Here is a 288,358-nt window from a genome sequence, read left to right on the forward strand (position 1 = left end):
CGTGCGGGAGGCAACTAGTCAGTGTTTCTCTCTCACATCAATGTTTCTCTCTCTTTCTCTCCCTCCCACTCTGTCTGCAGATAAATGGAAAAATGCCCTCAGATGAGGATTTAAAAAAATAAAATAAAATGAGGGTGCTTGACCCATTGTTTCTTTCTTTTTTTCCTCCTTTTTCTTTACTGATTTTTGAGAGAGAGAAAGGGAGAAGGAGAGAGATAAAAACATCGATGAGAGAGAACATCGATTGGCCGCCTCCTGCATGCCCCCACTGGTTTCCAGCCCACAGCCTGGGCATGTGTCCTGACCAGAATTGAACCAGCAACCTCTTGGTGCATGGGTCAGTGCTCAACCACTGAGCAACACTGGCTGGGTGACCCATTGTTTCTTAACAGGGATGAATTTTGAGGCACCTGGGAAGATCCCCAAAGGTAGAATTTTATTTTATTTATTTATTTATTTTTATCCTCACCCGAGGACATTTTTGCATTTATGTTCAGATAGAGCGGGAGGGAGAGAGAGAGGAAGAGAGAGAGAAAGAGAAATATCAATGTCAGAGAGACACATCGAGTTGTTGCCACCCATACGACCCCAACCAGGGCCAGGGACAAGCTGCAACTGAGGTACGTGCCCTTAGCAGGAACCTAACCCAGGCTCCCTGGTCCGTGGGCTGACGCTCTAACTGCTGAACCAGACCGGCCAGGGCTTATTTTGTTTCTTGCTGTGTTTCCAAAACATAGACAAGCACTTGACACAGGATAGATACTCATGTATTTTTAACAAATGAATAAAACATTTTGCAAATTCACAGGCCTGTATTCACTTCAGAATCTTCATGTAATAGGGGGTAGAACATGTATATGTTTTGTCTAGCACCCCTGGCTAAGAACCACTACCCTCAAGAAACCTCAACTTTCCTTCCACATAGAGTGGCCAGATTTAGCAACTAAAAATACAAGACATTTGAATTTCATATAATGTATATTTTTAATATAAATATGTACCATGCAATATTTAGTTGTTGCAACTTATATAAAAATAATTAGGGCCCAGCTGGTGTGGCTCAGTGCTTGAGTGTCAACCCATGCACCAAGAGGTTGCCAGTTCGATTCCCAGTCAGGGCACATGCCCAGGTTGTGGCCCCAACCCCCAGTCTCTATCTCTCTTCTGCTCCCTTCCTCTCTCTCTAAAATCAATAAGGAAAAATTATTAAATTATCTTACTTTAAAAAAAATTAAAAAACAAAAAACATCACACAACAAAGTAAAATTTTTTTTTTTAAAGATAGTTAGGTAAGGCTACTGATTAGGCTGATGGTTCGGGCCAGAGAGTGGCACCTTGAAACTGGCCCAGATTTGGGAATCAGACAGACAATCTTGGTTTGGGTCTCTGCCCTGACTGTGTTCTTAACAAACTGCTTAGCTTCACTGGGCTTCATAACTACAGTATCTGTCCTGTACAACCACTAAAAGCATTAGAGATAATATAGGGATGGCGGCTAGCACTTCCCTAATAAGGTTTAGCTGTTATTACCATAGTTGAAATATTTAGTTGGTCTAAAAAAACAAACTCAGTATCAATGAGACCTCTATTGAATACACTGTCAACTAGTAAAGTGGCTTCTGAAATGACCAAGCTGAGAGTTCATCGTTGCAGGTGGACCTGGGACAGTTAGCCTGAATGCTGACCTTCCATCAGACGATACCTCTATGTCTGGGGAAACAAAACCTACTCAAAAGTAATGGGTTATGTAGAATAAACAAAGGAAGGAAGTTCTTTTATTTCATTCCTTATGAAATGTCATTGTGGACCTGCCTTTTTCTAATGTCAAAGGTAAATATTTGTTCAGGTTTTATACGGTCACTTTACAAAGGGATAGCCTATTACTTGGGCACTGGAAATACCTCAAACCTGACCTAGCTTATTTCTCTTCCAGGATAAAAGCATCTTTTGTCTCTACAGTTTTTGTGGTTTCTGGACATTTCTAATACATCTTCTCTGGTTAAAAAAAGAAACACACATGGCAACAAGACTGTTAATTAAAAGGAAACTATTCTCTTTAGAAACATGTATTTGGATGAAATCTCTAGATAATTTCATTATCAGATTTAAAGAGGTATGACTGGAGCCCTGGCCGGTTTTGCTCAGTGGTTAGAGCGTCGGCCTGCGGTCCGGAGAGACCCGTGTTCGGTTCCCGCTAAGGGCGCATACCTCGGTTGCAGTGGCAGCCACTCGATGTGTTCCTTTCACATCGATGTTTCTCTCTCTCTCTCTGTTCCTCTCTCTCCCTCCCACTCTACCTGAACAAAAAATGGAAAAATGTCCTCGCGTGAGGATAAAAAAAAAAAAAGAGGTATGACTGGAAAATAAATTGACCATTCCAATTTCAACTGAGCTAATGACTGAAATCAACAACATGCTTTAAGCCTCCTTTTGTTATCTCATTGTTTATCCCACACACCATATTCATCTGGAGCCTATATTATGTAGCAGACTGTTGTAAGTGCTAGGGATCCTCGGTGAACGAAACAGACCCAAATCCTTGCCTTTGCAGAGCTTGTCTTCTGGGACAGGGAGAGAAACGAAAGCCTGCCAAGTAAGTGCATCGTGTAGGATACGGGTGGTGGGTGCTATGGGAGAAAACGGGAAGGAACACAGGACGAGGTGACAGTGTGGAGTGACCATTTTAAACAGCACGGTCAATAGCGGGCATCTCTGGGAAGGTGACAGCTGGGGAGAAGAGGTGATGGGAGGAGCCACGCTCATGCCGCAGGAAGAGAAGAGGAATGTTGAGCATACAAGACCCCAGGCAGGAGCATGTCTGCAGGGTTCCAAGACTGGCAAGGAGGCCTGTCACTGGGGTGGGCAGAGAGAAAAGGGGAGTAGGAGGAGAGAAGACCTCTTCTCAAGACAGGTGATGATCATCGTCTCAATCGTGATAAAAGACCTCATGCACCCAACCTCCAATGTTTAGTCTTTAGTTATTTTACTCTGTGGCTGCAAGGAAATCCAGAGCCACTCACCTTGAATGATGGTTGAAGGCATGGGTAAGTTAGGGATTTCTTTTACAAACTATGACTAGAGGGAATCTGTCCGGCTTAGCGATGCTGTGTTTGCTCTCACTGAACTGAGTTCATATTCTGATGTCCTCACTGTGCCTTTGAGCAAGTTCCTTAGCCTCTCTGGGCTCCAGGTTCCATCTCTGTGAAACGAGCCCGGCCACTAAAAGTGCCTCCTTTGGAACTGGCACATAGAAAGTACTAAATACATATGGTAATTATTTTTTGAAAAGTATAATTAGGAGGATTTGGTATTTTTGAAATAATTCTATTTCAGTGTATATCTGAAATGTATATTTAACAGCCAAAACATGCTTTTGAGTAAAACAGTCATATTATTGTTATTAATAATTGTGGTAGCCAGCCTCCAAAGTGATCCCCAGTGATCCCTATCTCTGGGTATTCGCCCCTGTCCCTTGTTCAGTTTCCTCCCACATTGTCCCAGTGTCGGTCTATGTGACCATAAAACATGGCAGAAGTGATGGTAGGTCATTTTTTTTTTTTTTATCCTCACCCGAGGAAATTTTTCCATTTTTCGTTCAGATAGAGTGGGAGGAAGAGAGAGACAGAGAAACATCGATGTGAAAGGGACACATCGAGTGGTTGCCACCCGCACGACCAACCAGGGCCGGGGACAAACCTCAACAGAGTTACGTGCCCTTAGCGTGGACTGAACCCGGGTTTCTCTGGACCACAGGCTGACGCTCTAACCACTGAGCAAACTGGCCAGGGCGATGGTAGGTCACTTTTAAGATAAGGTTATAAAGGCTATCATCTTGGCTGTTCTCTCTCTCTCTCTCTCTCTCTCTCTCTCTCTTCTCTCATCACTTGCTTTTGGGGAAGCTAGCTAGCTGCCTTGTCATGAGCAGCCCCGTGGAGAGGCCCTCTATGGAGAAGAGAGGTTCACATGATAAGGAACTGAAGCCTTCTGCCAATAACCATATAAGTCAGAACCTTCTTGGAAGTGGACCCACAGCCCTGGACAAGCCTTCAGATGACAGCAGCCTCACTGACACTTTGACTGCGACTTCATGCGAGACCCTGAGCCCAGCAGTCCAGCTAAGCAGTGCTCAGATTCCTGACCCTCAGAAACTGTGGGAGATGACAGAGGTTCATTGTCTCAGCTTCTAAGTCTTGGGTGATTAGTTTATACAGCAACATATAATACAATTATATATATGTTTTCATTAATTTTTGAATATAAAGAATTTATTGGATCGTAACCTATTTCAATCACTCTTTGTTGTTGTTGTTTGTTAATTCTCACTTGAGGATATTTTTTCATTGATTTTCGGAGAGAGTGGAAGGGAAGGAGGGAGGGAGAGAGAGAAACATCGATGTGAAAGAGACACATGGATTGGCTGCCTCCCACAGGGCCCTGTCGGATCAAACCTGCAACCCAGGTACATGCCCTTGATCGGGAATCAAACCAGAGACCCTTCAGTTTTCGGGCACTTAAACTGCTGAGCCAAACCCACCAGGTCTCAATCACTTTTGATCTTTAAAGATCACTGCTAATCCTCGGTAATTCACAAGCACTTATTTTTTTACATAATTGATATCAGTGTATACATTCTACTTTGTATTCTATTTCCCCCTTAGAATTATTTCATAAGCACCAACAAATTTAATATTCTTAGCATTTTTCTGGCTGACACTCTTCCCTAAAGCTATGCCACACCATCTCAAACAGTTCCTAACGCAGGCTATTTGCATTCCTTTCAGATTTCAAAATATAACAAAATAATAACTGACACAATAAAAATAGCTCCAGTTCTCTGGGCAATGAAGTGAGAGTTAACTAGCCTAGGTCCCTGCTCTCAGATCCATGAAAGATGGACAACACAGACCTAGAACGGTGCCGAGCACATGCACTGGTTAGTTGGGTGAACTGCCCATTAGGCCGACTTAGGATGGTGAAAGTAAAGGAGCTGGTGGACTAATTTTTTAAAATAATAATAATAAACTTGGCTGGTTTGGCTCAGCAGTAGAGCATCATCGGCCCACAGACCAATGAGTCCCGGGTTCGATTCCGGCCAAGGGCACATACCTTGGTTATGGTTCGTCCCTGGCCCTGGAGGCAACCAGTCGATGTGTCCCTCCCACGTCGATGTTTCTCTCTCTCTCCCTTTTGCTCCCTCTCTCTCCCCCCCACTCTGTCTGAAGATAAATAGAAAAAAATCCTCAGGTGACGATTGTAAACAAACAACAGAATAGCTCTTAGCCCTGGCTGGGTAGGCCAGATGGTTAGAGTGTTGTCCCAACAAACCAAGTTTGTGGGTTCCATCCCCTGTCAGGACACACACAAGAATCAATCAATGCCCTGGCCGGTTTGGCTCAGCGGTTAGAGCGTCGGCCTGCGGTCCTCAGGGACCCGGGTTCGGATCCCGCAAAGGGCACGTACCTCGGTTGCAGTTTGTCCCCGGCCCTGGTCGGTCGTGCGGGTGGCAGCCACTCGATGTGTTTCTTTCACAGCGATGTTTCTCTCTCTCTCTCTCTGTTCCTCTCTCTCTCTCTCCCACTCTACCTGAACAAAAAATGGAAAAATGTCCTTGGTTGAGGATTAAAAAATAATAATAATAAAAAAAATCAATGCATAAATAAGTGGAACAACAAATCAATTTCTCTCTCCCTCCCTCTCTAAAATCAATCAATCAAAAAATAATAATAACAGCTTTCTAGAATTCTGTGTACTTCCTGTCATTCCTAGGAATGACAGTAGACAATGAAACCTTGAGAAAATCCTGTAACTGCCTTGGCTCCGAGTCTGAAAGCTGAATTTCAGAGAGGGTACTGCCCCTGGACTAAAGCCACTGTCCCCAGACCCTGCGCCTGCCTCCTCTCCTTTCAGCGTTCTCCTCCCCTCCTTGGCTGTGCTTTGTCAGGCTGTACAACTGTGCCCGGAAGAGAAAAGTTGACTAAGCTCTTCTGTGTTGAAATTCAACACTATGTTCCATGTACCAGGTCTCCTTTGAATACAGCGTTCAGTGAAGAGCCTCCGAGCAGGGAGCCACCATTTCTCCACCTTGGTCGGTCCTGGTGCTCAGCCTTTCTCTTCACCTACCTTCCTGACAAAGTTTTGAGGACCACCAGGTAAGCAAGCCACCTTCAACATTAATTAATTAATTTTCTTTATTGATTTTAGAGAGAGAGGAAGGAAGAGGGAGAGAGAGATAGAAACATCGATGAGAGAGAACATTGATTGGCCGCCTCCTGCATGCCCCCCACTGGGGATCAGGCTCACAACCTGGGCATGTGCCCTGACCAGGAATCGAACCGGCGACTTTGTGGTGCATGGGTCGACGTTCAACCACTGAGCCACACTGGCCGGGCCACCTTCAACATTTAAAAATAATTCATGGTTAGCCCTGGCCGGTGTGGATCAGCAATTGGAGCGTCGGCCTGTGGACCAGAGAGTCCCGGGTTTGGTTCCTGCTAGGGGCACGTACCAAAACAATAAAAATAATTCATGATTAAAGAAAGCTACACTTAACTATATCAAGGAACACTAAACATGACTAATTCTAAAACCTCATCAGGCTCATGCCCATCAATCTACTGGACTAGATGCAGCCCCGCCAGTGGGGAGAAACGTCAACACCTCTTTAGTGACAAGACTGAGGTTGTACTGACACCATTGTTCCTCACTTGGTTTCAGCTGTGCTGATTGTTAGTTGAATGTGGGGCAGCCTGCTTCCTTCCCCTCAGTACCCCACCATCCTGGAAGACTCCCTACCCCTTAGATTCACTCAGAGAACCTTTATATTATTATTATTAAATTTTTTATTTTGTTAATCCTCGCCCAAGGATATTTTATCCATTGATTTTTTTAGAGAGGGTAGAAAGGTGGGGGGAGAAAAGAGGGGGAGAGAGAGAGAAACATCAATGTGAGAGAGACACATGGATTGGTTGCCTCCCACTATATATATAGAGAGAAGGGAGAATGAGAGAGAGAGAGAGACATCAGTTGCCTTCTGTACCTGCTGTGACTGGGGATCAAACTTGCAACCCATGTCTGTGACCTGACCAGGAATTGAACCCACCACTTTTTGGTGTACAGGATGACACTCTAACAGACTGAGCCACCCGATCAGGGCAGAGCATTCGTTTTTGTTTGTTTGTTTGTTTTTTATCCTCACCCAAGGATATCTTTCCATTTTTTGTGCAGATAGAGTGGGGGGAGAGAGAGAGAGAAACATCGACGCGAAAGGGACACATCAAGTGGCTGCCACCCGCACGACCCAACCAGGGCCGGGGACAAACTGCAACCGAGGTACATGCCCTTAGTGGGAACTGAACCCGGGTCTCTCTGGACCGCAGGCCAACGCTCTAACCACTGAGCCAAACAGGCCAGGGCAGAGCATTCGTTTTTGTATTCCATTAAATGTTTCTTTGAGTCAAAGACTGTGAGGCTCAGAAGACAGCGCAGCTATTTGAAAACTGCTGGTTTAGAGAACGGTGCTCTGTGACCCAGGTCCAAAGCTCACCAGGTCAAGGTTTCCCTGCCATGGAGGGACAAGCTTCAGTGACAATGACTAAGTGCAAGTTATCTCTAACATGTTTTTTAAATGTTATGGGTATGCAGTCTTAGCTGGAAGTGATCAGTGCTGAGTTCTGGCTCTGCACTCTGCCAACCTGGGTTCGAATCCTGCTTCCACCACTTCACACAGTGGCTTCCTGCAGATACTCCAGCCTCTCTAAACCTCCAGGTTTATTCTGACAAATTGTGGATGATAATCATACCTACCTTACAGAAGAAGTAAGTTGTCAATTTTTAAAATTGTATTGTTTAAATTATAACACTTTACAGCTCTCTCAAGCCAAAGTCTATTATAATTATAGTTAATTTTGTACATGTATCAACTCCCCTAAAAGGTAGGTAGTTTCTTGGGATTTTTGTGGCCTTTATAAAGCTGAATCCAGTGCTTTGGGCACAGTAGGCCCTCAATGAATATTTGTTAAATAAATAAATGTTCTAAATATAGTGGTTCTTCAGACACAGGGTTGTACACATAATCCCTCCACTTAGCATCCTAGGAGAATGTCATATACCTTTTTAATCCTCTATAAATATTTTATAATAGTAACAATGATATAATGAAGATTATAGTTATGAATAAAAATTACTCTTAGCTCAAATTTCCTGAACTAGGGTTGTGTCCTTTAGCAACATATAAAATGTATTCAAACAGGGCTTCAGCTTAATGCAAACTGAACACTAACTTACTTGTAAAATAACTAAAGCAAGTGCATCAACGAGTGCTTTACCTTTCCAATAATTATTTCCAGGAACCACAAGTGTGAGGCTATCATGTTATAGGTTGAAATAAATTATGTCCTCTCTTCTTTCTAGATTTAAATAACTATCTTACATGTTTTCTGACACAGGAAGCAACTAGCTTTGACATTCGTTTCCTAAGCTTCATAATGCTTATAACTAAGTGGCAAACCAACCAGTGAAATGTGAGGTGTGAGCTTTGGGGTATGGAAGGGAGCAGAGCCTGCCATGGTTCATCCCCTCTGCGTCTCCATTTCAGCCTTCTCCAACGAAGCAGGCTGACGCACGGTTTTGGAAGAGGAAACCAAGGGCCACTGGCAGTAGGTAAGTCTTCCAGGTTGTGAGGGACAGACTAGCATTTTGTAATATTAGTATATGTTCCTTAGCAAGAAGACTCCTTAGCGGCAGTAAGACTTTGGCAAGAGCGAGGGAACACAAAGCTTTCCTTGGTAAAATCCAGAACCCCCAACCTTGGCGTCGGAAAAGGACCTGCAGCCCTGGCCAGTTTGGCTCAGTGGTTGGAGCATCAGCCTGCAGACCAGAGAGTCCTGGGTTTGGTTCCCGCTAGGGGCATGTACCAAAAAAAAAAAAAAAGGAAAAGGACCCACAGGTGGTAAATCCAGCTGTTGGAACCACACAATCCCCATTGGTCTGCTCCCCAGTTTGCTTTTCCTTTAAGACTCACTGGTGACCCAGGTTCGTGTGGCCACGAATGTGTGTACACACAACACACACACACTCACATTCTTGCCACCACAGTTTCTCTTTAATACTCTGGCATGAAGCCAGTTGAAACCCCTATTCGCACATCTCTAAAATATTTGAGAACGACAAAAACTTTTTAAAAAATGTCAATGATAACTGTGGTATCCATTGTAAAAAGAAGAAGAAGGAGAAGGAGAAGGAGAAGGAGAAGGAGAAGAAAAGAAAAGAAAAGTGAAATGAAGTACAATATAAGGAAGGAAGTTACTTCCAGGGCCTACCCCAAAGGTCTGCTAGGGCATTGGTGACTTCTTGCCTCACTCTCTCCTGACTTACCTCCTTGCTGTGATGTACCTTAGGGGCCTGGTATACAGGACACTCGGGAATCGAGATTCTTATCTGCAGCATCCTCAAAGCCCATTCCAGTCTGACTTACTCTGCGAGGTTTGATCCTTACTGCAACTTGGCTAAGTAGGCACTGTGGTATTGTTCCTATTTTATAGACAAGGAGCTGATTGCTGCTATTTGCACACTATTCCTGGTATATGGCACATACCTAATTGCATTTCGTGAAGGTCCACCATACAAATAGCCTGATAGGGTAGATCTAAGAACCAGGGCAGGTGCTCTTTACTGCAAATCTTGTATAACTTGTGGTCACATTTATTACTAATGTACTAGATTAGCTTATCTGAATCCACAGGGAATGGGCACAGGACAAATTCGTTCTGATAGGAAAGGAGGGAGAGGAGAAGGTTCTGAACATGGGGTTGCTGCCAGGAAGACAGTCCTCACTATGACCCCAAGTATAGACAGCAGGGCCACATATTGTCATTGGAGGTGATATCAAATAGATAAATCATGTGTTAAAATAGGACCTGTGGACCTGGCCTGTGTGGCTCAGTGGTTGAGCATCAACTCACGCCCCAAGAGGTCCAATTTTCAGTCAGGGCACCTGCTCAGGTTGTGGGCCAAATCCCCAGTGGGGGACATGTGGGAGGCGGCCAATCGAAATTCTCTCTCATCGTTGTTTCTCTCACTCTCTCCCTCTCCCTTCCTCCCTCTGTAAAATCAATAAACAAAAAAAATTAAAAAAACAAAACTTTAGCCTTGGCCAGTTTTACTCAGTGGTTAGAGCGTCGGACTGCGGTCCAGAGAGACCCGGGTTCAGTTCCCGCTAAGGGCATGTACCTCGGTTGCAGTTTGTCCCCGGCCCTGGTTGGGTTGTGTGGGAGGCAGCTACTCAACATATCCCTTTCACGTCAATGTTTCTCTCTCTCTCTCTTCCTCCCACTCTATCTGAACAAAAAATGGAAAAATGTCCTCGAGTAAGGATAAAAAAAAAAAACTTTAAAAAATATATTAAAAAAATAGGGCCTGTGGCCAGAGGGAAGTGGGGACATGGGCTGGATGTAGGTGGGTAAAGGGGGTGGGGGATATCTATAGTAGTGGCAACAATAAAAATAAAATTTTAGTACTTACCTGGCAGGGAGATGCCATGATCACGAAGGTGGTTTCCCAGGGCAAGGCTTATCCATTGCACTCCGGACGTGCTGACCCCTGCAATTTCCCCAAATGTGGGAAACTCAACTGAAAAAAAATAAAATTAAATAAATAAATAAATAAATAAAGTTTTAAAAAACAGGAGGCCTGAAGGAAATTTGCTCTAATCTTAACGGTGGTTATATCTAGGTGATGGAGCCAGAAGTGATTTTTTTTTTTCTTTATCCATTTTTATATCTTTCCAAAGTTTTTTTCTTATAATGGGCATGTATTACTTTTATAGTCTGAAAAACTATTAAGTCTTAGCTTATAAGTATTAACTTATACTGTAAATGACTATCAAATTAAAAATGTATATGTTTCAAAAGACACTATTAAACACTCCTGGTGGGAATGCAGACTGGTGCAGCCGCTATGGAAAACAATATGGTGCTCCCTCAAAAAATTAAAAACTGAACTTTCATTTGACCCAGTGATCCCACTGCTGGGAATATACCCTAAGAAGCCTGAAACACCAATCAGGAAGAATATATGTACCCCCATGTTCATAGCAGCACTATTTACAATAGCTAAGATCTGGAAACAGCCCAAGTGTCCACCAGTAGACGAATGGATAAAAAAGCTGTGGTACATATACACAATGGAGTACTATGCAGCGGTAAGAAAGAAAGATCTCTTATCCTTTGAGACGACATGGAGGAACCTGGAAAGTATTATCCTAAGTGAAAGAAGCCAAGCAGAAAAAGACAAATACCACATGATCTCACTTATATATATACGGAATATAATGAACATAACAGTCTGAGGAATACAGTAGACCCAGAAACATGGAAGTAGGGCACAGACTGACATCCCTCAGAAGAGGGGGTGGGGGGGGGATAAACCACAGAACTTATATGCATGTATGCATGACCAATGGACATGGACAACTAAGCCGGGGACGGGGCGGAGGTGGGGTGTGGTGGGGGGTGCCAATGGGGTAAAAAGGTAAAATATCTGTAACAAAAAAATAAATAAAAAATTCATAAAAAAAATAAAATAATACCCACCATAAAAAAAAAATTTTTGTATGTTTGAAGATTTACACAATAAAATGGCCAAAGATTATTCTCCTTAAAAAAAAAAAAAAAAGACACTATTAAGAAAGTGAAAAGATAATCCACAGAATGAGAAAAAAATTTACTAATCATATATTAGAAAAAGGACTAGTATTACTTATCAGATATATGTAAAGACCTCTTATAACTCAACAATAAAAATTTTAAAATGGTTAAAGGATTGAATAGACATTTCTCCAAATACCTGCAAAGGCCAATAAGGTTATGTAGAGATGCACAACATCTTTAGTCATTAGGGAAATGCAAATTAAAACCAGAAGATACCACTTCATACTTATTAGGATATAAATAATCAAAATAATGACAGTAATAAGTGTTGTCAAGGATTTGGAGTAATTAGAACCCTCATAATGAGAATGTAAAATAGTATAGCCACTTTGAAAAATGTTTACTTCCTCAAAAAGTTAATTATAGCCCTGGCCGGTTTGGCTCAGTGGTTGGAGCGTTGACCTGTGGACCAGAGTCTCGGGTTCGGTTTCCGCTAGGGGCATGTAACAAACAAACAAAAAAATTAATTATAGGGTTACCATTTAGCAAAGAAATTCTACTCCTGGATATACACTCAAGAGAAATGAAAACAAATGCTTATACAAAACTTGTGCATGAATGTTCATAACAGCATTATTCATAAGAGCCAAAAAGTAAGAATGATCTAAAATGTCCATCAGTGCATGAATGGATAAATAATGATATTATCCATACAACAGAACATTATTCAGCTATAAAAAGGAATGAAGTACCAATACATGCTACAGCATGGATGAACCTAGCAAATATTATGTTATATTTAAGAAGCCAGACCCAAAAGCTACATATCTGGAACAGGCAAATCCATAGAGTCATTAGTGGTTGTATGGAACTAAGGGTGGGGGTGGGGGACTGGAGAATGATTATAATGGATTTTTTTATTGGAACGATGAAAATGTTCTGGAGTTAGATAGTAATGATAGTTGCATAACTGAATAATTCAAAATAATCTAATTATACGCTTTTTTATTAAATCCTCATCCGAAGATATTTTTCTATTTATCTTCACATAGAGTGGGAGGGAGAGAGAGGGCGAGAAAGAGAGAGAGAACCATGTATGTGAGAGAGAGACATCGACTGGTTGCCTCCTGCACAACCCTGACCCTGAACCTAAACAGGGCTGGAGATGAACTGCAACGGAGGTACATGCCCTTGACCGGAATCGAACCTGTGACTCATTGGTTTGCTGGCCGATGCTCTACTGCTGAGCCAAACTGGCCAGGGCTCGAATTATATCCTTTAAGAGTAAATTTATGGTATGTGAATTGTATCTCAATAGAGAAGTGACACAAAATGAAGATTTTCAAATATAAATCCACTAAAAATTCAGGATCTGCCATACTTTTTTTTTTCATCCTCACTGGAGGATATTTTTTGCATTTATCTTCTGATAGAGCGGGAGGAAGAGAGGGAAAGAGAGAGAAACATCGTTGTGGGAGAGACACATCCAGTGGTTGCCATCCACACAACCCCAACCAGGAGGGGAACAAACTGCAACTGTGCCCTTAGCGGGAACCAAACAGGCCTCTCTGGTCCGAGGGCCCACTAACCGCTGAGCAAAACCCAGGATCTGCCATACTTTTGATTAGATTTGCCAACATTTGAAGGCCTATGAAATAAATGCTTACTGACTGTAAGAAGGGAGAAATAAAGGGTGCAGGGCACTTTGTGTATTCAGGAGCCCACACTTCCTCCCCCGAATTTTCCCCTCCCCACTCATCACCTTGGGAAGAAGTTTTTTGTTTTTCATAGAATCATAGACGTTGGGGGGGAGGGGGCAGATATTTTAGAGAGGACCTACTGAATCCACAGATGAAGAAGCTGAGGCCCAGAAGGAGGAGTTTATTTACTGTTACCGGTGAGCTGGCAAAGGGGCTAAGACTGAAAATAAGATTTCCTGTCGCCAGTATCTCTGAGCTGCCAAACCTGTCCTCTTAGCAGGCAGGGGCCATCAATTTCAGGAATTTGCAGGTGTGCTTTGCCACGAACAAGTAGAGAAGCATTGATTTTTGCCAGCCTCTTCTCCCCAGAGACCAGCATTTCAACTTGTGAGATTTGATTACTCTTCACTTTAACCTACTTAAAAATATTGTGAGGTGTGTAAGGCCCCACTGGGTGTGCACTGAGCAGGAGAGCTCTGGAGAGCCCCACTCTGCACACCCCTGTCCCCCTCCCAAGAAAAACCGTGATTAGAGAGCAGGCATTAATGTTTTTTGTCTTCGTAATATTTGCTTTTTATGTCGGTGCTCCAGTGCTGTTTATTCAATTTGAAAGACTCAAATCAACCCCTACTCATTTCTCTTGCACCCACTGAGATTGCTCTGAAGTCAGTCAGTTCCCGGCCGGCCGGCACTGCATCTTTTTTGGAGTTCCCCCAAACACCCGCACCCTTCTGGACACGCACCCTCTCCTCTCCAGGGAGGATTCTATCCCGAGGCCGAGCAGGAGCGAACGCAGAGAAGACACAAGGCCCACCCTGGCAAAGGCAGGAGGTTGCCCCAGAGGCTGTCCCGCTCAGGCACCTGCGCAAAGGAGCCGCCTGCACGCTCCATAATCCCTTTCTCACCCCGGGCCAGAAAATAACCCCACAGCCGCAGAGCAAATTCCTATCGAAGTGGAAGGAGGCGGCAGTAAAAAGGCGGTAGGCAAGCCAGGCTGGTGTGGCTCAGTGGTTGCAATAAAAAGGCCCTGGAGGAGCTCCGCTAGTGTGGCTCAGTGGTCCCGCATGGTCCCATGCACAGAGGTCGCAGGTTGATTCCTGGTCAGGGCACATGCCCAGGTTGTGGGCCTGATCCCCAGTGGGGGCATGCAGGAGGCGACCAATTGATGTTCTTTCTCATAGATGTTTCTATTTCCTTCTCCTTTCCTCTCTCCAAAAAATCAATAAAGAAAAAAAAATTTTTTTTTTTTAAGGCACTAGACGAGAGGGTTAACACGCCACCCCTGCGGCATCCAAGGACGCCTCCGGGTCATAGATAATAGATCTGAATTGAGGCAAGTTTTACTGGGGGATGTGCTATTTCCCTCCCTTGGAGGGGGGTGGGCGGCGAAAGTAAACACACGTGGGCAGAAGGAACGTGCCAGAACAGTCTGGTTCAGGCGGTGCAGAAGGCGGCGGGCCGGGTGCGGCGGAGGAGGTGAGCGAAGGTGCCTCGTGGGCACGAGGAGGTTGGGGCCGCGCGCAGGCGCACTGGGACCCGCCGGCTGGCCGGTCCGGGGTACAAAGAAGTGCCGCGGAGCGGTGGGGTTCTTGGAGGTTTCAGAAGCCGCCTGGGGCTCCCTCCCGCCGCGCTCCGGGGCGCAGCCGTAGTCATTTCTCGCCCGGCGCCTGAGGTTCACCAGTCTGCCCTGACTTCTTCGCCTTTGCCGTGGTTGCTGGGCCCGGGTGGCTACCGTGCATTTCGGGGTTTAATTCTGGCGCTGGCCAGCCGGAGCCGGCTCCGCCCCCTCCGCCCCGCCCTCCTCCGAGGTCCCGGAGCCCGGCCGAGCCTGCGAGCCGCCCGCCCGCGGCAGGTTGGGAGGAGCGCTTGGAGGTGAGTGGAGCTGGGGGCTAGCTGAGCCTTTTCCCCGCAGCGTGGGCGCGGGGAGCCCGGGCTCCGACTTCAGCCTCGGGCCGGCCTCCGCCCAGCCGGGCAAACTTGGCGCGCGCCGGGGGCGGAGGGCAGCCCGGCAGACTCCCTCTCGCCGGTCCCCTCGGCGGCCTGAGAGCTGGCCTGGGGACGGGGTCGGCCGGGTTTGGCGCGCGCTGCGGCGGCGGGGCTCGGCCGTGTGGAAGGGGAGCGCGGCGCGCCAGGCTCGGGGCAGCGGGAAAGTCCGGCTCCGGGCGGGGGCGCACGGCCCTTTGATGCCAGGGCCCTTTAATCATCTCGGGATGGGGTGGGGGATCCACTCCCCGTGAAGTTCTCGGCGCCGCAGGAGGGTTTGGCGGTCAGCCCTTTTATTCCTCCGTCCCAGAGCGGCAGGTGGCCTGGAGTCGCCCTTAGCCGACTTGGAGATGACTCGGGCCGGGAAGTGGGGGAGGGTTGTGGTAACTGGGTCTCCGGGCCCGCGGAACTCGGTCCAAACCGCGTGGGCTTCTGGAGGATCCGCAGCGTCAGGTCGAGGGAGGGAGGGTGCGAGTGCCCTTAAGCGGACCCGGTGCCTGAACGCCCCCCTCTCACAGGGCACTTAGGCAAACACGCAGGGAATGCTGCGCTCCTGGTAGCTGCCTCCTCCCCTTGACCGTTCATCCGCTCCACCTGGTTCCCCGTGGCACTTGCGGAGGCAACTCTTCGCGGAGTCCTGCAGGTCAGCAAGAGCTCTGCTGCACCGGGGTGTCTTGCTGAGGGCTTTGGCGGAGTGAACGTGAGAAACAATCTATGGCGTCCCCCAGCGCTCGCTCCGTACATCGCCTCCACGGAGTTTCGTCTTGTATTAATGAAACACTGTATTAGGACTAGAGCGCTAGACTAACAAGGAAGGTTAATCCTCCAGATCTGTAATTGTGCGGTTTCTTGCCTGACCTTCTTCCACTCCCCCACCCCTGCCCCCCACCTCAGAACTGGATTGAAATCAGAGCCGATTTTCTCATTTTTAATTCATGAGTTTGTTTAACTTGATTTTTAGGTGGTACTTAGCATTTTACCTGTTAGTTGTTCCTTTCATCTGACTTTTTCTAGAAACGTTGGCCACTCCACCGTTAATTTATTTTAAAGAATGAGATATAATAAACATGCCATTAATTTGCCCTTTTGAAGTGTACATACAATTCAGGGGTTTTTAGTATATTCACAACGTTATGCAGCCATCGTTAGTACCTAATTCCAGACATTTTCCAAAAGGAAACCCCATACCCATTAGCAGTTATTCGTTATCAGTCACTCTCCACTTCCCCCACCCCCAGACTAGGACTCCCTCATTGTAAGGTCAAGTTTTCCCAAGACAGATTGAGAAAACTGAGAAATTAACAACTTCAGTCCTTTTCCATTTAATAGATTTGGGGAAAGATGCTGCTGCTGAAGCTGTGGAAGAAAAATTAAGTATGGGCTGTCCTGTGTCAAGATTAAAATGTTTAAGGATGGAGGAGAATTCCCAGTGGAGGAATAGTGGCCACTTTTAAGGATACTCAAATTATCCCTGACCCATGTGGCTCCATTGGTTGGAGAATCTTTCTATTCTGGTTAGGGCACAAACCCAGGTTGTGGGTTTGATTCCCCAGTCCTGGCGAGTACTGGAGGCAACCAATCTCACATTGATGTTTCTCTCCCCTCTCCTTTTCTCTCTCTCAAATCATTATTATATATATACATGCACACACATTAGGAATGCGATTTATTCTTGTAGGGCACAGGGTTGCTTTGGGGCACTCTTTCTGCACTCTAGATTTGCCAAGTCCAGGAATCACTCTAGTTGAGGTTCTCCCTCAGAGTTCTGGGTGTGTGTGTATGTGTATTTGTATTTGTGTTGTGGGGGAGGGAGATGTTAGAGGGGAAAAAGGACTGCAGATTTAAAAATGGTTTTGTTTTAAATCATCCAAAATGACCCCAAAGAAAGAAATCACAGGCATGTGACCATCAATATCTGCTCCCAGATGGTCACATAACTAAACTGCTCACTCATAAATCCCCTAGTCCAGGGAGGAGGAGGATGGGAAAGGGTCTAAGCTGAAGGAAGTTCAACAAATTGGGGAAGGGATAGGAACCAGCTGAAAGAGGAGTGTTGTGGGAGCTGAGACCTGTTAAAATGGGGTAACTGTAGAATGAGCAGATTCAGATGTAGCAAAAGGGATATCAGTGGAAAATTAACGGATATTTTACTTAGGCATTTGTTGGATTATTTGTGCGTGTTTTAAAAATTACATTTTAGTGAGCACAGTTGAAGCTAGGTAAATTACGCAACCACCACGCTTCTTTCTTCCGCTCTCCAGTCAAATAAAGAAGCCAACTTGGTTTCAAATGTTACAGGAAATTGTATGCCTCTTGTGTGGGTGGCTTGGCTTATGCCACCTTTTTTTCTTTTTTTTTTTCAGTGTAATTAAAAAAATTGAACTATAACATAAAAATGTGACAAATTTTTACAAAATGAGCATAAACTTATAACTAGCACCAAGATCAAGAAACAAAACAGTGTGTTCTGCCTTATTGTGTTCTTTTCTGATCACTCTCTCTCCCCAAGGGATAGTCTAACCATAGATTAGTTTTGCCTTTTTTCATGCTCTGTATACCTGGAATCAATGGAATGAGAGAGAGACAGAGAGACAGAGACATAATATATCTTATTTCTTTTTCTTAACATTGCATATGGCTATAGTTCAGTCATTATTATTGTGTAATTATACCCCACTTTATTTTTCTATTTATCCATTCTAGGGTTGATAGACATTTGCGTCATTTCTAAATTTTGTTAGTGGTGAATTGTGTGACTGAACATTCTAGTACATGTCCTGATATACATGTACACATATGTATTGGGTATGTACTCGGGAGTAGAATTGCTGAGTTCTAGTGTTCAGTTTAGAAGATATTGCTAAATAGATTGCAAAGTAGTTGTATAGTTTATACTTCTGCCAGCAGTATATGAGAGCTCTGTCCTGTCTTTTTTTTTAAGATTTTTAAAAAATTGATTTATAGAGAGAGAGGAAGGGGGGGGGGAGAGAAAGAAACATTGATCGGCTGCCTCCTACACACCTGATATCAGGGATTGAGCCTGCACCCCAGGCATGTGTCCTGATCTGAATCGAACCAGCAACCTTTCAGTGCATGGGAGGACACCCAACCAGCTGAGCCATTCCAGCCAGGGCTGTCCTATCCTTTTTTAAGTTGCAAAAGCAACCTGCAGAGATTTTGGCAAATGGACAAAAGCTAACACATACTAATCCATCTCAGTAGACTGATTATTTTTGTTGTAATCGATTCCAGTCCTTTTCCATGTCCATATTTTTATGGGGTCATAATCCTAATGTTCAATTTTATGTATATCTTTTGTTGCTCCCAATCTTCATGACTTTCTAATTCCTGTGCAGGTCCACAATCTCAGGGTTATGTTTTCATTTAATAATCTACCTGACATTGGAAATGTGTGTTAAATTTTGTAGTTTTACTGGTATATAGGGCGGGGCAAAAGTAGGTTTACAGTTGTGCGTACGTGAAAACAGATTATTCTTGTATTATTATTAATTGCTGTGTTTTCCTTCTTTCTTTTTTAAATCCTCACTCGAGGATATGTTTTATTGATTTGAGAGAGAGAGGAAGAGAGAGGGAGAGAGAAACATTGATGTGGGAGAGCTACGCCTGCCATACGAGCCCTGAACTGGGGATCACACCTGCAACCCCTTTGCATATGGGATGATGCTGCTGCAACCAACTGAGCACCCAGCCAGGGCTTTATTATTGTATTTTCTGTACAAACAACTGTAAACCTACTTTGTCCTACCCTGTGCATTGCTTCAGGAATCATCTTTGTACATATAGTTTTTTGCAGTTCATTTGGATTATTTCATAAACTACAGACTATTCTTTTGACCTTCCTGGATCCTTATTGTTCAACTGCTCCCCGCAGAATCAAGTTGTCCATGAATCTAGTATAGAATTCATTAAAGAAGTCTTTAAATTGCTAACATGTTACTTGTAAAAAAGAAGTGTCTCATTGTTTAAATTGAAATTTTCACAGTAGTGGTGAGGTTGGCCCTGATATCTTCTTTTTTTAAAATCCCCACCTGAGGCCATTTTTACATTAATCCTCAGCTAGAGCTGGGGAGGGGCGGAGAGAGAAACATCAATGTGGGAGAGACACATCGATTGGTTGCCACCCACACAACCCGAAACCGAGGTACGTGCCATTGGCTGGAATCGAACCCGGGACTCTTTTGGTCCACAGGCAACGCTCTTATCACTGAGCCATACCGCCAGGGCATACCCTGATATCTTCTTGATAGTAGCGAAGAGATAATTTTTGTTGTCATCGTTTTTTAAAATTCCTCACCCATGATACTTTTCTATTTATCATCAGACAGAGTGGGAGGGAGGGAGAAAGAGAGAGACAGAGAGGAACATAGAAACATCAATGTGATAGAGCCACATCAACTGGTTGCCTCCAGTACAACCTGACCAGAGCCGGGGACGAACCGCAACCGAGGTACATGCTCTTGACCAGAATTGTGACTCAGTGGTCCACGGGCCGATGCTCTAACCACTGGACAAAACCTGCCAGGGCTTTTGTAATCTTATTTAGCAATCACATACTTTTTGCAAAGGTATTGAGCTAGGAGCTTAAGGGGATGTAAGAAGGATCATGCCACTAAGCAGTTTATTGTTCAGAAATTCTGTATAAAAATTAGCAATGCCACCTACGCAGAATTTTTTTTTTTTAAATCCTCACCTGAGGATATTATTCTATTTATCTTCAGATAGAGTGGGAGGGAGAGAAAGTAAGAGAGAGAAACATTGAAGTGAGAGGGACACATCAACTGGTTGCCTCCTGCAGGGCCGGGGATGAATCGCAACCGAGATATGTGCCCTTGGCCGGAATCACCCGGCAACTCATTGGTCCGAGGGTCGATGCTCCACCGCTGAGCCAAACCAGCCAGGGCTAGGCAGAATTCTTATATGTGACGAAGGAGTGTTTAGTTCACTTAGCAGATACTGAATTCTTATATGGGTTCTGAGTCAAAAGAGGTCTTTCCAGGGTTGGTTAGGATTGGTTTCCACAAACAGTAAGACTTGAGCTGAGTTTTAAGAGGTCTTTAGAAAGTGGCTAGGGGAGCAGGTATCTCTGAAGAAAACCATGAGCCATCTCAAGGGGAGAGATTAATGATTCACAGATCTCTCTGAATAGTGGGGATGATGCTGTTTTCTTACCATTCTTAGTCTGGAAGATACTGAAAATAAACAAACTAATATAAAGGCAGAAAAAATGCTTAGAGCAAAGATCCTCACAGAGTTCGTAGCAAGTTGGGAGATATAAAGGTACAGATTTGTAGTAGGGGTCAGAAGAATGGAACTACCTGGTACAAATGGCTCATTCTGGAAATGTAGGGGGTGGAGAAATGAATGCTGAGTAGAGAGGTTTCAGTGCTACTTCGGGTCATTGGGTCTTGAGAACTGCAGGTGGAGACTAAAGGGCAGTGCAGTTTAGGTAGTAGCTTTTGAAGAACAAGGCAGTCTAGCAGTGCTGTGGTCAGTCACATGCTTAGGGACCCAGGTGAATGGCAATTTGAAATTGTGCCTTGCTCCAGCAGCTGCAACTGCTGAATGAGCCTGGCGATCTTTGTAGCTCTGGACCCAAACCGAATCTGGACTGGTCTGAATCTAGTTTCTACCACTTGATGTGTGCTCTCGGTACAGTTACTGTACCTCTTTGTGCCTCGATTTCCCATCTCTAAAATGGGTATAATAAAATAGCCCCCTCGTAGAATTATTGTGAGGATGAAATGAGTTAAAACACATAGAGTAGTTAGAAGACGGCCTGATACACAGTATGTGCTAAACATGTTTGCTGCTGTTTCTTTAATATTTAAAATCTCTTTTTCTCCCACCCTGGCTGGTGTGGCCCAGTGATTAAAGCATCGTCCCATACACCAGAGGGTTGCAAGTTCAGTTCCAGTCAAGGGCATATACCTTGGTTGCGGGTTTGATCCCCAGCCCTGGTCAGGGTCATGCAGGAGGCAGTCAGTGGATGTTTCTCTCACATCAGTGTTTCTCTCTCTCTCCCCCCTCCCCCCTCTCCTCAGCCCCTCCCTTCCACTCTCTCTAAAAGTCAATGGAAAAATATCCTTCCGTGAGGATTAACAACAAAATTTCTTTTTCCTCAGCTTTATTGAAGTATAATTGACAAGTAAAATTGTAAGATATTTGGAGTGTACATCACAATGATTTGCTATATGTATACATTGTGAAAAAATTCCTCCCACCTAGTTAATTAATACATCATCACTATATATATTTTGTGTGTGTCAGAGCACGTAAGTTCTACCGTCTTAGCAAATTTCAGTTATACAGTACTGTGCTATTAAAATTCTGAAGTCATATTTGCACATCGTAAGAATGCAAAAAACAAAGGGTTTAAAATGAAAACTAAAACCCATAATACCTGTCTGATCCTAGTTTGGAGTATAGTCTCTTTTTTGTTTGTTTGTTTGTTTGTTTTTATCCTCACCCGAGGATATTTTTCCATTTTTTTTTGTACAGATAGAGTGGGAGGGAGAGAGAGGAAGGGAGAGAGAGACAGAAACATCGACGTGAAGGGACACATCGAGTGGCTGCCACCCGCACGACCAACCAGGGCCAGGGACAAACTGCAACCAAAGTACATGCCCTCAGCGGGAACCGAACCCGGGTCTCTCCGGACCGCAGGCCGACGCTCTAACCGCTGAGCCAAACCGGCCAGGGCGAGTATAGTCTCTTTTTAGGTATCTTAACAGTTGACTGTGTTTTTAGTTATTCTGGTGGTTATCAGTGAACAAACTACCTTGAAATTTAGTGGCTTTAACAGTTGTTTCATGGTATTATGGATTCCGGCAGGGCTTGGCTGGGTGCTTCTGCTCCGTGTGATGTTGACTGAGGTTTCTGTGGCACATTGGTGGTGAATGGGCCAGTCTGGAGGGTCCAAGAAGACTTTGCTTCCCTATTGTATGCCTGGCAAGGGACAGCTGGAAGACTGGGCTCAGAGCATGTACATATGATACTTAAGCATGGTGGCCCTAGATAGAGTACTTACAAGGCTACCAGATCCCTCCATGTCTAGTCACACTCCAGGTACCGTAAGGGTGGGGCTACAGTCTGCGGTGATTTCTGGTGCGAACACCACGGAGTGTACTTACGCAAACCTAGGCGATAGCCTACCTGCTGCACACCGAGGCTGTATGGCTGTCGCTCCTACACTGCAGACATCAAGCAGCATGTTACAGCACAGAACACGAGGGTGAATCACGCACAAGAGAACGTGATGAAGTCAAGAGACCAAGTAAACCCCAAGTGTATGAGGCTGCTGCCAGCATAACACATCATAGGTTTACACCAAATTTCAGTTTTAATCCTCACTCAGCGATATATATATTGTAAAATATATTTTTATTGATTTTTCTTTTTTTTTTTTTAGAGAAAGGAAGGGAGAGAGAGAGAGAAACATCAGTGTGAGAGAGAAACATCCATCAGCTGCCTCCTGCACACCCCCTACTGGGGATGGAGCCCGAAACCTGGGCATGTGCCCTCACCGGGAATTGAACTAGGACCTCTCAGTCCATGGGATGACGCTCAATCCACTGAGCCACACCGGCCAGGCAAGCATATGTTTTTGTTTTTGTTTTCTTTTTTAAATCAACTTCAGAGAGAGAGGAAGGGGGTAGGGGGACAGACATCGAAAGGCTGCCTCCCCTGTGCACCTGGATCAGGGATCAAACCTGCATCCTGGCTATGTACCCTGACTGGGAATCGAACCCACAACCATTTGGTGCATGAGACAATGCTCCAACCAACTGAGCCATACCAGCCAGGGCTACAGCAAACTTTTTTAATAAGTAGAAAAAATACATTCTAAAATAATAATAAAAAATATAGTATAGTAAATATATAAACCAGGAACATAGTCATTTATTATCATTATCAAGTATTATGTACTGTACAAAATTAAATGTGCTATACTTGCATGTGATTGGGAGCACATAGGTTTATTTACACCAGCATCACCATAAGCACATGAATAATGCATTGTGCTATAACTTGACTATGATTATGATATTACTAGGTGATAAGACATTTTCGGCTCCATTATAATCTTATGGGACCACCATTGTACATGTGATCTGACATTGACTGAAACATTATTATGTGGTGAATGACTGTATTTATCAGGGTTCTTTAGAGAGACAGAGCCACAGGGTGTGCATATGTCTATAGAAACAGACTTATGATAAGGAATTGGCTTGCATGATTATAGAGGCTGACAAGTCCAAAATCTGCTATGTGGGCTCACAGATTGGAGTCTCAAGACGGCCAGTGGTGCAGGTGGAGACCAAAGGCAGTCTGCTGGAGATGGCCTCTTGCTTGGGAGGCCATTTTTGTGTCCTGTTCAGGCTTCATCTGATTGGATAAGGCCACACAAATAATAGAGCAGTCTGTTTTACCCAGAGTTCACTGATTAAAATGTTAATCTCGTCCCACAACACCCTTCATGTTGACACATACAATTAACTAGAGCTCTGAGCGCCTCACCTGAACTACCTGGAAGCTTCATGGCCTTTTATGACCTAGCCTCAGAAGTTACATAACTTCCCTTTGACTAAGCTCTATTGCTTGGAGCAGTCAAAAGTCTGCTAGGACTCAGCGGGAGGGGACATAGACCTACCACTTCATGGGAAGAGTGTCAAAGAATTTGCATCCTTCATTTTAAACTGTCGCAGTCTATACTGCTTGATTTTGCACATCTCACCGTTGCTGTTAACTCCCTGTTAAGGAAGAAGGGGGGTTTGTGTTACCTCCCATCTCTCTTCTCTTCCCTCTGCCTTCCAATAGAGTATTTATTGGATATCCTCTTATTTTTATCTTATTATACTTAGTTTACTTTTTCTTAGTTACCTTTATAATTTTAAATAGAGCAGTTTATACTTGACAAGGCTAAGGAGAGGTGGAAAACTCAGGTTTGTTAGAGAGAGAGAGAAAGCGAGCGTGCGTGCGTGTGTGTGTGTGTGTGTGTGTCTGGCAATGAAGGAGGAGAACGACAGACTGTCTGGAATGGGGGAAGCCTGACAATGAGGCTCTTATTAAAACACTGCAGTCACTGCACATGAGAATTGCCTGTGAGTACGCACTCTGCGTGAGCATAGCAGGTGACTTAATCTATGCCTTTTTCATTACAGAAGCAATCAGTTAATTGGGAACTGTTACATATTTCAAAGTGTCAGGAAGCCTGTAGCTCTGTTGGCCTTTTTTTTTTTTTTTAATTCATTTAGTTAATGGAATTGAGCAATGGGGCTTAGTTTAACTCTCAGAAGACATACTAATCTCTTTTTATAATTATCTGATGCCCTGAGAAGCACACAAGAACCTCACTGTTCTTGTTGGTTTACTTTTTTTTTTTTTTTAAGAGACTAATGGTTTATTTGGTAACAAGGAGTAGAAAAGGAATTCTTAATTCCTTTTCTCTCTTCTGGTGACTGAATTGTGAGAGTCAAATGGCCAACAACATGCGCAGATGTCCTTGTAGCCCCCTGGTCTTTGGCAGAAGTGCAAAGATGCCTGAGTTACGTGACTTGTCATTATTATTTTCTAGACAGAAGTGCCAGCTGTTGTGCTTTTCAGTGTATCAGCAGTTGCTACATTTTCCTTCTTGTTTTCGGGTTCCATGGCAGGAAACAAGTACTGCTTTGGTTTTATTGATGTCTGTGAGAAACATGGTGACTTCGTGGACGCTCATGCCCCAGCCAGCTCTGGGGCAGCCCTAACCCCTGAGAACGTGGCCTGTTCTTCAAAAGGTTGCTGCTGCCCCATGGGACACTCAGCTCCTGTGGGCAGTGCTTATTTCCTTCTTCATGGCAAACCGCTAGAGGCTCAGAGAGGTGCCATTTATTTGGCCAAAGAGCTCATTATCTGGGGGTGATCACAGATGAATATAGGATTGATGTATGTCACTTCCAAGCTTATCTAGGAGCCTGGCTGTGGTCCCAGGTAGAGGGCACTCAGAAGGTTTTGCCACACAGATATTATCAAGAGTCTTGCTAGTTTCTTCAGTTTCAAAGAGGTTCGATTCTGGCAGCTTCACCCCCAGGACTTTCTCAAGCTCTTCTGTCATGCCAGTTCTTCGGAGTAGTAGGGTCAAGTCAGTCTCCTAGGCTTGGCCTTCTGGGCCATCTGGATGGTAGGTGACCTTGTAACTGCCTGTAATGTGCTTCACCATTCCTGAAATCATCGTCTCCGTGATTTCTGTGAGATCACGGTAGTCTACGTAGACCACATAGAACTCACAGGAGAATGCAGGGTTGTGAATTGGATCAGTTCTTTCATTCTGGAAATGCAGTCAATGCCAGACAATGCCAGCAACCACCAGCATCACAAGGTAGAGTTCTGGAGCAATTATCTCATAAATTCAGGTCCAGCTGATTGTGGTAGGTGATAAAAGGCTTGGCCATAGCTTCTCCTGAGATGATGTTCATCGTGGGAGTTTCAGTCTCTAGGAATCCCAACCTGACCAAGAAGCTCCTTATATATATATATATATATGTGATGATCTTAGAGTAGATGATACATTTTTGCCTCACAAACTCATTCAGGATGAAGTCTTAAGTGTCTCTGGTGATGCGTGTTTACATTATTGTGTATTGTAGATAAAAGTTCTTTTGATATTTTATATAATTTTTGGTTTGATTAGAGGCAAGGAATGTACATTTTTTATATCTGCATTACATTTTTGGTTAGATTCGTTCAGATTTCTGTCAGTAATTCTGACCGTTTACCCTTTTGTATCCACTGTGAGTGGCTCTGTCAGTTTGTTCAGTTTCCCTGTTCCACTTGTCCTGTTTTACTGGCCTGTCTCAATCTGACCTTGGGTGTGGTTGGCAAACGGCACTAATTGGATTTGTTATCTGTCTCCCTGAGTAGGGTGATTTAAGCTATTTGCCCCCTGGTTGGGGAGGAGAAGCATAAACCATTTACTCTTAAGTGTTCTTGGTTAGGGAAGATAGGATTTACTAGTTGGCTGTAAATTGCTTGACCATTTAACTATCTGTCTCAGTTTCCCTATTCCTCATGTCCTGGTTTACTAGCCTGTCTCACTTTGGCCTTGGGGAAAACATGAAAAAATTAGAGCAGAAGTAGAAATCAAGTTTGGATTCATTCATTCTCAACCCCCCACCCCCATTCTTCTCAACAGAGCTGCTTGTTCCTATTTTGTTTTATTTATTTATTTTTAATATTTTTTCTTTATTGATTTTAGAGGGAGAGGAAGGGAGAGGGAGATAGAAACATCGATGTGCGAGAGAAACATCGGTCATCAATCGGCCGCCTCCTGCACTCCCCGCACTGGGGATCGAGCCTGCAACCCGGGCATGTGTCCTGACCGGAATGGAAGCAGGACCTCTCAGTCCATGGGAGGATGCGCAGTCCACTGAGCCACACCGGCTGGGCTTTATGACAGTTTTTACATTGGTCTAGCTTTTCTGTTTATGCTCTAGTACTCATTTTCCTTAATTTTTTTTTCCTTTTAATTTGGTGGGAGATGTATCTCAAGAGATTTACTAATAGAAGCTTATGAATAAACTCTACTGGTTCTAAGAATTGGTAGTCAGTATATTTGAAGACTGAAACTCTGCTCATGCTGTCTTAGTCTTTTAACTCTTCTAATTTGTTAAATCAGTCTATTGATTTTTGCCATTCTCTGTTATATTTTTAGATGGGAATTGGTCTGAGTCATGCTCTGTGGCTGACCAGGAATTAAATTTCCACATGAAAATGTAAAAGAAGCCCAGCTGGTGTGGCCCAGTGGATTGAGTGTGGTCCCGTGGACTGAGAGGTCCAGGTTCCATTCCTGGTCAGGGCACTTAGCTGGGTTGCAGGCTCGATCCCCAGTAGGGGGCGTGCAGGAGGCAGCCGATTGATGTTTCTCTCACACATTAATGTTTCTCTCTCACATTGATGTTTCCACCTCTCTCTCTAAAAAATCAATAAAAACATTAAAAAGAAAATGTAAAAGGAAATTCTGATTTTGGTGCATAATTTTTTAAAATTTAACTTTTGCCCTGGCCAGTTTGGCTCAGCAGTTAGAATGTCGGCCCACGGACCAATGAGTCGCAGGTTCACTTCCAGTCAAGGGCATGAACCTCAGTTGCGGTTTGTCTCTGGCCCTAAACGGGTTTTGCGAGAGGCAACCAATCAATGTGGCTCTATGGCGTAGATGTTTCTCTGTCTCTCTTCCTCTTTCTCTCCCTCTCACCCACTCTCTCTGATAATAAGTGGAAAAATATCCTGGGTGAGGAATTAAAAATAAAATTTAATTTATTATTATTATTGTTGTATTTTTTAACCCTCACCCGAAGATGTATTTTTTTCTGTTTATCTTAAGATAGAGTGGGAGGGAGAGAGAGAGTGAGAAAGAGAGAGAGAGAAACATCGACATGAGAGGGACACATGGACTGGTTGCCTCCCACGCAACCCCAACCAGGGCTAGGGATGAACCTCAACTGAAGTTCGTGCCCTTGACTGGAATTGAACCCAAGACTCATTGGTCCATAGGTGGGTACTCCACTGCTGAGCCAAAATGGGCAATTTTATTATTTTTTAATCCTTACTAGAGGACATGCTTAGAGAGAGGGAGGGAGAGGGAGAGAAAGGGAGGTGTGGGGGAGGGGAGAAAGAGGGGAAGGGAAGGGAAGGGAGGGGGAGGGAAGGGGAAGGGGAAGAGAAACATTCATATGAGAGAAACATAGATAGGTTGCCTCCCATACATGCCCTGATGGGATCGATCCCTGAACCTTTTGGTGTATGTGACTACACTCTTACCAACTGAGCCACCCGGCCAGGGTTTAGTGCATCATTTTTAAAAGGGAAAAAGAACGGGGGTTGTCAACACAGAGAAAATGGACCTTGTGAGGCTTCAGTCAGGTGCTAGGAGTTTTGGCTATTTCTGAAATGAGTTTTTATGAACCTTGACATGATTTGGTGTGCTTGAGTTTGTTTTGGTGTATATCCTGCTGTCCTTTTGAAATTTTATCCTTTAGTTTTTATTTAGTGCACTTATTTTATGTTTTCAGTTGTTTCCTTTTAAGGATTGTATACTTCTTTAAGAATGCGCTGGCTCAGCGGTTAGAGCGTTGACCTGCGGTCCAGAGAGACCCGGGTTCAGTTCCTGCTAAGGGCATGTACTGCGGTTGCAGTTTGTCCCCGGCCCTGGTTGGGTCGTGCGCGAGGCAGCCACTCGATGTGTCCCTTTCACGTTGATGTTTCTCTCTCTTTCTCTCTATCCCTCCTACTCTATCTGAACAAAAAATAGAAAAATGTCCTCTGGTGAGGATATTAAAAAAAAAAAAAAAAAGAATGCAATGTAGTTTTGTACTTATTCAGGGCACAGTGTCCATCTTCCCTTAAATATTTTTAGGAGTATTGCTGATCAAGGGACAGACATTGTTGGCTTTAAATACCTTTAGATATTTGTGGGTACTGTGTGGCCTCTCTGTGGCAAGAATAAATCCTGGTGGCCATACCTAACGTGTCTTTGGAGAATCCAGGCTTCTGACCTTGAGGACTGAATAAGATTTCTCTGCCTCCCAAGACACCGCACTTTGATCTCCTTTCAGAATTATAATTCAGGGGTAGAAGGGGAGTTTGCCGAATCCCTATCAAGGAGAGGAGTTTACTTACTAAGTTTTTAGCCCTGGCAGGGTTTCAGTAACAAGTGGGAGAAGCGATTCAAATAGTTACTGATATAAAAATTTTGTATATTTAAAACATTTTTTTAAAAGTAGGCGGAATGTATGGTTGTTCCTCTGATGAAGTCATATGCACTTACTTGTGTTCTAATAAGTTTTTATGGGGGCGGGAGGAAAGGGAGCCGCTGTGGGTCTAGCGTGGGATCTGAGAGTTGTTCATAGTGCTGGGAATGACCGTGGGGGGGGGGGGAGGCGCCGTGCAGAGACTTGAGGACTAGCGGGCACTCTCTGTGGACTGGCCGGGCGCTGGCTATTGAATGAGTAAGTGTTATTTCATCGGGAGCATGCTGAGGCTGCCGCTTCTGTGAGAAGGTCCTGATTCATCAGCTGTCATAGTGGTTTAGGTGCCCACCACATGGTCACCTGTCCCGTCGGTGATCAGGAATTCCATGCTTCTGTCAGCTAAAGTAAAACATTGTCGTCATAAAGAGATTTGTCCTAACAAGATTTGACCCTGCCTGCCAGGTACATGTCCGAGTCTGGTGTTGGCGCCACCCCAGTCATGCCGTTTTGTGTGTGTGAACTTGGACCACGAGGGTCCTGTAAGTTATCCTCCCCAAATTCAGTGGACTATTTTTTCAGGAGAGTTTTAATCCATTTTTAGGCTAATAGAGAAAGAGAACTGTTTCTTTTTGGGAGTGAGGTGGGGCGGAGTTCTTTCAGCCTCAAGAAAGAAAAGGCTACTACTGTGTGGATGCTCATGGAAACCAGGAAAACCTAAGGCCTTCGTTTTCCTTTCGTGGACTCCTGTGTGCTTTCTCACACCTCCCAGGGACCCACAGCATCTCTCACGCAGACACCGAGGGCCTCCGTGTCGGCTCAGGTCTGCTGTTGGGAGGGGTGTGCCAGCGGTCCACCTCTTGAAGTCAAGAATGAGTAAGAAGACCATGAGGACTCTTAGCCCATAATTCACTCACGTATTTGCTTTAGTACAATGGAAAAAACTCACTCTTTCCTGCTGTCAACTTTCCTCGAGAAGGGAGGAAATACTTCGGAAGGGGCTTGAAGTTTATATAGTTTATAGTTTGAGACATTTTCTTTAAAAGAAAAAGTGTTTAACCAAATAACTGCTCATCTGTTTATCTGATCTGAGTCCTGACTTACAGCTGGGACTCACTTGACATCTGTATTTTAAGCCTGGGTCCCAGGCTGGGTTGGGGGTATAGAGTCCATGGCAGCTGCCTCATCCTAAGCATCTCCTTTTCTCTCCTTGACCCTCAGTGACTCAGAAGAGCTCTTCTTTCCCATTTCTTCCCCATTTTTACCTTTATTTTTAGTCTGGTCATATTGAAGGGAAGGAGGCTCAACGTAGGGCAGTGGGTAGACTCCTGAGCTCTAGAATCTTAATTCTGCATCCTGCCAGGTGTGTGGGGGAGGAGAAAGGAATGGGAGCGCAGGGACGGAAGATAAAGGAATGAACACCCAGGATATAGTATTTCCTGACTACAAAACTCCCTGGGGGAAAAAAATCTTAAAAGAGCTGTCTTGTTTGCTAATGGCTAGAGGAGCAGAGAATGGGCTGTGATCTCAGGTAGCCCACAGTGGATGGAAGAAGAACCCTGGGAACTAGTAAAAGGGCAAAGGCAGGCTTGGGGACCTGGTCCAACTCCACTAAAGGCCACCATTCTTCTCTTCAAGCTCCCCCACAGTACTAGCCGAGCAAAGTCATCTTTCTCTGCCTGTAACCTGGGCACAAGGAGAGGGAGTGCACAGAGGAGATGAGCAGACCGATGGGAAGCTTGCTGCTGCTCCTGCTGCCTCAGGCCAAGGAATTTCACTGGTTTAGAATAATGGGATCCTGGTCATTGCTGGGAAGTTGTTGAGGTGTTGGGTACTTGACTCTGGGAACTCTCTTCTGGGAAATACTCTACAGGACTGCAGGTTATGCTGAGTTGTGCTGGAAGCATGCTATGGGACTTTCAGGGGCTGGTGTTGGTGTTGCAAACCATTCACTGTTTATAACAATGTTTCCAGGGTATAATGCATAAATACACTTGATAAACGGGTGGGTGGGCACACTACAGGTTGTTAAAGTGGTGAGTCCTTGTATTTGAAGCTTTGGGGAAGTGAGGATAGTAACATTGTAGTCATAGTCCAAGGTTATACAAAGGCTGGGTCCCATATAGTAGTTAACTTTCCTTAAATCAGTGGCTGTATAGACCAAGAAGACTGGGTCTGTTTCTCCCAGCAACATGTGCTATTTTGCCTATTCTTGCATTCATTGCAATGAAGAACTTTGATTCAGCAGTACAAATTAAGAGTGAAAAGGCAAATCACCAAGTAGAATATATTTGTCATCCATATATCTAATAAGCACTTGCACAGAATCTGTAAAGAATAGCTACCAATCAATTAAAAAAAACCACAAAACTAAATTTAAAAAGAGAAAAAAATCATTAGGAAGATGCAAATTAAACCACTCTAAAATAACCAAACATTAATGGAGATACAGAGAAGTTCAAATTCTCATGCACTGCCGGTGGAAGTGTACATTGATTTAACCCCTTTGGAAAGCTGTTTGGACTAATCTGTGAAGCTGAACAAATGCACATGCCATGTCTCAGTACTTATACTCCTAGGTGTATGTGGCCAGCAGGAATGAGTGCATCTGTGCACCAGAGCTTTTACAAGTGTTCATAACGGAATGATGGAAACAATCCAAATATCCATGGATGGGTAAAGAAACTGTGGTATTGTTGTGTGAAGAAATACTAAATGGCAATAACAAAGAACAAATTACTGCTACACAGAACATGATGCATCTCATAGATACTCTATTGAGTAAAAGAAGTAAGAAACAAATGTACATGTTGTATGATTTCATTCATATGAAGCACAAAAAGCAAAAAATAAGCAATGGTGACAGAAGTCAGAATAGGGCAGGGGATGGTGCAAGGGATGTAGTGACTGGGAAGGGCCCTGACAAATCAGCATCAACAATAAGGAATTTGTTGGAAGGAACCCAGTGAAACCCAATAGCATCCTTGCCCCACCAGTCCTGGGAATTGGGGAGTTAGGGCCTGAGGTTATGATTTCTTTGGGGCATTCACACTGTTGTGTCTCCAACATTTGTGCCATTCCTTTGCTTTGTCTAGAGACCATCTTTCTCTGCTTCATCTCACATGTGGTAGAAAATGCAGCCGAGCCCTTGTTTATCGTGACCTCCCATTTCAAGCCTAACTCCTTTATATACCTTTAGTTCCCTGTCTCCAGCCCTCTCTCCCTCCCTGTTGATTGGCTTAGCCTAGGCTTCCTTTCCCCTGTGGTCCAGTCAGCTGTGGCCAGGGAGGCTGGGATTCTGTAGGAAACAAAGCAGCCAGGGTTAAGGTCAAGTGCATTTTTTTAGAAAGGGAAACGTGTGTGAAGAAAAAAAGTGGTTGTCATCTTACCACGTGTTCTGCTGAATGTCTGCTCCTCCCATTTTTTTCAGCTAGTATTTGGGGCAAGGTTCTTTGTTCCCTCCCAACCAAATCAGACTCTCATGTCTACTTCCGAACAGCAGCCACAGTAGCTCGACCCTGACTTCTTGCTGAGTCTCCCTGAGCTCTTACCAAGATCCGTCACAAACTAGTTTTGCAGAGGGACCTATTGTTACTTTGTACCATTTTGGGATTATGGAATAATTCCCCAAACACAGATGAGTCACATCTTCTGGGTATAACTTTGTATCAAATTATAGGAATATTGTTCCTAACTTGATTGAAACAGCAGTGCAAATAACTTTTCTGATATCTACTGTGGATTTGCTAAGGCTGGTAGAGAGAAGTATGGGCCTCAGATTCAGGACTTTTCAAGGAGGAGTGTAGCATTATTTCCCTCCCAGTCTCTTGGGGTAAACTATAGATTTACAGTTCTCAGGGTCTGTAAACCTTAACTTGGTTTATGCCTGTATGGGATTTCTTAGCATTTCCATTTACGTTTCACTAGGCACCTCACTGTGACTTCTTTTGATTTTTTTTTTTTAATCCTCACTCGACATTTTTGCATTTGTCTTCAGATAGAGCAGGAAGGAGAGAGGGGGGAGAGAGAGAGAAACATCGATGTGAGAGGGACACATCGACTGGTTGCCACCCAAACGACCCCAACCAAGGTGGGAACAAACTGCAACTGAGGTACGTGCCCTTAGTGGGAACTGAACCTGGGACTCTGGTTTACAGGCCGACGCTCCAACCGCTGAGCCAAACCGGCCAGGGCTATTTCTGCCCAATTAAAACAGACTCACCCCACAGCCTCTGGATATGACAACCTTTCAACTTAGTCCTAATAAGTTTCTGAGTTTCTTTGGTTGTCCACCTTGCCAAGACCTCATCACAAATTTGCAAGAGGTGGTGGTGAATGTTTTCCCCTCAGAAGTTAAGTTTTCAATGAATTTATGTTATTCATCAGAGTAGCTATGAGACTTGGCATTGTTGTTGTTTTTAGGGGAAAATGGAGAGTTCTAGTAATTTCATCAAGTTCCGTTGTTTTAAAAATATGTTTTATTGCCCTGCTGGTGTGGCTCAGTGGTTGAGCATCGACCTATGCACCAAGAGGTGGCCAGTTTGATTCCCAGTCAGGGCACATGCCCAGGTTGTGGGCCTGATCCCCAGTGGGAGACATGCAGGAGGCAGCCAATGAATGTTCTCTCTCATCAGTGTTTCTCTCTTCCTCTCCCTAAAATCAATAAAGAAAAAATATTTAAAAATATATGTTTTATTGATGTTTTTTAGAGAAAGGAAGGGGGAGAGAGATAGAAACATCATTGATGTGAGAGAGAAACATGGATCAGCCACATGCGCTGCCCCCATCCATCCCCCACCTCACCCCCAGGGATCAAGCCTGCAACCCCGGCATGTGCCCTGGCTGGAAATTGAACTGGGACCTTTTAGTCCATGGGACAACACTCAGTCCACTGAGCTACACTGGCTGGGCTCAAGTTCTGTTTTAATCGATCATTTGAAAAACTATTTGTATCAGATCTTACTGGTAAATTTTCCAGTCAGAGACTAATGCTAAAAAGCTAAAATGAACCTAGACTATTTTGGGGAATGATTTCTACATCCCATAAAATCACAGGCTATTACCTTTCCTTGTTTTGCTGGGAGACTGGTAGGCAGGTTAAGTTTATAACCTTGATTCTTGTTTTAGTCCCCTATCAGTTAGAGATTAATTACAGGACTGGGGAAGGGTGAGCTGTTGAACTTTATCTTCTTTGAACCTCCCATTGTTCTCAAGAAGGTCTTCCAAAGGTCAGTAACTTAAGTTTCCCCCTTCCCCCTAAAGCACATATTTATAAGGCAAAAATTTTAATTAGAAAAAGGCAGATGTTATTTTTAGTTTATTGTATTTGTTATGCAGATGGCTGGCCTGAAAATTCACTGGCAGTAAGACCTACATGTCCATCTACCTTCATTAGGCTGCTCTTAGTATTAATTACTTTATTGAGCATTAAAACATTAAAAAAAATAATAGTGTTGGTTTCATTTCTCAGCTTAGATGCTCAGTAGCCTAAAACAACCTGTTTTAATTTCTTGTTCACATTACATGATAGTTATGGCTCTGCTCTAAGGGTCATCTTCTAGATGCAGGCTGAATGGGCCACCTCAGTCTGGGACATATTCACATGGGAGTAAGAAAGGAAATGACCAATCTCTGAAGCAAGTCATGTGGCTAAGCCTGCCAGCAAGCAGTGAGGTAGGGAAGTAGAACTCCTCCATCTGGATACTCTATGGGAGGTGTAATACTCTTATGGGAGGGCAGCAAAGAATGGAAACATCAACACAATCTACCACAACTGCGAACTATATTTAATTCAGAGCTTTAATGGCTGTATGCTGATGCAGAAACAGTTTTAGAATCGATTAAATCTGTATTTCAGAGTTTATTTTGGAAAGGTTATGCTTCAGAAATCTGCCTAGATATGGAAAACAAGGTCTAATTTTTGTATAGAGGAATGATTAATCTTTTATGAGCTGGAAAGCTGCACCCACAACTTGGAGACTTTCCACTCATTGTTTCTCAAAGGTCTGGATCTGTGCTTTAATCAAGAAATTACTCTTGTTACCTTGATTTTCAGTTCTTAATTTTTTCATATATTACTGCTATCTCACTGGTCATTGTTTTTTGCTTAAATTCCTTGAAGTAATAGGGCCCAATGAAAGGCAGATGGTTCTTTCAAGAGAAGGTAGTGAAATGGGGGCTTTTGGTTAATGAAAGTTTGTTAGGGCCTAGTAAATACGCCCTGGTATTTTTCTTTCAAAAATGAAATTGCTGAGCTATTGCAAATATCCTTACTGGGAAGTGTCTGTCTTACCATTTAAAATGTACAAAATTGGAATCTTTTAAAGAAATAGAGCAAATTATAATTATACTTACTGTGAGATACAGAACTTCAGTGCCTTGATTGTCATTCACCATTTGCATGCCGGGAAGATTCAGAAGTCTTTGTGCGGGAGGGATCTTAGCCATTTCTGCAGGTTCACCCTCGCACCTTTTCATATGAATTGGGGGTCATCTGTTTAGTCAAGAGTGTTGGATAGGCTCTGTAATTTTTATGTGAATGTTGACATCTCTGCTTGGCTGCCTTTTACAGCAAGTGGACCGACCCTCAGTTGGTGATGTTGAATGCGCTCTGGGTTCTTCCTGCACACTTGATCTGCTCCAACTATTCATGAAAATTTGTTTTGGAGAAATAGTGTTCATTCATGAAATTCTAAAGGATTTTACACACTAGTCCCATCGAAATATTGGGTCCTTGAAATGCCATACTTCCTTTTCGCTCTCTAATTTCTTCTGTTGAGGTGGTATGTATGGATGGATGGATGTCCTCAGCTTACATTATTGAGAGATGGGAAATAGTTTAAGAAACAGCCACAGAAAACTCTCATACTTCATGATCCCTTTTGTGTCTCTCAGCAGCCCTTTTTGGCCCCATGCTCTTCCTCAGTCCTGCCTGTGTGTCGTCCCCCCCCCCCCCCCCCCCCCCGGCCTTTGCATGGGTACCTCTGCCTGAAGCAGCCTTCTCATCTCCCTGCTTACTCAGCTTCGTCCTCGCTGGGATGTCATCGTCCCAATACCTTGAGATTCAGAATGGTAATCTGCCTTTTGCTGCTACACCTGATCTCCCTTATCCAGCCTTTCCTTTTCCTTTGTCCCATAGCATAATGTAATTTACCTATTATCTGTATCGTCCATCTACACCAGTAGACTAGAGGCTTCCCCAGGGCAGAGACCTTTATTTGGTTTGTTGGTGACACTTACCAAGTTCCTAGGGCACAGCCTGGAAAGATAGAAGGCACTTAATAGATTTTGGTTGTTGAATGAACTGCTAAGGATTCACTGTGCCTTCAGAATCCCTCATGTGAGGAAGAGTATGTTTCAGTTCACTGTGAGGAAAACATTGATATCGCTGATAAACAGGCACGTGTTATTTTTTCCCCCAGTTATGAAAGTTGTATTAAGTCATATTTTGTTTTCTGCTTTGGCTGCCAGAATGCCAAAAACTGTTTTGTGCTCAGTTGTGGTAGGGACTCCTTGCTTCAATATAAAGGTAAATGGATACAACCCTTTCTCTCTTTTTCCCTTTCCTCAGCCTTCACTTGATGAAAACTTGTTCTGTAATTTTTTTTTTTTTACAATAACAGTGCCTTTTATTGTTAGACCCTTTAATTAACCGTTGGAAGTGAATGGTATATAAGAATACAAAGCCACTCTCCATAAAGGAATAGTTTATTAAAGAGATTTGTTTACTCCCTGACCAGTTTGGTTCAGCAGTTAGAGAGTCTGCCCGCAGACCAATGAGTTGTGGGTTTGATTCCAGTCATGGGCACGTACCTAGGTTATGGTTCGTCCCTGACCCTGGTCGGGGTCCTGCAGGAGGCAACCAGTCGATGTGTCCCTCTCACTTCAATATTTCTCTCTCTCCCTCCCTTCCTCCCACTCTATCTGAAGAAAAATAGAAAAATATCTTCAAGTGAAGATTAAATATAAATAAATAAATAAATAAAATAATTTGTTTGTCTTACCTTGTAGTTGGTTTTCTTTTGAATTGCAGCCAGATTAGCACTATCGTTTCAGGTAGTATGCAATTTACTAGTTTGATCATTGTTCTGAAACAGTAATTTTGGGTGTTCTGTTTCTCTGTAGGTTTTTATTAGATTGAATTACACTTAGACAAGTATTGATATACTTGTAAAAACTGTGATCGTCAATCCCACACTCTTGCTTCTTAAACCCAAGGACCCTAATTTCTGACAATATCCTTTGAAAGAATTTCTTGACACAGCGGTTCAATAAAAGGAATTGTTGGCTAAAACCCAAAAGGATTGAATTAATGGCAGGGTGTTCAATCTGAACACATAAGAATTGATAGCCTAGTGCATGCTTTTCAGATGGGAGTAATTTTAGGGGGTATTCAAAGCCATAGGTTTAAGCATCTTCCTGGAACTTCAATTTTGCTTGACATTTTTGGAGCACTCTCGAATTTGAACAGTCTTGAGTTCTGTCACACAGATTACAAAAATCTGCAGAATCTCCTATTTCTGAGTTGGCCAGTTTTGAGTTAATGCGCCCAGTAAATGTTGGACCTGTGTGCACACAGGGCTGTGGTGATACGGCATCGAGATCTAGGAGAGGAAGCAACAGAGTAGCCCGTTGCCCCTCTGCCCTGGCTGCTGCTTAGCCACGAGAACTGGAATTGGGGAGTTCACCGTGACTCCTTAGAAACAGCACAACTCGTTTATTAACAAATTGAATTCGTCCTCGGAAGGATGACAGATTTGTTTAAGTATGATTGCCTGAAGCCATGGGTTTTTACAAATTACTTCAGTTTCCTATTCACATAGCCTTAAGTTCTGCACACCAACCCACACACGGTGTTAACTCCACCTCCTACGAGGTAAGGTGTTAGAAGACACAAACGTGCTGATTTAATTGAATTCACAGCTGAGACGTGTCTGTTGAGTATTTTCTTCCGCACGTAACTACGTATAAATTTTATTTTGTGATCTTCGTTATTTTAACATGATAAAAATGACCAAGTTCCTTAGGAAAATCTGAAAAATCTTGCACTGTTGGAGGAGTGTGACCATCCTGGTATGGGTCTGAGGCATTTCTCCCAAATGGGTTAGTGCCGTGAGCAGGGGAGCATCCCGGAAAGGGGTCAGTCACTCACACACGTGTGTCTTTCCATCATGCCAGGTTTGTTGGGGGAGACCTCCCCCGTATGCCAGTAGAGTCACAGGCAGGTTACACACTGAGGGAGGAGCTTATGTGATAGAAACTAGCAGAGCGAGCATCCTGTGTGAAGTCCCGGTCGCTGGTGACATTGCAGGATGCAGTCAGTGGGAGGAGGGGGGGTTCTGGCAGGGCTCCGAGCGTGGCCCACAGTACAGCTAAGCTCAAGTGTGGAGTGGTCGGGCTCTGAGTTCTTATAGCCCACAGTGGGTGGTGGTCTCAGTTATATTCAGCGTCCCCATGGAATGCTTATTGAATGCTTAATTGGAATTCTTATCTAAGTGTCCAGACTTGTGGTTTTGGGTGTTCCCAGCCCTTCCCAAGGGCATTCCTGTTACACCCCATTAGCTGAGTCTTGACAGAGCATTTGATGTAAACGTCAGTGACTCCATAGTGGATTGTCAAAAGTGTTCAAAAAGTCCACTCTTTTCTTGCTCTGTACAATTAGCCAGGTGATGCCTGAGTTCCCAGCCCACAAGTGGTGGTAGTCGGTGGTCAGTACCAGCAGCAGTAGGCTAAAAGCCACAGACTTCTTAGATGCTGTCTGAGATATGGCTTTTATTATCGGGCTGTGCAAATTAGCCCATGATTGATTCTCAAGTGTGAAAAACCTTGAACATCAACTCTGAAAAATTTAAACAGTGTTTTGTATGTGTGTTTGTATACTTTAAAAATCAAGTTTTTCTACAACAATTGTAAATGAAAACAGTAGCTTCTGCCACACCTCTACCAGTCTGATTTCTTATAGTTTATTGCTCGTCTCATGTTGGTGAACTGTAAGAAAATACTGACATTTGACTGGTTTTGACCTGTGAAAATGGCAATATTTTGAGAAAACATGCTTATAACGGTCATTTCTTGATTTTTATTTTATTTTTTTCAATTTCTTTTTAAATTGATTTTAGGGAGAGGAAGAGAGAGGGAGAGAGAGACAGAAACATTGATTGGCTGCCTCCTGCATGCCCCCCACTGGGGATCTGGCCCATAACCTGGGCATGTGCCCCGACTGGGAATCGAACTGGTGACCTCTTGGTGCATGGGTCGATGCTCAACCACTGAGTCACACTGGCTGGGCTCATTTCTTGATTTTTAAAAATCCAAATTTGATTTACCGTTTTCATACTTTGGAAGATGAGAATATAACTCATAACTTCTCCCAACACTCTTCTCAAATTCTTCTAATATAAATACAGTTTTTTTATTTGCTTAAAATAGAATGTTTATATTACTGTGACATGAAAGTAATTCACAGCTGAGACATGTAATTTGAGTATTTTCTTCCTCATGGGCTTGCTCTCACCCAGAGTTAGTAATTTTGTTTGTTAGGCTTATGTACTCTTCAGTGATTCACCCCCAAATTGAAGCCTAACCCTAAAACCTCAGGGTAGTCGTCTGTTTGATCAGTTCCTGAAGGTGTCCCTTTTGGTGTCTTCATCAGCCCAGAGATACTCTTCTTTTCTCTTTCCTGGATCCCATGGTGTCCTTTCCTTGTGGTCTCTCTTGGTCTCTTACCGTGGTAGGTAGAGGGCACTGACCAGCAGCTTCTGAGAGGTTACGTGGGATTCACATTTTTTTAGATTTGGCATCTCTAAAATGTTTTCCTCCCTCCTCCCCAATAGTTCAGCTACGTATACACTTCTAGGTTTGAAATCCTTTTCCCTCAGAACTTCGAAAAGGTTGCTCCCTAAAATTTTCTCTTTAAAAACTTTTAGGATCTTTCCTTTGGCCCAAGTATTCTGATTGATCTGTTTTCATTGGTTTTTCTGGGTACAGAGTGACCTTCCTAATCTAGAAATTTGTGTTTTAGTTATTGAAAAATTTTTTGAATTATCTTTGATAACTTTCTATTCTCTTGATTGAATTTTGTTTTTAAATATTGGTCTTTCTGAAGAAATCCTGATTTTTCTTACCTGTTTTTTTTCTGTTTTCTAGGTCATGGTCTTTTTATTCCATTTTCTGGTGAATTTCTTAAGCTTTATTTATAGTTTCTGTCGAAATAAAAATAATCTTTAAATGGATAATACATGGCTTGAATTTAAAAGCTTTTAAAAGGTAAAATAAAAAGCCTCTCAATTCCTGCTACAAACTACCATATTCCTTCCTCAGAGGCAACCAGTGCCCTCCTTCCAGAGGTATCTTATTCTTTTTTTTTAAGTTTGTTTGTTTATTTATTTATTTATTCATTCATTCATTCATTTATTATTATTATTTTTAATCCTCATCCGAGGACATTTTTCCAGTTTTTGTTCAGATAGAGTAGGAGGGATAGAGAGGAAGAGAGAGAGAGAGAGAAACATTGACATCAAGTGGTTGCCTCCCGCATGGCCCAGACCCAACCAGGGCCGGGGACAAACTGCAACCGAGGTACGTGCCCTTAGCAGGGACCGAACCCAGGTCTCTCTGGACCGCAGGCCGACACTCTAACCGCTGAGCCAAACCGGCCAGGGCGGTGCCCTATTCTTATATAAAAAAGTGTACGTGTGTATATTATTATCTCCTCCCTTTCTTTTAAAATCACAAATAATAATGTCCTTTACACACTGTTATTCACCTTGTTTGTTTTTTCATATAACAATACTTCTTGAGATTCCTTCTACTGATACAGATTTTCCTATATTTTTATCATTTTAAACACAGCAGCATAGTCTTTCTTTTTACAGATACTCCATATTTTGTTGAATCAGCTTCTTATTGATTTTGCTATTTGCAGCAGTGCTGCAAAGTGTAACTTTGTACGTACATTAATTTGCTCACATAGGATAACGTCCTGAGTCTGGAATTACCGGTGAAAGGCTCTGTGCATTTGTACTTGAAATAGGTATCACCCCAAATGTCTCCCATAGAAGCTGTGCTAATATATATACTCTCACCAGCAAGGTGCACAAGTACCTCTCTATCCTTGCCAGCATGGGATGCTAGCAAACTTCTTAATCTTTGCCAATCTGATAAGTGAAAAATGGTATCTCGTGGTTTTAATTTACATTTCTCATAGGAGGTTAAGCATCTTTTTATGAATGTTGTGACAGCCTCTCTGTGACCTGATCTATTCTTTGCTATTGCGCTGTTAGTGATCAAGTTCTGTCACTTTATGTGTAAGGAAATACGTGCCCTTATCTATGATAAGAATTGGAGTTGTTCCCAACTTACTGCTCATCTTTTGACTTGGGTTATGTTGCATTTCTCCATTTAGATGAATTTATCAGCTGCTTATTGTAAGGCCTTTGAATTTAAGGCCATAAAGAGGAAGAGACCTTCCTTACTCTAAAACTATTTTTTTAATCATCCAGTGTTTCTTCTGACACGTCTTTGGTTTCAGTTTTTATATTTAAATTATTAATCCATCTTAAATTAATTTTAGTAAGTAGAGATCCCAGTTCACTTTTTAAAAGATGACCACTGGTTCTCTCAACCACTTATTTAATAATTCATTTATCCCTTTTGATTGGAAAGACCACCTTTGTCATAGACCAAATCCCACAGTTTGTGTTTCCATTTCCTGACTTTGCTGTTCTGTTGATCTGCCTGTCTATTCATGTTTGATTATAATACTATTACTGGAGAATTCCATCGGTCCAATTCCCCCAACACTAGTGGGAGTGAGGTTCTTGGGGCGCTGCTGGAATAAGCATCTCCAGAGGCCCCCATGGAGAAGGAGATGGAATTACATTTCTTAGGTTCTAAAGTCCCAGTTCCCTTAATCCAGTCCTAACAAAGGGGGAGCTGTGGATTTAACCAAGCTAGAAGCAAGGCCAGTGTCCAGAGTTTCCGTTCCATGGTGAAGTTGAGTCCTGTGTGGTGTCAGGCATCAGGCTAGATTCAGTCCGTCAGTCCATTGTGTGGAGTCCACATGGCCATGGGCCACAAAGGCGGATGCAGAGTGTGAGAGCCCCTCAAGCCAGGAGTCAGACCTTCCTTTGTTTAGGAGTTTTGGTATTCAGATTTTTCACCCTTGTAGTGGCCACTCCATTTCTGGCCACTGACTTGTTCCCAGTTGTGACAGACAGGTAAGCACCTTCCCATGTCATCCACACTTTACTGGGCATGTGTCTAAACCGCCTTTGTCTAGTCTCTTCCCCCATTAACTTTCGGGGAACAGACCTGGAGAGTGTTAACTTGCAGCTTCCTGGCAAAGCTGTATACGTGGCATGCCTATTTCATCCAGTCTTCACTCCTTTCCTGTTAAGTAATAGCCAGATTATTATAACAGTATCAATTATTTTAATTGATAAGGGTTTTCTAACATGATTTTGTTTTTGTGAGGGTCAGGTTTTTATTTTACTGTTGATATTGATATTAACCCCCCCCCCCCCAAATGGCAGTGACATTTAAAAATGAATTATTCAGGATTTTAAGAAAACCAATCAGAGCTTTATGTGATTCAAAAGAAGCACACTGTTGGTATAGGTCAGAGTTTTCTGACTCAAGGTTTACTATTTATTTTTCCAATGGGGGAAACAAGATGCCAAAACAGGGGTATGAAGTCCTTAATTATTCACTTTGGGGATCAAAATTAGCTTACAAATCTGAACATTTAACCTTGAGGAAGGGGGAAAAAATGATTAAATAGGTCAGTGACTGCAAAGCAAAACTCTTGAAGCTTGAGGTTGGATGAGAAGATGTGACTGTGGGGACTGAGGCATTTGAGATGCGTCTCGTGGTTCATTCCCAGGTGATGAAAGTAGAGTGTCCATCAGTAGTCAGCTGGAGTGCAGCAGACTGGGGATTTTCTTTCAGTGAAAAGCCTTTATTTGTCTGAGATGAAAAAGGAGACTGCAGTGCACCACAGACTGTTTCATTCTGAACCATGACAGCCTTTTGGCATCTCTCCTCAGTGTATCCCTCTGAAATAGCCCATAAAGTGGAAAAAACAGTTGTCACTTCTGTCTGTGTATGGGTGTCGATGTGAGCCAGACTGTTGCCATATTATATTGTGACACCAAGAGAGAGAAGAGAACCTGTCTAAATGGCCACCTGAACTGTGGTGCCCAAAAGGTGAGTCAAGAGTGAATCATTTGGAAACTCTTCTTTCTCTCCTGAAGGTAAAGAATTCAAACTGTTACCTCCCAGAGGCCATACCTGCAGGTACCGTTACATTGGGGGTTAAGGTTTTAACATATGAATTTGGAGGGGGCACAGACATTCAGTCTGTAACAAGATCAAGATCTTAAAATAGTGGGTGGGCTGCCTCCAGGAGGACTTTGGCTCCCCTTAGGCTTAAAGACTTCCCAGTAGTGCCTAGAATGGGTCCAAGGCCTTTCAGTGATTTTATTTTAAAAGGTGCTGTGTTCTCATTTCTCTTTGCAAGTGAGAGGTTTCAAGAAAGAAGCATCCGCCCTGATCTGTGTGGCCAGGTTGGGCATTTTCCCTGGACACAGAAATGTTGCCACCTTAATTCCCCGTCACGGCATATATCTGGGTTGTGGCTCAAAACTCTGTAGGGGCCGTGCAGGAGGCAGCTGATTGATGTTTCTCCCTCCCCCGCTCTCTAAAAATCAATTTAAAAAAATATTTTGAGCCCTGGCCTATTTGGCTCAGCGGTTGGAGCGTCGGCCTGCCGACCGGAGAGTCCCAGGTTTTTGTTGTTGTTGTTCCCTCTTTAAATGTTTAAAGTGTGCAATTCAGTGGTATTAAGTACGTTTACATTGCTGTACAACCATCACTACCATCTATCTCCAGAAATTTTGCATCTTCCCAAACAGAAACTTAGCACCCTGTCAAAACTATCCCCATTTCCCCTCCCCCAGCTCCTGGCAACCACCGTTCTACTTTGTCTAATTGTTTTACATTTAGATATATCATTGAGATTCAGAAGCTACACCTTGCTCATTTGAACCTTGCTTTTCGCCAGCTACTTGGCTTGGGCATACAGTTTGCTAGTAAAATGCAGTCTTCATCGCTAATATTGGAACATCTTGGAAGAGGGTAAAACTGCCTGAGTTTACAGTGAAGAAATGTACTTTCCGGTTTCTGGAGTAGATCAGAGACTTCCTTACCAACACGGCATCTCAATCAACTCTGTTTTTCTTATCTCTTGGCCAGAATACAAAACTGGCGGTTGTAGTGTAATAAGCCTTGTGTACACAGCTGCAGGAGGGGGCTGGGAGGTGGCTGTGTTCTGAGGCCCCATGACTTGCAGAAGATAATGGGGCATCTGGCACCATGCGGTCACTGGTCACGACAGTTTGGGAATTGGATTTTGTCCTGCAGTGATGGCAACTCTTTGAAAAGAAAGGCACTTTTGAATATTCGCACTGCTTTGAAACCAGTGCCAGGAAGATATTGGGACTTAGAGTCAGAGGCAAAGCTGAGTGTGAGGGGCTTTCATTCATATACAGGAACAAAGGTTGTTGAAAAAAGCAGGTAATCATTAATTTTGTTGGTGCAATTTGTTAAACTTCCAGGGCACTTGGAGGAGTCATAGCTGTTTTTAAAATCTGTTGTGAATCATTGTACATCCTTAAAGTTAATCCCTGGTTAAGTGCATGAGTTTGGATTCAGAGTTTAGGTGTACTGATGTGTAACTTGTTGTTTAACCTTTCTAAGCTTCAGTTTCCTCATCCGAAGAATGAACACTAGGCAGTTTGTTCCTGGGTTTTTTGTAAGGAATAGATCAAGTCATGCATGATGCATTTAAAGTGTCTGGCACAGTCTAAGTACTTGATATGCCCTGGAAACCTCTTATGCCCCTGGACGAGGCCTATAAAATGGAAAGATTAATACATATCATATATATTTTTATCCTTCTAGTCCTGAATTACTTGACTTACTTGAATCCCAAATAGTGTTCATTGGCTCACATTCAGAGGTCTGGACCATCCTGCCTGAAGGAGAGGGCTGCCTGCTGAGGGGTCAGGATGACAGAGGCTGGTTCTTCCAGCCCAGTCAATCAGAACGGGGCCTTTCCAGTTCCTGACAGCCTGGGTGAGGCAGACAGATGCAAGGTCCCGCGAGCTTCGGCAGTTCCTACCCATTATGCTGTTTCCTCTTCAGAAAGTAGGCTGGAATTTGTTTTCAGTAGCTAAGTTCATTATCTGACTGTCTCCAAGCCGTACCTCCCCCTTTCCCATGTTTATGAAAAGCAAAACAAAATTACTGGGTGCTCACATCATCCTTTTAGGAGGATCTGGAGATTCACTGGCTGGCACTCCCAGACTACAGATTTGGGTTGAGATAAGGAGAGTAACCGTCACCTCAGTACCTTTTACCACTGTGCTTTTTTATTCACGGGTCAGCACCGGTGTGCCGTGTGGAGGGCAGGGGAAGGGGTGGGCACAGGTGAGACCCAGTTCTGTTGTCCTATTGCCCACCTGATGCATCTGCGCTGATAACTGTCCATCAGGGTTCACTTGGAAAGGGCATTGAGTAACAACTAGTGGGAGTGTGAAGAATGAGCCTTTAGACCCACCCAACTTGTGGAAATTCAGAAAATGTAGTGCAGAGATGTACGTTTTTCCAGCTTGTGAAGCCAAAACAATAGGCTTGTTGGAAGAACATTTGAGATTTGTTCTTTTTTGAAAGCATCGTGTTCAGTGGGTACATGTGCTTTGCTCATAAAAATCTGTGCTGTAATCACATTGCTGGGAGGGAGGGAGCTGTGGATTTGACTACCAACAGAAAGTGATGTTAGATGTGATGTCTCCTTATTAGACACTAAGATTTTTTTCTTTTTTTTTAAAGAAAGGGGAGAAAATACAGCTTAAGAGCAGAAAATGCTGACTACGTTGGCAGCAGACACGTATGTTTTATAAAATACTAGCCGAGAATGCTTGACTTCTTTACCACTTGATTTTATCTTAGTCTTTCCTAAGGTGATTTGTCCCCTTTTAATTTTGCTGGCTGACATTTAACTATTGACTTCATCCCGGGGAACAAACCACTGTGATTTATGGTCAAGGGTAGAGATGTGAAGAGACAGAAAAGATATTCAGATGCTTTGGGTGCCTTTTTCCATCCCTGTGTCTTCTCCCAGAAACCTTACGAAAGCACCGAAACAAAAAAACTTTTACAACGGGGAAAAAAACCTCTCATTCTTCTTAAGTAGAAAATTCTCGGAGTTTCTGTAAAATTTTGCTTTGCCTCGCCCGTGTAAGAACAATAGTGGTCTTTTCATTTTCGATGTGTATTCTAATTCCACCGATGGAGACGGGTGGAGGCGGGGGGGGGGGGGGGAAGGCTGAGGTGGGACCCCAGGCCGGAGAATTGGTGTCTTTCTTTGAGGATGCCCCCGCCGCCCCCTCCCGCTGGCTTCTGGGCCGTGGGACCCAGCCACATCACTTCCTGTCCAAGTTGGCACTGACAGTGGCACAGTATCTCTCTGCCCAGTGTTCTCAAAATGCAGCTGGCAAGCTTCCAGCAATAGAGTCATCCAGAGAAACAACTCACCCTCCTTTTTTCTTTCTCTGAAGCCTTGGGCCGCTTCCCCAGGCCTCAGTCCATCTGTCCCTAGCGTTTGGGAATAGCCCCATCGAGTCCCCAAATCTTTCCTTAGATTATATAGCAGTGGCTTTCTGAACACCCCCCCCCCCCCAAGCTTACTTGTTTCCTTCTTTTATGCCTAGGCCCTACATCTTCCCGAGGGAAGACTCAAAATGCTCTCCTGTGGGAGAAAGGAAGGCTATATTCCTCTCCAGTCATTTTTCCCTCTAGGCTAGGTCAGAAAAGTAGCTCACATTTGTGAGTGCCTACTGTGGACTAGGTGCTCCAGGCCTTCCACGCATGGCCTCGTTCATGCCCGTAACAGCCTGAGAAACAGGTGCTGGGATCGTTCCCAAGTGCGCGTTCTGGAGAACAACTTTGCTCACGGTGGAGGGAGAGACCGACAGTAAGGCTGGTGGCAGAGTTGTCCCCCTGAGGTGTCCGGGCTCTTCCCCCACTTTGGGGTCTCACAGCCTTGGCGTGCAGCAGTGTGATAGAATAGACGTGTTTGTGATATCCTCTGCTTTCTTCACCATGCCCTTCACTTCCGTTTGCGTCCCCCCTGGCAGTCCTCTGTGTCCCTGTGTCTATTACCAGGCCTATTCCAAGCAGCCGAGACTTTTCTTTCATTCTCCTCCAGTCCGCAGGCACCGCCCACTGCCCACCCCAGAGCCGCTCCCCCTGTTCTTGGTATGTGTTAGAGCAGCACCCCACTGCCGGGTTCCACCATCTGGATGCCTTTTCTCCCTTCCGTAGCAAAGCCGACAAGTTTAATGCTTGACATGACACAGATGTATTACCTCACAGTTCTGTAGGTCAGAAGGTCAACACAGAACTCACTGGAATCAAACCCAGGGGTGGGCAGGGCCGGTTCTCAGAGACTCCCTTTCCTCCTCGCTCCCCGCTTCTCGAGGCCGCCTGCCTTCCACGGATCCTGACTCCCGCCCTCTTCAAAGCCAAGTTGAACCCTTTCATGCTTCCAACTTCTCCTGCTCTGTCATCCATCCCTCTCTCTCTAACAGCCAGAAAAGGCTCTCTGCTTGCAGAGACTCAGAATTACATCGGACCCATGTGGATAACCCAGGCGAACGGGCTCATCTGAAAGGTCCTTACCCTTCATCACATCTTCAGAGTCCTTTTCGCCAGGTACTGTAACAGACCCGTAGGTTTGGAAATTAGGCCTGGGACCTCTGGGTGTGTGCATGTGTGTGTCCGTCTGCCTGCCTACGTGTGTTATTCTGCCTGCCACACAAGGGAAGGTATAACGACACAGCAAAACTAATCTCTGACCTTCGCTGGCAACCAGCATTCCTCTAGGCCAGGCATCTGGTTTGTAATACAAGGAGCAGTTATTCAGGGCTCATCTGTCCCGTCCGGCAGGCAGCACACACCTTGCAGGACAGGTGCGAGGTGAGCAAGAGCTGTGGGAAGACTGAACACTTCTTCCTTCCCTCTTTTAGCGAAAACAAGCCACAGACGGGAGGAGACTACTTGGGTTATGACTTTCCTCCTTATTGTGAAATTAAATAAAACCGAAACAACAAAAACCTTTCATAACAGAAATACTAGTGCTGGGATGTAAAATTGCCCCAATTCCTTAAAATAGGCTCTTTCTCCTTTGAACACAAAGCTAAGCTGCATTGTAGTTTGAACTGTTTTTCATGGGAAAATTGGACCCCGGGGTGGCATTTGGTGTGTTACTGAGTAGGGTCGCTTTGGGGAGGACGGGAAGCCCCTTCTCCGCTCACCACCTGGAATGCGATGCGGGTTCCGCACCGACAGCTGGCTAGCCTGTAGGGCCCTTACAAGTTGAATCTTGTCTCAGGAAACAATTTGCTAGAAGATCAAAGCATGGATGGGGTAAATTAATTTTTCAACAAACCATAGGTCTGGGAGAATGTAAACATTGTCTCCTAAGTGCTGCTCGTGTCCTTGATGAACGAGTAATTTGGGGGCTCTTTTCGTCTAGGATTATAATTCTGTATTTGACTGATTCATGTCTTAAGATGTTGAAAAAGAACTCTGAAAAATTGTGCCTAAAATACGGCCCTGAGATAACCAGTAATATAGGTATTTCAGCACCTCTCTCATTTAGAATGGTGGGTCTCAAGGGGCTTTGTAGGGGAGAGGGCGACATTGCCCCCGGGGGCATTTGGCAGTGTCGGAGACATTTTTGGTTGTCATGATTCAGGGGAGGGGTGCTGCTGGCATGTACAGATTCATGGCAAGGGATGCTGCTGAACACCCCACGACAAAGTTATCTAGCCCGAAATCTAGTCCACGGTGCTGAGGCCAAGAAACCGTTAAGGGACTGTTTTCTGTTTTTCACTTATTTAGATATCTTTCACACTGCATGCAGATTTAATTACTCTGAGGGATTGTTTCTTTTCTTTTCTCACTCATCACAGCATCTCCCTCTTCTTTAACTCAAACATTTATTGATCGGGTTGATTTTTTTTTTCCCCCTCCCACCTTTGTTAAGGTATTCACCCCCCCGTTTTGTCTCAGAGCACAGTTCTTGGGTCAGCGTTGACAAGCCGACTGTGACAGTCCACATGGTATGGAGAGTGGGCACCTCTGTCATTCTCTACTTTCTTATCTGTAAAGTAGAAGTAATAAAGCACCCAGTGGAGGATGATTGTATTTAAGAGAGATGCTTTACAAAGTGTCTGGCGTGTAATAAGTGCTCAGTAAATGCCTTCTTTGCCCAGGCAACTTATTAGGAGACCATATACAAAATCCAAGGGGCCTAGGGACCCCTTCTCCCCACCCTCTTTTTGGTAAAAAGTTGCATATAAAGGAGAGGCAGAAATCTCCAACATTCAGGGATTGTTCTCACCTCTCCAGGAAGGAGAAGAATTGAACAGTTTTTCAGTAAAGGTTACTGAGAGTTAAGATCTCCGAATCACCTGAAGTACCTAAGAGGTACGGCTTGCCTCAGGCCAGAGCTGTTTTTAAGACTAAATTGACAGCTACTAGTTCAAGTTGGAACATTCCAGACTTAAGTATAGATACCTGCTAAAGTCCCTTCAAACAGGTGGGTTTCCACAGTTGGCAAAGGCTGTTTCTTGGCCAGTTACTTGTTTGAGAGTCATCTTGGAACTTAGGGTTGGTTAGGAGTCAGTTGGACAGAGAATTCTGTCTGCGCGGATCAGAGCTTCAATTGTCCCATCTGTAAAGTGGACATCATACCTCCCCTCAGAGGATGGCTCCGAAAATAAAAACGAAGGCCTGTTTGTGAGACACCTGGCACAGTAAGCATACTTCATAAATGAAACTTGTAAAGGCTGTTGTTTGAGATTTTCCCAGTTGTTAAATGTCGTGGACAAAAGTGCAGTAAGAGGTAACAAGTTAACTTTTCACCCATCCTGTTTGTTAGTGTTTTTACCTCGTTGTATCTGTATTGAGAACATGGATGTTTGAAACACCCGAGCCTTGAACTTGCCCTCAGAGCGACTGTTCCACACCATCTGTCAGTGCCACGGAAAACTAGCAGGAGACAGTTTACAAGGTTTTCACTTGAAAAAACATGGCAAATCCAGTGGATTACAAAAGTAGTTCATCGTTGCAAACTTTGACATTTTTCTCATTAATTTCTGTGCCTGTCAGTTTGTCTCTCACCACCTTCAAAATCTGAGTCCAACTCCTTCTCTAGAAGGAGGCTCCAGATTGCCTATACTTCATCCTGATAGCGTCTCAACTTTGTATCTCCGAAGAATGTGTTTTCTCGGGCTGCCTTTACTTGTTTGCATTTGTAGACATACTGGTTACTAAGTATAACATCTCATGCTATTTTCTCACCTTGATATTTTCCTTGAAAACTAGTTTCATGTCATGTTTATGTTTTGAAATCCCTGCAGTACCTGATGCAGAGGGGCATTCTGAGGCCTTGGTACTTATCTTTGCTATTGATGATGAGCTATAAGAGATTTTGATATAAGCAATTTAGAGGATCCAGCTAACACTGTACAGGGGATTAAGTAAGGTTGAGGCTGAGGGCTGGAGAGGAGGCAGATCAGCAGAGTCAGTGCTCTGAAGAGGAAGTACGGCCTGTTAGGGGCACATAATACTGAGGACGTTGGTGGGAGGCGGGGGTCGCAGACACTTAAGCTGAAACCTGTCAGGTGAGGTGGAGTTAGCCAGGTAAAGTGGCAGATTTGGGCAAGAGGCTGAGAGGGGCGAGCACCCTAAGCTTAGAACCGAAGAGAGTTTAGTGTATGACTTCAAATTGGAGAGTGGAGTTGGGTGTGGGTAGGTGTGTTAGGGGGGTAAGATCATAAAGGGCCTAGTGAACCATGTTAATACATTTTATTTATAAATATTGATTTTTTTTTTTTTTTTTTTTTAGAGAGAGAGAAACATCAGTTTGTTCCACTTATTTATACATTCATTGGTTGTTTCTTATATGTACCCTGACCAGGAATCGAACCTGCAACCTTGGCGTATCGGGACGATGCTCTAACCAGCTGAGCATCCCTGCCAGGGCCATGTTAATACAGTTTAAATGTTATCTCAAAGGTGGTGGGAAATTCTTGGAGAGTTTGAAGCTGGTGAGGGGTATAGTTAGGAGTGCAGGCTTGGGGATGTGAGGATGGACGGGGTGCCTGCAGCAGTGCCCAGGTGAGAGGATTCATAGCCTAGGCTCGAGCAGGGGCCTGGTGCTAGAGAAGGTGGACAGAGGGGAGTTGAGGATAGGGTCTCCAGCTGAGTGACCGGGGTGAGGGAAGCGTCGAGTGCAGTGCCCAGGTGTTCGCGCGGCCCAGCTGCTGCTCAGTGAGAGGAAGCCTGGAGGTTTGTGGGAGGATGATGAGCTCAGTTTCGTACAGGTTGAGTTCTAGGGTCTGTGGGATGTCAAAAGGGAAATGTGTATTTGAAGTTTAGAAAAGAGAGAAAGGGCAAAGTGAGTCGGGTTCTGCAAGTCTTCTGCACCTCGGTGATCATTGCAGCTGTGAGGTAGTAAGACCACCGAGTTGGGGGTGGGGAGGGGGGTATAGAGTGGGAAACGAAAGCTAGGGCCCTACCCTGGAGAGCCGCCCACAGAGGAGACAGGAGGGCCAGCCAGAGAGGTGGGAGGAAACCTGCAAGCGTGCATTTCAAAGAGGGGACAGTTACCAGTGTTGTCTGGCCTGTGGAGCCACGAGAATGGAGTCAGATCTGTGGATTTGGCAGCAAGAGCAGTTCCAGAGGCTTCCTGGCTGCTGGGCCCAGAGCAGGGGGATGGGTGGGATGTGAGGAAGGTGCTCCTGCTGGCCTGTGTGGCCCTTGAGGACATTAGATGAAGGTGTGCCCCCTCTGGGTGGATGAGATTTCAGCTCCCACATGCCACCTTAGTCGCTGCCCTTGTTTAGTAGGCAAACTGCACTCCCGATGCATGGTGGCTTAGGGTAGATCAGTGATTCTCAATCCAGGACACCTCCCCCCCCCCCACACACACACACACGGGGACATTTGGCCATGTCTGGAGACAATTTGGTGGTTACAGCTGAAGTGGGGTGGGGGCTGTTACTATTGTTTAGTGGGCAGACGTGAGAGATGCAGCTGAACACCCTACAATGCACAGTGTAGCCCACATCAAAGAATTATCCAGCCCCAAATGTCAATTGGGCAAAGGTTGAGAAACCTTGGTGCAGGTGAACCTTTCAAGATCTTGGTTTGTGCAGAGGAGCTTATGGGAGGGTGGTAGCTAGAGGTGGACCTCAGAACCATGTTCCTAGATACTTTGCTACAGTCTCATTTGGGCCAGTTTTCATCTTGCCTCCTCACCTCTCTGCCGTATAATTCTTATTCACCAGGTTGTAGTTCAACTGTTTACTCTTTGGAAGCCATTTTTACCAGCTGCCCCCTCTCTACTCCCAATAAACACTGAAATGCAAGGTAACCTTGTGTCCTAATTTCTGTTTCTAGGCCCTTGGAATGACATCTGCATTTTATTACCATTGGCCAGGAAATTATGTTTCAGCAACCAAGAAATGGACATAACTTTGGCTAATCTAAAGTAGCCCATAATTCAGTGTCAGCTTGATAAGGCTGTAATGCATGGTCAGTCAACCCTTGACTGGCAGGCTTGGAAAAAAGACAGGAAGTCTTCCTTGTGTTTGGAAGCAAGCTTTGCTTCTGGCTTTGGGAAGCAAGGAGTACAGATGGTTCTCACCAGATAGGGGTGCAGCAGCTCTCCCAGCTTTTTGGGAACAAATCAAGTGATTATCTCAACAATGTCAAAACTGTGTTCCCAGATCGCTTGTTGTTTGAAACATTTGAGGTGGCTGATGAGGAGGAGAAGAATTAATTAGCAGCTCCTCCCGGTGTCCTTTTTCAGCTTTCTCAAATTGCAGCATGAGAGTCCCTCAGACATGCTGGCTGCTCACTCGGTGATCTGTGTTTCACACGGTACAAAAGATTGCTGGCTAAATTTTGTGAGCCCTCTCACGTGGGGCAGACAGTGTCCTGGGTCCAATGAACAAGAAAATTTACTGTAACGTTTTGTCAATGGGGAAGCACTTGAATTCACAGAATAGCCTTGGACAGTCCTGGGTAAGTTTGAAGGGCAAAGCTGCCTTTTCTGTTTTCAGAAATATTTTTACCCTGCAACATTGGGTAAATCTAAACCCTTTGGGCAAATGAAAATAAGCTTAGTATTAAGTTTTGGCAAAGAGTGTTCAGGACAATGAGAATGTGTGGGTTAAGAACAGGAAGTGTCTTAGTTTTAAAATGATGGTAGCGGAGATGGATTAAAATGAGCTGCTGGCCATATTGAATGTGGGATATGCCTTGGTTGTGGGCATGTTCTTCCTGAATAAATCACTGTATATAGTGATGTACTTTAGACTTTTTTCTATTAAATTGCCTCTCGTCTAGTTTAAAAAGATAGGACAGGTGACAAGAATTCTGCGTGGTGAGTACCATTATACAAATGGTACAGGCGTGCCTTTTGTGTGTGTATATGTACATAACAGCTTAACTATTCTGTCTACAAGCCCAGAAAATAGTAAAACACACTGTAGCTTTTACATTTCTGTAGTAGAATAACCCATTTTATGAAAGAGGAAATGGTGGTGGGCAGGAAACGGGAAGTTTGGGGCTAAAGAATGTTTATGTGAAATTTTATTTCCGATTTTGGCAAAGTCTTTGATCATAATAGTTAAGAGCAAGCTTGAGATCATCTTACATTTTCAGATTTTTCACTAATCAGGACCGTGGGATATATTGATAAACATTGATCTTGTTTTTAAAGTACTCCATACTATGAAATTAAATCTTTCCTTATAACTACAATACCATATGGTTATCTGTGGTTAAGGAAACTATTTCTCATTTGTCTTTTGGTTTGGCCAAACCCTTGTATTATGTGTACTAAATTTGTTGATATTGTTAATCCTCACCTGAGGACATTTTCCATGGATTTTTTTAGATAGAGTGGAAGGGAGAGAGAGAGAGAAAGAGAGAAAGATCAATGTGAGAGAGACACATCGATTGGTTGCTTCCACACGACCCCAACCGGGCCAGGGATCAAACCCTACATCCTTCATTCCAAGGGCCAGTGCTCTACTGGCTGGGCCAAACCAGCCAGGGCAGGTACCTGATTTTGTGATTGCTGCAGGTGAACTTGGTACTTCCCATATTGTTAAACCCTCAGCAGCACATACAGATGCTCTTGTTTGTGACCTAGACTATTTTAGCAATATATAGCAGAGATCATTGCCAAGAATCTTTAGAAAGAGAATGCAGACAGATTTATATTTATTTGAACAAACGTATTCACAACACAGGTGAAAAAATTGCAATGTGTATAATAGGAGGAATTTTTATAAACCAACATTTCCCTCACTCGCCATGTATTTATTTATGTCTATTTTTGCATAGAAAAAAAAAATGAAATATATGAAATTGTTAACAGTGGTCAAGTTTCTTTGGGAATTATATTAATTTAATTTTAAAATTTCTGATCAGGATTTTAAAACATTTTATAATATCATGTTATATTTAGGCAATAAAAATAAAGGAGGAAAGTAAGTGTAAATATATAAATGGCAGGAATTTTATAATCTGGCTATAGACTATATACATTACATGAAATCATAGATGAGATCATATAAAATTAATATTTTTGTTTTAATTCCACCAATAAGTCCAAAGAAGTTTCTTTTTTTTCTCTTATTCCATAGTAAGACAGAAGGGAAAATTCACCTGTGCGAATTTTAAACTTTTTTTCTCTCCACTTTTATTTCTTCCCCTCTTATTTGGCAGTTCTCCCAGGCCTCTTGTTCCGAAGCCTTCTGAGGGAGGGGAGATGCCCCATCAAAACCCTTATGTAAGAGCCATACCCAGACTTCCTACCGTAGGTGTGACGGCAGACCGCTTGCCACCCTAACATCCCCCTCAGCCCTTTGGGAAAAGAGCGCTTCACTCAGTAAACAGTGATCCTGCCTCTTTCCGGGGTTGGCTTAGATTAGTTTAAGGTTCTTCAGTTTATCAGTGAAGAGGATGCCAAGGACTTGTTCATGGCAGCATCGAACTCAACAGAGAGGAAAGCTCCATGGTGTTTCACGTTAGGCCTGTTTCATGTTTAGCAGTTTTGGTTCCTTTAGATGAAAGGCTAGGCAGTCCTTAGCAAGGACTGTTCTTCTTTCCTTTTCTGTTCCAGCTCAGACAGCTGTCTCAGCACAGAGCTTGAGATGGGGAGGCGTCCAGGCTTCCGCAAGCACCGTGCTGCATTGTGGGGGTGTGAGAATGGAGCCACCCCACGCTCTGCCCCGGCCACCTGGCTCTTTGTTTCTTTCTCTTCTTGTTCTCGGGGTACAAGCAGCAGTGACTCTGTGACTCTAAGACATAGGAACTCGGAAGCTGGTGACTAAATCCCCAAGCAGGTGGCTGCCTATTGTTGGTCTGGAGGAAGTGAGCAGGGGCTGCTTTCATCTTCTCATAGCTTCTGGAGGGCAAAATGACCCTTAATTGGGGCTGGGGGGTTGCACACGTGCGCAAACACAATCCTGGAGTCCGAACATTCCCTCGGGAAAACCTGTGGGTTTGGTCTTTCCTTAGCTCCGAGGCCTCTGGAGCCAGGCCTTGCTTTCTGAGGTGAGCATGTCCGGCAGGCCCGCAGTCTTAACACTGGGTTGGATGTAGGTATTCAGAATAATGAGTCCCTGTTTGAAAAACAAACCACATTGCAGGTGTGGTAGATTCCCTTGGAGGTCGTAATTTTTAGTATCTTTTTAGATATTGGTAATTCTAAAGAGAAGTTCCAATCTTTAACTGGCTTTTATGATAGCCATTAGGGCGTTTATTACCCCAAAACACTCATAATTTAATAACATGGTGCTAGCCACCTATTCCTCCCACATCTGTACATAAGGTTGACTACAGATCTTTAACAGTATATTTTTTCACGCTGAGCAGCAAGAACAGACAGGCCATCTTCTCAAAACACCATTATCAGAAAGTAGCCGGACGTCCTCGAGCGGGAGGCGGTGGCTGTAGCCCGGGAAAGTGTATGGGAGCTCCCGCGAGAAGTAGGGGCCCGGGTGTCAGAAAAGGTGCAGCAGCCAACCAGTCCATCTCATCCCGTTTCTTTTCCCATTCTTCTCTGAACTGTCTTATCTTTGCACTCTTTTTTAACCCTTCTTCCCAACTTTAGGATAATTTCCTGCCATATGTTTAGATCTCTAAGAGACTGTAGCTCCAGGAGTCTTGTTTAAACCCAGCCCCCATCCCATTTTGCCATGTCACTGTGTCTCACATCTTGAGACAAACTTAGTGGGAAAGCTGGAAAAGAGATTAGGGAGCAGGGAAGAAAGGAAAAGTGGAAATCAAAGGAAATGGAGGAGGAACATGACATGAAGGAGAATGGTAATTCATAGTTAATACCACATGTGTGGATCCATGTAATAAGATTGCAATAAGATTGCGATAAGAGACTATGAAGCTCTCCTCCCCCCCCCCCCCCAGGGCTTTTCCAAGGTTATAATAAAGGTGGAACTATAAGGTAACAATGAAAGCAAGTTGGGGTTGGAGAAAGGGGAGAAGGAAAACTGACATTTGCTTATTTCCCTCTTTTATCCAGATGATTCAGTATACCAGCTTACTTGGTTTTATAAGTGCAAGTCCCAGAATTTTGAATCTGAAGTTAGCTGTCTGTTTAAACTCAGAAGGTCCAAAGTTGTTGCTCAGTTTTTACCAGATTTAATTTTGGAAACCAGAAAGATGTTGAAAGAACTTACTTTCTCACCTGACAATATTGCACGTTTGAAAACCTAAATGATCTAAAAATATGTTTACCTGAAGGACTCATAGAATTGACTGGATAAAGATTGAGAGTAGATGCTCAGAGTAGGAGAACAGTAATGGAACAGCATGTGCCAAGGCCCTGAGGTAGAAAGGGGGCTTTAGTCTGAGGACCAGACGAGGATCCTGTGACTGCTGCAGGATAATGGGCAGGAGGACAAAAGTCAAAGTAGGAAGATTAACTAGGAAGCTCGAGGACTTGCCCACCGTCATTTCACTGGTGAATGGCCAAGCCAGGACTCAAACCCAGGTCTGTAGAAAGCTAAGGCATCGTCTCAGCATTTGTTAAACACTATTTGGTAATGTTCATGTTAACCCAGAACGTATTTAAAAGATTCTAAACTGACAGGTTTCTTTCGAAAGACTTATTGATCTTTTAATTATAATATGAAATGTGTGTCAAATTACCAACTGCAAAAAGGAAGGGAAGTGCTCATTTGAACCAGCAGAAACGTGAAATTCTACCTGCCTCCGTCAGCCTCGCCAGAATGTAATTTCTTTAATTCATCCAGTCACCTTCTTGACTAATTGCACAAGTCTGTACTGTGCTTTGGCTCCCCCCTCCCACTCCCCCCAAACAGCTTAGGGATCTTTAAAGTAAATATTTTGAAATGTTTCCTCTGGATCAGGGTGTTTGTGGTAAGATATTGTGAACACTGCTTTTATTGTAGAATGAGTTGTTTTTTTCAATCATAGGATCCTTTGTTAGGAGTGAATGCAGTTGTAATTTTGTCACCTTTATTTAAGAAATCATTTATCAGTGTTTTTTCTGTAGAAAGTGCTTTAGATGTGTAGAGCCTTTACTTTCTAGAGACTTAAGTAGGTTCAGAAGTATTTAAAATGGTATAGTTTAGTTAGCTGATCATAAAATTACTATTGTGGATTGAGGGCTGCTAGGCAGTATACTTTTTAAAAAATTATTTATTGCCCTGGCCGGTTTGGCTCAGCAGTTAGAGCGTCAGCCTGCGGTCCACAGAGACCCGGGTTCGGTTCCCGCTAAGGGCATGTACCTTGGCTGCAGTTTGTCCCCGGCCCTGGTTGGGTCGTGTGGGTGGCGGCCACTCGATGTGTCCCTTTCACATCGATGTTTCTCTCTCTCCTTCCCACTCTATCTGAGTAAAAAATGGAAAAATGTCCTCGGGTGAGGACAAAAAATAAATAAATAAATAAAAACTAAAAAATTATTTATTGATTACAGTTGACATATGGAATTATATGTTTCCAGTGTACAGTATAGTGATTAGACATTTATACATACCTTACAAAGTGAATACCCCAGTTAAGTCTAGTACCCACCTGACACCATATATAGTTATTACAACATTATTGACTACATTCCCTATCCTGTACTTTGCATCTCTGTCCCTGTTTTATAACACCAGTTTGTGTTTCTTAAGCCTTGCACTTTTTTTTACCCATCCCTCAAACCCCTCCCATCTGGTGACCATTAATTTGTTCTCTGTATCTATGAGTTTGTTTCTGTTTCATTTATTTTATTTATTGATTTTAGAGAGAGAGGAAGGGGGGGAGAGAGAGAGAGGAGGGGGGGGAGAGAGAGAGAGAGAGAGAAACATCAATGAGAGCCGGTGTGGCTCAGTGGTGGAGCATCGACCCAGGCACCAAGAGGTCGCCAGTTCAGTTCTTTGTCAGGGCACATGTCCAGGTTGTGGGCCTGATTCCCAGTGGGGGGCATGCAGGAGGCGGCCAATTGATATTCCCTCTCATCTGTGCTTCTTTTTTAAAAATAGTTTTTCTTTGTTGATTTTAGAGAGGGAGGAAAGGAGAGGGAGATAGAAACATAGATGAGAGAGAGCATCGATTGGCCGCCTCCTGCATGCTCCCCGCTGGGAATCAGGCCCACAACCTGGACATGTGCCCTGACAAAGAACTGAACTGGCGACCTCTTGGTGCCTGGGTCGATGCTCCACCACTGAGCCACACCGGCCGGCCTATTTCATTTTTTCAGATTTCACATATAAGTGAAATTGTATGGTGTTTGTCTTTGTATGACATTTATCTTATCATAATATCCTCTATATCCATCCATGTTGTCATAAATGGTAAGATTTCATTATTTTTTATGGTCAAGTAACATTCCATTGTATATATGTGCCAGCACTTTTCTTATTCATTCATATGTTAATGAACACTTAGATTGCTTTTATATCTTGGCTATTGTAAATAAGGCTGCAGTGAATATAGGGGTACAAATATCATCTTGAATTAGTGTTGTGGATTTCTTCAGTGAAATACCCAGATGTAGAATCACTGGGCCATACAGTATGTTTTTTTTTTTTTTTTATCCTCACCCGAGGATATTTTTCCATTTTTTGTACAGATAGAGTGGGAGCGAGAGAGAGGAAGGGAGAGAGAGAGAGAAACATAGACGTGAAGGGACACATTGAGTGGCTGCCACCCGCACGACCAACCAGGGCCGGGGACAAACTGCAACCAAAGTACGTGCCCTTAGCGGGAACTGAACCCGGGTCTCTCCGGACCGCAGGCCGACGCTCTAACCGCTGAGCCAAACTGGCCAGGGTCAGTATGTTTTAAACATCTCATTTTCACCACCATCCTACACTGAGGGTCGAACTGTAGTCGCTCTTGTTTGTTTTTGCTTTTGTTGCCTTTGCTTTTGGTGCTGGATCCAAACAGTCATCGCCAAGACCGATGTCAAGCTCACACCTGTTTTCTTCCAGGAATTGACTGTACTGTGATTTTCAGTTTACATTTGGGAACATGGGGGCTCCAAGCAGACGAGTGAGTTTTTAAGGTAGGAAGTGACAGAACGGACACTTGAACTTGGGCCTTCTTCGGGCCCCTACTCTCACACCCCATCCAGTTCCGCTTTCAGGATCGAGTTTCTTTTAGGCAGTTACTGGTAGTCACCTCAAATGCTGAGAACTGGAGTGACGGGAGATTGAATAAATGTGAGCATTATAATGAGACATTTTCTTATATACTATTGTAAGGGTTTTGTTCTAGAGACCATGGAAGAGAAAAATAGAAGCTGACTGCCACCTTTCACATCAGTCACTCTCTTACCCTGAACTTTTGATAAATTCAGAATATCTCTCTATGTGAATTTACTTTCATGGGAATATTGGAAGATCAATGAACTAGCCTTAATGAGTTTAATGTAAATTAAATCCAGATAGAATGGCCATTTTAACAATGATCACTTTATTATTTCTCATTTTTATTTTTTAATACTCTTCCAAGAATATGTTTTTATTAATTTGAGTGACAGAGAGAGAAACATCAATTGGTTGCCTCCCATATGTGCCCTGACCAGGGATTGAACCTGCAACCTAGGCACATATCCTGACCAGGATGTGATTCTTTGTTGTGTGGGATGACAAGCCAACCATTCGAGCCACCTTGCCAGGCAATGAATGATCACTTTATTTTTTTTATCCTCACCTGAGGACATTTTTCCATTTTTTTGTTCAGGTAGAGTGGGAGAGAGAGGAACAGAGAGAGAGAGAAACATCAACGTGAAAGGAACACATTGAGTGGCTGCCACCCACACAACCGACCACGGCTGGGAACAAACTGCAACCGAGGTACATGCCCTTAGCGGGAACCGAACCCGGGTCTCTCTGGACCACAGGCCGAAGCTCTAACCGCTCAGCCAAACCGGCCAGGGCTGAATGATCACTTTAAAAGAGGCCCTGGCCGCCCTGGCCGGTTTGGTTCAGCGGTTGGAGGGTCGGCCTGTGGTCCAGAGAGACCCGGGTTCGGTTCCCGCTAAGGTCATACACCTCGGTTGCAGTTTGTCCTCGGCCCTGGTTGGGTCATGCGGGTGGCAGCCACTCGATGTGTCCCTTTCACGTCGATGTTTCTCTCTCTCTCCCTCCCACTCTATCTGAACAAAACAAAACAAAACAAAAGTGGCCCTGGCCGATTTGGCTCAGCAGTTAGAGTGTCGGCCTGCAGTCCAGAGAGGCCCGGGTTTGGTTTCTGCTAAGGGCATACACCTCGGTTGCAGTTTGTCCTCGGCCCTGGTTGGTCGTGTGGGTGACAGCCACTCAATATGTCCCTTTCACGTCGATGTTTCTCTCTCTCTCCCTCCCACTCTATCTGAACAAAACAAAACAAAACAAAAGTGGCCCTGGCCGATTTGGCTCAGCAGTTAGAGCGTCGGCCTGCGGTCCAGAGAGGCCCGGGTTTGGTTTCTGCTAAGGGCATACACCTCGGTTGCAGTTTGTCCTCGGCCCTGGTTGGTCGTGTGGGTGACAGCCACTCAATATGTCTCTTTCACGTCAAAGTTTCTCTCTCTCTTCCTCTCTCTCCCTCTCTATCTGAACAAAAAATGGAAAAATGTCCTCGGGTGAGGATAAAAAAAAGAGTATAATTTATAACTATGGTTCTTAAATTGTAATAATGTTCATCCAAATCCTGAGGGCTATATTAAAACAGATTGCTGGGCACCTACCCCCAGACTTCCTGATTCAAGAAGTCTGAGAATTTACATTTCTGACAAGTTCCCAGGTAATGCTGCTGGTCTGGGAACCACACTTTGAGAATCATTAATATGGGGACAGTAATAGGTGCAAATAAAATTGGATGGGCCAAGAGCTAACCCCTCAGAAAGCCATTTCCCAGTCTCAGACCACACCCACCACTCAAAGCAGAATGGTGTCCTGATGTCCAGCAGGGTGAAGGGTAGGACAGTGACTCCATGTAGCCATTCCCACTATTGAGAATAACAGGAGGATCCCCTCCCCTCCCCCACCTCTACCACTATGATGGCACATGACTTATACATGCCAGATGTACACATTGTTAACCCTGCAGTGAATAAACTCTTCCACTTGGCTCAGTGTGTGGCAGTTGCCCACACTGCCGAATTAAATGAGTAAACATAAATCAGGATTCGGTAACTAATTCTAGTGAGTATATTACGGAGATTGTCCTTCCTTTGGGACCTTGCAGTGCCAGAGCTTTGATGGGTTTGCCTTTCTCTCCTCGCTGTGACTGTTAGCTGCAATAGTCTAAACGTTTAAGATTCCTCTTTGGCTGGAAATTAAATCACATAGGGTGACTTAGTAAGCCTTAAGAAATTCTTTCAGATTTGATGTGCCCAGACTTGTACTGGAATATGAAATATTTGACTTAACAAGATCTGTAGGTTCTCAGTGCATAAATGTTTTTGAAAATATGCTTCTCAAAATACAATTAGGAAAAAATTCCTTTGAAATGCTAAAATTACCCTTTAGTGATGATAAAGATGCTGCCAAACCTTTCTATTTGAAGAAAAACACCAAAAACACAATTTTTAACCTTCATCATTAACTTGTTTGTAGACAGACATCGCTGACCATATTTAAAGTAGTCATTAAACTTTTTCAGAGCTATCCTTACAACTACTAATTAAAATATTATTGCAGAATTGATGGGGGTTAAGTTGCAGTTCTTATTCTTTCTTGAGAGTCTGCTTTGGTTTAGTTTGGGGGGAAGAAACATGACATTGTGACTGAGCATTTAAAAAGTCTTGTTTTAAGGAAAAAGGAAAGTTTGGGAGCCACTTCTAAATAATGAACCTCAAAACAAATTGAGATATATTAGTATTTGTTATTGAGCTTATGTTGTTCAATTTTTTCTTATGTTTTCATGAATGAGCATGAATTACTTCTGTAAAAATCTCCCCTGATGGTATGTATGTATCTGCTGCAGACAGGGAAGTCCAGTGTGCTCCGTGATTCCCAGTGAAGCACTTGAGAACCCTGCTTTCTTTTTTTCTTTTTTTTTTTTTTCCACATCTTTATTGTTGGATGTAAAATGTATTACAGATGTTCCACATTTTTCCCCCATTGACCCCCTCCTCCCCACTCCTGCCCCCCTCCCACCTTTTCCCAAACTATTGTCCGTGTCCATTGGTTATGCATATAAGTTCTTTGGTTTATTTCTTCCCACCCCCCCAACCCCTTTCCCTTTGAGGTTTGTCAGTCTAGCAATGAATTTGTGCTTCTTAATCCCTTCACCTTTTTCATCCATTCCCCCAACCCCTTTCCCAACTGGCAACCAACAAAATGGAGAACCCTGCTTTCTTAATCTTGCCTTCCTTTGGTTGATTAAGGGTGCGTTGACTCTCAGGCTCCAGAATCAGCCGGGCCAATTTAGATTCCCAGTGCTTCCAGTGACTGGATGTGTCCCTAACAATATCAACTGAACCATGAAGTCTCAGTTTCCACATCTGTAAAATGGGCATTAAAAATAGGTGTTATTATGTACTTGTAGAGTGCCTGGCCTCGTAAGTAATCTGAATGTTAGCTGTCATCTCGATAAATTGCATGGCCATCTTCTTTCTTTTTTGCAAGAAAAATCAAGATTCCAAGTATATTGAGCGATCTGGATAAGAATCAAGGAGATAGCCCTGGCCAGTTGGCTCAGCGGTTCCTGCCGAGGGCACGTACCTCAGCTGTGATTCCTCCGCCGCCCTGGTTGTATCATGTGGGAGGCAGCCAGTCACTGTGACTCTATCACATCGATGTTTCTCTCTCTCTCTTCCTCCCTTCCACTCTGTCTAAAGATAAATGGGAAAATATCTTTGAGTGAGGATTAAAAAAAAATAAAGAAAGAATCCAGGAGATAGAGTTGGTTGCCCCAGTGTCTTCTATTTTATACGATATTTTAGGCTTATTTCATTTTGATCTGTTTGATGAAATAAAATGTAAACTTATACCCTCGATCATTTTAAATTTACAGTATAATTATGAAGGTGCCGCAATATAAAAAGGTGCTCGTGAAACCAAGGTTTGAGAAATTAAATTTGATAGAGTGACTGTCAGGTCCCTTCACCCTGTTTTTTTGTTTGTTTGTTCTTTACTGTTCACAATATTTCTTAATTGTTTATTTATCAAGAGAAAGATTCCTTATTTATGTTTCATAGTTCAGGAACTCAGGTCAGTGACAAATTTCCATGGAACTCAACCCAGAGAAATTCTTTACATCCTAAGATCACTTTGCACTCGGAAAGACCCAGCCTTCCTCATCTCCTCAAAGTCTTTCATGGAACCATAATTTCTGTAGAAATCTTCATATGCCATCTTTCTTGGTTCAGCCACAGCAAACTTGTAGAAAGCAGCAAACCCCAGCAAAGATCACCCCTACATGTAAAATCACAGACCTTGCCCAGAAGGCCCCCCCTCTGAGGTTTTGTCAGAGCACTGGAAGACATGGTAGTTACATCCTCCTCAGCACAGACATCCCTCCTGGTGGAGAAGTGGACCAGGGGTTCCTTTTTAATAGCTGTTTTTTCATTATTACATTGATCCAAAGTGGGATTTTAACATCTAATCTCTTACCCTTGCCAATTTGACCCTAGAAGGGTCTCCGATTTCATTCTGGTCAAGGGCACATACCTGGGTTGCAGGTTCGATCCACACCCCCGGTTGGGCTCATGCAGGAGGCAGCCAATCAATGTGTGTCTCTCGAATCGATTTTTTTTCTCTCTCTCCCTCTCCCTCCTTCCCTCCTCCCCTTCCTTCCACTGTCTAAAACTCAGTGGAAAAATATACTCGGGTGAGGGAAATCAATCAATCAATCAATCAATCAATCAATCTAACGGCTTGTTCCATTAAGATAATCCAGCCATTCATCCAATTACTCTGCTTACTCAAACGCAGTTCTTAGCTCCTTTGGTTCTTAGTTTTCTCTCTAGCTAGTGCCCTGTTTCTTGGCTTTCCTTCACAGTTTTAGTTTTATTTACTTTTTTCCACTTTCACGCGTTAGGCTTCCAATTTAATTCTTTTAGTTGAATGAACTCCTCTTCTCTTGGTCCAAACTCGGCTGTAGCTTCAAATGTGGTCTCAGCTAATGAGATGCAGTGTGGGGACCTTGTCTGCATTCTTACTGGAACCAACCATCTGCAAAAAGATACTTTTGAGACAGTTACAAAAATTTCCATATGGACTGAGTTCTCAATGATGAAAATAAATTACTGTTAATTTTGGTAGGGTTTGGTGATGGCATGTGGTTATGTTAAAAAACAATGTCCTCATCTGTTATAAATGCACACTGGAGTTTTTATGGGTGAAAAGAGGTAGTCTTGGTTTTGTTTTAAAGTATTTCATCAGCTCGGCCGGTGTGGCTCAGTGAAGTGAGCGTCGTCCCGTGGACTGAGAGGTCCTGGTTTGATTCCCGATCAGGGCACATGCCCAGGTTTTGGGCTCAATTCCCAGTAAGGATTCATGCAGGAGGCAGCCGATCAATGTTTGTTTCTCTGATCAGTGTTTCTTCTCTCTCTCCCTTCCTCTCTGTCTACAAAAAAAAAAAAAAATCAATAAAACCATATTAAAAAAATAATAATAAAGTATTCCAGCAACAGCCCTGGCCAGTTTGGCTCAGCGGTTAGAGCGTCGGCCTGCGGTCCGGAGAGACCCGGGTTCGGTTCCCGCTAAGGGCATGTACCTCGGTTGCAGTTTGTCCCCGGCCCTGGTTGGTCGTGTGGGTGGCAGCCACTCGATGTGTCCCTTCACGTCGATGTTTCTCTCTCTCTCCCTCCCACTCTATCTGTACAAAAAAAAAAAAATGGAAAAATGTCCTCGGGTGAGGATAAAAAACAAAAAAAAGTATTCCAGCAACAGTAAAACAAAATAAGAAAGGAAAGAGGGAATAAATGAAAAATATTGGCAAAATGTTGATAACTGTTGAAGCTCAATGATGGGTACATTGGATTTATTATAGTATTCTCTCCACTTTTGCATATATTCGAAGTTTTTCATAATGTTTTAAAAAAATTGAAAGGGAAAATGAATATATAGTTTTAAAATACTACCAGGCGTTTCTAAAGGCACCGTGAATGTCAGTGGGGGAAAATGTCCATGTCTTCCTAGAGTTTCAGGCAAGGAATTTTGGGCAGGTGGCTACTAAAATGACTTTCAAACAATTAGGCAAAAATGTAGGTGCGATCCGATGTCCGCAGACTCTAACGCATAAGAAAGTGCTGTAGTTCTTGGGTGAAGAAGAACGGGAAGGAAGCCAGGAAGCCACCCAGGCACCCAGCGCCGCCGGAGGAGCTCTGTTTCGTAAACGAGCCTGTGCAGAAGGTGGGAGGAACATCAGGGAACCAAAGTGCACATCAGTTAGGTGCTGTGGGAGGGGTGGGGAAGGCCAGGGAGGAGCCAGCACTGTTGAAAGGCTAGAAGAAGCCTTTAAAAGGCCCTCAAGGTGGAGAATAGCAAGACAGGATGGATCTACGACCTGGAGTTGTTCTGTAATATATAATAGGAGACCCAGAGGTAGCAGAACTGCTCATTGCAGGAAATACAGGGGATATAGAAAAATTGAGAGGAACCCCCCACCCCCCACGTTGTTAACACAGTCGATTCATATTATTTGTGGTAGTTTATGTTCGGTAAAGTGACGGGAGCACTGAATTAGTGAATGCGGAACCATTGCGACTGGGGGGGAGGGGAACAAGCTTAGGGTCCTGTGAACTTCTGGTCATAACATTTTGCCAACTTGTCAAATACAGAGCCTTGTTTTGTGTGTGTTTCTGTTTAAAGACACCTTGTTTAGAACATATTGTTGATTCATTAACACTGAACGCAGAGCCTGCAGCACTATAATTCAGCCTGAAGGAAGCTTACTCGTTTTCCCTGTGGGGCACTTCCTAGCTTTTTGCACTTAGGAACACTAGACAGCATTTCCGCACTACCTTTGGGGGCTACTTTAAGCAACAAAATTACCAACAAAAAGCACACAAATGCAAACTGTGTAAAGTATACTTGTCCGTTGTATGAGAGCTAAACCGAGAACTCGGCTGGGAACCTGTGAGTAGAGTGACTAATATTTCCGCGCTCTGCACGTGAGCATGAGTATTGATTTTGGAGTTACAAATGCATTTTAGTGAGGAGTCCAGTTTGCAAAGACAGAATACGTGGGTAATGAAGATCTACTGTATTTTTAACCAGCCTCTTTTGAGTAACTTACCCATAACCGTTGAATGTTTTTTCCAAAGATTTGTCAGCTTCTTGTAAATTATCTAGTCTGTTCTTATGGCCTTTCAGATTTATTCTAAACTCTCCAAAAATCAAGGGTAGAGGTCATTTAGAATTTCTTGCAAATATTTTTGCAGTGGTTATTCATTAAAATTTGTATGCACTGCAGACAGCACAGAAACTCAAGGATGATAATTTTTAATTAGAAAGGGCAAAATAGCTGTAGGAAAAAGTGGATGGATGCCTTGGCAGAGGGAGGTGACTGAGTGTGTAGGTATTTGAATTGAATTTGAGTGTCCAGGCCCAGTTTAATCATATCTTCGGATACTTAAAAGTCTTGCCAGAGGTATTCTATTTGAAAATGCTTTGTGAACTTAAAAATACTGTCAAAAGAATAAGGGCATAATATTTTCTGATTTGTAGGCTTCTGTTGGCAATCTTGGAGGACAGAAGAAGGGCCAACAAGACTGAAACTTCAAGCAGATGTTCTTCAGAAATTGAAAACATTTTAATTTTCTGAAATAGAAAGTGATAGATTTTTCTAAGACTAGCCCAGAAAGCTTTAAGGTGATTCCCTAGCAAAACTGGAGACTTCTTTGCTTAGGTATGTTTGTGACTGTCTACCATGTACCCTATTTTTTATCTTTATTACTGCCCTTCACACACATTGTGGTCCAGCCTCCCTGTTCGTGGAACTTCCTTTTTAAAAAAAATTTTTTTTTTCTTTATTGATTTTAGAGATAGAGGGAGGGAGAGGGAGGGAGAAATAGAAACATTGATGAGAGAGAACATCGATTGGCCACCTCCTGCATGCCCCTACTGGGGATTTGGCCCACAACCTGGGCATATGCCTTGACCAGGAATCGAACCGGCAACCTCTTGGGGTGCGTGAGTTGATGCTCAACCAGTAAGCGTGGCCAGGCAGTCCGCGGAACTTTTTTTTTTTTTAAATCCTCACCTGAGGGTATTTTTACATTTATTTTCAGACAGAATGGGGAGGCGGGCAGAGAGAGACAGACAGACAGACAGAAACATTGATGTGAGAGAGACACATCGACTGGTTGCCACCCGCATGACCCCGGGGACAAACTGCAACTGAGGTTCGTGCCCTTGGCTGAAATCGAACCCGGGACTTTTTGCTCCGCAGGCCGACGCTCTAACTGCTGAGCCAAACCGGCCAGGGCCCATGGAATTTCTTACAGTGGTTTTACCTTGTGTTGTAGTTATGCAAGTGTGTGTCATCTCTCTCCTTCTGGAAGATAAGCTGCTTCATCTCTCATAGACCTAGTTCACTGTCTTCTAAAAAGTAAGTGTGAGATCGTCTTGGGATGGAATAGAGGGAAGAAGGGATGGTTTGTGATTACGTAGGAAAGAGGCAATGGTTGTAGGAAGTCAGCAGCATGAGTCTCCCAAGGTCAAGCCTCTCTTAAACTCACCTTGTTTCTTTTTAAATCTATTTATTAAAAAGAGAGGGTTTGAGTAATGTCATTTTGGGAGATATCAGAATAAAACCAGAAGTTTGACTAAGTTTTTTAGGATTCTTTTACAGATAAATTGAAAAAATATGGACTTGATTATAATGAGACATATAGATGTGTCTTGGCTGGTGTGACTCAGTGGTTAGAACGTTGGCCCACACACCAAAGGGTCTCGGGTTTGATTCCCAATCAAGGGTATGTACCTGGGTTGCAGGTTTGATCCCTGATCCGGTTAGGGCGCAGGCAGTAGGCAACCAACTGATATGTCTCTCTAACATTGATGTTTCTCTCTCTCTCTCTCTCTCTCTCTCCCCCTCCCCCCCCTCCTCCCCTTCTCCCCCTCTCCCTCCCGCCCTCCCTCCCCCCTTCCACTCTCTCAAAATCATTGGAAAAAATAACCTCCAGTGAGGATTAACAACTACAAATAAAAGATACATAGATGTATTGCGGGTTAACAACTATTTGATGCTGTGTAATTTACTACCTTGCCAGTGCTATTCTCATTTTTCCATTAAAGAAGAGGAAAGTTTATACTTTTATTCAGTGTGGGGGGGTAGAAGGTGCAGGGGTAGATTTTGGGGGCGGGGCTCAGGAAGCATAACCAGGATTAAAGTCTCATGTTTTTGCACAAAGATGAATCTACCTCATATTTTATTTTTAATATACCCATATTTATTTTAGCATAAAAGTATTTAAAATGACCATAAGATAAAATGGTTTGAGTGGCCCTTCTAAAATGACTGGTTTGAGAAAATGGGCTTTGATAAAAAAAGGGTGGATCAGACTTGTGTCTGTTTCTGTGCTGGGAAGGGGAGGGAAGCTACCCCAAAGACATCAGAAATCAGGATACAAAGAAAGGCCTCAGAACTTGAAGGGGATCAGCATGAACAAATATACTAGTAAGCTCTACTGACTACAACCTCCCTATTCCTAGGATAGAAAAAAGTTGTGCGTTTGTGGACTGGGGAGACCTGGGTCAAGAGCAGCTCACGTTAGAAAGATTTAAGGTTTCAGCCAACCATTTGACATGGTCGGCACCTCCGGCAGCATTAATGCCGCAGTATTTAGAACAAGGAGATAATCATCCCGTTGTTTCTGCCTGGGTCAGGCTGCCTCTGAGGCTGCTTTCAGTTCTGAGCCCTACATTTTAAGAGGGCAAACCAGGGAAACTATGTTCTACCAGGAATAGTGGAAAGGCCTTTGGGTGGAAAGGAAAGCAAATGTTTTTCAGCTTCAGGGGGCAGAATTAGAACCTTCAGATAGAAAAACATTTTTTTTCTGTGTCAATTAATTCAAGATTTTTTTTCTGTGGATACATACATAAAAGTGGGAGCTTATATACTATTCGGTCATTGTTTTTTTTTCACCAAAAGTATCATTTTATGTTAAATTTATGGATTTGTATTTTCATTTCTAATGGCTGCATAACCTTTTATTTTATTAATACACACTTGTTTTGTTAAAACCATCTCTTACTGGTAGTCATTTTGGTTGTTTCCAGTTTCTTTTTTTTTTTTGTAATCCTCACCTGAGAATATTTTTCCATGAATTTTAGATAGAGTAGAAGGGAGGGAGGGGGGGAGAGAGAGAGAGGGACATCGATGTGAGAGAGACACATGGATTGGTTGCCTCCCACATCACCCCGACCAGGGCCAGGGGGATAGAATCTGCAACCCAGGTATGTGTCCTTGACTGGGAATCGAACCTGAGGCCCTTCAGTCGGTGTTTCCAGTTTCTTTCTTTCTTTTTTTTTAATCCTCACTGGAGGACATTTTTGCATTTATCTTCAGATAGAGTGGGAGGGAGTGGGGGAAGAGAGAGAGAGAAACATTGATGTGAGAACGACACATTGACTGGTTGCCTCCCACACCACCCCAATTGGGGCCGGGGACAAACTGCAACTGAGGTGTAGGTGCTTTTAGCGGGAACCGAACCTGGGACTCTCTGGTCCGCAGGCCAACTCTCTAACCGCTGAGCCAAACTGGCCAGGGCTCCAGTTTCTTTTTATCCTCACTCGAGGACATTTTTGCATTCGTCTTCAGACAGCTGGAGGGAGAGGGAGGAAGAGAGAGAGAGAGAAACATCCATGCGAGAGAGACACATTGAGTGGTTGCCACCCAGACGACCCCAAATGGGGCAGGGGACAAACTGCAGCCGAGGTACGTGCCCTTAGCGGAAACAGAACCCAAGACTGTCTGGTCCGCAGGCCAACGCTCTAAGCGCTGAGCCAAACCAGCCAGGGCTCCAGTTTCTTAATAACACCAACAGTACTACAGTGAACATTTCTGAAATACCTTTATCATTGTGTACTTGTCAAGTTATTTCTTGAGGACAAATTCTCAGAAATGGAATGGCTAGGTCAAAGTTAGTCCTTTAAAATTTTTTTAAGGCTTTTGATGTTTATTGCCAAACTGACTTAACAGTAGAACTGGATGTATTAAAGAAGTTGCCTTACCCCAAGGCAGACATGCTGTGGAAGGGGTCTTGGCATTGGAGTGTATATTGGACAGTGATCTAAGATCCCTTTAAGAATGTCACAAATGGCCTGGCTGGTGTGGCTCCATGGTTGAGCGACGACCTGTGCACCAAGAGGTCGCTGTTTGATTTTTGGTCAGGGCACATGCCCAGGTTGTGGGCCCGATCCCCGGTGGGGGGCATGCAGGAGGCAGCCAATCGATGTTCTTGCTCATCAATGTTTCTATCTCTCTCTCCCTTCCCCCCCTCTCCCTCCTGCTCTCCCTGAAGATAAATGCAAAAATGTCCTCCAGTGAGGATTTAAAAAAAAAGAAAAGAAACTGGAAGCACGGACCAAAGGGCCTCAGGTTCAATTCCTAGTCAAGGGCACATATCTGGGTTGCAGGTTCTATCCCTGGCCCTGGTCGGGGTCGTGTGGAAAGCAACCAGTCGATGTTTCTCTCACATCAATGTTTCTCTCTCTCTCCCCCCTCCCTCCCTTCTACTCTATCTAAAAATCAATGTAAAAATATTCTCAGGTGAAGATATTAAAATTAATAAAGAAAAATAGAAGGCACAGACGTTTTTACATAGGACCTGGTGATTATTTTATCTAGAGATGTCATGTTTCAGCCATAGCATATCAGTCATACCATTGCAGCAAACTAATTGTTAAGAGTCTGTGAGGAAAATAATGTAGAAGATTTCTGTAATCAAAGGGCACCATAGGGAGATCAGACTGATGGTTGCCAGAGGGGAAGGGGGTTGGGGGGCTTGGGTGAAAAAGGTGAAGAGATTGAGAAGTGCATGTTGGTAGTGGCAAAATAGTCACAGGGAGGTAAAGTACAGCATAGGGAATATAGTCAATAATATTGTAATAACTATAGCGCCAGGTAGGTACTAGACTTATCATGGGGATAACTTTGTAAGTTATATAAATGTCTAACCACTGTGCTGTACACCTGAAACTAATACAGAATAATATTGAATGTTAACTGTAATTGAAAAATAAATATTTTTAAATGGTTTTAAAAGTAACTATTTAAAAAAAAGTAAGAAAGCACTTACATAAATCAACCCGCAAAGAAAGCCATATCTCAGGCTGCAACTCATTGCTGTTAGATTGCATGTGTGATAGAAATAGCAAAGATCCCATGGAAGGTAACAGTTGGAAAATTACCCATTGTATAACTCATATAAGTTGAGCTTCTCCAGTCTAAGTAAATTACATTTCCTCCCACTACCAGATCTGAGTAACTTTTGTTTCTGGGGAAGATAAGAACAGGCAAAATGCTGCTCTAGATCATGTTCCTAACAGAACTCAAAGTGATTGAGCCCATGTTTTAGCCCCATGACCCAAAGCCCAGCTCCAGTTAGATGAACTGGTGTACGGATGCCATCGGGACAGTGGATTCCAGCTTCACTGCTGGGGTAAGCCACAGGATCTCTTAAACCTTAGTTTCCTAACCTGTAAAGCGAGATAAATCATTATCGATGGTCAGTACTTCTCAAAGAGTTATTGTGAGGATCACATGGCTTGATATGTAGGATAGTACTTTATCATCTGTAGAATGCTACACAAATACTAGCTGTCACTTTCACCTAAGAACTTTCAATCTTAAATCTTTCTAATGCATGAAGGAGAGAGTAAACTTTATCAAGGAAGAAATTGGGGTCTGATTTCTCTTGATTTTTGTGGTCTTAATGTTTGGTGCATAGTTGCAACTCACTATTTGTTCAACGAATGCAGGAAAATATTTGTGTAATGTAGGCTGTTCTGGCATAGAACAACTTTTTTCCCCTTGAAAACGTGTGCTTCTCGTCTTTGTGGAATAAGTACTGTTATTTATATTTTACAAATGAGGAAACTGAGATCCATCAATCCTCAAATCACTCTGATAGCCAGATCCTGCATTTTCAGGTGATTTCTAATCAGATGCTTTCTTTGATTGTTTGAGACAAGATGAAACAGCCTATGTACTATAGCTCTGCTAGGTAAAACCATTGAAAGCAAACTGATGAAATATTTTATCAGACTTTATTACTTACTGACCATAAATAGAAAATAATTTTGTTTTATTTCTGCTCTCACCAAGAATCTCTGTTACCGAAAGCTAATTCTGTTACCCAAGTCCCTAATATGGCAACTTTGTCTCTATTTCTGTTCTTTGTGCATTGTGTTTAGTCTTGAACTGTGAATATACTATTAACTGAGAGCTTTGAATAGCCATTGTGTAACTGGAGTGATACTCTGTCTGTCCGTTCCGTGCATTGTATTTGAGAATAAACATGCTGTTTATTTCTGATGGGACTTCTCTCATTGCCACTAATAATATGATATTGAAAAGATAAGCCTATGAATAAACCTCATAAGTGCGTTCATTGTGGAAACAAGCAGTCTTTCATTTTAAGATTACATGATTATATATATGTTTCTGTATTTTCAAATAGAAGGTAGAGCCATCAGAGTCTTATCCTTAGGGTTTTAGGTTAGAACTGTCAGTGAAATTAAATCCAGGGTTATGTGTATGTATGTGTGTTTTGCTAGAGAGAAGTTTCATATTTTTATCAGAATCTCAGACTAGTCGGTGGTCCAGAAATGTTTAGGAGCCACCGACCCAGGAAATTCAGTGCAGCCTGGGTAGCTTGTTTAATGTATAGTGACCATGTCACTAGAAGGGGATGTAAAATACCTAGACTAGTACAGGGTACTTATAAGTGTTAAATAAATATTTGTTGGGGACCTGATAAAAATCACAGACTCTCTTCTCTCCTTATCTATAACACGTTATGATCGGTGAGCTCCTAGAAAACAGGTCTATGCAGGTCTGTGTTTTGCTCATTCCTTAGCATCCTGACTTCTCACCTCTGTCTCCCAGTATAATGCACCGTGTACTTTCTGTGTCAAAGTAGAAGTCTTCAAACTCTTGATGAGACATCTCCATTCATGCAAAATGGTTTAAGCATGTGTCCTCAAGATAGATATGTTTATAAATTATATACATATACATGACTATGTTGAGGATACGTGCTCAGATTGTTTTATACTGATAATATAAACCACATAATAGCAATGTTAAAATAAGAAAGATGAAAAGCAGTTTTTAAATGTATTGGTAATCATGATGGCTTTATATTAATGTTAGCTAACATTTTATAAAGCACAATCTAGACTTATTTCTACTCATTCCTACTTTTGTCTTCCTCATTCCTGGGCTGGCACCAGTTCTGGTTTTCCATGGCTCCCCTCCCACCTCCTGACACCCTTTTTGCAGATGCCCTCACTGTTAAGCATTTTCTGTGCTTAATTCAAATTTTCAACACTCGGGATCTCATTGATCGGGTTCACCTTATGCCAAGTCAACTCATGTGAGTCTCTTTGATAAATAGTGTTGTTTTTGGCTTCATCACTTGGCACAAACATAGCTGCTCAGGTCGCAAAGAGTGTGGGTGGGATAACTTGATGGAGAAAGGGGCCTGGTGAGGCTGGGATGGTGACTGGCCTCACCTTATGCAAATATGTCTGTGGGTGTAGAAGAGACACCAAAGTCTGACTTTCTCTGTTTGTCTTTTGCAAATTCATGCCTATATCCTTTTAAAGACCACCAGGCATATTAAGCAAAGTTTTTGTAATTTAAATAAACCAGAGAGCTGGAGACCATTGATCCCTGTGAAGATCTTCCCTACCCGCTGATCTACTTTTCCTATCTCTTTACTTACTAGAGAGAAAATAGTAGCAGCAGCATCTTTAAGACTTGACCCACAGTTCTTGAAACAGGAAAGAATAGTTTCATATTTGCTCCCAATCAGCTTTGGGTAGACGGGTTTAAAGATTTCATGTGCCAAATACAACTTGTTTAAGTCCCTCCTGCATTGGAGCCAACAAGGAAGGTTTCTGCAGCCTTTCCCACTTTGGAAGTGCCATGTCAATGGAGCACATGTTTGGGAATGCAGAACCTGTGCATCCATGGGAACGTTTTCTTTTGAAAAGCGTTTGCTGGCCCATTTAAAAACCTGTTGGGCACCTGGAGCAATGCATGAGCTGGTCAGAGCTGGACCTTCTCATTTGAGTGTGTTCCTATAGTTCTATAACTTGACGTGGCCATGTGTATTGAATTTAGAGTTAACTTTTAAAATTGGTGCAAGATTATCCAGCATGGACAAAATTTATAGTGTTCTAAAGAGAGAAAGAGAGAACTAACCCTCAGCACTTGGCATTTTTTGTTTTATTAATCTTTGTGCCTCTGTGAGGTCACTGTGATAATTCCCACTTTACAGAGAGGAAAACCAAAGCTCAGAAGTTGTGATTTCGCTCAAGTCCCAGACTCGTCAGTCAGGTGTGAGGTAGAAGGTGATCCTGTGTGATGATAGCTTACATTTCTCTGAGTGAACTATATGCCAGGTGTAGTGGTAAGCTTTTTAACACACATGACCTTATTCATTCTCACCACATTTAAGCTTCAGAAGTTTTAAAAATCAGTCTCCTAAGACTGCTTTTAGACCAACAACGAACACTTAAAATGTTTCTATGGTCTTGGCCAGTTTGGCTCAGCAGTTAGAGCATTGGCCCAAGGTCCGAAGGGTCTTGGGTTCAGTTCCGGTCAAGGGCACATACCTGGGTTGCAGGTTGGATTCCTGGCCCTGGTTGGGTCGTGTGGGAGGCAACCAGTTGATTTGTCTCTCATACATTGATGCCCCCCCCCCCCTCCACTGATCTAAAAAGCAATGAAAAAATATCCTCGGGTGAGGACTTAAAAAAAAAAAAAAGGTGATGTGTAGTTCCTTTCAGTCATTTACATATTTTTATATCAACTCTTCAAACTAGATACCCAGTTTTCACTTATTTTATAAACTATTTTCTCATCTTAAACTTTATAAATGTTTAATGTCTGCATATTAGTTTAATGACAATTTAAGTTTCTGGCTTTTTCTGACTTTTTAATAGTTGTGTCTAAATCTATGGGTTTTATTTTTAAACATTATTTTCTTAGTGTGTATTATTGGAAATAAAATTATAGGGTCAGAAGTTATTTATTTTTAAAACTGTAACCACTTTAAAGGCTCTTGATGCATTTTGCCAATTTAAAAAAAAGTTTTTATTGATTTTTTTTTTTTTTTAGAGAGAGGAAAGGGGGGGGAACATGGATGTGAGAGAAAAACATCAATCGGCTGCCTCCTGCACACCCCCTAGCAGAAATGGAGCCCACAACCCAGGTAGAGAATCAAACCAGTGACCTCTTGGTGCATGGGACATTGCCCAACCACTGAGCCACACCAGCTGGGCATTTTTTAATTTAATTTAATTTTTTTGCATTTTTCCCATTTGATTTCTTTTTAAAAAATGGGACCAGCGTCCACCCCCACGAGTGGTATGTGAGTGCCTATCTCCCTGTAGACCAGTGGGTGGGGCTGCGGGTGGGGGTGATGGATAATGGTTCTGGTGCTCCTACACCCGGCTGCAGGGCTCCATCCTAGACCCGCTCCTCTGTGGGGTGTTTGTGTGACAAGGTGGTGTCATGTGTCTTCTCCACAAGAAAAGGCATTGTTACCAAGGCAAACAGTGATACTTGATACAGCTGTGTACACGCTGGAGCCAGAGAAAACCTTCACCAGGGGGATTGTTGACAATTGCTAGAGGTTGTGGCGGTGCAGAAGTTACATAGTGTTCCTTTGGCAACACATGCTAATGGATTTGTTCTAATGTGGGAGTCCCTCTTAAATGAAAATTCTGAACACCCACACTGGAAAAATATGTATAATGATAAAATAAAAGCCTTAGGAATGCATTATTTGTTAAGATTTAGTAAAAGAGATCAGATGTTGTTGAACAAGGCAGATTGCTTTTTTCTTTTAAATCAGTAAGGAAATAGCCATGCTTCACTTTAAAAAACAAAACAAAAAACATATATATATATATATATATATGTTTTTATTAATTTTTTTTTCTTTTTAAAGAAATAGGAAGAGAGAGAGAGAGATAGAAATATCAATGTGAGAGATACATTGATCGGTTGCCTCCTGCAAGCCCCCCTCTGGGGATCAAGCCCACAACCCAGGCCTGTGCCCTGATCTGGAATCGAACCAGAATCTCTGAGTCCATGGGACATTGCTCAATCCACTGAGCCACACCAGCTGGGCAGCCATGCTTCACCTTTAAATTAAAAAAAAAAAATTTTTTTTTAAAGAGACAATACATTTCTGATAAGGAAACAGTTACCAAGAGATACACTCTGGTCACCAGGCACTTATTATAATCCCATGTAAATTATAGTTATAAACTTATGCAGTTCCTTTTTTGAATGAATGCTGAAATGAGCTTAGAACATAGAATCTCAGCTGAGAATTTTAGACACCTAAAGTGAGATTCTTCTTTATTTATTAGAAAAATTAAAGTCAATTTTGTTTAAAAGGCAGCACACAGATTATTCAGAGAAGAAATATGGGTTTATAGGAAAGTATTTAATAAGTATTTGGTAAGGATGCAGATTTTTGTCTTTAGCTTCTTGGCTCATAAAGTCCTAAATTCACCACGGGAGGTTCTCCCCAGTTTGCCTGTGGGTATAGGTGCAGCACAGCTTGGGAGCATGTGCGTTTGCCTTTTCACCCAAGAGGTTGCTGGGAGGGCATGTCCGTTTTTCTTTTGTCAAGTATTTCAGTTTAAAACAAGTTGGAACTGGAAAGTCAATGTTTTTCCTCCACTTATACTTCTCTACCTTGTATTTGCAATAAATAGTGATTGCATGTCTGGCCTGTGTGGCTCAGTGTTTGAATGTTGACCCATGCTCTAAGAGGTCTCTGGTTCGATTTCTGGTCAGGACACATGCCCAGGTTGTGGGCCAGATCCCCAGTGGGGGGCATGCAGGAGGCGGCCAGTCGATGTTCTCTTTCATCGATGTTTCTATCTCTGTCTCTCCTTCTCACGTCCTCTTTCTCTAAAATCAATAAAGAAAAAAAAAATAGTGATTACAGATATATACGTGTATAATTCTAAAGGACATCTATGTCAAGCAGGAATTTTTGGTATGGCCGTGCATTCTTGGCATCGGTATGTTTTGTTTTTAATATGTTTTTATTGATTTTTTTAGAGAGAGAGAAGGGAGAGATAGAAACATCTATGTGAGAAACATCGATCAGCTGCCTCCTGCATGCCCCCTACTGGGGATTGAGCCTGCAACCCAGGCATGTGCCCTGACCAGGAATCGAAATGGGACCGCTCAGTCCATGGGACGATGCTCCATTCACTGAGCCACACTGGCTGGGTGGGACTTTTTTTTTTTAAGGACAGAAGTAATGTGAGTCAGTGCCAAGGAGAAAGGAATGTGGTAAGGGTAGCAGGGATTACAGAAGTCAGAGGCATTGTTTTGTTCTTATTTTAAAGAAAATATAAAAATAGTTGACAGTGTTTTCTAACTCATTTCTCTCCTCTGAGATTAATTGGTGTTTTGTTTTAAAATTTTTGAATGCAAAGATAGGAGTAACTTCCTTTTAGGAATGATTGATGGGGAAAGGTCAGACTTTCTCCATTACAAGGTAATGGAGATGCACACACACTTTGAGAAAGCTTACTATCAGCCTGGGTTAACAATAAATGTACTTCTTGTTTTTGTAATTGAAGCTAGCTTCAATGAGAGACTCAGAGGAGAAGGCTAAGGGGCTGCTTGGAGGGTCAGGCAGGAGGATCAGGGGGGCTGTGCCCATCCACCTGTGCTCTGTGCTTCCAGGGTGTTTGCCATGTAACCTGGGCTTGTCTCTATAGTGAAAGGAGTCCTCTTGTCCGACAGAAGTAGCAGTCATTGGTGCATCCCTAGCATCTTGCCTTGGCCCTTGGGCTATGATTATTTGCATGGCTCACCTCAGCCCCACTCCGGCTGGGGAAAGGTGACAGAAGTTCTGTGCCTGTAACATTCCATAGAGGCTCAGGCAGAGTAGGATGGCGACTGGGCAGGGCGCCAGCTGCCTGCTGAAATACCAGAGCCTGGGCTCTGATAAATAATGAGGCTTGAGAGAACATTTCCTTGGCATACTTTACAGCTTGACCCAGTTGACTGGGGCACTCTGGGGAAACCGGCCTCAGTTTCTTCTCTTTCTTCCCTAGAATGAAACGAGCCGTTTATATGATGTTAATATTGAAACGAACGCCTGTGCCGTCCCATTCCCAACAGGGAAGAAGTCTTTGTTTTATAATTCTTTGTTGAAAATACTACTACTCTTACTCTTTTTTAAATGTATGTATATTTTAAATTGAAACATGTATGTATTTTATTGTTTTTATAGAACTTCAAAGAATTTGCAGTCGTTTTTTCTTTTTCAACAGGAAGAATCAAAAGCATCTTTTCAGATTATTCATAATTTCGAAATGCCTAACATTTGCTAGCCTTTATCTTGTTTTTGAAATACAAAGTTTTCTCCCATGTTGCCTGGTAAATGAGAAGTCACTGATACTTGTCTTAAATGCTACAAATTATTTTGATTAAAGCAGTCAACAACTCTAAATGACAAAGCTGCAGCTGATACATAGTAATAACCTTTAATCAGATTTACAATATTATGGAGGCTGGTCTTAGTGTACGTATGGAAAAATTAAAGCACAGAGAAAGCTAGTACAGTATTTGCCTGAGGGAAGTCACATGGTTGATAACAAAAGCCACATTCTTAGTCCTTATGTAATACATTAATTAGAGAAGATAGTATTCTAGATAATAGTAAAGGATAAGCTTAACAATGGATCTCCAACTGTGGTGCCTGGACCAGTATCATCCATCATCTGAAAGCTTGTTAGAAATTTAAATTTTTAGGACTTAACCCAGACCTACTGAATTAAACTTGGGAGTACAACAATTTATGTTTTTTAAAAGCCTTCCACATACTTGTGATGCATTCTAAAGTTTGAGAATCACTGGCTGGTACAGTCTTCCCACAATTGTTCATGGAGATGAAACGCTCCCGGGTGCTGAGCTGATACACCTCAGGTCGGAAGCAGTGGGGCTGCCCTTGGAGGCCCCCAGAACCTGACTTTTCAAGATGCAGAGAGCAGATAGGTAAGGGAGCAGGAGGGGGGGACTATTGGAGTTGCCTCTGCTGTGCCAGGCACTGTGCCTGGCTCTCCTCAGAGCTCCTCAGTCTTCGCCCCAAGTCTGTGTGTGCCATTAGTATGCTCCCTGTGCCTCATGAGTAATTTCTCATTTTCCACTTGCAGTCTCATCCCCAACAGCAATCTGTGCTGTTCGTTTGGGTTCTTGGACTGATCATCACTGATAGTTGATAATCCACTTCACTTTGGGAGTCATGCGTTGGCCCCTGCAGCATATGGTTTTTGTCTCAGAGACAGGAAGCTTCCTGCTCAGTGTGGTGCTTCTTCCTGCAACAGGAATTGTGTTGCAGGCCTGTGGAAGAGTGGGAGAGGGGCCTTGTCTTTCCTGTAGAGTATTGCATTCTCTGCACCTAAGGTGAGGTGCTTGGAAAACGAGAGCTGAGTGAATATTCACACTAACACAAAGATTGTATCTTCTCCTAAATAACTCATGCCCACCCCACAGACTCAGCATCTGTTTGAATAGGGCAGTGGTTCTCAAAATGAGGGCCCCTGATCCACCAGCACCAGCAACTGGGAACTTGTTAGAAACCACATTTTCGGCCCCACTCCAGACCCACTGAACCAGAAACCCAGAGACCAGCAGTCTGTGCTAAATCAGCCCAAGGTGATTGCAATTTATGCTAACAAGCATATTTTTCCATTGATGTTTAAATAGAATGAAAGTGAGGGAGGGAGAGAGAGATTGATGTGAAAGAGACACATCGCTTGGTTGCCTCCTGCACGTCCCCGACTGGGGCTGGTGCTCAAACCTGCAACCCAGGTACATGCCCTTGATCGAGAATCAAACCCGAGACCCATTGGTCCAAGGGCCAATACTCCAACCACTGAGCCAAACCAGCCAGTATGGTAACATTTTAGAACCACTGGTTTTAGGCATGTTGAGTAGGGGTGTGTGTGTATGTATGTATTTAATCCTCACCCAAGGATATGTTTTTATTGATTTTAGAGACAGAGGAAGGGGAGAGAAAGAGAGAGAAGCATCAATGTGAGAGAGAACATTGTTTGGTTGCTTCCTGTACATGCCCTGACCAGAGATCGAACCTGCAACCTTTTGGTGTATGGGACGATGCTCCAACCAACTGAGCCACCTGGCCAGGGCTGTGTATGTGTTTTAATGGTACCTTTTGTAAATAACTCTCTGGAAAAGTAAAGATAGTTCTCATTTGAACTTTGGGGTTACAAGCACACTGAAGCTTATTACGGCATCTTCCAGAGCACCTGACAGAGCGCAACTGCTGGTCGTCCAGCTAAAACGTCATTCCCTCACTCAGACCACAGCGAGGGGCTCCTGCCTCCTCATTCCAGGCCAGCCCAGGTGTGGTCGCTTCCTCCACAGAGAACAGATTGAGGAGAGACACTGGAGAATACAGAACTTCCCGTCCTGGAGCTTATGGGCTAAAGGGTAGAACTCAGCCAAATGGCAGCCCCATCAGAGAGCAAATCTCTTTCTGACCTGATCCTAGGAGAAAAGCATCGACCTTGTTTTCTTTTCTTTAGTGGGATATTCTTCCTACTTTACATATCTGGCTATCAAGTAAGGAAGTTGTTTTGGATGACTGAGTGCCCTTTATTCTCTGTGGACTCTCTCTCAAGTGTGACCTTTCTTTTGGCCTTTGCCAAGCAATTGTGGTTAAAAAAAAAAAAGAAAAAAATGAGTATTAGCAGTGTAGTTTGCATGGATAGCAGTCGGATATTTCGTTTCTGATTGATCCTAAAAGAGAAAAGCTCTTTCCTTGAGTCCACTGTACAAAATTTTAACAGTTTAATATATTTGTTCCGCCTGCAACAATATCACAGTTTAAGAGGATATCTCATAGTTGATTGAAAAAGAAAACACATACAGCCCAACCGTTGTGACTCAGTGGACTGAGCATCATCCCATGGACTGAGAAGTCCCAGTTCAATTCCGAGTCAGGGCACATGCCTGGGTTGTGGGCTTGGTCCCTGGTGGGGGGGCGTGCAGAAAGCAGCTGATAGATGTTTCTCTCTCTCTCAAAAAACCAACAAAATAACATATTTAAAAAAAAACAAAAAACACCACATACATAGATATACAAATCTAGCTGTTTATAGATCATTACAACACCAGTGTACGTTTTTAAGGAAAAATTATGACAATTGAAAATATCCATTGCCTTGTTGGACTGTTCTTTTCCATTTCAGGAACTCATCATTGGATGTTCATGGGAGGAATTATTCCTACCCTACCATTATCTGTCTGAAAACGGATAGCTTTCTCGACAACCATATATATAATATTTAGCTTTTATTTGAAACGTAGGCACAAGCTATGCTGAGGTGACGAGCCTATCCAAGGAGAAGGACTGCAAGCAGAACGCTCTAACTCGTGGAGTTTCACTGTTGTCTCTCTTGGTTTAATATAATGTCTGCAGAGATGGCAAAACTTGCACAGAGGATCAATTCTGAAAAATGCTTTCTGGTCACCAGTGTGCTGCAGAGCCCCCGCGAAGGCCTCTTCAGCTAGAATTTCAGTCCGTAAAATATTTATACAGCGCAGCGCGCTGCACCCGACGCAAACGCAGGTTCCCGTGTGGCCTGTTACCACAGGGTCCCTGATGTATGGGCTGCTGGAGAACCTCCAACAGGATTTGGAATGTTAGAAAGCCAAGTACCTGTCATGGGGTGAAGTTGGTAGTGACTGGTAAAGTGGCCCTGGTTCCTAAACATAAATACGTGTCTTGTTACCAGAATGGCACTTAGGAGGAAAGACACGTCGCAGAGGAGGGACAAGAAGAGTTCACTAATGTGGGACCTAAAAGAATGGGTGGTGCAGAAACCTAGTGTACTGTTTGGGGGACAGAGTGCAGTAGCCCCTGGAATTACCTGTAAGAAAAAAATGTCACTGAAAACAGCTCGGAATAATTCTGTTGCCAAGTTTTTGGAAAGGAGCCAGTCCTTTGATAGGATGATGAGCGACACCCCAGGAGCAGGTGACCAGCTTTCACCTCAAGCCAGGGAGGCTTGTGTTTGTGGAGATCCTGGGCTCTCTTTCATTCTGGCCTGCTCCTTCTACCCCGACAGGACAATCACGGAACCGTACTTGGATCCTTGCCCTGCATAGCTGTCTTTCATAAGTGGTTCCACTGTCCTGCAGGTCTCGCGCCTAGAAAGGAATATTTCTCCATCACGTTTCCCTCAGCGAGATTCTTTTGTCTTGCAGAATGATTGTCAGTGTGCTGGAGGGGCGGCTGAACTATTGAATGACTTCCGTCTTTTGACCACACTAGGAAATTGTCCATGGAGCTGAAATATTTATGGCAGTAATTTCTGGCCTTACATAATTGAGGTAAGGAATACTTTTTCCCATATACCTATAAAGTTATTGTGCTTATCTCTTTTAACTTTGCTTTTTAAGAGACAGTAACCCATTTCCCCCCTACCTTTTGTGCTCTAGTAATCCTTCAGAGTGCTTCTAATCTGCAAATGTATATATTGGTGCAGAAAAGACATTTATAGGATGAAATATGAGCAAGCTGTTTGACTCTGAAGAATAAAGGGTAAAATGCATTACTCTTCATAGTAAATCAATAAAATATTCCATTTCCATAAACACAATATGCACGGAGTGGATTATGCTGGAGAAAATCAATAGATTGAAAGGAGTGTTATTAAGGCTGCTTGAAAAAAATGGAGATACTTAAATATTAATATATTGTTGGCTTTATTCAAGTAAAGAAAATCTAGAAAATACTAAGAATTTAAAAAAAAATCTGTTACTCCATATCCAGAGATAATCAATGTTAACACTGCACTGATTACTTCTAATATTTTTAATGATATGACGTGTGTATTGTGTGTGTTCATTTGCTAGATTATTTTCAAATGAGTGACATCACAGGCTTGCTCAGTGCCAGTCTCTGTGCCAAGTGTTTTACGTACATTAATTTATTCTCACTACCCTGTGAGGTGGGTACATTTTGTATCCCCATTTATTTATTTTATTAAAAAATTTTTTTTTCTTTATTGTTTTTTTTGGAGAGAGAGATAGAAACATCGATGAGAGAGAACATCGACTGGCCACCTACTGCATGGCCCTCACTGGGGATTTGGCCCACAGCCTGGGCATGTGCCCTGACCAGGAATCAACCCAGTGACCTCTTGGTGCATGGGTTGACGCTCAACCACTGAGCCGGGCTCATATCCCCATTTAAACATAACAACACTGAAGTTCAGAGGCATCAAATGACTTGCCCATGCTCACACAGCTAGTAAACCCACTCGGAATGTGCAGTAGTCAGATGCCAAAGCCTATACCAATGGGATTTTTACACACTTCTTTTCCTTAGCAAAATTCTTGTTTGTTCTTTGCTATGGCATCATTTTAAATGACTGCACCATGTTCATTTACATGGGTGTGCAGTGGTATATCTACCCCATGTCCTTTTGTTGGACATTTATTTGTTTTTCTGAATTTACTTTTAGAGGTAACATTGCAATAAACATCTTTTGTGCACATCCACGATTCGCCTAGGACAAATTACTGTAAGTGGCATTGCGGAATCAGTGGCAATGTGGGAATTTATTGTTCAGGTTTTGATGTACGCTGCTAATTGTCTTCTCAAAAGATTGTACCACTTTATAGTCTCACTAGCAGTATATGAAAGTGCCTGATGACCCAAAGCTCTCAGCAATATTGGTAGCTAGCAATTTGGATACTTTTGTTTGCCTTTAAAAAAGATTCCAAGTATCGCCCTGTCCGGTTTGGCTCAGCGGTTAGAGTGTCAGCCTGCGGACCAGAGTCCTGGGTTCAGTTGCTGCTAAGGGCACGTACCTCGGTTGCAGTTTGTCCCCAGCCCCAGTTGGAGTCATGTGGGTGGCGACCACTTGATGTATCTCTCTTGCATTGATGTTTCTCTCTCTCCCCCCCCTCCTTCTTCCCACTCTATCTGAAGATAAATGCAAAAAAAAAATGTCCTCGGGTGAGGATAAAAAGTAAATAAATAAATAAATAAAATATAAAAGATTCCAAGTATCTTTGTTCAGGTCCAAATTCTTGCCTCTAATACTCCAGAGCCGTGGCCTCCTGACTGGTTTTTTCCCACTCTACTCCTCACCTTGTCACAAAAGGAATTGCAGGACAGTGGATAAAAGCATGGGCTCTAGAGCTAGACGCCTGGGATCAGATCACAGCTGTGCTGTGCTGCCTCAGTTTCCCCATCAGTAAAAGGATAATAATTAAACCTCTCTTTTAGTGGTGTTAGGTGATAGTTGATGTAAAGTACTTCAGAACAGTACATGCTCATTCATTGTTGGCTATTATTATTGTCTTCTAGAAGTCCAGCTCCTATAATTAAAAAAACAAACAGCCCTGGCCGGTTTGGCTCAGCGGTTGGAGCGTCGGCCTGCGGTACAGAGAGACCTGGGTTCGGTTCCCGCTAAGGGCACGTACCTTGGTTGCAGTTTGTCCCCGGCCCTGGTTGGTCATGCGGGTGGCAGCCACTCGATGTGTCCCTTTCGCATCGGTGTTTCTCTCTCTCTTCCTCTCTCTCCCTCCTGCTCTATCTGATCAAAAAATGGAAAAATGTCCTTGGGTGAGGATAAAACAAACAAACAAACAAACAAAGGTTATACTTGTTTTGAATAAAGCATGGTTATTACCACATTTGTAATTCACAGTGGAAACTCAAGTGCTGCAGTATTGTTAGTGTAAACAGTGACCAGCCTGAGGTCACAGGTAACCACCTCTGCCTCAGCTGATGCTGAGTCAAGGGTGATGAGGAAGCGGTAATAACAGGAACAGCTGGGATGTTAAAGTGCTTTATAAGCTCACAGAGCACTTTCACATACACTGTCTTACCTGATCCTCACAACAGAGCTGCAAGGGAGGTGGAGCAGCTCTTACCAACCTCCTTTTACAGAGGAGGAAATAGACTTAGAGGAGTTAAGTGACTTGCTCACTTAAGGTCATGGACATGGTCAGTGGCACAGCGGAGTGTGCAGTCTAGGCTGTCTATCTGTAAATCTGCACTCTCGATGCTTCATGACAGTGGTGAATTGAGGAGGTGCAGGTGTAGGTACCCAAGTCCAGAAGTTGAATCTGTCCCCCGTGGTTTCCACATAGCCTAACTAGGAGAAGCAGGATTGCCTTGATGTTATTCCCCTGAGTCTGTTCTTCACATAGCAGAGCGATCTCTTTGAAGTGTAATCACGTCTTGGCACACCCCTGTCCGAGCCCAGCATGGCATTCTCCCTACCGTGGCCTGCAAGGCCAGGCATGATCTGGCTTTGCCTGCTCTCCAGCCTCACCTCTGTTACTCACTCTAGAACACCGTGTTCCAGCCCCACTGGCCTCCTTTCAATTCAAAGAACGCGCCAACCTTTTTCTTGCCCCCGGGATGCTGTTCCTTTGCTTGGAACGTGTGCTTGTGCAAGGGCATGTGCACACACATGCGCTCACACTCCTTTCTTAGGGCTGACTCCTCTGTCAGGGAGGCAGTTCCCAGAGCGAGCTCTGGAGAAGGCTGCTTGGGTTCACTTGGCTTCCCCATCCACTAGCTCTGTGTCCTTGGGCAAGTTACTACACCTCTACCTCCTATAACATAAGACTCGTCATCCTAACAATGCCTGTCCCATAGTTTGGGGGAGCACTAAGTGGATTAATTCATGCAAAGCTCTGAGAAAACTACCCTGTACATAGAAGTGCACATTTGTGGTTGGCTGTTATCAAGATCCTCATTTTTCAGGTTCAGCTTAAATCTCGCCTCAGAGTGCCATCCAATGTTGGTTCTTCTCTCATTATTCTCTTCCTCACTACCCCCCCTCCACCTTGTGCATGTATCAATATGTAATTATTTTGTATTTTCTTTTTTCTAGTCCCCCCTGTAGCCTATGACTCCATAGGGGCAGGGGCTGTGTCTGTGTTGTCCACAGCTAGGTCTGCTGCTTCGCATATAGTGTTTCTAGAATGAATGAAAGAGAATATCAACATCTCCAACCACAAGATTGCATAGAAATTCTACCTACGTTTTCTTACTGTAGTATGATGGTTTTATTTCACATGATAAACTAGTTCATCTGTATGCAACTTAGTTTGAAGTGTGATTTGAGATAGGAATGGAAGCTAATTTTCCCCCAAAACAGTAGCCATTTGTAGTCTTTGAGATTTCCTTTAAAGAAAGGTTCAACTAGCCTGGCCAGTGTGGCTCAGTGGTTGAGCGTTGACCCATGCACCAAGAGGTCACTGGTTGGATACCCAGTCAGGGCACATGCCCAGGTTGTGGGCCAAATCCCCAGTGGGGGGCATGCAGGAGGCGGCCAATTGATGTTCTCTCTCATTGATGTTTCTATCTCTCTCTCCCTCGCCCTTTCTTTCTCTCTAAAGATCAATAAAGAAAAAAAAAATTTTAAAAAGAAAGCTTCAACTCAAATTATAGTCCTAAGGATCTCTGACATTTCTTTGTTTTCCTTGAGTAATTCTTTTTTTTTTTTTTTCCTTTAGGATTTTTTTTTTTTTGAGAGAGGGGAAGGGAGACAGAGAGAGAAACATCTATCAGCTGCCTCCTGCACATCCCCTACTGGAGATCCAGCCCACAACCGGGCATGTGCCCTGACCCGGAATCAAACTGTCAACCTTTTGGTGCACGTGTTGTCGCCCAACCAACTGAGCCACACCAGCCAGGGCTCCTTGAGTAATTCTTTTGTAAAAAATAGACACAAGAATTGTTTATTTAGTTGAGTCACATTTCTAGTGAGTGTACTGGCCCAGTACCCGGAAAGACGCTCCTGGGGTCACCTGCGTGGCCTCGCTTCCAAGAGGAGGACATCATGTTACTAACTTAAGGTCTGTTCCATTTGCTCACTATCTAATGCTGCACAACTTGCTAGATATTTTGGACAATCTTGTTTTAGATATGCTGTCTGCCCCTTAAAAAAAAAACCTTTGGCCCTGGCCAGTTTGGCTCAGCAGTTAGAGCGTCGACGTGCGGTCTGGAGAGACCCTGGTTCGGTTCTAAGGGCGTGTGCCTCGGTTGCAGCTTGTCCCCGGCCCTGGTCGGTTGTGCAGTTGGCAGCCACTCGATGTGTCCCTTTCACGTTGATGTTTCTCTCTCTCTCTCTCTTCCACTCTCTCTCGCCCATTCTATCTGAACAAATAATGGAAAAAATGTCCTCGGGTGAAGATTTAAAAAAAAAACACAAAAAAAACCTTTGAAACCTAGAAACTTCAACATCCCAGTAACTGCATTACTTTTCCCTAAGTGCTTCTTGCACCTAGATGAGTGACAAAAGTGCTTTGGCCGACCACGTATTGTAGTCTTTGGTTTGTAAAAATTGGTCACCATTCTTTTCCATATTTTAACTTTTAAAATCAAAATTAATGACAAAATAATACATACCCATTGTCACATATCCAAGCCATAAAAGATGTATACAGGGAAGAAATGGACTCTTGCATCCCACTTTCTGGTCCACCGCTTAATATAACCACTGCTGAGTTGACTGTATATATTTTTAGACTTTTTTATTTTAAGTAAATATATCGGGTTGGGCAAAAGTAGATTTGCACTTGTGAGTCACAAAACAGTTTATTCTTATGTTATTATTAATTATTGTATTATTTTCCATATGAACAACTGTAAATCTACTTTTGTCCCACCCTATATTAGATCTTACACACACACACACACACACACTTTTTTGGAACAATGTCATAAACCCACTTTCTTACGCAAATCAGTGGGCCTTAAAAACACTTGAAGCCTTTGTTTTCGGGCTGGCAGCATCTTAGAGAAGTCACTAATCGATATTTTCCCAGGGCTTCCGACACCAAGTCCTGCTCAGTGTGTTTGGAGCACTGGATGTAACTTCCGGAGGGCAGGGGCTCGGGCACACTCAGGGATGTGGGATAATCTGATAATGATTTTCCTTTCACTACAGAGGAAGAAATGAGGACCGAGAAAGGAGAAAATTGGTCTAAGTGCACGAGAGTGTACATTTCGCGAAATGTTTTCACTGGGTTATATGACAAGTAGTTTAATTTCCAGGGATGACAGATGGGATACTGTCATGTTATAAAATTTTTCATAACTGTGTCTCTCGTCATTCTCTTTTGCCTTTTTTGTGGTGGTTGTTATTGGTCCATGAGAATAGAAGCTACAATTTGGGATGGAGTAGGGTGGAGGGCAGTGACTTACCGGGCTGTGCCCTGCACACTGGCCTGAGAAAGCCTGCAGGTGGCTGGCCCGGCTTCTGAGCTCTGGCACTGCATTCCAGAGCACTGGCTGTCAGGGCCCCGGAGGTAATGGGGCTCTGGACTTACGCAGAATGGCGCTTAGGGCTTCCCCAGTGCCCACCTTATTACGCTAGAGAGGCACGTTTCATTGCTTAAGGGGACAATTTACGGCAGTGGGCTTATCTTGAGTTTCAGCTCTTGATGTTTTTCTGCCTCTTAATAAAATGGGAAGTCACAAAGCAATTAAATAGTAGTGTAGTTTTCAGGCGGAAGGTGGAGAAAGGCTAACCAGAGGAAAGGCTCAGATGATTGACAGAGGCTGGCTGGAGATTTACATTGAGGATAACTCGTACTTCAAAACTTTCTTCATTTTCTTGCGGGAATTATGGGGTAAATCATACACCAGGAGGATGGATGATTAAAAATGCAGGAGTTATGATTTCTTTTTGACTTTGTAAGTCTCTAAATCCTCCACCTTACCATAAAGTTCTCATTTCAAGAACTTGATGAAATGATGGGAACCAGCCCTGCCACAGATTAAAGTGAAGCAGAAATACTTTAAAATCTTACATTGTTAATAAGCTTGAGATTATTTATATTTTGTAAAATGTCTTAAGATTCATTTTAATGAAGTAGAGCATTCAGGAGTGGTCTCCTCCCCCGACTCCCACCCTCCACCCCGGCTTTAAACTCAGATTTACAAGAGTAGATATTTTTCAGTAGTCAAAAATATTGAATGGTGTTTCAACTGTTAGATTCTAGAATCTTTAAAATATCATTAGTAACTTTTAAGAATGACATTTAAAATGAGGAAAATTTTGAAAAAAAAATTGAACATAAGAGTCTGGAGAGTTGATTCCCTGTCCCTTTTCCAGCCTCCTTTAACATATAAAATAAAATTTTTTGACTTAGCCACTTTGTATTGATGATGACCTATTTATTCCAATCAAGACAATTAAAAAAATTAAAACCTGTAAGTTCTACACGTCATCCTTCCTTATTACAGAAACGATTTGATTTTAAGAAGTGTTGTCTTGCCCTGGCCGGTTTGGCTCAGCAGTTAGAGCGTCGACCTGCGGTCCTGAGAGACCCGGGTTCGGTTCCCGCTAAGGGCGCGTAACTCGGTTGCAGTTTGTCCCCGGCCCTGGTCAGTCGTGAGGGTGGCAGCCACTCGATGTGTCCCTTTCACATCGATGTTTCTCTCTCTCTCTCTGTTCCTCTCTCTCCCTCCCACTCTACCTGAACAAAAGATGGGAAGGTGTCCTCGGGTGAGGATAAAAAAAAAAAGAAGTGTTGACTTAAAGTTCTTTTGTTTGCTCCCTAATAATCCCATTGAAATGAATCACGTTGAAATGGCGAAACCACATAGCTGAAATTAAAATGTGATTGTTGGTACCAGTTGAGAGAAGGATTAACGAAGAGTCAATTATGTAACCTAGAAAATAAGGGGCTCAGAGGACACCACTTTTTCCGAATGACTTTCTGTTGCCTGGAAAGCGCTCTGAGGGGGAGACTGAGTGCCTTTGCAGAGCCCCCGACTGGGCCGGCACAAGAACGAGAACCAGAGGGTAAACTGCGGAGCAGTTGTGCTGCTCTTTAGGGTGTGCTCCAGATCTGCCACTCGTGAGATTTGTGTGGAGCCAACAGGAGACGTGTTCATTTCTTGAGCTTGGTAAAATGGTAGCAAACAACTTTTATACGCAATCAGTAAATCTTTTTCAAGTTCCTACTCAAGGTCCTGTGTGTGTGTGAGCCATGGCTCAGTGTCCTCGCCTGTGAAGGAAGGAGGGTATGGGACTTCCTTGACTGTTTGGATAGAGGGGAGAGTAAAGACAGCCAGGGCTGTCTTCCCAGCCCTCACTCTGGGCTGGTTCTCAGGAAGGGGATCATTTTGCTGCCCTGGGACCAGTCCTCATTCACAGTCCGAGGCTTCGGACCTGTTTCTTCTCCCCCAGCAAGAGTCCTTTATCCAGAGTGGTCCACAGGAGGCATCGGGTGCAGAAGGTGCTTGTCTGCATGGGCCCGCCCCCCCCCGCCCACTCTTCTGTGGTAGAGTAATTGGGGGGGGGGGGTTGGCTCATATTATTTCTTTCAAATTGTATTTATCTATAATGAGATGAAATTCACATAGAAATTAACAGTGTAAAAATGAACAATTTGGTGGCATTTAGTACGTTCACAGTGTTGAGCAGCTGCGACCTCTGTCTAGTCCCAAAACATCTTCATTTCCCTCAAAGAAAGCCCTGTTACCCAATATGCAATAGTAATTCCTATTCCCTTCTCCCACAGCCCCTAGCAACCACCCACCTGCCTTTGTCTCAGTGAATGGACTGATTTTGGATAGCATTTAAATGGAGTTATACACTATGTAACTTTTTGTGTCTGGCTTCTTTCACTTAGCATGTTTTCGGGGCTCATCCATGTTTTTGCATGTGTTAGCCACTTTATGACTGAATAATATTCTCTTGTATGGACATGCCATATTTTTTCATCCATTCATTCATTTGGGCCTTTTCTGCCTGTTGATTACTGTGAATAATGCTGCTATGAACACGGATGTATAGTATTTGAGTCCCTGTTTTCAGTTCTTTTGGGAATATACCTGGAGGTGAAATTGCTGGGTCACAGGGTAATTCTTTGCAACTTTTTTGAGAAACTGCCAAATTATTTTTCATAGCAGCGGAACCATTTACATTCCTACCAGCAATGCATAAGGTTCCAATTTCTCCACATTCTTGCCAACACTTGTTATTTTAACCTTTTAAGTAAATTATATCCATGCCTGTAAGTGTGAAGTAGTATTTCATTGTGGTTTTGATTTGCATTTCCTTAATGACTAATGGTGTTGACTACCTTTTCAGTTGCTTATTGGCCACTTTTATGTTCTTTGGAGAAATCCTTTTCAAATGATTTGCTCATTTTTAAATTGGATTGTTTGTCTTTTTGTTATTGATTTGTCAGAATTCTTCATATATTCTGGATATCTGACTTGCAAATAGTTTCTCCCATTCTCGAGGTTGTCTTTTCACTTTCTTGATAATGTCTTTTGATGCAAAAAGTTCTTTTTGATGAAGTTCAAGTGATCTTTTCATTTTTATTTTTATTTTTTACTCATGCTTTTGATGTCATACCTAAGAATCCATTGCTGTAAAGCCAAAGTCAGGAGGATTTACCTCTGTGTTTCATCTAAGAATTTCATGTACAGGGATGGGCAAAAGTTTTCAGTTGTGAGTACTCCAAACACAGTTTATTCTTGCATTAATTATTGTATTATTTTGCATATGAACAGCTATAAACCTGCTCTTGCCCTACCCTGTTTTTAGTGTGTTCATCTACTTTTAGTTAATTGTCTTTTCATATTGTGTGAGGTAGAAGTCTTCATACTTCATTCTTCTGTATGTGGATATCCGTCCCAGCACCATTTGTTGAGGAGACTGTCTTTCCCCTTTGGGTGGTGTTTCTACCCTTTTGTGCAACATCACAAAAGGTTATATATGTGAGGGTTTATTTCCAGACTCTTAGTTCTATTCCATTGGTCTATATGTCTATTTTTATACCAGTACTACACTTTTTCAGTTACCTCGCTTTGTGGTGTTGAAATTAGGAAATTTCAACTTGGTTATTTTTCAGTTATCGTGTTGGCTCTTCAGAGCCCATTGCTGTTACATATGAACTCAAGGATCAGTTTTCCACTTCTGCAAAAAAGACAGTTGGAATTTGGATGGACATTGCATTGAATCTCTTAGACAGTATTGCCATCTTAGCGATATTAAGACTTCCATCCATGAGGATGGATGTCTTTCCATTTATTCAGGTCTTATTTAAGTTCTTGCAGCAATGTTTTGTAGTTTTCAGTGCACAGGTCTTTTGTGTCTTTCATTAAATTTATTCTTAGGTATTTTGTTCTTTGGATGCAGTTGTAAATAGAATTGTTTTCTTGATTTCCTTTTCAGGTTGTTCACTCCTGGTATATAGAAATACAACTGCATATTCATTATTTTTAGTGTTGTTGTTTTTCATTTAAAAAGTAGTCTCTACTGTTTTTTGGGTTTTTTTTTTATCCTCACCCAAGGACATTTTTCCATTCTTTGTTCAGATAGAAGGGGAGGGGGAGAGAGAGAGAGAGAGAGAGAGAAACATCGACGTGAAGGGACACATCAAGTGGCTGCCACCCACATGACCCAACCAGGGTCGGGACAAACTGCAACCCAGGTACGTGCCCTTAGCGGGAACCGAACCCGGGTCTCTCTGGACCACAGGCCAACGCTCTACCGCCGAGCCAAACTGGCCAGGGCTCTACTCGTTTTTGTTTTTTTTATCCTCACCCAAGGATATTTTTCCATTTTTTGTACAGATAGAGTGGGAGGGAGAGAAAGGAAGGGAGAGAGAGAGAGAAACATCGACGTGAAGGGACACATTGAGTGGCTGCCACCCGCACAACCAACCAGGGCCGGGGACAAACTGCAACCGAAGTATGTGCCCTTAGCGGGAACCGAACCCGGGTCTCTCCGGACCGCAGGCCGACACTCTAACCGCTGAGCCAAACTGGCCAGGGCTCTACTCGTTTTTTTTAAAAAAACGAGTAAGAACCCCACTATCCCTTCAAATGTTCCCTAGCATGGCCTCTGTTAGGTTTGATATATACCCTTCCATGAATTTTTTTTCTTTTTTATTGAATTTTTTTGGGTGACACTGATTAACAAAATTATACAGGTTTCAGGTGCACAATTCTGTTAGGCATATATGTACAAATACACTTTCTTCCATTGAGTATGATTATAATATACTTTGTCTACATTTTCATTTATTTATTTATTTATTTATTTTATTTTTTAATCCTCACCCGAGGACATTTTTCCATTTTTTGTACAGATACAGTGGGAGGGAGAGAGAGGAAGGGAGAGAGAGAGGGAAACATCGATGTGAAAGGGACACATCGAGTGGCTGCCACCCGCACGACCAACCAGGGCTGGGGACAAACTGCAACCGAGGTACATGCCCTTAGTGGGAACCGAACCCGGGTCTCTCCGGACCGCAGGCGGACGCTCTAACCGCTGAGCCAAACTGGCCAGGGCCATTTTCATTTATTTTTTACTTCCTTATAGATTATGAACACCTTCCTATTTCAGTACATCTAGAATTGCCTTATTCCTCTTAAATGCTACAGGTTGTACAAATGTACCATACTTTAAGTGTTTTTAAAAATACACATTTAGTATTTTTTCTATAATACACAATGCAAACATTAACAATCTTGTCCCTATATCAATGTGTATTTGTATATTCCTTTTTTTTTTATTTTTTATTTTTTATCCTCACCTGAGGACATTTTTCCATTTTTTTGTTCAGATAGAGTGGGAGGGAGCGAGAGAGAGAGAGAAAGAAACATCGACGTGAAAGGAACACAACCTCGAGTGGCTGTCACCCGCATAACCCAACCAGGGCCGGGGACAAACTGCAACCGAGGCACGTGCCCTTAGCGGGAACCGAACCCGGGTCTCTCTGGACCTCAGGCCGACGCTTTAACTGCTGAAGCAAACCAGCCAGGGCTATTTGTGTATTTCTTTAAGGCAGTTTCCTATAAATAGAAATGCTAGGGCAAAAAATATGCACATACTACCTTTTGATGAACAGTAAGAGATCTTGTTTTGTTTTTAACTGCCCGTTTATTACTGACATAGATGCTAGGCACTATTACCTGAGAACGTCACAGTGAGTAATTAAATGCTTGGAAAATGCGGAGAAAAAAAGGGTGTGTCAACCCTTTTTATTCTCAATGTGGTAACACATATAATAATCTAACTAGAATGTAAATAATAAATTCCTTTTGGGTATGTTTATGAGCTGTGTAAATAAGGCGTTTTTAGACGCACTGTTAGTCCAACTTAATATTGTCAGGTGAGGAAGCAACCTCACATATGTGCCTCTGAGGCTTTTCTGTCTCCTCTCTGTACAACCCACCCCAGTGCTAACCTATCATTCCTTATCCACCCCGCACCTCTTTGCTGGCAGTCATCCTTAAATAGCTTTGGATTTTATGGTAAAAGATCTTTTGCTTGTTGACAGATTCTGTGAATACCCAGTGTTCTTTTCTTTGGCACCATTCAAAACCAATTTGGGAATTGACTAACATGTTTTGTCCAGGACTAACTGCAGAGTGCAGCTCCAGTCCAGCAGGCAGCCATACTCAGTTTCTGAGACAGTCACTGTGGTGGTCTCTGTGTCTGCGTCTCGTGTCTCATGCCTTTCTATGCTTTTCCCTGGTTAACTAAGTAAAGCAGAGGGAGATGCTTTTGTAAAATGGCCAAAGGAAAGAAAGCCAAATGGAAGTGAGGAATAAGGGTAACCACAGTTGCTTTCCTCTGCCATGAATTTTTAAAACCTTTTTATTCTGAAATAGTTTTAGACATGGAGAAAAGTTGCACAGATAGTACAGAATTCCCATATACCCTCCTCCAGCTCCTGCCAGGATTAACATCTTCATAATCAGTGGAATGGTCAGAATCATGAGATTTAATTGGTGCAATAACTTTTAGCTGAACCACAGACCTTATTAGCATTTCACCTGATTTTCCACTAATGTCCTCATTCTGTTCCGGGTTATAATTCATGGTTCACATTGCAGTTAGTTCTGTCTCCTCAGACTCTACAGTTCTTCAGTCTTTTCCTCGTCTTTCATGATAGTGATACTTTTGAACAGTACTGGTCAGTTGTTTTGTTGAATGACTCTAAATTTGGGGTTTTCTACTGTTTACTTTAAGGTTATGCATTTTGGGGAAGAATACCACAAAAGCGATGATGCTTTTTTTTCCCCGAGTGGTTACTTGATGTTGTGTTCTCTTATTAATGGTGATGCTAACCATGATCAGTTGATTCAGGTAGTTTCTCCGGGATTCCTCCACTATAAAGTGACTTACTCTCTTTGTAATTAAGAAATATCTTGGGGGGGGGTGGACTTTGAGAGTATGCAAATATCCTGTTTCTTCTCGAGCTTTTACCCACTGGTTTTAGCATACATTGGTAGATCTTGCCTACAGTCATTACCACTATACTATTTACCTAATAATGATTTTATGTCTGCTTCATTCCTTGTACATTTATTTATTTATTGGGATTCGTCTATAAAGAAGAGCTGTCCTTTCTTTGATTCTCTCTCTCTCTCATACACACACACACACACACACACACACACCCCACTATGGATTTATGAATCATTCTTTATTTTTTGGGTTCTAATTGAATGCTATCATTATCTTATTTTATTGCCCAAATTGTTCCATAGTTGGCCATTGGAGTTCCTTCAGATTGACCCCAATATCTTTTGACATGTTCCCATCCTTTCTCATTTTGTGGCACCCCCAGATATTTCAGGCTCATCTTATATTTTGCTTGCCCTAGCCCTGGAATCAATCACTTCCTCAAGAGTCCTAGATTCTTTTATTGGAGAATGGTGTTTAGAAACCAGTATCTGGTGTGCACATTGCAGCTGGGCTGCCATTGATTCTGTCGTCCACCAGTTTTAAAGTGAGCTCTTCCCTGTGAACATGAGTGTGGCGAGACTGAAAGTTGCACTTGACAGTTAGGTAACAAATAATTTTGATACAGTCATTTTGATTAGGCCACTTACTGATGGGTTGTTAAAAATCAGTACACATTGGGAGGTCTGTAGACAAATAAGTATTTTGACTATAAATAGAATGAGTTAATCTTTTGCAGAAAAGTTTTAATATTGAAAGGCTTATGTTAGCATTCAAACATCTCTGACATTCTTATATTTTTGTCCATTCTTCTACTTTTGATCCTCTATTAGTTCTAGAAGGAAAATACTGTCTCATGTATACCTATTAGTTTTACTCAGTGTCTACGTATAGATCAATCATCCTATAATAAAATAATTTGCCCTGGCCAGTTTGGCTCAGCGGTTAGAGCGTCGGCCCGTGGACCAGAGAGTCCCTGTTTCAGTTCCTGCTAAGGGCACATGCCTCGGTTGCAGTTTGTCCCTGCCTGGTTGGTGTCATGTGGGTGGCAACCAGTCGATGTGTCTCTCTCATGTTGATGTTTTTCTCTCCCTCCTGCTCTATCTGAAGATAAATGCAAAAATGTCTTCAGGTGAGGATGAAAAAATAATCATAATTTTTGCATAGGTCATATAACACAAAACTTTTAAAAAGTTTTTTTGAATTGATTCTAGAGAGGGAGGAATGGGGACGGGATTGGAGAGAGAAAGAGAAACATCTATGTGAAAGAGATACATCAGTTGGATGCCTCCCACAAGTTCCTGGTCCAGGGATTAAGCCCACAACCTAGGTATGTGCCTTGACCAGGAGAATCAAACCTGTGACCTTCTGGTGCACGGGAGGACACTCTGTTCAACCAAGCCATACCAGCTAGGGTGACAGCTTTTGATAAATTATTTATGTCCTTATAATTTTATCTATGTAGTCTTACAGTCAGAGGACATTGATAACATATTTTTATTATAAGCATTGAGGACCTCTTTCCTTGCAGACCCAATGTAATATTTTTTACTGCTGCTTGTATCTCTTTTATTTATATACATTTTTATATAATTTTCAAAAAGTATTATTCTGTATTGATTTTAGAAAGAAAGGAAGGGAGAGGGAGAGATAGAAACGTTGATGAGAAAGAACATCAATTGGCTGCCTCAACTGGGGACTGGCCCGCAACCTGGGCATGTGCACTGACTGGGAATCAAACCAGAACATCTCAGTCCATGGGATGACTCTCAGTCCACCGAGCCACACCAGCCTGTAAAGCTCTTTTGACTACACATTAAATGCAGGAAAATTTTATAGAGTATCATATAATACTAATTCATGTGAAGTTAGTTAACTCCAAATTGCCTTGTTAATATGCACCTAGAAATTATTTTAAAATGTAGCCATGGTTTGTATATTGTTTGTATATTTTTACATATAGCATTATTTTATATGAATTGGGCAGAAGTCATGTAATGATCATTTTTATTAGGAACACAATATCCTCTTATGTTGATGTACCATGGTTCTTGCTAAGCTATCCCCCCGATGTTTGGTACTTATTTAGTGTGTCCCTAGTTTCCCTATTATAAATACCTAGGGATAGTGGAAAGGGCTGTTCTTGCTCTGGTGGTTATTGCTGTGTGTGTGCCTCACGCGACATCAGGTGCTGTGGCAGGTGATTCAAAGACTGCGAGACACACGTGCTGAGGAGGCTGGTGGGAAGAGGGGTGCTTTCTGTCTGGAGTGATCAAGGAAGGCTCCGTGGAGAGTGGCATTTGATTCTGAGTCTGGAAGAGTGAGTAGTAGTAAGACTGGCAAATACAGGAAAAGGAAGCTCCAAGCAGTGGAGTAAGCAATTTCAGAGTGTTGTGGCTGGAGGGTATAGGGTTCATCTGCCAAGAGTCTAAAATACATTTTACCATAAAATATCTTGCTATAAGACTGTGTCCTAAATATGTTTTAGATAGAGTACACTATGAGTGTGTAATAAAAATGTTGTCCAAGACACTCTCTACGCCAAGTATGTTCCTAGAGGTTTAACTCCTTTTTGCCAGTCACTTTTTGCTCTCCCATCACAGTGGTTCTTCAGCCCAGTCTTATGGGGGAGACTTCATATCTGATTTCCAAGTGATGAAAGGGAGAATGTGAAGTATTCCATTTTTTTCCACAAAGTATGGGAAGTCATCAACATCATATGTACAAGCACACACTAGCTCATTTCATTGTTCATGATCACGTGTTTAGAGGGTAGTTGTGTGCTTGAGGGGCCTGTGCTGGAATAAAGAGCATTCCATCCCCCGAAGAAACGAAGAAACGGGCGGGTTAATTGAGGAAAGAATCCAGATAAACAACCACAACAGTACAAACAAAACCTCAACAGTTTGTTAAGCTCTTTGAAGTCATGCACAGGGCACCATGGAGCCACAGGGAAGGGGTATCCAAACTGGCAGGGGGCGTCAGAGAAGGCCTCCTGGAGGAGGAAGGCCTGTGCTGGGTCTTAAAGAGTGGGAGGAGAAGCCAGGGAGTGATCAGCCTGGGCAAAGGCACACAGGGGTGAGAGAACATCAGACACCAGGAGGCTGGTATTTTGACTCTTCTCTGCAGCTGGAGAGGTGGAGAGAGACCGAACAATGAATGTGAATGCCATGCCGATTCAGTTTAAAAAAGAAGCATGGTCAGATTTACCCAGGAAGTGAATGGGATGGTCCAGGCTAGCAATGCTGAACAGTGACAGGGAGAAGTAGGGATAGTGAAAGAGACCTACCCAGTGGACCATCTCCCCTAGTGCTCTGGTACATGGGCAATGAAAGCTTACGCAAGAGAGCCACTGTGCCCAGAGTAGTATGCAAAATGTGGTTTTGTAAGTGAATGACTACGTGGTGAGAATTATTTTATTATGGGTTAGGCTGTTACTAGGATGGGAAAGAAAAATGGCAACCGGATTAACTTGTCCCTGTGCCCCAGATGGCATTTGGGGGGAGCACCAGGCCCATAGTATGGGCCCCATGTCCTGACTCTTCCTAGTAGAGGGGGTGGTAGTTAAACAAACTTTGCCACACAGTGAACTCTGGTTCTAGGTTTTAACCATCTAGCTAATTTTGTCAAATCAGTATGAGTGTGTTTTCCTCGTTAAAAGACCATAGGGGACAAAATGAAAACAAAAATAAAAAAGAATCCCCCCAAATAAAAACAAAAGACCATAAAGGGAGAAAAACTGTGGAGCTTTTCCCCAATATATACCATTGAATTTTATAAACCATAGATATTCTAAATGTAGTTATGTATGAAATATTATTATGTATGAAATAACAGATGCCCTACAAGTCATGGCTCCTATATGACCACCGCAGCTAGAAAGGAGGACCAGAATCAGTGAGCTTTCTAAAAAACAAGAAGCCCCTGCTTTCATGGGTTTTACGTTCCAATGGTTGGATGAGATAAGACAGGCTAGTGAGTTCTTTTAAAAACTAAGAAACTGGTGAGATGGAGTGGTCCACTCAGAGTTTTATTTTGAAATGCTTTATGCCCAGGGGAAACACTGGGGCTAGGATTTTAATGCTATAAATGTTATGAGTTTTCATGGGGCATTCTTTAAAACTGGGTTTTAGACTGGTACTTAATAAATGATACCCTCTTTCATCCTCCTCAATTTTTGGCACGCGGTTGGGTCATTCAGAAGGCACTAAGGTTAAGTCTCGCAAATCATAAGCCACTTGAAAACAGATGGTTAAGTCTGCTAAACACAGGTTCGATTGGGTCCCCCTCCTGTGGGCCTGTTGGTGCTTGTGAGGATTCCTGCCTCCACCCGCTTCCCGGAGCAGCAGCACATACCTGCCTCGCCCCAGTCCAGGAGGGCCCGCCTGTTCTCTTCACCCAGCCCAGAGGTAGAGTTCTGGAAAAGTTTGCTTCCCGGACTGAAAGGACCTCTGTAATGCCTCCCCTCCCGTCTTCTCCTAACTTCCTGTGCTGGGGGAGTCTCATGGGAGGGTGGCAAGGATTTTTAGGCAAAGAAAAAAGACTGAAATGGATGTGGTGTTGAATTTAGGCTGATCTCTAGGAAGCATCATAACAATCCTGTCATGTTCCTGACCCCCTGACCCAGTTTTCTGTAGTGTAACATTTGTTTTTCTTTTTAAAAAACTGGGTGTGTGTATGAGAGAGAGAGAGAGAGAGAGTGATTCAGTACCTTGGAGTCTTTGAGGGAAGAGTATAAAATTTTTTTAAATTGTAACAATTGCCCTGGCCAGCGTGGCTCAGTTGGTTGGAATGCCGGCCTGTGCATTGAAAGGTATCGAAGTTCCAGGTTTGATTCCCAGTCAGGTCACATGCTCTGGCTGGGGTAAGCTTGGGGTGCTTATGGGAGGCAACCCATCTATGTTTCTCTCACATTGATGTTTCTCTCTCTCTTTCGCTCTCCCGCTCCCTCTCCTTCCCTTCCTCTCTCTGTAAAAATCAATAAAAACATTTTTTAAAATTGTTAACAACAGTGACTTACTTCATTTGCTGTGCATCTCATTCTATTTGAGTTGACTAATTCACCTTTATTAATATTTGTGTATTCTCTTAAACACCTACAATAAGTATTTTGGATTTGTAAAAATCTCTATTGACCAATGATATACATAGCAAAATGTCCTTGTTGTAGCACATATGAGGTGAAGATGCTTAGTCTGAGGGCATTTGCATGTGGGCACTAGCAAGAGACCTCAAGTTGAAACGGGTGGGCTATCTCTGCAGTCTCTACTTCAGGAATGGTGCCTTCATCGCCCAGGCTGACTTGGTCAGTCTGTCTTTCGTCAAGCCAGTGGGATAAACAGACTTGACAAACTGTTTGTAAAAGATTGTCAGTTTTTAGGGCGTGGCTGTTGAACCACACCCGAGAAGCCAGCTAGATGAAGCCAACTCATAAAGTTACCTAAGAGCCTCCACCCCAGCTGATGGTCCAGATTGTCTCCAAGGGAGGTGAACTAAGCCAGTGTTGAGACTGAGTGGGTAAGGCATTGGTGGGAAGGAATAATGGGTGCATTCATGCTCGTCACTTCGGTACCGCATTCTCCCGGGTGGAAGCATGGGAAACAGCCCATGAGCACTCGTGTTCACGCTTCTTGTTAGCTTCCTGGCTCACTGTTCTCGCCCAGCGACCCCCTGGGACGGGAGCCTTTTAAGATCATTGAAAACCCTTGAGTTCTGAGAACCCCAAGGGAAGAAAACTTGACCTCTAACCCTTTCAGAAACTTGGTTGAAACAATAAAACAAAATGTAAATGGCCACCCACATATATAAATATTTGGCTTTGACTAGAATAAATGTACCATGTTATAAAACTGACAATTGTGGTAGTGTTACTATGGCGGCATTTTAATTTAGAAAGTACTTTGATAAGTACACAGCTTATAAGTTAAATGGGTTTGTAAATTCTTAGGAAATTTCTTAAACTTCTGATGGGCACCTCAGGTCCATTTAAAATAGATATAATAGACATTGGTCCTGAGACCACATTTTGCCTTTTAACCCATTGGTTCTTCTTTCATTTCCTTTCGTGGACTTAAGTTCAATTTAGAAAAGTTTATAAATTCCCCCAAATTTTAACTCTGAATAAAGGAGAGGTAGGTCATTGCCTTAGTTTGGAACTATGGAAATTAATTTCTGTGAGATCACTGGTGAGCATGTGTTTTATATTTGTTTGTTAAAGGAACTCAGTAAAATATTTAAATTGCATGTAAATTCTACCACGCTAATACTTTTTTCATCTTTCTTATACATTTTAGTTACATTTTATTTATGTGATGTACTTTTTATTTGAAATACTATTTTTATTTAGTTGTCACAGTTTTCCACTCATTTTAAAAAAAGCTTTCACACTTATAATGATAAGTATTATTCAATCGCATTAATGAATCATAATTTACGAAACATCTTTCACATGTTTACAATGTAGATTGTATCTAATTCTTTGCTACTTTAGATAAGACATCATTGTAGTGTAATCTTTAGGCTGGTAATAAATTATTTCCTTGGGATAAATTCACAAGAATAAGTAGGTCAAAGAGAGATGGGCATGCTTTGTTTCGGTGAGTTTAGCAGAGACTTTCTAGATTAATCCATAACCATCCTAATGAATTAGAATGGTATGGAAGTATACAAAATAAAACTTCTCTGTGGGACCTCAGCCCCACTCCCCAGTGTGAGCAAAGGCTGCGTAGGATGAGGAAAGAGGGTTCTGAGCAGTGGGAGGATGTGAAAGTGGTGACCATGTACAACGTAGTTAAAAAATAAAATGAAATGCTGGTTTACTTGTATGATTTTTAAAATGGCATCCAAGCAGTTTCCTCTTTGGACAAGACGTAGAGGTGTCCAGTAATGGTTATAACCAGCTGGTTTGACAAAGTGCAGTTTCCTGGGTCAGATAATGTTAAGTGATGTCTGTGCCCCCTTGACTCTGATTAAGAGATGGCTGGAACCAGCAGCCCCAGCTTTCCTGGGCTTAAGGGTCATTGAGGAATCCTTGTAGATAAGGGAGGAATGGTATATTCCGGCCCTGGAGTGAGGACTGGACTTGGGGAGCTGGGAGGGCAGTGGAGGCAGTTCAGGTGTGCTAGGGGGCCAATAGGCTTCTGGCTGCATGTCTGGGACCCGAGTGTCTCTGGGATTTGATTTCATCTTCTAAACCCATGGCAGAAGTCAAGTTTGTGGTCTTTCCCATTAGTATGGGAATTGTGGCTGAGCACAAAGGGAAAGAAACCAGTATGTAAGATCACCCTTGACAATGTGTTCATTTCCTCTGTGAGCCCTTAAAGAATCATGCAATGATATTCTCCCATTTGGTTGTTTCGTTAAACAATTGTTTAGAATTATTTGTCTCTAAAAGGTGGTGTCTTCTGTGACCTGTATGTGCTCACTTTGCTACTCTGGCCTGAGTATAATTAGGTTCACTCATCACCCTTCCCACCAGTTCTGTCTCCATCCCTGAAGGGAAGGTTGGTCCGACATGCATGGTACTTTTGACCTTTAGAGATGTGGGCTGTTGGTCCCTAGAGTCCTGTTTGCTAGTATTGGGTCCAGTCCACAGCTTTCTACCCATAAAAACAACAGGCAAACTAGGGAATCTTTTGGTCAGTCACAGACAACTGCCACTGAACCGAGATTCCTGCTAATTAGGCCAAGTCCCTCACTGACTCTGCATTAGCTTCCAATTTTTAAAAATCGGGTGTCTAGGCTTATCTCGAAATTCTGTCTAGGACATAGATGGGAAGAGGCGGAGACCTCAAGTGATGGCTGAAATTGGAATAAAAATCATGAGACCCATGTCCCCTGTCTGTCAAGCTTTTCAGACATGTCTTAGCGCTTGCGTCCTGCACAGAAGCTGGATTCCAAACAAAGAAGCCACTGGGAAGTTACACTTCACTTTTTAATAAAATAGAGTGTCTGTCTCGTTAGATAGGAGTATGTCAGAACCTTGGATACTAATTCCGTGACCTCCGATGATGACATCATTTAGTTTCCCAGGCATTTAAAAAAACTGAATGTTTCATATATTTTTAGGAAGAGAAGGAATGCATTAAAGACTAGAATTTTATAATATACATTAGACAGTTATATAAAAGATGTATTTTTCAGAGAAGTTTCCCCTATTTCCTTGTCTTTTCCGTCTTCCTCAGAGTAATCAGCAGTGGTGACTCTTGGATAAGCTGCTCCATTGTGTTGCACAGAAGGTCTATCTTCATGTGTCAAGTCATTCATGTATCCAAACACTACCTTTTAATTGACTGCACAGTCTCACTGTACTGTTTCACAGTAAAATTGTGCTCTCTGGAAATTAGAATAACCGGAATGAAAGCTAGAGGCCCAAGATTATTTGGGTACCAATTTAGTAACAGTGTCTGTTGGCACAAACCTTCTATTTATTCATATTACTAAACCGCAGTAAGCCCAGCTGGGTGGTTCAGTTGTTTGGAGTGTTGTCTTGTACACTAAACGGTTGGAGGTTTGATCTTATACACTAAATGGTGGTGGGTTTGATTCCCAGTCAGGGCACATACCTAAGTTGTGGTTTGTGGGTTTGATCCCTGTCAGGGTTCATACTGGAAGCAACTGATCAGTGTTTCTCACCTCTCGCTCACTCGCTCTCTTCCTTCTTCCCTCCCTCCCTCTTCCTTCCCTTTTTCTCTCTTCCTTCCTCTCTCTCTAGAAATCAAAAAAACATATCCTCGGGTGAGGATTTAAAAAAACAAACCCTGCAGTAATAGAAATGAAAGCTGCTTTAATAAAAAAAAGAACTCAGGAATGAGATCATTAAATATAACTAGATACATTTAAAATATAAATACCATGTATTTCCTGCTTAGTATCAGGAAGTAAATATCTAAACTATCTAGCCTGAATTCTGGGCTCAGAGAAAAATGATAGTTACAAAGAAGGTACCTCATATGATCAGGCCCATTTTATTTAAAATAATTTCTTTATTGATTTTAGAGAGAGAGGAAAGGAATGGGAGAGAGAGATAGAAACATCAATGAGAGAGAACATTGATTGCCTCCTGCATGCCCCCCCTGGGGGCCAGGCCCACAACCTGGGCACGTGTCCTGACTGGGAATCGAACTGGCGACCTCTTGGTGCATGTGTCAGCGCTCAACCACTAAGCCACATCAGCTGGGCTATCAAGCCTATTTTAAAAACAGTGAGATCCTTTAGGACAATAACTTTAGTCTTTTTTTTTTTTTTTTATCAGGAATTTCTGTGGGTCCTTTGGTTGGTAATCCATTTATTTTTGTTTTTATCATTGGATTGTCCTTTGGCTTTTTAAAGCCAATATGACTAACAAAGAGGAAAATCGAGGGTATGTGTGTGGCTCCAGGGATTTGTGGGAGCTCCACAGCGGAATTGGAATACACACCATTATTCCAGGCTGGAGCTCCTCAGCAGGAGAGCACAGGCTGGCCATGAGGAGGCAGCCACAGCCCGGTCCCAGCAGAACCCTCTGGGCCATTAGGCCCCATTCACCCTCCTCTCAGACATTTGTGATAGTTTATCTTCCAGGTCATATTTCAGCTGTCTTCATCACCATGACCATTTAACTTGTGTGTGCATATAAAAATATGATGTTTTAAAATAAAATCTCTTACTTGCACACATGTTACCTATATTACCTCCCACACCAACCCACCCACACTTCCTACACTCTACCTTCAATAAGAAATCATTAGGGTTTTTTGTATGTGCTTTTGGCAGTTCAGACCCAAGTGCTGTAACTCTTGGGTGTAGGATTGAGAATATAATTTTTTTAAAAAATTCTCACCTGAGGACATGATTATTGATTTTAGAGAGGGAGGAAGGAGGGGGGAGAGAGAGAGAGACATTGATGGGAGAGAAACATCGATTGGTTGCGTCCTATACACACCCTGACTGGGGATCGAAACTGCAACCCAGGTATGTGCCCTGACCAGGATCAAACCCACAGCTTTTGGTGTGTGGAACGATGCTCCAACCAACTGAGCCACTTGGCCAGGCAATTTTTATAATCTCTCTCTATTTTTTTTAATAGCCTGTTATCAGAGATAAGACAGGGAATTTTGGTATGCAGTCTGAGATGTCCCGGTGGTGAACTCTGCACTGGGCTGCATTATCTAAAAATAGCGATTGAATGCAGTTCCACAGAATGTAGGCAGGACTTCTCAAATAAGCAAGGTGTATGCCGGAGTGGTGATAGGGAGCCAGCCTTGTCCTACACATTTCCGAGGAAGAAAGGAGAACGTTAGGGTTTCAGTATTGTTGTCTTTGTGCCTGTTGCCATCAGTTTATACTCTGCCTTGAAACAGGCCTTATTTTAAAATAGATGTATATAAAATTTATAATTTAACAACCTAAATAATTTATCTAAAATGGGACAAAGTGCGACACAGTGCTTTTGTGAGATGGGAAGTGGAGGAGTAGTCCCTTCTGTTGGAGAAGCTGCAGGCATTGGCCCAGACAGGAGGCCATTCTGGAGTGTGAAGAAGACAGCAATTATAAGTGATAATATGTCTTTGAGATGATAGCCATTTCAGCCCCAGTTTAGACCATCAGCAGTTCTGCTAATGAGGAGTTCACAGGCGGAAAGGGAACCTTCAGGGTCACCTGAGGCAGGAGTCACCATGGACTGTAATATTTGTCTTCCTTGTACTTACAGATACACGATCAGGGTCCCAGCAGGAGCATCATACAAATAACAGTAAAAGGCTTTTGTTTATGTGTACCCAATCTTGTTTCAGGGAGGAAAAAAATGCTGGCTTAAAAGGTTATATCAAGTAAAACAAAAAAATCAATGGGTGAAGATACTGGGACAGAGGGAAGTAATAGCAGGAAGAGGGAAATAGCAGGAAGAGGACATGAGGGCTGCAGACAGAGATAGCACGTATCTTGGGAGGTCTTGTAAATACACTGGAGAGACCACTGCTTTGGCTCTGTGTTCCTTCGCAAGCAAGGCAAAGTGGGAATCGGGGCCAGATACACAGTTCACGGGGTCTTTAAGATTCAGTAAACTAGTTACTAGGGAAAAGCACAAGTTCCCACAAGGAGCAAGTGAACTGAGCATCAGCAACACCCTGATGAAAGTACAGCTGTGACAGTCATGTGTTTGTTTGACCCTGTCGTGCTCATTTTTATTTATCAATTACATAGAACGGTACACAGAATGCAAACTTTCTGTTAGTAACTTTTAAAAAAATGTGTTTTTATTGCTTTTTCCGAGAGAGAGGAAGGGAGAGAGATAGAAACATCTATGTGAGAGAGAAGCATCCATCGGCAACTTTTTTTTCTTTCTTTTCAATGTAAAATAAGTGACACCTCAAATGAGATTAAAGATGGGGTACTTATCCTACTTCCTAAACTCTACCCTAGAGCCCACAAGATCTTAAATTTTTGACTTTCTGGTGTAAAAAAGACTGTGTTCACTAGATGGCAGTGTCAACAACCTTTGGGGAAATGAATAGAGGGTCATGAATGTCTTAAATACTGAAAATGTGGAAAAGTAGGAAAACCATTTAATTAAACATCCAGGATCTCATTTCTAACACCCCACTCGAAAGAGAATTTTCCACTGGGTGCTTGTGCACGGTGGCCGCAGCCAGGTCACAAGGAGCAAACCTCCCAGCAGCAGGGTCTCCAGCCACTGTCCTTCGCTGTCTTCTCGTTTGAACCTTCAGGTGCTACAGGGCAGGCGTTACGGACTAAGGTCTCGGGACCAGCTGAGGGATAACGGTGTATTGATAAGGTGCAAAAATGTGTAATAAGTGGGAACCTTTTATAGACCCTCAGTGTTTGCTCATTTATCATTTCTTGCATCCAAGCAACCTGACCTCTCTCAGGGAATGAAGTGATGTATTTCTGCGTGTATAAAAAAGCCTTTTGCCCATTTCCATCCTTGAGGAGAGATTGCATATTTTTTTTTGTATTTTTTAAACAAAAAATTTAAATTTATTTTAAAATCTTAATGGTATGAGATTTTTGGTATTTGTTGAATTTCAGGATTTCTATAGCATATCTTGGGTAGCACATGAGAAGTCCCAGGAAAACTGATCTCTGTCCTGTTCCTCCAGGTGCTTAAGAGCAGTGCTGCTGGTGTTCGAGCAGGACAGCCCTTGGCTGGGTGGCGCTGCCCCTGAGCTGCAGGCTGTCCTGCATCCCTGGCTCCTGAATGCCCGCGTGTCCACGGTCATTGTCACCACCAATAACGCAGATGTCCAGGGTCTCCTTAGAGCGGGGAGGTGGTGGCACTGCCCAGGGTTGAGGACTGCTGGGACTAGAGATTTTGGTGTAAGTGAAGGAACTTGTGGAATTTAGTGGGCATAATCTCTGTGTACATTAATAACTTTATATTTTAAAAACTCACAGCCACCACCCTGCTACCTTAAACTTCTCGTTTGCATTTATCTATGGATTTCGATTTCTAATAAGTCTACATAAACACAATTTTTACCAAGTATAAACTTGTACACATATAATTCTAGGGCATGCTCTTTATGTAACCTTATCAGGTACTTTTTCTTGTACTCCTTATTGTTTTTCTGTTAGTCTACACATCATGTCCAGATAGTCCATTCTCCTCCACCTTGCCTCTCCCTTCCCTTTTAAAATAACTTTCTTTGAAAGTTACAACCATTTATTTTTTCTGCTGTGAATTTTAGTATTTTGAGATCTATAATTTTTTTTATTATTTTAATTGCAATTACTAACATACAAAGGAGGAATTGAATTGCATTCTTTGCTGTTTTAGTCCATCTGGCATCATCTGTTCTCTTTTTGCTTAACTTTCCTTTGGAGGAAGGCTTGCCTTTTGTTTTCTGACCCTAACTGATTTCACCTGCCCTTGAAGCTGGTTTGCATACCCACATGCTATTCATTTTTAGATTGTGCTAATTGAAAAGAGGAGTGATCTGTTTCATTTCTCTTTTCCCATTAACTAGACTAAAAACAGCACTTGAGTTTAAGACCTGGACTTTAGGATTTCTTTTTGTTCCCTTGGTACCTAGCAGAGGGTCTGTCCGTAGTGTATCTTCCAGCTAAAACCTTGGTTGATTGGAGTGTTCCCAGTTTACCTTCCCTGGTTGGTCTTTGCATTGGTACAGTTAATAGCGGCTTCTAGATATAGGTGAGGTCACCATAAAGTATGTCCAAGATATCAGGAGCAAATTTTATAGCTTGGATGTTTAAAGACAGAAGATAGGGTAAAGAGATCCCACGTGGCACCTGACCGAACAAAAGATCCCTCAGTAATGGAAAGACGAGGACGACAGCTGCTGAATCCGGGTGGAAGAGTGCTGGCCTGCTTCGGTCCGCGGTATGCCAAGGTCCACAGGCATCGCCAACTGATAAGGTGTGCTGTGCCCCGAGTTGATTCCATTTGCCTGCCCGGACAAGCCTCTTCAGACCCAGAAGCCCAAGGAAAGTCTCTCATGTTAAGGAGCAGCAAGGACTCTTTTGCACCCATCATTCCAATGTTATCTCAACACCAGGCTCTGCGCTGGCAACCGACCCCCTGCAACCCTGCGTGCCCCCCCATCCCCACTCCCGCAGCACAATAAAGAAATGCTGTTTAATGCTAAAGGATTCAGTCAACAAGATGGAATTTTAAGGTTTAGGTAATCTTGGGGACTTGTTTGGGTTACTAGGCTTTTAACTTTTATCCAGTTCCCAGAACTGGCTTATTGCGAGGATAGATCCATGGACTCAGGTGAAGCTGTTTTGGCGATCGCTTCGGTGACTCCTCGGGCGCTGGCTGATGTTCTCTCGGCCCGTGTCAGGAGCAGCTGGATTAAAGAGGGCGGATCGTGTGCTGATTGTTGGACTGCACACTTCACCCACCGATTAAATTGCTATCAAACTGCACAACCCAGAGCTTTATTTTACTTTACAAAATCTTTATTTTGTTTGCCACTTCTCCAAGCTGTCATTTAACCTAAAACCTGGTTGTCTGCACACCCTGTAAGGAAATATTTGATTTATATTCAGTTGATACCAAATTTTACCATTGAATACGTCCTACCATTTATCCACCCACCCAGCCATCTAGCCAAGCTTTATTAAGTGCCCTGAGTAAGACACTCAATATCAGTTAAGATAGTAATTATACCACATGACCCAAAACCTCAGTGCTCTCAAAACAAAGATCGGTTGCCCAGGAGTCTTACATGTGCCTTGTGCATCAGCGGCAGCTCTATATAGACCTCAGTGTCCATGGAGCAGCTCTGCCTGCATCATTGCTACTTTCAGAGCAGAGGAGGAGAAGAGAGCAAGGTGAAGTTCCAGCTAGCGCTTCAAGCTTTCCCCTGGAACTGATGTGTGGTCATCACCCAAAGCAAGCCACGTGAACATACTTGAGTTCAGCAGGGTGGGGATGTGTACTTCCCCCTGGGAAGGGACAGGACATTTTGATGAATAGCAATATAATCCGCCATAGTTCAAATAATGCATTTCACACCCTGGAAGATCTTAATATCCCGAGAGAGTAGTTTTCAAAATATAATACCATAAGTGAATGGTGAGTCAGGTTGATTCCCCCCCCCCCCATTCTTGCAAGGAATCTATGATTATATTTAATAAAGCATAACAGTCATGATGTATTTGAGGTATCTTGAAAGTTACTTTACTGTGGCTTCATTTATTAGTACAGTGGCTTCATTTAACAGTCTGTATTCTACAACTGTCACTTGTTGGCTTTGCTGTTAAACATTTCTTTTTCAAAACCAGACATGTCTTTGGTCTACAAAAGCTAAATGGAAGCAGGTGAGGGAAAGGATTGGAAAGAAGGAATAAGGGATGGCAAATGTCTGATGCCCTGGGTTTTATTTCCTTCAGCCCCCCTCTTCCCCAATAAATTTCAGCACAAGTTAGTTTTGCTCTTAACCAGAAGCCAGCCTGACAGGAAGAGCTCAGTGTCTCTGTTACAGCTACTGGAGGGTGATAAGGAGCCAACTACTCTCGTTTCATCTGGCTGGAGGGGGAAGGGGTACAAGCAAAATGGGCAGGTGGGAAAAATTGTTTCCTGGGCTGAAACTTTCCCACCATCAGCTTAGGCAGATAGGCCGACGCTCCGCACCTATCTTCTTTGGCAGAAACTCAGATCAGCAGGCCAGTTCCTGGCGTCCATGCCTATATGCACTTTGAATTGCTTGTTCTGCTTCCCTCTCCTCTGCTCAGGTTTCTCCCAGGAGTAGGCTCTACTTAAGACTTATCACTTTTGTCAAAAAGAAAACACATATTTCTAGAATGGAATATCTTACGGAAAAAGGGTGTGGGCAGAGTGGAGGAAGAAAAGAATCCTGGCTGTTGTCAGTCAACAGTATTTATGGAACCACCCTCCGGATGCCAGGCTTCCTGTGGGCAGTTATCACGCCCACCTGCCTTCTGTCATCCACCCTGCACTAAGACTCCATCCCGAAGAGTATTTCTGCTAGTGCCACCTGCGGAGCTCAGCTTCCTTTGGGTAAAGAACAGTTTCCGAGAATGAAATAGACAGACCTGGACCCCCCGTGGTGTAAAACTGGGGCATTCATTGAGAAAGGTAGTGTTTTCGGTTCCAGATCCAGTTTTTAAGCCAGAAACAGGTCTTGTCTCATTGTCAAAATATTTATCAGGACTTTTTTTTTTTAACATGAAGAGTGCAATTTTTTAAAACGTGCTGACTCGTAGGTACCTAATTCACTGCTTCACACACACAGCAGGCTTCCATGAAATAGTTTTTGAATGGTGGTTAGTGATAGCACTTGCTCAATTAAAAAAAAGAAATCCAACTGCGACACGGCAGAAAGGATGCTTCGATTCGGTAGGAATGCTTCTGCAGGACTGGGTGGGGAGGCAGCCTTTTGTCTTCTGGCTCCAAACATCTATCTGTCCTGAGGCAAAATGGTTCCACCCTATTATCCCGAGAACAATCTGTGACTTCTGAATGTTTGAAAACATTTACCTGCCACTTTGAAATAGAGAGTAATCTTGTTGAAGAAGAGAGGTGGAGAATTAATGACCACACTTTGCTTATGTGGTCGCATGGTGACTTAAGAAAGTATTTTTCAATGTGGACTTAACATTTACTGAACTCACGGTCACTGTCTGTTGATGAAAGCCTACAGCACCCTTAGGAGAGAAAAAGAATGGCCGTAAGTACATGGAGGGCTCTCTCTAAAGAAATGCCACCTGGTCAGTTAGAAGCCCCTTTGTAGGGCCGACTCTCAAGTTCTTCCTTCAGAGTCAATGCTAGTCTCGGGGGAGTAGGGGAGATTTATAGTGCTTTCGAATTTGGGGTGTTGGGGGTGGGTGTCTGATCCATGCGTCGAGAATAGTTTTGATAAATGTTATATTTCAAGCCATACAGCACTTAGAGGTATCATGCTGCATAGTCTTATTTACCTAGTTGGGTGGAAGGTGGGGGAGAGCAAGGTGGGAGGAAATCAAGACTTCGGCATCAGCGATGAGCTGGTGTCATAGAACTTCTTCCTTGGGACAGGTAACTGTACATCATTTCCCCTTAATATCATCAGATTTGGTTTGGCCCAGTTGCTTCACATTTTGAAAATGTGCATTTACACAAAGAAGAGCTGACGTTAGTTCAGAATAGCTAAGTATGCCGTTCTTTTATCATCAAATGAACTACGACGTGATCCATCATAGCTTCCCAGCGTTCAGCGAGGGACAGAGTAGATAATGGTAATCTGATGACCCACAAGTAATTTTGCCTTAAGTAATGGGGTGCCCGTGGACTACAGAATACAGATTTCCTCGAGTCAGCCTTACTGTAATTTTCATATGTCATAGACCCATATTAAAATGTTAATAAAATTTGTGAAAACATTAGTCATTTGCTATAATTTTAAAATACTTTAAACAGAATCTTCCTCAGATGGTATTATTTTCCCGAAGATGTTTAGCTGGGTGAGTCTTTTGCTGTATTCTCAGTTGTCTAGTCCAGGTCCAGGCAGGCCGGAAGCCTTTGCCCGGGCGCTGGTGTCTTCTGAATGCCCTTGCTTGCCCTTGCTCGGTGTGCTGCAGTGCACAGCCACATCCCAGTCCTTTCCCGGCCTTCCTGGGACGGGCGTCAACCCTCACCACCCCTCCCCTCAACCTCCTTCACGGGCACGGTGAGCACCAAGGAGTTCTTTGCACGAAAGAAAAATATTTTTAATTAGTTAAGGGGATAGAGTAGAGTTAGGGATATAAGGTTTGAAGGACTAAGATGTGGCATTTCTTTTATCAATGACTACAGCCCTGTGAACACTTTTACTCTTGACCTGAATATAGGGCACCAGTTTGCTAATTGAATTGATCAGATTCCAAATTGAAATTAGTCATCACTTGATTTAACAGAGTTAAGCCTCTTGGGTTAAATTCTCTAATTTGTTTTCTCCCATCGGGTCTATTTGAATCCTTACTTAAGGGCCAAACTACCAAAATGTCAGAATGCCCAATACCAGAAATCTAAGGCATTTAATTAACTCTCTCCTCTTTTCAGGCTTCTTACCTAAAGTAAGAATTTTGCATTTGGGCCTCAGCTGATCAGGTAATTAGAACAGCTGACAGCTGTCAGATGGAGTGTTAGCAGGCTGGACATTCTCAGGTCATGACAAAGAAAGAATCTGAGTCCACACAGGGATTTCTGATCATGTGGCCCATTATCCTGAGGAGAAAAAAAAAAAAAAGACTTCAAGGCCTTAGTCCTCAATCATTTTGTACTGATGATTCTACTCTTTTCTTACATTTTCAAGAAACGGCAATTCTAGGCAGTTAGAGATGAAAAGTGTGAAACTCCATGATCTAGTCCTTTCTTTCCCGTGACTAATAGGCGTTCTTCCAGCCTGCGTTGATTTTCTCCCCATCAAGAGCGTCGGCTGTCCTCTGCTCTCCTAAACAGCGCCTTCTACGAGTGCAGCTCAAACCCCACTTTGCAGCCCAGCCTGCTCACTCCCTTGCTCCTACACTACCCATCATGGCATCTCACTGTTGACCTTCCCACGTGGGCTATGCTCTCGTCACTGGAGGGGATGTAGTCCAGACATGGGGGAGGAAGAAACCCAAATGCTCTGCCAGATGAGTTGAGTAACATTTTGCCTCTTTCGTTCTAAGGAGCACAGGGATTACCATGGAAGGTTAGGTCAGTGGGCCTAAACCTAGGCTATACATCGTCTGAATTGCTAACGAATGTTTGTTTTTTTATACATTTGCCAAGGCCTCACCCTGGACGTATTGAATCAGTCTCCTGAATTGGGAGCTGGGCTGGGTACTCAGATGCTTTGCCCTGCAGGAGTTCACACAGCCTGATGGAGGAAAGGCAGAAGAGTCGATCTAATTACCATCATGACATTATAAATGCTCTAGGAGAGCCAAGCTTCTGCTTGTGTGCAAGCCATTGTCATTTACTGAAAGTCCCATGTGCTAGGTGCTACACACATATATGATTTCATACTTTATCACCTTCCATGGTATGCTTTTAGTCATTCTTGCAGATTAGGAAAACTTGGAGTGGTTAAACTACACAGCCGGGGTCTCAAGCCAACTAGTGGTGGAACTGATCATTTAACCCACAGCTGTCCAGCATCAAAGCCTGTGTGCAATCCTGCCTGGACTCTGAGGTACTGGGGCTCTGTTGATCACACACTTTAGCAAACCTTGCTTGAATTCATGTATCCACGGATTCTGTAGCACTTTTTTCAGTACCATGAGATTCTAAATTAGGCAAATTAGCCTAAAACCTATATTTTCTTTTACTCAAAGTCTGCATTTTAGAAATAAAACTGTTTGGTAAAAATAATGCATGTACATTTTAACACATTTCATCAATGTAGAAAAATAGAGAGGGAAGATGAAAATAATTCTAGAATTCTATCAAATTGTTGAATGGTTATTTCTGGGTAGCTTACTCTGTCACTCATGCATTATGCAAGTGTAAGAATCTGTATAAAAGAATATAAATATATATATATATATATATATATATATATATAAATAAAGAAGTAAGTGGTTTGCCCAGGTTCAGATGCTCAGTTATTCATCAGTTCCTATTAACGGAGCTCAGACCACTGCTTGACATCCTTGGTGGCCTGTACATAAGCTGTTTATTATGAAAGGGGGAGAGAGAGTACAAATCTTAGATGATATTCAAACCAATGCTGAATTATAATGTTTTCCCACACATAGGATCTCTTCTTTGTTACCATTGAATGTCTGAATTTTAAACAGAAGATTCTTGGCCATGAGCTTCAGCCTCGGTCTACCATTTTTTGACCATAGAGAACATTTTGTCACGGGTAACATCCATGCCGTGGAAATTAGGAAGTTTTTGCCCTGAACGTCTTCGGTAATTAGCTTGAATTTTCTAAATACAGCTTCACCATTCTGCCAGTCAGCTAGGCTCATTTCAAAAACATGACCCTTGAGACCATCAGATGCAAGTTTGGTTCTTTGAGTTCTTGTGACTCGTGTTTGCACATACTTCTTACATTGAACAGAGGGGTGCTTTCACACCATACCAGGATTTCTTAGAAAACAGATCACCCACTTTCTTCTTGGCTCCCTTTTGCTGCCTTTCGTACAGCGCTTGTTCTTGCCGACTGCCATGGTGCTGTTCAGAGGGCCGAAAGCTGAATTGTAATTTTCAAAAACTGAAATTTACAAATTTTTTACAAATATGTTTTATTGATATTTTAGAGGAAAAAAGAGGGAGAGATAGAAACATCGATGTGAGAGAGAAACATCTATTGTGCCTTTTGCACGCCCCCTACTGGGGATGGAGCCTGAAACCCAGGCATGTGCCCTGACCGGGAATCAAACCGAGACCTCTCAGTCCATGGGACAATGCTCAGTCCACGGAGCCACACTGGCCAGCTACTCATTTTTTAAATATGAAGTTTATTTTTCATTAAAATGGCTTTCAACTTTCTTTAAGCTTCTAGATACAGTTTGCTTTGAAAGATTTTCTTATCATGGGAGTTTACAAAGTATGGGGAGGAGAAGGGCGATGGGAGTCATCTAATTGGGCCAGTCGAGGAATACCTGAAACCTGGGTAAATTCATTTGGAATTGATGACACATGTTTTCAGTCTTGATGAAAAACTTCCTTGGAGCTAAAAGAAGCTAGTCACCTGTGTGTCTCATCATGTCAGGCCATTTCAAGCTCTGTGTGATGGGGCACTGGTCTAGGTGTGCCGAGAGACAGCTACAAGGACAATGAAGGCATTAGGTCCTTTCCTGGAAGAAGCCTAAAATCCACTGGGAGCAGCGAGCAGTGTGTAAGTGATTATTTAAATCTCAAATGAATCTAGTATGTCCCTGGAGAGCTGCCTAAAGGCCTCCCAAAAGTTACATTAAAGTTATCCCCTTTAAAAAATTCAAAACAAACAAACTTCTCAGCAAACCACCAGTGAGAGCCTGTCTCTGAGCAGGAGCTGAGGGGTGTGCATCCAAATAGTCCTGAGTTTAAAGCTTAAGTCTTGACTCGGATTTACTTTGTGCCCTTGAGCAAACCCATTAGCTTTTATAGTCCTTAATTTCTCAGTCACAGAATGGCAGTGGAGCCTAACGAGAATATCTGTGAAATTGGTATTTGTAAGGTGTTCTGGGGTCTGAGAGGTGCTGCTCAGGGTCTATGCAGTTAGCACTGTTAATGTACAGGGCAGACCCCGGAAGCCCACAGAGGCGACTCTTCTTCAGCAGCCAAGTCCTGCAGTTTAGCAGTAAAAGCCAGGTTTCCTCAGGGAGGAAAAGACCGCTATCACGGGAAAGATTTGATTAAACCCTTTTTTAGTACGTTTTCCAAAGTCTGTATCCAGTAGGGCACCCCCCCTCCCCCCCAGTTAAAAACCCTTAAGGATTTAGCTGTAAGCCGACGGTTGAGGATAGGAAACATTTAAATCTTTAAGAACTTGAATCCAACAAAAATGCTGGCCGCCAGCCTGACTGGGGTGAAATAAACCTTGTTTCCACGTTTCCCAGAAAAATTGTTTATTGCTGGGCAAAGCTCAGGCCTCCCTGTTTTTTGTTTGTCTGCTCTCTTTTCATCCACAGGAAACTTGTGGGTTGGGTCTTTTGATAGTTATCCGCTATTAAAAGTTCTACATTTCTACAACGCCTGCTTCTGTAAGGAATGTCTAGAAAAGACCAGAAGTTGAGATTGTTTAATCACTTTTTAAAAAGTAGTGTTTTGGACAGGACTTTGCCTTGATCTGGTTTGTTAACTAAAATGGCCCCTCTAGGAAACATCCTGAAATAGAAATATACAAACAAGTGTTCAGAATAAAATGAATGTAAAGAAGTTTCAGGTCTCTTTGGCCCAACAAGGACCCATGCTTTAAAATGATCAGTCTCGCCCTGGCCGATTTGGTTCAGTGGTTGGAGCATTGGCCCACGGTCCAGAGAGACCCAGGTTCGGTTCCCGCTAAGGGCATGTGTCTCGGTTGCAGTTTGTCCCCAGCCCCGTTTGGGGTTGTGTGGGTGGCAGCCAGTCCATGTGTCTGTCTCACGTTGATGTTTCTCTCTCTCTCTCTCTCTCTTCCTCCCTCTCTCCCTCCTGCTCTATCTGAAGATAAATGCAAAAAAAATGTCCTCGGGTGAGGATTAAAAACTAATAATAAAACGATCGGTCTCCTAAGGCTGTTGGCTTGGGGAGATGCTTGTGTATTTGAAGACTCTGAGAGAATTTGGCCCTCTTTCTAGACGGCTAATATTTCCCACCACTCAGTATATTTCCCAGTTTTACCTACTTTTTGTTGCCCCAAATTATCCTTCTCATCCTGAGCCTCTTAAGCCTACCCTTAAATTCAGAACCGTCCCTGTACTGATTCAGGTTTCTGGAGCTCCCCTTGAATTCCTTGCCTTCCGTGTGAGTACACCAGTGTTCCCCAGTCTCTTCTCAGCTTACTCCCCTTCCTCCCCTTCCTGTCCTGGGAAGCCACGTTGTCTGTATTCATTCTTATTTATTTGCTATGTTCTTTTCTTAGCACCCATACCTTATTTTCAGCCAGAAAGAGAGGTGTTCCTTAAGGACTGCCATCCTTAAATATTTAAAACCAGGTGTAAGATATAGATTGTCCTTAGACCTTCCTCTCATATTCAAGTTGTGGACAAGTCCACCCAGAGTCATGTTATAGATGAGGACAGAACCTGGGTACTGGTCAACCCCAAGTCTCCATTTCCTCCTCTCCTTCTCCCTAAACCATAGGCCCCCTTAGAGTACCCAGGATACTCAGGTTAGAAATCGAAGCCCTCATCTTTGACCCCCCGTTTCTCACTCTCAGCCGAGGTACCGAACCTCCCCTTTTGAAGCTGCCTATCTTCTATCCTGTTTGATTCCATTGTCAAGTTGCCTCCTAGAGGCTGCCTTCATTCTGTTGCTGTGAAAACATCATGTCATCCCAGCTGGCATTTGGATTTTGTTGTAGGTGTAATGAGTTTCAGGGAGACCGGGGGTGAAGGTGTGGGATCTGTGCACTTGTTTAAGCATAAACACAATGTGTTCTGGACTGGTGTTTTTTTCTCCCCTTTCTATTTTCGCCAGTAGAAGTAACCAACCCTCAGGAATTTAGGACCTACGCCAAAAGTTAGCAGTATTTATTTATTTACTTTATAAGGACTTATGAAGTGCCTGATTTATGCACAGCCCTCTGCTAAATGAAAATTGCACACACACACACCCATAGAAAACAGGCTCTGACTAAAGGAGCCCTTCCGAATATTTGTCTCGAGAATAATTAGTATAATTTTTATTGGCACAGTGCTTTGGTAGTATACCAGGTGCTTTTAAACTGCAGTTGCTTGTTTCATTTCCTCAGTAGCCCTAGAGAAGGTCTTGTCTGCGTTCCATTGGTGAGCAGTCGAAGCTGGGAGAAGTTCTTTCCTGGCCCCGGAAGCCAGCGTGTCCGGACCTGCTCCTGGTTGCGGAGTCCTGGCTGCCCTGCCTGCCTTCTGTGTGCTTTCCTTCCCTGCAGTTGGCCACCCGTCAGATGCTGTCGGTCTGTATGGACTTGGCTTTCTGCCTTGCCCCTTCGGGTTTAGATATTCTTAGCGTCAGGCTCTGAATAACTCCCAGGATGGCACTGATGGTGGGTGAAGGTTCCTCCAGTCCTGTTCCCAGGTGCACATGTTTCTGTGTGTTACCGTAGCTAAAACCGGGATGCACTGTGTTGTCGCCACTGAAGGTCACTTTTTCCAGAGGGTTGGCCTCTGCCGGTTTCCTGAGGCACTTCCACAATGAGACGGCGGTCTAGCATTCCTGCCTGAGGGTGTGTGGACCATGCTGGTGGTGGGCGTTCAGAGTACCAGCCCACCCGAGTACTGCCTACGGTTCAGATCTTCAGGGGAGATCTCCTCGTCCCTCTGCCCGGTTCCGAGGGCCCCTTGCCATCCTCCTCTGCATGGCAGGTTTATTTCTTTGTGGCCGTTTGGTGCCCCAGCTTCATGTGGGGCTCCCTATCCAACTCCCCATCTCGGTGCTTTTGCGTTCTCAGTGGTACATAAAAACTGCCCATGTTGTGATGATGACATCTCTGAGTTGAGTGGTAAGAGTAACCCTGGATGGCCGTTGGTGTTGCCCTGCTTAGTCTTTTTTTTTTTGACTTGGGAGGAATAGGTGGGTATTTCTTCCTTGCTCCTCACCCCCCAGGCTGAGGCTTGCTCACCTGCTGAGACACTGCCCCCCCCCCACCCCCGCCTTCCTGGCAGCTGCCTACCTCGGTTTCTTGCTGGTTGCACACATGCACCAGAAATACAATGTTAATAAATATTTCTGCATGTAGTAGAGAAACAAGCCATAAACATAATCAGTTGCCATCTGCTTAGATGAGTTGCTAGGATAAACAATGACATTTTCTGACTCAGTAACTTAATTATTCTTGTGCCTCCTGTAAGGCGCATCATAGATAAACAAATTATAAAAAACAAACCCATGTCCTGAGAGAAAATGCGCTGGTCTCAGAAGCAAACATGAATAACAAGGGACACCTGGTCCCCTTCTCCCAGTGAAGGTACAGAACAGCTCCTCAGTCCTCACTCCTTTATTGTCCTTCATTCCCACTTGTGATCCACAGCAGACGTGGGAGCTACAACACCTGCTGTGTCTGTAGAGGAAATGGGTACGACGGAGTGGAGAGGTGAGCTCATCTTTTCGTGGACTGTGAGTGCTCATTTTAACAACACAGGGAATAGTGATAGGAATAAAAGGTAATAATTAATTGAAAGCATCAACAAGTTTCAGATGTGAAAAGTGATAAAAGGGAACTGAGAGGCTGCAGGAAGCTTAGCCCAGGTCTGGTTGCTGAAGGCTGCCCAACAAAAAGGCAAAGTCAGGGCGACTGGCTGGTGGGAACACACATCGTGGTGTAAGCAGTTCTAGGAGTGACAGGTGTCTGTCGTCGTTTCTGCTCAGTGTTAATATGTTAGCATACCATCCACAAATATTTTCTTACTCCCTCACTTTGAGACAGAGGGCATGAATTCACAAGTTGAGTTGGAGACAGATCAAATATACAATACAGTTTATACTCAGCAAACAGAATTATTGATGAAAGTTATGTGGCCCTCACAAAAATGACCTCACTAGCACCCCAGGATTCATGGGGCTTCTCCTTGGGCAGCCTTACCCAGGATACATGATTCCACAGTATTCGAGACTTCTCCTTGCCCACCTCTTGGAGGATCATCAGCTAAACTCTCTGGCTCACCCGTTCCACACTGCTCTGCTCCTTGTCTGCACCTCTAGCCCAGACCCCCTATGCTCCCCACACTACTGTACACCTCCACGAGGCAAGTCATTTTCCTTGCTTCAGCCAGAGAAGCCATTCCAAAAAAATAACCCGATACTGTGGCTTCAGGCCTCAAATGACTTCCAGTGACTCCCACTGCTTTCAGAAGAAAACCCAAACCCCTTGGCATGCAAAGGCCGCAGTCTTCCAACCTTGGCGTATTTACTTTCCCACAGTGCCCTGTACACACCCCATCCTGTGCATCGGCTGTGTTCATCTCTGGACACGGCACTTCCTCCCACCCAGGGCCACCTGGCTGCACGGTTCTTTCCATTGGTAGGTTCTGAGCTTCTGGACCACTTCCTGTCCGACCTTGACTTTTGGGCACACTCCTTTTTAGTGTCCCATAAGACAATTAGGGAATAAGAGGTTTTACAGACTATTAAGTAATAATACTTATTACACTTTCTCCTGCCATTCAGGTTACTACCAGCAGTAACTGGTAGTAACTCACAAGGCTCTCAATACTTACTCACAAGACTCCTACTTAATAACATCTCTTTGCTCATACAGCAAAATCCACATTGCTGAGCCCTCAAGAATGTGGTCCAATTCATCTTTCCAGTCTTAAAGTTTGAATAGTTTTAGGTGCTAGTAAAACTAGGTGCAAGAAACACTCCAAATTAAATGGCCTCATACAATGAGCCCTGGCCAGTTTGGCTCAGCGGTTGGAGCGTCGGCCTGCGGTCCGGAGAACCCGGGTTCGGTTCCCGCTAAGGGCACATACTTCGGTTGCGGTTTGTCCCCGGCCCTGGTTGGTCGTGCGGGTGGCAGCCACTCGATGTGTCCCTTCACATCGATGTTTCTCTCTCTCTCTCCCTTCCTCTCTCTCCCTCCCACTCTATCTGTACAAAAAATGGAAAAATATCCTCGGGTGAGGATAAAAAAAAAAACAAAAAAACTAAGTGCAAGAAACACCCCAAATCAAATGGCCTCATACAATGAGAAAAGAGCATCTTTTTCATAACAGAAGTTCAGAGAATAGCTCTCGAGGTTGATTCAGTGGCTTAATGATATCAGAAGCCCAGGTTGTTACTGCCACTGCACTCTGCACCACACCACCCGCTGGCGTGTCCTCTGCATGTTGGCAGAATGGCTGCAGAATGCCGGGCGTCACATCCAGATCACATTCAAAATAAACAAAAGTTTACGTAGCAGAGTAACTGTTGGGGAAACTGGAATTGAAGATCCAGTGGTTCTTATTGTCAAAGGCCTTGATAAAGGGACAAGCACAGTAGTCATTGACAGGAAAGTTAATTTAGCTATGTGGTCTCCATCATTCGTGGTAGATAAAGATATTGCTCATCCAGTAAGTGTGCTGTTGTGGTTCTTTTTCCATCTATACTGTAATTATTTGAGGCTTTCGATCAACTTCTTAAACCTCTTAATACTTTCAGGGTATATCATAGAATTTCCTGTTCCGGGGATTCTTCTGGCAGAGCAATACCATGAAGAAGCATCAGTGTTGTATCACTGACTGGTACCCTGGCCTATCCAACATGACAGCATGAAACTGCAGACAAACCCCTCATTTGTGTTCGAATTTAGCTGCACACAGGACTCGACACAAATGGGAATGGGCAGTGAGTTCACTAGGCTGCCCTGCTCCTACTGCATTTCTTACCTGTGGGGTCAACAAAGCCTCCTCATCTGAAGTCACAGTTGCACCATGTGACCCACTTCTGTTTTCTCCTCTCCCACACTTCTGAGATTTTGCGCTCTTGACTACCATCTTGCATTTCAAGAAGGTAACTGCTATAACTTGGCCTCATTTGCTGTGTCAGTAATATTCTGGTTTTGTTCAGGATAAGCTAACAAACAGAGTTTCACATATGTGTTTCCTGACCATTGGTTGCACAAATGACATTGTTGGCACCAGGCTATAAAGTGTCCCAATGTGCCTTGTTAACTGGAGGCAGAATATTTGGCAAAGAAAGCGTTGATTCTTGACTCCCAGGTTCTGGGCAAACTTTAAGTTGTTCATTCTTTCAAGAGAATTGACATTGTTGTCTTGCATAAGCTTGTTGAACATGACTTCTACCATTGGAGAGGTGCTTGATTCCTGTTCTGACTCTTCCTGTGGAGTGATTCTCTTCTCTGCCATTCAGTTTGACTGCCACTGGCAGGGACAGATGGACCAGGGGACATAACAATGTCCACAGTGTAAAGGCAATTTGCTGCTTTTAACTTGAGGCTGAGCAAATGGATTTGACTGCATTTATTTTTGTGTATTATAATACATTCACCTAAACAAGGTTTAGATGCTTCAAAAAAGGCATAGCATGTGCCCTGGCTGGTTTGGCTCAACAGTTGGAATGTCGGCCTGCGAACCAGAGAGTCCCGGGTTCGGTTCTCGCTAGGGGCATTTACCAAAAAAAAAAAGAAAAAGGGCATAGCATGTAAAATGCCATACCTCAGTGTAGTCCTGCATTCCTGAAGGAGCCCAATAAAAATACTCTTAAGACGCGCCCCCCACCCCCATCTGATGGTAGACACTTTGTTCACCAGGCTTCAAGAGTTGTCTCCAAGTTGTCCTTTTACTTGAGCTGGGATTATGTGCCACTCTATTTTACGTAAATGTACACCTCCCTTATAATATTCTCTCCTTCTTGATGTTGGCAGGAATCGGTTTCTCTGGAGCTCATCTTTCCATAAACAGATTTGATCTTGGATCATTTTACCATCGGCCCTTCTTCTGCTGTGCGTGCGTGCGCGCGCGCGCACGCGCGTGTGTGTGTGTGTGTGTGTGTATGTGTGTGTGTGTGTGTGTACATGCGAGCTCCTGTGCCTGTCTGTCTGTCTCAGACTGTAGGTGTAAGGTCTCCAGATCTCATTGTACACAGCTTCATTTTAGAATAATTCCATACCCGAGTTAGGATCCCAAAAGCTTTCATGCCCAATGCTATGCTTTGTGAAATATAAAACTCTTGGCCCCTCTATTTTAGCTTAACTGCTCAGGCAGGTGAAGTTCATTTGAAGGGAAAGTCCTCGCTGGGACACACATCCGCATTTTCAAATGTGTGACTGTGCTGCGATGGAATTTTGAAAGGGAGTGCTCAGTTTTGACATCAGGTTTTTAGTAGATGTTGCCCAGAGCTGTGTTGATGGCTCAAACCAATCTTCTGTGTACCACCACTAATACTTCAAGCCTGAAAAATGCAGTCCTGTGCGGGGCAGGGGAGCCCTGCAGTGGTAGAAGTCGGCTGTACGGAGCCAGGTTCCCCTGGAAGTGGTAATTAATGCAGTTAGATGTATGCAGTATGTTTAGGGGTAGTCTGGGCATGTGTGTGTATACTCTGTCTTCATCAGATAAACAAATGAGAGTCTTTTACCTAATTGTTTCCTGTGTTGGAATCCACCTCATCACATGCTGGCTTTGGTCATTGGAAGTAAAGTGGAACATCCATCTCGGTAATCCTCCTTTTTTGTTAGAACTCCTGTCCTTTCCAGGAGAAGGGTTTGTTTTTGTAAGATGGCTAATAAGAGCGTCACCACCACCACCATTAACAGACAAACGGAGCCGCGTTCAGAGTGTTCGAAGCATTGACGATTCCAGAGACGGTTAAGGCTTCGTAGCACTTAATGAACTTGGAGCAGAGGGGTCCTCAAGCCACCTCACTTAGGCTTTTCCAACGCAGTGAGAGAGAAGAGCATGCACACACCCATTCCCTTATTCTCTCTCTCCTTAACAAATAGACATCATTTAACAGCCACTTCCCTGAATCAATTTACTAAACTAAAAGCTGGAAAGAAGAGAGTAGAGTTTGGTGGCGGGTCAGGTTTTGGACAGGTGTCTGATTTCACTAGTTGTAGTAGTGCATAAACTTGCTTTTATAAATTTCCTACCCAAAATTTCATCTTCATGGACACACCCAGTCACCGGAACTGAGAGATGGCTTGCATTCCCATGAATGGCTAGCTGGTGGAACTCACCATCTTTGAGAGGGAGAAAAATTCAAGTGAGGCAGAACTGTGTGTGTGAATTTTAACTTGAAATATATTTCAATTTCTAAAGAGAAATTAATTTCTCTCTGTCCTTTACAGTAAGTGGCTTTGTTATCTTTTCTCTCTTTCATCTGATGATCTTCTACTATAGATGGAAGTAAGCTAAGGCTTCCTTTTGGTATTTTGAGAGTTTTATTTTTGTGCCTCTCCTTGGCAGCCTTTCCTCTCCGTAGGCCAGTGTCGACGTGAGGGCGAGGGTAAGCATCCGTGGTGTTCCAGACGTCTTTTTGTTGCATGTTTACATGAGTAAATTTACCTTTTTTTCACCTACTTTAGACTCCATATTTAGTATGTTACAAACCTTTTTATAAACAAAAGAAAAGGAAAGCCTATTTGGAGACATAAAAATAGTGCAGGCAAGGTCATTTTTAAGCATCTGGTTAGATCATAATTTAGAACAATCTTAAAAGTTTTAAACCACAGATTTGTTGAGGGCGGGGGAGTTGACAGTCCTCCATCTCCTTTTCTCCTTGAAATCGCATGCAGATTTGTATGTATGTTTGTGTGTTTGTACTTATTTTAATTTTCTGATGAAAGCGTCCATCCTTTTCATAAGCTTTTCAAATCCACTGCCTTAAAATATCTTTTTGTTGACTAACTTTTACTGTAGTTGTTTTAAGATCTCCTTTATACTATTTATAAACAACTTTCAATATTTGTTAACTCTTTAAATGTTTCTTTTGCAGAGTAAAATCCTCTTTGCAATATATATTTTTGTTTGTTTAATGTACTGTCCACTCAAAATTTTGGTTCAAATACTAGGGGACTTTTCCCAAGATAATGTGATTTAAAAGCAAAGGATTTTAACATAGATGAACTAGACTTAGCTTTGACTTGCCTAGCATGTGGGTATATTCTGGTGCAGTCTGTGAATGTCGCTATGCGGAGAATGTATTGTTCTTCACCGTGGTTGCATCGGTTCTTCCTCATACCGTGTCTGGAGTAAAGCCAGTCTTTTATTTAACCTCTGAAATAGAGGGAACAAAGTAGACTAGATCCTGACCTGCTAGGTCTGGAGACTGACCTATATTGTCCTCCAGGAAAGCAGTTAAACAGAGCACAGATTTTAAAATCAATGTAGTCATTATGGTTTCAGTCAAGATGATAAGTACCTATGGCTTTTAAAAAATATATGTTTTTATTGAATTTTTTTTAGAGAGAGGGAAAGGGAGAGAGAGACAGAAACATCGATGTGAGAGAGAGACATTGATCAGCTGCCTCCTGCAGACCCCTCACTGAGGATCAAGCCCACAATCTGGGCCCGTGCCTTAACCAGGAATCGAACTGGGACCTCTCAGTTCACGGAATGACGCTCAGTCCGCTGAGGAGCCACACTGGCTGGGCAGTACCTATGATTTTATTGTATTTGCTACTCTTTTGAAAAAGAAGCATCAATTACTATTAACCTGGGTAAAAAGGAACTGAGTTCTACTCTGATATTTTTAGGAGTTAAGAATTAGCCTGTAAGTTAATGATCCGTGAAATAAGAGAGATCACTTTTTTAAGAAATGAAATCCATAATGTTTAAAAATTCACATGTGTGTACATAGAGCTATGCAACGAAAGCAAGGTGAAGGGTTAAGGAAGTGTTTCATGATCTGACCACAGATTGTAATTTTGGCCTTAATGATATGACTTGGACACAAAATTAAATATTTATTTCAATAAGCATTTACTGAATGCGTACTCTGTGCTGAGCACTAGACCACACTTGTGCAGGAATAAGAAGAAGCCTTAAAGCCTGATGGTAGACCCCTGGAGCCAAGAGCTCAGGGCAGGGCAGACACCCCATAAAGCCATTCCGTGCCCCTTTGTTTTATGGTTCTCTCAGTTTGTGTTGGATGCCTATTTTGACAATTATTTTGGAAAATATGAATATTACTAGGCACCACAAAGAAGTAGTTTTTAAATATTTAAAGATAGAGTAAAAATGTAGGTTCTGCTTCTTCATCAGAGAACATGCTACGCTGGACAGGTGAGCTTTCCAAATGGCCTCGGATTTGTCCCTCTGAGTCTGTCTTCCCTGTTCCTCTCTCACTTGAACCATTTTAGTTTTAAAACTTTGTGAAATTGATTATATACTTACAGACTTTCTTAAACATATATTGAACATAAACTTTCTTTAGTAAGTTAGGTCTGTCATTGTCAATCATAATTATTGTATCGTGCTATAATAATAAGTGTTTTTAGGAACTGGACAGTTTATAGGGCTGTTTGCTCCAGCATTTCTGCATTTTAAGCATCTTTTTTTTTTTTTTTCTAATCCACACCCGAGGACATTTTTGCATTTATTTTCAGATAGAGTGGGAGAGAGAGGGGAAGAGAGAGAGAAAGAAACATCGATGTGAGAGAGACACATCGAGTGGCTGCCACCCACACAACCCCAGCTGGGGCCGGGGACAAACCACAACCGAGGTACGTGCCCCTAGCAGGAACCAAACCTGGGACTCTCTTGTCTGCAGGCCAATGCTCTAACCGCTGAGCCAAACCAGCCAGGGCAGCATCATTTTTCTTTTTTCATGGTAGGGCTATTTTGTTTTTTAAATTTATTTATTTATTTTTGTTACAAATGTGTCTCCTTTCCCCCCCAGATTCCCCCCACTCTGTCCCCAGTTTTGTTGTCCATGTCCATTGTTCATGCATACTAGCATCATTTTTTTTAATGTGTTCCTGTGCAATTGGAATTTTCCTTTGAGTTACTAGACCTTCCTAGTGCCGGGATCCTTGAATACAGTTCCTCATGTTGTGTGTGGGCGTATCTGCATGTGGACGGACCCGCCTGGAGACGGACAGAGGAGCGGTGTCTCAGTTCCTAAAACCATCGGAAATATGTGTTTTTCTGATGGTCTTAGGCAACCCCTGTGAAAGGGTCATTCAACCCTCAAAGGGGTTGCAACCCACAGGTTGAGAACCGTTGTACTAGACTTTCTAAGGCAACCCCATGATTTTTTATAATCTGACCAGAGGAATGGCGGTGGAACCTGAACAATCAAATTTAACAGAACTGTATGCAAAAGAAGAGTGAGTTGGCGTGGGTTTAGGGTTTCTGAATAAGCTAAGTTCAGAGAGAGTCTTTTCTGGATCACTTATCTATTTATTTGATTATTTTCTATTCTCGTTAGTGACCCAAACAGAGTGGCCAGACAGGAACTGGATAGATAATGATGTTTCATAATATTTCTTAGCATTATAAACAAGTATGCTGTGTTGTTCTTTTATGATATTGATGAAATATGAGACAAGCAGTTACAGCAGCTTAGCTGAAGACTATCACTTTATACCTGTTCGGGTTTTCCTCTGCCTTCCCATGCAGCTTAATCACTTCATTATAACTGTTTACCTTGGGCACTGGTCTGGACGCAAATGAATGAAAACTACAGAAAACAAGTGTAATTTTTTAGTATCCGTACTCTTCCTGTTAAAGATGTATTTAATCCCTAAACTTAAAAAATAATATTGACGAAGGCGCTGAACAACCTCAGTTTCTGATCTATATGCATGTAGCAGAGATGTGAAATACCAGCCTCACCCAAGACCTTCAGTGGGTAGTTTGGGTAAAGTGTTTTTCACAGAGCTGTTGTTGAGGTGCAAGGAAACCCAGCCGAAAACTCAAGGATCTCCGCTGATCTAGCACATTCCCACCTTCTGTTTCCACACGCACCTCACACAGCTAATCTGCCTATCAGAGACTTCCATTTCTGGATGTTCCTTCTCCTTTAAGCTGTATCAACATAGTAGTGGTAAATTCCGTGTTTCTTTTAGCTTTCTCTAATAGGATTATCTCAATATGTTAAAATATCCTGTGTATATGATTTGCTTTCTCTGGGTCATAAAGCGAGAACTTACACACAGGAATAGAAATGTACCAATTCCTTTTCTTATGGAATTAATACATTCATTCAAAAATACATTGTAATTAGTTAATTAGAAATAGCTTTGTGCATTGGCTATCCTAGGCTCTGCATGCTAGATACTTGGAAACCTAGAAACCGTTGTACTTGGAAAGCCCAGTGGGGAAGAGTTGCATGCTGGGAAGGAAAGCCCTTCCCAGTCCAGTAAGTGCTGTTTCAGAACCACATGCCAGGTGGAGCTCACGTCTCTGAACTTCATTCCCTTATCAGTTACTGGGGGGAGTTAGCTCAGGAAGCTGTTTTAAGGCTTAGCTAAGATAATTCATGTGAAATTGTAAAGCTGTGGACGTGACTGTTGTATTGTTTGGTTTAAAACAGAAGCCAGGAGAATTCTTATTCTGAAATCATTCAGATAATCCAGTTATGAGACTGAGTCAAGGGGGATGATGCGCTTCAGTGTTAAATGCAGCTCCCAGGGGAATGTTTGAGGTTGTATTATTAGGAGCCTCTTATTCTAGAAATCATTTCATTGTCATTTATGCTAAGTGGTAATGACATTGGGAATAGCACAGAAATATTTGACATCACACATTACTGTCAGCCTTTCTTTGCGCCCACAGCGCATTTTTACTACATCTCATTAATAAGAATGTATTGAGTCTCACAGCATTGGGAGGTGTGTGTGTGTGTGTGTGTGTGTGTGTGTTACCTCTTTTATAATTGGTTCTAGAGTGTCTTATGGCAATCTTCAAGTGTTTTTATTTAGTTATTCCCACCACCACCACCATACTCTTTTCTGTTAGTTCTTTAAAGGTCGAGAGATTATATATGTCCCAGTTTGCCCAGGGCAGTCCTGGTGTATGCCTGTTGTCCCAACAGCCTATCTGTTTAGCATTTTAGCATTCTCAACAGTGTCCCAGTTTGGACCATAAGTTATGTGGTCATCCTGGCTCAAGGCATAATAAAATGAAATAAGGAGCCAGCAAATTAGTGGAATCGTAAAGATCTGTGTTAACTGACTCAGCCACAGAGCTGACGTTGCAGGCTGTGGTGGGTTTGGTGCAGTAACATCCTGGAATGCAGCGTGCAGATTTGAGTGCGTGCTGTCTGATCATCAGCACACCCAGCAGGCTTCCTCGTGAGCTGGTAAGACCAGAGGTGTGTTTGCTCACTCTGGCTCAGCAGCAGCTTTGACATGTGCACAGTGCTCACTCTGGCAGGGCTTGTTGGGGCTTGAGGGCCGACATTCCTTCTTAAAGGCTCATCAGGGTTTTCATTCGGCGTGAGCATATGCGTTAATATGGTATCAGTCCTGTTTCTGGCCATCTTTCACTCATGGCAGCCAACCAAGGGGGGTGTAAAACATGCCTGTGCCCCCTGCCCGCCTGTGCAGCTCTGGCAGCAAGACCCAAGGGGTGAATCGTATGTAGCTTAGAGGGACCCGCCTGCAGGGCGTCTCTGCCACCCCCTCCTCCCCTTTTAGAATGAGAAGGCAGAAGTGAAAGGTCCAAAAAGGAGAGACAAGTCTGCAAGGAGAAGGTGCCACTTTGTGTGTCCGCTAGCGATCCCCAATATAATGAAATGAAGCTGTCCTGCCGGCATTAATACAAAAATTGTGTAAAGATCAAGGAATATTTTACTGTTTTAGTACGTTCGGCGTTAGTATTTTCGCAGCAGGGCCATTTGAAAAACGTTTCAATGCAGGTTATGCTTGGTCAAGAGAAAATGCATAGCTCTGCCCTTCTCTGTCGGCAGCTCTCTTGGAGTTTGGGGTTGGCCTCTGAGCTCGTGAGCTCTAAAGAAATGACTGAGTTTGTCAAGTGAAAGTGGAAGGTCAGAAAATAGAGAAAAATCAATGGAAAGGGTCATTTCCCAGCTCTCCCCATTTCACTTTTCCAGAAAGGCAAAAGTGGTGTGAAGATCTGTGTTAAAACAGCGCGTCTCACTCTTTAACATGGGGCTCTTGTCGAAATGCAGATTATGAGATGGTAGGTCTGGGCTGAGGGCCTAAGATTCTGCATTTCTGACCAGCTCCAGTGGACCACGCCTGGAGTGGAGAGTTGACAGGAGACATGGGCATTTCCGCCGGCTCTGACTCTGGATGGCACTGTTGTACCACAGGCAAGTTAGCGTGACACAGCCCGAGACCCTCGCTGCCAGGAACTCTGCTTTAGTGAGAGGTCAGAGCAAGAGGCACCGTCTTAAATTTTCCCCGGTCTCTTTAGAAATCTGAGTGTATCCCCTACAGAGGCCTGATGTTCCTGCTAATGAAAAGAAAAAAGAAATACACATTTCACGGACTTGGAATTTCAGTAACCGGCTCCTTTTCTGCCAATTAAGGGATATGAGGAAGGAGGAGAGGAAGGAAATAAATAGGAAACTAGAGGAAATTCAGAGAGGGAAGTGTTACTCCCTCCTGCTTCCATCGTAGGAAAAAGGCTGTGATTGTCATCCTTTCTTCTGCCTGTTTCACCTGTTACTTCAGAAAATGTTCTCATCGACAAAAGGAGGATTTGAATGGAGACAGTCTTCAGAATGTTTAGGTTGCTGAAGAATAGCAACTAAGAGTTTCATGATGATACAACACTGTATGTAATACATTTATATCTTTAAGAATGTAGTTTTGTTTCTATAAGTGCACCTCCCAAATAAGTATGTGTTAGTAATTAGGAGTGGGGAAAAGTAGGCTTACAGTTGTTCACATGGAAAGTCACGCAGGTTATGATTATTGCAATAGCTTTATTAGCTCTGTGTTTCATGTGCTCACAGCTGGTAAACCTACTTTTGCTCACCCCATATATAAATTTGTTATTGCCCCCTATATTCCTGGTTCTGTTTCTTTAAAAATAATCTTCTTTGCTTTGAGGGGGACCAAAATTTTGCCACCCCAAAATATGCCCTTTGGGATATTGATATTTGCTGGTTATTAAGAAACACAAACATTAGAAAGAATCTTTGACTCTCGCCCTTTACCTGCCTAGAGGAATTCAGATAGAAAAACCTGTTTAAAGAAAGGGAGCATCACCTTAACATCATATTATAAACTAAATGTGGCAGACCCGGAGAAATCTAGCAGAGCCTGTTTGGTAGCCTTCCCTCTGGGTCCCATTGTTCCTGGGTGGCCCAGCAAGAATTCACTTTACCACATGTTTGCTTTCTCCTCTACCTGAGAATTACCTGCTTTCCCTTTGAAACCCCAGACCCCCGCCCCCATTTCCTTCATCCAGAATGGCATTTAACCCTCCACTTCCCCATGCCTCCTTGGGTCTCATGTTCTCATGGCACCCTGGCATGCACAGCCATAATAAATTTTGGACATTTTCTTCTGTGAATCTGTGCATTGTTAATTTTGTTATGCGCCCAGCTAGAAGAACGTAGAAGGTGTGAGGGAAATTATTTTTATGACCCTTTCCCCACCCCCAAGTTTCACAGCTTCACTTTTATAAATTCAAGTCTGTAGTTGGCTGTACTAATTTCTGCTGCCATGATACTAATTTGAGGAATCTGGCCTTAGAGTGGTAGCAATAGGTAGAAATGTTTATTAGCATTTATTCTAAGCATCTGCTTGTTTGAGGGGCGTGTGTATGTACAGCAGATACCTCATTTGAGAGAATGAAGGAGTGCTTGTATCAAAAGTTACTTGGGGTCCAACTGTGTGTACTCCAAGTGTGTTTTCTCAACAAAATGATCTCTTCCGTCCTAGGACACAAGTCTGGAACTTATGTGCATCTCTGTTCTCACTAGCTGGTTGCACATCAAGCCCTAAATAGTGTAGTGGGTAGTGGAGCAATCTACGTTAGTCAAGGAGTCCTTAATCTCAGACTTCTGGATGAGAAAATTAAATTTTTTCTGTAAATTTACTCCCTAGAGAAAATGTTCAGATTATAGACAGGAGTTGGGTTTTACAAAATATAAATTAGCATGATCCAAAGATGAAGAGTAGACATAGAATCCCAGGTTGAACACCTAAAATGGCTATCTTGAATTCAAACTTAATGAAAACATATTGTCTGCAGAGAGATTTCCATGCATTGTTTTGAGGGTGTGTTTACTATGTTAAAAGCCATGAATTTAGGCATGGATTCCAGTTCATTGGCCCTCCCGAGTGGTTTAGGTGAGTTTAAATTAGTACCTTCTGCAGGGTGACCTGACATGATCCATCAGACTGTAGAGGCTCTTTCTCTTTAAGTCACCGATCTACTTCTTGGAGTTGATCCATAGCAATTTATTAGACAAGTGCACAAAGCTCTGTGTAAAAGTATGGTTCTCCAAGTGTTTGTATTATGAAAAAATTAGAAATAACCTAAATATTTCAATAATAAAGGAAGGTCGAAATATGGCACAATATGAAAGGGAACACTATGCAGGCATTAAAAAGAAGAGATAGTGGTATTACCTTAGAAAGATGGCTATAATAATAATGTTAGCAGTTAATAAAGTAATCTATTTAGAAAAATATACATGGATACACAGGGAACCACAGGGAAGAATTGGAAGCTGCACACCAACATGTGGATAGTGGAAGTATAGCTGAATTTTCACTTTCTCTCTTAACACCTTCCTTCATTGTTGAAGATTTACTACTGTTTCATGGAGGGGGAAGAGGTCATTGGAAAGGGGTCAGAAAAAAGCAGCCGTCCTGGTAGCTGAGTTGGAGGAGAATTCAGAGTTCTGCCATTTCCGCCTCTTTTGGTGGTGACTGGTGGGGTTCTCTGCCTGGTCCCCACGGTGCCTGCCGGGAGGAGCTTCCGGAGGCAGCCGGGCCTGTGAGGCAGGGCCTGTGTCCTGCTGACTCATACACAGTGTTCCGCACAGCCTTACTTTATTTGCCAGAACGGACCCCAGGGAGCCTTGTCGTTCCCCCTGGGCCCGGGCTTTAGACAGGCAAACTCACAGAATGCCTGTCTGGCCTGGAAGTGGCATTAGGGCTGTCCTGCTTCAGCCACCAGGAATTGGAGGCCCAGAGCGCTTAAGTAACTTTCCCAGAGACCTGGAGGTCGTTCAAGGCCAAGCTGAAATGAAAGCACGTTTCCCAGGCTGCTACTTTGCTCATCCCAGATTTCTGCTCTTGTGGATGAGCCCCTGTTGCAACAAGCAGCTTTTAAGGCCAGAGGAAAAGAGGTTTCCAGATAAGGCAAATGCATTTTCTCTCAAAACTTTCCCTATTAACATTGTTAGGTCTTTTGTCCTGATCTGTTTGCAGTGAAACATGTAGAAATTCAGAGGTTCTTGATGTCCCTTGGGTCCTGGCCTCCTTTGAGTCTCTCACAAAGGCGGCAGAACCTTTCCCTTGAACAATGTGTGTTTCCTGAAAACCACAAAACTTTGCATTTGATTTTGCAGGTTTTGAGAACCTTCTGGAACCCGTCCCCGTTTTGTAAATGTGTTGGTTTTTTTTTTGTCTTGTGCTCCCCAAGTTTTCACGCAGTTCTCTTGCACTTGGACATAATGCAACTATGAACTGGTTTTCCTACCTTTGTGGTAAATATGTTTCTTGCCAAAACAATAGTATGGAAAGAGAATGAAAGGGCAGGAACTAAAAAGATGAACTCGCCTCACCAGATTAGTGTGTTCTTTGTTTCCTGTTGCTGTTAGGTTGTCTTTCCAATAAAAGTAAATTTTTACGATATTTTTAAAATGCCCACAGTAGTATCATTTTGGCAGTGCACATAACTCTGTTCCTAGTCACGTGGATAGTTTGTGATTACATCGAAAGACTGTCTGTAGCGTCTTCCAAAGAACAGGACAATCCTTTGCATAAGAAAGACACAGGCCAACACCCAAGATGGGGCCAACATTTCTTTGTTTCTCACCAAAAACTAGGTGTTTGGATAAGAGCAAGTAGTTTCCACTTTAACAATGTAAGAGTTTGGAAGACGGCCTAGTGCTGTGGTTTTCAAATCAGCTGGAGGACTTGTGAACACACCGACCATGGGCCCACCTGCAGAATTTCTGATTTGTTGGTCAGGGTGGGGTCCAAGAATATGTATTTCTAATAAATTCCCAGGTGGTGCTGACACCTAGTGGTCCAGGGCCACACTTTGAGAAACAGCAACCTAGGGAATAAGATTCCTGTAAGGAGAGTGTGTTTTCCAGACTCTGATAACAAGAATCACTTGGGAATGTGTGTGAAAAGTATTAAGTTTCAACTCCACACCAGACTCACCAAATCAGAATCTCTGGGGAGTCTTGGGATGCTGTATGGTTGGATTTGGGGAAGCATTATTGCTATTGGGACAGGAGAATTCATTTGCTGTTCTAATCCACAGCTTCCTTATTTGGATGTCAGTGTTCACAGAGTCTGGGATCTTGCCTTCCAGCTTCCTTACTGCCTCACACTCAACCCCTCAGGTGTTATCACCCAGGAGGCCAGATGTTCAGTAGTGCCCCGAGGCCCTGTTTTCAGGCGCTGGCCTCTCGCTCTAGTGCCCTCGGATTGCACACTCTGGGAGCCGGCCTTCTGGGGACATAGCTTCTTCGGTCCATGTCTCTGGCTTGAGCCCAGCCTTTCTGTTCTGGGTGAGGAGTGAGGCTTTTTTCTGGCAGGTTCCGTCTTCTGGCACTTCCCTAGTGTGGCAGAGGTGAGACCTTGCCATCAGAACCTTTTGAAGTGGGGAAGGAGAAGTGGAGTAAGGGAGAGGCAGGAGGAAGGGACTGAAGTCCCAGCTGCTGAGTCAGCTTTCCCCAGCCTGTGGTATTTCCCCTCTGAATGTGGCAGAAGTGTCCAGTGATCGATGGCATTTGAAATTGGTGTGAATGACCCCAGGGGTTCTCCTTTCCGATGCTGACCAGGGAACAGGGCTCTCCCTCCTGGGTGTGGCCTGTCACAGGTCAGGCTGTCAACATACTGCTATTCATCATACCCACCCCCCCATGGGCCGCCGGCAGGAAACAGGGTTTTTAGTCATTTCCTCTTTATAAATGCAATCTTTGTGGCAGATGCCAATGCCCCACCCCAGCCCCACCCTGGAGTTGGCCCGCCTAGGACGAACATGAAATCAGCACAACTTTTGCAGAGTCATGAAAGCGCAATGTGTTTGTCCCAGGAGGGGAGCCCATGACAGTAAAAATGAAAAAGCACAGAATGTTCTGAGCCTCCTGTTAAAAAGGGAAAAGCTTAAGTGAGATTTATTTCACCTAAAGGGAAGCAACGTTCAGGATTTGCTCGAACAGCCTGCGTGACACGTGAGGGGCACCTGGATGTTGAAGGTGGCTGGGGCACAGTGGGAATTAGCTCTGCCCTTTAAATCTCTGCTTCCAGTTTGGGGTCTCGGCTTTTCCCACCAGCATGTCCAGTTGCAGTGCATATGCTCTGTGGGTAACACAGCTTAACATTTGGGGAACTTTTACTAGGCAGCAAAAGTATTCCTGGACTGGACACTTGACCTCTTCTGAGTTTCTCTTAGTAAATAGGAACCGCCCTGTCCGGTTTGGCCCAGCAGTTAGAGCGGCAGCCCTACCGGACCGGAGAGTTCCAGGTTCAGTTCCCGCTAAGGGCACGTGCCTCAGTTGCAGTTTGTCTTCCACCCCGGTAGGGTCAGTTGGGGTCATGTGGGTGGCAACCACTCGACATTTCTCTCTCTCCCTTCCTTTCTCCCTCCCACTCTATCTGAAGATAAATGCACAAATGTTCTCAGGTGAGGATAAAAATAATATAATAAAATAGTAAATAGGAACTTATAGGTTCTGGGGAAACACAAGCACATTTGGGAAGTTTCTGTTTAAGAAGGAATGAGCCTTTCTGCTATAAGTAGTGGAAAATAAACTTTTTTTTTTCTATATTTTGTTCAGATAGAGTGGGAGGGAGGGAGGGAGGGAGAGAGAGAGAGAGAGAGAGAGAGAGAGAGAGAGACATCGACGTGAAGGGACACATCGAGTGGCTGCCCACCCGCACGACCCAACCAGGGCCGGGGACAAACTGCAACCGAGGTACATGCCCTTAGCGGGAACCGAACCCCAGTCTCTCCAGACCGTAGGCCGACGCTCTAACCGCTGAGCCAAACCGGCCAGGGCGAAAATAAACTTTTTTTATTATTTATTTATTTTGGGGGGGTAATCCTCACTTGAGGATATGTTTTTTATTAATTTGAGAAAGAGACATCAACCAGTTGCCTCCTCTATGTGCCTTGACTGGGGATTGAACCCACAACCTGGGTATGTACCCTGACCAGGAATCAGACACTCCATCTTTCAGTGTATAGGACGATGCTCCCACCGAGCCACACCAGCCAGGGCCGAAAATAAAACTTTTTTAAATCAAAGGATTGGTTCTGTCTTCAAGGTGAAATTCTCTACGTGAGGTCTGACTAAACCATTCCTGGAACGTCCAGCGTTCTTTCCCCGTGGTTATACAACTAAAGAATCCCCGACCTACCTGTCCTTAAAGATGGTGAGAAGCCTAGCAAAATACTGAGAAAGAAAACCATTTATTACATGTTACTCATTGGCTTTAAAACCCTCAATGACGTTGCTTTTCACTTAGAATCAAACCCACTGTCCTTCCTATGGCCACCAGGCCCAGCCAGTCTCGCCGTCCAGCGTCGGCTCCTGTCCTCTCAGCCCAGCGTGCTCTTCTGTTTCTTAACAAACTCCGTTGCTCAAATGCTTAGAGCTTTATCCTGCCCCAGAGCTTTGAGACCAATCTTTCACAGGAAAAAAACTATTTTAGTTTTGATGAAGATTACTTGATCAACTTTTACTTTTATCGATCTTCCTTTTGGTGTTAAGTATAGAATTCTTCTCCAAGCATTGGTGACCTCTGTTTTCTTCTAAAAGTTTTATACTTTTTTGTTTTTCATTCAAGACTATGATTCTTTTGTTGTTGTTTTTTTCTTTTGTTTATTTTTTGTTAATTCTCATCAGAGATCAGAGGATATATATATTTTTTTATCTTCACCCGAGGACATTTTTTTCCATTTTTTGTTCAGATATAGTGGGAGGGAGAGAGAGGAAGAGAGAGAGAGAAACGTCAACATGAAAGGGACACTTCGAGTGGCTGCCACCCGCACGACCAACCAGGGCCAGGGACAAACTGCAACCGAGATATGCGCCCTTAGCAGGAACCAAACCCGGGTCTCTCTGGACCGCAGATTGACACTCTAACCGCTGAGCCAAACTGGCCAGGGCATCATCAGAGGATATTTTTTCCAATGGTTTTTAGAGAGAGTGGAGTGGGGCGGGGGAGAGAAACATCGATGTGAGAGAGATACACATTGACTGGTTGCCTCCCCCACACACCCTGACCTGGGCTGAGGATCAAACCTACAACCCAGGTATGTGCCCTTAACCGGGGCTCAGACCCACAGCCCTTCGGTGCCTGAGCAGATGCTCTAACCACTGAGCCACGCCAGCCAGGGCAAAACTATCATTCATTTTGAAATAATTTTTGTGTAAGGTGAAAGGTTAAGATCAAGTTTCATTATTTTGCCTATACGTGGCCAACTGCTGTAGCACCGTTGTTAAAAAAGACTTTCCTTTACCGAGTGTTTTCTATGCCACTGTGGAAAATCGTGTGGGAGCACGTGTGGGTCTGTTTCTGAGCTCCATTCTGTCCCCTGGACTGTTCTTACCTCGCACACTCCCCCAGCTCACCTCTCCCTCAGGTCTCACCATCAATGTCATTTCCCTGGAGAAGCCTTCAAAGACCACCTGTCCCATTCTTCTCCGCATCCTCATTCCCAAGGAGTTTGGCCTCCATTTTTATCCCCACTCCACACCTGTCCCCACGACCCCCATGGTATTTAGCATTATTTGCTAATTTGCTGGTGTGTGTGTGTAATTCCTGTCTATAAGCCCCAAGAAGGCTGGGGCTGCGTCTATTCTGTTAGAACTGTAGTGCCCAGCAGGATCCCTGTTACATACTGAGTGTCCAAGCAATATCTTTTGAACAAATTCATGGAAAAAATTAAGGCTTCTTGGGAGGTATTTTCTAAATCACCGGATATCATTTTCATAAAATTGGAGGACATTTCTGGCTCCAGGCGCCTTATGACTTAATTTTTTCCCGGTTAACCAACTACTATTTAAAAGCAGTGGTTCTGAGAACCTTTGACCTGTATCAGAGTCACCTAGGGGGCTTGTTAAACTGCAAATTACTGGGCTCCTCCACCAGAGTTCATGATTCAGTAGTCTGGAATGGCCTGAGAATTTGTATTTCTAACAAGTTTTCAGAAGATCTTAATGATGCTGCTGGTCTGGGTACCACACTTTGAGAACCACCATTTGAAGGTTTTGATCTCTTTTACTTAGTGATAGTCCCAGGCACCCTTGAACTTGTTATTAACAGTATTAATCAATTTAATAGGAATTAAAGAGAAAAGGTCCACTATAGCAGTAAATAATAATAATAATAACTGCATATTTTAAATACTTTAAATAGGAAATGAACAAAAGCCTTTCAAATTCTGTTACATCTGTGTCTGTTACATTTTGGTTCTTTAATATTTGAATAGGCAAAAGCGCTCACTTTAACTCATAAACTACTACCAGGGATGCTTGCTAAGTAAGAGCAAGACATCACTAATATGGACAGATTTATGAAATCGAGGATTAGGTTTTCTGCTATGACCTGTTTTCCCTAAACCCTTTAGAGATGAACCAAAGCAAGTCAAGAAAGGATATTTCATGTGCTTACACTGAGTTATAAAGTTACTTTCCTCTGAACTAAAAAAATGGAAAGGTGGCAAATTTTTTTCAAAAGATTCAAGAATTCTAATTTTCATTTATCTACTCCTCCCCAATCTGTTCCCCATTTCTTTTGCAGAAAAGCAGCTAGTTTTGAGCCAGGGTTGTTAGGATCTGATAAACTTTCATCACAGAAAATTTCCTGGAAAGAAAATCTGCCAGCATCAGTTCCTTTAAAGTACTCAGGAAGCTATGTGGATTCCAGCCACCCACCTGGAGCAGAGCCAGTGCAGGGCTCGGAAGGAATTTGCAGGCTCTGAGATGGTTATAACCTGTTTGTTGGCAGCACTGCCCTTATCACACCCTTGGGAAGGTACTGATGTCCTTCCATGGTGTAGAGTGCATGTGGATGGGCAGGGAGGGTCTGGGGAGGGCTGGGCACACCCCTGCCCACTCTCGTGGGCCAGGAGGCAGAGCTTGACATGGGAAGTCTTTTCACATAAAGCAGAAAAGATAAGTAGGGAATTGGCTTTTAGTACAGCTAATCTGTGCAGCACACTGTGACCTAAATTGTCTCTGGGCCCCGAGCGCAGATCTCTAGTTAGATTATTTTGTGGAAGGAATGAGGTGGGTGTCTGCTCTGTTCATTGCTGTGTCCTCAGTGCCAACAAAAATACCCGGCGCTTCATAGGCACACATTTGCTAAACGAATGAATGCGTTTACTGTTGCTTCTTCCATATTTTCTCTCCATCGTCTGCATTTTCACTTGCTCCTGTGGTTTAAGTACTTCCTCCAGCCTCTTAAATATGTTACTCGTAGGAATAACTTCGAAAATATAACTGAACAAACATAGCATAGAATTTCTCTAATGGGCAGAACCCAACCATTTTCCTACATCATAAATGGAAATAAATGTCCAGGTAAAATTTTAATTTAGATCTTGATTGCTAATTGAGATTTCCCTTTACCTGTACACCACCCTTACCAAGAAAACTGTCTGCTATATTTGAGGAGGCCAAATACGATTGGGTCATATTAGGTAATTTGGTTGCAAAATACCCAAGAGCTGGTTAATATTACCCCCACATTCGAAATCACCAGAAGGTTATCTGATGATGAACTGTGGCCAGAGTTTGCACACAAAACATACTTTTTATTAAGTTACCTTTAATTAAATTCTTGACAGAAGTATGTGGGCAATAATAGGTGGCATACTATAAATTAGACAGGCTTTTGAATGCCTGTTTGAAAGACTGACTTATTTAAAGAAATAAGTGAGCTTTGCATTTTCTTATCAGGGTAAAAATGTGGGGGGGTGTGGTTTATTAGGATAAAGATGTGTGTGGGTGTATAGGGGTGTGATTTTCCGTTGGTTTTTTTGTTTTTTTGGTAGCATCTACTTCCTTCAGATTTCTCTTTAGTGCCTGGTCCCCTGATGCCATCCCTCTCGGGCACTCACGTCATTCACGACTAAGCCCCCCGGGAAGCAGACAGCGCTAGCCGCGGCACTGCTGTTTGCCACGCGCATCCTCGCCTTCTGCCTTTGCAAGTGTTGTCCCTTCTGCCCAGAACAACCTTCCGTCTTCCTCACGCCGAAACACCCGTTTATCCTTTACGACTTAGGCCTAGTGGTCTCCTGTGAGTGCAGTTTTTGGCCACTCCCGTTCTTGTTGGGCAAAGTAAGACCACCTCACTATGGATTGGAATTGAATTGTGTGCACGGCTGTTCTAGGCCTTCTCATTCATCGTGTTTCTGCCTGCTTCCGCGCTAGTGTGTGCACTCCTGGGAATGGCTCCGTGCTTTAGTTTGCCTTACATCTCAAAATAAATAAATAAATAAATAAATGGCTGGCACACATTCTAGAATGTAATAAGGCTGTGTAACATTATATAATAAGAAAAGAGGATTTTAATACTTCATAGGATTTTGAGGTTTAAATAAGGTAATAACTAAGTGCCTTAGAAAATGCTTTGAGCCCTGGCCGGTTTGGCTCAGCGGTTAGAGCGTCGGCCTGCGGTCCTGAGAGACCCAGTTCGGTTCCCGCTAAGGGCGCTTAACTCGGTTGCAGTTTGTCCCCGGCCCTGGTCGGTTGTGCAGGTGGCAGCCACTCGATGTGTTCCTTTCACGTCGATGTTTCTCTCTCTCTCTCTGTACCTCTCTCTCCCTCCCACTCTACCTGAACAAAAAATGAAAAAATGTCCTCGGGTGAGGATTAAAAAACAAAACAAAACACGAAAATGCTTTGAATATAACAATTTCACCAGTTCTAAAATGCACATATTTCACATTTTAATACTCCTGAAAGGCTGCATCTCACAATTAATGTAATTTTTTGAAAAGGATCTTATCACTATTTGATTAGCAATAACTTTTGTTATTGCCTTAAATAATGGTGCACCTTAAAGTAGATTATGTTTCAGATTTCAGTAACTAATAGTAGTGACAGCTCAATAAATCTTGGCTGTGATCAACAGTGTCTTCAGGGGTGTCATCGTCATCACTCCCTCGGTTCTCACCAAGACAGTGGCATTTGATTGGTCAGCAGTGCTGGCCCAGAGTATACATCAAACCTCAGTTTCATCTATTTGTTTTTATTGATGTGTTCTTAGAACTAGTGAGCTATTTTTTTGTTTTGTATTAAGCTAGTGGAAAGTATTTAGGGGTTAATGCATATAATGTCTGCATTATTCTCTGCACTGTTCTCGGGGAGCTACTAACATGTTCTTTAATGCAGATCCATCTCTTGAAATAAATAAAGACAAATTATTTTCTCAATTGATGTATTTTCCTAAATCCATTTGAAGAAGTGCTCTTTCTTATTAAGCAGAACTAAGCCACAATTGTACCACTTAAGATTTACTGGTTTGCAGTCTTCTCTGAGGGAGAAAAGAAGGAATTTATTGATCTGTAACAGAGAATGGATCACGGCCAAACCTTTTCTGGTTTATACAATGCACCAATATAAGAATCTGCATGTCATTAAGAAGACTGAGTCCTCCCAGTTTGAGGCCACCTGTCAGGCATGAACAATAACTGGGGGAAATCAATACACAATATAAAACTTGTTTTTACACAAACACTGCCAGGATCCACACCCAGTGACAGGCATGTCTTGTTATTTTACCACTGATATGCTTGTAGTTCCTCATTTTAATCTCCCCCTCATTTTGATTTTATTGTTCAGTTTGCAGGAGGGTAGGAGAGACCAGTTTGAATCTGAGATGAAGATCCTCTGCCCGGTGAAAGGGGTTCAGTGATGGGCGGGGACCTTGGACCAAAGTTTATGAAGCTTGACTAGGAAGATCCTGGGCACATCTCCATCCAAGAACCCTGACACATACTTCATGCATCCATAACCCACATAGCTTGTTCCTTCTTGCCTTCTGCTTGCCCTCAAGAGTTTAAATGGTGGTATTTACAAGCCACCATGAAGCAAGAGTACAAGCACACCAGGCTAGAAGGAGGCCAGGAAAAAGGGATTTTGCTTAGGTGTTTGTTCTTGGCTTTTAAAAGTATAACTAGTTGAATAATTGCAGAAGCTGGGCTTCTTTCCTTTGCCCCTTTGTCTCCCCACTCCCCCTCTTTCAGTCCTCCCAGTCCCCATTTGCTTCTTTTCTTTCTTTCTTTTCACAAAGGCACACTTGTCAGACATGTAGTCATACCTGTTCTTAAAGATAATGCTCGCTCTATCCCTAAAGCCTGCCTTTGATTCAGCCAGCTCTGCCCGCGCACAGAGGTTGTTGCTCGCCAAGTTCAGTGCCCTGGACCTGAACCAGTGCCCCTTTCCAACAGAATGTCAGGTGACCGCCACATCATCTGGTGTGCCACCAGACAGAAACTGGGGGCCAGCGAGGAGCTGGGAGGCCTCCAGTGGAAGTTGAGAATTGTAGCTGGCAAAAGCCCTGCAGGGGAGCACGCCTGTCAGAAGCCTCCTGTTAAAAAACCATCCTTTAGAGTTTGCACTGAACTGCTTTCACAGTAGTTAGCTCTAAACTGTGGTGCAAACCCACTCAAACAGTGAGGAAAATTTTACAAGCTAAGCAGCAAGAAATTCTTACCATGTGTGATCAAAGTGATCAGCCATGTCCTCTTCCTTCCCTTTTATTTACTTGTATTTCTAACCTGTTATAATCTCCATGACTGGGGTCTGATAACGGCCTTTTGCATAGCATTTTTTAATTACTTTTTTCTTTCTCTAATGCATTTTATTTCATTTTTTTTAATTTTTAAAATTTTTTTTGTTATCCTCACCCGAGGACATTTTTCCATTTTTTGTTCAGATAGAGTGGGAGGGGGAGAGAGGAAGAGAGAGGGAGAAACATAGACGTGAAAGGGACACATCGAGTGGCTGCCACCCGCACGACCAACCAGGGCTGGGGACAAACTGCAACTGAGGTACATGCCCCCAGGGGGAACCGAACCCGGGTCTCTCTGGACTGCAGGCCAATGCTCTAACCGCTGAGCAAAACCAGCCAGGGCTCTTTAATGCATTTTAAAGCAAAGTTGACAGGAAGTATCTAATGTTTCTTTTTTTTTTTAAATATGTTTTGATTTTTTTTTTTTTTTTTAAGAGAGGAAGGGAGAGGGAAGGAGAGAGGCATTGATGTGAGAGAGAAACATTAATTGGCTGCCTCCTGCACACCCCCTACTGGGTATTGAGACCGCAACCTGGGCATATGTCCTGACCAGGAATCAAACCAGGACCTCTCAGTCCATGGGACAACACTCAATCCACTGAGCCACACCTCTGGGCTCTGATGTTTCTTTTTAATAATTATTATTACAAAGGTAGTAAAGGAGCTAAAGTTATAATTGTACAACACCCTGAGGCAACCACAATGAACATTTTGGCATATTTTCTTCTAGTTGTTTTAAACAAATATCTAAATGTATACATACATATTTTTAACAAGATTATATTTATGACAGAATACTTTTTTTAATCAATGTACCTTGAGTATTTTTCTGTTATTAAAAACTTGTTAATTATTTCAGTGGCTACATTAGATTCCAATATATATGGATATGGTATTGTTTTAGCATTCTGCTATTATTGGGAGATCATGTAGATTTTTGCGTTCTGAGCTTGGAATTAGTTAAGCTCAATTTCTTCTGATTTTGTGGGTCTAGAGTTAGAATTTGGGCATAGTGAAATGGAATATTTCTGGTTGTATCATGGTTTGCTTTGCAAAGTTTGCAAATCATTGGAGCAATGATTTTTCCTCTCCTTTTTCTTGTTTCTATTTTTCCATTTTAAATTTTGTGGTTGTAACATAAGTCATGCTTATAATAATCTCAGTTAACTTTTAATAAAGAATCAACAATATAAAATAAGAAATATTGTTGCTGAACATGAACTGTAATAGTTCAAAACTGCCATTTGAAGTTTATCCAACAGGACAAGAGGAAATATTGAAGGCTTTTTTTATTTTAAGAGGGGCACTAATTAGATTACATTTGTGTTTTAGGTGAAAGAATTGTGATATCTCAAAAAAATTACCAGGAAGTTAATCTTATTTAAAATGTGAACATTTGGTGTAACAACTGCTTTAAGTTGAAATTGAGTAAATGAATTCTTGGACTGACATTTGGAAAGGAGACTATGCTTAAAAACCAAAAGCTCATGAAGTGCTACAGAGTGGTACACATTAGGAGGTCGTTTGTATTTGAAGACCACTCTCCTGAAAAGTCACATTTCTGGGTAACCAGTGTTGCTTCCCATAAGAGCATTATGTCTACAGACCTGCTCTCAATGCCCATCCACTGGTGCACCTATGGGCATGTTACTCGCTTAGTCCCTGGTGACCAGGTCCAGGGCAGCCACAGCTTGGCCCACTGGTTCTCTCCCCCCATTCAGCTTTGCTTTCTCCATTAGCAGTCATCTGTGTAAACAGAAGTCTAAGATTTAGTGTTGTACATATTTTTAAATGATCCATTTTTATGGGTTTCTTTTTATTGTTTCAGGTTGAATGCGTTTGAGAACTTGATGCATAAATTTGCATGACTCCTCACTTCTTTCTAGATCTGTCATTGGACTCAAGCCAGCATGGCTCACGCCACAAAGGTTAACGGCTGTGCCTCAGGTAACTGTGTTCTGGAGTGTGAATGTATGTCTATGCGCAAACTCATTTCTAATTTCTCTTTTAGTTAAATGGATAGATAATAGCAAGTTGCCTAGATAACTAGAATTTCAAAGCAATTTTCTTTTTCTTATGTTTTTATTGATATTTTAGAGAGAGAGGAAGGAAGAGACAGATAGAAACATTAATGTGAGAAAGAAACATCGACTGGCTGCCTCCTGCATGCCCCGCACTGGGGATTGAGCCTGCAACCCAGGCATGTGCCCTGACTGGGAATCTCTCAGGGAGCTCTCAGTCCATGGGAGGATGCTCAATCCACTGAGCCACACCAGCCGCGTTCAAAGCAATTTTCTACCCATTCAAGTCGGGTGGTTTGTTTGTTTGTTTGTTTGTTTGTTTGTTTTATTTCTTAATCTGTTCGCGAATTTGCTTCTGTTTTTGAGTCTTTATGTACAGAAATCAGTTAGGCAAATTATTACTTAAGTCAGTTCTGTTGAAGTGCTGAAAGATGAATGTCAACTCCTGAGAGCTGATGCAAGTATAATGTATCCTCCCCGGCTCTTCTTTATGAGGGATCGAAGGATGACAGAGGAAATTAGTTTGGATGCTTAAAACCAGTTCATAGTATCTACTCCCAAGCAGTTCTGTTTGATGTTGCTGCGTAGAGGGAAAGCGAGGGAGGAAGAGAAGGGTATGTTCATTCAAGTGATTTTCTCAGATTTTCATTCAAGCCGTGTTATGAATTGTAAGGACTTACCTTCTACTTCTCACTTTGGTTCTATTAGAGACCTTTGTAGTTTGCATATCTATTCCAGTATTGTTTATATAAAACTTGAGAGAAATTCATAGAACAATACAGTATGTAAACTATTAAAAACGGGGGGAGGGGGGTGCTGCTTTTAAAGGTAACAGCAGGAGAAAGAGACCTCTGAAGTGGGTGGGCACACCTAGCCCACATATGTGCCTTTTTTCCCCCAAAAAATAATAATTTTTTATTATAGTTGGCAGACAATATTATAGTATTTTCAGGTGTACAACTTAGTGATTCAACACTTGTGTATCTTACAGTGCGATTACCATACTAACTCTAGTAACCATCTGTCACTGTGCAAATTTATCACAGTTGTATTGACTATTTCCCGTCACCTTTTTCACTCATCTCTCCACCCCCCCCACCCCACCCCACCCCGCCGACAGCCATCAATGCGTTCTTTGTTTGTATGAGTGGTTTTTTTTTTTAAATTCTACATATAAGTGAAATCATACGGTATTTGTCTTTTGCTATCTGACTTATTTCACTTAGCACAATACCCTCTAGTTCCATCCATGTTGTTGCAAGTAGCAGGATTTCATTCTTTTTTGTTGATGGGGGTAGTATTCCATTGTATACATGTACCATATCTTCATTATTCATTCATCTATTGACAGACACCCCGGTTGCTTCCATATCTTGGCTATTGTAAATAATGTTGCAGTAAACATAGGGGAGCGTATATCTTTTCAAATTAATGTCTTCCTTTTTTTTTTTTTAGGATAAATACCCAGGACAGGTCATATGGTAGTTCTAGTTTAGTTTAGTTTTTTTTGTTTTTTATCCTCACCCGAGGATATTTTTCCATTTTGTGTACAGGTAGAGTGGGAGGGAGAGAGAGGAAGAGAGAGAGAGAGAAACATCGATGTGAAGGGACACATTGAGTGGCTGCCACCCGCACGACCAACCAGGGCCGGGGACAAACTGCAACCGAAGTACATGCCCTTAGCGGGAACCGAACCCGGGTCTCACCGGACTGCAGGCCGACGCTCTAACCGCTGAGCCAAACTGGCCAGGGCCTAGTTTAGTTTTTTGAGGACTCTCCAGTTTCTGGTCCCACCAACGGTGCACATCCTTGCCAACACTTGTTATTTTGGGACTTTTTAAAAAATATATGTTTTTATTGATTTTTAGAGAGCAAAGAAGGGAGAGAGAGAAACATCAATGTGAGAGAGAAACATCAATCTGCTACTTCCTGCAGGCTCCCTGCTGGAAGTGCCCTCACTGGGAATCGAACTGGGACTTCTCAGTCCATGGGGCAACGCTCAGTCCACTGAGTCACCCTGGCCAGGTGTGGACTTTTTGATAATACTCATTCTGACTGGTCTGAGGTGGTATCTCATTGTGATTTTCATTTTCATTTCCCTGATGATGAGTGATGTTGAGCATCTTTTCATAAGTCTGTTGGCCATCATCTGTACGTCTTCTTTAGAGAAATGGGTCTTCATGTTCTTTGCCCATTTTTTGATCAGATTGTTTATGTTTCATTATTGAGTTGTGTAAGTTCCTTATATATTCTGGATATCAACCTCTTACCAAATATATCATTTGCAAATATATTCTCCTATTTATTAGGTTGTCTTTTTGTTTTCTTGGTTTCCTTTGCTGTGCAGAAGCTTTTTAGTTTGATGAAGTCCCATTTGTTTTTGTGTGTTTTATTGTTGCTTTTGTTTACCTTGCTTGTGGAGACATATCCAAAAATATAGTACTAAGACTGCTATTAAATAGTTTACTGCCTATGTTTTCTTCTGGGAGTTTTATGGTTTTAGGTCTTATTACATTTCAGTCCTTAATCCATTTTGAGTTTTATTTTTGTATATGATGTACATGTATGTGACTTTATTTCAGCAATCCCAACTGCGAGTATCCACTCTGGCAAGAATGCTATAATTTGCCTTGGCCAGTTTGGCTCAGCAGTTAGAGCATCAGCCTGTGAATCAAAGGGTCTCGGGTTCGATTTCAGTCAAGGGCATGTACCTGGGTTGCTTGTTTGATCCCCAGCCTGAGTTGGGTTTGTGTGGGAGGCCACCAATCTATGTGTTTCTCTCACATGGATGTTTCTCTCTCTCATTCTTCCTTCCTCCCTTGCACTCTATCTAAAAACAACCAATGGAAAAATATCCTCGGGTGAGAATTTTTTTTAAAAAAAGCTATAATTTGGTTGCAGTTTGTCCCCGACCCTGGTTGGTTGTGCGGGTGGCAGCCACTCAATGTGCCCCTTCACATTGATGTTTCTCTCTCTCTCTCTTCCTCTCTCTCCCTCCTGCTCTATCTGAACAAAAAATGGAAAAATGTCCTCGGGTGAGGATAAAAAATAAATAAATAAAAATAAAAAATAAAAAAAGCTATAATTTGCTGAGAACCAAACCCAGATAAACTCAGTTGTTCATTTCGTCCATTCTTTTGCTTGTCCTTTCTACTGCCCAACTTCTTGGAACTTCTAAATTCTGCTCAGGACAGCTGTCAGCAATAAAATATGAATGACAGTATCTAACACTTAATGAACACTTGCTGTGTACTATGATACCCAGGATGCTTTGCCTGCATTATCATACTTAATCCTCACAGTGGTCTGATGAGATGATGCTGTTGTCATAGTCACCAGCACTATCATCCCTTTGTGGTAGCAAAGAGGAGCTCAGTAAATTAGTTACCTAAGTGAACTGAGAAAAGTCAGGATTATTACTTGTTTTCATAGTAAAATATTTGATAAGAAAGGAGACTGAAACACTTTTATTACTTGAGCGCTGTGGGTGGGTTCCAACCCTGTGATGCTGTGATCTCCCTTTCCTGCCCTACTCCATTCATGCTCTCGGGGGCGGGGGGGGGGGGGGCTTGGGGTTGTTGGGGCCTCAGACCTCCACCCTCTGGAGTCTCTGACAAAATCTATCTTCAAGGGCTTAGATATCTACCCCCATTTGTCCCTAATTTCTCTTCCAGCTTGACTTGTCCTGGGGTTTCTGTTTTCTCTTTGTTCCTGACCTTTTCCAGCTATAACCTTTCATCTTTTCCTGTATCCTGCCTTATAGGTCTGGGCACTGAGTCTGAACATAAAGGAAAGCTCTCTAATTTACGATGTCTGGGTTTCAGGGTATGGATTGTTAATGCGCACAAGGTATCTGGACCAGGCAAGGGGAAGTTTTTGTTTATTCTAGTCACCATGACCTCTGTAAACCTGTAAGCAAATCTGATTAGAGGCTCAGTCATACACAATTACCTTAATCACTTACACACAGCTATCTAAACATATCTACATTGTATCTACATGTACATGTGAGTACATATGCATATATGTGATGCTTGGTATAGAACATTTTAAAATATAGACAGGTAGTATTGTCTAAGAAAATAAAGCAAGAATTACTGGTAACTACTACCACCCAGAAATAAATTTCGCTATTTTACAGGTAGTCTTTAAATTTTATATATTTTACAGGGCTGAGATCGTGCTTATAAAAATCATTTTACCTTTTCTTTTCCCAGTTTGCATTATAAAAGAAATACCTGCCCACTGTTTGTGTGTTTTGTTTCGTTTTTAAGGCAAATTCAAATAATGCAAAAATGCATGCTGATTAAAAATATGCTATTTTGAAGTGTAATTAATGTAACATTCACAGGCCCCAGATTAAGATGGGATGAAGAGGGCTTATGGCAGCTAATGAAGTCTGGTTACTCATCTTTGCCATGAGAAAAAGATGAATTATTTGGGTAGTTTAGAAGGAGTTCTAAATGTGGAGTAAATGATATGGTTGTTTTTTATTTCCCAAAGGTAAAGTATAATATTGAATATGCTTTTCTTTCTTTCTTTCTTTCTTTCTTTCTTTCTTTCTTTCTTTCTTTCTTTCTTTCTTTCTTTCTTTCTTTCTCCTTCCTTCCTTCCTTCCTTCCTTCCTTCCTTCCTTCCTTCCTTCCTTCCTTCCTTCCTTCCTCACCCAAGGCTATTTTTCCCTTGATTTCTTGGATAGAATGGGAGGGGGGAAGGGAGAGAGAGAAAGAGAGACATCAGTTGGTTGCCTCCTGCACGAGCTCGACATCAGAATGTGCAACTGAAGTATAATGCCCCTGACAGGGAATTGAACCCGAGACTCCTTGGTCTGAGGGCGGAGGCTTTAACTGCTGAGCCAAATCGGCCAGAGCTAAATATGCCTTTTAAAATTATACTTCCCACCCTGGCCAGTTTTGCTCAGTGGTTAGAGCATCGGCCTCAGACCAATGAGTCATTGGTTCAATAACGGTCAAGGGCACGAGCCTCGGTTGCAGTTCATCCCCGGTCCTGGTCAGGGCCATGTGGGAGGCAGCCAGTTGAATGTGTCTTTTTTACATTGATATCTCTCTCTCTCTCTCTCTCTCTCCCCCCCCCCCTTCCTCCCTCCCTCCCTCCTGTCCTCATTCCTCCCTCCCTCTATTCCACTCTATCTGAAGATAAATGGAAAAATATCCTCGGGTGAAGATTAAACAAATTTTTTTAAATAAAATTATACTTCCCCTAGATGTGTTATACCTAAAAGGGGTCCTCCCACCCCTTCCCCTGGAAAATCACTGTGCTCCATAGAACTTGAAGAGAAATCCCACGTGAAGTTGGAGGCAGGGCATCGGCAAAGGAAACACTATTCATGGTTTTAAGAAAAAAGCCAAAGCAATCGTAGAGCAACTGGAAAAAACACCACCTGGCCACACTGTGCCCTTGGCTGTAGAAACAGCTGACGACTGATCACCCCACATTCACATCCCCATTTAGGGTCTAAATTGGATAAGGGACGAGTCACAAGTCCTCTTAGACTGACTTCCCTAGTAAGCCCTTCAGTTAGATTGGAAAAAAGGTGCTGATTTGAAAATAAGAGCAGTGAGTTAATACTGTAATTTGTTAAATTTATGACAATGCATTTCAGACATACAAAATGTGCAAAGGTGACATAGCAGATACCCATGTGCATACCACCCAGCTCAAGAAACAAACTTTACTAGTACATGGAAAATATCCCTGAGCACCTACGGTGTGCCAGGCATTGTTCTGGGCACTGGGGGTACAGCAGTAAGCAAAACAGGCAAAAATCCCTACCCACTTCTAGTTGAAGTTGAAGTGTCCTGTAGACAGAGTCTCCAGATAAAATAGAGGCATATTTATACTTTAAAAGTATTTTTGTTTACCTGAAATTCAAATTTAACAGTGTGTCCTCTTTTTATTTGCTGAACCTAGCAACCCTACCTGTTGCATCTTTTTTCTTACTGCCCACCCCATCAGCATCAGTCATTGTCCATGTTACCTCTTTTTTTAAATCCTCCCGAGGATATTTTTCTATTTATCTTCAGACAGAGTGGGAGGGAGAGAGAGAGAAACATTGATGTGAGAGGGACACATTGACTGGTTGCCTCCTGAACAACCCTGACCAGGGCCGGGGACAAACCCGCGATGCATTGGTCCGAGGGCCGATGCTCTACCGCTGAGCCAAACTGGCCAGTGTTACCTCTTTTTCCCCAGAAACTTCATTGGACTTCTGATGACTGGCACAGTTTTGTTTTTATTAATTTACAACATTTTATTATGGTATCACTAAGAGGACTCTAATGTCATTTGTGAATGTAGTGAGAATGAGCATCATAACTTGATCCTGGCTGTTCTCTTTTCTTACGTCTAATTAGGAAGTAAAGGGGGCGGGGGGCTTCCCTGGTGAGGCATGTTAGGGATGGGCACATTTGACTTTTTCCCAAGTTTCTGGATCATGTTGTAAACTGGATGCACTGATTGATACCTCTCTAAACACTAATTAATGTTGTGAAACTTTAATTAGAGCTTAGCATCTCTTTAGAAGCCAAATAATAAGTACCTTATTTGTCAGATGAAGATAATATTTGCCCTACCTTCTTCACAGGATTCTTGTGAGAGAAAAAGAAATGAAACAGTAGCCATTAAAAAAAAAAACACTTTTTAAGGTGTAAAGTGCTGGTCCGATATCAGAGGACCTCGCTGTCCCCGTCGTGTGCTCCTGATCTGACGAACATCTGCACAGGTGCCGCTGAGCCGGTCCTGTCGGATGCTTGGCCCTGGGGCAGGGATTGTCTTACTGTCCGGAGTCTAACAGCTCCATGAAATAAATAGATGAGCCTTATGGAGCGACTGTATCTACCATCACCATCTTTTTTTTTTTTTTTTGCTAATATGTGCCTTTGATGGTTATTGCAGTTTTCCCCTCTCTTGCTATTTCTCTTTCACAGCCTAAATTACATTCCAGATACATTATTTACTCATTAAAGTCCTTATTGAATTGCATTAAAATGTGGTTGTCATTTTAAATTAATATAATACATTGCATAAAACCTTGTGACCCTAGTCAGTTATCCGGCTCCAGGTTTTGTCTCCATGCTGATCTGAAATGGGGTACAAAGGCCACTGACACCCCCGGTCAGTCAGTCGGAGCCAGAGCCGGCCGGCAGCGCAGGTGGAACGCTGCCATCCAGTGCAGCCCACTCTCGGTTGTGTAAATATTTTTCCTGGACAGCAGTATTTCTCAAACCGAACTCTGAGCCCACTTCAGTGACCCTGACAGCAGGAACTGCGTGCTGTTTGTCAAGTACAAGACCGATTTGCACAGGCTGGTCTGGCTGGAACCTCCCGGGTGCTTTCTGGGACTGTGTGAAGAACGTCCGGGAGCACGGCAGAGGCGGTGTGTTCTTGGTGGTGAGCCCCCGACTGACATCTGCATTAGCAGCAGTTCAGAGGCAGAGGGTGAGCTGATTAGAAACGGGGGCTGCTTTTGTGGGTGGGCAGCCGTCATGACCTGGCAGGGTCTCCTGAGTCGATTCGCAAAAAGGTCAAATGTGTGTTCCTACTTGAGCTTTGCATTCTCCCATAAGTGGTCCGTTCAGTGGTATATCAGAAAAGCTGAGAGGGCAGGACAAAAACCTGTAAGCTAGAGGAGGGGGCCTTTTTTAGTTTACCTGTCCAACCTCCCTGCCCTACTTTCAGATGACAAAACACGCGTGTCCAGCTCACACAGGTCATGGCTAAGCCAGTTCAATATGGAGGGTCTCTTCTCTTTGTTTAAGGCATTCTGTTGACGTTAAAAATCAGAAGTGGTGTGTCTGTAAAGTTCTGATTAAACAGATCAAGGGGAAAGTATGTAATTTCAGAAAATTTATAAGACCCAGAAGTAGACTGTTAAGAATAAAATGTCCTTCGCAGTAGGGGTTATGTTGATTAAGTTATTTTTTTCTTAGTGTGAATTATTTTATAGAGCCAAATTAACAAAGAAAGCTAATGCCTTATGTGCATTTAGTACATGATGCAGCTTCATCTGATTATTTAATGTGTTTAATAATTGAATTTAATTAGATTGTGCATTTCAGCTTTAGAAGAAATTATTGTTAGTCTATTAAAGGCGCATTTCACACTGAAGTTTATAAATGAAATAATTTATTTTCTCATAGTGATAGTGTATGAGAAGATAGTTATTTCATTAAGTAAAAAGTACTTATGTATATTTGAATTTCATAACTGTTGAAATGCTGAGACTACCTACATATAGGGGACCCTGGGTTTTGGTGTCGTGCCTATCTGGCTAAACAAAACCCCAGAATTCATCCAGCCCCTTCAGAGGTTCTGAAGAGTCCCTCCCTGATCCGGGCTTGCTTGTTCACAGGGTTCAGGTTTTAACCAGCTTCACCTTATAAGCTTTCTTAACTCCAAACCTTGAGCGAGTCCTAATGGGTTCCTCAAGGGTTAAGCAGCTGATTTCAGCCAGGCGATTGGCTCTCCAGCTAAGGAGGAAGGTACTTCCTGAGAGGATCAGCCTCCTGGAGTAGAGGAAGGATAGGACCTGGGTGCTGGGCAGAGAGACCCTTCGGTTGGAGATTTCTGCCCAGGTGCTTTGTGGGTGCCAACAAGAAAGAAAAGACACAAAATAAGAACCCTGGAGGCAGATTCACTGTGTTAGAGCTTGCGCTGTTACTGTCCTTCTAAAACTGCATAATAAGGCCCTTCCTACAGGGATTTGAGTGTCCTGTGCCCGGCTCAGCGCACACTTCCCATCGTGAATATTGGCACTGATTTCTGATTATGCACTTCCCCTCTTTCTTGAAGGACGCGAGTGGGCCAGCCCAGCCCATCCAAAGTATAACTCGCTTCCTTTTCCAGGGTTTGCCTTCTTCCTGCGTCCTGGATTATTCCAGTTTACCTCCTTTGTGTAGTTTCTCAGAAAGGTTTGTGTGGACTTGGAAAATGAGTGACTAAAGCTCTCAGTTTTTGCTCTGGGGTCCTTTTCTGTACCAAAAAAAAAAAAAGAGAGAGAGAGAGAAAAGAAGAAAAAAAAGCTGTATGTTTTGATCTGGCGTGAAAAATAGCCTAATTCTCAAATTCACAGGAGTAGTGAATTCTTCCTCTTTTCTGGCAACAGATTTTAATTAAAATTTCATTGAGTAGACTTCGCTAATAAAAACCTCAAGGAAGACTCAATCAGGAAATCAGATTCTGTAAGAGTCATTCAAACACTTCTAGAAATTCTAAGTTAAAAAAAAATCCATGTCTCCCTTTTTCCGCTCCCTGCTGGATAATTTTGGTGTGAGCTGTAACTGATTTACTCATTTCCATATGCTCAACGATTATGCTTGTGATTTAGAGGCTGAGCCTGGTTCTGCTTTTGGGCTGTAGTTCATTATGAAGCCTGAAAATGAGAAGTTTTAAACTGTGCAGCCCATTTGTATATATAACCTTAGTGATCTCACATTTAAAAATAAGCATGCCGCTATTTTGAGGATTTAAAAAAAAAATAGTGACTAGATTTCTAATCCTGGCAGTTCTTGGAGCAAGCCATGGCTGAAAATTCAGATTAAATAACATTCTATAATACTCAGAAGGCCTTTCTAATGAACAGATGGAAAAGCAGAACTATACACATGAGAGGGAACTGGGCCAGTGGACACATTGTTGGGTTCATGGGATTTGTTCTTATCCAGAAAGTTAAACCTTTGTACTATATACTCTTACTCCATCTTTGTAACAAGCCAGATCCGACAGCTCTCCCAGCTAGATCAAAGGTTGTGGACATGGTTATAATTTGACCATGTGAACCTTTATTTAAAGGAGCTGGTACTAGAGTCATAGTTTGTGGAAGTTAAGCTATTAATAGTTACAAGTACTAAGTGAATTTTAGGTTCTTTTTGATGATTTTATTTAATTGGAGATGTTTTCTCTCTGAGGGATCTTTTATATTTTGGACATGATTTCCGTTAGGTAGAATCAAGAGATAGTCATGTGATTTTCTAAATTTAGTTTCACAATGTTTGGTTTAGTTGATAAATCCCATCGGCTTTGCAAATAATTTTGTGAAAACATTGATTCAGCTTGTCCTGCCGGATTTCCCCATCCCCGCCCATTTTCTGAGTGTCCTTTTCTCCTGCATCAACCATCCATCAGGCCAAGGCGTGCTCATCCGTCTTCCTCACTGGTGGGCACATTGCAGAGTCTCCTGGAAGGAAACGGGGAGAATATTCCCAGACTAGAAACACAAACGAGGGAGGCAGATGTGATAGTTCTAATAATTCGTAATCCAGCTGCTTACTACCTTTATTTATTTATTTATTCATTCATTCATTTATTTATTTATTTTTGGGGGGGGGGGGGTATGTGCCCCTAGCGGGAACCGAACCCAGGACTCTCTGGTCCTCACGCCAACGCTCCAACCACTGAGCCAAACCGGCCAGGGCTGGTTACTATTTTTAAAACCTTCGTTCATGTGCATCAACTCTTATGTTTTATAACTAACACCCAAAATAGTCTACTCTCTGCTCTCAGTACCCCCTCATCTAATTCCACACAGCCACCAAGGCACAGCGAATTTATTTCCTTTTTCCCAGCGTTTCAGATTGAGTGGTTAGGATGCTTTATTCCTGTCAGGAACCCATCAGGGAGATGAGTTTTGAGGCAGCCCTTTTGGCGTGTTCCCCTCCGACTGTGAAGACAAAGATGGATTTGTCTTCCGCTGACCCGGCAGAGGAGACAGTATACCTGCCGGCTTTAGGCAGCATGTATCCTCACTGACACTCCGCCTCTTCCAGGAGTGAATCAGCCCGATGATACACTGATTTTTATAGCACACGGGGTGGAGACCTGGAAGTGTGTAGGCTGGGAGGGGAGGAGGGACTGGTTTGCATGTCAGACCATTCCAGCAATGCAGCCTACAGGAAAAAATTGCAAAACACCAAAGTCCTGTGCCACCAGATTTTTCCATTAGCACCACGCTTTCCACAGCTTCGAGCATGCCCAGGGACAGCTGTTTGGCCCTGGGAGGGGACACGGTCACATCACATCACAAGCTCTGTCAGCCTGTCCCGTAAGGAGTCCCAGCAGGCCCTGAGCACTGCCTTCCACTGTCCTACAACACACACACACGAGCTGTGGATTCTCTGAGGGGTGCGTGGACATTTTGGGGCACTAGAAAACAGCTGCTGGAACTCACGCCACCTCGGGAGACTGCTTTAAGTGGAGAAACCCAAGACCAGAAAATCTTCAGAAAGGTAAAAGGGGCTTAGAGCTGGGGGCTTTTCCTTTGGTGTATTATTCTCTGGTATTCTGTCCTCTGGACATTTTGATGATGAAAAAGTAAACTTCCCAAAGAGTGGTGAATTTAAACCGGGGTGTCACTTGGAGACTACCGGAAGGTGCAACTCAAAACTCAATAGAAATACTTCAGTTTAGCCAGTTCATTCATTCAGCAGCTCACTTTTCAGTGACTACACAGAAGTTTACTTGGCAGAAAGGCAGCTGTTCTCCTCTTGTGTGTGATGGACCAACCCTCAGGCCCTGTGACAGTTGGTGTGTCCTTGCCTTATTCGCACTACTTTGTGATTTTGTTTTGTTAAGGATGGCTGGCAAGATTAAGGATCGGGCAGCTTGCTATACTTTTGTTATTTTTTTCTTTGTCTCCAAACATTTTATCTTTCACTAACTTTAATCTCGGTTCCCTTCTCTTAACTCTGAGCTGTTGTTTTTGGCCTTATTTTGATAGAATTCAGGGTCTGTTTCTGTTTCTTCAGTCCTGATGCTTGCAGAAGTCGTGGTGAGCTCCAGGTAGCAGGACGCCAGCTCTCCGAGAGCTGTGAAAGATGAGGGGTCTTCTGCACCCTCCCAGCTGCTGTCCCCCAGTGCCATTCTGCCGTTTCCCTCTTAGTGGCTTTGCTCAAAGCACTGTTCTCGTCATCTGGATGTCTTTCCCATATCTATTGATATAAGTCCTTCTTATCCTTCAAGTCCTGTTTCCTCTCTTAACCTCTTCCAACAAGTGTTCTCAGATACTCCCAGTGGAAAGTCACCCGTTCCTCTTCATTATTCCTAGAGAGCTTTATATCCTATTAAATAGTTGCCATCACTTGCTTTTAGCTAAGAGTTGTGGTTGTGTGCCTACTGATATGTAAGCTTCGAGGTCTGAAGAGGCACGATCCCATGTCATCTTCATCTTGGTATGCACATCATGGCTTGCTCAATACTCAGTGTAGAGTCAACACAACATGCCCAGCGTTCAGCAGATATTTGCAGCACACCAACTGTGTGCTGGCATAATGCTGGGTATCTAGCACAGGCAAAACACAGGCACCGTGCCTCCTTGAGAATCTGTGGGATTGAACTGAGCTCTGTGAGTTGCCAGTCTTATATTGTTATGCCCTTTGCAGTTCTCTCCCAGCCTGTTCTACTGGACGTGTTCTTCTGAATGAACAGGTGGCTTTCACTTAGTCACACACACACACACACACACACACACACACACACACACACTTGCTTGCTTCTTCCTCTTACCTCTGACTAAATGAGTGTTTTAGTATCTGCCTTTTCTCCATCACATGCTCCAGGTAGGCTTAAAATGATATTGTCTGTTAAATGCTTTAGGTTTCAGGGAGAGGTGACCAGCTCTAATGTGGTTGTCCAGGGGGGGTTATTGTCACAGGCATTTGGAAAGTTCTTTCTAGCTCCTATGGCCTCTTTCCTTTTTGTTTTTTCCTCCTCTTTCTGATTGTTAGCAGCCCAACCAGAGAGAGAGGAGGTGGAACTCTGGTTGGTTTCTTTTGTCCCAGGCCTATTATCTAGTCTGGTTTGGTGGGTGGTTGAAACTGGATGAGCATCTGAGTTGATAACCTCCCAAGTGGGAGTGTGGCCGGTTGGTCAACCTTCCTTCTCTCCCACGGTTTGCTTGGGAAGGTCTCTGCAGATCTGTCGCCCCTCTTGGATGGGAAGAAACCACCTTACTGTCACTGATTATTTGCAGTCTTCGTAGTCTTTGTGGTCATCCACTTTTAACTTCCAATGCCCTTGTTTGGTTTCGTGCTTCAGTTCATTCTGTCATTTGGCTTTTTTAAATGTCGATTTTAAATCTCGGATGAAAACACATTGTATGACAGTCTCTTGTTTACATTTCATGAAAGTAATAATCCCAGGGCTACCCAGACTGAAAAAAAAAGCCCAATGTGTATGAATTCATTGTGACTCCTGTGTGAAATGTGTTGGGAAATCACTTTGTTGAGTAAAAAATACTGAAGTCAGGATTTTTTCTGGCCTTTTAAGATAGGCCCACCATCCGTAGCATCCTCATCCTGATTGTACTCTCCTTACTGGAGTCTCGCACTCCCCCCCCCAGGCACACACCATCCTCACATTGATTGTGGCCTCTCCTCGGAAAATCTCCCCTTGCATTTTGTTTTAGGAGCAGATCCTTCTGATCCCATCACACACAGGAGGAGTCCTCTTCCGACACTCACCACTGTGCACACCTCACAGGACAGGAAAGAGCTGGGAGCCCTTGCTGGACCTGTCCTCGTAATCCCTTCAAGTCCCGTCAGCCCCTTAGGCTGGGGTGGATGTGGATGGAGAAGCAGTTGTGGTGACATGGGAAGGAACAACCAACGCCCACTTTTCTCCCACACTGTGGTTACCTTAGGCACCCAGCTTTTGGTGTCATGCCATCACAGTCTGAGAAAGGATGGGTGAAGGAGCTGATAAGGTCTTTGAAGTCCTTAGGGGCTGGGAAGAAGTCTCACGTACAGCAGAAATAACTCAGGCCCTCTTTACAAGTGAAAGCTGAGCATCTTGCTTTCAGTCTTTCTTTTTAAGATGAATACTTACAGGTGGGGGTTTGCACATCACGTTTACCTGTGAGAGAAATGGTAGGGACCCTGGGCTATTGCTTTGGTTCTTGCCTTTGTCTTTGTTTTTTATTGTTATTATTATTTTTTTTCTTCATTGCTTTTTTTCTTTTCTCCCCCATCACCATTTATCCCCCAGGCCCTCTCCCACCTCACCCACCCCTCCACCTGCAGTCACCACACTGTTCTCCGCGCATGGGAGCGTTTTCCCTCTTTCAACATCTTAGTAGTAAAAAGGCTAAATTTCAACATGAGAGATGAAGTTACTGTGCACCAGAATTAAAATGGTCTTTCTAATTAGTTTTACAGTTTGTTCCAACAAGGAAACTTGCAGTTTAAAATGAGAAAAAGTTGGCCACATATGAAGTGGGAAAGAAAAGGGATGGGAACAGGAATGACATTAGATCCCAAATAAGTACCATGAAGTCCTTGCTGGGTGCCACGCTGAGGCCTGGCAGTATGTTCTGTTTGACCAACTCAAAGCTTTTTTTAAGATTGGAATCAATTGCCAAAAGTTTTAAAATGAGGTAATTTTGTATAAAAATACCAATTTCTTCAGCTTCTCTTGAAAAGTCAAAAGACCTAGCGCATCACTGGGTACATATTTCCATCGGGCCAACGTCAGCGGGAGAGGACGGGTGCCCTCTGGTCTCCCCAGCGCCCCCTAGACCCCTTCCTTTACGTTACTGGCATGGACTCTAAAGGTATTTGAACTTGTGATCTGGACTCTGAAGGTACTTGAATTGCTTAAAGGGCTGCCCCTAGTTTGGCTCTCAGCTTCCTTTAAGCTTAAAGGAAGAACACACTTTGAGTTGCAAATTTTGCTTAGTTTCAAGCCCTGGTTCTCATCCTAGGCTGTGGGCATAGACTTATCTGGGGAGCTTCTAAAATTGCTGTGGGTCTGGCCCCACCCCAGGAGATTCTGATTCACTGGGGTGGGGATGGGGGAGTGACTCAGCATTTTTAGGAAAAAACCCAGGTCCTTGGATTGTGCAGCAGGGTTGAGAACTTGTGGCACTGAGGTGCTTGCTTTGGGGGATTCACCTTGAATAGCAAAGGTGATGTTAGTGCCATCACCCCCGTGGGCTAGTGTCCTGCCTCAGCTATAAATGAGGACTTGGGTTCAGAGTCCTTGACATTTTCATACAGCTCTTTAAAAAGGAAACATTCAAAGTCTGGCTTCTCTGGAGGGAATTAAATTGACTGCATGCATCCTGGTCACCTACCGTGCTGGGCACAGCTATGGTTGGAATGAAAAGGACAAAGCTCCTGTGAGTTTTGAGGAACGGAAGGTGTGTGTACACATTGGAACTGGGGAAAAAACAAGCTGCTCTGAGAGCGTCAGTGGAAGAGGAGGTGGCTGGGAAGGTCAGACCGCTTAAGGCAGAGCTGATGTTTTAGCTGATCCTTGCAAACCAGAAGCATTTTGTCTGAGAAGGTTTGGTGTGGGGTGTACATCAGAAGGGAAAGGAATGGTATCAGAAAAGCACTGAAACAGCATACTCTTTCCTCCCGCCCATCAGAAATGTCAGCCTCCTTCCCTTCCCCAGCTTTCTTTGCCCTCAAAGGGCTACAGGAAGAATATGCTTGGCGTGTGCTTTTCAGTGCTGTGGAGTATCAGTAGAGCAGTCACTGGGCAGTAGCAGTCGAGTAGCAGCACAGATGACACGAGCCTTATCTGCGAATCGCCGGCAATCATACTTAGCTCATAGGGTTGTTGTGAAGGTTAAATGAGTTCATTTATGGAGGGCACACATGGAACAGTGTGGTCCAGAAGAATCGTGCACAGTGGATGGTGGGGAAAGTCGGGGGCAAGGAGGCTGTTTCAATAACTCAGGTGCACTTGTGCTGTGTCCGTGAAACTGGGAGGGTGTTAAGAAATCAAGGAGAGGAGGAGGAAGGTAAATTCAGGGTGTGTCAGGATTCATGCATTTTAAGAGGTCCAGAATGTACTTCACTGTTTCCAGTCACTACTTCATTTAAGTTTGGTTTTCTCTCTAGACCTGGGGTCAGGCCCTCTGGAGAAAAAGTCTTGATGCAGCGATCGTGTTAAGTAAGCATCGAAGAATGGGTTCAGATATGCTTGACTGCAATCGCAGAACTCTGTGGCCGCCACCCAGGGGAGAGAGGCTGTCATGCACTCAGCCAGCCTGGGAACACAGAAGTCTTTGTCCACAGTCCATTACCTTTCTCACTGGAAGTCACCTTTTCTGCCTACTCTCCACCTGTCAGAGGAAAAGTCTTGAGTACCTCTTCATCCTCCTAGACTGCATCTGGCTGCTGCTTTTGTATGTAAATTAAGAGGGTGTAAAGGTAGACAGGTGTGTCTTTCTCCCTACAGTGGGAACCTTTGTGACTGACAGTTTCCAGGCTGAAGGAGGTCCTGTTTTTAATTCTTCTCCCATTCCAACCTCTGTCATCCTCTCTGTAAAGGATTGGGCATTGATTTGCATACAATGACTTTTTCTGCTCGACCTCTCCTTCACAGAAGCGCACACACACGATTGATTACCTTCAACAGCCTTATAGAATAAATTCTATTCTTAACCAGAACACAATACAAAATAAGAATTTAGCAGGATTTTTCTTCGCAAGATTAAGGGACACTACCTTCTGCTGCTTTCCTCAGTTTAATTCTTAAGAACGAGTCTTTTGATGGTAATGCCTAGGTGGGAATATAATAATGAGACTAAATAATACCAGAATTTTTTTCAAAAAGTACCAAGAAGAAAATTTCTGTTTAAAGCAAATGATAAAACAAGCCCAAGGATAATTTTAAGGATGATGGATGTTTTCTACAACGGGATTGTGGTGTTAGATGCACAACTGTATACATGAACTAAAACTCACCAAAGTGTACACTTTAAAATGGGTGAATTTTATATGTAAAGATCTCAGTAGAGTTATCTTTTCCTCAAAAAGATAAAAATAGGCCTAACTCAAATCTCACCCTGATGTTGGTGTTCTTGCTAAAATAATTTGGAATTATTTGAACCCTATATTTCAAAGTATCTGGCACTTGAAGCTTTGTTCTTAGTTTATTTCCCTTTGAATCAGTTTATTTATTTGGTGTAAAACTAACCTAAATGAGTCCCACATCATCTTTAAAAAGTTTAATTTTTGTAGCTTCCTAAAGTATCCAGCCCCCAGATTGTAGACTGTGCATCCAGAAGGTGAGCGGGGGAGGGGTGCAGACACTAAAATGAACCAGGCAAATCCACTGGATTCTTGCAAACTAAGCAGGCCATTTAGAGTCGATCCTAATCTTTGTTAATCTCTGCTTTATTGTTTAGAACTGGCATTGCTTGTTTGTCCTGTAGAGAAAATTCTGTAAATCTTCTTCCTCTAGGTTCACACTTACCCAGTGTATTTAGGCATAGGTGATGAACAGTTTAAAAGAAAGTTTTTTTTTCTGTGTGTTACTATTTTTTTTTAAGGTGATGAATTTAAATCATTAGAGGGACATATCATTCTTACTAGCCCTTTAAACAAAAACAAAAGGTCACTTGAAGATGTTATCATCCTAAAACAGAATGCATTTGTTTGAGAACTAATTCTGTTTTAGGAAAAAAAAAAAAAGTTTGGGTCTGTAGTTTACAAGTTGGGAGTGTTTTAGCCTTCAAATTGCATGTTGCATTAAATAAAAATACACTAGAAGTACACCAAGAAAAAGAACCACTCGCCTCCAGCCCAACCTGGATTCAGCCTAACACTGAATCATGTCCTTCATGAGAGGCTGCTGAGCTAGAGCTCAAATTATAACAGTGAGCCTTTCTCAGCCCTGGTTTGGGGGGAGGGACTAAGTTACTGGGAGGAATAAGGCAACATTTACTGCCTTTCTAAGTTCTTCCTAGAATTGTCATGTTTACAGCTACATTTCTAGGTTATCATTTCATGCAGGATGGTTTGAAAAATCGGAAGGGGTGTGGGAGAGGTCTGTCTTCACCTCTTTTGTTGTTAAGATCCTTGCTAGCAGTTTAGTTCCTTGGTAGTTTTTGCTGTCTCACTGACGCAGAGAGTCCTGGCATTACACCCTGTGGCCAGCAGGCTGCTCGTTGGTCAGGAAATTCCAAATGGGTATAAATAAATTCTCTGGAGCAGCTCCTGGGCTCCTTGCCCACTGATGTGTGTAGTCCCTTTAATGCCGAGGGAAGTATGCCCGAGACTTGGCTTCCTGCTTGCTGAAAGTCAGTTATTTTGTTTCTGGGTGGGTAAGTAAGAAAGCCCCAATAAAGAAAAAGGATAGTGTGACGTTCCGGGTGGGGGTGGGTGGACTATAAACTCAAGCTCTGTGTGTTCTGTCAAGTATTTGCTCTTATTAACAAGCTGGAAAGGATAACTCGGTGCTTGATTTTTTGGTTCAGTGAAAATTTTAGCTTTAGCTGTGGCTTTAACATAAAGCTGCCATTGTTACAGGAGTGAAAGGTTGTACTATATGCTGAGGTTTGAGTTTTTGGCTTAATTGAATTCCAGAATTTCCCTTTTTGTTGCTAAATTTATTTTTGGTCATTTGTTTTTCTAATGGGGAACTGCTCGGTGTGCTTTCAAGCTGGTTTCTGTTTCTTATATAAATGCTGTAAGACAAAGTCAGGGCTGAGTTTCATACAAGTACTTCAGCACCCCACAACCCCTCCCCGATTTTTTCCTATTGTGTTAGAAAAGCCATCTCTGTCCCAAAGTCCCAATTTATGCTCCTTCCCCACTTTTCAAACAGTGTGCATTGGCACATTTTCCTCTTTATGCTTAAAGCAGCATGTTATTTTATTTATTTATTTATTTTTTAAAATTCTCACCCAAGAATATGTTTATTGATTTTAGAAGAGAGGAAGGGAGAGAGATAGGAGGGAGGGAGGGAAAGAGAGAAAGACAGAGAGGGAAACAGGGACCAGTTGCCTCCTGTACATGCCCAAACCTGGGATCAAACCCCACAATCTAGGTATGTGCCCCTGACTGGGAATCGAACCTGTGACCTTTTGGGTTACAGGACACTGCTCCAATCAATGAGACACACCTTCCAGGATGAGCAACACGTTATTTTTGAAGAAAGTTTGGAAAGTACCACTTTAGTTCCCGAGCTAGTTCTCTTGGGTGCATGCATGAAAATTCAGGTGATATTTCAGCGATAATTTTTTAAATTAGACGGTGGGCATTGAAGAGCAGCGCTGCCTAAGCTGGTGAAGGTGAAGTACTGAAGAGCCTGTGGCATGTTGGCTGTTTCAGACAGAGGCTGGGCAGTCACTGCATCTCGTAGTTGACACCGAACAGTGGAGAGGAGGGCCATCGGGTAAACCTAGGCCTCTGCGTGGTCACGGGCCTCCCCAGTGGAACGGAGCCTTTATTAGGGCAGAGCCCATTCCATTCCCAGGACCAGGACTCTTCCCACTTGCTTCCCTCACAGCGCTCACCTGCAGCCTGGCTTCCGCGCCCCTAAGACACACCCAGTGTAGAACTGGTGATACAGCAAAGGGAGTTTGCATTTGGGGATCGGCAGGTGGTGCCAGTTGTTATGATGCAACTGGAAAGGTGCCGCCAGATGACATGGGAAGAGAGCAAGGCCACAGGCTCTGTCCGCCTGAACATCTGGTCTGACAGCTGCTGCGATTAACTTCTTCACTTGATCACAGAGCATGCGATGTTAGGAAATTCTGTGAAATGTATAGTCAGAGTCATAGGCTGGAAGCAACCTTTGGAAATCAAGTCTCACCAACCCCCTCATGTCACACGTACAGACCTTGTTGCTGCATTGAGCGATTCCAGATCCCTGCTGCCCCTTGTGTGTCTGTGAACCGGGAAATATTTATAGCTCCTGTTCTTGTTTTATGAAAAGAATTATACCTCCGCGATTTAGGCAAGCCACCCTGGATGGCTGCATGGGGAGGTGCTCATTGAATCTAAAGCACAAACCTCTGAACACTGTTACAGAGCCCTTTACTCTTAGGACTTTGGTAGAGCTATGAGAATGAGATTGTGTAGAAACATCAGTGCTTATCTTTGTCCTCTTATTGTGACAAGGAAATATTTTAACTTGGCCATAATATGCATTTAAAGGTTTCAGGACATTCGCCTGCTTTTGCTTTGTTTTATTTTACCTCCTTCCCATGCATAATGGATGCTGGCGTGGGGCTCCCTCTGCACGGAACCAGCACCAGCCGTCCCTCGCCCCGAGCCTCGTGCGTGCACACTTACACAGGCACATTCTCCTCGGGCCCAGCCAGCGTCTTCCTCATCCGCTCCAGGAAGCAAAACCACTTTAGACCTCAAGATTTTAGCAAAGTCATTTTATTTCGAGTAAACATTTCAACACTTTAAACCCCAACTTGTTAGGAAATGGGAATGGAGAGAGGGAAGGGTGGAGGAGAGGAGTTCTGGATCACCCCTGGGGTGCCAGGGCTGTATGTGTCGGCAAACTACAGAGGTGGTCCAGTAACAGTTCACAGAGGCGAGGTTGTCAGTGGTCCCCAGCAGCACCGTGGGGCAGGTCATTGTTTTTCCCAGTTATACCACTGGGAGAGAATCCGTCTTGCCAACAGTTGCAAAGTGGCAAAGCCAAAGTCAGGATTTGAACTCAGGCCGTCAGCCCTAGAGTGCCTGATTTCAATCATCACATCTGCTTCTCCACCATACTTACTAACCGGTACCTGCCTAGACACAGGGGTTTTCATTTCAACAGATACTGAATATGCTGTGTGCTCAGTACCACGCTATGCAGTGAGGGATAGGAAAATAAATACTACGTGGTTTCTGCCCCCAAGATGCCTCTAGTCTGTTAGGAGAAGGCAGTCCTGTTCCTACTACCTATAATGTGCCGTTAACTAGGGGCAAAGTGTTTTAGGACAATGGAGGGAAGAAGGGGACCAGTTCTTCCCAGGACAGCAGTTGGAGATAAGCGGAGGCCTGACAAAGGATGGGATCTCTCTTTGGGTTGGGCCCCAAGGTTGAGACAGCCAGTCCTGGCAGACAGAAGAGGCCGGAGAAGGGCGTGGGTGCTGGTAGAGGAAACAGAACGAACAAGGCAGATAGGCTTGAAAGGTGCTCCCGTAGACTGAGGTTCAGGGTGGGGAGGAAACTGGGAAGTGCTGGGTTGGGGCTGAGTTGTTGAAGACTTCTAATGCCTCAGAAAGATCTTTCAGTCTTTTCTCTCTAATGGGGCTCCTGGCACATCAGTCTACAAGATTAATCATTGAGAAGCTTACAAGTTTCCAGGGATACCTCAAACAAATGTAAAACCCCTCATAGAATATGTAATACCAGAGAGCAGACACATCAGCCCCTGTTTTTAAAAGAAGAGCTGCTTTATTTACAGGAGCAGCAGTGGAGTGTTGGCTGTGTTCCCTGGTGACCGGCTGACTGCACTCACGTACCCCAGAGACACTGAAGACACAGTGAAGGGAGGTTTTATGTGCAGGTGGGGCTAAAGTAGGTTTGCAGTTGTTCATATGGATACACACACACACGCGCGCGTGTGCACGCACGCAATGATTAAAATTGTTATTTTGGCCTGGCTGGTGTGGCTCAGTGGCTAAGTGCTGACCCATGCACCAGGAGGTCGCCAGTTCGATTCCCAGTCAGGGCACATGCCCAGGGTGTGGGCCCGATCCCCAGTGGGGGGCATGCAGGAGGCGACCAATCAGTGTTCTCTCTCATCAATGTTTCTATCTCTCTCCCTAAAAAAATCAATGAAGAAAAAATTTTTAAATTGTTATTTTGATGCTCAAATCATCCCAGATTTGAACAGTGAGAGCCCGAAAGAGAGTTTCTGAGCCAAATAGACTCCTGACACTGTCTTTAATAGCTAATGTGATGCGTGCTGACATTTGTATACTGGTGTGTGTGTGTGTGAGTGTAAGTAATTCGTTTTGAAATCATTTAAAACTTGTTTTGGAGAAAATGTAAAGGAATGTGCACACCTCTTGCACCCAGGGTCAGATTCCCCAGTGGTCAGCGTTTTACCACACTTGCTTCATCCTTTCTGCGTCTGTGCGTTCGAGCGTGTGGCGCGTTCGTCCTGTCTCTTGCATCTTCCTCAGTCTGGACAGTTCTCCGCCTCAGCTTTCCCTTTCTTTTGCGACCTTGGCAGTTTTAAAGAGAGACCTATTATTCTGTAGGGTGTCTTTCAGGTAGACCCCGTCTGTTTCCAGGCTCAGACCATACCTTCCAGGCAGGAACACCTCAGAAGGGATGCTGTGCTCTGCTCAGAGCATGACCCTGCCTCGATCACCTGGTCCAGGTGCTTACCTGCCAGCCTTCTGCACTCTAGTCCCCTTTGTGATTGACAAGTGTTTTGTGGGGAGGCCACGCCAATAGCCTACTCTTAAGTAGGAAGTCTCGACGCACTGGCCTTAGTTCCAGGATGATTCCTGCAGGAATCAGCCTCTGCCAGAATGGTTGTCAAATGGTGATTTTCTGTTTCCATAATTTATTTATTAGTTGGCACATTACTGTATTTATTATAATAGTATAGACTCAAGATACTTATTACTCACTGGATTGTAATCTGTTACTGTCATTAATCATTAGTTTGATGCTCAACTTATCCCAGATTTGGACAGTGAGAGCCCAAAAGAGAGTTTTTGAGCCAAACAGGCTCCTGACACTCTTGAATAGCTGACATGATGTGCACTGACAATCAGGAATAGCACCAGTAGGCAGCATATGCCACCTGAGTTCTGGCTCATGCATGCCCCTCAGGCCATCAGGGTCACCTGCAGCAAGATCCTTGTCAGGCAGGGGGTGGCAACACTCAGGTGACTGAGAGGCAAGCTGGCCTGCGGTTCAGCTGTCAGAGACCACCTGGTATATTGCTTACATTCCCCAGACCCTGTCCTCTGTCTTGAGCCTTCCCTGTGGGTAGAGAAGGAAGGATTTCCGCGAGCACAGGGGTTGGCCGTAGCATACCACCCCCTCTCCCTCCTCCACAGAGACAGTCGCTGGCAGCCAGGGCCAGTGGTGTCTTTGCCTCACGGACATTTCCAGTCTACTGTTCCCATCCTAGCTTCAAATACGGAGCGAGTCTGTGCTCTGCCTCTCAACATGCTGGACCAGAGTGAGCATTCCCTAAAATGTCCTCGTCTTCCTTCCTGTCCTCGCTCAGGCCACATTGTCCCTCCCAGATTAGGTTTATCATACTGCAGTGGCCTTCAGCAGAGGAAATCTCACCATTTCTCTGCAGTGAGTCATCCATTGGAAACATATTTTCTTTCTTTTTTTTTTTTTTTTTAATCCTCACCCAAGAACATTTTTCCATTTTTTGATCAGCTAGAGCATGAAGGAGAGAGAGAGAGAGAGAAACATCAATGTGGCAGGGACACATCAAGTGGCTGCCACCTGCACAACCCAACCAGGTCCGGGGACAAACTGCAACTGAGGTACGTGCTCTTAGCGGGAAGCGAACCCAGGTCTCTCTGGACCGCAGGCCGATGCTCTAACCGCTAAGCCAAACCGGCCAGGGCGGAAAAATATTTTCTTTTTTGTTAGCAGGTTGAGGTCATGGATAGAGCCCTGAAGGACGAGCCCGAAGGCCTGCACCTGGTCTCCAGCTCAGCCCCGAGAAGCCCAACTGTGTCCTCACTTTGCTCTTCAGTATTTTGGGGCAGGTGTCGACCACAGGGTGTCGCCAATTCAGTCAGGCTCTACTTTCCGGTGGTTTTAACACTATGGCTAACATAAGTAACACTCACACAGTGCAAAGGAATTCGTGATACCTAGAGAAAAATTCATGGGGACTTGAACAATTCATGGAAAACCAAATAGAGGTCACTGAAGAGAATTTTAATATGTACTCCAGCATGTAGCTGGAGCAGTCTTATTAAAATGCAGTTTGAGCCCTGGCCGGTTTCGTTCAGTGGTTAGAGTGTCGGCCTGAGGACCAATGAGTTGCAGGTTCAATTCCGGTCAAGGGCACATACCTCGGTTGCGGTTCGTCCCCAGCCCTGGTTGGGATCATGCCGGAGGCAACCACTTGATGTGTTTCTATCACATAGATGTTTCTCTCTCTCTCTCTCTCCTTCCCCGCCTCTCCCCCCTCCCCCCTTCTCTGTCCCCCTCCCCCCATCCTCCCACTTATCTGATGATAAATGGAAAAATATCCTCGGGTAAGGAATAAAAAAAAAAAATGCAATTTGATCATTTCACTTCCTTGCTTAGAACCCTTCAGTAGCCACCCAGTGCACTTGAGGACCAAAGACCTGACTCCCACGGCCCTGTGTGATGGAGGCTCTGTCCCCTCCGCATCATTTTGGGTTTTTCTTATTATCAGGCAAAGCCCCCTTTTTAGTTCCTAAAAAAAGTGGCAGGTTTTGTATATGCTGTTTCCTCTGAGTAGAATTTCTTCTATGCCAGTCTCCTCAGCGAACACACACCACCACCACCACCAGCACGCCTGCACCCCCATCCCCACCCCCGCCGCACACTTTGCCTAGTGGACTCCTGAAATACAGCACTGGCAGAACACGCCCTGCACCAGCCCAGCTGGGGTCTCTGCTCGCTCCTGGCATACCTCCTGCATTGTACTTTTGCAGCACTTATCACAGCTGTAATTTATTTCTGCAGCCGCTTGTCTGTCTGCTGTAGTTCACAGCTCTGTCCAGGCAGGTGCTGTGTCCGATTTGCTTACCTCCTAGCAGTGTTTGGCACATGGTAACTACTTAATAAATATTTACTGAAGGAAAGAAGAAAACCATCTTGCAGTCTGATGATTGCATCTTCCCTGGATCAGCATTCCCTCTGTGGGGTGTGGGAATAGAAACCCTTAGAATGTGGAGCCAGTTTGGAAAAGGGTAGTGATGGGAGACCGGAGAGGTAGGGAGCGTGTGCAGGTTAATGTCTGTGAGGACAGGTTAAAGAAGCAGAGATGAGATCAGCTGTGAGAGGAAATCCAAAGCTTGAGCAAGAGAAGCTAGATGGAATTAGGAAGAGTGACAGATATGAGAAATAATACCACATTATAATGTAGCCTTATAAACAGACGTGCAGTTTATGTAACATAGGGCATCTCACTAGGCCTATTTCCTGTGAACTTCTGGCATACACTTTTGCTTTCCTCACTGTTGTCATTTTATTTGCATGAAGTATGTAGGTAGCTATTTGAAACAGCTGCAACCTGAGGAGAGGTCTAGGTGCAATCAGGTCGATAGCATCAACTCTGTGTAACAGCGATGCAGGCTTCATAGAGCAGGCCTTCACACCGGGTAGGTGCTCATCATTTTGGTGAATGATTGGGTGGCTTTGTTAGCTGGGTGGGGTAAAGAGCAGATTTAAAAAGACTCTTTGGTACGTGAAAAAGCAAGAGAAAAACCTCACCTGCCATATTGTTTTAAAGCAAAATGAGAGCCTGGCCAGTGTGGCTCAGTGGTTGAGCATCGACCCATACACCAAGAGGTCGCCAGTTCGAATTCAGTCAGGGTACATGCCCAGGTTGTGGGCCTGATCACCAGTGGGAGGCATGCAGGAGGCGGCCAGTCGATGTTCTCTCTCTTCGATATTTCTGTCTCCCTCCCTCTCCTTTCCTCTCTAATATCAATAAAGAAAAAATAAATAAAAATGAGAAACACATTGCCCTCCTTTTTATTGTGTGTTCTCTAACAAATGGAGTTTCTCACGCAGATAAGGAAGCTCTTGGGTCTGCAGGTCTTAGCAGTCACAGTGTCAGCAGCGGAACTTTCCAGTTAAACCTGTTCAGAAGGACCTGTTCCACGTCTTTGTTTTCTTTATAGTCCATGTCTAGAAAAGTTGACTTGCTAACTCAGTTACTTTCTCAGTGTGAGTAATTAATGTCATGGGAACTTATCTCGCTCACTGCGTTCATCCTACTGGTTTCTTTCTCCCTGCTTCTCAGCCTCTGCTGATGCGGGATCGTTTTGACTGCGTCGGACAGCAGGTGTTTGCACTCTGCTGGCTTGAACTATGGGAACCTCTGATCAATATGTGCTTCTCAGGTTGTGTCAGCTCTCTAAGCCGAGTCCTCATGCTTTTTGTGAGAGCAGGTAACACAGTTATGGGGATTAGCAGACTTCTTCAGTGTCAACCGTCAGGCAGAATATCTGGTGAAGGAAAACACAGAAAGAGTGTGTGGAAGCGGTAGCACATGGGTGTAATTATTTTCCTGGCGCCATTCATTGGCAGTAATTGGGCCTAGAGTGTGCAGTAGTGAAACCAGAACAAAGAAGTCAGTGTATCCTAATTAGCAGATAAAGTAATAATGTCAAAGCTTTGTCCATTTAAAAGTCCACCAGGACACACTATTTCAGAACCTTCCAGTGCGTTTGCTCATATGAAAGAATGGCTTATTGTGGTCGAGTGTGTAGAAAAGTGTTTAGTGTTTTCTTACTCAGAAGTGGCATTTTTATCACCCTGTACTTGAGCGTGATGATCTGGTCCCACCGAGAAGTGGCAGACCTGACGTCCACACTTACGTGGCCAAGTTCTTAATTGCTGCTTGTGAATTTTTCACCCTGCTCACTGGCTTTGGCGCAGGCATTCTCGGCCGAGATGCTTTGGACTGGACCATTCTCGTTGGGGAGGGTGGGACTATCCTGTGCACTGTGGGATGTTTATAGCAGCATCCTTGGCCTCTACCTGCTAGAAGTCAGTAGCAGCCCCCGTTCCAGTTGTGACAACCAGAAAGCCTCCAGATGTCATCAGATGTCATCTGGGAGCAAACAGGTGTGAATCCCACTAGCAGGTTAGTACTCTGACTCATTTCCCCCACTTAATCTTTACCTCCCAGTGGGTACATTCATTTTTGTGTCTTCTCAAACCAAATATTGTTTGGACAGTAAGTTTTGTTTCCTTGAAAAGTTAAAATCAGCCCTGGCCTGTTTGGCGCAGCGGTTAGAGCATCAGCCTGCGGACCAGAGAGTCCCGGGTTCGATTCTGGCCAAAGGCACGTACCTCGGTTGCAGTTCGACCCCAGCCCCAGTTGGGGTCATGCGGGTGGCAACCAGTCGATGTGTCTCTCTCACACTGATGTTTCTCTTTCTCTCTCTCTCTGACTCCCAATCTGTCTGAAGATGTAAAAATATCCTCAGGTGAGAATTTTAAAAAAAAGTTAAAATCATATACTACTTTATGAATTTAAATGATATGATTTTTGAAGTAGTCGCATCTCCATTTCACTTTGTTAATGCAAAAAGGAAATTGCAAGGAAACGTCACATTGTTGTTGAGTCCATAAACTGAGCTCCGCTCACAAGGGCAGCAAGTTCTACAGGTGGTAAATATATGAATAAAGAGTAGAATTGCCATCAGTTTGCTGATTTCGACTTCTTCCTGAACACATGGGAAATTGGTTTGCATGTGGGAAGTTGTTTCTAGTTGGGATGGCCACATTTGGTGTTTGGTTGTCACCCCAAATGGCAGACTGTGCAGACTGGGTTTGGAGAGAGAAGCGGGGAAGAAGGACTCTGAGACCCTTGGAGTCCAGGAAGTAGGTCAGCTCCATGATGATATCAGCCCCAGAGCCGTGCGGCCCACTGTTAGCAACCATCCACTTACTTTGATGCACGGGTGTAAATTCTGGTGGTTCTACCTTTTTGCTTTGCTCCTACCTTGCCTTATATTTGTGTTTCGTTTTCCATGCACCTCAACCCTCACTAGATTGTGAGCCTTGTAAGAGTGGAGACCTTGTCCCTTTGGTTCACACTGTGTTCCCAGCTCCTAGAAGCTGGTAAAGAGTAAGTGGAAGAAAGGAAAAAAAGAAAGAACTAAGATTGCTTTTTTATTAATAGTGGTTATGTATATAAGTTGAATGCATTAAAACATTTTTTATTTGGTCTTCACTTCATACTTGGGGATTATAAGACTTTAACTGGTCCCCTTGAATTTAATATTTTTTCTTACCTCAGTCTAATCCACACACAGTTATGAAGACAATCTTCCTTGATGCCGTTTAGTCCCTAGCACAGGGCCCCGTGTGCAATGTAACAGGGACCAGGTGGACCAGATTCCCCCGGTCCAGGACCCAAGCCTGGTGGCCTCTTCTGTACTCAGTCATCCCCCTCTCTTCTAACCTCATCTTTCTTTGCGCTTCACCAACAGGCTGTACCCTGGCTCTTCTCCACCATTTACCTGTCTTTTCCATTGAGCCGATCATCACTTACTTACCTTGTCTTCAGAACTCATCTCCTTGTTAACTCCATTATGTTTTGATCACTCATTCACATACGGTCATATTGTTCTTGTTGATAATATGCCTTTGTAACTGGTCTCAATTAGTATTACATTTAGGGGGGTTGGCATTTATCTCCCAGCTAGACTGTACCTCATTTTATTTCTTATAAATCCTTCCTCCTCCTCTTCCCACTGAATAGGACCATTTTCTGCACCCAATTAAGCTTTCAGTAAATGCTATATAATGAAGGTAGAGCTGGTGCCGGGAGCAGTCTCCACCACTGGATTTCCAGACATTCAGAAAATTCTTGTAAACGCCAGGGACGGCCGTCTGATTCCAGAGTGTTTAGTTGGAAGCTCCTCCTTTCAGGATTCCAGTTGCAGACATAGCCCGTGGGTTTTGGCTGTGTGTGAGCGGGCATAGCTCCGTTAGTCTAAAAAAAGGCTTTTAGCCAGTTAAGAGGCCCCTTTTAACCCACTTAGAGATTTTTTTAAAAACTGTTTTGTTTTGTTTTTACATTTCCATAATTATTCTTAAATTAATCAAAATGTTGGTAATAAAAAAGTTGTTTTATTGTAATATCTCCCCAGTTTATTATTTAGCCTTTTTCTTCTTTTCAAGACCCAGTCTTAATTTTTTGTGGGGGAGTAGATATGTGGAATTCAGTTTAGCTCCAAGTAACAGAGACCCAAAACATGCAATAGCTAAACAAAGTAGAAGTTTCTCTCTTTCACATAAAGGTATAGAGGTAAGCTTCCCAGAAGTAGCATAGTGGCTTTGACCCACAAAGCTCTTAGAGACCCAGGTTCCATCTAGCACAGTGGTTCTCAACCTTCCTAATGCCGTGACCCTTTAAAACAGTTCTTCATGTTGTGGTGACCTCCAATCATAAAATTTTGTTGCTACTTCATAACTGTAATTTTGCTACTGTTATGTCTTAGGAAACCCCTGTGAAAGGGTTGTTTGACCCCTAGAGGGGTAGTGACCCACAGGTTGAGAACCGCTGATCTAGCACATTGTTCCTCTATCCTTGTATATGAACTCATGGTTGAAGATAGCAGCTAGAGTTCCGGTGATCACATCTGCATTCCAGGCAGCAGGGTGGAATAAGGATCAAAGAAGAAAGGGGTTGTAGACCTATTCCTGCGTCTTTTAAGGGAGATTTCTGGCACTTGCTGCATGTCATTTCTACTGTGGCCATATTAACAGTAAAGGAGGCTGGGGAAATACAGTCTATATATTTGCCCAGCTACACATAGGAGTACTGTTAATACGGAAGAATGACATAGACATATTGAGGAACAGCCTCCAGCTGTGTTGCCATGGCTGCCTTGTTCATCCACCTCCTGAATGAACTTTCTTGGAGTTTCTTTTAGTTCATCTCTCTTGCCTTCCAAATAGTGACTTGCTATAATCATATTTTTAAAAGACAAATACCTATGTGTTATAAAAACTTATAAAATATAAATATCAACATTGAAACCACCCATGATTCCACAACCTAAAGATAACTACTGAAACAGTATCACTCAAGAACTATCCTTAACACAAATATAGAACAAGCAACTCTGTCCACAGAGCAGTAGAATGTTTTTTAAAGCTTATTATGTTATACTGTATATTCAATTATTCCTTCAGGAAACATTTTTAAACATCTGCTTTGTTCCCAGTATCTTGTTAATTGATGTGTTACTGAGAAGGGGGAACAGTGAAGGATATTTTGAATATTAAACTTGTTGCTCTCAAGATAGTTGTAATCTGGCGTAGGGAGATAAGACTATATACATGAAAAGTTGGGAAATCAGAACCCTTGTAAGTCATATTTGTGTTAATGTTTGTAAAGATACACTAGAAAGCAAGGAATATAAAAAATAATGATACTAGATATCTTTAATTGTAGAATAGTTCATATTGTGGACATTGTAAAAATGACACCTTGAGAGCACAGCTTGCATTTTTAGTTGCTGGAGCATGAAATCTGAATGACAAAGCCTTAGGATAGTCTGATTCAAGCAGGATTAGCAAATCATCAAGCCTAATATGGCAAAATTCTAACCTCTATGGATTCCCAGATTTAGGAGTCTAGACCTGTGTTTTAAAGCCTGATGTTAAATCAGTGCATTAAAAAAATTTTTTTGGAGGGAAACATTAAAAAACAAAACAAAAATCCTTTCCTATTGAAAATGGTGGGAAAAGTATGATAAGAAATAGCCCTGGCTAGTTTGGCTCAGAGACCTGGGTTCGGTTCCCGCTAAGGGCACGTACCTCAGTTGCAGTTTGTCCCCGGCCCTGGTTGGTCGTGCCGGTGGCAGCCACTCGATGTGTCCCTTTCACGTCGATGTCTCTCTCTCTCTCTCTCTCTCTCTCTCTCTCTCTCTCTCTTCCTCTCTTTCCCTCTCTTTCCCTCCTACTCTACCTGAACAAAAAATGGAAAAATGTCCTTAGGTGAGGATAAAAAAGAAAGAAAGAAATAGAAAAATCTAGGAGTACCAAGCAAGTTTAACAGTTGCCACTAGATGGTGAGATGAGTAACCTTTTTTCTTACTTAAATAGTTGCTAGCCCTGGCCAGTTTGGCCCAGGGGTTAGAGTGTCAGCCTGGGGACCAAAGTCTCTGGTTCTACCCAGACAAGGGCACGAACCTCGGTTGGTGGTTCGATCTTCAGATCTTCGCCTGTGAGAAGCAACCAGTCATGTGTCTCACATCCATGTTTCTCTCTCTCTTCCTCCCACTCTATAAAAAAAAATCAATGGAAACCTATCTTGGGGTGAGGATTATTAAATAAACAGTCTCTGCATGTCTTTTTCACCTTAACATGTACTGCTTTTATAACTGGACAAAGGTGTTTAAATTGTGTTAAGGAAACTCAACAGTGGCAAAAGCTGGGTTGAGATCCACGTTAAAGGATGACTCCTTATCCCTGGCTGAGAGCCAAGTGCTGAGCAGTTCCACGGCACGGCTGGGCACTCTCGCCTGCGGAGAACAGTGGGGCCGATTGTGCCTCCCTTTCTCAGGTGACAGCGGCCCGAGGCTGCTTAGCTTCCACACAGGAACACGAACTCTTTCATGAAGAAGTGGCTGGCCCGCAGACAGAGCCTCTCTGTGGACGTGGTTACATTGCTGGCCCTATTTTCACTGCTGGCAGCACTGGGATGATGAAGCGCACACGTTTTCAAAAGCTCCCGGTTTCCTGTTTTCATTAAGAAGCAGGGAATGCCGAGCCGGAGTGTGCGGGGGTGGCGTCACCGGAGGCGGAGGGAGGCTTCATTGGTGGACGCTCGGCCTATGGCATCTGCGCGTGGCCCGGCTCGGTTTACTCGAGTGCTGAGCCCCTTGCCTTAGGGGGTGAGGAGCAGGGCGGCGGAGCCGGGCGTGCGGAGCAGCGGGCGGGCCGGCGGGGAGCGCAGCGGGCGCCCGGTAGGTGTGCGGGGTGCGGGCCGGCGGGCGGCGGCAAATCGCAGGCGTGCGGGCCTCGGTCTCCTCGGTCTCGGGGGGATTCTCTGAGCCACGACCCCCGGCTGGCGGTGTCTGTGAGACCCGTCCGCCTCCGTCTGACACCCGAGCCTGCAGTTTCTCTTGCTTGTGGAATTTCAGGCAGCGCTAGAAACAGGTCCGGCTGCATATTTTGAGTGACGTGTGGTTCGTGCGGAGTTAAAAAGGAAGGAGAGACGGAGAGACACGGCGTATTCGCACGAGCACAAATCTCCAGCGCGGGCGCCCTTCATCAGCTCGCCCTTGCTTGATGAGACAGTGATGGGTGCTGTGCCTCCTTTCGTTCTTTCCCTGCGTGCTGGTTTGGACTTGAGATCTAGTGCCTGGATTCCAACAGCTGGGACAATGTAATATTGTTTTAAATCAGGGCGCGCAGGACACTTACTTTTTTAATCCTCTGCTTTGCAATCTTCTTTTTGTACTTTTCTTTCCAGCACATGAGAGGAAAGAGGGTGAACAGAGGCAAAAGGTTTACTCAGAGCATTCCCATATGAGGCAGGAATGTTCAGTGGTGTTGGGGTTGGGAAGGGCAGGCTGGCACCCAGAATTGCTGGAAGTCTCAGACCTTGACAGCAATCAGGTGGGGTTTGTCTACCCACGGCTTGCATTTTCACTCATTGCTTTGGGTCCTTTCCATAGCTCTAAAAATGCAGAGCTTCTCATTATGGCTCTAGTAAAACACATTACTTAATCCTACAATTTAAACAAACAAAAATGGCCTTGCTTTTCAGATTGAAATGCATAGCTCAGGGCAGCAGCAAGTTCTCTGCCTCGAAATGTTCTTGTTTCCTTTTCTGAATGTTTGGTTTAGGCAGAAAGTAGCATTTACCAAATGCCACATGATCCAGTGTTTGGATAGAGGTTTGCCCTCTTTTCCATTCTCCTTTGCATCTGTTTGCATACACCACAGCTACAGAACATGGTATTCTCCGGTAGTGAATGTTCTGTCCAAAAGAAGTCCAAGTGGAGAAAACTTTTCCTCTAGCTGGCTCAGGGTTTGCTTTTGCTTTTAAATGGGAAGGCACAAAATAGAGTTGGAGTTTACCCTCTGTGTTCTTGCACCCCTGCTGCTGGAGATAGTCTCTCCACATCTCCCAGGCCCAGCCTTCTCAGTGAGACAGGAGTCAAGGCCAGTTGTGATCTTGTGCAGGTGATGAGGCACTGCAACACTTCAGCCACCTTTAGTGAGGCTGTGTGATCTGCACTAGGGGGCAGAGCTCCCACCCCAGGCCTCCTGAATCTGCGGACTTGGTCAGTTACTCTGTTTTTGTTTGTTTGGGGTTTTTTGTTTTTTTTTTTTTTGGTGCCTCAGAGAGCACTTTAATTTTTTTTTTATCTCTATTATTGGAAGTGTTACAGATGTGCCCCCATTTTCCCACTTGATTGCCTCCACCCAGTTCCTGCCCTGCCACAGGCCTTCACCATCCTTAAAATAGGAGTCTTAGTGACTGCCATCTATACTTCAAATGACTGTACACAACAAAAGAAATTATCTACCTGAAAATGCTTTTAAGTCTTTTAATGCATTCTTTCAAAAAATAAAGTATTTAGTAAGGACTTGCTATGTGCTTGGCTCTTTAAAATCATTATCTCATTACATTCTTTGAACAACTTTATGAGTTAAATGCTTGTATTTTCGTTTTTTACTCGGGGAAAACTGAAGTTCCCAGAGGTTTATTAACTCATTTCCCCAGCTGTTAGGTTGTAGATTCAGGATTTGAACATAGGTCTGTCAACTCTTAAATCATACCAGCTTGCCACACTGCAACATACCCACATGTTAGCTTTTCCCATTGTGTGTATTATATGGCATTAAAATACTCTCTTCTCTCTCTCTCCTTCAGGAAAAGCAGACGATGTTCTAAATGGGGACCATGACAAGGAACAGAAAGATCCTTATTTTGTGGAGACTCCCTATGGTTATCAGCTAGACTTAGATTTTCTCAAATACGTGGATGACATACAGAAAGGAAACACCATCAAGAAACTGAACATCCAGAAGAGGCGGAAGGCACCTGTGCCATGCCCAGAAAGCAGGGCCGCACCTGGCCAGCAAGACGTGTGGACTTCCACCGAATCTCTGTCATCTTCCAATAGCGATGACAACAAGCAGTGCCCCAGCTTCCTCCTAGCCAGAAGCCAAGTTCTGTCAACGCCAATCACAAGGCTACCTGCTCCTCTGGAGATCTCACCTACTTTTTTCACTATCCCAGAAAGCCGACAGCTGCCACCACCCTCACCACAACTCCCAAAGCACAACCTTCATGTCACCAAGACGCTGATGGAGACCCGGAGAAGACTGGAACAGGAGAGAATCGCCATGCAGGCGACACCGGGTGACTTCCGAAGGCCCAGGCTGGCCAGTTTTGGAGGCATGGGCTCCACAGGCTCGCTCTCCTCATTTATGGGTTCTGGAAACCACAGTACTGTCATGTACCAGCTTCAGAATGGATACCAAGGCAACGGGGATTATAGTAGCTATGCCCCAGCTGCTGCCACCACTTCTTCCATGGGGAGCTCTATCCGCCACAGCCCCCTGAGCTCAGGGATCTCCACTCCTGTGACCAACGTGAGCCCCATGCACCTGCAGCACATCCGGGAGCAGATGGCCATTGCCCTGAAACGCCTGAAGGAGCTCGAGGAGCAGGTACGAACGATCCCTGTGCTCCAGGTAAAGATCTCTGTCTTGCAAGAAGAGAAAAGGCAGTTGGCCTCACAGCTGAAAAACCAAAGAGCCGCATCCCAGAACGATGTCAGTGGTGTGAGGAAGAGGTCCTACAGTGCTGGGAACACGTCCCAGCTGGAACAGCTCTCCAGGGCCCGGAGAAGTGGCAGGGAATTATACATTGACTACGAAGAGGAAGAGATAGAGAGCGTAGAGCAGAGCACACAGAGGATAAAAGAGTTCCGGCAGCTCACAGCAGACATGCAGGCCCTGGAGCAGAAGATCCAGGACAGCAGCTACGAGGCCTCCTCGGAGCTCAGGGAGAACGGGGAGTGTCGGCCCCGAGAGTGCCGGTCTGTGGCTGTGGGTGCCGACGAGAACATGAATGACCTCGTTGTGTATCACAGAGGCTCCAAGTCCTGTAAGGATGCTGCTGTAGGGACAGTCACTGAGACAAGGAATTCTGGGGTCAGTGTGACAGAGGCCATGCTTGGAGTGACTACTGAAGCTGACAAAGAAATTGAACTGCAACAGCAGACCATAGAAGCCTTAAAAGAAAAGATCTACCGCCTAGAGGTACAGCTTAAAGAAACCACTCATGACCGAGAGATGACTAAACTCAAGCAAGAGCTGCAGGCTGCCGGATCGAGGAAAAAGGTTGACAAAGCCACGGTGGCCCAGCCACTTGTTTTCAGCAAGGTGGTGGAGGCTGTGGTGCAGACGAGAGACCAGATGGTTGGCAGTCATGTGGATGTAGTTGACTCATGTGTTGGGACCTCTGTGCAAACAAGTAGTGTAGGCATCTCCTGCCAGCCCAATTGTGAGAATAAAGTCACGGGGCCGGAGCTGCCCATGAATTGGTGGATTGTTAAAGAAAGGGTGGAAATGTGTGACCAATGCACTGGAAGGTCTGTGGAGACGTGTGATAAAAGCGTGGGTGTGGAAATCAGCATCTGTGAAACAGGCAGCAACACGGAAGAGTCAGTGAACGACCTAGCACTCCTCAAGACCAACCTGAATCTCAAAGAAGTGCGGTCGATCGGCTGTGGTGATTGTTCTGTGGACGTGATTGTCTGCTTTCCGAAGGAGTGCTCCTCCCGGAGCGTGAGCACGGAGGCTGTGGGCCAGGTGGAAGCTGCTGTCATGGCAGTGCCTCATACCACAAGCCAGCACACCAGTACAGCTTTGGAACAGGTGAACCAGTTCACCAACACCGAGACGGCCACCCTCACAGAGTCCTGCACCAACACCTCCCTCAGCACTTTGGACAAGCAGACCAGCACCGGGACTGTGGAAATGCGGACCGTGGCTATCGGAGAAGGCCGTGTCAAGGACATTAATCCGTCCACCAAGACTCGGTCCATCGGAGTTGGAACGGTGCTGTCTGGCAATTCTGGGTTTGACAGGCCGTCAGCTGTGAAGACCAAAGAGTCAGGCGTGGGGCAGATAAATGTTAATGACAACTATCTGGTTGGTCTCAAAATGAGGACCATAGCATGTGGGCCTCCCCAGTTGACTGTGGGGCTGACAGCCAGCAAGAGGAGCGTAGGTGTCGGGGATGAGCCTGTAGGAGAGTTTGTGGAGAGCCCCCAGGCCCCGGCTCCGCCTGGAACGATGACCGGCTTGGATCACTACATTGAGCTTATCCAGAAGCTGCTGGTGGAACAGCAGACACTGTTGGCTGAGAACTATAGTGAACTGGCGGAAGCTTTTGGGGAACCTCACTCACAGATTGGCTCCCTCAACTCGCAGCTCATCAGCACCCTGTCATCTATGAATTCTGCCATGAAGTCTGTAAGCTCTGAAGAGTTGAGGAACCCTGACTTCCCCAAAATGAGTCTGGGTCAAGTCGCAGGTAGGTAGCACTCCAAGGAACCTGGGGACGAGGAAGGGTGGGGGCAGTGCATTTCTAGGGGATAAGGATTTTTTAAGCGCTGGAACCATTTTTTGGAGCCAGGGAGACAGCTTTAGAATGGTAATTGGCAGAATGAAAGCCATGGTCAGACCTGCTGTTTCTGATTGTCCTGGTAGCTTGTTTGGCCTCTGGCTGAGGACTAAGGATAGAAGAAGAAAAGCAAACTCATGCTGACTGGCCTAGGGGCTGTCTCCTGGGACTGCTGGTTTGATACGGTGTCTTTCAGTTATTTATTTACTTGCCCATTTAATTTAGGCAGGCTTGAAAAAAGTCCTTCACGTTTGTAACCACAACTACCAGAATATTATCAATAATGTTCTCAATGAAAATTTTGATGAGGGGAAGGAGACTCCATGAATTCATTTATTAATTCAGCAAATAATGGTGGAATTCCTGCTTTGTTTCAAGCGTAGGTATTGACTCCTGTCCTGACATTCTAGTTGGCACAGGCAATAAACAATAGACCTAGCCTATGTCAGGTGGCGATATGTGCTATGAAGAAAAGAACTCCAGTTGTAGGAATAGTGAGTGTGTTGGTCAGAAGGGGGGGGCTGTTTGAGATGGGGAGATCCAGGAAGGCCTCTGTGATACGGGGCCCCTGAGCCAGAACTCTGAGAGGAGGGAGCCCTTTCCCACTGTTCATTTTGACAGCTGCTTACATTTTTGTCTTCCTCGTCCTGGCCCTTCTTCATTGGGATTCCCGTTCACCTCCTGATTTTTAACAATGGAAGTTAATACCTGAGAAATTACCCTGGAACAGTTTATGACATGCAGCAGTTGCCTGCAAGCCTCTCTAGAACGACTTCCCTTGTTTTCAGTTGTGAGTGTCCCCAAGAGTGCGTAATATCACCCTAGGACGGGTGTCAGTCCTGGCTCTGCATCGGTCACGAGCCAGCGAGACCTGGGGAAGCAAAGTCACCCTTCTTTATGCATCATTGTAAAATGGGGACTGGAAGGGCTCCCATCCTGTATGGTTGTCAGTGTGTTGATCACTGGCATGTGGTGAGCCCGGGCAGCCTCTGTTGTCACTGGTGGTCGAGCTAGTTGTGTGTTGAATGTGGTTGCCTTTGTTGACATGCTAAACTGTGGCGTGAGGTTTGAGAGGCTACTACAAACATACACTCCACTCTAACCAAAGGCTGCATGTAAAACGAATATAAATGCTTCAGATGATTTGTGTCATGTGGATTAAGTTGAATTGTAATGTGAAAATGTGCAGTATTATAGGCTTAAATGTAAGTAATTAACAAAAATTTCAGAATCTTTCTGTTTCTCTTTATATAGCCTATCTGTAGTGATTGAAATGGATGGACATAAATCTTTTATATCTTCCTAGGTTTTCACTTTCAATACTGAATTAATGTTAGCTTTTAGTAACTGTGCTGTGGAACAGATAGTTTATTGTGGAAGAAAAAATGGAGATGACCGTGACTGCTGACGTGTGGGTTTCTGCCTTTTAGAATCAAAGGAGTCTAATAAATGCTCAGGGGAGTCATTTTAGAGTAAACAGGATTAAAGTGATACGTAAACTGAAGCAAAGTCTTAAGTAACTAATAATATGTCTGTTTCCACTTCTTTTTTAAAAATCATGATGTCAGATGTTGAAGTCAAAATAAAACCCTTAAATACCTCCAGACACAGATGGTACAGTAGATCATCCATTACAAAAGCATTTTCCTGCCAGCCTTCCTCCCTCCTCCTCAAACTGGGGTTTCTGTTTCACATTCTTGCCAAAAATATTCAGCTGGAGCATTGGAGTAATCTGCCTGACACCTTGAACAGCAAGAGCAGGGGGAAGGTTTTGTCTGGCTGTATTACAGTGTGTTTTGGTCTATTTCCAGTCACGCCAACATTCCACACATCTCTGTTTAGATCTGACCCTGCAAATGAACACCTAATTCATCTGCTAAAATGCACAGGAGACACGGCATTCGTGAACAGAAGTATACGTATCTTGAATAGCACATGTTTGGTCCTAGTGGCAGCTTCCTCTGAGCACAAGAACAACTTCAGAGTATTTCTGTAATTCACCTCGCATTTGTACTTTAAATGTTTTGTTTTTAAAGTCCTAATGAAGAAGGAACTCGGTTAGGAACTCAACCCAGGATATTAAATTTTTGTTATCTGGTGTTTGTTATATGAACTGAAAATGTAAGCAGCTTGATCTAGGATCTAGAGGGAGCCTCACTACCTGCAAGCTGTGAGGATTAAAGGTGTGTCAAAACGCGCTGCGCCGCACCGTGCACGCCGTGCAGTAGAGAATACTGCTCCCACACAACGTCTCGTGCATTTCTGTACCGAAGGCATACTGGAGTGTAGAAGGGTAGTCCTTTCAGGCTTTCTTCTCCAAACCAAACAATAGGGAATTTGAGTTTGACATCTACCAAAAAGATCACATACATGATCACATATGTCAACCTAATACTTCAGTTTAAAGAAGTTGTTAAGTTTGGGCTCTGAAGCCAGACGTCTGGGTTCAGATTCTTTCTCTGCCACGAGCACAGCTTGTCTTTGTTCCCTCACAGGGTTGAAATGAAGATTTAGTGATTTAAGAAGAGTCAAGCATTTGGAACAGTCTGCAGCTCAGAGTATAAATGCTCAATAAATGCTGGTTGTCATCACTGATACTATTTTTAGCATTCCAGAAATGGAAATGTGGATATAGAACAAATTGCCAAACAGAAATTGTACAAATGATTTTCTTATTTCTAACCCAGATTTTCATCTTCATAATTCTGGTGGGCCATCACCTCCTTCCCCCAATTATTATGCTTCCCCAACTAACAATTTTATCAATATAAAAATATACAGATAACCTTGGCGGTGTGGCTCAGTGGTTGAGCATCGACCCATGCACCCAAGGGGTCACTGGTTTGATTCTCAGTCAGGGCACATGCCCAGGTTGTGGGCCCGATCCCCAGTGGGGGGCATGCAGGAGGCGGCCAATCAATGTTCTCTCTCACTGATGTTTTTCTCTCTCTTTCCCTCTCCCTTCCTCTCTAAAATCAATAAAGAAAAAAATTAAAAATATGTATATACAGATAAAAATAGGAAAACACTAAGTTGGTAGAATAAAATTTCAGTTCAGGCTCATTCAGAATCTGTGGGAAAACTTAAAACTTAAAGCCAAAATTAAGTGTATTGGTGTCCAGTCTAGACAGTTCTTAAATTTGCCCACAGTTGAAGATTTGAAGGTATCAATTTTCAGTATACAAAGGAGCATCATTTCTAGCAGCATCATTATGCCTAAACTCCTATTCACTTTCTTAACAGTATAACGAGTGTGTGTTCATAACAAATTAGCAGTTCAGAAGAGCGTAAAGAATGACATCCTCTCCCTCACACCCTCATGGGGCCACCTCGTATGTGTTTGGTGTGTACACACGTGTATGTGAGCAGGGCTGTATTTTAGAGACAGACTTTTGTTTTTAACAAAAGTTTAATCTGTGTATTTTTCACATAAAAGATGACAAACATTTTTCTAGGAGTTGGAGACAATGTCATGGTTTTGATGCAGCTGGAATTTGGTGCTGACCAAAGATGTTCTGTAAAGCACTTTGTAATTCATTCGCACGTGTGTGTGTATTCATGAAACTTCAACTATATATAAAGAAGTTAAGAGGAAATAAGTTTCTGTTCTCACAGAAACCTTAGGAAAAAATGTTTATGCTTCCTATAAATGAATTGGACTGCTTTGGTTTGAGGAGTGGGTTAATATTTCTTTTTCTTTCTTTTCTTTTCTTTTTTTCCTTTCCCTCTGGAAGGGGAGAGAGAAAATTCTAGAGAAATGACTTGCAGTTACAAATACTCTAAATATATATAACTGTCTCTGAAGAAATACAAACAAAACTATCTATAATAGTGGAACTTAACTGCCTGCCACATGATTTATAGAAAATTCTTCTCTCATACTCAAAGAGAAGAACTGCATTTTAAATCTGCTTCCGTGTTTGCACTGTTAGTTATGTTGGGTTTGTTAAAAAGTTTATGAACTTGAAGCCATTCCCATAATTGTGAAAGCAGTTTTGTAGACAGAGATGTGAGCCAAAGCAAAAGCAGGGAAATAAATCGTTAACAAAATACCATTTCTAGCTAGTTTTCTCCCAGTTCTAATAATTACCATTTACTTGTCCTGGTACCTATTTTTTAATCATAATTTTCTTTTAATAAATGCTACAAGAACATCAGAATAAGTCGAACACAGTATCTCTGCCACCCTGCAGTATGGTCTGGCATGATATAGTTAGTGGAAGTCCTGCTGACCTGGAAGTCGGAGAGCTGACTTGGAGTATCACTGTATCAGTGAACTTGGAGTATCACTGTAGAGAGAATTTGGGCTGCCATGTCCTCCTGTGTCATGAGAAGGATGGATTAGATTTTTCTTGCTTGGGGATCTTTCAGTAGACTTCTTCTATGAAAGTAGCTCTTCACCAGGCTGCCTATCAGATTCAGCTGGGTGACTTTCCCAAAACTCATGGGTTTCCTGCTGCCATCCACCACCACCATCACCAACCACCGAGAGGCACATCCCAGGCCCTGTTTCAGGGAATGAACAGCCTTAGAGTGAGGCTGCTTAAATTGGGGTCTATGCCTTCATGAACACCTTTGTGTTTGGAAATTTTTGTGAAGAAAGTGCATAATTTTCATCAGAATCTAAAAGAGGATCGCTGACCCTCAGAAGGATTGAAATTATAGATCTGTTTCAGACCTTGGGGAAGAAATACCTCAGCCCCAAGGAAAATTTTTGACAGAGTTTTTATTGGTTCATCCCCTTTGTGAGCCCTTTGGTTGACATTCATTTCAAAATTTTTCCTCTTTTTAAACTGATGCTTTATCATTTCTTGTGGGTACCAGTGAAATGCACATGCAGCCCAGGGAAAAGATTCAGGCTCCTTCGACACTTACACTGTGAGTGAATCCTAATGTGTGTGGTTCGTTTCTGGCTAAAGCACAGAGATTGGTGGTGTTTGAGAACGAAATGGCTTCGAGTTCCTGGTGTCCATTCACAAACGACAAGGGAATTGCTGAGCGTGGATGATGGCTTCAGTCTTCTAAACAGCCAGTGGTTCGTGTCTCAGTAAAGGTGTCTCAAGCCTGCTCTGTACCCTTCTTTGTGTAGGTCGGTTGATAGCTATGCATTCAGTGTCGCCTGTATGCAAAGTGCGGCAGTGTGACAAAGATGGAAGCCAAGCTGTCTAGCAGAAATATGGATGATTCCCTGTGGTGTTGTATGTTATCCACCAAATAGTGTGCACATAGACTGTGTCAGGAGAGCTCAGCTGGAATCGAGCCCTCTGAGGTCCAGGGAGGAGAGGAGCTTAGGGAGCAGAGGACTGTAGCTGTGTCTGAAGAACAGAGAGCACATCTGCTCAACTCCACTTCAGTTGCTGCGGCTTGTCAGTGTGGGTTTTCTGGGTCATCTTGGGATGGTGTGTAATTAAATGTGGGTGGGGTTGCAATGAGGAAGAATCTGATTCTTAATCTACTCCAGCATTTTCATTTCTAAGGACCCACTTTTAGATACATTCGTAACAGCTGTCTGGCATTTTCCCAGGAAAAGATTAAAATGGCCCTAGGAATTATTAAACTACAGCTCTGACCATTTAAATTTGTAATCTCCAGTTTAAGCTGACTGTTTGGCATTCAGGTGATGCTTGAGAGGGGATCCTGGAAACAAAGGGATTGTCCTTCTCCATCAGAGCTTACGTATTTCCCCGCAAAAAGTCATGAAAGGTACCCAAAAAGGGGTCCTTCATAAATAATCTGTTCCCCAAGCCAACATGTGGGCTGAAAAGGGTGAATTCATGCTCAAGCTCTTTTCTTCATGGAAAAACTAGACTTATTATTACAGATCCCTTTGAATTTTTATACTTTGGGAAAATGCCTAAGTCATCAAATGGCCTCTGTGATGATTTAGAAATTTCAGTCCTACCTCTTCTTGACCAGTAAGCTAGATATTGTTTAAAAAACTTATCGTAGCATCTAGCTCAAAGTTGGCACAATAACATGTTTTATTAGCTGACCACACTGTTCCTAGTTGTGTTTGTAAAAAGCACTTGACATTATAAATAAAAATATGAGTTAGCATGCCAGATGAGTTGGAATGTGTGAACAGCAACTTTTAAAATCCATTTTAATACATTTTTAAAAATCAACTGTTTAACAAATTTAGAAGCACGTTGCTATATACCAACAACTAACACCCATTCTGGGTGAATAAACATCTCAGAGGAAACTGGAGAAGGTGATCTCTTTAAAACTTCTCCGGTTCTGCTTTTTGTGGAATTAATTTTCTTATCCAGTAGTTTGCTTTTAACAGTTCTAAAGAAAGTTTAAAAAAATGTTTTCAAGTTACTTATTTTTTATTATAGTTTGCCTTAGCTAATATAATTATCCATATATTAATCACTAAGTACACTTGAGAATTAGAATTAATGCTTCCAAGGTGTTCTTGTTTTCCAGAACAGTGAAATTTCTGTCACTTGCTGTCTTTTAGTCATCATATCTGGTCAAGTCCTAAAATGAGGCTGGTGCTTTATTGCCATTTATAGCAATGTTGCGTTCATGACCAGACTGCACAGTAGCCACTCCCCTGTTCACTAACTCCCCAGTGGTGTCTGTGGAAACCACTGCCCCCTGGTGGGAGTTTGCAGCATCTAGGCCAGAATTCTGAAGGTATTTTGTGTTACTCCTGTTGTTTTACCTGTATTGTTTGGATGGTATTTACTGTGTATCGTGGATTTCTATCATGAGGGCTCCAGGCCTGTTAACTAAATAACCAGTAATTCCTAAGAATTCACATGATCCAAGTTGATGGATTGAAACCAAAGGAAGTCTACACTCTTGTTTTCAGCAGGCAAGTTTTATTTTTATGCTGCCTAATTTAACGCAGTTGGTCTTAGTCCTAGGTGCTCATTATAACCACTTGGGGAGCTGTTAAAAAAAACAAAAACTAATATTTGGGCCTACCTACAGATAGTTCATTACATCTGTATTTTTAAAAGCTCTGTTCCCAACAAGGAGGGAAAAAAGAGGTGACTAAGGTTGAGAAGCCCCTGACTTTTCTTGGCTGCTGGATCTCTGGCTTGCTTGGCTGCACCTTCCCTGTGTTTTATCAAATACAGTAGTCATCTGTCACAGTCTCAGTCGTATGCTAGTGCCCGTGTCATCTTGTGTGTGCCCTATAACTACGACGGGTCTTCTCAAGTTCAGACCATTGTTTGTGGGCCAGTTAAGACCAGCCAGAGTTTTATTACCATCTGAAAAACATTTTGTGGCAATAAAGGTGACAGATTCCCTCTGATTTCAGTGAATGAGAATTAGTCTAACCTTTAATGATATTTGCCTTGCTAGTTAGCCTAAACTTTTGAGTTGAGTTACGTAGGCACTTATTAAAGTCTTCCTGTGTCTAGTGCTGTTCTAAGCACCGAAGAGGCACTAGATAAGAAGATGGCCAGAAGGGATTCAGGGAGCTCACATTCTCGAGGAGGAGACACACATGAAACAGAACGGAGGACAGAACATATTTTGGTCAGGACAAGGAGGGAAAAAAGAGGTCTCAATGGAATCGTATCAAGAAAAAGCTATAGAGGAAAGATAATTTGGGCCAAATCTTGATTAGAGAGTGTGTAGAATTTAACTGGCAAAAGCAGCTGGAATTCCAGGCCTATAGAACAATTTAGTAAGGAAGGGCACAAGAGCGGGGGTAATTAAGTCACTGGACCACTCTTAATGAGTACATGGTAGTAGTTCTGCAGGAAAAAAAATCCCACCAGCAAGAAAACTCTGTCCACACTCATCAAGAAATACCCTGAAATGCCTGCTTGAGTGGTTGGACCTTAATTAGAGAAGTTTTATAAAGCCTAAGTTTATAAAACTGAGCTATGGTGAAGAGAAGCGGTTGCCTCTGGGTGGGAGATTCTCTGGAAGGGGAGGAGTGTGGATTTTACTGGGTTGTTAGTAATGTTCTGTATCTTAATTAGGGAGGTGATTACACAGGCATTTACCAAAACTCACCAACTCTACACTTAAAGTCTTTTCATTTTATTGTATATAAATTACACCTCAATTTTAAAACATTGTTAAAGGTCGTGTTTAAAAAGAAAGAGAACCTGTGGATTAAAAGACTTAAAAACCATAGCAGCCAATGGAAATATAGGACTGGGATTCTGATTTAAACATTATCAAAAAAAATTTAAGACACCATTGAAGAGATTTGAATACTGAACAGATATGTGGTACTCTTAAGAAATTATCTCATTTTAGGTTTGATAGTTTTAGAGTTATAATTATTTTTAGGAGTTTTTTTGTTTCAGGAATATATACTAAAATATTTATGGATGAAAGTGATAGGATCTCTAGCTCTTGGTTCAAAATAATTCAGTGTGAGTGGAGGCAGTATAGATGAGACCAGATAGCTCTGATCATTGTAGAATCTGGTGATGTGAACACAGGGATTTCTTTCTTTTTTCTTTTTAAATAATTTTTTACTTTTCAATTACTGTTGACATACAATATTATATTAGTTTTACATGTACAAAACAGTGATTAGACATTTATATGCTTTATGAAGTGATCACCCGCAATAAATCTAGTACCCATCTGACACCATACATAGTTATTACAGTATTAGTGACTATGTTCCCAATGCTGTACTTCATATCCCGTGACTGTGCTGTAACTCCTAATTTGTTCTTAATTCCTTCACCTTTTTTACCTGGCCCTGCCCAACCCCCTTCCCATCTGGGAATGGTCAAAATATTCTCTGTATCAATGAGTCTGCTTCTGTTTGCTTATTTATTTTGTTTAGATTCCACATATAAGTGAAATCATATGGCATTTGTCTTTCTGTGTCTTCACAGTATACTACCCTCTAGATTTATCCATGTTGTTGCAGATGGCAAGATTTCATTCTTCTTTATAGCCAAGTCCTATTTCATTGTATATATGCACCACTTCTTCTTTATCCATTCATCTGTTGGTGGAAACTTAGGTTGCTTCCTTAGCTTGGCTATTGTAAATAAGGCTGCAATGAACATATGGATGCACATGTCTTTTCGATTTAGTGTTTTGGGTTTCTTCGGATAAGTACCCAGCAGTGGAATGGCTGAGTCCTTTGTTGTCTCTTGTTACTCTATGTTATAACTATGTTGTCTCTATGTTCAAGTATTTTGTCTGGTATGAGTATTACTACCTCAGCTTTTTTTGTTTGTCTATTTTCATTAAGTATCTTTTTCCATCTTTTTACTTTTAGTATTTGTGTGTCTTTGGATCTAAAATTGGTCTTTTGTAGGCAGCATATATAAGGGTCTTGTTTTCTTATCTGTTCAGCCATCGTGTATCTTTTGATTGGAGCATTTAATCCATTTGCATTTAAATTAATTATTGATAAACATGTATTGTCATTTTATTGTTCACCTTCCTCCTCCTCCTCCTCCTCCTCCTCCTCTTCTTCTTCTTCTTTTCTTCACCTTTTAATATTTCATGTAGTACTGGTTTGGTGGTGATGAACTCCTGCAACTTTACTTGTCTGAGAAGCTCTTTATGTATCCTTCAATTCTAAATGATAGCTTTGCTGGGTAGAATAATCTTGGTTGTAGGTCTTTGCTTTTCATCACTTTGAGTGTTTCATGCTAATCCCCTCTAGCCTGTAAAGTTGCTATTGAGGAATCAGCTAACAGTCTTATGGGAACTTTCTTGTAGGTAATGAACTGTTTTTATCTTGCTGCTTCTAAGATTCTCTTTGTCTTCCATCTTTGGCGTTCTAATTATGATGTGACTTGGTGTGGGTCTCTTTGAGTTTATTTTGTTTTGGACCCTCAACACTTTCTGGACTTGTATGTTTATTTCCTTCACCAGGTTCGGGAAGTTTTCCATCATTATTTTTTAAAGTAGGTTTTTAGTTCTTTATTCTCTCTTCTTCTTCTGGCACCCCCATGATGTGAATGTTGGTACACTTGAAGTTGTCCCAGAGGTTCCTTACAGTATTCTCTCTCTTTTTTGGGGTAGGGGGAGATTTTTTTCTTTTTACTGCTCTGATTGGGTGTTTTCTGATTCCTTAGCTTTGAAATCGCTGATTTGATCCTCTTCTTCATCTGCTCCACTGTTGATTCCGTGTAGAGTATTTTTCATTTCAGTAAGTGTATCCCTCATTTCTGACTGATTCTTTGTTTTCTATCTCCATTTTTTGTTTCTTCTTTGTTGAAGTTCTAAGTTCATCTACCCTTTCCCTGAGTTCATTGAGCATCCTGATAACTAGTGATTTGAACTCTGCATTTGGTAGATTGCTTCTCTCCATTTTATTTAATTCTTTTTGGAGTTTATTCTTACTCTTTCATTTGGGACATGATTTTTTGTCTCCTCATTTTGGCTGTGTCACTATGTTTGCTCCTATGTATTAGGTCAAGCTGCTACGTCCTTCAGTCTTGATAAAGTGGCCTCATGGGCTCTGTAGGTATCTTGTAGAACCCAGTGGCACAGCCTCCATGGTCACCTGAGCTGGGTAGTCCATGTGTGCCCCCACTCCCTGCCCAATGTGAGCTATGTGCATACTCTTGTTGTAGTTGAGCCTCGATTGCTGTTAGCATGCCACAGAGCACGACTGACTTCAGCAGGGCTCTGGTTCTCAGCGAGTCCTCCTTTTGAGTCCACCCCTTGAGTGTGTCACTTAGAGACATAGTTGGGTGATGCTTCAGTGTGGTCTGAAGCTATCTGCCAGGCGTGCTGGCTCTGGGGTCTCCCAAGAGGTGCAGGCCAAGATCAACCGCTTCCTGTGCTGGGCTTAGAGGTGCCCAGGAGGGGCCAAACCATGAACTGAGGTCAACTACTGGTAGTGCCAAGCCTGGGGCCACTTAGCAAGAGATACTGGGCACTCCAAGGCCAGATGCTGCATGTTTGTGGTTTTTGAACCTTTGAGAGATTTTAGGAAAGTCTGCAGCATATGGACCAAGAGAGACCATTTGTGTGGAAAAGCCACTGGAATTGCCTTGGATGGGCCTGCAACTTAGGTTGGGCAGGATCTCAGAACCACCAGCCTGGGCTTAACAGTGTTAGCCAGGTTAATAGAGACTCCGATATGGTGCCCTCCTGCCTGCTCTGTAGGGCTTAGCAAAGGGGCAATGGCCTCTGCCAGCACTTCTGTCTGGGAGAAAGCTGCCCCTCCAGCCTTTCCCCCAAAGCCAGACAATTCAGTTTCTCTCTGGATCTCCCTGGCACCTTTCCAGCTGCTGCCCCGGCGCTGAATGAACAGAGGGATTTCTTATACTGTTGTCTATTTTTGTATATGTTTAAGATTTCAATAATAATAAAAGCTATTAATGTATTTGCATTTTAAAAGTCATTGTTCTTGAATGTGAAAACGCTTAGTGAAGATGTTGTTCCAGGGAGAGTTTCTGGCAGTGGGGATCAACTACTGAGACTTTTTAGAGGTTACTGTGGTAATTTCAAAGTAACGATGAATGTACTTGGAGGATAAATGAAGATAAATGTCCTGCTTTGTTTATTTTGCTTAAAATAAGTCAAAGTCATTTTAGACACCTTGTATTTGCTGTTGGGGGCACATCAGTCATAAGTAGCATTAAATACGATTTGGAGAGCTGCGTTCAGTATTGTGTGTGTGTTGAGGAGGGAGGTGGATTTGTGAAGGGATCACCAGGGGAGCTCCTCAGAGCTAGAGAAGGGAGCATTGTGCTGTTGATTAGTGGACAAAGTGCTGTTCACAGAATTATGGTATGTGACCTGAAGGCACTGAACCTTCCTGGACTTCAGAATTCTTAGCTTGGAAACATGAGAATTAAAATTTAGATGATCTCTAATCCCTCAAATTGAACAGATTTTCTCCCTCTCCTTTTTTTTAAAATTACAGTATCAATGTTTTAAACTAGCAGTTTCCAGCCCCGCCGGTGTGGCTCAGTGGTTGAGCGTCGACCCATGCACCAAGAGATTGCTGGTTCGATTCCCGGTCAGGACGCGTGCCCAGGTTGTGGGTCAAATCCCCAGTGGGAGTCATGCAGGGGGCGGCCAGTCGATGATCTCTCTCATCAATGTTTCTGTCTCTCTCTCCCGCTCTGTTCCTCTCTCTCTAAAATTCAAAAAAGGGAAAAAAAAAATTTAAACTAGCAGTTTCCAAAGTGGGCTATCTGTATCAGTCTTAAAGAAATGTTGTGGTCAAGTTCTTATCATAGGCCGTTATTGTGGGTAGATTTTAATTTTGTATTTGTATTAGTAACTTTTCTTTGTAATGCATACTTTAGAAAATAATAGAGACACAAAGAAGAGAAAGAATTATAAAAACCTATCATTCTTTAGCCTTACAAAAACAGTGTTAAACAGGCTTGCTGCATATCCTTCCAGACGTTTTCTACCATGTATACATATACATGTAATTATTTACCAAAAAAGACTTACTTTCTTCATACCATTTTATAACCTAATTTGAAGACTCACTAACATTACGCTCTTTCTACGTTAATAAGTGCCCGCCCACGTGAACACGGCGAATGGCTGCACGGAATTCGCGGTGCGCGTGCACCGGTGCGCATCTCCCCAGTTCCTTCCTGGCCCCGTCCTTCCCGCCTCCAGGGGCTGTTTTACCTGTGGAAAGAATGAACATCCTTCTGTATTTTTTGTACAACTTCAATACAAAGTTTCTCGAGATCAAATTGCTAAGTCAACCATTTTTTTTTTTTACTCACTTCATAAAAGTGATTTTGAACATAATGAATCAATATTCACTATAGGAAAAAATGGCAAATACAGAAAAAAGTTAAGATCACTATAGCTTTGAGATAACTTTTCTGGTTTTGTGTGTAAGCATACCAACGTGCTTTAATGCAGAGAATTTCTGTGTCTGCTTTTCTCATTTAGCCATATATAATAAACATCTTTCCGTGTCAGCCACCTTGAAAATTCTGTGATATATCTGTATACATTAATTGCATAACGCTTCACCCAATTTTTCTGCTTCAGTCAGTGAACAAATATTAAGTACCTAACACACGCAAAAGCAATCCAGTAGATGTGGTGAGAGAAACAAAGTTGATTAGAATTGTTTGGTGCCCTTCAAATATTTACAGACTCGAAGGGAGTTTCAGGCGGTCGGACAAATCATCTAGTACCTTGTGTTATAGATCCTGTACGAGTTTATGAGAGATGGGCTGTGAGAGTTCAAAGAAAGGCAGGTTACTTTTGGTGAGCGTGGTGAGGGGAGGCTCAGAAGAGGAAGTGATGGGGGTGGGGTGGAGGAGCATGCCAGGTGGAAGAAACGCAGATTGGAAGTAGTCCCATGCACTGGGATACAGTCCGCACCCCAGAAAGGATCGCAGGTATAGAGGGAAATAAACTTGGGGAGGTAAGTTGGTGCCAGGTCGCAGATGATGTAGAATATCTGGTCAAGCAGTGCGGACTGTTTCCTGAGTGGTGGGAGCCTTCTGGGTTTTGTTTTCGCTGGAGTACAGATGGGATTTGAGCTGGGCTGGAGGGTTGCAGCAGCCCGTGGGAGGGCAGGGGAGGAAGCGGCACAGTCAGGATGCCTCTCTGGAGCCCGGAGTAAGGCTGGTTGTAGCAGCCAGAATAGAGAGAATGACAAGCTCTTGCAGATCCGGATATGATAATAGAGGAAAAGAGTAAGAGTCAAGAAGGCCTTGGGGGTTTGAGTTTGGGTGGCTTGGATAGTAGTTCCATTTATGCAAAAAGAAATTGCAGTGGTAGGGGTTGGGGGGCGAGAAGCACTTGAGAAAATGATGAGTTGCAGGAATCTTTGGTTTTGTTTTTTTTAACCGTTTAGCCCGTTTTGTTTGGTCCCAGCATCACACACTTCTACATCCTTCTCCTTCCTGACAGGAAGTAATTTGGAATACACCTGTAAGTGTGGAGGCCTACAGTCAGCAGGACCCTTAAATACTCAGACATCCCGACATGGACGAGAGGTGGGGTTCGCAGAAGGGGAGCCCATCGGCAGCCAGGATACCTCCCCCTCTCAAGAAAGCACGCTGTCTCCAGTGAACCTGACGGATGACCAGATCGCTGCTGGCCTCTATGGTAACGTGCCTCCCTCCCAGTCCTCAGCATCAGGATTCAGGCCAGCATTCCAGTCTGCTGTCCCTGTGCCTTCCCTATAAACTGACCTGGAGGCATGACACAGTTGTTACGATGGTAGACCTGGAATAGCTTTAGGATTACAAAGAAAGAGCTCTGTGGCCCCTTTAAGAAAACTCACCTGATTTTATGAATTGTGAAATATTTTAAACAGTGTTTCACTCTTTCACAGTCTGGAAGGCATACGTTTTTTCCAGGTGATTTCAGCCACAGAAAAAGTATAATCATAATCCTTATTTTAGTGCCTAAATGGTTTTTGAGGATCAAATGAGACACGACATCACTTTATAAACAGGCAAGTCTGAAACAAACGCGAGTTGTCGCTGCTTTTGTTATGTCTGGAAGCACTAACAGTTTTTCTTTCTGTAAAGAGCATTATTAATGGAACTTTGAATTATTATTTTTTTTTCATGAACACAATTTTCCAATGATTTTTGTGTAGGTTTCCCATATAGACATGCCAAGATCTACATTTACATGAGTGAGGGGAAAAAATAAATAAATGTATATGAAGAAAGATTACCTGTTCACTTAACTTGTATGGGTATGAGTTGTGTTAATTTTGTCCATCTTGATTTACTTTTTCACAGTATGTGCAAATAATGAAAGTACGCTGAAGTCCATCATGAAGAAGAAAGATGGCAACAGAGATTCAAACGGAGCGAAAAAGAATCTTCAGTTTGTTGGAATTAACGGAGGGTAAGGAAAGACGGTGGTACCAGCATTGATACACGGTCTGTCTGTCTCCTTTGCCTCCCGCCTACTCAAGTTATATTTAAAGGTGCCTAGCCTGGGAGGCTGCCGCATCTTGGTGACGGAAGACTCCCTCCTCAGAAAGGTGCACACGGGCTTCTCTCCTCTCCTCTCCTTGCTATCTTTAAGGATATGTCACTGTTGAAAGAACACCTGATGAAGCTGAGCCAGTCACAACTTCTCACCTTTGATCTGAAAAAAAAAAAAATAGTCTTCAACAAAAGCAGCAACTTGTACTTACCTGTATCAGAACGCAGACACAAATAGGAAGAGACTGAGCACCACCCCATGGCCAGTGAGAGGCACCCGCTCCTTCGGAGGGGGCTGTTTTGCTTGGCTCTCCATGTTTACAAACAACATTGTAGGGCCTGACCTCTGAAGAGCAGCCCAGCCCTGCCATCAGTTCTTTGCAATGTGTGCTAGTCACTTGTCCCTTCCCTTCTAACTGGCACAAGTAAATAGCTAAGCCTGTTTGTCATCCGACAATTAAAGCAATTAAGCTATACCCGATACATGGCCTCAACAAGACAGCAGGAGTGCAGTTGAGAACATTTATAATCAAGTGTATCACAAAGATTTAACTTCATGGGGACTATTTTCCAAGTCTTTCCAAGCTTTACTGGGTGATGCAGCCCAGGAGGTTTTGGAGGGCATATACCAGAGAAACTATTGGTTACTATGTAATCTGTTCGACTTGACGCTGGGAGATTAATGGAGCAAAAAGGAAGAATAAAGGGGGAGGGGAAGGAATAGAAAAAATGAACAACTGCGAACCTGGTTTTTATAAGATTCTTTTTATTTATACTAAGCAAGAGGTGCTCTCTCTACATATAGTATATATATTTTCTACAAGTGGTATATGATACTCATTGGTAACCCATTCAAAACGACCAGGCTTTTAAATAGACCTTACTTTGGACTTCTCAGTGTAGGGTCTAAAAACCACTGGTGAAATTTCTGGAGTCAGTCTGCAGCTTTTTCTTCATAGAAAGTTCTGTCACTGGGTCTTTATGGGCACACCTTGCATCTCCTGAACTCCTGATTGCCACCTAGGTACGAAACCACTTCCAGTGATGAGTCCAGCTCAGAGGAAAGCTCTTCTTCCGAGTCAGATGACGAGTGTGATGTCATTGAGTATCCTCCTGAGGATGAGGAGGAAGAAGCGGAGGACGAAGACACTCGGGGAATGGCGGAAGGGCACCCTGCAGTTAATGTGGAAGGTTACAAGGCCACCAGGGTGGAAGATGAAATGCAGGTTCAAGAATGTGAACCTGAGAAGGTGGAAATCAGAGAGAGGTGTGGTACATTCCCCTCCCCCCCTTCCCCTCCCACGTTTAATATGCTTTGGCAATAGAATTGGCCAGTTAGGAGATTTTGTAGTTGTGTCTGTTCAGTCTTTCCAATCTCCAAAGGAAAGGTAAACTTGATTTGTTCCTTATGGGCATCTCGTCAGAGAGACAAGTGCAGAAGAAGGCGATAACTCTTACATCTCTTACAGTAGCAAAGAGAGAGGCTTGACATGTTTGCTCACCTTTATTTCCTTCTACTTCAACCATTTGTTATCTAATTAATTGTATCCATGGAGCCATCATCCACATAACTTTTAAGCGCCACTAAGTTTCCAGTGTTTGAACAACTCACCTTGTATTTAAAGGCATGTTAGAAGTTTTTGTGACCAGCACATTCCTTTTAAGGTTTCAGATTGTACCATTAGTCATTTATCTTGATTCAGTTGTCAGTACTGCTATTACAGGATCATTGTGTGTGAGAGGGAGAGTTTTTTGGCCTCAGCCAAACATTACATTTACTGTAAAGATGATGTAATCATTCACACGTCTATTTTTGGTTCATATTGAGTGATTGGGAATGCTACAAGAATGGATTTGGGAATATCATAAATAACAGCTGGAGTATCAAGTAAACTGGTTGGTTGAAACACATACCTAAAATGTAGTAAATTTTAAAGACTTAGTAAATACAAAATAATTGCTTATAAAACAGGACAGAATGAACAGATGGAAATTTCAGTATGGTTTTTCACTATGTGAAGTAATAAATAGAACATTTTAGAAAACTTGCCTCTTTTTATTTGGCAAATGAAAGTTTAACTGCATTAACACAAGGTAAGTATTTTTAGTTTCTATTTCCAATATTTTCAAATGGCTTAATGTCTTGCCATCTGGTTTTTGTAACAGCTCTATGGAGATATAATTTATATATCATATGTCATTTGATTTTTAAGTTTATATTTTCACATAGATTCAACAAACACTTCCTGGGTCACCAAATGTGAGTTCAGATGTGTGGTTTACTGGTCAGCATACTGGGTATGTGGTCATTCAGACCTCTTCAACCCCTTCAGAATAAAAATACTTGTAAGAACTTAGAACAAAAGGAATGAGAACTCTCCCATTGTTATTCTGTAATAAGGTCATAAAGGTCAAACTGGTGAAGCGGAAAGCCGCCCTCATGAAAAGACATGAGCTCTGGCCGTCTGTGTGCCGGCATCTGCCCGTGGCCACCTAGGGCCACCTGGACTACCTCCGGGCAAGCCCCTTGTACCCCTGTGACCTAGGCTCAGGCTTGGGGCCTCTTGCCGTTTGAAGTGTTAGAGATTGAGATAAAAATGCCTTTCCTTTTATGGCCGATCATGAGCTGCTTTCTTTCATTTTTCTCTCTCTTTCAGGTATGAATTAAGTGAAAAGATGTTATCTGCGTGCAACTTGCTGAAAAATAACATCAATGACCCCAAAGCTTTGACCAGCAAGGATATGGTGAGTCTGATCTGCAGTCGCTGTCCCCAGTCCCTGCAAAGCGCCGAGCGGACACCATGGTCGAGGCAGCTGTGGCTGCCCGGAGCTGCGCTTGCCAGCATGCTTTCCTCCAGACTATTTCTAGCATGTGTGGGCGGAGTGAGCATCCTGCCGCCCTGCTCACTGGGTCATCTGTGAACTCCTCTCGGGGCCAACCTCAGATATCCTTCTCTCCCTGTACTTTTCTCGAGGGTGGTGCATCTGTGAGACATTTACGGCACATGGAAGAGAGGGCTTATTGCAGTCATTCATCACCTTTCTGCATGTTCTGCTTCTACTTACAAAACCTTGTGGGCCAGGGAGCAGAATCCCAGAATTTTTTTTTTTTTTTTAAGTTAGCATTTGTGTGTGTTTTGTTGTCGTTTTCTTAAGGAAAAAAATAAAAGACCTATCTGGGCCACGGTCAGCATTCCTTTTAATTATGAAACTCGTATTCTGTTCTGATGTGGAACGCAGACTGCCACTATTTTTAAACATAGAAATAACTGCACTTGTCATCACGTAGTTTGAGAGATTCAGAAGCAAACAGCAAGGAGGTGGGTGGTTGCCGTGGTGAGCGTGAATGGCACAGCATAGCACAGACACGTTTCTATGGCGTGGGGGTCTGACCCATGGCCAGGTCTGCCGTCTTCTCACGCACTGAGGTTTTGAAGTGTGGCTGCTTTCGTAGGCCAGACCAACGCCCTGGTTGACAGCTCTGTTCAGTGCATTGAGAAAAGGCAGTTTTTCTGTGTGTTATTTTAGATAGTAACGTGCGTTTGAATCTTTGCATTTTAGCAGTGGATTTAATAGGAAGTTTTATGCTGGTTAACTTGAGTCAGCAGCTAAGTTGATTTATAAGGCTCACAAGATTATAGAGTTATAAAATCAAAATGTTAGCGCTAGGAGGGATTTAAGGGATTATCTAACCCTGGAGAGGCAACTCAATTTCCTCTTGTACAAACACAATCTGAAGAAGACGTGGTGATGGGCGTGTGTGCCTGAGACCACTCTGTTTTGGTTCATCCTACTTTAACTGAGGCCCCGAAGGTGACAAGTCCTGTCTAGCGTGGCAGCTACTAGTCAGTGCTGGGACTCTATTATACCCGTCATGAGCACTAGTCCATGTTGTTGTTTTCTCTCAACTAAATCATATTACCTTGTTATGTAACATCTTTTTAAAAAAAGTAAAAGACAGTTTCATCTCATGTTTGTGTATGTTGCTGTAGAAACTTAAATTCATCAGAGCCAGCTGAGGCTTGGCACTCAGTCAGTGTGCCGAAAAGGAGCGTGGCCGTGATGTTTACCGAAGGAAATGCTCCATAAAAGTCCTGGCCTGGGGGAGCACAGAACACCGTGCGGAGTCCCATCAGGGATGCACTGAGCGTTGTCTAAAGCTCAGTCCTAAATAGGAAAACCATGGAACCTCACTGTGATGTTACTGTTTCCCACTAGGTTTAAACTGAACTTAAAATTGGTGCTTTCAGGCCCCCAATTTTACAGCCATAATACACTTTTTCTTTCATCATTCTCAAAATTCTAGGTTATGTGGTCTTCCGGGAGGACTCGACATTCCTATGACCCAGATTGCCAAGCATGTTGTCAGGCACACATTCCACGATCAGTACATTTTTGCTACTTGAATATTCATTTAGTGACAAAAGTGTTTAAAATATTGTGCCATGGCCCAGTCAGTGTGGCTCAGTGGATTGACTGTCGTCCCATGGACCAAGGTCACCTGTTCAATTCCCGGTCAGGGCACATGCCCGGGTTGTGGGCTTGAGCCCCAGTGGGGGCGTGCAGGAGGCAGCCAATCAATATTTCTCTCTCACATTGATGTTTTTCTCTCTCTCACTTTCTTCCTTTCTCCCTAAAAAATCAATAAAAAAAATATAAAGTGGTATCACACTGTGGAAAGTAGTGGACACATGAAGGTCACCGTGTCGGGGCCATATAACCCTGTAGAACACTGAGTATTTAACAGAGTTAGGACAAACAGATGACATAATTTCCCTTCCTGCCATGTGGGGACTCTCAAGAAATAGAAATCTGAATATGTAAAAGGGGGAGCAGAAGGAAAAAAATTAGATGAATTCTTGGCCAGGCCCCCTTTCATGAGTGACCAAAAATATGATTGAATAGGCTCAAACGGAATCAGCAGCAGCAGGAAGATAGAGCTGGGAGTTCAGAGTCCCAACCTTTCTACAGAAAGAAGACTTCTTGTGTTCTGGTGCTTTTGACATAGGCTTTCCATCTGTCTTTCGTATATGTTAGTCTAGTCAAGAGAAGCAAAGCACAGATGAATTGTAAACTCATATAAAAGAGGGTCCATGTCCCAGCCAGTTTTGCTCAGTGGTTAGAGCATTGGCCCGCAGACCAGAGAGTCCCGGGTTTGGTTCCCCCTAAAGGCACGTACCTCGGTTGCAGTTTGCCCCCAGCCCCGGTTGGGGTTGTGTGAGTGGCAACCAATCGATGTGTCTCTCTCACATCAATGCTTCTTTCTCTCTCTTTCTCCCTTTCTCCTTCCCGCTCTATCTGAAGATAAATGCAAAAATGTCCTTGAGTGAGGATTTAAAAAAGAGGGCCCATGAACATCGATTGTAGCTATCCCCGGCACCAGCACTGGCTGTACCTCCTCCACCTGGAACTTCATGTGGTGCAAGTTTGACCTGATCATCCATGAAGCACATGCCATGTTCATGTGTCCACACCCTACAGGGAGGCGTGCGGGGCTGATGATGAAATGCAGATGATCCCAGTGGGAAATGTAATTTGTCCCAGTTCTGCTTCTCCTCCCTTTCCGTGGCTGAACGTTTGTACTTAATATCGGAGTGGGAATTGAGTTGGCTACATGCTTACCTCCCAGCCTAGTGCTGGTGGAGATGTTGAGGGATTCGAGGTTGGTCTGGATAGGAAGGAAGCCCCATAATTAAGTGTAATTAAGTGTGGGTTAAGTCATTTCTTCTGTCCTAATTGCTATGAGAGTCATTTGCAAGGCCAGTGTAACTACATAATATTAATAGTTCAGTAATAAATAGAGCCAGGCCTGAGAGTTTTACATACGTGGCCTCATTTGTTCTCATTCCTGTGAAGGAATGGCATCCTTGTTGTCCTCATTTTGCAGATGAGGAAACTGAGGCACAGAATAAGTATCTTCCCCGGGGTCTTAAACAGCTCCTAAGTATCAGAGCCAGAATTCGAACTCTTGTGCGGTGCCCTGTGGCCTCTATAGACTTCAGGATGTTTGTGGTTTAAAATCAGGAGGGATGTTCCAGTTTAGGACTTGGGGCTTCTCTCGGGGCTCTGGGCTTCGCCAGGGGCTCTGCGAGCCAAGCTCACTGCATATACTTGGCTATAAAAGGCTTGGCTCTGGGGCGTCCAGCTCGGTCCGGAAAGTCTATAAATAGCAGCACTAATGGCGCTGGCCTGGTGTTTTGGCAGAGGTTCTGTCTGAACACCCTGCAGCACGAGTGGTTCCGCGTGTCCAGCCAGAAGTCGGCCGTCCCGGCCATGGTGGGGGACTACATCGCTGCCTTTGCGGCCATCTCCCCCGACGTCCTGCGGCACATCATCAACATGGCCGACGGCAATGGCAACACGGCCCTGCACTACAGCGTGTCGCACTCCAACTTCGAGATCGTGAAGCTGCTGCTGGACGCCGGTACGTGGCTGCCCCGTCCCTCCCCCCGCAGCGCTCGGCCGCCTCATCGCACGGGAGCCGGTGGGCCTGCGCCTGGCTCTGGGCCCGTCCTGCAGGCCTGTCTGTCCACGTGGTGTGGCGAGGATGGCACTCCTGACTCCTCGTGGGCGGCTGACGCCTTAACGAAACTGGGTGGTACGGGTTCCAGATCTGTTTAGAAAGGAGGTTTGGGGGTCTTCTTTCTGCAGTTTAGCTGCGTTCCAGCGAGGTGCATCCTTGGGGTGCGCGTCCCCCCTTAGTTCCCGCCTCGGTGGCATCACGCAGGCGTGGCGGGTTGGCTCTCAGCAGGCAGAGCGATGCTCGAGGGCTCGGGCACAGCTTCGGTGCTCACAGGCTGCTCCACTTGTCTTTGGCCCATGACCTCCAGCCAGTGTCTCACAGGTGTGCAGGGACCAAGCAAAGGCACTGAGACAGATTATGCTAGAATCAGCCCCATTTCCGCCAAAATACACCCAGTTATGGGGAAGTCAGCATAGAGCCAAGAAAGGGTTGTTCTTGTACCTGAACCATAGTAATGAGAATTGGGGAAATTCTTGTTATAATTGAACTTGCCATCCCAGAAGATTGACAGTGGGTATAGTAAAGATGAAGTGAGGGAGTGCTACATAGAAGGGCCCCTTCGAGAAATACTGAGCTTTCAACTTGTCATTCAAATGGAGCAGCCCAGTGGTACTTGTAGTTCCCAAATCATTTTGATTGATTGATTTTTTAAAATAGTATTATTTTATTACTATTATTATCCCCAGCAGAAAAGCCATTCCTTTAGGCAGTAATGCAGTACAAGTTTGATAAGCCTCTGATTTCTGATTTATTTTTGAAATACCTGCATTTACTTCTGGTACGTGACTGATACAGAATTCACAGTGCCTCCGTCTAATTAATGGAAACACAGTGGGGCATCTGATTTAGAACATGACTATAAAGTTGTCCAGTTTTCCCATTCTGCTTCTTGACCCAACAGTCCAAATTTTTCTACTCTGTTTTGTGGATGTTGGATTAATGCAGAAAAGCAACAAAGCAGATTTGTCCATTTTTCTCTTCTAAGTTTGCTTGTTCCCGGTGTAGGAGCGATGTTAGGATAAAACTGCTTCCATCTTTCAGGAAGGAATTCTCAGCTGCCTTCTCTTCAGGCTCTCCAGACTATAAACAGAGCTGGTGATACTGTCAGTCCAAGTTGTTGTGTAAACAGAGAAGTGGATGCTATCCAGGAAAGCAAAAAAAACAAAAACAACACACACACACACACACACACAATTTCAGGATTACTCCTGAAAGTAAAAAATTTAACCTATCTTTGGGAAATTTGTGTGGACAAGATATTTTGGTAAATTAAATTATTTTAATTCCATTGCTGGATTGCTTTGGTTAATCACTTTTCTGGATTTACTTACCTTTAGACGGCTCACCATTGGAGGCTGAGGTTCTGGCTCTGTAACGCGTGTCTGTGAATCTGTCCCTATCCATGCAGCATCCATAAAAAACTGAACGTCACAGACACGAGGAGCCTCCCAAGAGCGCGTCAGCTCACCTGCTTCTCCGTCATAGCCTTTTCCTTTTCTACATTAAAAAATGTGCACGGTTGTCAACGCCATGTGTCCCTAGTGTGCAGTTATGTTAGAACTCAAGGGAAGTTTTCATGGTACCTTCTCATATCACTCTGTATGACGGAAACACCCTAAGCATTTTAACCGTGTTGGGTCACAGTTAAAAGTGTCTCTCCTGCCCCTCTATTCCTTTCGTTTTATTAGAAAGTGCTGAAGGAATTAAAAATGCCTGGAGGATAATTTTGCCCCAGAAGACCTCTTAAGAATTATAGGAATAGGAAAGGTCTGGTTTGTAGGATCTGTTAGTCCCTGGCAGTTTCTTAGGGGACTTTAGAACATTTGCTCTCAGACCACAGTTCTCAGAGTAGGTGTCATATGATTGAAATTCTGCTTCTAAGGGCCTCAAGCAAGTCAGATGAGTAAACCCAGGGTCTCCGAGTGAGTAGTGGTTTCTGAGTGGGTAACGTCACATTCAGAGTTCCACACACAAGCCTTTACAAACCTGTTTCCCTTGTAGCTCTCACTGCACCCTTTACTGCAAAACAGTGATTTCCTAAACACAGATTAATGTCTGGTTGCCACATTATTGTTTATTCCTCACAGCAGCCATCACTTAGAACAGCCTCCCAGACCTCCACGCTATTGCAGCTCAGCCACCAGCTGCAAATAAGACATGCTGTGGAGCTCACTGTTGCTTCTGGCCTCAAGAAATTAAAAAAAAAAAATTTTTTTTTGTTTTGTTTGATATAATAACACCTCTCACATTTCCTTCCAAGTCATTCTTGTATTTTGATCACCTGAGGCCATTTTATTGGATTGTTCCAAACACCGTGCCTTCCGTTTGTGTTAGGAGATGGCTTCTCCCTTAAAGACTCATGTCTTTGCAGACGTGTGTAACGTGGATCACCAGAACAAGGCGGGGTACACCCCCATCATGCTGGCGGCCCTCGCCGCCGTGGAAGCAGAGAAGGACATGCGGGTTGTAGAAGAACTCTTTGGCTGTGGGGATGTGAACGCCAAAGCCAGCCAGGTGAGCACACTGTCTTCCCAGCCTCGTGCATGTACACGCTTGCTGACGCAGCTCCGACCTGCACACGTTCCCACACCACCCTTCCCACCACCCAGCACTTGCTGGCCCAGCCCCGAGTCCATGTGGCTGCCTGGCAGTCCTAGATGATCAAGCACACTGATGAATACTGGCTTAACCCGGCTGGTGTGGCTCAGTGGTTGAGCGTCGACCCAGGCACCAAGAGGTCATTGGTTCGATTCCCGGTCAGGGCACATGCCCAGGTTGTGGGCCAAATCCCCAGTGGGGGGCATGCAGGAGGCGGCCAAATTGATGTTCTCTCTCATCAATGTTTCCATTTCGCTCTCCCTGCCTCTTTCTCTAAATCATTAAAGAAAATGATTTTTAAAAAACTACTGCCTTAAACTTCCCATGGGAAACTTGTCAATCCTTTATCTTGTGGTGCCTCTGTTTGGAGCAGTGTGTACATAAGCCGTAGGTCGGCCTGCATGTAAGTGACTGGGAGTCCCCAGCATCTACCAGGTGACTACCTTCTTCATGCTGGGTAGCAGGTGCCCCTAGTTCAGATGTGTTGGACTTGGCTAACCATCTCTGTCTTTCCAGCTCCTTGATATAATGAGACAGCCTCCAAGCTGAAGGGAAAAATTGACTCATCACTTTATGATCTAACATATTAACTAGCTCATCACCCGTGAGAAACTGATTGCGCCATGCCTGCCACCGCCCGCCCCCAAGTAATGCCACGTCCACTCTTTCCCTCTCGTCTCACCCCTGCTCCCCTCCCCCCAGCCCAGCTTCACGATAGGCCACACGCTGCCAGGCTGGCACACACGCCTGAAGTTCACTGCCATTTCTCCCTGCAGGCAGGACAGACGGCCCTCATGCTGGCGGTCAGTCACGGGCGGATAGACATGGTGAAGGGCCTGCTGGCCTGTGGTGCTGACGTGAACATCCAGGACGACGAGGGCTCCACCGCCCTGATGTGCGCCAGCGAACACGGGCACGTGGAGATCGTCAAGCTGCTGCTGGCCCAGCCGGGCTGCAGTGGTCACCTGGAGGACAATGTAAGCTGTCCCGGGGGCCCCGGGACACGGGGGAGCTCTGTGAGTGCCACTTGGCAAGGGGGAGAGAACGGATCGATTTCTCTTTGGTTCTCCTTGAGGGTTTGTGTTGCCATCCAGGCCACCTTGCTTCATGGCCCAGCCTGGCAGCCACTACTGTGTGCCAGCCAATACCTACCCCATTAACTAAAGCCAAAGGCAGAACGATAAATAGGCTTCACCCCAAAATTCATTAAAGGAAGGAGGTGCTGAGCATGTACAAGAACCAGCATATTAAAGGGGAATAAACAAAATTTCAATACAGAATCAGAATCAGTGTAGGCAACTTCTAAATCCACCAAGAGGAGCAGGTCCCCGGTCCATTTAGAAATCCGGATTATTAGCCATTACAAGTTGGGTCTATTGGGTGACTAGAACCACTACTGCTACAGTGAAGCGTTCCCACACAAGTGAAGTAAAGGCAGGCGTGCCCCTCGCCAGGGCCCGGCGGAGTGATGTTTCATCAGCTAAGGGCGCTGGCTTGTCTTGGCTTCCTTGAGTACATCTTTCCATCCTGCGCGGGTTGTTCATCTTCGTCCCTCTGATCTGCTCTCCCAGGTCCTAAGCTGTCCCGTTCCCAGATAACCCATTGACTGGGAAACACCCTAAGGCAAGCCGCTCCTCTGGATGTCTGATAGGTGAAGGCACAGGATAACATTTGGGTGGTGACAGGGTGGAAAAGTCCAAAGGTCACTGAGGTCATGCTGGGTTGGTTCTGTTTTTGCAAGTTTATCTCTGTGGAGCACAGGTTTGGACCAGAGCTTCCTTTAACTCAGAACGCTAAACAGTGAGAGGGAAAACATCCTCCTTTGCACTGAGCCTCGGGTCCCTGTGGGCCCAGGTCGGCAGGAAGAGCCAGCCAGTGCGGGGTTTGTGGGCGCGGAGGGCTGGCTGCCTCTGCACAGGGGCGGAGCTGCAGGCGGACCCTCCCTCCTGGGAGCCCAGGGCACCTTTCCAACCTGCTCCCTCAAGAACGCTCTGTTCCTGGGTCTTCCTTTCTGTGGGCTTTTACTTTTGCTCTCTCAGCAAAGAATGGCTTGTGGATATAGTAATAAGAGGCCACAGAGCCACAGTGACTTCCAGACAGCCTGGTCTCACCTCAGCCAATGTCTACTTCCTTATCCTTGAAGGAGTAGGAGGGCACCCGCTGCCTCCCAGGATGCAGAGTGGGAGGAGGGACCCTGAGATTCAACCCACATGCACATTGTTTCCCGCGGCCAGCAACCCAAGGGGTCCTTAGTCCAGCTAGACAGAAAGTCAGTTGTGCTGTTTTCTGTCTTGATGCTCCTTTGTGTCCATCTGAATCTCTGCAGTTTATTGATTTTTTTTTCTTTTTCGAGAGAGAGAGAAACATCGATGAGAGAGAGAGAGATCAACATTAATTGGCTGCTACCTGCATGCTCCCCCCCACCCCCAGCTGGGGATCAAGCCTGCAACCCAGGCTTGTGCCCTGATCAGGAATTGAACCCAGACCTCTTAGTCCATGGGATGACACTCAGTCCATTGAGCCACACCAGCTAGGCTGAATCCCTGCAGTTTAATGGAAACCAGACATTTAACTGACAATTTTTCTTTCCCATATTTATTGTTTTCCTCATATTTTCATAAGATACATTTCTTTTTTTTATCTTCATCTGAGGACCTCTTTCCATTTTTTTTTTTTTTTTTCATCCTCACCTGAGGACATTTTTCCATTTTTTGTACAGATAGAGTGGGAGGGAGAGAGAGGAAGAGAGAGAGAGAGCGAGAAACATCGATGTGAAAGGGACACATCGAGTGGCTGCCACCCGCACGACCAGCCAGGGCCGGGGACAAACTGCAACCAAGGTACATGCCCTTAGCGGGAACCGAACCCGGGTCTCTCAAGACCGCAGGCCGACGCTCTAACCGCTGAGCCAAACCGGCCAGGGCCCTCTTTCCATTTTTTGTTCAGATAGAGTAGGAGGGAGAGAGAGAAACATGGACGTGAAAGGGACACATCGAGTGTTTACCACCCACACGACCCAACCATGGCCGGGGACAAACTGCAACCGAGGTACGTGCCCTTAGCAGGAACTGGACCCCAAGCCGACACTCTAACCACTGAGCAAAACTGGCCAAGATACATTTCTTTTTTTTTCTTTTTTTTCTTAATTAGAGAAAGAGAAAAACATTAATTTGTTGTTCCACTTATTGATGCATTCATTGGTTGATTCTTGTGTGTGCCCTGACCAGGGATCAAACCTGCAACCTTGGCGTATCGGGCAACATTCTAACCCACTGAGCCACCCAACCAGGGCTCCATAAGATGTGTTTCTGCAAGTGTGCTTCCGCATGGTGTTTAGGGATTTAGGCCCAGGTCTCTCCCTAAGAGAAAATTAAGAGATCTTTGGCAGCCCTGGCTGGTTTGGCTCAGTGGTTAGAGCGTCAGCCCACAGACCAGAAGTCCCAGGTTCAGTTCCCGCTAAGGGTACGTACCTCAGTTGCGGTTCATCCCCAGCCCCGGGTTAGGGTTGTGTGGGTGGCAACCAGTTGATGTGTCTCTCTCATGTCGATGTTTCTCTCTCTCTGTCTCTCTTCTGTCCTCTCTCCCTCCTGCTCTATCTGAAGATAAACACAAAAATGTCCTCAGGATAAAAAAAAAGAAATCTTTGGCAAATTGCAGGATGTCAAAACACGTATGGTATATGCCCGCTCATTTGTAATTATAAGAAAGAAAGAAACTAAAATATGTCTCTACCCCTATCATCTCCTACTGTTCCCTGCTGGTGGGCACCTTGTTGACGGAGACTTCTTCAAGGGCTGGCTGCGTTGATGAGGATCCCCAGTGTGCCGACTTCACACTAACCACTGTGAGGCAGAGACAGGGTGACTGTCCTCTTGATTGATTTCCTTATGGTGGGGACAGTGCCACGTTCGTCCTCGTGTCCGTAGGGCTTAGCACATCAAGGTCCAGAAAAGTTCCCTACAGGACTGAACAAATGGCTAGATTTGGGGGACCTTATCAATTACTGGAGGGTATTTTGTTTTGTCACCTTTTGGTGTCTGGACGTTTGAGAAATCAACCTGGCTCGTTCTCTGCCTCTTGAAGGATGGCAGCACGGCGCTCTCGATCGCTCTGGATGCGGGCCACAAGGATATCGCCGTTCTCCTCTACGCCCACGTCAACTTCGCCAAGGCCCCGTCGCCGGTCAGTGTTTCGCGCTTGGCACTTGTTCACAGGCTGGAACCCACCGGGCGGGTGGGTCCCCTTCCTCCGGGAGGTGACAGGAGGCACAGGTTTTATGATGCTTCTGAGAATAAAAGATTTAGTGTTTAACTTAAGAGGCCATCACTTTTCCCCACCCAGAAGGCCAGGAGTGCTGGGCCTCGGGAGATAGCGCTCAGCCTCACGCGAAGGGCTTGTTCTGGGCAGAATTATTCAAATGGCACGTCTTGAGCCCATGAATACACATCGACGTTCCTGGCATTTTTCCTAGTGCAGAGAGTGTGAGGAGCAGCCTGTGGTCCCAGAGTCTACCCTGAGCAGGAACCTGACTTCCCAGAGGGGCTGGAGGTGGCAGTGCTAAGTTCAGCTGGCCCGGGAGTGCCTCCTGCTGGCCGACCTGTGTTCTGTGCTCCAGCTCTGGCTCTGGCTCATGGGTGGTTGTCAGCTGTGGTGGACAGAGTTCCGATGTCCCAGAGAACACATCTGATATTAACCCCCATTTTTTTCCTTTCCTGGTCTCTAGGGCACCCCTCGGCTTGGAAGGAAGACATCTCCTGGTCCCACCCACCGCGGTTCATTTGATTGATTATGTACAAATAGCCGTCCATTTACATGCCACCATTAAGCTGCTATTGTTCCTGTTGGGGTGACAGATACTGAATGTATTGTGCCTGAGCTCACCAGCAGACAGACGCATAAAGCCAAGGACTGAAGGCTGGAGCTGTCGCAGTGGAAGCTGAGCCGGCAGGAGGGTGCCGCGGGCTCATACCACCTGCCTTCTGGCCTCCCTTCTGCCGTCTTCCCCCTGTGGAGGGCGCACTTGACCCCAGTCGCTGTTGCTGTTGAGTCTCTGCTCCGTTATGCACAGTTGTAGGAAACTGTAACCTGACCTGAGCGGGCAACTTCTGTTCTTTCTCTCCACCCTCCTCCCCCCACCCCACCCCCCGCTGAGAACTCTCAGGTTCTCTCATTGGCATGGTGTTTTACGTTTTTCCACAAGTATTTATATTTACGAATGTGGAATCATTGGAAAGTTCTTCACAAATTCCATTCCAGCATGGTTTTGTTGATTTTTCGTCTGTCTTTATTATTTTTAAGTACATTAAGATTACCCTGATCATCGGCAACTTGGGCCTGGGCTGGTAGGTTTCTGGGTGCAAATGAAAAGCCGGAGCTCGGGAAAGGTATTACACAAAGGAATCTTTTCCTTCGGTGTTATCTGGGTGGATGTATTATATGACTTTTTATAAACAAGGTATCTATATGAAATTGACACAGTATTTTCAACTTTTATATTCCGTGGTAATAAAAGACATGAAGAACTACATGTAACAGTACCCTATTTTTATTAATAATTGCACAACTCTATAGCTAATGATAAAGTTGGATCGTGTTAGAGGAATGGGCTCTACTTTGCCTCTAGAGAAACACAGTGTAGTCCTCCACGTATTTATGGATTCCTTTATACCATGTCACACTTACTTTGGTCTTATGTGTATTTAAATGTTTGAAGTGCCTTAGACTCTTGCCATATTTTCAAAATAAAATTTTATTAAGCGCTTTGCTTGTCCCTGCGTCATCTCTGACAGCGGTCTGCCCCGATCCTGTTGACGTGCACAGTGTGGATTGCACCCGCCGGTGCTGCGCCCCGACAAGAGAAGACACCTTCCGAGAGCACCTCCTGCTCGCTGCTCAGGTTGCGCGTCACGAGTCTGAAATTTAAGACCTCATTAGGCAAACAGTTCATCAGACAGGCAATCTCCAAGGGGAGCCAGGGAGCTAACTCTCCTCACATGCAGAGGCACTCGACCTGGGTTCTAGTTTTGGGTGCCACTGCTGGTGAAACCTGTAGTGATGAGAAAGGAGAAATGAAGCCAAACTCACTCTTTATTTCAGGCTGCTGTTGGCCCGACAGGACCTGTTTCACGTCCTTTCTAAAAAGGAAAGGGGATCGAGTTCATCTCATTCAAATGAAGACACATGGCGGCCAAAATGCACACTAGGTGTTTTGGCAGAGGTGCCGGTAGTGGATTTCTAACCCAGATTATTTGTGAGAGCCAAGTGATTGGGAAAATGTCACTGAGGCTTTTCTTAATCCCTCCTTCCTCTCCTTCCTTCCTCTCCTTCCTTCCTCTCCTCCCTTCCTCTCCTTCATTCATTCATCAATTGGGCTGAAGAACAAGACGCAAGACTAGAGCTCCCAGCAGGTGGGTGCCACCACAGTGCTGGCACTGGACGCCCATTTTCACGGGCTCAGATGTTTGCATCTTTTAGAGAAGAATTTTGGAAGCACTATGAGAAGCAACTCAGGCCAACTTGGGGCTGTAAACAGACTCTCAGTTCATGCGGGGGCCTCTGGGACAGAAAGGGGCATCCTTTTCCATGAGCCGGAACAAGGAGGTCACAGCTGCCTGGAGCCACTAGTGTCTCTCTTCCTCCTGGGACACATCTGTCAGCTCTGGGATGTGGGCTAAACTTCAGTTCTGATAGTTCGAGGCCAAGTTCCACCAGATCTGAAATCGCACAATAAATTAAAGCAGAAGAGTGTGTGTGTGTGAAGAAAAGCAGGGCTGTGAGTTTCCTGTCTCATCAGGGCACGGCAGGCTTTTTGAGCAAGGAGAGCTGTGTCTCAGGTGGTTTGTGGTCCTGGGAGTGTTCTTTGTTCCAGCTGATAAAGGAAGGTAATATTGTTGGTGCTGGAGGAAGGAATGCCTATCAGCGTGCTGCATTTCAGATGTCTTGTGTAAATTTTGCAAAAGAAAACAAATGCTTGTTTTACCACGGAACGAGGTTTTACTCAGTCACCTCAGACTTCTGGGGAACGTGTGCTGCCTTGTGCCTTGTTTGCTCTGCCAACAGTGGGCACTTTGAATGCTTTTTATCTTGGGACCTTGGCACACTGTATAAACCAGCCTGATTTCCCCACTGGTACAGCTGCAGTTTATCGAAGCCCAAACCCATAAAGGGATTTGTGGTGGGACATTTGGGAAGGAACCCAAGAGAGGCCAGCAGAGGGCTGGGAGGCCTGATTTTATTTTCCAGCTTTAGTGAAGAGCCCGTTTTCCAGACACCCTTGCCCTAGAAATTAAGAGGCTGAAGGCCAGCCCTGGCCAGGTGGCTCAGTTGGTTGGAGCGTCATCCCATGCACCAAGGGTTTGTGGGTTCCATTCCCAGTCAGGGCACATACCTAGGTTGCCGGTTCAGACCCCAATCAGGCCACATACGACGGGAACTTTCAGACTTTAATATTAAAGTAAAACTGACAACTTGTCCTGCCGTTAGGACTGAATGGACTAAGCCCGGTACTTACAACAGGGGAGGGAGGGCCTTGCTTCTGGTGAAAGTTGCCTGCAACACACCATCGAGCACCAGTCCCCACAACGGAGGACCTGAAATTTTCCCAGACTCCAATGAGAATAACTTTATCCTTGACTTTATAACACTGAAATACTGCAATTATGTGATGACGCTTGCAGACAGGTAAGAAATCCCCTCAAGGGAAATACTGAGCAGACTAACCGAAATCTTTAAGTGCTCATGGGTCACTTTGGGGGGAAGCCTGCTGCAAGCAAAGATATTTTGATTTTTGTGATACTTCGTGGGGGCTTTCCCGTCACAACACGCACAGGCGTTTCCCGAGGGAGCGGGTGAAAACGCAGATCCTGCTGCTCTAGGTCTGGGGATCTGCCTCTGTGAGGAGCATCCCTGGTGTTCCTTAGGGCAGCCTTTGGTCCACGCTGAGGATTTTATTACTCCCAAATTATGAGACACGACCCTTGCGTTCTTTTCTAAACAAGGAAGGTGGGGTGGGGAGAGCTATAGCAAAACAAGACACGACACGCTTAGTCTTTTATCTGTGATGAGCGAGGAGCCAACATAGTCTTTGTGGCATGTTCATCCATGCTCAGGGGCTTTTCTGCATCTCCTGGAGAAGCCGTTTGTAGAAGGCCAGGGACTGGCCGCCACAGATCCACGTTCCTGTGTTCATGGGGAGGGGAGGGGAGGCGAGGCGGTCAGTGCGGGGGTGACAGCGGTGGAGCAGGCAGCTCTGGGAGTCCTTTCCCTCCCCACTTCCTGCGAAGCAAACTGTCCCTGCACAGGAAGGGGGCCCGTTGCTTTGGCTCTGGAATAAAGACAGTTTTCTATTTTCTTTTTTTACTGAAAGTGCAGTTTTTTAAAAAGCCCTGGCCTTAGCCGGAGGCTATTTAATTCTACTCTGTGCCCTAAGAAAATTCCTGATGGTATGTTAACTCTGCTCTTCTCTGGCATGGCTGTAATTTAGAAGCCAGCTGATTGTAAAAATACAGTTAAACCACATCTTGCTGAAGACGATTACCACGAAAGGATGTGGCCGAATCGTTGGCCACAGTGTCCAGAGCTCACACCCTCACGCGGCCTGCCCTCCGGGGCCTGGCCCGTTCCTGTGGGGAGGAAGTGGGAAGTCACACTCAGCCCTTCCGGTGGGAAGGATGGCCAGTCAGCTCCAACGGTGTCCCGGGACACCAGCCCCGGTTCCGGCAGGGACTGCGTGGAGGAGCGGAAAGCAAAGCGCCTCGTTTTCTGCGTGCGCGCCTGTACCCATGTGTCTGGTTTCGAGGACAGTGGGGAGGAGCTGGCATTTCAGGAAATGAACTGCCCACTGCCTCTTCATGAAGACCTTTGATCGGTTAATAGGCAAGAAAATGGCAACTATATTCCCAATTTTCAGATAATGGAGGCTGCATAGAAATATTCCTAAATCCAAATGCCAATCTTGTGTTCGGGCCAAAATAAAGTTTACACATTCCGCAGCCCAGAAAGATCCAGTTAACCCAGCCCGACCCGCCTGAAAGGGCGAGGCCGCAGGGAGGGAGGCAACACCTGAGCGCAGGGGGCTGGAGGCCTGGCTGCCTGTGGACCAGCTCAGCGGCAGAGTGGGCTGTCGGAGACCGAGTGGCAGCTGGGTGGGCTAATTTGTCATCTGTCAGGCAGCAGAGAGATTCTGGCTATGATTTTATCTGCTCTATTATGAAATATTGAACATGATTCAATCAACAGGTAATAACGACTATATTCATCAATTTGGTTGAGCGTCTGAGAGTTCAGAGCGCTCATAACCCACCCCCTCTGGGACGCTCCCGAGGCCAGCGTTGGTGCTTGGATTTGTAACGCCACCTGCCAGGACTGGGACGTCCCAGTGCCTGGCTGGTATGTGCTGGCTGAGTGAGCGAGTCTAAGATGATAATTGCAGTATGGTGTTGGAAGTGGAGAGCCTTACCATTGGGGAAGGGGAGGAGGAGACTGGGAGGGAGCCCGAGAGGCCGGTGAGCGCTTGATAAGGATGTATTTCTTAGCCTTGAGGTGCCTACACTGTTGTGTTCACTTCGTAGTACTTCAGCAGGCTGTCTACTCAGGATTTGTGCACTATACTGTGTGTATATTAACTTTTTTTTTAATATAAAAAAAATGAGCCCTGGCCAGTTTGGCTCAGCGGTTAGAGCATCGGCCTGCGGTCCGGAGAGACCCGGGTTCGGTTCCCGCTAGGGCGACGTACCTCCGTTGCAGTTTGTCCCCGGCCCTGGTCGGTCGTGCGGGTGGCAGCCACTCGATGTGTCTCTTTCACGTCGATGTTTCTCTCTCTCTCCCTCCCACTTTACCTGAACAAAAAATGGAAAAATGTCCTGGAGTGAGGATTAAAAAAAAAAAAGAAGAAAAAGTTTGGTCAAAAAAAGACTTTCTTGGGCGGAAGGCGTAGATTTTGTTGGTTTGAAGGTCAGTGGGAACAAAGAGATATTGACTTTAAAAGTGAGAAGTCGTGGCCTTGCCATTTCTTTACTGTGGCCCAGGCATAACCTTGGACAGCAGTCCTTCAGGCTGTTCTCAGATGCTCCAGCTCTTTTTCTGGGTACCGCCCGCCTACTTTCGAAGTCAGGTGACTTGCCTTGTCAGTGAAACATTAGTGGAAGTGACTTGACGCAGTTCCAGGGGGGAGCTTTATTTATTTATTTTTTTCTTTATTGATTTTAGAGAGAGAGGAAGGAAGAGGGAGAGAGAGAAACATCGATGAGAGAGAACATTGATTGGCCGCCTCCCGCATGCCCCCCACTGGGGATTTGGCCCACAACCTGGGCATGTGCCCTGACCGGGAATCGAACCAGCGACCTCTTGGTGCATGGGTCGACACACAGCCAGTGAGCCACACCAGCCGGGCCCAGGTGGGAGCTTTAAAAGCCAGTTGCAGTTCACCATGTCCTCTTCCCCGATCGTGGCGGTCATGGAAGCAAGTGTCGAGGTGGACCCTCTGTCAGCCTGGGTTCCCGTGTGACTGTGGAACAGAGTCCCCTTGCTGACCTGGGTTACAGTTGTACTAGGAGCGAGAAATGAACCTTGATCGTGTTAAGTTAGGGAAGTCTGCAAGTGATTCGTTACCCCAGCATTTCGTTACTGGTATTGGAGTTGGTTCCAGGAAGTGGGTGCTTTGGTAACTAGATGGCTTAGAGGTGATTCGTGGCCAGCAAGGACATTGGCTTGGGAACTCACTCATACAACACAGAAGAGTATTTGAATGATGCTGTTCTTAATTTTTCTGAGGATGTGTCAGGACCATCCTAGATGCCCAGGAGAGAAGGTAATGCGTTACCTAGATGCCTTAAGGCACTAAGGACTAAATCTCTCCGGGAAGGATAGCCATTTCCTAGGTACCTGTGGGGCAGAGTGTACCTTATACACTTGCACTTCTCAGCGGGTTGTGCAACACAGATTGCCGGGCCCGCCCCAGAGTTTCTGATTCAGTAGGTCTAGGAAGAGGCCCAAGCATTGGCATTTCCAAAGAGGTGCCAGGTTAGATGCTGCTGCTGCTAATCCAGAAGCACACTCTGAGGACCGCTGCTCAAGGGGAAGAAGTGCTAAGTATTATAAGCAGACCTCCCGGGTCTCAGCCACGTGTCAGCTGGATAGGCGTCCTCTGCCTGCTCCTCACGGGGTTTTGTTTGTTTGCAGTCTCCAGGACTAAGCCTTACAGTTTGCCGGTTTCCTGTTTAAAAGCTGAATTTTACAAAGGTGCAATTGTTTAATGGCAAATCTTTCTTTCTACAGTGTATATAATATAGCAAGTGTTTATAATCCTGCATGTATCCAGAGTTGGGTTTTAGAATTTGGCCAGAGGTCGTGAGTTGAATCACTGCCACCGTGTAAGAAAAATGACCCACATATCCCAGTTCGAAAGAAAGAAAATCTTTATGGGGATCCCACTGAGTCTCTCTGTGTCAGCTCGCTGCCTCATGAATGCTCAGGCTGGTGAAGGGCGCCCGCGAGGAGCGGAGGAGAGGGTGCGCTGCGCGGAGACTCTCAGCTGCTGCCCCTGAATTCCAGCTCTGTGCTCCGGCTCTGCCACCGGGAGGCACACAACGGCGGCCCTCCTCCGAGCCAGGCCGGTGGTCATCATGGATGCTGCGCCAAGGTCTGAGGGACGGAGGCATCTGTGAGGGAAGGCCTCGGGCCCGTGGGCCCAGGAACCGACTCCAGGGATCTCCTCCCTAAAGGCCTGGAGTGTGTGTCCACGGCCCTGGGGTCAGAGACCGAGTTGAGATGAGTAAGAAGAAGGTGGAGAAGGGAGTGTTTCACTGGGACGCTGGAGACCACTTGTTTATGTCCTCTCCCACCTATAAATCCATCTCTGAGAGAGAGGACTCACTTTTAGGAAGCACACTTGCTGACACTGATTGACGGCAGGCCTTGAATGACCCAAGAACGCTAATGAAGTTCTTCCACATGCTTCATTCAATCACTGTTAGGATATATGGCCAAATATAGGGTGTCCCCCAAAACGTGTATACAGAATTTGAATGGCTATAAAGTCAGTGTTTATTAACATACAGTTCGTTTTTCAAAATTTGAAAGAATCTACAGAAACGAATAATTTTCGTTTGTTTGTTTTTGTTTCCCCCCCCTGTTCTCAGACTGATGGCCGTTCTGGTCCAGGCACTGGTGATGACGGGAGCAGCGGAGTCGCGAGCGTCAGGAATCATTTCGTTCCGCATTTGCGCGCATCTCTTTCAATAGCTGCCCTCAATTCGTCGGCTGTTGCCGGTTTTGTACCATCAACTTTATCTTTTATGTATCTCCATAAAAAAGTCTAGTGGGTAAATTTTCTTTGTTCAAAGCTTAGTCTGGCTTCACCCATTATTTCAAATCAGTTAAACCTGAAAAGGAGTGAGGATTAGTGATTTATCAGCTGTTAAAGTGTGTATACATATTTGCGGGACACCCTGTGTATCACCAAATAGCCAGAAACTTGGTGATTATCATAAAAAGCCCCAATGTGTGGTCTGATCTGTGTCACATTTAAAAAGTTAGAACAGAGTATTTTATTTACCTTTCCGTATCAGAGTTTATAACTCCAGCTTGGGAGGCCAATAATCCTACAATTGCTAGAGCACAACAAACTTTGATTCACTAAATTGTTCTGCTAGATTCTTATCTGTGCTTCTATCCACATTGAAACAAGGGAAGCCAAACACTGCCATTACCCACCAATACGTTTTATAAAGACAACCTTTCGCCCTGCCCTGTTTGGCTCAGCGGTTAGAGCATCAGCCCACAGACCAAAGGGTCTCGGGTGGGATTCCTGGTCAAGAGCACGTACCTGGGGAGCAGGCTCGATCCTAGGCCCTGGTCTCAGTTGTGCAGGAGGCAACCAGATGATGTGTCTCTCTCACAATGATGTTTCTTTCTCCCTCCTCCCTCCCTCCCTCCCTTCTACTCCATCTAAAAGTCAAATGAAAACATAGCCTTGGGTAAGGATTAAAAATAAAAGATGACCTTTCAGTGCTCTGTACATACTCTGACCTCTGCACGTACAAGAGTCTTCTCCAGATGCTAACATGAGGGATATTAACTGGTGTAAACAACCCACCTTGCCTGGGTAGGGAATTCCCATATTAGCCGAAGTCAATATAAGTATAATATAAGTCAATACATTGCAATATAAGTCACTATGCAAATACAAGTAGGTGTCACTTTTCTTGGCTTTGCGTCTCCCACCTATGTTCATTTGATGCCTAATAAGCAATGACTTTCCGATTCTGGCGCTCATTCTCTGCTTTCTACCACAACGTTAACCACATGTGCAGCTGAAGACCAGTGGAAGATATTCAGCTTTCAGCTCTGAGCAATGCAAGGGAAGAAGCAACCTGCAGGAACCCATTTTATCTGCAGGTGAAAGTTGCTTCTAATACAGTACTTTCTCTAAGGGGTGCGTCATTCTCTAATTTCGAAGTGGGCGTGTCAGTTAACAATGGCCACAATAACGCTGTGTAACACACAGCCCCGAGAGCCTCAGTGACACACAGTAAGTATTTACCGCTTACGTGTCGGGGTGGTCAGCGAGGCGGCTCTGCTGACCTGGCCAGTCTCACTCCCTGATGTCAGCTGTTCTAGGCTGGCTTTGGTCAGGGAGCTGCGGTGAGTCAGCTCTATTCCACGTGACTCTGACCTTGCAGCTGAGTAGCCCAAGCACGTTCTCGGGGCTGTCACAAGGACACAGGAAGGACGAGTGGACAAGGGTCCTTGAGACCTGGCTCAGAACTGGCACCTCATCACTTCCATGCCTCCTATGGGCTCCAGCCAGTGACAAGGCCAGCTCGGGTGCAAGGAGATTGGGCAACAAATCCTGCCTCTTTAATAAATGGTGCTGGGAAAAGTGGACAGCTACATGCAAAAAAGTGAAACTAGACCATCAACTTACACCATACACAAAAATAAACTCAAAATGGATAAAAGACTTAAATGTGACCCGTGAATCCATAAAAATTCTAGAAGAAAATGTAGGCAATAAAATTTCAGACATCATACGCAGCAGAATTTTCAATGATACATCACCTAAGGCAACAGAAACAAAGGAGAAAATGAACACATGGGACTACATCAAACTCAAAAGCTTCTGCACAGCAAAAGAAACAACCACCAATATGGAAAGGCAACCCACTGTATGGGAGAACATCATTGCCAATGATACATTAGATAAGGGGTTAATTTCCAAAGTATATAGAGTACTCATACAGCTCCACAAAAGGAAGACAACCCAATTAAAAAATAGGCAGAGGAACTAAATAGACACCTCTCCAAGCAGGACATACAAATGGCCAAGAGACATATGAAGAAATGCTCAACATCACTAATCATCAGAGAGATGCAAATTAAAACGACAATGAGGTATCACCTCACACCTGTCAGAATGGCCGCCATCAACAAATCATCAAACAACAAGTGTTGGCGAGGGTGTGGAGAAAAGGGGATTCTAGTGCACTGATGGTGGGAATGCAGACTGGTGCAGCCGCTATGGAAAACAATATGGTGTTACCTCAAAAAATTAAAAATTGAACTGCCATTTGACCCAGTGATCCCACTTCTAGGAATATACCCTAAGAAGCCTGAAACACCAATCAGAAAGAATATAAATACCCCCATGTTCGTAGCAGCACTATTTACAATAGCTAAGATCTGGAAACAGCCCAAGTGCCCATCAGTAGATGAATGGATAAAAAAGCAGTGGTACATATACACAATGGAGTACTATGCAGCGGTAAGAAAGAAAGATCTCTTATCCTTTGAGACGACATGGAGGGACCTGGAAAGTATTATCCTAAGTGAAACAAGCCAAGCAGAAAAAGACAAATACTACATGATCTCACTTATTTGTGGAATATAATGAACATAACATGTGGGAGACTTTTTGCTGCCATCGCCTGCCCCAAGGCAGGATATCTCTGCATTCTGCATTTCTTTATCTCTGCATTTTGCATTTCTTTAAGTAACCATTAACTCAAGAAGCCAGTCTTTGCTGACTTTTTGTTCCTTTGTAGTATTTCCTAGATTTGCTTCGGGCAAGCCTGGTGCTTGGCAACAGGTGCTTCTTGCCCTATATATTGTGTGAATTACCCCTGAATAAACGAGACTTGATCAGAGCCCTGTCTTGTCTCCATTTCTCGTGTCTCTTGTCCCTCCTCATCCTCACTCCCCCTCTAGAGTCCTCGTTGCTCGACCTGCGGGACGGGTCAATAACAGTCTGAGGAATAGGGTAGACCCAGAAACATGGAAGTAGGGTACAGACTGACAACCCTCAGAAGAGGGGGTGGTGGTGGGAGGGAAGAGATAAACCACAGAACTTATATGCATGTATGTATAACCAATGGACACGGACAACAAAGCTGGGGACGGGGCGGGGGGATGGGGAGGAGGGTGTCAATGGGGTAAAAAAAGGAGAAATATCTGTAAAAAAATAAAATTAAAAAAAATATTAAAAAGAAAAAAATCCTGCTTCTTTTGTTAGTGAGAAGAATTGCAAAGCCACTTGCCAGAGTGTTTGACTGTAAGCAAAAAGATTGGAGCAATAAAATGCAATAAATCCATCATATTGCGGTCCTCCCCCAATAGTAGTTCTAACCAGGATTTGGGGGGGTGCTCAAGAGCCATACTTCTATTAACCTCCTATCTGTGGGAAAAACTGGAGATGGATACAGCTGATGGTTACGTCTTACAGGGCCCTTTCCACGGTGGAGGCCTTACTGTCACCATGGGGGAGCCCCTAACTAGTTATCTGCCGTAGAGCATCCAGTGACGGTGAACTTGCCCAGTGGACAGAAAATGCTAATTTGGAAATCATGTGGGTGGGAGCCCAAGACAACGGGAAGAAAAGAGCATTGTAAGTCTTGGGAGTGAGTTTTAAATGCTGTTTTCGAGGAGGCGCGGTGAGGCACACTGAGCCAGGAGCTGGGTTTCGCCGCCTGTGCTCACGGAGGAGCCCGCACTGGACAGCAGGGATCTGACCTCCACAGCCTTGGCTTCCGACTGGCAGAATCAGAGGACAGCGGCCTGAGTTCGGTTAGACTGCCCTTCAGCTCTTAGCTGGCGAGCGTGATTTTCACCGCAGGCTACTTCCTGTGGCCGACAGTGAGCGGCACAGTCCATGAGATGGCTCAGAGGCGGTCCTACCATCCAGTCGGGCTCAGGCTCTGGGCAGTTACTAACCCTCTGAAAGTTGGCCCCAGCCTACCGGAGCACATGGAGCCTGGACAGTGGTGGGGTCGTCAGGGGGTGGCGGGGGAGTTGGCAGAGAGGAGCTCTTTACCACTTGCGAATGAAGTGAGAAGAATTCGTTCTTGCTTAAGGACATAACTCTTCTGGCTTGCTCTGGATGTAAGCTGTCTACTGAAATCTCAAAATATTGAGGCCTGCGTTCCCCGTCCCACTGGAAAGGTGAAGCAGACGCAGCCATCACAAGTCAAGCCTGAGAAGCGTCCCGACAGGAGCACAGGTGGACCTGGTAGGAGGAGCAAGGAGAAGAACTGGTAACCAGCAAACAGCTCGTAGGGCAGTGAAGACCATGCGGTTCATCACCCTGGCCTCCTGGTGCTCACCGGGGACGCCGAACCGCCCGATGGCCTGCAGCCTGTCACTGCAGACAGAGCTGGGGCTCTGCTGGAGAAGATGGATGGGTCCTTGCATTCGTCACAGGGAGAGGGCCCGGGACAGGCCAGGCCGTCCTCCTGCAGCTGGCTGCCAGTGCACGGGTTCCAGGGTCACCAGGCTGGGCTGCGCTGCTCCCGCCCCGTCCCAGGGATCCCACGTTCCCCACGGCCGAGCGCGCAAGCGGAACCAGCCTCACCGACTGAGGTTGAGAGGACAGTTCCTGGCACAGGACAGGGTTTTCTGCACCAAGAGGCAGCGTCTACAAGGTGTTCATGACAAGTTTCGAGGCAGCTGGTCACTCTCGAAAAAGTAAACCAAGAAAAGTTCATTCCACTAAATCAACTAAAGAAATGTTTGTGCAACTAAATAAATTCCCACCGAGAACCTCTGGTCCCTCTGTGAGGGGCCTTGCTAAGGGGCGTGGGAGCTTTCATGGGCATCCTGAGGTCCCCACTGGCACTGAGACCGCTTCCCCCAATTCCTCCAGGCCCTTCGCCAGTTTATGAGTCCTCCGTGCAGCCTGACCTATCAGCTCCCCCTAGCGGCCAACTGTGGACACCCACGCATGAGCCAGCCTTCCAATAACGGGGTTTTTTCAAACAAGAATCTCAAAGGTTACAAAAAAATCAGTGTAGTGTTATCTCCACTAATCCCTCTGTGTTGTAGGGATATTGAGACAGAGCTGGGCAGATATGGCCCCAAACTCTGTGTGTGTTTCATGGGACAGAGTCTCCTCCCCTGACCAGGGTGATCTAGGAACTACAGGGCAAATAAAAGTCCTTCGGGCCCAGAATCGCTTCCCTAACATGTCTGGACTGCTCAGTTCAAGGCATATCAGTCTGATTCTGGGGTAATTACTCAGTTTTCCATGTGCCTCCAAGTCTCGAACTCCAGGCAACCACAGCCACCGTAGTTAGAGTCAGGCCAGTAATCTGTAGGCCTCAGAAGAGTCACACAAACACTCAACAACCCTGCCCATTATATTTAGGTCATGTGGCTCACTGACTAGGAAGACAGAACTTTCTACAATAAAAACCAAAGAGAATCCGCAGCTGCTTTCTCCAAGCCTGTTATTCTTGGAAAAGCAAGTGATGAGGAAATCACTCCCACCCTAAGGAGAAGGAACATAGGAGGGAGGTCCGCTCTCTCCAGTAAAACAAACAAGGACTTTTCATTTCCAGGCACCGCTGAGAAATTGTATTATTAGAAAGTCTGAGCCCCAGGGGACTCTGTGTCCTTGTAGTGTGGCTGTCTGAGTTCTCTAGGTTGTGGTTGCAGCCAGTGAGTCTAGCGACGTCAGCTGATGGGTCAACAAGAACAGGACTTACTTGCCTGCCACAACACATCGGGTTGTGGCTTTGATAAGACTCCCCAAGGTGCCCTTCCAAAGTGACCTGTTTGCTGGCTTCTACCATTTCCTTGGGGAAGCCACAGCCTACTAAATGGCAAGAAAGGGCAAAACTGCACCGCTATTTTATGTGTCTAGCCCTTTCTGCCCCTCAGCCTCACCCACCCGTATTAACCAACGTCCCCTACATCCGAAGTAAGGAACCACGGAAATCGGCGTGTTACAGTCAACAGAAGGAACTGCTTTTCCTGCCGTAGTCTGGAGACTGCAGTTCCACAACCATTCTCTGGCACTCAGCAAAACACCGTCCAACCCCAGCTCTGTAAGTAACCCCTGTGACACCTCCTCTGGCCCAGCAGTCTTCACAGAGGGGCACCCCTGGGTTCTAATGAAGCCCAGGGCCTTGTCCAGAGCTAGGGCAAGAAAGAATCCGTGAAAGCAGGAACCCGGCAAAGCTGCCAGGCTGCACAGCACTCGGCCACTCATGTGCAGACCCCAGGAGATTCACACAAGCGCCTGTCCCAGTAACACTCGGTCATGTGACTTCTTGGCCAGGAAGAGAGAAACTTGCAGAGCGAAAGCCAGAGAGAATCCACAGCTGCTTTCTCCGAGCCTGTTGCACTTGGAAAGTGAGCGACCAGAAAATCACATGAGATCATGTGGCTGAAAGCACTTTGTGGACTTGCTCAGGCCCTCGGAGCGTCCGCTGTTTTGCTAAGGGTAAGGCCCTTTTTCTCCCTTGAGGTCGGGTTGTTTCCATTCCAAGTTCACTCACTGGCGTCCCTCCCCAGAGCACACAGGCTCTCCCACCAGGACGGCGTCTTCCAAGTTGCCCCTGGAGCGTGAACAACAGCTGGGCCAGTGGGTGACCAGCTAAGCTGCAGAGGTCCGTGTGCAGATTGGATTGTCCACTGCCGTGCTGACCCCGGCAAGCTGCTCAGGTGGGGCCGAGGGGAAAGAGCCCACTGGGCAGGGGAAGGTTTCCTGAGGAATCCACAGCTCGTCTCCGTGGGCTGTGAGGAGGAAGAGGTGTTCAGGGACTGAGATGGCTCCGAGGCAGCGCCAGGCTTCGTGGGGTCCTGCGGTCCTCTCAGCGTTGGACGAACTGAGGCCAAGTTGCACTGTAGAATGTTCGAGGCTCATTCCCGTCATATATTTCATGCTCCCTCCTCTGTAACAGCAGTTTCCTCTCCTGTCCTCCCGTTCAGGAGCAACTGAGATGTATCTCCTTCCTGTGGGCCCGATACTGCTAAGCCCTTCATATGTGTGGCGTCAAATCCCATTAGCTAGGTGGTCCTGAGTCCAGCAGTTCTGCCTCCCTAACAGCTCATGTGCGTCCCCTTCTCCCACGGCTAGCCCCTTAGTCCAGGGCGCCACCGCTCCTGGACTGCTGCAGGGGGTCCTAGCCGGTTCCACCACCAGCCTTGTCCCCCTTCAGCGCGGTCATATTGTTTCCTCTTTAAAGCTGCTCGAGGGACCCCTCACTTCTCCCTCGGTCTGACGGGATGGAGGGTCCTCTGTGACTTGGTTTCAGTCCATCAATTCCTCTGTACTCTCAGGCCACCCACTTTATTACACCTAACTTCTCCCCACTGTGTTCCACAAAGAGTTTGGGTTCTCTCATTTCTTTTTTTTAAATATGTTTTTATTGATTTTTAGAGAGAGAGGAAGGGAGAGGGAGAGAGAGAGAAACATCAATGAGAGAGAACATCGACTGGCTGCCTCCTGCACGTCCCTCACCGGGGATCGAGCCCGCAACCTGGGCATGTGCCCTGACCAGCGACCGCTTGGTCCATGGGTCGGTGCTCAAGCACTGAGCCACACCAGCTGGGTGGGTTCTCTTTTTTCTGAACATCAAACACGGTTTTGTTTTTGGTTTTTTTACCAAGGAAATGCGTGCATGATGCAGAGATGCGTGCCCCGCCCACAAGGATTATGATGGATGGCTGTATCCATGTCAGTGGATATATCAGTGAACAATCAGGACTGATCAAGATAATACACTCCTGACAGATCCACTCATCTGGAGGGAGGCCAGGCAATATGCAAATGTCGTCAGTTTGATAAGAAACTAAACAGGCAAAACAGTGACCTCCCTTGCTGGTCTCAGGGCAGGAATTCACCGTCACACCTACCCCCTTTCCATTCTGTGGCTGACAACTTCAGTCTTTCATTTCTCCCTGGACCCAAAGCTGCTGAGTGTTTCTGTCCACTAATGAAGCTTAAATAACCAGTAATGATGGCAGACAAAGAAGAATGCCTCAGCCTTCATTTTGGTTAAAGTAGGAGATTTTCATCTTGAAAGCATGTTCCGGACTACTTTGGGAAAAGGCAAAATTATTTCCTCTTGTGGGCCACTGGACACACCGTACTTTGTGTCAAGTAAGGTGAGGGTCAAAGAAGTTTCCCTAGACCAGCTACACTAGATCTGACTCTTGCCTTAATTTCATTCACTCTGTGAGCGATATTAAGAGATGAGCCTATTTTTGCCTACAGTTGTAGAAACATATGTTTTAGAGTCTTAGTATTAACATCCTAAAATACTACAAGACTAAAATGAAACACCATTCAAGAAGACCTTTTTCCAAAGTTGTATTTTTGAGCACTGATGAAATAGCCGGGAATTGGAAAAAACACTAATGTGCATGGAGGGGGGATGGGACCCACCAATCCTGGTCCACATGGATAAGGGAAGCTCGGCAGCTGCCAAAGTGGGTGCAGGGGTCTCTGTGTGCTGACAGTTGAAGACCTCAGGGGTCCTTTCATGGGAGACATGTGGACCAACACCCTGCATCCAGGGTCCCACCTGTTAGACCCCATACATGTGATTTCAACAGGCAGACACACATATGTGAAAATGAGTCTGCCTGTGACAGAGACAAATAAACAGAATGAGAGAGACAGGGTCTGAGAGATGCCCACCAGGCCACACATGATGCTTACCTCTGGGGTGAGACTTGCTAATCTCTTATCTTCTTCTTGAGCCAATGTGTATAATGTATGTATGACTTCGATGGTGCTAATAATATTAAAGTTGTATGTTCAGTGTTATCCATTGATCACTCATTTATGGAAAAAGTATGTTATTTAGATTTTAATTGTTAAAGAATTTATGTCAAGAAATGTAAAGGTTTGCTACAGTTCAATAATGAATTATAAAGCAATTCAGAATCAATAAAGAATACAGTCCTTCCAGGGATGCTCTCCATTCCAGTCTCTTCCCTGTGTGTGCACATGTGTGTGCCTGTGTTCCCATGCTGATGTGCACACGTGTGGGTGCCTGTGTTCCCATGCTGATGTGCACACGTGTGGGTGCCTGTGTTCCCATGCTGATGTGCACACGTGTGGGTGCCTGTGTTCCCATGCTGATGTGTGCACGTGTGTGCCTATGTTCCCATGCTGATGTGTGCACGTGTGTGCCTGTGTTCCCATGCTGATGTGTGCACGTGCATGTGCCTGTGTTCCCATGCTGATGTGTGCACGTGTGTGCCTGTGTTCCCATGCTGATGTGTGCATGTGTGTGTGCCTGTGTATGTTTATGGGTGTGCATGTGTACTTGTGGGTGTTGAGTGGGGAGGATTCTGGTCGTGCGCCCTTTTGGAACCCCATTTCCCTAGGTGTGGACACAGCCAGTCAGTCCTCTTGCTCCTTGGCCTTTTCTGTGATCCCACATCAGAGTTTCTGAAGCCCTACTGTGGAACATGAGCCATTTCTGATTTCTCACTCCCATCATCGTGCCGAAGGGAAATCTGGGGCCCTAAATCTTTATTTATTTAGGACAGCTCCCTACAGGTGGAGACTCTCTGTCTAGTTAAACATGACTTTAAGGTGTTGGGCGGTTCCCTACATCTGAGGTCACCTCGTCCACTTTGAGCCTTGTTGGGGAAGCAGGGGTGCTGAGACCGGGGGAGGAGTGAGGAGGAGGGGCTGGGCGTGGAGGAGATGAGGGTACCTGGGAGTGACACATCCAGCTGACAGGTCCCATCATCCTGCCTGTGTCCTGCCCCATGTCCCACCTCACAACCCCTCTCCCCCACCCCTAGCCCACACCAGCCCCACCCTGCTCCGTAGCTCAAGGGGGCTGAGCAGCCTGGCCCTGCCATCCAGGACAGTGGGGGTGGGCCCTGCACATTCTCACCTGCTCCCTTTCCCTCCAAGCATGGGCCCCTTCCTCTGTCGGGAAAGCAGATCCAGGGAGGCTCAGCCAGTCACAGGGGCCACCGTGAATGTGCTCTGTCCAGGTGACGGGCTCAGTTGCAACAGCAGGACCTGCTTGAGCTTGTGTGAGCAGAAGGGACTTTACAAGGGGCCTCACGGAGGGTGCCAGAGGGCAGAGCATCAGGCTCGTGGCCGTGGGGCAGGTCACAACATTCAAACCACAGAGGTCCTCCTGCAGTGACCCCTGCCCCACCCCTGTGCCAGCCCCAACCCACACACCCAGCACATCCAGCTTCTGTGAGTGGGGCTCCGCTCAGGGGGACAGGGAGAGCCCTCATCTCATTCACAGTCAGGTCGGGTGGATCCACTTGGTCTGAGGCTGCCAGGCAAGGCCACCGTCAGCGACTTATCTCTTGTCTGCCCAGAAATGGGACCCCTGAGCAGAGAACACAGAGCCTTGAGGTGGGGACTCCCCAGGCTCCCTGGACGAAGAAAGAGGAGACAATGACAGGAGGACAATGTTGTGACTGTCAGTCTTCTAACTGATTTTAACATTAGCCACTCAGAGAAAGTGTTCATAGCCATCCTGGTGGCGTGAGGAAGGTCGGGGAGAAGGACATTATGGTAGCTTAAGACAGCGGTGATGCCTTCACCATTCAAGGATCCCAAAGCAATTAGGCAAGACAGACGAATTAGTCAAGTCACCCTCTGGGCCCAGAAAGGCAACAGCGCTCTCCCCAAGGCCACCCTGGCTCCTCCCTTGCCGGCGCCCTGGTTTCCGCCGTGGCTCTGAGAGAAGGGTCTTTGTCATCAAGGCGCCAGAGACCTCAGCAGAGTACAGAGAGGCGCTGGCCTTCCGGAGAGTCACACTTCGTCCATCCCAGTCAAGTGTCTCAGCCCAGACCATCAGCTGGATGAGATTCTTGGAAAATGAGAAGCGCTTGGCTTTTTGTCCCCGAATTTCTGTAACCACACTCTGTTGTCAAGTCCTTCTCCTCCTCTGGATTTCCCTCCACATCAGCCTCTCACTCGGCCACTCCAGCTTACGTTCCGAAGTGGATCCTATTCCAAATGTGATGCACTCACCACTCAGAGCTACTCAATGGCTGAGTGGCAAGCAAATAAATTAATGCACAGACATCACTAGATGCATGACAGCCAGGCTGTCATGGTAGGGACATTGGATCCACAGGGCCTAATGTGGGATGGCAGATGTGGCTGGCACCTTGGTACCTCACTGGGTGGTGCTGGCTTTTCACTGGGTCCCTGCTGATGAGCGTGTGTGCAATGAAGTAGCCTCCCTGCTCTGTGCTGCCTGATGCCTGTGAGTCCTGGGAAAAGCAGCTGGTGGGGCTGCAGCTGCTGCTGAAATGATTTTCTGAGTCTAAGAGTGACTGATGCATTTTCTATCGTCCTTAACCTGCTCCCATGCCCAATAACCTGATACGGTATCACTACAGACTATTTTTCAAAACGCTAAAGTCTTGTTCTGCTAAACTCATTTATGCCAAAATTTCTAAGAAAGCAGGAGGACTTAGCTGATGGCAGGGAATAAGGCCCACCCAGGACAGTGTGGCTTCTGCAGAGTGACTACTAGGTTAGTTTGCTAGGGCTGCGGAAACACGTGATTGCACTCTGGATGTCGCAAACGACAGAAATTTCTTCTCTCACTGTTCTGGAGGCTACGAGTCCAAAATAAAGGTGTTAGCAGGGTCATGCTTCTCTGAAGGCTCGGGGGGCTGGGGGGGGGGGGTTGAACCATTACGTCTCTTCTGGCTTCTGCTGGTTGCCAGGAATCCTTGGCATCCCTTAGCTTGTAGACACATCACTGCAATCTCTGCTTTCATCACTGACAACACAGCTGTTTTCTCCACGTCTTCACAAGGTCTCCGCCTCTCTGCGTGTCTGTGAGAACATTTCCTTCTTTTACAAGGACACCAGTCACTGAGTTCGGGCCCTCCCAGAGCAGCGTGTCCAGCGTACAGACATGGGTACACAGATGGGCTGGTACACCTGTGGGGCTCCACCTGCAGTTTACTTCTCTGATTCACTAATCTCTCACTTTAACTTGACTAAGTACATCTACAAATACCCTAGTTCCAAATAAGGTCACATTCTGAGGTTCTGGATGAACATGAATTTTGGAAAATATTAGTCAACCCAGGGCAGTGACTAAATGCAGGAATGGAAATCTTCCTGTCTGGGAGTTCAGGGCAGGCCCCAAGGGGCTGGTTAGTTCCTTCTCCCAAGCACGCCTCTACCTTAGCCTCTGTTCTGCCACTTGGTAGCTACAAGAGTTGGACACTTAGCATGGGCCAGGCCTTATACAGTTTTACATGCAGGAGCTCATGACATTGCCACCAAAATCCCAAGAGACTGGACCCTCATCATCTTCGTTTGACCAAGGAGAACACTGAAGGTGCTGAGAAGTTAGGTGAATTGCAGATGGGCCCCCAGCGATGCACCGGACCACCTCTGCACCTGTCTTTAACCCGGACCTGCTGCTGCTCTCGAGCGTAGCCTCGATCATCAGAGCCTTTAGGTCTGGACAAGGTTCGCTTTTTGTATTTCTAAGGAACATAAAACTATGATGCATGGGGAACTACGATATCAATATCCAAATATTTTAAATAATAAAAATACTTGGAAAGAGAATTAACTACAATAACTCAAACAACCGTGTAGCAAGGAGAAAACAAAAGCCTATCGAAGAAAACAGTACCGAGCTCTTCAAATTGGTTATGTAGAGTTCATTTAATCCAGGTCCCAGGGTGGGGTTCCTCAGTGCTATGAATCGGGCTTTTTCTGGAAACAGTGAGCACCGTGTTAAGGAGGCACCGGGTCTACCTTTGCTTTGATTACGACCCCAGCCAGTTTCCACTTTCAGGAGAAGCCTGGAGGAAGCAACGATCCTTCGGGCCCAATAAAATCCTCTCTACCTGATGCCTCTTCTGAGGTGCCTCCTGCCCTGCTGTGCTCTGTGAGTCCGACAGAGCTGTCGAGAGAGACTGAACAGCCGGTGCTGGAGGAACCACATTCCCTAACATCACCTCTCGCACCTGCAGGTAAGCCATAGCTTCCCACCGCACTCTAGGGACATCAGCACCGTGGCCACCTAAGGGCACTTGTCATTCTTTCCACAATATTAACTGAGGGACTCTTACGCACTAGATAGGGAAGGCGTAGAGATGCCATGGTGACAAGATGGACAAGTCACTGTCCTCACGGAGCTTATGTTCTGGTGGGGAGACCAACATTAAGAAAATAAATGAGCTCATCAGAGAGTGAGAAGGATGAGAAGATGATGACTCGGGGTGACGCGATGGGCTGTGCCTTCTGGGAGGGCAACATGAGTTTGGGGTGCTGAAGGAGAACCTCTTAAAGGAGGTGATGTTTGAGTGAAGAGCTGAGCCAGGAGAAGGTAAGCCTTTGTCAGGCTGAAGCAGGCCTGAGAAAACGGTCCTCCTGCCAGCCTAGACCTTGGGGCTGGGCAGACTCCTCCCAGTGAACAGACTTCTGCTGTTGGTGTTCAGGGCCCTGATATACCTCACAACCCGTACTGTCATAGCAATGTCATTCAATAGGACAAGTGTAGATTATGTATGAAGATTTATGTATGAAGCTCTTGCTCTGATTGCACGTAAATGTGTACACATAGTTGGATGCAATTTGTTAGTTCAGTACTGGGAAGCAGTGCACAGTGGAGGGACTTCCCTTTAATGGGAACATCTCCTTTATTTACAATTAAATAGTGGGAGCTATGAAGGAAATTATTTTCTTTAAACCAAAAGCCACCTCTGCCATTCTTCTGTAACAGGTACAGTGAACCCAGGCTGTATGCGAGTTAAGGCTCCCTGAAGCCTGGGGAAAGTCTGGATTGCGGGCAGTGGCTGGGGTGGGGTTCCCAGAGCCGGGGTTACTGCGGGCTGTTGTCTGTCTGTCCTGTGTTAGGGTAGGGCTGGGCGACCAGCCTCAACAGCTTTCATTTGCTCGCCGCCTCTGCTATAAAAGGCTGGCTAGAGTGTAGAGTCACTGGGCATCCACAGGGGACGTCGGGTTAACGGCAGATACAAAGGTTGGCTCTGTCAACATGCATTGCACTCTGCTCTATCCTATTCCTGTACGATAACCTGGAAAGCTCAATCATGTTTCTTCATGTCCTTTGCAGAGGGGGTGTGAGCATGTCACGTAGCTGTGGTTCTGCCTGCAGGATGGCTCGCAGGAGTCGCTGAGCCGTGAGTGAGGGAAGCGAGGCAGCAGCCATGGGCAAGGGGATGAGGTCTTGCAAACACATGGGCAGATGCACTGGGGCTGCTGTGGCAGAGTTCCAGGCATCCAGATGCTGAAGAATAGGAAGCAGCAGCCACGGTTCTTCTGCTGGAGTCACACCAAGCCAGTGGTTTTCAAACTTCACTGACGGTCAGCGTTACCTGGAAATCTTGTTAAAGCACAGATTGCTGGGCCTTGGTGTTGATTGTTCAGTGGTGAGGCCTGAAAATGTGCATCTGTACCAAATGCCCAGGTAATGCTGATGCTGCTGGTCTGGGAACACACTTTGAGAACCACTCTTTTAAGGTCTGATTCCTCGTTTCTTCTGGCTGTGCTATCGTTGGCTGCACTGTTCCTACGTATAACTTCCAAGCCTGTGTGGCCTTCTTGGAGACTATCAACCAATTAATACCCTTTAGTTAAAACCTTTTCTCACCCTGGCTGGTTTGCTCAGTGGTTATAGCAGCGGCCTGCGGACCAATGAGTCACGGGTTTGATTCCGGTCAAGGGCACATACCTTGGTTGTGGTTCATCCCTGGCCCTGGTTGGGGTCATGCGGGAGACAACCAGTCGATGTGGCTCTTATCACATCAATGTTTCTCTCTCTCTCTCCCTCACACTCTATCTGAAGATAAATGGAAAAATATCCTCAGGTGAGGATAAAAAACACAAACAAACAAACAAAAAATCTTTTCTCTTATATTAGCTTGAAGTGGATTCTGTTGTCTGCAACGAAGAACCTTGATCCATACAAGGTCCTTGGTCTTATCCACCAAGCATTCTTGTCACCCTCCGCTGAACCCTCCCTCCTCTCTGTTGGGATCTCCATGTCACTTCTGTGTCCCTGGCCCTGTTTCTTGTAGGAGTCACATGACTCATGCTGATATAATCCCTGTCCTACCTGATGTCCTTCATTTCACAGTACTGTCTAAATAAGTCCCCCTTGTTCTGCAGCATTCCCAACCTCCCACCTTCTCCAAAAATAATCAACCCAGGAGTGTTCACCGAAGACCAGGGTTAGGGTCTGTTGCCACAAAGGCAAAAATGTCTTGAATTTGGCACTGAAACTGAAGTAGCCCCACGAAGGTCAAGTTGTAAGAGGCTTTTTATTTACCAAGGGGCGGGGCGGAGGTCAGCGGCCAGATACTTGCTTTAGATTCAGTTCTTTGAGACTTGATCCTTTTTTTGTGTTTTGGTAAGTATCTTAATGTGAAATTTAATAAAAAACAATCTAAAAGAGCCCTCTTTGAAAGGTATGCGAGTGGGTAAGATTGATAAAATGGCATCTTGCTAGACACGTCTATTTAAAAACTGGTTAAAAGATATTATTTACCCAATGAACCATAGGGCTCAAAAAAATAAATAAATAAATAAAAACAAAAAAAACACACACACCCTTAAACACAATAATAAGAGTCCCTCAGGTAAATGCCGCTGCAGACAGCTTTGTAAATGTGTATCATTTACTTGATAAAGCATAGCAGCCCATCCAGAGACGAGTTATGGTCTGCTGCTTAAATAGGCATTTGGACAGCTTTAAAAATGCATACTCTTTACACCCAAATGCCGGGTGAAAAGCCCATGGAAACTGGTTATTATGAGCAAAGAGCAACCACTTTTCAAAACCAAGAGGTGATTGGCCCAAATGATGTCTTTCCAACGTTTCCTCTCCAAGAGCTGCATAAACGACTTATTCATTGTTGAAACTACCACTAATAACTTCAGGGCTGAGGTGGAGAGACGGGGTGGGTGTGTGTGTGTGTGTGTGTGTGTGTGTGTGTGAGCCGCCCCTCCCTGAGCTCGGGCTGGTCAATGTCCTCACCCTTGTCTGAGCACCAGAATCACCTGGAAGCCTGTCCAGGCCCCACCCCAGAGAGGCTGGGACACAGTGTCCGGAAAGCTCCACAGGTGATTCTGATGTACAGTCAGGGCTGACAACTTCCAAGCTGAATAAAGAATTTGAAGCTCAGAGAGGCCAAGTGACTCTCCCAAGGTCACACATCAAGCCTGGGGAAGAACCCAGGTATCTGGATCATAGATTTCACTTATAACTGCTACTCCACACTCTCTCCCCTCCTTTCAGAGTTGCCTTTGGGTTTACTTTTAACACGACTTCGTGCTTTCTCACATCTACATTTCAAGTATATAAATAGTGCGCAGTAATTTTATAATCACATTACTAATCATTTAGAAAACACAAGGGGAAAAATATATTTCCATTCCCCCAATACTGGTTCCTTGAGCATTGTTGTACTAATTGGACTAGATTCTCTTAGATTCCATTTTCTTCTCGCCATATTTTCCCTACTTGTAAGTATTACTTTATAAGTTTTTCTATTTTTAAATTTTATACTCCAAGTAGTCGACCTTACTATAAAGTCTCTGTTGGTTTTATATTACAGTTGACCCTTGAACAGTGTCAGGGTTGGGGGCTCTGACTCACTGTGCAGTAAAAAATCTGCTTATAAATTTTGATTCTCCCAAAACTTAGTTGTCTCTTGGTATCCACAGGGGATTGGTTTCAGGACCCCTCATAGATACCAAAATCTGCGCATTCTCAAGTCCCCTGTATAAAGTGGCGTCGAACAATGCACACAGTCTTCCTGCCACATCCACAGACTCCCAACCATGGAGCAAAAGCAATATAGGTGTTTACTGAAAAAAATCCAGGTAAGTGGACCTGTGCAAGTAAGACTCATGTTGTTCAAGGATCAATGATAATTTTATCTTTTTTTTTTTTTATTGATTGTTATTTAGAGAAAGAGAGAGGAAGGAAGGAGAGAGAGAGAAACATTGATTTGTTGTTCCACTTGTTTATACATTCATTGGTTGCTTCTTATATTCTTATATGTGCCCTGACTGGAGATCCAACCTGCAACCTTGGTATATTGGGATGATGCTCTCACCAATTGAGCTACCCGGCCAGGGCTCTACTATAATTTTGAAAGTAATATATGTTCACTGAAATTTTCAAGAAATATAAACATGCACAGGACAGAACATGGAAGGCCCTAAATGTCTTCATCCCAGGTTCTAGAGAAATCTTTCTTCTATACATATTCTAAAAATGGGGTTGTATGATGGGTGCAGTTCTGTAACTTGTTCTCTCTCTCTCTTTTTTTTTATCTACTTAAAAGAATACTGTGGGCCCTGGCCGGTTGCTCAGTGGTTAGAGTGTTGGCCTGCGGACCAATGAGTCCAGGTTCGATTCCAGCCAAGGGCACGTACCTTGGTTGTGGTTTGTGCCCGGCCCTGGTCAGGGTCATGTGGTAGGCAACCAGTCGATGTGTCTCTCTCACGTCGATGTTTCTCTCTCTCTTTCTCTTCCTCTCTCTCTACCTGAAGATAAATAGAAAAATATCCTCAGGCGAGGATTAAAAAAAAAGAATGCCGTGAGCATCTTTCCATGTCAGTGCTGCCTCATTTATACTACTCCTTGAGTGGATATGCCAAGTTCAGTTAAGCAATCTTCAACTGAGACATTTAAAAGCCTTTTCTTTAAAAAACAAATAAACAGCTTTAGCTCAGTTGGTTAGATATACCAAGGTTGCAGGTTCAATCCCTCATCAGGACACACACAACAGTCAACAAAAGAATGCATCAATTAGCCCTGGCTGGTTGCTCAGTGGTTAGAGCGTCGGCCTGCGGACCAGAGAGACCTGCGTTCAGTTCCCGCTAAGGGCATGTATCTCAGTTGCAGTTTGTCCCCAGTGCAGGTGGCAACCAGTCAATGTGTCTCTCTCACATCGATGTTTCTCTCTCTCTCTTCCTCCCTCTCTCCCTCCCGCTCTATCTGAAGATAAATGCAAAAATGTCCTCTGGTGAGTATAAAAGAAAAAAAAAGAATGCATCAATTAGTTGAACAACACATGGATCTCTCTCTCTCTAAATCAATAAATAAAATTTTTAAATTAAAAAAACAAATGAACATATAAACAACTAACCACGTGAACGCCCCGTCTTCCTAGCTCAGGCTACACTCCGGCCCAGGCTGACACGGCGGGGGGCGGTCATCTCCTCGATGCCAGCGTCCCAGGGCACACACTGTACTCTGAAGACGGAGGCTGGGGAGGACTCCTGTCACTGACTTCCCGACAGTTGTTAAAAAACAAACCAACAAAATAAAAACCCACAAGGAGTGACTCTGATCATTCACCTCATAGTCAAGGCAACTCAAAAATCAGGGAGGCCAGGCCCGTGCCCTGATCTAGGCCCATGTGCTTTCAGAATCCCTGAGCTGCCATAGCTCCAGGACTTCAGGTCTTCTGAGCGGCAGCTTTGTTTCAGGGTCTTCCCTCTGCTGTCAGCTCAGGGAGAGGAGGCAAACGTACACAGCTATGCAGCTACAGCAATGCAGGTGTTTCTGGTTTTTGTCTTTTGCTTTAAAAAAAAAAATCAAGGAATAAAGGAAATAGAAGTTTGTTGCTAAAATAGTGAATTTCACAGAAAGCAATTTAGCCGGGTTTCAACAGTCTTAAAAATGCTCTTGGGAAAAGGGGGCGGGGGAATGCTCCTGAACCTTTGACCCAAAGATTCTACTCCTAGATAACCTAAGGCAAGAAAAAAATCAGATTTGTGCAGCCCTGGCCGGTTTGGCTCAGCAGTTGGAGTGTCAGCCTTCGCACGAGAGAGTCACGGGTTCGATTCCAGTCAGGGGCACGTGCCTCGGTTGCAGTTTGGTTCCCCACCCTGGTCGGGGTTGTGCGAGACACAGTTGATGTGTCTCTCTCACAATGATATTTCTCTCTCTCCCTCTCTCTCTCTCTCTACCTCCCTCCCACTCTATCTGATTATAAAGAGAAAAATATCCTCGGGTGAGTATTAAAAAAATAAAATAAAAAATAAAAAAATCAGCCCTGGCCAGTTTGGTTCAGCAGTTAGAGCATTTGCCTGTGGACCAAGGAGTCCTGGGTTCGATTCCGGTAAAGGGCATGTACCTCAGTTGCAGTTTGTCCCCAACCCTGGTTGGGGTGGTGTGGGTGGCAACCAGACGATGTGTCTCTCTCACATCAATGTTTCTATCTCTCTCTCTTTCTCCCTCCCACTCTGTCTGAAAATAAATGTAAAAACTCAGATGAGTATTAAAAATATATAATAAAAAAATTTTTAATCAGATTTGTGCAGAAATATTAAAAGGCCAGGCACCACGGCTGTGAAGATGGAATGAATTAACTGATATAAGCCAGTTAGAAAAGGACCTAGAAAGATTTGTAAATGTTGGTTATTAGCATTTGTAACAACAAAGATTGATGGGGATAAATCATAGGATATCATATAGTTATGAAAAATCACCATGGATTAATGCTCACAACATAATCTTAATTGAGAGAGACAGAATAAAACACAACTTTACATAAAGCATGACATCAATTACATACAATTGCAGCAAAACATTAGATATGTCTGGTTGTAAGTTTATGAGCATTTTAATATTTTTACATATTTTATGAGGTTTTCTGCAATAAGCACCAGTGACTTTTATACTCAGGAATAGTTTGTTTATAAAAAGACATCTTGAGATATATATATATATATATATATATATATATATATATATATATATATATATTTCAAGCTATGCTAATCCTTTTCTCCCAACATTAGGGCCAATGCTATCTCAACTCGGAGGGTTAAGGGTTGTCTGTCTGCTCTCTGGGTCTCTCCAGGCTGTGTGGTCTTTCCCCCACCATTGCTGACCTCAGTCTTTGTATTTCTCATTCCCCTACATGGCCTCCTCTCAGCATAGGTTTCTGTGCACTGATTCAGGATCAGCTGTAAAAGACTGTTAATGTTTAAAGTGTTATGCCTCCCATGAGAATATTTGTTTTACTTGGGAATCAAGATAAAGGATAAAATCCCTAACAGTGGAATTTTAGGCAATATCAAAACAATGGAGAAAGTTGTTGAATAAACAGGAAGGAAAATGGTTTCCTGATGCCCCTTAAATCAAATTCTGTTGATTCATTAGGCTGGCTCAGCTCAAAACCACGGATGGTTTGAAGCGGAAAAAAATCTTTATCTCTTGAGAGGTACAGACCCTGATCAAACGAATAGAAATGAAGAAAACAAGTCAGAGGTGGCATGGAAGAGGGCTGTAGAAAGGGCTAGTTCACACAGGACAGAGTTTTACTATTTTTAATATAATACAGACCTTTAATGAGACTTCAGGGTATCAAGGAGGAGTCCCTGGGAATTGTGGGAATTATGCCAATTCCTTAGTGAGGGCAAGAAAAAGACCAGGAACCTCCAAGATCTACACATGCCTGACTTTCTGCCCTCTATTGGTAGAAGGGAGGAAAAATGAATGCCCTTCCCGAGTTCAGAGGTTGCTGTGCTGGGGAAAGGAAATGATTGGAATGGACATTGTCTGAGCCCAGGTTTGTAACAAAAAATTTGTTTCATAATTTTAAAATTATTCATTCCCACCTATGCTGTGGCCGCATCCCAGGAAGTAGCAAGTCAACTGTATCCAATGAGGGATTAGAGATAATAAATAAAAGAGTTGCAATTAATTGTGCATTCTGATTTAAGAGGCTGGGCCGCCGGGGTCATGCTCGGGTGGCTTATCAAATTTCGCTCCATTATGACTGTCTTGTCTTTCAACTGATGCTTGTGCTCACCTCTGAAGGCCCTCGTATCACAGGGTTTTGCACATATAAAAGAATTTAAATGTATAGCCTGTTTTAGGATTCTGTCCTTACAGCATGAGGCAAAAGTGTTGAAAATAGCAGTTTAATGAGTCATGCAAAGCGGCACAGTATTTGAAGTCACTAATTCAATTATTTTTCCCCTCCAAAGGCCACGAGGCAGACTGATAGGGTTGTTTGCTAAATGTCATGGTTCTGACTTGCCTTTTTGTAATTCTTGGTAATTTCCTTGCTTTCTGAAAAGCAAAGGCATTCCAGAGGCCAAAACCTGAGGCGGTCTGATAACCAGAATCATTTTCAGCGCCAAATGAGGAAAATAAACAAAGGTGCGGAAACGGCCAGGGACTTGAGCTGCCGAGCTGGCGGGGAGCCCACCTCTTCCTGCACCGCTGCGGGGGCAGAAGGTGGAGGTGGGTGCGGGAAAGGGCCCTCGCCAAAGGCAGGAACCCTTCCGTCTGAGCCATTCGGAGTCCTTGGCTGGACACCTCTGAAGGTGCCCCAACAGCCCCAACAGGCGATGGTTACCTACCTGGGCAACAGTCTAATTTTAACAGTGCACTAATTTTACCTGCCAACTCGGGTAAACAGCCTTTAATAGGATCAAGGCTTTGAAAGGCTATACTGTATTTGATTTTGTGCTGAGACTTTGTACTTTTGTGTTGAGTCCTCAGAAAGGAGATTTTTGTCACATATGCCAAGCGTCAGTCTCCCCTAAGGGTCACCTCCTCGTAGTGCGTTTGGGAAGGGAAGGCTGGCGGTGTCTGTTCCTCCATCCCAATGCGAGGGGACCAGCGGGAGAGGAATGGCCCCCCGCTGCCAACCTTTCATTTCTCTCGGGGATGTCCCCACACATGGTTATACAGTGATGGGCTGGGGACAACCAAAAGAGATGACAACTCAGAGAGGGGGATTTAAAAGTGATCAGGAATATGATTTTCCCATAATACAAGGGAATAGCTTTCAAGAAAGAAAAGGAACAAAATTTTAAATCATTATCATGTACTGTACTGCAAAGAAGTGAGAACATGAAACACCTATAAAAATTCAAAGAATTGCCCTGGCCGGGTTGCTCAGCGGTTAGAGCGTCAGTCCACGGACCAAAGAGTCGCAGGTTCAATTCCGGTCAAGGGCAAATACTTCAGTTGCAGTTTGTCCCTGGCCCTGGTGCCTCTCTCTTTCTCTCTCTCTCTCGCTCTCGCTCTCTCTCTCTCTCGCTCTCGCTCTCTCTCTCCCTTTCTTTCTATCCTCCTCCTTCCCACTCCATCAGACAATAAATGAAAAGTATCCTTGGGTGAGGATTTAAAAACAAAAACAAAGAATTAACCAGGATGCTTAAATTCAGTCCCTCACTTCTTCTGATAGAATGAGGTAGCACAATTTGTCTCTAACACACCATGGTGGGGTCAGGCCAGACAATTCAAGGTCTCTAGAAACCACAAGCTTTAATAGTTGGATTTTGGGAAACCTCTGTAATCTGTTTATTTTTTTATTCCTCACCCGAGGGTATTTTTCTACTTATTATCAGATAAAGTGGGAGGGAGGGAGAGAGAGACAGAGAGAAACATCGATATAATAGAGCCACATCAAATGGCTGCCTCCCACACGACCCCACCAGGGCCAGGGAGGAACTGCAACCGACGTGCATGACCTTGACTGGAATGGAACCCCCAGACTCACTGGTCCGCGGGCCAATGCTCTAACCACCGGCCAGGGTGAAACCTCTGTAATCTGTAGTTTGGCAATTTGTGGCACTCTGGTCCATGGCCACAAATTGGTTTAATATAAATATCATGTATCAAATTGGCTTTGATGAGGGTTTTTATACCTTTTCCAAAGGGACAATCACATTTTTTAGAGTTTTTAGACTCTCTAATTTATTACATAGCCAGCAGGCATGGATATTGTATTGGTTTGCTGAATTGCATACAAAGTACCGCAAAGTGGGTAGCTTAAACAACAGAAATGTGTTGGCTCACAGCTTGTTTTGTTTTTTTATCCTCACCTGAGGACATTTTTCCATTTTTTGTACAGATAGAGTGGGAGGGAGAGAGAGGGAGAAACATCGACGTGAAGGGACACATCGAGTGGCTGCCACCCGCACGACCAACCAGGGCTGGGGACAAACTGCAACCGAGGTACGTGCCCTTAGCGGGAACCGAACCCGGGTCTCTCAGGACCGCAGGCCGACGCTCTAACCGCTGAGCCAAACTGGCCAGGGCATGTCTCACAGTTTTGGAGGCTGGAAGTCCAAGATCAAGAGAGAACACACACAGGTGAGGTTGGGCCCTTCCGAGAGCTGTGAGGGAAGGATCTGACCCGTGCTTTTCACTTACCTTCTGGTGGCTCACTGGCAATCTTTGCTGTAACCAAGCCTAATCCTGAACTACATATTGTCCACAAATGAACTTCCTTAAGAGAAGCAAGAAGGTCTTTCTTAACTAACTCAAATCAATAACAACTAAACCAATAACAATCCAGCAACTGATGTAAAAGGAGACCATTTTGCAATAAGGACATATTACCACCTGGGATATTTGTTAAGAGGATATGCCTTTCATCGGGAAAATAGTTAAATAAATGATTAAAGAGCTACCTGATGGAATTTCACGTATTGACTTAAGTGAAGAATTTGAAGTCTATGTCATGACACGAGGAAAAGTATATTAGTAAGGTCACAGGGAAAAACCAGAATGACAGATCTGTTCTTACAAATGTATAAACAATGATTAACAGAATAAAGTCCCATACTCTTGCCCAGGCCTGCATGACCTGGCCCCCTGCCTGGCTCTCGGACCACATCTCCTCTGTCTGTCCTGGTCCTCCACTGTGCTCCAGCCACCCAGTGCCTCTTCCGGTTCCTCACACAGCCAGCTTGTTTGCAGGGCCTTTGCACATGCTCTTCTGGCTGCCAGGAATGCTCTTTTACCTCTCTTCACAGGCTAGTTCCTTCCCAACAACTCAAGTCATGGCTCAACATCACCACCTTGTGAGTCTTTCCCTGAGCACCTGATCTAAAGAAGAGACCACATGTCTCCTTATCTATCACCTGCTCAGCTCTCCCTAGTGCTGGTGAAGGGCTGAATTTATCCTTATGTTACTTATTTAGTGTGTGTGTGTGTGTGTGTGTGTGTGTGTGTGTACTTAATGATATCAGGAGCTTTGCTTATTGTTTACTATTAGATCCCCAGATCCTAGAATAGACGTTGGTCAGGTAATATCTGTTCTATGAACGAATGAAAATATACATAAGAAAAGGAAGGCAATACATCAAATTGCTAGGACTTTCTACTGGGGTTAGGGGAATTTTTTCCTCTTCTTTTTAAATATTCTTTTAGGTTTTCTATAATATTATTCTATTTTATAATGAGAACATTATAAGGGACAGTCAGTCCTATAATATACTCCAAACTGTGAGAATTCCTAATTTGTTCCCTTAGTAAACCAACTTCATAGATCCCAAAGAAAGTGAAAACACTTGCATCAGCTTTGGGAAATTTTAGATCTAATTAAAAGAGAAACTGATCATGTTAAATCATGCAAGATTTCATCTTTTATCTGGAAAACACCATAATGAAAATTGGTTTGAGAAGGTCACCTCAGTGTAAGTCAACCTTTCAGTAAATTCCATGGTTTCATACTTGCATTTGGCTTGCTGGAAAGTGCTTAAGTTATTATACCAATTGTAAGTAACTTGCTTTATTTTTTTAAAAATCCACCTTCATATATAAAATCTAAAATTATATAAAACTTCTAATCACTGTTGGTGAAATGGGCAGCATGCATTTGGTAAAGTGGATGGTAAGTGTACATAGGAATGCCGGAGACCATGAATTTTCACCTGAGAATCCTGGGGAGAGGGGGTAAAAAAAAAAAAAAATTTAATTGCTCAGTAGGTCTTTGGTGAGGATTTTCCTGGTTCTGTAGTTAAATAAGGAGAATGAAAAGGAAAGAAAACGTTTCCCAAATCTCAAAAAAGACAATGACGAATGGCAGTCCCTCCAAATGAACGGTGTTTATGCCACCTACTGGAGTGCTATTGCACTGCTTAGCCGAGCCCTGATTTCAGGACGGGTTGACTCCTGTCCTCTGAGAGTAATCCCTGAATGGACTTCCTCCCTCCCTCCCTCCCTCCCTCCCTCCCTCCCTCCCTCCCTCCCTCCCTCCCTCCCTTCCTTCCTTCCTTCCTTCCTTCCTTCCTTCCTTCCACTATTAACTGATGTTACTGGACATGAGTTCTGGCTCTATTGCTACAAAGGACCTTCTGAAAATCAAGTCTTCTGTAATAACTTGCTCAGCGCTTCTCTGCAAAGCCCTACTTGACCCACCCCAGGGGAGTCCTTCCTGGTTGACAGCTAACCTCAGCTTTGTGTTGTGAGGGCTAGTGTGTCTGTCTCCTCCCTTTCGTGGGAGCATCCTGGGGGCACCTTGCTTCCTGGTGTGAACCTGGAGTGTGATCAGGGTGGTGATCACTGAGGCCGATTTTGTTCAAGGCTATAGCTCATTTAATCCTCACAACAACCCTGTGAGTAGATACTATCCCTGTCTCATAGATGAGGAAACTAAGGCACAGAGAGGTTAAAGAGCTTGTCCAAGGGCACCAAGATAGGAAATGGCAAGCAGTCTAGCTCCATGCCTGTGCCCTTTGCTGCTCTTCTATCAGCCACTTGCGGACGCTGAGGTGTCTTGTGTGCTTCATTTATGAAGCTGGCCTTGTGTTCACCTGTGACATGGGCCACGATGCAGGTCTCAGCACTGCCTTGCAGCCCCCCTCCCCTCTGCCCACTGTGCAGTGCCCTGGATTCTGGCCTCTGTGGAAGGCCTCCACAGGCCCCTCACCCTCTGACCTCAGTTTGGGTGTGATTAACGAGAAGCACTCACACCACCTGTGAGGGCAGGCGAACGGCAAGGAGTATTTCTTTTCTTGGTGTTTCTCCCTGTTGGGTGGCCAGAGGCTGGCTGAAATCTGCTGAAGGCTCAGCCCCTGCAGCTCTCTCCAAAGATCAGCAATTCTCTTGGGTTCCCAGGACCAGGCCCCCTGCTCCTTCAGGGCTAGGGGTGTGTGGCTCCTGCTGACGCCAGTCCCGGGGTACCGCACCATCCCACACCTCTGTAAGCTGTCCCTTTATTCAGTTCTCCTGCGTTTCCCACTTGAGGGTGCCATCCACTTCCTGTCAGTGCCCTGACCAGTTCAGCCTCCAATCACCTTACCCACCTGCAGAAACTCCCCTCACTTGTAGGATCCCTGTTCTATCTCGAGGTTTACGGTTTGTTTCCAGGTATTCTTTGTTGAAAGGCAAATGCTAGAATTCCAAATCTATGATAACAACTGTTTAGCAGATTGCTCCCCAGCCCTGGCCCAAGACCGGTAAGTTTTGTAGTGAGAAATGGGAACAAGGGAGTTGGGAAGAATAAACCAGGAGGGGAAGAGAAGGGGAAAGGGAGATGACATGGTCCCATGGACAAACTCTGCCTAGATCCTAAGGACAACATTGGAGAAGGCTCTCTACTGCAGCGGTTACGGCTGGGCACTGGAGGAGACAGAGAAGGGTAGGAGTCGTAGCTCTGCTGCTTAAAAGCTGGGAGACTTATCCTCTCGGGATGTATTTAAATAACCTCAATGTATAAAAGGTGAACAGTAATCGTATATGCTTCATGAGGCTTAGATGAATAATGCAAGCAAAACAATTCTTGCAGCACAGGCCGAGTGTTGTATAATCATCAGCACTTATGGACTCTATCGGGAATGCATTTTGAGTTCTCCATGGCTTGTGAGCGCACCTGAAACCACGTGCTTTGCGATCAGTGAGCCATGGGGGGTCCACTGAGGGAAAGTACGTGCTGTCTGGGAAGCAGGAGCTCTGAAGTCAGGAAGTCCCAGGTTCAAATCTTGGTTCTGTCGATTTGTAGTTACATGACCTTGGGCAAGTTTTACTTAAACTTTCCAGAAGTGTCTCAGTTTCCTCATCCATGAACTGGAAGTGATTATACCTACCTCATAGCATTACTGTCACGGTCTAATGACAGTGGAATGACTATCACATAAGATACACTCTATTTTCCTCCTTTTAAACCAAGATAATTTTGGACATATATACCGCTGGGAGAGAGAATGAGAGGGATTGAGAGAGGAAGAGAGAGACAGAGAGAGAAGGAGGGAGGGGAAGAGGGAATTTATTTTAAGGAAGTGCTAATGCACCTGTGGGGGTCAGTGAGTCTGAAATCTGTGCAACAGGCCCACAGGGGGCGACACTTCCACAGGATTCCAACGTTACCACCTTTTGACAGAATTCCTTCTGAGGGAAACCTGTGTTTGTTCCTACAGCCCCAACGGATAGGATGGGCTCCATCCACATCGAGGAGGGTAATCTACTTAAAGACAACTTATTGTAAATACCGACTACATTTACAAAATACTTTCACAGCAATATCTAGACTAGACTTTCGACCAAACAACTGAGCACCATAATAGCCAAGCCAAGAGGACACATAACATTAACCAGCACAATAACCATTTGCGTTTCACTGAGTATAATCCTTTGAAGGCGATAGGATAATGTAGTTCTATGATGTGTGCGTGGGGGTGTGTGTTCCTTCTTTGCTTCTCCATTTGGCCATGGATTCAACAGGAGGAGAGGTGCAAATTGGTTCTTGGGTTACACACAATCCTGGATATTACAATGGCTTGTGGTCTTCCAAAGTCAAACCTATCTGACGAAATCTTAGTCCTTAGTATTTAATTCCTTTCACTGGGAAGAAGTTACATTAAATTATACATTATACATTTTATATTATATAATTTAACTTTATTTACGCTTACTCCATTGGTTTAAATGTATTAAATTATTCTCCTTGGGGGTGATGGTGGACAGAAGCGGAGGAACGCTGCCCCAGGCCCTTTTGCAGAACGTACTGATGCATCTCCAGCAGCACAAGGGCAGGCCCAACCCTGTTTTTTATTGATTGGGTTGATTTCAAGCCTTTTTGCTGCTCCATCTTTAATTTTATGAATGATGAGAGGAGTTCATGTTCTTTGATTTAGCCAATCTTTTTTTAAAAAATGTGTCCATTAAGTTGTAGTAACTCAATATTAAAAGTAATTTCCATAGAAATTTGTTCGGTTGTCAATACGGCGGCACTAACACGGCATTACTCAGTTTCTGACAGCCACGCCTGCGCACGCCCTGGGGCCCTCGTTCACTCCGCCCGGGGGAGCCGCTGCAGCCTGACCGAGCCAGCTCTGTATGATGACGACTTGCAGTTAAATCTGCAGCCAGGACCTCTTCCTCCCAGCCCGTTCTATTCAAAATGCCATTTGTTTAAAGAAACTGCTAGTTATTTTTGTTGAGCATCAAATGAGCTGCCAGACTGCTGCTGAAATAAACCCACTTGCTTCTGGGGAACATTCAAAGTTTCCTTTTAAACAGGTGCTACTTAAACCACCAGAGCCCGGCGCCCAGCTCCAGCCTCTCTGAAATCTGTGACCTGAACAGTTACCTTGACAACTTAGAGCCTTGATTTCTTCATCTTGAAAGTTGGAATAATGATGCTATCTGCCCCACTTTAGGAAAGTACTCAGGAAGCCACCAAGTGCCACCAAATGTCAGATCTTATTATAATGAAACAAAGGTCCCGTATTTTCTGCAAATAAGCGTGTTACTGGTGAGAAACGGCACACACGTGCTCCCTCCAGCTGCGTTCTTTGCACACTCCTGACCTGACCACCTGAGCTCATCCTTCAGAGAAGCCCTCCTTGATCCCGCAGCCATAAGAGCCCCTGTCATGATCTGTCACACACCCTTTCATGGACTTTCTTTTGTAACACCCCTCATAATCTGTACATGTACATTTATTTCTATGATTATTTGTAAAACGGAAGCTCCAGAGAGCAAGTTCCTCATCTACCCAGTTCACAGTTGTAGCTCTGGTGTCCTGCCGGGGCCCAGCACTTAGCAGGCCTTCAACAAATGTGAATAAGGAGGGCCCTGGCCAGGTAGCTCCGTTGGTGAGAGTGTCGTCCCAATACACCAAAGTTGCAGGTTCAATCCCCAGTCAAGGCACATAGCAATCAACCAGTGAATGCTGTGGGGCAACAAATCGATGTTTCTCTCTCTCTCTCAAATCAGTTTTGTTTGTTTGTTTGTTTTTGAGTGAATAAACATGGCTGTTCCCTCCAAGACTCTCTTCTCCAAAATTTGGAGAGAAAAGCTGGGGTTTATTTACTCTTACTAATTTTTCCTAAAGGACTCTTTATTTGAGAGAGAGAGAGAGAGAGAGAGAGAGAGAAAAGAGAGCTGACCTTCTTTTCACACATTGCTAAATCTTCTTATCAAAGCCTTAGAGACTTCTTTTTTAAAAAAATATTTTTTTCTTTATTAATTTTAGGGAGAGAGAAAGAGAGAAGGAGAGAGAGAAGGAAACACTGATGAGAGAGAACATCAACTGGCCGCCTCCTGCATGCCCCCCACTGGGGATCAGGCCCACAACCTGGGCATGTGTCCTGACCGGGAATCGAACCAGTGACCTCTTGGTGCGTGGGCCAACGCTCTACCATTGAGCCACACTGGCCGGGCTCAAAGCCGTAGAGACTTCTTTAGTGGGCAAGTGATGCTCCTGAACACCGCTGCTCCTCCACTTCGCCCTGTTTCTCATTAAACCTCCCTCATTCATTGCCTCCCTTAGGAGAATGAATTTGGCATCTATCTGAAATTAAAATATGATACACAAATCCATTTTCATGTGATAATATGTTTTCTTTTGTGACTATCACAGACATTCATACAACCATTATTTAGGATTAAGCGTCAGTCTTCTGTATAATAATACTGTGTTGGGTATTGAGGAAAATGCAAAGGCTAATAGAAACATGGTTTTCCAAAAATAAATGGCAGGATAGATACTTTGAGCAACTTCTCACAACAAAAGACTTATAAATTCTGAAAAAATAATACTATAAATATCCTATAAACTCATAGGTGACAAGAAAATAAGGGAGTAAGAAAGAGGTCTGCTTTTATTTTGGGGCATGTACCTGTCTAGTTTTCCCAGCACCATTTATTGAAGAGACTGTCTTTACCCACTGTGTGTTCTTGCCTTCTTTATCATGGATTAATTGACCATATAAGCATGGGTTTATTTCTGGGCTCTCTAATCTGTTCCATTGATCTATGTGTCTGTTTTTATGCTAGTACCATGCTGCTCTGATGACTATAGTCTTGTAGTATAGTTTGATACCCGGTAGTTTAATCTCTCAAACTTTGTTCTTTCTGAAGATTGCTTTGGGTTATTTCATGGTTCCGTATACATTTTAGGATTATTTGTTCTAGCTCTGTGAAAAATTCCAATGGTATTTTGAAAGTGATTGCATTGAATCTGTAGATTGCTTTGGGTAGTATGGACATTTCCCCAGAGGTCAAAAACAAACAAGATGTTAAAAAACTGAAGGTAAGAGAATGGATTCTTTGGGTAGCCTGGTGTGGGTTGCACCTATCTTAGTGACCCAGGGGCTCAGCTTTTTACAGACCCTCATAGGGCCAGGACATGAGGCTTTTTTTTGGCTGTCCCTGAAAACTGAGTTGAAAAATTTCAGACATCATACGCAGCAGAACTTTCACTGATACATCACCTAAGGCAACAGAAACAAAGGAGAAAATAAACACATGGGACTACATCAAACTCAAAAGCTTCTGCACAGCAAAAAAAAAAAAACCAACCACCAAAATGGAATGGCAACCCACTGTATGGGAGAGCATAATTGCCAATGATACATCAGATAAGGGGTTAATTTCCAAAATATATAGAGTGCTCATACAACTCAACAAAAGAAAGACAAAGAACCCAATTAAAAAATGGGCAGAGGAACTAAATAGACACCTCCCCAAACAGAACATACAAATGGCTAAGAGACATATGAAGAAATACTCAACATCACTAATCATCAGAGAGATGCAAATTAAAACAACTATGAGGTATCACCTCACACCTGTCAGAATGGCCACCATCAACAAATCATCAAACAAGTGTTGTTGAGGGTGTGGAGAAAAGGGGACTCTAGTACACTGCTGGTGGGAATGCAGACTGTGCAGCCACTATGGAAAACACTATGGTGTTACATCAAAAAATTAAAAATTGAACTGTTATTTGACCCAGTGATCCCACTTCTAGGAATATACCCTAAGAAGCCTGAAACACCAATCAGAAAGAATATATGTACCCCCTTGTTCGTAACAGCACTATTTACAATAGCTAAGGTCTGGAAACAGCCCAAATGTCCATCAGTAGACGAATGGATAAAAAAAGTGGTGGTACATATACACAATGGAGTACTATGCAGCTGTAAGAAAGAAAGATCTCTTATCCTTTGAGATGACATGGAGGAACCTGGAAAGTGTCATCCTAAGCGAAACAAGCCAGGGAAAGACAAGTATCATATGATCTCACTTATTTGTGGAATATAATGAACATAACAGTCTGAGGAATAGGGTAGTCCCAGAGACGTGGCAGTGGGGTACAAACTGACAATCCCCAGAAGAGGGGGTGTGGGGGGAGAGATAAACCACAGAACTTATATGCATGTATGCATGAACAATGGACATGGACAACAAAGCAGGGGACAGGGAGGGGAGGGATGGGGGGGAATCAGTGGGAGAAAAAGGAGAAACATCTGTAACAAAAATAAATTATTCATTAAAAATAAAAAAAATAAAATTGTACTCCATGAAATATATTAATGAGAAATTAGTGAGAAAATAAAATATTCCTGAGAAAGTTTCGTAATGAAAAAATAAACTGAGTTGAAATTGACACCCCAACACAAAGCTGGGGCTATACCTGAGTGAAGGGATATACCAGCACGAAAGCATGGACGAGAAAATCACACCCCTTGGCTAAGGTGACAGGGAAGCTTGTCTGCCTGGGCCTTGGGTTTGGGTGCAGGGGTAGGGTGTGAGGAAGAGATCGTCCATGAGAATGTGTAGCCACAAACTGTCCTCGCAGAGTTTTAGAGGTGGGATTTGTACTGCCTGTGAGGGCTAGAAACCTCTAAACAGAGATGTTAACATCAAGAGGTGGTTCTGGACTAGTAACACCCTTGGGGGTGTCTGGCAGAAGTGAGAACATACCTCAGCCCAAGGCTGCCTTTCCCATAGCATAGATAAAGCCCCACAGGCCATGAGCACAGAGCCCCAAATTTCAAAATACACGCAAAAATAAAAAATGATCTCAGCCCTCTTGGCGTTTATAATCATTGAGAAAGACAAGGCACACATTCAGAGACATGTTATGCTGACATTAATTTCACCAAGCACGTTGCAGAGCAACTGCTTCAAACCCAAACGAAGACTATAAGGCAAAAATTCCAGGTACCACAGAGAGCTAGTGAAGAAAACTTTTGTACAGACAAAGCCTTTCCTAGGCCCCTAAAAATCACTGAAGACTGCTGATCCCACGGCTAGCTCCCAGCAAGCAGCCGAGAATCCGGCTTGTGCTGCGGTCACACAGGACTCAGTGGAATTCCAGATGGACGTTTAAGTGTTGCTCACTATGGAGTGACTGAGGATGGGCTCTCGATTCCGACGACCTCAGTTACATGCTTACTTTACTGCTTCACTTAGCCGCTCAGTGCCTCAGTTTCCCCATCTTTTAAACAAATGGTAGTAACAATGCTTACTTCACAGGTGTGCTATGAGGATGAAGTGAGATTCATTCATTTAGAGAATTCAGCCAAGTGTCTGGAACTGAGTGTTCAGCTAATGTTAGCTATTATTATTCTCATTAAAAATTGATTAGCAAATTCAGATGGTTTCTCATCAAATATGTACTCAAACATCTCAAAAAGCATCCAGGAAGCTAGTTCTAAAATCATATCAATACATAAATTCACACCTCCTACAGTGAGCAACTTCACCTCCCTCTCCAACTGCACGAAGCAAGTCTCCCCTTGGGCCAGGCAGAGAGTTCTTAGCTATAACACTCTAAAAGCACAATCCATAGCAGAAAAAAAAAATTAAAAAATTCTGCTTGATTAAAGTTCAAAACTTTTATGCTTCCAAAGACACCATTAAGAAAATGAAAAGAGCCCTGGCCAGTTTGGCTCAGCCAGTTAGAGCATCAGCCCTCGGATCAGAGAGTCCCGGGTTCGGTTCCCTCTAAGGGCATGTACCTTGGTTGTGGTTTGTCCACGCCCGGTGGGGTTGTGTGGGTGGCAGCCAGTCGATGTGTCTCTCTCACATCGATGTTTCTCTCTCTCCCTCCCTCCCTCCATCCCACTCTATCTAAAGATGAATGCAAAAATGTCCTCGGATGAGGATTAAAAAAAAAATAATGAAAAGACAAAGTCGCAGACTGGGTGAAAATATCTGTACATCATGTGTTTGGTAAAGGACTAGTATCCAAGTAAGAACTCTTAAAATTCATTAATAAAAGACAAACAACCCCCATTAAAAATGAGCAAATTAGTTGAATAGATATTTCACCAAAGACAATGAAGGCATAATTAATAAGCACACAAAAAGATACTCAACATGATTAGTCACTAGGGAAATACAAATTAAAATCACAGTGGGATATACTTCACAACCACTAATGTTGATTAAAAGAAAAGGCTTCTCTTCACATTCACCGGCAATTAATTCTGCCCTATTCCCTCTAAGTGTTTACTTCCCTTGATTTTTAAAAAAATCAACACATAATTGGCATATAATATTATATTATATTATATTACATTACATTATATTATATTATATTATATTATATTGTATTATATTGTATAATATTATTTTATGTTATGTTGTAGTTTCAGGTGTACAATATGATGATTCAATATTTGTGAAATGATCACTACAATAGGTCTAGTTAACATCCATCATCTTACATAGTTACTTTTTTTTTTCTTATGTTCTCTTGCTTTGAAAAAAAATTAATTTCCCTTAAATTCATTTCCTTCTTTTCCCTGTGCCTACCCTGGGAAGCACCAGCGCCAGCACCCATCGCTCTGAGTAGGCGACTTTCCCTGGTGACTCCTCCTCTTTGCCTCCCCCTCTCCCTGCCTTGGCCATTTTCTCTGGTTAGAAATGGGCCTTTCTGGCTGATATGCCCATTTCTGCTTCCTGGTTCGTTTAAGAAAAAAAATTTACAGTTTACTTTCTTTAAAAAATTTTTATTGATTGATTGATTGATTTTTTGAGAGAGAGAGAAACACTGATTACGTCAATTTGTTGTTCCATTTTTTATTTTTATCCTCACCTGAGGACATTTTTCCATTTTTTTTCAGACAGAGTGGGAGGGAGAGAGAGGAAGAGAGAGAGAAAGAGAAACATCGACGGGAAAGGGACACATCGAGTGGCTGCCACCCACACAGCCAACCAGGGCCGGGGACAAACTGCAACCGAGGTACGTGCCCTTAGTGGGAACTGAACCCAGGTCTCTCTGGACTGCAGGCCGACGCTCTAACCGCTGAGCCAAACTGGCCAGGGCTGTTGTTCCATTTATTTATGCATTCATTGATTGATTCTTGTTATGTGCTCTGACCCGGGATTGGACCTGCAACTTTGGAGTACCTGGATGACACTCTAACCAACTGAGCTTCCTGGCCAGGGCTTATAGTTTACTTTTACTTTAATTTTGTATTGGTTGCAGGTGTACAGTTTAGTGGTTAAACAATTATATACTTTACTTAGTGATCCCCTTCATATTTCTGGTACCCAACTGGCACCATACATACTTATCTCAATATTACGGACTATATTCCCAATGCTTTACTTTCCATCCCCATGACTATTTTGTAATTGCCAATTTTTGCTTCTTGGTCCCTTCAACCCTTTCACCCGGTCCCCCAAACCCTCTCCCTCTGGCAACCACTAGTCTGCTCTCTGTGTCTATGAGTCTGTTTCAATTGTGTTTATTTTGTTCTTTAGATTCCACATATCTAGTGGATAAAAAGCTGTGGTACAGACATACAACAGAATGTTTCTTGGCCATACAATAGAATGAATATTTGCAACAGCATGGATGGGTACTATGCTCAGTGAAGTAAGTCAGAGAAAGACAAATATATGATTTCACTTACATGCTTCCTGGTTCTTGACTGTTTGCCACGTGCCAGGCCCCTTTGTTGAGCTCAGGAGAGACAGTGGTGAAGAAAACACAGGCCTTCAGTGAAGGTAAAAAATGTAGGGAGCCTGCCCTGGCCGGTTTGGCTCAGCGGTTAGAGTGTTGGCCTGAGGACCAAAGAGTCACGGGTTCGATTCTGGTCAAGGGCACATTGTGATTCAGTCCCCGACCCTGGTTAGGGTCGTGCAGGAGGCAACCAATTGATGTTTCTCTCTCCTCCCACCCCCACTCCATCTGATGATAAATGAAAAAATATCCTTGGGTAAAGATTAAAAAAAAATGTAGGGAGCAAAATTTGCAGGTAAGAATGCTGGAGCTCAGCAGGGTTTTTTCTTTTGTTGTTGTTGTTGTTGTTAGTTTTTGCCTTTTTCTGTATTTCCTGAATAGAATGGTGTAATCTTCCCTCTCTCTGGGATTGATATGATTCTTCTCCAGTTTTTCCTTTTCAACTTTCCTTCATTATTTATTTTCCCTAATTTCCTATTGGCTGCTCTCTTAGTCCTATGAATTATACTGTAAGTCCTCTGCTTCTTCCTCTACATGCAAACAGTCCAGATTTGGGAAAATATTAAAATATTTAAATAATTTAAAAAATATGGGTGAAGGTGGTCAAAAGATATAAACTCCCAGTTATAAAATAAATATGTCCTGGGGATGTAATGTAGAGCATAGTAACCTGTATATTTGAAAATTGCTAAGAGAGCAGATCTTAAAGGTTCTCATCACCAGAAAAAAAAAGTGTAATTATATGTGGTGATGGGTGTTAACTAGACCTACTGTGGTGATTCTTTTACAACATATACATATATTGAATCATTATGTTATACACCTGTAGCTAACATAATGTTAAGTGTCAATTATATCCCAATAAAAATGAAATTTAAATTCAAAATCTGAAAAAGGAAAAACACCATAAGCTGATGCTAACCGTGTTTAGCTTTCAACTTCTGCTACAGAATGATGAAGTAGGCTATGCTATATCATTTTTAATCCAGCTACAGAACCAGCTGGCATTTTGATGTCATTGACAGGGCATGTGTTTGGGGACCTTACCCAGAAAATTACCTGGCAGCAAGAAGAAAATATCCTTGCATTTAGTGTAGCAGAAAGGTTGTCACCTTTGTCCCATCTGCAGGGAGAATTTAGAGCACGTTCCAATGAGAACTTTTCCGTGGTGAACTGGCCCTGGGATGTGCACCAAGGGGAGGCCAGCCGGCTGGAGGAGAGCAGACTTTCTGCAGAACAGCGTGTTCACTGTCCTAGCACAGTGCCTTCCTGCCCAAGTACACCGGGACTTGAACCTTTAGGAATGAAACATTAAGATACTGACTGTGCAATTTGCAAAACCACCTAAGTTGTTTGCAAAGGAACCGTGGTTTTGTTTTTTTTTCAGAGTTAAATTTAGCACACACACAAAAAAACCCTTAAAATGTAATTGCTGGTAGGGGGCCAGAGAGAGCCTTATGGAGTGCTATAAATGGTTTGCATTTTGATCCAGAAGGCTGGTATATGCAAATGTAAAACTTTGTGGAGGGAAACACAGGTTCTTCCACTTATGTTTGTTATACTTCAATTTAAAATTTAAAAAATAGAGATGGATGGTGGTGATGGTTGCACAACAATGTGAATGTACTTAATGCCACTGAACTGTACACTTCAAATGGTGAAAATGGTACATTTTATGTATTTTTTACCACGATAAAAAATTACAGTACAGATATTTGAGTGCAGCTCATATCACATATTAAAGAATGCCAATGAACCTAATGATGGCAGAGTTAGCTTTAGGAGTAGATGGGAAACCACCTTGAATCTACATTTATTTTCCCAAGTTGCTTCCTCCCCAAGGCCTATAATCTCTACTAGAAAATGGAATCTCTGCAAATGTGGCTCCTGTCCGGTCCTCCTCATGACCCTGACCCGACCCAACACTCACACTCTCCCCTGCACGCACGGACTTCCAGGGTTGGAGGAAGCTGAACAAAGGCCTGGGGTTCAAGGGGAGGGCAGGGTGCAGGGCAGGGCGGAGAGGAGGGGACAGCCCCAGCCAGGATCTCTGCTTTCCTCCTATCTCTGGCTTCCCCTCACCTCTCCTCCCCCAGCTGAGGCAGAAGGCAAACTGTAGACTTTTAGATGAGAAAGAGACCCTAGGTCATCGTGTTCTACCTCCTTATTTTTATTTCATTTCTTAATGAGGCAGCAAAGCACAGAGGGGTGAAGGGGCTTTTCCAAGGTCACACAGCCAATTGGAGGCTGAGCCAGGACTAAAGTTTAGGCCCTCTGTTGCTCATTGCTGTACTAGACCTGCACCCCGAATGCAGCCCTTTCTCTCTGCTACCCTTTCTATTTCTTCTTCCTCCTCTGCCTCACCTTCCTGCCAGGGCATTATTTATTTTAAATATATTTTTATTGATTTTTTTAGAGAGAGAGGAAGGGAGAGAGAGAGAAACATTAATGAGAGAGACACATCGAACAGCTGCCTCCTACATCCCGCCCCCCGGCACTGGGGATCCAGCCCGCAACCCAGGCACATGCCTGGATTGGGAATCAAACCGGTGACCTCTTGGTCCATGAGTCAATTGCTCAACCACTGAGCCACACTGGCTAGGCCAGGGCATTTTTTTTTTTATCCTCACCCAAGGACATTTTTCCATTTTTTGTTCAGATAGAGCAGGAGGGAGAGAGAGGAAGAGAGAAAGAGAGAGAGAGAGAGAGAGAGAGAGAGAGAGAGAGAGAGAGAGAGAGAAACATCGATGTGAAGGGACACATCGAGTGGCTGCCACCCGAATGACCAACCAGGGCCAGGGACAAACTGCAACCGAGGTACGTGCCCCTAGCGGGAACTGAACACGGGTCTCTCTGTACCGCAGGCCGACGCTCCAACCGCTGAGCCAAACCGGCCAGGGCGCAGGGCATTTTTTAAATAACAACTTTATTGAGGTATAATTCACATCATAAAATTTGCTCATTTAAAGTATACAACGGGCCCAGCCAGTGTAGCTCAGTGGTTGAGCGTTGACCCATGCACCTAGAGGTTGCCGGTTCAATTCCCAGTCAGGACACATGCCCAGGTTGTGGACCTGATCCCCAGTGAGGGGCATGCAGGAGGCGGCTGATCAATACTCTCTCTCATCGATGTTTCTATCTCTCTCTCCCTCTCCTTTCCTCTCTCTCTCTCAAATCAATAAAAAAGTTAAAGTGTACAATGGTTTTTGCCATATTGAGAGCTGTACAACCACATCAATTTGAAAACATTTTCATCACCCCCCCCAAAAAAGTCCCGTATCCATTAACAGTCACTCTTCATTTGCTCCCAACAGCCCAGCCCTAGGAAACCATTAACCTATACAGAGTTGCCTTTTCCACATGTATTTTATAAATGGAGACATACGACATGTGGTCCTTTGAGCCTGGCTTCTTTTTCTTAGCATAATGTGTTCAGGGTCCATCCATGTTGTAGTCTTCCAGATCATTAAGTGGCTCTTGTCACAGCAGGTGGAACAGAGGAGTGGAGGGAAGAATGAGAGAGAGAATTCTGAAGGTCACAGCACAGCAACGTAATGAAATGAAGGTGAGAACTGATTCCCTTCTACTTAGCACACCCCTAGGCGGGCTATTTCTACTCATTACTGCATTTCATTTAATGTTCCTGTCCCCAGAAAATCACCATCCCCAATGCAGATGTGAAAACTAAAGAGGAATTCAGGAGCTTTTCAAAGGGGATGCAGCACAAGGATAGGAATTCAAGTTGTTGTCTGGCCCCAAAGCCAGTCAGTCTTTCCCGGGACCAGGCCGCCTCTGGAGCTGTCAGATTCTGAGGGTGGGTTTTCACATCCACGGCGGAGGGTGATTTTGGCCAGTCTAAAAAGTGGTGATCACAGCAAGAAACCTCAAAAAATTTAAAGTCTGGTTGCCTCTGTGGAAGGGAACTGGGTGACTGGGGACAGTGGTGGGAAGAAACTTCATTCTTCAGATTTTTTAAAAAACTTTTGAACCATGTGACTCTATTACCTATTTAAAAATACATGTATTTTTTAAAATCTACTCATTCATTCGACAAATATTAATGAGCCACCAGCCTAACAAGTGTTGGGGATACAGCTGTGAACAGGGCCAAACAGAAAGACGGTGAAGATTCTTGCAGAAACACCCCCTTTTTTCCTGAGTGTCCAAAAGACCAGTTGAAAGGCCCACTCCTCTGACACCAGTCCCAACTCCTCTATGAGCAGGCATCCTCATGTCTTTTCCTCGCTGATTTTCGACGGCATTTAGTCTGCATCACACTTGATGACCTGCCCCTTGGTTCTGCTCGCTGTGGCTGTGTGAGTGCTCAGCGCAGGTGACGCTAAGGAGGCTGCTGTCCCCGTTCACGCGACTGTCTGAGATAGTCTGGGACCCAAGGAATAGCTCACCTCTCCAGGCCTACTACTCACTTCTTCCCACCGCCACTGTCTGAGCGAGCAGAGGCGAGCAAGCTGACCTTTCTAGAACGAGGTTAAGAATGTGAGCCTGGCCCTGGCCGGTTTGACTCAGCCGTTGGAGCCCACAGATCAGAGTCCCGGATTCGGTTGCTGTTCGTCCGCGGCCCCGGTTGGGGTCACGTGGGAAGCAGCCAGTTGTGTCTCTCTCACATAGATGTTTCTCTCTCTCTTCCTCTCTCCCTCCCTCCCACTCTATCTGAAGATAAATGGAAAAATATTCCTGGGAGAAGATTAAAAAAACAAGAATATGAGCCTGGGTCTACCTCCTGCCATTCACCTTTTTTAGATTGGGAAGTCACTTGACCTCTATGTACCACAGATTCCTCATGTATAAAGTGGGGACAATGACAGGACCATTGTGATAAACACATTAATATAGAAAACACTATACCAGCGTGAGGCACGTAGAAAACTCACTGTGAACTTTATTTATTGCTATTATCTTCAGTGTTCCCTCTAGTGCCTACCTGCCATCCTGCCTCACGGGTTTAGCCAAACTTAGCTGTTCTTTATTTCTGGAATACATCATACACTTGCATGTGTCTGTACCTTTATCCTCTTGCTGGCCTGAAATAGATGCTCTTTCTTGTCTCCTGCCTGCCTGCTAAGCCTAGGTGCTACGCATAAGTCTCCTCTCCTCCCCACATTCCATACACTGTCTTCGTATACTTCCAGCACAGCACTATTGATGCGTGTGAGCTCTGCCAGAGGACCTGTGTCAAGTTCATCCTCCAACCCACCTGGTAGCAGGGGCTGGAGGGAGGGAGGGAGTCTGATGGGCAAAGACAGGACCACCATTTTAGACCAAGCCTCTGAGCAGACCTCCAAATGCATTACCCCATTTTGACATATCTTAATGTTTTTTAAAAATCATACTGGGAGCCTCAAAAAAAAAAAAAAAGGAAGTGTACAGCAAGGGTCCTCACACTTTTTAAAGGGCCAGGTGGTAAACAGCTCAGGCTTTGCGGGCCACCTGGCCTCTGTCCCAGCTCCTGAGCTCTGCCTTTGTATCTCCAAAGCAGCTAGTTGCAAACATAAAAGAACAGGTGGTCCAATACAACTTTCTTGAACTTTATTTATGAGCACCGATATTTGAATTTCACATAATTTTATTTGTCACAAAAATTCTACTTTTGATTTTCCTTCAACTAGTTAAAAAATGTATAAGCGGCCCTGGCCGGTTTGGCTCAGCGGTTAGAGCGTCAGCCCACGGACTAGAGAGTCCAGGGTTCCATTCCCGCTAAGGGCACGTACTTGGGTTGCAGTTTGTCCCCGGCCCCGGTTGGGGTCGTGTCGGTGGCAACCACTCGATGTGTCTCTCTCACATCGATGTTTCTCTCTCTCTCTTCCTCCCTCTCTATCTGAAGATAAATGTAAAAATGTCCTCGGGTGAGGATAAAAAAATAATGTACAACCGCTCTTGGCTTGCAGGCCACAGGAACACATGTGGTCAGTTGGATCCGGCTTCCAGGGCCGCAGCTGGAGTGCTCCGGGTCCAGAGGAGCCTTTCTCCACTTCAAAGAGACCTTGGGGAAATGGTGTCTCCAAGGACCTTTAGAAGTAGAGTCACGATAATTAGCAAATAAAAATATAGAACATCTAGTTAAGTTTAAATTTCAGTAAACAAGGAATATCTCCTTTAGTGTAAATATGTCCCATGCAATATTTATGTATGCTTTTTGGCATACCTACTTTACTAGATGTAAGGACATCAATCCCACTCTCAAATCCCACGACCCTACCATCCCTAACACCACTGTGCTGGGGGCCTGTCCCCTCCCCATAAGAATTATGCATACTCTTAGGTGGACCTCACCTTGAGCTCACCACAGGGGCAAGAAGATACTACCTGTCAATCACTGCAGAGGGGGCAGGCCTTCCTGGCAGGAAATTGGGCCCGAAGCAGGTGGGGAGACGACTCTTTGCCCCTCCCAAGACCTCCACCAGGGTGTGTGGGCAAGGTGGCACCAGTCACATGCGGAGAACCTTCTGGCTGGTGTGGGGGCACTGCGTAAAGATGGCCCCTGCCCTGTGGGGGCAAACCTGGCTGCAGGCTGGGAGAGCCCCGGCCAAGGCCCTTTCTCTTTAGGGTCTCCAGGAAGAAGACTAGGAGATTACCCTGTGCAATCCGGAGTGTGTGGATTCATGGCCCTCTGTGATTATTTCCTTGTTGTTTTCTCCAGCTTTTAGTAGTATTTGTGAATAATAATAATAAAAAATACTCTAGGCTTGTCTCAGTCAAGATTCCTGGAAGCAAGAAAGGCTCTGTATTCCTCCTGAGCCCATTGAAGCCGGAGGAATTGCTTCCACTAAGGGGCAGCAAGGAACGAGGGGGGTGGAGGACACAGGCATGCCAGGGACGAAAACTTTAGGGACAGAGTCAAGGATGCATGTATATCCCCATCACGAGGCAGTTCCAATCCCCTCTTGGATGATCTAAGTGTAGTTTGCATTAGTTTACCACCCCTTCATGATTCGGTTCATTAATCCAAATACTGCTTTTCTGAAGGCTTGATTCTTCCAGGAAGCCTCCTTCCCCGTTCCAGTCCTCGGTGTTTTTCTTAGCAAATAATGTCACCTTTCAGTCGGCAACGAATCCTGCACTAACTGGAGACATCTCTTGAACTGAACTGTTACTGATATTTTCTATGGTGAAATCATTCATTTGTCTTATTTCCCCTGGGCCAGGAACGTGCTTTATAGTATTCCTGAAGTCACATTTCGTAAAGGGTGATTTGATCCCTCAAATCACAGCAGCCAACACTGACAATAACCATACAATCAACTCAAGCAATATTTATCAATAGTATTACAGAAATGTATGAGTGAATATAATAATTTTTTTGTCATTTTATAGTTGCAGGTGGTTTTAAAACAACCTGTGTTAATAATTACAATGAGTACGGTTAGTCTAATTCTTGACATCAATACCCCAGTCACCCTCACTATTTGGCTTCTTGGCTCATCGTCCTATCTTTTGGAATTAGGTGAATTTTTGTTTTTATAATGTATCTCTAAAACTAAGTGTAGTTCTCTTCCATTCTTTGGTAAAGTGGAAAACTGGCAAGGCCTTCTTTGGGGGAAAAAGAGCTTGATAAAATACATAATAGCTGATATTTATGTGTCTACTAAAGGTTTCAATTTTTAAACTTGGAATCAGCCACAAAATATTCATTTTACTGTTCCCACTCTCTGCCTCATATGAATGGCCTATGGTAAAAATACAGGCATACTTACATTGTTATTAGCTCTTCTAATCTATCTGTTTGTCTTGTTTTTATTTTGTTAGCAAACCAACATATCAGCAAGAGAGTGGCTATTGAACCCAAGGGGGCATGTATCTGAGCACCTTTGTTGATACACATTTTAACATCAATTCATTTGAAACACTTAAATGAAATTTTATTTCAGGATTTTTTTTCACTGTTTCCTCTGTTCTTTTAAGTGGATAACAGGAGAAGGCACAAGAAAGCTCTTGAGAAAGTTTCAGTTTACCAGAGAATCAATTGTATAAGAAAAGTAATTAAGTAAATAGATGGTAATTTGGGGTGGATTATCTAATTTTAAAAGTAACTATTTTTTAAATTGTCAGTTAAATTAAGGCATTTGTAAATATAAAATAGCAATTTGACATTTGTTTGCTCTTCACAAATATCAAACAGTAAATGTATATAGTTACTTTTTCTCCATCACATTTAACTTTGTAAAAATAAAGTTTTTAAATCAGATTTCTTCTTGAAATGTTAAGCAATCAAGCCTATAAGAAAAACAAATGATGGTAAGCCATTTCTTTTTCTTTAGATCAATGGAAAAAGGTCAGTATGCTGCCGATAATTTCCAACAGCAGTTAATGATGAAAAGTCATCTATAATTATCTTTAAAATACATTTTTAAATTTCTCTGGATTATGAGTGCATTTTCTCTCGATTACTTCATTTAACTTGTATTATATTCATTGGTTTTTCTGAACAATTTAAGCTTTCCCCCTTTAAATATCAAAACTCACATTTTGACTGTTTTTATTGGGAAATATCCTAGAATATTTATTTTTTATCCTCACCCAAGGACATTTTTACATTTATCTTCTGATAGAATGGGAGGGAGAGAGGGAGGGAGGGATAGAGGGAGGGAGGGGAGAGAGAGAGAGAGAGAGAGAGAGAGAGAGAGAAACATCGATGTGAGAGGGACACATTGACTGGTTGCCTCCCACACGACCCCAACCAAGGCCGGAGACAAACTGTAACTGAGCTATGTGCCCTTAGTGGAACCGAACCTGGGACTCTCTGGTCTGCGGGCTGACACTCTAACTGCTGAGCCAAACCGGCCAGGGTGAATATTTATACTCTATCTGAAGACAGAGAAAGGAACCATACCTGATTTAACCCTTCGTCTGTCACTCCCGGACTACCTGTGAAGACCCAGCACCGCGCGGTCTTAGAGAGCAGTGTGCTCCTGGGGCCTCCGCCGCTTCCCTGCCTGGCTGCACCGCCTCCTCCCTGCCACCAGCTCTCAAATGCCGTCTGCCCTGTGCTGCTTGTGATGAGCCACCTTGCGGTGTCCCTCTGTCTTCCTAAGACTGGCTCCAGAGGCTCAGACAGGGTGAGGATGATGTGCTCTGTGACAGATGCTTGCTACTCAGAGGTTCTGTCACTTACTTCTAGGTTCCAGGCTGGGCTCCTAATTACAGTCCTTCTTGGGAACAGTTTACTTGGGAGGAACTAGCTAACTGCCCACATCCTAACACCTGCCTCCGAGTCCCCTCATTGTCAACCTGTGCTTCAAAATCCCCCTCCTGCGGAATTCTAAAACCACAACAGCTCGCATTCAGATGGTGCCTATTCCCTTCCAGGCACGGATCTAAGCCCTTTGTATACATCAGTCAATTCTCAGGTTACTTCCAATTTCCAGATGAAAAAATGGAGGCACAGAGGGTAAGTGACATGCCCAACAGGTATATAGCTGGTAAGTGGCAAAGCTGGGAGGGACTCTAACACAGGCGGCCAGCAGTCTGACTGCAAGGATTCCTACATGCCGCACTTCCCGGGACTCCATCTGTGTGCCTATTTCTGGGAACTGGAATGGGCAGAGGAAGATGGCTGCTAATTCAGTTTCACTGCTGCAACCTCAGGCCAGCCATCACCCTGCGCATCCAGGCCCAGCCTTATCTGCTTTCAAATTTCTCCTGCTCCTCCAGCCCAAACTGAAGTTAGCATCAGCTACCAACAATGATCGAGCATTTTCTGTGTGTTAGTTAGGAAGGGGTTACAAATATCTCTGATTTCTATGATATTATCGACACCTCAGAAGGACTGAAGGCTCAGAGATGTTAAGTGGCTTGTTCAAATCACAGTGATTGGCAGACCCATCACTTTCATTCCTCAAACACCTCAAGGACAAAAGCCTCCATCAGTCTCCATGTGCCTATAGGAGAGAAGCCAAGTTCCTCACTGGCAGGCAAGGTGCCATGCTATCTCTCCAACCTTATCTCCGCTGGGCTCCAGCTTGCCTCCTCTGTTCTACACGGGCATGTCTGTGCCCTCTCCCCCAACCCACAGGCTCACTCCCGAGGCCCAGCCTTCTATCTGCTGTTCCCACGACCTAGAATGTCCTGTTTTCTCCTTTGTGCCTACTCAAACCTGCATGACACAGGACCCGGCTCAGCCTTCCTTCTCACACAAGGTCCTCCTGCATGAAATGCTCCAGGCCCTACAGTCTCGCCTCTCCCCACATTCCTCCCACCAGTCCTTGGGGCACTGAGCACACGCAGTTGTATAGCAGATCATTCGCTCATGCCAGCCGACACTGTGTTGAGCTGAATATTTTGCCTCATATGGTATCATATACAGGGGTGGGCAAAAGTAGGTTAAATTACCAGCCATCATTACCGGAAAGATAAATTATAAGGATAGGAAATAATAACAACAATAATAATACAAATAATACAAATAAATATACAATCATTAATAAATAACAATACAAGGATAAACTCTATGTTTTGCATACTCACAACTATACACCTACTTTTGCCCACCCTTGTATCCACAGAGAATTTTCTCTCTTACCTGTTGTATCAGGACCTGGGGCAAAAATTGCTTTCCATGGACAAAAGGAGCAGTAGGTAAAATTTATCACTGGTGTGTTCTAATGTAGCTCTCCTTCCCCTCGAGTTATTCCAGTATGTGTAAGGCTATATGTGATGTAACCTTACCACTCTTTTTTCTTTCTGTTATGAAAATACTAATAATATAATAACAAAAACAGACATATTACTGTGTGCCCGCTACTTTTCTAAGCCCTTCATGAGTATTAACTAACTTAGTCTTCCTAACAGTCCTTTGAGGGAGGGGATTTATTTTTACTCTCTTTTATGGATGGGCAGACTGAGTCACAGAGAAGATAAGAAACTTGCCTAAGGCCACTTAGCTGGGACTCAAAGCTAGGCATTTAATTATGATGTGATACTGCCTCACCAAAAAAATAATGTATTGTGTTTTGTTTTGTTTTTTCCGATGGTGAAAGTAATGCTTGTGAAGTGTTTTAAAACTCAGATGGTAACTGGGAAGCAAACATGTAAAAATTTATTGTGAAATGAGCATGAGATCCAAGTTCTAATACTAAGAATGCTGGTGAGCTGGACCACAGGGCTGAGGCCGAGCAGGCGAGGCCCAAATCCAGATGTCAGTTCTTACCACGAACCAAGGCAGAAGAGACAGAGACAGGGAGCAAGAACATGGACCTGCTCTGAAAAAGCACAAAAACAAAATAAAAGGAGAATATCACCCATAATCCTATAACCTGGGAGAATTAAATACCTACTCAAGCAGATATAAATACATGTTAGTTCCCTTTTCAGAAATGGAAACATACTGTACATTATGGGTTTTTTGTCCTTAATTCAAAATTTTAAACAGCTTTGTTGAACTATAATGTATACACCATTAAATTCTTGTTTTAAGTATACAAAACATTTTATTTGCAATACAGAGTTTTGTAATCATTACCACAACCCAATTTTATTTTATTATTTTATTTTTTTTATCCTCGCCCGAGGACATTTTTGCATTTATCTTCAGATAGAGCAGGAGGGAGAGAGAGAGAAAGAGAGAGAGAAACATCGATGTGAGAGAGTAACATCGAGTGGTTGCCACCCACACGACCCCAACCAGGACTGGGGACAAACTACAACCAAGGTACGTGCCCTTAGCGGGAACTGAACCCCGGACTCTCTGGTCTGCGGGCCAATGCTCTAACCGCTGAGCCAAACCAGCCAGGGCATCCACAATCCAATTTTAGACGATTGCCTTGCCCCAAGAAGATCCTTTATACCCATTTGCACTTACTCTGCATTCCCACCCCCGCCCCCTGGCAACTATGAATTGTTTTTCCTCTCTCTATATTGATTTGTCTGTTCTGGGCATTTCATATAAATGGAAACACATAATATGTGGTATTTTTTGAATCTGGCTTCTTTTACTTAGCATAATGTTCTCAAGGTTCATTCTTACTGGAACACATATCATTACTTCACCCCTTTTGATGGCTTTTTTTGTTTTGCTTTGTTTTGTTTTATCCTCACCAGAGGACATTTTTGCATTTATGTTCAGATAGAGTGGGAGGGAGAGACGAAGGAAGAGACAGAGAGAGAAATATCAATGTGTGAGAGAGAGACATCAAGTGGTTGCCACCCACACAAACCCAACCAGGGCCAGGGATGAACTGCAACCGAGGTACGTGCCCTTAGCAGGAACCAAACCTGGGACTCTCTGGTCTGCGGGCCGATGCTCTAACTGCTGAACCAAACTGGCCAGGGCAATGACTTTTTTTTAAATCCTCACCCGAGGACATTTTTGCATTTATCTTCCGATAGAGTGGGAAGGAGAGAGGGAGGAAGAGAGAGAGAGAGAGAGAGAGAGAGAGAGAGAGAGAGAGAGAGAGAGAGAAACATCGATGCTAGAGAGTCACATTGGCTGGCTGCCACCTGCACTACTCCAACTGGGGCAGGGGACAAACTGCAATGGAGGTATGTGCCCTTAGTGGGAACTGAACCCGGGACTCTCTCTCTGGTCCGCGGGCCGATACTTTAACTGCTGAGCCAAACTGGCCAGGGTTTGATGGCTTAATAATATTCCATTGTATATGTATACCATGTTTTCCGTATTCATTCAACCGTTGATGGACATTTGGATTATTTTAAAAGAACAATGCTGCTGTGGATATTCATGTGCAAATCTTTGTGTGGACATAATGTTTTCATTTCTCTGGGGGAGATATCTAGGAGTGGAATTGTTGGGTCATATGGTGCAGTTTCCAAAATGAATGTGCCTTTTTACATTCCTACCAACAATGTGGAGAATTCTAGCTTCTCCACATCCTAGGCAACACTTGCTACTGTCTGGTTTTTATTACAGCCATTCTAGTGGGTGTGAAGTGACATGTTATTGTTATTTTGATTTGCATTTTCCTAATGACTAAAAATATCGAGCATCTTTTCATGTGCTTATTGGTCATTCAAATATTTTTTCTGATGAAGTGTTTATTCAAAATTTTGTCCGTATTTCAAGAGTGTTGTCATTTTATTATACACTCCCAGAGTTCTTTATGTATTCCAGATACAAGTCATTTATTAGATATATGATTTTCAAATATTTTCTCAGTCTGTGGCTTGTCTTTTCACTTTTTAAATGGTGTCTTTAGAAACACAACAGTTTTGAATTTTGATGAAGTCAATCTATCAATTTTTTTCTTTTATCGTTTGGGCTTTTGGTGTTATCTCTAAGAAGTTTTTGCCTAACCCTGCCATATTTTAGAAATGACCTGCCCTTACCCTCCAATTGGCAGTATGTCTTGGACTTCTTTCTACCTCAATAAATACAGGTCTGCATCATCATCCTTCATGGCGTTGGTTTCTGGAAAGAGGGAGGAAAGAAAGGATACAATAGGGTCCGACTACTCCAAATATCCAGGACCATTTTGTTTATTCTTGGGGCATGCCTTCTTCCATTTGGGATCATCTCATGTCTGGTATTTCCTCGGTGGTTTGTGAATAAAAACTTTTTTAGGCTATTAACTTCATCACAACATTTTATGTTTTAATACCTTGGTCACACAGATTCGTGGCCCCAAATCTTCTGTAGGCTTAAATTCCTCCATCTTTGATTCTAGTGGTGGGATGGTCATAAGAAACATGTGTTCTCCTATAATTGAGATTTGACAACCACTGCTTCCAGCATTTCCTAAAACTGACTGAGCCTTGGGAATGATTCACTCTAGTTAATGTGGTAAAAGGTAAATATGGAAAAAGAAAAGTAAGTTGTAGATAACAGAAATTGGCATATTGGTTTGTTGTTGTTCTTGTTAATCCTCATCCCAGGATATTTTTTCCATTGATTTTTTTTTTAAGAGAGAGTGAGGGGGGGAGGGGGGGAGAGAGACAGAGACAGAGACAGAGACATTGATGTGTCTCACATCACATCAACTGGTTGCCTCCTATGCTCACACTGGCCCTACAACCCAAGTACATGCCCCTGACTGGGAATTTAACCCATGACCCCTGGGTCTGAGGGCTGACGCTCCAACCACAGAGCCACACCGGCCAGTGCTGGCACACTGGTTTTAATGGAAGACTTAGTAATATTCCCAAACAAAATAGTGGTTATCATTTAACAGGCTCCAGAATGAGATGAATGGCACCCTGGCCTCTAACAGGAGTGGGGCTTCACTGGCTTGATAGGTGGTAGGTTATGAGGTTTGTGTAAAGTGAGAAGCTTCTTTAGGAACTAATTTCAGATAGAAGACACTAAGGGAGAATATCCAGGGAGGGAAAGAGCCTGTGAGAGGGGCCTCAGAGTAAGAATGGGAAAGGCAGGTTAGAGGATTTCAGAGCTCAGTGCTGAAAATGCTGATCTGTGAAAGAGAGGATCACTACACAACCATTTTGATGAGAAGCCAAGGTAGGATGGCCATGATTCTTTTTTGACCTAGCCCACTAGGGTTGGAGCCCAGAATTTGGAACCCCAGTACAAAAGCAAGGAGCACAGGGGAAAGATGTAAGGGCAACCCCCTGGCTGCACAATGGCCATGGCAAGGTTAGGGAAGTGCCCTGAGCAAAGATGTAGAGCTCCTCCAAACTGGTAGGTGACTATATGAGGCTGAGAGATGCAGAGGGAGATCATTCTAAATCCTTTAAGCAGTAGCCTTAGGTTTTTAACTTTAGTTTTTGTTTTTGTTTTTTTTCATATGGAAAACAAGACCAAATTACTACAGGGACTAACGGCTGTGTGCATGGAATATACTGGAAGACAAAGAGACCAGCTAGAAGCTACTGCAGAAATTCAGACATGAGGAGGGCTGTCCTTACAGAGAGTGCGTAGGAAGAAATGATCACCAGGCCTTTAGGGATGGTTGGCTGTGCAAAGTACAGAGAGAAGAGACAAACACAGCTGGGGGTGGGGGTGGGGCAAAAGCTGTAAGATGATTGACGGTTTTTTGGAGGTATAATTATATACGTACAATAAAATGTACAAATCTTAAGTGTGCAATGAATTTTGATAAATGTCTGCACGAGGTATGTTAAAAGGCTGAGTTTCACATGAATGCAGATACTAAGTGAAGTTGCCTCGAAAGCAAGAAGCTATATACACCTCAGTGAGAGAAGCAACAGGGGCTGGAACTGCAGATTTGAAAGTTATGCCAGCAGGTAGAAATCTTGTGAGCACATGAACACAAGTGCAAGAAAGGGGAACTGAAGAGAAAGGCCCAATTTTTGGCGCGCTTGAACCCCACACACACTGAGGGTCTTATTTGCGGGTTTAAGTGCAGCGACTTCTTTTTTATCAGGCCTTCAACCTCATACTAAATTCTTTTAAGAGAGAAAGAAACCACTTTCCCAGTTGGCTTCTGCCAAAGTCTGTCCTAACCGATCTTGCAGAATGGTGTCCTTGGGGGAGGGGAGCTACAAGACCCCACGGAGTGGTCTGCACCTCCTCCAAGCAGCTTGCACAGCTAGGATGCACAACTTTGTTCCAGACCTGGGGAGCCCAGCTCCCTCCGTGCAGCGGCCTTGCAGCAATGCCTTCGGTGTTTGCAGCCTGTGCAAGCTTACAAGCAGGAGCACTGCTCTCCGAGTTGGGGGCCGGTGGGCGTGGCCGCGCCCTCTCCCGCCCAGACAGTCCCTGGAACATTCTGAAAAGTATCCAAAAGTTCTGCGCCGCGCGCGCCAAAAGAAAATATAAAAGGGCACAACCCCCCACTACTCTGGGCATTTCGTGTCCAGACCTCGCCAACCGGCTCAAGCTCCAGCTGCAGCGCAGACGCCTCCTGCGCCTTGTCTGGAGCCTAGCCGTCGGCGGGGTGCTCCCCTTGCAGCGGTCTTCGGACCGAGGCGGCGACCTGAGCGTACTTGCTTGCCCTTCTCTTGGGGGCACCATGCCCAACGACGACGCATTCAACAAGTCCTCGGCACCGTCGGAAGCCCCGCACACCTCCGGGGCACCGCCGCAGAGCAAGACGGCGGTCTTCGGCAAAGTGGCGGGGGCTCTGCTGGTAACCTCGGGCGCCGGAGGCAGCGGCGGCGGCGGCGGCGGTGGCGGTGGCGGCAGCGGCGGCGGCGGCGGCGGCGGCTGCTCGGGGGCGTCCGGCGGGGGTGCCGGGAGCAAGAAGTCTCCGCGGCTGCCCAAGTGCGCGCGATGCAGGAACCACGGCTACGCGTCGCCGCTCAAGGGCCACAAGCGCTTCTGCATGTGGCGGGACTGCCAGTGCAAGAAGTGCAACCTGATTGCCGAGAGACAGCGCGTGATGGCCGCGCAGGTGAGTGCGGGCCCCCAAGAACCGGCTTCAGCCCCGAACTTTTCTGGAAAGTCCCTCCGGCCTGGCTGGCGCCACGCAGGGCCGGGGTTCGGAGGTGGCGGGGCTCGCCCGCGGCCGCGGCGCGCTCTGGCCCGGGCTCCCAGCCACGCACCGACGCCGCGCTCCCGGGGGCTCGGGTCCGATCCCGCGGACGGAGCAGGGAGGCGGGGAGTTCGCTCGGTTCCGGGAACCCCGCGATCCCTGACCCAGCCCTCCCGCAGGGCCTTGCAGGGTCCGCTCTTCAGGGGGTCCCCGATATCCCCAGAATCTCTGATCCCGCTTTCATAGCAAAGTTGCCGGGTTCGCTGGTGAGTCCCTGGCATCCCGGCACTGAACCTTCCGCAGAGAGTTGCGGGGTTCGGTCTGCCGGGGCAGGGTCCCCGGGATCTCCGCCCTGGTCCCCAGCAGAGTTGCCGGGTTCGCCCCTTGGGGGGCCCCCGGGACTCCCTGACTCCGCCCCCCAGCCCAGAGTTGCGCGGAAATTCGGAGGGCGCCGGCGTGGGCTACCTGTTGGGGCGAAACCGAAGCCCGGCTGCTCGTCTGGATAACGTGTCGGGCAGCGGTCTTTCTGGAAGGTTCGCCGCAATGGTCGCCGGCACCGCGTGGCCGTCGCCGGGCGCCGGGCGCCCTTCCCGTCTGCGCCCTCGCGGGCCGGGGCCTCGCCATCTTGAGGCCGCGGCCGTTCGCCCGGCCTTTTCCGCCCGAGCCTTCCCGCGGGCTGCCGCGCGGACCTGCGGGGCGCTCCCGGCTTGCTCGCCAGATGCGCGCAGGGGAGAAGAGCTGGGCCTGGAGCTTCGTCTGTCGTCCACGGTTCTTTTTTTTCCTTTTAAAGCGGCAAATCCACGACAGCAATTGAACATCGTAGCGGAAATAGTAAGGGTCGTTGGTATCCTAAAAGGATTTTAGAAGAGAATAATGTACTTTTTTTTTTTTCCCCGGCTAAAAGTTTTATCCTTTTCAGACAGGTTTTTGGAAATGCAAAGATACCCAAGAAATGTTGGCCAGCGACGTGCTGCTTTTGGGTAGGAAGGTGTAAATCTCCGTTGGAAATGATTTGATGCGTGTTCAGCAGGACCGCACGAATGCTTTTAAGATTATACTTTTATATACATTTTTTAAAACGCGTTTTAAACTAAATTTTGGTTTCATAGGTTGTGTGTGAGTGCGCTCGTGGAAAATACAGGTTGTTTTTCTTGGTTTCTTTATAGGGTTTTGGCTTAGTCTGTAGCGGAGGAAAAGAGTAAACTGAATATAGCGTTAAAATGCATCACAACAAGCTTACTGAAAGAAAAAACTGGTGAACATTTAAATTGCATTTGTAAGAAGAAAAATATTCTGAACATCTGGTCGTTGGCTTAAATAGTGCGGCGCTATGCTTAGGAGAACTTTCCTCAAAATATAATAAAATATTTATCGGAGTAGGGCCCTTCATTTAGAATTAACCTTTATTAGTAGGAGCACTGAGTTGGGAGAAGGCTGTGATGTTAAAAACAAAAGCAACTCGGGATTACTTTTGTAATACGAAATTTAAGTGTTTTTCGCAACAGAAGGCTTTTGTTGTGTTAGATGAAACCTTTCAAATTCATGTAACAGCGGTTTATTTGGTTTTTTAGTCCTTTTTAAAATAGTTTGAAAGTGATCTTGGATATGACTCTAAAATAATTGCGTTTTTTAAAATCAATTGCCTCACTTTACCTGTTTAAATAACATTTCCTAACACCCTGGCCGGTTTGGCTCAGCGGTTGGAGCATCGGCCTGCGGTCCAGAGAGACCCGGGTTCGGTTCCCGCTAAGGGCGCGCACCTCGGTGGCGACCACTCGATGTGTCCATTTCGCGTGGATGTTTCTCTCTCTTCTTCTCTTTCCATCCCACTCTATCTGAACAAAAAATGGAAAAATGTCCTCGGGTGAAGATAATAAATAAATAACATTTCCTAAGAACCCTGGAGAGGTCTTTATAAAAGTGTCTTTAGTTTATGGAGTATTTTGTGTGTTTTGTGCATGCATGTGATTTGTGCAAATTGAGGTATAGGTAGGCATTGACATACTGCACAGCTTTGTGGGTATTTTTTATTATTTCTGATCAGATCATTTATATCTAAACTTCTTGGTTAGTAATAGAAAATCCAAGATTTAAACGTATTTAATCTTAATTATTTAAGTATTCTTTTTCCTTTTTATAAGTTGAAGACTCCTCTTGTAAAGAGAAAAATTACTTCCAAATTAATCATCTTTCTAAATTTGGACTATAGTTTTCCTAAAACAATATATAAATTGTATTTGTGCTTCCAGTTTATCATTTTGATTTCAACTATTGGTTTGTCTTTGGGACTCTGAGGTACAGGTACTCTCTCATTTTATCATCACCAAGAGTCAATTTCAACAGAAAGTCTCCCTTTTTTGTTACATGTAGTCAGCAAATATATAATTTATTTTCTTTACACCTCTTTTATCAACCTTTAACAATATTTTAAAAGAAGATAAATTGAAGAGGGACCATGAGGAGTTTCTTAGGTATGTGAGGCCCTTGCCATCTCCTTCTGCCTGCATCTGCCTCCTCCTTCCCTGCCTGGAGTATCCACCTGTCCTCTCCCTTTCTCTCCGTCTCCAGCCTCTCCCTTCTCCAGGGACTTAACCACCAGCTTCCAGCCCTCTTCCCCATTACTTCTCCATATGCTCCCTCCACCCAGGCTCTGAAGGGTTTTTCCTAAGCAGCCTCCGCCTTTCCTGCCCACCCCGGTCCCTTGTTCTGCATCTTCATCCTTACCTGTCTAAGCCCTACTCAACCTAATATTCAAGGCTCTGCTCCAATAGGCTCAGCTCCAGTACCGCCTCTGGCTGATTCTTACACTTGAAGCCATTTCTGTCTCTGAATTTCTTCTGTAGGATTGGTGTGTACCTCTCCTGTGGTGTTGGTCACATTCTGTCTAGAGTTCCATGCTTATCTGCCTCTTGTTTCTCCTTTTTAAGATTTTCATTCATTTCTTTATGTTTGATCCTCACCCGAGGATATATTTTTATTTTATTCTTTCCATCACCATGTATCCCCTCTATGCCCTCTTCCACCTCCACCCCCCCCCCCCAATCACCACTATTGTCCATGAGTTCTTTGTTTTCTTACTGATTTTTAGAGAGAGAAGAGGAGGGAGAGAGAGAGAGTGAGTGTAACATTGATGTGAGAGAAGCATCAATTGGTTGCCTCCTGTATACGCCCGGACCAGGGATTGAACTTGCAACCCAGGTGTGTGCCCTGAGCGGCAATTGAACCTGCAACCTTTTGGTGTCCTGGGTGATGCTCCAACCAACTGAGCCACCTGGCCAGGGCCTGTTTCTCCTTTTAAACACTGAGTACCTTGGGATATAATCTAGTCTTACTGTATCTTGCTGGTCGTTGTCCCCAGTACAATGGCCTTGTACAAATTGTGGAACTGAAGGAGTGAGTGATCCCATTATCCTGCCTTCCTGATTGATCAGTGCTGACTTCTCTGCAGATTGAACTCCTCTGCTTGGCTGACTATAATTTTTCCTGATTCTCCCTAGCCAATCTTATCTCCTTCTAATTTACATACTAATTTGTTTAATGAACATTTTTTGAGCACCTACTGTGGGCCAGACACCCTGGCTCTAAACCACTTCTCAGCTTCGGCTGCACCTGATAGTTAAGTGGAATTGAGAGGTTCTCAGGCCTCAACCTGGAGCTAATGAATCATGATGTCTGGGTGGGTGGGGCTGCACAAGTGATGCTCATGGTGTGCTGGAGGATGACCTGCTGCCCTGTGCTTCCAGGTGGCCCTGCGAAGGCAGCAGGCCCAGGAGGAGGAACTGGGGATCAGCCACCCCATCCCGCTGCCCACTGCGGCTGAGCTGCTTGTCAAGAGAGAGAACAATGGCAACAACCCTTGTCTGATGACCGAGAACAGTGGCTCCTCGCAGCCTCCACCACCACCACCACCACCACCACCACCACCACCGCTGCCACCAGTCAGCACCGCGACCGCTGCAGTTGCAGGTAACCTGGGGGACCCGGGGTTCACACTGTGGCTGAGCATGAGGGTAGAAGAAGGGCCGTGGCCACAAAACAGTCTCAGGACCATCCTGAGCCACATCCCACATCAGAGGATTTCCTTCAAGGATTCTTCCTCTGCAGGTCTTCAATAGCTTTACTTTTCTGTTGGTAATTAGCCAAGACTGAATCTGGACAGAGTCAGAATCACAGAATGTCAGAGGAGTGAGATTTTCCAGATTTCATCTCAATCCACTCCTCCATTTTTGGGTCCTTTTGGTGACAGCTAAAGATCCTTGTTTTCTAGAACTAAAAGTCCATTTCTCTGGCAAATGACTGCAGTCCATTTGGATCACGTTTCAGTGGGCACTGGGAAGTCAGGGAAGGCATGTCGCACTGGCTTAAATGTTCTCTCCCGGGTACTAGCACTGTACCAGCAGCTACATGTATGTTAATTCACCTCATTGCATTCTCGGCAGTAGGAGGTATTAGTCCTGTTTAACACATGTGAGAACTGAGGTGTAGGAAGTTTAAGTGACTGACTAAATCTACAGAACTAAAAAGTATCTGAAGTGGTTTATCTGCCTCCAGAGCTCACTGAGCTTATTGCACTGGGTCTCCAAATTACCTCAAGCATCATGATGGCCTGGAGCTGCACTGTACAATATGGAAGCCCCTAGTCACAGGTGGCTATTTAAAAATTTTTCTTTTTTTTTTTTTTTTATCCTTAGACAAGGACTTTTTTTGATATTTTGTTCAGATAGAGTGGGAGGGAGAGAGAGAGAGAGAGAGAGAGAGAGAGAGAAACATCAACATGTAAGGAACACATTGAGTGGTTTCCACCCACACCACCCAACCAGGGCCAGGGACAAACTGCAACCGAGGTACGTGCCCTTAGTGGGAACCGAACCCGGGTCTCTCTGGACCGCAGGCCGACACTCTAACCACTGAGCAAAACAGGCCAGGGCAAATTTTTTTTTCTTTATTGATTTTAGGGAGAAAGGAAGTGAGAGGGAGAGAGAAGTAGAAACATTGATGAGAGAGAACATCAATTGGCTGCCTCCTGCATGCCTCCCACTGGGGATCAGGCCCACAACCTGGGCATGTGTCCTGACCGGGAATCGAATCAGCGACATCTTGGTGCGTGGGTTGATGCTCAACCACTGAGCCACACTGGCCGGGCCACAGGTAGCTATTTAACTTTAATTTTTTTCTTTTTAATCCTCACCCGAGGACATTTTTCCATTTTTTGTACAGATAGAGTGGGAGGGAGAGAGAGGAAGAGAGAGAGAGAGAGAAACATCTATGTGAAAGGGACACATCGAGTGGCTGCCACCCGCACGACCAACCAGGGCCGGGGACAAACTGCAACCGAGGTACATGCCCTTAGCAGGAACCGAACCCAGGTCTCTCCGGACCGCAGGCCAACGCTCTAACCGCTGAGCCAAACTGGCCAGGGCAAACTTTAAATTGATTATAATGAAATGAAATTAAAACATTCACCCAAAGAAGTTAAACAAATGACCAACATACACGTGAAAAGATGCTAAATATCACTGATCATTAGGGAAATGCAAATGAAAACTACATTGAGATACCATCTTATAATGAGATATCGACCAACACATTAAGATGGTTACTATTTAAAAAACCCCACAAAATAACATTGGCGAAGATATGGATAAATGGGAAACTTAGTGCTCTTTGTTGGTGGAACTATAAAATGGTTCAGTTGATACGGAAAAAACAGTATGGAGGTTCCTCAAAAACTGAAAATAGAATTACCATATGTTCCAGTAATTAGTCTTCTGGTTATACACCCAGAATCATAAGGAGGGTCTTGAAGAGATAGTTGTACACCCATGTTCATAGCAGCATTATTAATAATAGCTAAAATGTGGAAGCAGCCTCTGTTCATCAACAGATAAATGGGTAAGCAAATGCGGTATTATGCATACAATGGAATATTATTCAGCCTTGAAGAAGAAGGAAGTTCTAACACATGCTACAAAGTAGATGAACCTTGAGGACATTATACTAAGTGAAATAAGTCAGTCACAAAAAGACAAATACTGTGTGATTCCACTTAAATAGTCAAAAGTCTTATAGACGGAAAGTAGAATGGTAGTTGTCAGGGGCTGGGGAGAGGAGAGAATAGAGAATTAGTGTTGAATGGGCACAGAGCAGCGATTTTCAACCTTTTTCATCTCTTGGCACACAGAGACTAGTTACTAAAATTGTGCGGCACACCAAAAAATATATTTGACCAAAAATAGCTATAATTTTTATTCATTCACACTGGACGGCTATTGTTGTGTTGGCTGTTGTCATTTTTCTTTTTCTTTTTTTTTTTTATCCTCACCTGAGGACAGTTTTACATTTATCTTCAGGTAGAGAGAGAGGAGGAGAGAGAGAGAAACATCAACATGAGAGAGACATTGAGGGGTTGCCACCCACACGACCCAACCGGGACTGGGAACGAACTGCAGCCGAGGTACGTGCCCTTAGCAGTAACCGAACTCCGGACTCTCTGGTCGGTGGGTTGACGCCCTAACCACTGAGTCACACTGGCCAGGGTGGCTATTGTCATTTTTTAAATTTGACATCTAAGGGGAAAGATGTCAGTGCCCCTGACTAAAGAGTCAGGTATTGATGTTTTAAAAATTCTTACAGCATGCCTGGCTGGTGTGGCTCAGTGGTTGAGTGTCAACCCATGCACCAAGAGGTCGCCGGTTTGATTCCCAGTCAGGACACATGCCCAGGTTGTGGGCCCGATCCCCAGTGGGGGGCATGCAGGAGGAGACCAATTGATGCTCTCTTTTATTGATGTTTCCATCGCTCTCTTCCTCTCCCTTCCTCTCTCTCTAAAATCAATAAAGGAAAAAAAAAATGTTAAAAAAAATTCTTGCAGCACACGGGTTAAAAATCGCTGGAATAGAAGTTTGGTTTCACAAGATGAAAAGAGCTGTGGATATGGATGACAGTGATGGTTGCCCATTATAAATGATTTAATACCATTGAACTGTGCACTTAAAAATGGTTAAGATGGTAGATTTTGTGTGTCCTTTACCACAATAAAAATATAATCCTAAATTTTAATTATTCAGTCCCTCATCTGCACTAGCTACATTTCCAGTGCTCAGTAGGCACCTACAGCTGAGGCCTCCCATGCTGGACTGTGTGCATTTCCATTTCTTGCAAAGGTCTGTTTGATGGCCCTGGTTCAGAATTCAGAAGCTCTAAGAAAATCCACCAAAGATGTGAAATCCTATTGGCAGTAAATGCATATATTATTATGTTTAATAAATATGCTGAGATTCCCAGCATATACATAGAGCCTGCTGAGGTTCTGTGAACTACAGCCTTGCAGTATGGTACCTCTCCTCTAATAATGTCATGAGTTACTCAGTTTGCTGTGTTTAACCATTGAGCTCAAGTTACTCAGCTGCCTGTCATTAACTAGCTGTGCAACTTGGAATATGCCACTTAAACTCTCTGGACCTTTTGTTTCCTCTTCAAAAAAGCGGGGAGGGAGTCTTGAGGGTTTCGAAGATTCTCTGATTCTTGACCGTTACAAAGGAGAAGGTAAGCAGGTAAGTGGTGGAACCATAATTTCTATGTTTCAGATTGATGTGTCTGTCACTGTGTGTTACTGGGGCTAGAGGTTCTGTAGTTAACAAAGGGAATGTATTATTTCCTTTTTTTTTTTTTCTTTTGGCTTGGTTTCTCAAATACTTACAACAGTTTCCAAACTTTCCTTTTCAGAAGAAGGAAGGAGTCTATCAGATGTATGATCTTTATACTTTGGGATTTTAAGCTGTGTCTAAAGTTAATTACCAAATCATACATACCTTGTCAGGACTGATGTGACGGATTTAGCTGGAGGGCTGAAATGGAAACTGGGTGTGTCAGGAGTGTAGAGAGGCACTGATGTTCACAAACATTGTAGGAGGTAGGAATTATTCCCATTTACAAATAAGGAAACCAGTGGTAAGGAAGCTGCCTCAGAATAAAGCTGAGTGGAACTGGGATTTAGCACAGGCCTGCCAGTCCCAAAGCCCATGGACTTTTCATTTAGCCGCCTGTGAAGAGAGGCTGTGGGAACAGTAGCCATGTTTCTTTGGAAAATGGACAATTATGCTGAGAGGCATGGTTTAATCCTCAGAAGGGATTTAGGGCTAATGGGCAATAAGAACAATGTTAGAGGCAAAAGTCTGTGCCATTCTTCGTTAGCATAGAAGGCTGCAGCCACTGGTCTTCATGGGGAGTAATACAGGGGAAGTGATGGTAAATGTCAATGCTTGGCATTTTGTTAGGGCATCACAGGTGAACTTGATCTAGCCTGCTGTCCTGCATTCCACCTTGGAGGAAGGGATGTCAGAGTTTGATTGTACCCCCAAGATATCGGAGCTTTAGAGAAGGATTTCAGGCTAGATGGAGTTCAGAATGACAAAGAAGTTCTCCCAGGGCATTTCAGGTAGCATTAGGGAAAATTACAAATAGAAGCAGCAGGAAAGCAAGATAGAAGGTTCGGGCTCAAGAAAGATGTGACTAGATTCCCTTCTTTGCCTCTGGAGTTGATAGACCTTGGAGTCATTTTGGAGTCTTGAATGAACACTCAAAGGGAGGGGAATGTGGAAGCCAACAGGGTGCTCAGGTGTGGGTTGGGGGGGGCATCCCTGCCAAAGGAGATGGGCTTCTCCCTCACCAGCTCATCTCAATGGGGTAGGAGCCTCAGATACATCAACATCACTCACTGGACTTCTACTAAAATTCTTGAGTTGGGATCCATAACTTCCGGACTGGGCTGGGATATGAGCAAGAGAGAAACAGGAATGCCAGTAGCATTAAAGTACATTAATACATAGATGGAGAAAGGAGGAAGGGGTTGAGGAAGTGGGAGAGAAGGAACCAGAGACTGTGACTGACTGACTGACTGGAGAGTGTCTAAGTTTAATGCAGCACATGGGGCCTGACTTCTTAGATAGCTCGCTCGCTGATAACAAATAAGTAGCTCATATTACGTTTCCAGAGATTAGGATTTATTTAAAATAATGTTGAACTTTCTACAGATACTCATTTATATAGTACAAAAACATATCCAGTTAAAGATAATTGTTCTTCCAATTCCAAACTACAGGCCTTTTCTGTTTGTCATTCCAGGATTGCGTGCTACATGTACAAGCATATGTGTTTATTGATCATTTTCATATGTATTTATATTTTTAACATAATGGAAGTGTATTGTTGACACCTGTGTTAATTTATCTTTTTCATTTATTTTATTTTTATCCTCACCCAAGGACATTTTTTCCATTTTTTGTTCAGATAGAGTGGGAGGGAGAGCGAGGAAGAGAGAGAGAGAGAGAGAAGAGAGAGAGAGAGAGAGAGACATCGATGTGAAAGGGACACATCGAGTGGTTGCCACCCTCACGACCCAACCAGGGCCGGGGACAAACTGCAACCAAGGTACGCGCCCTTAGCGGGAACCGAACCCGGGCCTCTCTGCACCGCAGGCCAGTGCTCTAACCGCTGAGCCAAACCAGCCAGGCTTTTCATTTTCATTTAAAACAGCTTGGAGTTGTTTTGTGGGTGTGGGTGGCAACCAGTTGATGTGTCTCCCTCACATCAATGTTTCTCTCTCTCTCCCCCTTCTCTCCCTTCCACTCTATCTGAAGATAAATGCAAAAATGTCCTCAGGTGAGGATAAAAAAATTAAAAATTAAAACAGCTTTGGAAGGCTAGGATTTGAAATGGTTTGGCAACAGTGGTAGGAGTTATGGAATAGTAGAATGTACCATCCTGGCTCACCTGGGGGCAAGTTGCTAACCTCCTCTTTCTAGTTCCTTTTGTTTAGTGTCTACAGGGCAGTAGCTTAGTGAAACTTGAGATTTTCATGCCCTTGAAATTTCTTAGTTATCTCCCTTTGGCTTGTGCAAGTGCCAGAGAGTGAGAAACACCCAAGAATTATTGCTGAGAATATTGGCTGAATTCTGAGGACACTTCGAAGGCAATTGGATTTACCAAGCTATTGTTTAATTGGAGAACTGACCATGTACCTTAGCAAAAAGTCTCTACAATCGTAAGCCAAAGATAGGCTAAGATTGGCCAAAACATTGAGTAAAGATTCCTCAAATGATGGGTATAAAAGATTTTTGTTATTATTTTCATCTGTGATTGTGGGAATTACTATGGAAGAAACAGCCTTTTGAAGAAATGCCCTGTTCATTTCTGTTTCTTATACTAGCAGGATGAGATGCTAGCAGATACTGTATTAATTAGTAAATAGTTTCTTCCCAGCCATTTTTGGGGCACCCAGAAAAAAAAAGGTGATTATTTTGGATTATAAAGGACTATGAATTAATAGTAACTTCAGGATTATCTCTGTGGTTTTACTTTTCAAATTTTAGCATAAAATATATTTCTTATTTCAAAAGTTACGAACTTACTTTAAAAAATGTCTCAGGCATCCCTCCTCTTTGGGCTGTTCTGTTTTATTTTATATTCTGCTTTTCCTCCAACTTCCTGTGCAGCCAGTGGATTGCTGTTTTACCCGGTGCTCACACTAAGGTCTGCCTAGTGCTTTGCCTCTGCTTTTCTGTGCAGAGCTGTCAGATGAAGGGTTGCGTTGTAGATAATTCCATTCTGCACGTGCATCCTTTGTACGTAAGGACCTGAATGTTATCTCCCTTAGGGTCCTCCCTCCTGGAGCATCCTGGACTTCTACACATTCGCATTTACACTCCCCCACATCAAACCACCTCCTGCCGTCTTGGGCCTTCCCCGGGCAGCCAGCCTCCTGTGGCCTATGGCCCACTTTCACTCACCTTTCCCCTGTTGGAAGGGTCAGGCAGCTCTGTGTCTGGTGATGATGGGGCCCCTCCTTCACTTCTCTGTAGCGGGAATTCCATTTCTGAATGCAGAGAGAGAGAAGGGAGCGATGGGAAGGGAGGGAAAGCAGGCACACAAGGTAGGGAAACATATTTCGCTGTATGTCTTCTTTTTTTATCCTCACCCGAGGATATTTTTCCATTTTTTGTACAGATAGAGTGGGAGGGAGAGAGAGGAAGGGGGAGAGAGAGAGAGAAACATCGACGTGAAGGGACACATCGAGTGGTTGCCACCCGCACGACCAACCAGGGCCGGGGACAAACTGCAACCAAGGCACATGCCCTTAGCGGGAACCGAACCCGGGTCTCTCCGGACCGCAGGCCGACACTCTAACCGCTGAGCCAAACTGGCCAGGGCCGCTGTATGTCTTCTAAGTGCTTAAATGCTTTACGAAGATGAACTGTGGTAGTATGAAAATGGAGCGATGTCCCCATGCACTTTTTACCAGGAAGAAATGTGGCTGATCAATTGATTAAAGATACTGAATTTTTGACCAGCTGGTGTGGCTCAATGGTTGAGCGTCAACCCATGCACCAAGAGGTCGCCAGTTCGATGCCTTGTAAGGATACATGCCCAGGTTATGGGCCCAATGCCCAGTGGGGGACATGCAGGAGGCAGCCAGTCAGTGTTCTCTCTCATCAATGTTTCTATTTCTCTCTCCCTCTCCCTTTCTCTCTCTCTAAAATCAATAAAGAAAAATAAATGATAGTGAATTTTTAATTAGAAAATGATCTATTTTTAATTGGATTTATTGGGGTGATATTGCTTAATAAAATGATGTAGGTTTTAGGTGTACAATTCTATAATAAGTCAACTATATATTATGTGTTTACCACCCCAAGTCAGGTCTCCTATCACCATTTCTCCCCCTACCTTTTTCTGCCTCCCTATCCCCCTTCCCCTCTGGTAATCACCATGCTGTTGTCTGTAATCACAAGTTATTTTTCCTTTGCTTAATATCGTCACCTTTTTCACCCAGCCCTGCAAACCCCTCTCCAACAGTTGTCAGTCTGTTCTTTATGAGCTTGTTTCAAAAATAAACTATTCTTTAGAGCAGTTATAGGTTCACAGCGAAATTGAGAGGAAGGTTCAGAGATTTTCCATTTATCCCCTGCCCCCCACATACACAGCCTCCCCCATTGTCAACACCCCCATAAGAGTGGTGCATTTGCTATAATTGGTGACCTATTGACATACCAGAATCACCCCAAGTCCATAGTCGATACTAGGGTTTGCCCTTGTGATGTCTATTCTTTGGGTTTGGACAAATTTATAATGACATGCACACACCATTATAGTGTCACACAGTAATTTTACTGCCCTCTGTAGAGTTATTTACATTTAAAATAATATGTCCATTTTTATCTTTGCAGTTTCTCAGTATTGTACCGAAAGAGGTTCTTCATTCAAATGAACAACCGAAACATTTTACCCAAATTAGTTTGAGAGGTTTTTTTCCCCTCCAATTCCCACTGCCTGCCCCCAGCATTGTTGTCTGTGTCCATTGGTTATGCTTATATGCATAAGTTATTTGTTTATCTCTTCCCTCTCCCCTGCCCCGCTTCTCTGAGGTTTGTCAGTCTGAACCCTACTTCTATGTCTCTGGGTCTGTTTTGTTCATCAGCTTATTTTGTTCATTATATTCCACAAATAAGTGAGATCATGTGATACTTGTCTTTCTCTGACTGGCTAATTTCAGTTAGCGTAACACTCTCCAGGTCCCTCCATGTCGTCTTAAGGGTACGAGATCTTTCTTTCTTACAATTCCATTGTGTATATGTACCACAGCTTTTTTATCCACTAATCTACTGATGGGCAGTTGGGCTGTTTCCAGATCTTAGCTGTTGTAAATAGTGTAAATTGTAAATAGTGCTGCTGTGAGCATAGGGGTACATATATTCTTTCTGATTGGTGTTTTGAGCTTCTTAGGGTATATTCCTAGAAATGGGATCACTGGGTAAAATGGCAGTTCCATTTTTAATTTTTTGAGGTAACACCATATTGTTTTCCACAGTGGCTGCACCAGTCTGCAATTGCACCAACAGTGTAGTAGAATCCCCTTTTCTCCACACCCCCTCCAGCACTTGTTGTTTGATTATTTGTTGATGGCATCCATTCTGGCAGGTGTGAGGTGATACCTCATAGTCGTTTTAATTTGCATCTCGCTGATGGTTAGTGACGTTGAGCATTTTTTCCTGTCTCTTGGCCATTTGTATGTCCTGTTTGCAGAAGTGTCTATTCAGGTCCTCTACCCATTTTTAATTGGATTATTTGCCTTCCTTTTGTTGAGTTGTATGAGTACTCTATAAATTTAGGAAATTAACCCCTTATGTGATGTATTGTTGGAAATTGTGCTCTCCCATATAGTGGGTTTCCTTTCCATTTTGGTCGTTGTTTCTTTTGCTGTGCAGAAGCTTTTAGTTTGATGTAGTCCCATTTTTTCATTTTTCTCTTTTGTTTCTCTTGCCTTAGGCGTTGTATCAGTAAAAATTCTGCTGCGTGTAATGTCTGAAATTCTGTTGCCTACATTTTTTCTAGGATTTTTATGGATTCATTTATTCTTGTGTATGATGTAAGTTGGTGGTCTAGTTTCATTTTTTGCATGTAACTGTCCAATTTTCCCAACACCATTTATTGAAGAGGCTGTCTTTACTCCACTGTATGCTCTTGCTACCTTTTTCAAATATTAATTGAGCATAATGACTTGGGTCCATTTCTGGGTTTTCTCTTCTGTTCCACTGGTCTATATGCCTGTTCTTGTGCCAGTACCAGGCTGTTTTGATTACAATGGCTTTGCAGTATAACCTGATATCTAGTATTGTGATCCCTCCTACTTTGTTCTTCTTTTTCAAGCTTGCTGTGGCTATTCAGGGTCTTTTTTGGTTCCATGTAAGCTTTTGAAATGTTCTAGTTCTGTGAAATAATGTTGTTGGTATTTTAATGGGGATTTCATTGAAACTATAGATTGCTTTGTGTAGTATGGACATTTTAATAATGTCAGTTCTTTCAATCTGTGAACAAGGTATATGCTTCCACTTTTTTTATATCTTCCTCTATTTTTTTTTTCATTGTCAAGAGTTTATTTTTAAAGGACTCTGGCCCTTTATATAAAGGAGCTTCATTTGCTTTTAGATAGAACTGTCGGTTTCAGGTAGAATGGAAAATGTAGATATTTGGTTTTAAAATAAATGCCTTTAGATAAAAGCATTCCCCAGTTTTACTTTCAGAGTTTAAAAAATTTCCAGGATGTCTAACAGAAAAAACTTAAATTGAAGCAACTCCTTAAGTTGGAGGCTTGAGTGAAAGGAAACACTTAACATTAATGGTACTACCATTCTGATAGTCTGTTTTTTTTTTAATTTTAAATACATTTTTATTAATTTTTTAGAGAGAGAGGAAGGGAGAGAGAGAGAGAGAAAAACATCGATGTGAGAGAAAACATTGACCGGCTGCCTCCTGCACACCCCCTACTGAGGACCAAGCCCACAACCCTGGGCATGTACCCTGACTGGGAATTGAACTGGGGCCTCTCAGTCCGTGGGAGGATGCTCAGTCCACTGAGCCATGCTGGCTGGGCTGATAGCCTGTTGTTTTAAATAGTGTCTCAATTTTATTTGCCAGGGCAGTCTTTGCTTATATATCAAATATAGCAGTTAGTCTGATAGATATTCTCTGTAAACAGTATTTCTGTAAAGCAGTTACAACTATTAGAAAGGAAATTTAGAAAACAGTTAAAAAAAGGTAAATATAGGATTTAGAGTCACAAATTAGTGTTGTAACCAGCATATGTAAAAGGCATGGAAACATTTGATTGGTTTACATTTATATCTCTTTTATGAAAATGTAATCTTAAGGGCAAGAATTGCATTTTATTCATGTGTATAGTACAGTGCCTGGCTTTATAGTAGATGTTGAATGAATAACAATGGTTAGATGTGAAGTTGTGCTTTAAAATACTAGATTAGTGATCATGAACCAACCTGACCTGCAGGTGTCAGAGAGTAAAATCATTGATCTTCAATGTGCATTTTGTTTTATAATATTAAAAAAATCTTTTTTTCTTTATTAATTTTAGAGAGAGAGGAAAGGAGAAGGAGAGAGAGATAGAAACATCGATAAGAAAGAACATCGATTGGCTGCCTCCTGCATGCACCCCACTGGGGATCGGGCCTACAGCCTGGGCATGTGCCCTGACCACAAATTGAACCAGTTACCTTTTGGTGCATGGGTCGATGCTCAACCACTGAGCCACACCAACCAGGCTATAATATTTTTTTAAATGTGGATTTTTAATTTTTTTTTTATTTTCATCTGGGGAAATTTTTTCCATTGATCTTCAGACATAGTGGGAAGGGAGAGAGAGAGAGAGAGAAACATCAATGTGAGAGCGACACGTTGACTGGTTGCCTCCTACATGACCTCAACTGGGGCTGGGACCTAACCGCAACCCATGGGTATGTGCCCTTGACCAGAATTGAACCTGCAACTGTTCGTTTGCGGGCTGATGCTCTAACCACTGAGCAAAACCGGACAGGGCTAAATGTGGATTTTTAAGTGGCTAAACATGAAAATGTAATTTAACAGCTTAAGGTGTAATTCATATGCTATACAATGCATCTATTTGAAGTGTACAATTCATTGTTTTTAGTAAATTCTCAGAGCTTTGCAACCATCACCATAACCTAACTGGACCGTTTTTGTCTCCTAAAAGGAACTCTATACCCATTAGCTGCCACTCCCCACACCAGCCCCAGGCAACCACTAATACATTTTTCTGTCTCTAGATTTGCCTATTCTGAACATTTCATGTAAATGGAATCGTTTTATGTCTGGCTTCTTTTATTTAACATAGTGTTTTCAAGGCTCATTCACATAATAGCATGAATATTATTCCTGTTTTTTAACTAAGCAATATTCCATTATACGGACCTATCATGTTTTGCTTTTTTTAATTCATCAGCTGATGGACATGTGGGTTGCTTCCACTTTTTTGCCTATTATGTGTAACGCCTCCATAACATTTTTGTCTTTTTTTTGTCTGAATATGTTTCATTCTTTTGGGTCTCTACCAAAGAGTGGAATCGCTGAGTCATAGATGAACTGTGTTTTTAACTTTCTGAGGAACTGCCAGAATGTTTTCTAAAGAGGCTGCACTATTTTGCATTCCCACCAGCAGTGTATAAGGGTTTCAGAAAACGCTAATTTAAGTTTTTTAAAATCAAAGGATGAGATGCCTTCATTCTGGCAAACACTACAGATATAAAAACCAGTGAGAGTCTCTTTGATGACCAGAAGTGTAGATCATGGATGAATCTGTAGGTTTGCATTTTATTATCACTAGAAGTATGTTAATACTCAGTATTTTAAAATACTGTCTTTTTTACTTCATTATCTCATATAGTTTGTAGTGAAAGGGACAATGATGGAGGAAGTATGCTATGGAGGTACCTGGCAGTGGGCTTTCTTTGTTGTGTTGTTGGCTGATAGAAATACTGGTTTGTTTCTGAAGAGCGAAAGCGAATTTTCAGACCTTGAGTGACAAGCATTTCCTCAGAATGAGGAAGACGGAATTCTTTTGCTCTAGAAACTTCGTTAGAAACCTTTGGGTTTCTAACAGTGGAAGACAACCATCACTTTTGTGAAAAGCAAAAGAGAAAACCTGAGAGTTGGTGAAAATGGACAGCCGTCCTTCATGTTACCAATGGAGATGGTAGTTTCAAAGACTGTCTTAGAAGTTACTGCCAACAGCTGATCGTGGCATTGGAGAACTTTGTAGATGACAACACCAGGCATTGTCATAATATGATAGAGTCTTGCGTTTGCTGCTGTAGGAAATTTGGAGTGTCCAAAAGCCCATCTGTGTCATCATTTTCACTGGCCTGTCCCACAGTCTCTCCCTGGACTCCTTGAGCTGTGGATTCCGGGTTATCTGCTGGTCCAGTGATCCTGTCCATTGACCATCCCCTCAGCCACTTCCTACTCTTTGAATCTTGTAGACACCTTTCTGATCCATCTGTTGTTTTTGCTAGGTCAGCTTTCTTCAAAGCTTCTTGGCCTTTGAAATCACCTGTAGACTCACACAAGATAAGATGATTCCTTTTATCTCTGTCAGCATCCTTTCTTTCCTCTCTTTCTTCTTCTCCCAGCCCTTAAATTTTTGCTTTATTGCTGACTTCTCTCTTTGTTTTATACGCTGGTCTAATCTGTACTTCTGAGATAATGAGGACTCTGAAGTTTCTCAAAGGACTGAGGTTTACAGGGAAGAGTGCACAGGGGAATGTCAGCTAACACCTTGTGCAGAACTCTGAATTCTATACCTCTGCCAGATGATGTGAGCCGAGCCTGGGAGCGCGCCTGCTGCGCCAGGAAGCAGAGCGAGCAGGGTGGGTGTGCCTGCGGCCCTCTCGCGGTTCTAGCTGCTGTCTCACTGGTTCTTTTTTGTTTTGGTTTTATCCTCACCCGAGGACATTTTTCCATTTTTTTGTTCAGATGGGGGGGGGGGGAGAAACATCGACGTGAAAGGGACACATCGAGTGGCTGCCACCTACATAACCCATCCAGGGCCAGGGACAAACCGCAACCGAGGTACGTGCCCCTAGCGGGAACTGAACCCGGGTCTCTCTGAGCCAAACCGGCCAGGGCTCTCACTGGTTCTTGACTTGTCAGGGTTCCTTTTGCCGTTGTCCAGGCAGCTACGTGCAGATCTGCATTTCTGTCTCAGCCTGAAGGGGTCTTACTCTTCAACTTACAAAAACATTCAACGTGACAACCTTTATGACTCCCCTAAAAAATTAACGTAAATATTGATCCCTGTTGCTGAACCACATTTAACATTTCAAACCCAGTTTACTCTCATCTCTTATGTTTCTTGGCAGATGCCACAATCCTCAATCTGGTTTTAGTGTGCAATATTTAGTGTGCAACTGAATGTGCATTTCCGAAAAAAAATGCATAATCTCTTAAAATAAACTATGAATACCTGGCTTGCCAAAATAAAGTATTAATTCACTATTATAATGATAGCAAATTTTCTGATTTTTTTCCCTCACCTGAGGACATTTGTCGCATTTATCCTCAGATAGAGCGGGAGGGAGAGAAGAAGAGAGCGCGCGAGAGAAACATAGATGTGAAAGAGACACATTGACTGGTCGCCACCCACATGACCCCACCCGGGGCCAGGGACAAACTGCAACTGAGTTACATGCCCTTAGCGGAAACTGAACCTGGGTTTCTCTGGACCACAGGCTGATGCTCTAACTGCTGAGTCAAACCGGCCAGGGCAAATTTTCAGATTTTTTATTAATGGTAAGAGTTCTTAGATATTGCTTCAGCCATCCAATATGAGCTCAATCCAATGTGTACTAACAGGTGACTTTCGGTATTGATTTCACACTTACAAAACGACTTCTTATTTTTGTATCACCCCTTAACTGTGGTCCTGAGGTTTGGGGGTTTATCTAAAACACAGTATATGCATTAATTCAGGAACAGATTGGATCCATCAAACGGCAATAAATGTTCGATGAACCGAATTGAGTTCATTCCCTCCCTCTCTTCCTTCTACTTTCCTATTTTATTTTTCACTCATTCAACAGCTATTCATTGTGTGACTGCATTGGGTCAGACCCATGTCTAGGCGTGGGATATACGGCAGTACATAAAACATCTGTCTCCCGTGGGTCTTGTATGTTCAATGGGGAGACTGTTGATAAACAAATACACCAATAAATAAGAAAGATGCTTTTAGAAAGTGGTAAGTGCTGTGAAGAAAGATAAAGTGATAAGATGGAGGTGTTTGAAGGAACAGTGGCTGTTTGATAGTGTGGTTAGGGAAAGGGGGCCTGTCTAGGCAGAGTAAGTTGGAGCTTGTCCCGAGTAATAATGAGCCATTGTGGTCAGGGTCTGGGGAAAGAGTCTTCTAGGCAGAAGGTGTGTAGCAAGGTGAGAACTTGGAACAGGACGCAGGCGAGGATGCTGGGGTAGTGAGAGTAAGGGATAATGTCCCTGGGGGTGCATCTCCCAGGGCCTTGTAGGCCAGGGAAAGAGTTGGGGTTTTGTGATGAGTGCAATGGGACGTCATTGGAGCGTTGAAGCAGTGAAGGGCATGATCTGATTTACTTTGTTGAAAGCTCGCTCTGCCGCTCTGCGGGGTGGAGTTTGAAGGGGTGGAAGCAGAGTTGTGCAGGTGCCCAGGGAAAGGGGAGAGCACCTTGGGCTGGAGTGGTGGGAGTGGAGTTGAGAAGAAATAGTGGGGCAGGAGGTTAATTTAGGAGGCAAAGTTACATGTAATTTGGGAGATACTGCCAATGGCACTCTCTCCAAAAAGCGGCTGCCACAGCATTGCCAATACTAGGTTGTCATTGGGGCTTTTACCAGTTTAAAAGGGGAAG

General features: G+C 44.0%; 2 protein-coding genes and 2 pseudogenes across 7 annotated transcripts in view; 3 read left to right on the plus strand and 1 right to left on the minus strand.

Annotated features, from left to right (window-relative positions):
- Nucleotides 1-10,510: 10,510 nt before the first annotated feature.
- Nucleotides 10,511-10,638, plus strand: LOC118630384 (annotated as a pseudogene).
- Nucleotides 10,639-15,170: 4,532 nt separating this feature from the next.
- KANK1 (KN motif and ankyrin repeat domains 1) lies at nucleotides 15,171-211,329 on the plus strand. Of its 6 annotated transcripts, XM_036261121.1 has the most exons (13): nucleotides 15,171-15,217; nucleotides 83,137-83,262; nucleotides 145,350-145,468; nucleotides 178,843-181,518; nucleotides 195,418-195,615; nucleotides 196,263-196,371; nucleotides 197,479-197,721; nucleotides 199,112-199,199; nucleotides 202,659-202,878; nucleotides 205,349-205,491; nucleotides 206,352-206,552; nucleotides 209,659-209,757; nucleotides 210,299-211,329. In XM_036261121.1, the coding sequence occupies exons 3-13, from the start codon at nucleotides 145,432-145,434 to the stop codon at nucleotides 210,359-210,361; spliced, it is 4,077 nt and encodes a 1,358-aa protein (XP_036117014.1). In that variant the 5' UTR covers nucleotides 15,171-15,217; nucleotides 83,137-83,262; nucleotides 145,350-145,431; the 3' UTR covers nucleotides 210,362-211,329. The 6 variants fall into 6 exon arrangements, with proteins under 6 accessions (XP_036117014.1, XP_036117015.1, XP_036117016.1 ...); XM_036261122.1 differs by lacking the exon at nucleotides 197,479-197,721; XM_036261123.1 differs by lacking the exons at nucleotides 15,171-15,217; nucleotides 83,137-83,262; nucleotides 145,350-145,468 and adding an exon at nucleotides 152,800-153,000.
- LOC118629312 lies at nucleotides 25,220-112,168 on the minus strand (annotated as a pseudogene).
- Nucleotides 211,330-268,655: 57,326 nt separating the features above from the next.
- Nucleotides 268,656-288,358, plus strand: part of DMRT1 (doublesex and mab-3 related transcription factor 1) — a 96,886-nt gene continuing 77,183 nt past the window's right edge. Inside the window, exons 1-2 of the mRNA XM_036261905.1 lie at nucleotides 268,656-269,036; nucleotides 272,861-273,083. Coding sequence (XP_036117798.1) covers nucleotides 268,656-269,036; nucleotides 272,861-273,083 — 604 coding nt within the window. The remainder of the gene's footprint in view (nucleotides 269,037-272,860; nucleotides 273,084-288,358) is intronic.

Source organism: Molossus molossus, unplaced genomic scaffold (genome assembly GCF_014108415.1).
Source record: "Molossus molossus isolate mMolMol1 unplaced genomic scaffold, mMolMol1.p scaffold_m16_p_14, whole genome shotgun sequence".
Taxonomy (NCBI): domain Eukaryota; kingdom Metazoa; phylum Chordata; class Mammalia; order Chiroptera; family Molossidae; genus Molossus; species Molossus molossus.

What these genes read in the sequence shown, in the direction of transcription:
- KANK1 (XM_036261121.1), top strand. Translation starts at nt 145,432, where the DNA reads ATGGCTCACGCCACAAAGGTTAACGGCTGTGCCTCAG. An exon ending in GAGTCTGGGTCAAGTCGCAG is followed by an intron (nt 181,519 to 195,417) that starts GTAGGTAGCACT and finishes CCTTCCTGACAG; the next exon opens with GAAGTAATTTGGAATACACC. An exon ending in CTTTGACCAGCAAGGATATG is followed by an intron (nt 199,200 to 202,658) that starts GTGAGTCTGATC and finishes GTGTTTTGGCAG; the next exon opens with AGGTTCTGTCTGAACACCCT.